Raw genomic sequence first — 213,807 nt, forward strand, 5'->3', positions numbered from 1 at the left:
GGAGGGAGGGAGGCTGGAGAGGAGCGCGCAGGGGGAGGCGCGGGAGCGGGGAGCGGGGACGGCGCGCAGCGCGAGCGGCGGGCGGGCGGGCGACCGGCGGCTCTCGCGCTCCCGCTCCGGCTCTCACCCGCACACACCGGGACACACAAGCGCACACCACACACACACCCACGCCCGCTGGCCCAGGCGGCCCCGGCGCGGGGCACCGAGGCGGGGATCCGGCGGGCAGAACGCGCCCCGCGCCCGAGCCCGCGCCCACCTCGGCGCCTTTGCGCTCCGCAGCGGCGCGCCTCGCCCCGCGCCCCCGCCAGTCCTGCCGGAAGATGGTCAACGACCGGTGGAAGACCATGGGCGGCGCTTCCCAACTTGAGGACCGGCCGCGTGACAAGCCGCAGGTACGCGCGGGCCCGGGGCGTGGGGACACGCGGCGCGCGCGGTTGGCAAGGCGGTGGCCGCTCCGGCCTGTGGGGTGGGCGCCCAGCGTGGGGCTGGAGTTTGGGGCGCACTCCCGCAAGGCTCGGGAAGCCCGGGGCAGAGCCGGCGCCCTCCTATCCTCCTCCCCCAGAGGAGGCTTCAACTTGGGGTTCGGGGTGCGGAGGGGGCGGCACCCCTGCAGGAGCCGCGCGCTTGGCGGGCCGGACCCCCCTGCGCCTCCACCAGACTCCCGGTGCACGCGTGTGCAGAGGGAGTAGGGGACCTGTAGTTCCCAGTGTGACCAGCCCTTTAGTTCGCCGTGTGATCACACAAACCCTCTCGCCGAGTCTCTGTTTACTTACGGCGACAATGGGCATCTTCACCACTTACTAAGTGTCCACCCTGGGCACCACCTTGTGCCAGGCACGGTACCCTGAGCTTCAGGAGCAGGACACGAACCCTTGGATCTCCTCTGAATCCTCACGCTTTAGCCAACGCCCCCCACCTACAGCAGAGGATCAACACATATTTGCCACATGTGGGCACGCTGGGTATTGGGAGTGTCCGGCTTTAAGAGGAGGAGAGCGAGGCTCAGGGGGGGTTGCTTCTGCGGACGCCACGCAGCTCTACTGGGATTTGAACCTGGGTCCGTGGGCTCCAGGTCTGTTCACCCCGCGCTTCCTGCTGCCTCTTCCAGTGCAGGGGAGGGAGGCAGGCTTGGGGGGTGCCCACAGCTGTGCCCCAGAAGGGGGGTGAGGGCAGAGCTCCAGGGCTGGCCAGAGAGGGGGCTGGAGACCGGACGCTGAGTGGAGGGGCAGCCCTGGGGCTGCCCCAGGCCTGGCTGCCAAGGGACTGGAGCAGGCAGGCGAGATGAGCAGGCTGAGGAGAAGAACTAATGGGGCTGCCCGTTTTAAATTTCAGATTTCTCCCAGACAGATGTCATTGGGGAAGGAACAGTTCTGTTTGCAGCGGCAGGAGGGGGGCGGCAGGGGCGGGCCTTGGCGGCCCCTCACTCTCAGGAGCTGCAGCCGGCTCATTCTGTCTGGAGTGACGCTGCTGTGGTGTGGGGGCCCAGCCCTCTATAGTTTGCAGAGCTCTTTCCCAATCACCTGCACAACCTCGCTTCCCGCAGCAGCCTGGGAGCTAGGCACGGATGCACATTCCCACGGCACATGCGGATAGTGGCTCAGAGAGGTCGAGGCATGTGCCCAAGTAACACAGCATGTTAGCAGGAGAGCAAGGATTCGAAGCCAGGTCTGACCCCAAGCCTCTCCCAATGCCTCCTGGTCTCTGTTCCTCGTTAAGTCAGGTCCACGCCCAAGCCGTCCCCAGATAAAAAGTCCTTGCTTGCTGAGATCTGAACTTCTCTCCTTGATCAAGAGCAGTCTTACCTCCTAGACTTGTCGTTCAAGGCCATCCCCAGCCTGGCCCATTCTCCCTTCCCATTAGCCCCCTTACTGGCATTGACTGCTTGTCATTTGTCAACCCCCCAGTCCCACACCAGGCTGCCCATTTCTAAGCCTTTGCTGTCGAATCTTGTTGGCTCCAACAAGCTACCCAATACACACACACACACACACACACACACACACACACCCCTTCACTTGGGGAAACCCTACATAGACTTCAAAACCTACTCAAAAACCACCTCCTCCAGGAAGCCTTCCCTGATGCCCAATGGCTATGCCTCAAAGTCCCAGCAGCATTTAGCCTGTGCTGCTCAGCCACCTTTATTCTCATTGCCTTGTCCCAGCCCCGAGTCCTGCCTCCACCAGGAGCTCCCTGAGGACACACGTTCCTCTGGGTCCCCATCCCAGAATCTCCCCCTGGGTCCAGGCTCTCTGCCTTTCCATGCAACTCAGGTTGGGAGCTGAGGGATGCTTGCTGAAATGAACTGCATGAAGCGGGGCCAGGAAGAGTGTGGGAGAGGAGCCAGCAGGTGCTGCTGGGTCTCAACGGTAGGTGGCTTCTGGGGGATCTGTTTGCAATACGGCTTCAGGGCCTCTGGGGCCGGGCCCAGCCTCCCTCTGCTGCTCCCTCGGGACACGTATTCCAGCTGCCACCAGGCCAGAGCCCAGCTGTCTGCCCCTTGGCATTGGATGCAGCTGAGGGCTTGTGGCCCTGGGGCCTGGGCCAATATCGAACACCCTCTCCCGTCCCCTCTCCTTTGGTGACCCAACATGTAGACAGGCTGTCCTCTGTGCCAGCTCCAGGCTTGTCTGGAGCTTCAGATGAGAGCTGAGGCCCTTCCTGCGGCCACAGTGCTGGCCCTGGTTCCCTCCGGGCCTGTCCCCTGGGGCCTGGCCTTCTCTCCCTCCTGCCTCTAGTTCTTCTCGGCCATTGACGTGCTGTGTGACTCTGGGTAAGTTACTCCCCCTCTCTGGGTCTGAGCTTTACCATCTGCAAAATGGGAACAGCGATCCCGGCTTCCTCCTCACTTCCCATGGGCTGTTATGAGGGGCAAAGGAGACCCTGGTGTGTTTTGCAAACTGTAAAGCCCTGTGCACCTGTGAGAAGGGTGGTTCTCAAAGCAGCCTGTCCCCTTTCACAGGCTGTCAGTGTCCTGATCTCCCCTCTGCCCACCAGGGAAAGTGATCTGACCGCCCAGCTCCTGTCAGGAGGGCGTGGCCGAGGTTCTTGAACAGGGCACTTCCTCCAGGAGCATAGATGCCAGGGCCACACTCCGAGCACCAGCTGGGCTCCTCTCTACACCTCTCGTTTCTTAGTCACAGCCACCCTAGGAGGTTGGCAGCACAGACGATCAACCCATTTGACGGATGAGGAAACTGAGGCTCAAGAGAGCTGGAGCCGGGTCCTCCCGGACAGCAGATGAGACCGGTGGGAAGATGAAGGGCAGAGAGCCTGGCCGTCTCTTCGTTCAGCCTGCTCAGCGCATGATGTAATTCCCAAGGCGAGAGCCCCAGCGTCCAGGCTGCGTGGCTTCCGGTCACCCCCACCCGCCGCTGCCGATGAAGGGCCTGCGTCCAGTGTTGCTGTTTCTGGGGACCGCCTCGGGCCGCTTCTGTTCCGGGCCTGTCCGGCCGCAGCTCCTCATTTGCTGGGTGACCTTGGACAGGTGGCCGACTTCGTTAGAGCGTCCTTCTCCCCATGTGAACGAAGGGGCTCTCACCCCCTTGGGGCGGGAGATGACGGGGATGCTTGCCAGGTTCGGAGTTGCTCAGATGAAAGGGTCTAGAAATAGACATGCTTCTTCCAGTCCTGGAGCGTGGGGCAGGAAGTCACCCTGTAACCGGCTCCTCCTAGGGTGGGGTGGGGGCTCGTTTCTGAGCAGTCCCCAAGTCAGGCCACCTGCAGGGAGGCCGACCTCTGACCTCTGCCAGGCAACATCTCTTGATACTTTCGAAACTTCTAAAAACATGCCAGAAAGAAAGAAAATCTCGTTGGGAAGTTCTTCCTGATGTTTAAACTAAACCTTGCTGCATTTAATTCACTCCGTGACTATTTATAATAAATAAGTCCCTACCTCAGCTAGGGGGTACAGCCGTGAACTCGGCTGTACTGGGCTTAGAATCTGGGGGGGACAGACTCACCCGTCAGGTGTTCTTACAAACCATGGTGGGCGCTGTAAAGAAAAGGACGCCTCTCTCCTTGTTCCTGGGGTTTGGGTTGAGGTCACTGTCAGGCGTGGTTGGGAGAGGAGGGGGGTGAAGTAGGGGAGAAGGGGCTCGCGAGGCTATGAGTCCAGGGCTCCTTCCTTCTGTCATTCCCTGCCCCTCCTCTGGGCCGGCCCTGCCCCCCGGAGCTCCCCACCCACCCCAGGGGTGCGGCTGTGGTGGGGAGGCGGGGCCGGGCGTGCAGAGCTGGGCAGCATTTGCCAAGTCTGCCCTCAGAGGAGACCTGGGTGTGTGGGGGGAGTGAAAGGAGCAGACGGGCGGAGAGAACAGGGCCGGTGGGGGTGGGCAGGAGCCCGTGGGTGCCCCGGGCCGAGGGGACGAGCGGGACCTGCTCCTGACACCGTGGTGGTTCTGGAGGGGTCCTGGCCTGCTTTGCTCTCAGGAGGGGTCCTCCGCTGCTGTGTGGAGAGGGGGTTGGCGGGGCTGGGAGGTGGCAGGGAGGCCATGGGGACATGGTCACAATGATTTAGAGGCAGATGATTTCGAGGCTTGGACCAGAGCAGAGCTGGGGACCTGGGGACAGAGGGGACCGGGGGATTAGAGGAGGCGGCGTGGTAGGGCCCGGTGACTGGCTGGGCGTCGGGGGTGAGGGAGGGGGCCCCAGGGAGGTGCTCAGCTTTCGAGGGGGCAGCCGGTGGGGTTGATGCCACCTGCATGGGAATCTCAGGAGGGCTCAGGTTTGGGGTGGAGAGAGCCTGGTTTGGGGGTCACTGGGCTGGAGGCTGGGGTGGGCCAGCCGGGAGGCCAGGAGCTGTGTGTGTGGTGGGAGGGTGGGCAAGACCCTCACAGGGAACATCTGGAGACCCTCCCGCCCCTGAAATGGACCCAGAGCCGGTGCCCCTGGGGAGTGACTGAGCTCAGGGAGCTTGGAGCCTCTGGGGGGTGGACTCGGCAGCTCCCAGGCCCTGTCTCTTTGTCCCCTGGAACGCCTCCAGCGAGTCCTCCCGGGACCTGCCCAGCGGCCTGAGGCTTCAGACGCCCCTCCGTGTGGGTTGCACTTAGGAGGCCCCAGCAGGACAGGGGCTCTTCCTCAGGGCTCATAGGACAAGCCAGCAGCCTTAGGGACTTCCTAAGTCTTTGGGACCCCAGAATTTCAGGGCTCCCAAAGCAGAACAACCAGCCTCTCACCTAGGGGTCCCTCGGACCCGCCCCGTGCCAGGGCCAGGGACTCAGAGTTCAGCCCAGGTCAGGAGCCCTTTGTCCAGCGGTGGAGCAGATGTAGGCTACTGGGGAGAGGTGAAGAGGCTCCCCCAGCGGCTCTGGGCTGGGGCAGGGTCTGGGCTGCCCACCCTCCCCATGATCCCATAAGCCCACCTGCAGCTCTGTGCCTGAAAGCCCCCTGCCGGGCCCCAGAGCACATACCACCCACCCTTGGTTTTCCCAACCCAAAGCCCTATGATGTATTTCCATCATGATGAGTAGCCATCCTGCCTTTGGCTGGGGTGTTCCTAGGAGATGGGGGGCTTGGAGCAGCCTGCACCTGGATCTAACCTTGCCTGACCTCCCCCTGGAGGGAGACTTTCTTGTTCCTCCTTTGGTAGGAGGAGTATGGTCTCCCACCAGCGACTCCCGCCCCCAGCTCCCTTAGAAAATGAGGAAGAAGAGCAGGTGCGGGCTGGCAGGACTGCCTGGCAGAGCACCACACCCGCGAGTCCCTTCCTCCGTGTCCCTTTCCTCCACCAGACCCCATGGCCGCCTCTGGAGGGACTCAGAGGAGGCGGCTGGGACAGAGGTCACCCCTCAGTTGAGGCAGCTCTGGGGCTTCCTGCCCTCTGCCTCCCTTGGCGCATGTCTGTCTTGTCCTCCCCTTGGCCGGGGCTTCCTGAGCAGCCACCGCCCCGGGCTGGCACTGGGGTCACGCAGGGGACAAAGCCACCTCCCTCCAGCTGGGAGTTCACCCGGGTGGTTAGTGGCAGCAGTGGGCCTTGAACCTGGGGCTCCTGGCTCCTCTCACACCCTCTGCCTGGGCCACCTTCTGTCTCCTGCCCCTTGCCCCTGGGAGGCGGGGCCCTGGGAGCATCCGTGCGCCACCCCGGAGCCCGGGGTGCGCACCCCGCGCTGTCACAGTCAAGGCTGATGAATAAGCTCCAGCCCGGGGCGTGCTCGCTCGGGTTGCTCGCGCCCAGAGCCCCCCTTATTATCTCGGGCAGATTTCTTTGCGAGGCACGTAAACGACAGCCTATAAAGAGAGCAGTGCTTCACGTTTAAGGTGCTCTCCAAAGACTAATTCTCCTCTGCGGAGCGGCCTGTTTCATCTCCAAGCTCCAGGTCCCCCTGCCCTCGGGGGACCCCCTGCAGCCTCCTCCAGCCCCTCCCCCCTCTGCACCCTCTGCCTGCCCTCCAGGGACTGGGGGTTTCGGTAGAAGCGGGTGCTCAAGAGGGCCAGGGTCCCAGGGACGTGGGGGGACGGGGCTGGCCACTCTGCCTCGCCAGCTGGGGGACCTTAATGCTCCTCAGTCGGAGGACGTGGCTCGGAGCTGCTCGGGGCAAGGTGTCTCGTGGTGATTCCGGGAGGGGCCTGGCGGGGCCTCACTTGCTGACACAGCTTTGTGTCTCAAGCCCCGGTCACACTTCAGGCAAAGGAAGGAACACGGTGGGCTCTCTCAGCCGGCAGCTGTGGTGTAGACGGTGTGAGTCCAGAGTCACCCGGCCCCGGGTGCGAATGCTGGCGCTTCCCTTGCCCCTCGTGTGACCGGGGCGGGGTCTGCCGCCCTGGAGCTTCAGTTTTCCCATCTGCACGCGAATCCCGCCACAGCAGGGGTTCCCTGGAGGTCTCAGGGGTGGGAATGCAGTAGTGCTCAAGGAGTGGCGGGGATAATGGGGGCCCGTCTGTCTGGAGGCTGCTGAGCTGCAGGTGCCTGGGGAGTTGGGGTGGCCTGGAGGTGGCCTTCATTCCGTGTCAGGCCGTCAGAGGTGGGCGCAGGGTCAGAGGCGGCCCTGCCTCGGGGTCCAGGGCTCAGCGTGGAGGTCGTGAGCCTCTGCCCAGGGCCTCCACCTGCCGCGCCAGCATTTCACGGAGAGCTGACCTGGCCGGTCTGCTCTTCCTTCCCTCCGCCCGACTGCCGGCCGCCCTGTGCCGCGCGGCGAGCAGGTCCCTGTCCTTGGGGCGCTCGTGGTCCAAGGCGAGTTTCCGGGTCCTGGGATTCGCCGGCCCCTGAATCTCAGCTTCCCTGTCTCCACAGCTTTCCTCAGATTCCCAAAGGGATCCGTGCCCCAGAAGAGGGTAGAGTCACAGTCCAGGGCACGTGAGCTCCCTCAGGGCAGGGCGGGGAGACCACCTGCCACTGCCTCCTCAGGGACAGGCCTGGAGCCTGGCTCGTGGGGACACCCATGAATGTCGACTGGACGTGTGAATGAGTGAATGAACGAAGTCAGAGGGGATGACTGTCTGTCTTGCTAAGTGTTACCATAGGGGGAGCAAGGGCTGTGGGAGCACGGAGGAGGAGCCCCTCTCAAACTGGGAGGAGGGCTGAGGACACAGTCCAGGAGGGCTTCCTGGAAGAGGTCACGTCTAGCTGAGCCCTGAAGGAAGAGAGTGAGTTAGGCTGTTGGAAGAGGAGCAGGGAAGCGGATGCCTCAGGCGGAGGGAGCAGCCTGTGCAGAGCTGACGGAGGGGAGCTAAGGGTTCAGGTCCGGCTGGAGCAAACCATCTAGGAGTGTGGAGCCCGGGTGGAGGTGCGCCCCTGGGGCCTGGGCAGGTGCGGAGAGAGGAGGGGTGGAGCGGAGAGAGGAGGGGTGGAGCGCTGAGTCCCGGGGCCTCCGTCACTGCAGGGGCAGGCTAAGGACTTCTCGCCCTCATCTCGCCAGCAACACAGACCCCCTCCTTGGGGGTCTGCGTGTCCACCCGCACTTCACCCCTGACCCCATCCTCCTCTGGTGCCAAGTAGGAGATCCAGGAGTTCCGTGTAGAATTTGAGTTTATGGAAGAGAAGCCTTGGCTTCTACTGTATTCTCCCCTGGTTAGACCAGTGATGTAAGAGGCATCGCTATTTTATTATCACCAGGAAAGCAAGCAAGCTGTTGATTACAATCGTAAGAAGCCCTCCAACGTCGGAGATGTTAAACTGTGAAGAGAAGGTGCCTCGTAGCATCAACGACACAGAAATAACACTTTGGGTGGACAATAAAAAACCAAACCCGTCCAGATGCTCTGTGCACATTGATCATGAGATAATAAAAGCCACTAATATTTATTGCACAAGCACAGTGCGCCAGGCGCGGCTCCAAGGGCTTTAATATACTAACTCATTTGAAGACGCATCTTGAGTTCAGACAGTTGGAAATGTGGGAAAGTTCAGTCCTAGAAAGTGCCTGGCCCTGGGAGGAGGCAGCAGGCTCGGGGGCTAGTCAGCTCTGCTTCTAATCTGCTGTGTGACTATGGGCAAGGCCCTCGCCCTCTCTGGGCCTCAGTCTCCCCATGTGTCCGATGCTCCATGACTGCTCTGCAAGCTCCCTTTGGGCTGTGACTGGATCCAGTGAGTCTGGATTTGCTCCAATGTCTCGGTGCCTCCTTTAATTTACAAGCTGCCCTTGGGTTCCAGCTTCCTTTGTGTGGCCCCACTGGGGCCCAGAACCCAGTGTTTACTTCGCCGGCCGCCTCCGTTCACTGAGCACGTCCCTCTGCACAGCCACCCTGTCGCCACAGCCCTCGCTAGTGGTACTCAGCGAGGCTGTTTGGCGTTTATCCTGGGGAAGCTGGGGGTCTGCTCTGTGGGGCGGGAGGGGAAGGGGAGGAAGGAGAGAGGAGAGGGGGAGAGGAGGTGCTCGGGCTTTGGGACTCGGGATGTGGGTGCTCCGGGTGGAAAGGGACCTTCCGCGACGGGCGCCCACTACCCCAGGCACTCGTTCCACTGTGACAGCCCGACGATTTTTAGCATCGTTACTGACCCTCTTCCAGCTCTGTCTTCCTGGGTCTGCACGACAGGCACCCACGTGTGGGCGGTGGGTGTCATTACTGCTGCCACTTACAGGTGAGGACACGGAGGCTCAGAGAGGTGGAAATGGCAGCGTGGGGACCTGAGCCCAGCCCGTCTGGCTGCAGTGGGAGACTTCACCTCCGGCCCTTGCCAGCCCCGGGAGGGCTCCCTGGGGGGAGATGTGGCTGCCCCGGGCAGGCCCTGTGGGGCAGGGCAGGGCCAGCAAGAGGGAAGGTGTCTCTCTCTCCATTGATCTCCAGTCTCTCTGCCTCAGTTTCTCTTTTCATCCTCTCCATCTCTGTCTCCCTGCATCTCTCATTCTCTCGCTCTTGCTGCATCCTTGGGTGTCTCTGGGACCCTGTCTCTCATCTCTGTCCCTCTGTATGACCTCACCTCGTCCCCAAGAAGATGGTCCCATGAGCCTTGTCCAGGCCTCACACAGGCCAGAGACCCCATCCTGGGGCTGCCTGGGCCCTCCTCGCTGGGCAGGGCTGGAGGCCCAGGTCTGCCCCTGATGTCGCCCTTTCTCTCTCTTGTCCGTCCGTCTGTCCGTCTGTCCGTGTGCCCGGGGCTGGCCCGCAGCGGCCGAGCTGCAGCTACGTGCTGTGCACGGTGCTGCTCGCCCTGGCGGTGCTGCTGGCCGCGGCCGTCACCGGCGCCGTGCTCTTCCTGAACTACGCGCCCGCGCCGGGCACTGCGCCCCCGCCCGTCGTCAGCACCGGCCCGGCCGGGGCCAACAGCGCCCTGGTCACCGTGGAGAGGGCCGACAGCTCGCGCCTCAGCATCCTCATCGACCCGCGCTGCCCTGACCTCGCCGACGGCTTCGCCCGCCTGGAGGGCGCCCAGGCCTCCGTGCTGCAGGCACTGACCAAGCAGCAGGCCAGGCCGCGGCTGGCGGGCCACCAGGAGCAGGAGCTGCTGGACACCCTGGCTGACCAGCTGCCGCGGCTGCTGGCCCAGGCCTCGGAGCTGCAGACGGAGTGCGTGGGGCTGCGGAAGGGGCACGGCACGCTGGGCCAGGGGCTCAGCGCCCTGCAGAGCGAGCAGGGCCGCCTCATCCAGGTAAGGGGCAGGGTCTGCGCCTCCGGGTCTCAGCGGGGGGCCTGTGCTGGGTGCCTGATGTCCACGGCCTCACTTGATCCCCAAGTGCCCCGGGACCAGGGCCGGCTGCTATTCCCATGCACAGACCAGCAAACGAGGCTCAGAGAGGAGAGTCTGTCATCCCAGGCCACACAGCTAGTGGTGCCAGGATTCTGTGCGCCGTCCTGGTGACCCTGGGTATTTGCATGGCGCCCTGTGGCATCCACCAGGCAGGTCAGATCCAGGGCTCGAGGGGCTTCCCAGGCGCTCCAGTGCAGGTGGGATGCCGGCGAGGCAGGACACGGCCTCCGTCAGCCGCGAATCGAGGATCAAGGGCACAGGGCTGGTCAGTGGGAAGCCCTCTCCCGGCTGTGCCACACGGCCAGAGAGAGCCGCACCCCTCTCCACACACCCCCACAGCTCTCCAGGGCAGGAGGCACAGTGAGGGAGCCCAACCAGACCCTCAGCCTGTCCCCACTGCCGCTGCCTCACCCCTGAGCCAAGCCAGGTCGCAGCAGAGACCGGGTAGATCTGAGTGAAGAGTTTCCAGGGTTGACCACGCCTGGAGCACCAGCGAGAACTGCCTCCCATAGGACCAGGGATTTAGGATCATCTCATTGGTCTTCTGCCATTTTCCAGAAGAGAAAATTGAGGCCCAGAAAGGGGTGGGGATTTGTCCAGGGGGTGGCCAGGGCGGGCCTGGCATCTGACCTCCTGGTGCAGGGCCAGCCTCCAGCCCTGCACCCTGTCACCCTGTGACTCAGGTCCTCAGGGACCAGGAGGCGAGCCCCGCCCCCACCATCCGTCCCAGCCCTTTCCGGACACCCTGATGACCAGGCGTTCGGTCACCTAACAGCTCATGGGCAACGGGCCTTTTCCCTCGCTCTGGAGGCTGCAGCTGGAGAGATTGCAGTGCTCATCATTGCTGTCTGGGTGACTGATGGGAAGGCGGCCTCCCCCTCCCGGGGGGGGCATGTTCTGCCGCCTTCCTGCTACCCGCTCCATCTGCAGCGCCCCCACCCCTCATCAGCAGGCTCAGGGAGACCGCCAGACTTTCCGGGTGAGCTGGGCCCCCACCTCACTCTCCACATGGCTCAGGCCCTAGTAAGCAGGCCCGGCCCACAGACGCTCACCCTTAGGGCAGGGTGGAGGACTGGCGGGAGGGACCTGGGGGTCTCCCACCCACCCACCTTCGCAGAGGCCTGGAGCTGTTCCTGCAAGACTAATCGCTTTTCTGGGCCCAGTAGGGCCTTGGCTCACTTGATATATTTAATTCTTGAGAGAATGTTTAATTTCCCACAGACTCGGGGTGATTTCAGAGACCATGTGTCTTGGGGAGCACGTCACTGTGGCTCCTAGCTCCTCTTCTCCAAGCTTCCCAGACTCTCAGCTAATCAGCCCAGACCTGGGTTTCTCAAAGCAGTACCCATGGGCACCCCATGTCAGAATTGCCAGAGCTGCTTGTTAAAAGGCACGTCCCTGGACCTTATCCCACCACCCCCATCCCACAGTTCAGCAAGCCCCAGGGGGCCTCGTGTACACAGACGCCTGAGCCCCCTGGCCCAGGAGCGGCAGACCCAAGTGGTTCTGCCCTCAGGATTCGAGTTGGCAGAGCTGGGATCCCATCCAGGCTCCACCCAGGACCAGCTGAGGGACCTTGGGCATGTCAGGTGCCCCCCCTGGGGTGGGTCTCCTCACCTGTGGAATGGAGACAACACGGTCCACCCCCAGCAGGATGCTGGAGCTCCTGACTGCACAAGGCTCTGCCGGAGTCTGGCACTTGAGAGATGCCGTCTGCACATCAGCATCTCTGTTACCATCATGGTGGAAACTGTGGGTAAACTGAAGTTCCAGCCCACAGGGAGCCACCACTGAAAACCCTGTTCACAGTAGTAATGATGGGAGTCCCCCATGCGGGGCCCATGCCATATGTTAACAAGCACTTTGCAGCATGGTCGCCCCGGGAGGTGGGGGTCGTCACCCCATTCTGTGGAGGGGCAGACTGAGGCTCAGAGTGGTGGAGTGCCTTGTTTCAGCTCGGTCACACAGCTACCAAGTGCTGGAAGCAGCGCCTCTGATGTCACTGCCTCTAAAAGCTGCCGGCTCCTCATGAATGCATCTGTGCAGCTCAGCGAGCAGGGACTGATTCTCCCCATTAATTCGGGGCATGTTTATATGTACATTTTCAACTTTAATCATTTGCTGTTTAAACGGAGGTCTTCCTTGCCCGTTAGCAAGAGCGGGCCGTGCCTGATGCCTGAATTGTTCGAGTGTGTCGGCTTCGTCACAGAAGGATGGGCAGTCCCCTAGAGACTTAACCAATGAGCCCAGTGATCTTTGCCGCCACACCCTGCAGGGTGGCTCCCGCCCCCTACCCCCGGGGGCTGCCTGCATCCGGCTGGGGGGCTCCCCTGACAGGGCCTGTGTACAGGACACTGCAGTGAAGCCCAGGGAGAAATCGGCGGCTTTGCCGAAAGGCCCCCGCCAGGTCCCCACGCCCTTCTCCCCAAGGCGCAGCCTCACTGAATCACCTGCTCAGCCGAGGACAAACTGACAAGGAAACTAAGAGCTTTGCAGGGCCCCTGCTTCCAGACGAGCCTCGAATATACTTTGTAAACTGCCGGCATTGTATATTTTTATTTTCCTTCCTCGAACGAGCCCTTATCTGGCAGGTGACAGGTTCTGTGTGTAAAGACCCAGCAGGCTCCACGCTGGCTGGCTGTGGTCTGCTGCCGCTCCCGTGGTCCTGCAGCCTCCTGGAGCCCGGGGTGGGGAGGCTGCAGACCCCAGACTCTTCAGGCAGCGGGCAGAGCCGAGAGGTCCCCAGAGACAGTGCTGGACTTGCTGAGCTGCAGACCTCTGGCCCGCGATCGCGGGAAGGGTGGCCGTCGGCTCAGCGGTGGGAGTGATACACACAGAGGACACCCGCGGAGCCTCAGGCCCAGACCACGGGCTGTCACGAATCTCCCATCCCCGGGCCCCCCGAAGAACAGCTCCCATTCCTTGGGTTCACGGGGGAGGAAGCTGAGGTGTGGAGAGGTTCAGGGACTTCTCCAGGGTCATGCGGCTGCTGAGTGGAGGAGGGGCCGAGTCAAACCCCACAATCCACACAAGAGTCTGGGTCTGAGCCACCGTCCCTATTCCACCCCTGCCTGGGCTCCCTGCACAGTGACACAGTCCCGGGCTCCTTTCCTGCCCATCAGCCCCCGGGAAGTGGCCTGAGGACGTTCTCCATCAGGGACTTCTCCTTCGGGCCTCAGTTTCCCCATTTGTAACAGGGAGATGACAACTCAAGTCCGCCCTCCTGGCAATGCTGCGGGGTGAGGTGAGGCGGTGGACATCAGAGCGCCAGGGAACGCATGGGGGTGGGTGGGGTGGGCGGGGTAACCCAGGGTCCCCACCTGTGGAGTGCAGGGCCATCCCCTTGCTTTCGCACCTTGCTGGGGAATCAGAAGACACATTGGGTGAGGGGGTTTTGTCACCTGGAAGGTGCTGTACAGATTTGCATAATGAGGCGAGTACTGAGTGCCCTGCTGTGGGCCCCACACTGTGCTGGGTACTTCCCATGCGTTGTCACCAGTCCCCACAGTAATTGGGCCCGAGAGGCTGTGTGAGCCCCGTTTTGGGGCTTGGCTGAGTCACCCCGCAGGGGTATTAGTGGTAGATGGGTAGTTGAGTTTGAACCCAGCTCTGCCTGGTGCCAGGTGCTCTCTTCAGCGCACAGGAGGGCCTCCTGCAGTCACCTCCCCTGTGAAGGCACAGGAATGGATGAACAAGGCCTGGGGGCAGCAGGGGCACAGGGGTCTGCTGGAGCCACTCTGTCCCCTCCTACCTGAGCCCCTGTCCGCTGAATACTCAGACCGCCTCGGATTGGGGCTAGGGCAGGGCGGGGGCTGCCGTTGCACCAGGAGCCCACCTTCACCGGGGGGGTGGCCCGTGCTGGTGCCCACGGAGCCCCTGCCCCTCCACCCATCCCCCTGCTCCACAGCTTCTCTCCGAGAGCCAGGGCCACATGGCTCACCTGGTGAACTCCGTCAGCGACATCCTGGACGCCCTGCAGAGGGACCGGGGGCTGGGCCGGCCCCGCATCAAGGCTGACCTGCAGAGGGCCCCTGCCAGGGGATCGCGGCCCCGGGGCTGTGCCAACGGTGAGTGGGGTGGGGGGCTGCCTTCCTCGGGTGACCCGGGGAGCAGGGAAAGCAGAGGGAGGGTTACCCTACAACAGGATGCCGGAGCCCAACCCTAGTTCCACAGCGGCCCACGCTTCATGCCCCAGCACCATCCCCCCAGCCCTGATAAGGAACCTGCTGTTTCCGAGGACTTCCTGCCGCCAGGCAGCGCTAGGCGCCCTTCGTGCACCCTCCTGTTGAGCCCTCTCCCAGCCCACGAGGCCGGGCTCACTGTGCCCATTTTCCAGATGAGGAAAGCGAGGCTCAGAGAGGGTGCTCACTCACCCAGACTCACCCAGGGAGTGGCAGAGCCAATGTCTGACCCCAAGGCCAGTGCTCTGCAGCCCACATGGCATTGCCAGGTGGACAGACAAGTCAGAGAGACCCAGGAACGGGGGGTGGGGTGGGGACACAGCCTCCCTGACGGCCTGCCCTGTCTCAGGCTCTCGGCCGCGAGACTGTCTGGACGTCCTCTTGAGCGGACAGCAGGAGGATGGCATTTACTCGGTCTTCCCCACACACTACCCGGCTGGCTTCCAGGTCTACTGCGACATGCGCACAGACGGCGGCGGCTGGACGGTGAGTCTCCTGGGTTGTGTGCTGGCGTGGCCAGGCCCCGCTTCCTCTCGACCCCCTAGACGTTCAGGGCAGGCCCCAGGGTGACCCAGAGGCTGTGCACGTGAACCCGGGGTGCTGTGAATGGCCTCATCCAGCCTTACACCCTTGGCCCGGCCCTGCCTGGTGCCCTCTGGCCCCACAAACCTGCCCATAATCTCACCAAAGAAGTGCACACCCACAGAAACCTGCACAGGGCAGGTGGGCGTCGTGAGCTGACCCTTGGGGGGGCCACTCGGAGGTAGATGTCAGACCCGTCACCTGGGGTCACCTGCTGCTCCCTGAGCCTCGAGCTCTCCCAGAGCAGTGGTCCGGGGGTGTTGGGCAGGTTGGGGTTGGGTCCTGGGATGGAACACGCCACCAGGAATGCGTCACTAACGTGAGACCCAGGGTGGACGCGCGTGGATGCTGACTCAGTTATCCAGGGGATGGCGCGTGTGTGGGGGATGAAGGGGGAGCCAGCTCTGGGAGCAGAGACCCTGATGGCTTCCTGGCGAGGAGCTGTTGTGACTGCCGTGTGGTTCCTGCCTGGGTGGGAGTTGGGAGCAATGAAATGTTCGGACTGCCCGCGGAAGGCAGGGGTGGGACAGCGTGGGTGGCCCTGGAACCTCCCGGATCTGGGAGACGGGGGTGGTGTGGTGGGCAGGGCCCTGGCTCGAAGACCCCAAGGAGTCTCCAGATCTGGGAAGCCCCTTCTAGAGCAGGGTGGGCACACTTGTCTCCCGTGGTCTCTGTCCCAACGACTCGACTCTGCCTTTGAGGGGGAACGTGATTGTGTCCCAATAACACTTGATTTGTGGACACTGACATTGGAATTTCATAAAATTCTCGTGTATTCTTCCTCAAATATTATTCAGACTATTTAAACATATTCTTCTTTTGATTTTTTGTAACCATCTAAAAATGTCCCAACCATTCTTGGCTCACGTGCTGTATAAAAACGGGCAGCAGGCGGGGGCTGTCCTGTGGGCCGTGGCGTGCTGACCCCATTCTAGAGCCGGGATTACCGACGGTGGGAAGTGACCTTGCTGCCCTGCCCCCTCCACACTGGCGGACTTCCAGCCCTCTCCTGAGGCTCAAGCCTGGGGCTGGGCTTCAGCAGGGCCGCCACTGGCCATTAGGTGACTTGGTGCAAATTTAAAAAGTGCATGTCCTTTCCTTTGGGGACACTGGGGTGCTGGGCTTGGCAAAGAGAACAGATGTGAGCCTTGGCCAGGTGCCCTTGAGCAGTGAACAACCTACACCACTGTCCCTGGATGTCTGTGTGCCACTCTGAAAGCTACTCAGCTTCCCTGAGTTGGCTGTGGTTGGGACAGCCAGGGACAATGGAAAGCAGGACCCTAAAACTGACTCTTGAAGGATTTTTGGCTTCACATTTCATTTCAAATGGGCAGACGATTTTGAGCACCTGCTGTGTACCAGGTACTGGGGAAGTACAGAGATGGGGAAGCCCCTATCCTCCCAAGGAACTCGGAGTCTGCAGGGATTTGGGGTGGAAGAGGTCATGGTGAGCAGAGCTGGAGGAGGCTCTGTACAAGCTTCCTGGAGAAGGGGGCATTTCTGATGAGCCTTAAAGAGTAGGTGGGATTTTTGAGTACGCAGGAAGGAGAAGGTATTCTGGGAAGAGGGAACAACCTAACAAGGGTCTGGGAGTCAGGAAACACACAGCATATTCTGGAAACAGTAGCTAGGGGATGGCGCATGAAGAGGTGAGGCTAAGGGTTGTTATATCCCGGGCTGTGGGGTTTGGGGCAAGCACTGGGGAGCTACTGAGGGTGCTGGAGAGAGGAAAGATAGGATAAGAACTGTGCTTCAGGAGCCACAAGCTGACTGTGCGTGTCCTTGGGCAGAGCAGGGAGAGAGGAGGGGAGGAGGCACTGTCCGCTGCTCACTCAGTGGACAGGCCTGTAACTGAGCCCCCGTGCCAGGGAGGTGGAGAGCATGGTGGTTACACGCTTGGGCTCCGGCATCCACAGACAGACCTGGGCGTGGCTCTCAGTCCTGCTGTGTGATCTCGGGCAAGTTGCTTCAGTTCTCTGAGCCTCAGTTTCCTCAGCCGTGGAATGAGGGCCCACCTGCCTCACTTAGAGGTCTTAACCGCAGGCAACAGCAAGTGGCTGATTTAAGCAGAAAAGGAATGTACTGGAGGGAGGCTATGAGACCGGAGAAACCAGCTCAGGGCCACACAGCCAGGAACAGAGCCCCCAGACCCGGCCAGGGGTTGCCTGGTGAGAACCCCACTGCCCCAGGGCTGCTGCTCCTGAGCGCGGGACTCAGCTACACCAGGGGACGGCACGGACCCCCCACCAAGATCTCGCTGTTCCTCTGAGAGAGGGTCCTTCTGTGCCCGCTTCTTCGCTTTCCCGGCTAGTGGGTCAGCGTCAGTGGGGGCTTCTGATGGTGGGGCCTGGGCCACACGCCTGCAGCCCTCCTCACCAGGGAAGGCTCGCAGCTGGAGTCACTAGCCGTGAGGGTGGGCGTCGTCCCTGCCTCCCACCAAACCTCAGGAGATGGGAAGGACAGCCACCAAGACACGTCCACTGTGGTTCTTGTGGGCTGACCCAGGCTTCCACTGCCAGATGCTCGTGGAGCTCTTAGCACAGGTCCGGCTGCTGTGCCGTAACTACCTATGACAATGAGCCGCGCCCCACGCAAGGCGCTGGCGACCCAACAATGGCCAAGGTGTGTGTGACCCTGCCCCTCACCGAGCTCCCCGCCAGCATGGCATCCACGGCGGTCCAGGGGACAGCGGTGAGGACCTGAAGCAGGGGTGGGGGTCAGCAGTTTCCAGCGGTGCCCACATAGGCAGGCAGGGTGCCTCCATTTCTCACCAAGGAGCGTGGAGTTGACTATTTGGGGTGAATTGATGCCCAAGCAGAGGGGAGAGGGAAGCTTCTCGAGGGGGATGTAGGGTGAAGAGCCCTGGTCAGTTTTGAAAGGGGTCAGCTGTCCCGAGCAGGGGGGGAGGCGGGGAGGCCCAAGTGAGGCGGGTGGGCAGGGGGCCAAGACGAGCACCGTCTGGAGGGCAGAGCCGGCATGAGAGCAGCTGGACCCCCGAGAGACGCGGAGACAGACGCACGGCTGAACTTCTCTGCAGGCTCCAGAGGAGAGCTTTCCAATGTGCTGATCTGCGTCCGGGTCTAAAAGCTCTTTTGTTTTCCTAACTCACAACATCTGAGTTATGGGATTTGCCTCTGGGAACCCCTCAGCAGGCAGAACAGCGCCAGAGCCTCAGCCAGAGCCCAGAAATCAGAGTTAAGGGTTAGGACAGCCTTAATGAAAGACCGAGACGCCGGCCTGGGCCATGCATCTTCCACTCGGTGGACTTGGGGCCAATCTTCCGGGAAGTTAATCAGGATTTGGGTCTACAGGCGGGTGATTCCCAGGCCCGGGCTGAGGGGTGATTAGAGAGGAGTCGAGGAGGAATGCCGGCTGCTCGGCCCTCCTGCGCAGACACCTGGATCAGGGGCTCTGGAAGACAGGCTGTTCTCGCTGAGAAGTGCTTGCGTGGCCGACAAATGTTAATATCCATTTGGGCTTCCATCAAAAGCAATCTTTTTCCAGATACCTCTGGGCGTCCGTCAGGCTTACCTCCCTGCCACATGGAATCGCTCAGAAACTCAATTGTTGTTTGGGAGGGAGCCGGCCGCTGCCTCTCTGCACCCCGATACCATCCATCCTCATTAGGCTCCACGTCCAAACTGCTGAGCCTCGAGTGCCGACACTGGATGCCCCTCCCTGGTGGACAGGGTGCCTGGGGCTGGACACTCCAGCCAGAGCCTGCTTCCCAGAGAGGCTGGACTGGGCGAGGATGGGGCTCGGCAGCCCTGCCTGCCCGGGGACCCCTTACAGTTTATATAACCACTGCTCTCCCAGGCAGGGCAGCCTCAGAGAGGGCAGAGATTTGTCCAGGGCCACCCAGCAAATGAGCAGCCCGCCTGGGGCAGCACCCAGGCCTCCCGAGGCCCAGCCTTGTGCACGTCTGTGGAACTGTCACACAGTGGCACTCACTTATCCACGCGTTCAACCACTGAGCACAGGCCAGAGGATTCGGCAGCAAGCTCCCAGCCTGGTGGGGAGCTGGACGAGTCAGCTGACTTGTGCGAGGGCTGCAGGCTGGGGGTCATGGGGAGCCCAGAGGAGAGCCCTCCGCCCAGCCTGGGGCAGCCAGGAGAAGTCCAAGTGCTGGGGGATGAAGCGGAGGCAGGCGGGGAACAGGGTTCCAGGCAAAGGGAACACACGTGCAAGGTCCACAGGGAGACGGCAGGGCTTGTTCTGGAAACGTGGTGGCTCCCTTCTGCTGGCGGATGGAGCTCGAGGGGCCAGGGACGGGGTGGTGGAGGCGGGCAGGGCTGGCTCGTGTGAGGTGGTGCCGGCGCATTAGGAGTCGGGCTTTCTCCTGAGGGAGAGTGGGCTCCTGCTGCCCCCAGGATTTCCCCAGGGTGGGAGTGACCCAGGATGTGGGGCCAAGGCGCTCGGGGACTGTGGGGGGGCAGTTCGGGGAGTGTGGATTCCACAGGCCCTGAATCCTTGCTGCAGAGTAGCACCCCATCCCTGCCCTAGAAAAGGAGGGGCCACCCCTGCTGACCTGTGACCCTGGGCAAGGGGCCTTCCTTCCTGGGCCCAGCTAGGTCACCGTGTCCCTTGGGAGGCCTCCCTGACCGCCAGATCCACCCTCAGGCTCCTTCTGTGCACCTGTCACAGGTGCGGCTTAGCGATCACTTGTCCATGTGCTGCCCGTCTGTGTCCCGGCCAGGCGAGCTCCACGGGGCAGCGACTCGCCATCTCGTGGACACCGTAGCTCAGGGCTCCGCATGTTTGCACGTCATGGGCGCTGCCTAAATACCTGCCGAATGAGTGAGTGCTGGCGTCTTTTGGCGCGGTCACCTCACCTCTCTGAGGCTCACTTTTTCTGTCTGATAAATGGGGTGATACAGTGCTGCTCATGCGGGACAGGGTCAGAATCCTCTGCAGGCTGCTCACCTGTGAGGGAGGGGAGGGAGGGACAAGGGAGAGCAGGGGGCCACGCCGAGCCTCGGGGATTCCCTGTGACCAGAGGAACCTGGCTCCGCCCTGTGGGATCTCGTAGTCAAGAGGTGTTTTTACAGAGCAGGAAGATTTGCAAAAATAGAGGCCAAATTTCCTCATTTGGAAGGTGACGCGTGGGATGAAGCTGGCATTTCCAGTTCACCTCCCCGCTGTGTGAGACTGGAAAGGTCACCTCCCCTCTTGGGGGGACCCTTCCTCATCCAGCCAGCAGGGGAGCCCTCATGTCTTGCTTGGCCTCCTTGCAGGGCCTGGGGAACGGGGTGGCCATGCCCAGGGCCCCGGGTGGGTTTTGGGCAATCAGAAGGAGGGTCCAGCTCGGCATCAGCAGACTGGGTCCCCCTGCCACCCTGCCTCTCTGCCCCAAGTCACAGCCTTTCTCCCACCCAGCTCTGCCCATAACAGCACCGTCAACTTGGCCTAATGGCCAAACCCCCATCTTTCATGATCACCAGCCGGGGTCACAGTTTGGGTCCAGTTCAGCATCTCCTAACCGCAGGGACCTGCAACAGAATCGATTCTGTTCCGAGCCCTCACTCAGATCCACAGCACAGCCAGCCGCCCCCAAGGCCACGAGCCGAGTGGCCCAAACCCTGGTTCTGCAGGGTGACCACGCTCTGCCAGGCATTTTACTGTCTCGTGGGGTCACCTGGCTCCGATATGCCTCTAATTGGCTCCGCTGTGGGAGAAACCACCCCTCCCACCATGCCCCGTTCCCTCCCCACCTGAGCTCCCAGCCACGGAGGAAAATCCTTTCCTCACTTGGAAAACATCAAAGGAGCCGCCACCAAGCGTAGCGCAGCCTGCAGTGGGATCAGGCTCAGAAGAGATGAAAAGCTCCCAGGCCGCCCCAGCCGGGATGCGGGATGCACGCTGGGGAGGCCGGGCAGCAGGCCTGCACACTCCGCTGGGTGTGTTCACCTCCCTGCGTGGGCTGAGGCCGTGGCCAGTCCCCCTTGTCCCAGAGGCTCTGATGTCAGGGGCATCTGCTGTGACGTCAGTGGGCCACGCTGCTACCTGCTCGGCACCGGCTCCCCACTGCTCCAGGGAGCCTCGGAGCCCACACGTGCTTATAATGACCAGTGACGACACCCCCTCGTTGCCTGCCCTGTCTGCATGGAGAGAGCCTGCCTCCATCCAGAGCCGTTTGGATTCTTCAGACTTCTACCGTGGACGGGGAGGCACATGGAGGCTCAGCATTTGATAAATGGCAGCTCTGAGCGTGTTTGCCAGGAGCGGGCAGGCACCGACTGCCAAGCCTGGAAGCGTGGCAGAGCGCCAGGCCCGGGGGTACCATTTTCAGTCACAAACAAGGAGTGGGCCCACTTCCTTCTGGGCGTGGCAGCTGGTTCCGAAGGGAGGGAGGTGACGGTGGTTAGACTTCCTGTGTGCCACCTGGTGTATGCTTTTGCATCTTTGCCACCATTCTGCAGGGTGACAAAGGGGCTGATGGTGGTGCCTTTTTATAGGAAGGAAACTGAGGCTCGGAAAGGGTCCGTGACTTGTCTGAGGGCACATGGCCTGGGAGAGGCAGAGCCAGGATTTGAACTCAGCTCAGCCTTATTGCAGAACCTGGGCTCTTGCCAGTAAGCCTCGGCTCCCTGGGGCCACTGCCCAGAGAAGTCCAGCAAGGATGTAAGGAGCGACTGACCGTCTCCCGGGAGAGCGAGCAGAGCCTCCCCAGGGCCGCCTTTGAGCGGCTGCATTTGCTCGCATGTCCAAGTTTTCTTTCTTTTAATGCAGAATCCGCCTCAGCCATAGCTGTCCACGCCTCCTCTCAGAATCGACTGCTCAGGAGGCCTGGGAGGCTGGTGGACACCACAGCTGCATAACCAACACGATCCTGCCTGTGGCTGGTTTCTGCAGCAGCTTCATCAGAGTCTAGGAAGAATCCCAGATGCTGCCTCCTGGGGACCCTCCTAAGGTGGCAGAGATACCCCCTCCCCAGCTCACAGGGTTTGGGCCCACTCAGCCCCCATCCCTCGGGCCTCAGCTCCACTGACTGCCTGCCAAGACCTTGCTCAATCTGCAGTTCAGCTGAGCATCTCCTCCAGGAAGCCCTCCTGGACCACCCTCCCAACCGCCCCAGCAGATGGTTCATCCTCCTCTGAGCTCCCAGCACACATAACAACAATTGTTACCATTATGCAATGCTGTGTATCAACCAGCACATTTAACCGTCACCGCATCCTTGTGGGTAGGGGCTGTTATCACCCCCCTTTCTCAGATGAGAAAACTGAGTCACGAGGATCTAAGAAACATGCCAGGTTGGGAGCTGCTCTGCCCTGAGACCGCTGGCTTGTGTGTCCATCTCTCCTGGGACTGGGAGCTTGCTGAGGGCCAGAGTCCCCCCTTTGGGCCCAAGCACACCACACAGGGCCTGGGGCAGCAATCCTTTTCATTCTGCAGAAGAGAGAAGCCAAGACTCAGATGGTCACACGGCCTGTTGGCTGGAGGATAGAACGTGGGTCTCCTGGGTGCCAGCCCAGGGCACTCCCTGGGGCTGGCCCGGCTCAGCTATGACGAGGGCCAAGTGGACTCACGAGTGTGGGGGAGCAATGTCCACACCCCAGCCGTGGGGCACCCCTCAGCCACCCTCTGTATTGGTGCACCCTCAGGCCCCCTCTTCTGGCCTCAATGGGCCCCAGCACCCCAGACTTGAGGCTCCCCTCTCTGCAGAGGTCGCCCCACCTCTCCAAACCTTAGTCTTCTCATCTCCCGGGCTGTGGTGGGGAGGGCCGAGGCTGTCCTGGAAGGCACTGGCCAGTGCTGGGGTGACCAGGGAGCCGGGCTCCGGCGCTCAGCATGACGACTCCATGCTCTCGGCACCGTGGCAGACAAGGACAGGTCAGACAGGCCCCGTCAGAGGAAGGGGGACCAGACCTGCGGAGCGCGAGACGGACCCCCGGAGCCCGTCTGACAAACACGGGACAGCCAGCCCCGCTGCTGCTCTCTCCCGCCGCCCCAAGCGCGGTCGCTCCTTCCTTTGAAACCACCAGCACCATCTGCAGGACCATGTGGGCCCGGCGCTCCGTTGGCAGAGCCCCTGTGCGGCACTTGGAAGACGCGCCGGGCGGCAGGCGGCTGGCTCCTGAGAAGCCGCGTCGAGAAAACACGCTCTGTCTGTCTGCCCACTCGTGGCGCCTGCCCAGGAGGCTGCGCTGGCGGCAGGCGTTTCTCCATCAATCAACTTGCAGCCGGAACCCAAGGGCGATGCCCCAGGAGCTGGACCGATGAATATTTTAGCCTCAAAATTAATAAACAGTTATTTTGTGTCCCTACTTTTTTTCCCCAAGCCAGGATTCGTGTTCTGTGGGTGGGACAGAGGAGGGGGAAGTGGAGATATGGATCCTTGACTCGCTTCCCTCTTCGCATCTTCCTGTCTGGCTGATCCTTGCTGTGTAATTGAAGGCCTCTGCTTGGTGACATCCGGCCATCCAGCGTCCCTGAAGTCTAGCTGGTTTCCAGAAATCTGAAGCCACAGCTGCAGTTCACCCTGGCGTGCAGATCACATACTCCTGAGCACCTGGGAGAACCGGCAGACAATCTGTGGCCTCGCGCACCTGGAACTTGCTGGTCATGCGCTGTAATCGGCGCGAGAGTGAGGCCAAGGTTCCGTGTCTGAGATCCTAGCTGGTGCCCGGCACGCTCGGTCACTCAGCGTTTGAGCCAAGGAATAAGGACAGCCCGTGGCGAAGGCCGGCAACGTCCGGGGCAACGTTTCTCAAACTGCAGGTCGTGTTCTGTTGACAGGTGGAGAAATCAATTTAATGGGTTGTGATCAGCATCATTTTTTAAGTCAAATAGAATGCAATAGAATGGAACAGGATAGAAAATGTCAGAGCCCATCCGTCTTGACGAGGGCAAGTGTCATTCCAGGGAGCTTTTGCTTCAGACACGAACACCCGGAGTGTGTGTGTCACCATGTAAACTGCATTTCCCTGGGTCATGGTCGAAAAGTCTAAAAGCCACTTCTGCAAAGCTGGCAACATTTGCTGTCGCTTCGAAGCTGGTGTGGATTCAAACCACCTCGTCAGGAACATCGGCCACACTCTGGACTGTAGAGAACTTTCCTGGGGGAGGAGAAAGGCAGGGAGGCCCAGGTGGCCCCTGAACATGCGCTCACCCCTGCTGACCATGCCCCCAGCCCAAGCCCCAGCAGGGGTCATGCCTGTGCCGGCACTCAGCCCCGGAGGGCAGTGGGAAAGACGGGCGGAGGACGGCGGGCTTAGAGGTTGGCTCTTGGCATGAGAGGCTTGTACATGGAGACAAGGCGTGCCCCAGGTTTGGGACGCCCTTGTCAGTGCAAATGAGAGTGTGGATGTGAGTGGTGAGACACCGGCCTGGCCTTAGGCTGAGGGCCTGAGGTGTGGGTCAGACGGCCCACTCCACTGCTCGAGGCCGCCTGACTTTGGCCAGCGTCAGGGCTTCTGTCTACTGGAACGAGGAGGGGGGCTGGGGGACACCCAACCCAGGCTCCGGGGTTGGGGTAAGCATTTGGTGAATACTGCGTGCACTCGGCGGGGAGCCATCAACCCCGAGCATCCGCTGTGGTTGGCTCTCAACACCAGTTGGTCTCGGCCACTCTGCCTGTCTGTGCAATGTTCAGGGTTCATGCCCTACCCGTGCCCGGAATCCTGGAACCCCCACCTTCTACTTCCTAATAGTAGTAACAGGAAAAACAATAATGATGGCAATAATAATACCAGCCACTGTGCCACTGACGCCTCGCTGAGGTCCTGGCAGGTGGGGTTTGTCAGTGGGTGAGGAAACTGTGACCCAGAGGGAAGGAAGGACTTATCTAGGCCATACAGCAGGTGAACGCGGGGCCCAGGACCCTCCCTTCCTCCAGGGCCACCCTGGAATCCCTCCCAGAAGCCAGCCCTGCCAGGCATGGCCACTCTGGCGGGCCCCTGGGGCGGCTCAGGGAGTGGGTGTGCAGGGCTGGTCTGGAAGGAGGAGCAGTGTGGACGGGCAGAGGCTGGGGGAGCGGGGAGGGGAGGAGACCCAGGGCCGGGCCTGCCTCTTGATGCTGCGTTCTCCTCCTCCTCGCATTACTGAGTGCCACCTGTGTGCCAGGCCCTGGGCTTATTTTCAGGATCACCACAGCCTGTGGGGGAGATGCTACTATGGTCCTCATTTTACAGATGAGGAAACCAAGACTCAGAGAGGCTGGTTAACCCGCCAGGGCTCTACAGCCCCAGTCTGTAACCACTACCCCCACCCCTCACTGCCTCTCCCCAGGCCCTCCAGGTACACCCCTCCAGCAGAAACAGGCCCCCAGCTGCCCCCTGGCTTCTCGGTGGAGCCTCTGAGCTTCTGCCAGGATTAGGTTTTTCAAAGGGCGCGTGCTCAGGGTTCCAATCCGCAGCCATCAATACCGCCCTCCACTGCCTCTCAGATCTCCAGAGCCTGATCAAATTTTCTCCCGTGCAGCCCTCTTCTGAGGACTTGCACATTGCAGGGCCAGCCAGGTTCGGGGTAGCAGAGCAAGAAAAGAGAGATGTCATCTCCCTCCCACCCCCTGACGTCAGAGCTGCCCAGATGCTGTGACTGACAGGTCCCTGCGGACGACGCGGAGCATGCGGCCAGCGCTGGCCCAGCGGCCCCGCGGGCAGATGCCGCACCGGGCAGTTCCGGGCGGCTGAAATCAGGCTGCTTAGTAATGAAACTGGCAGCTCGCTGGCACCGCAGCCGCAGCTCGGCACCCCAGACGCGGGCACAGACGAGGCGGTCAGGGTGGGGTGCTGCCTCTGCAAATGAGCAGAAACGGCTTGTTGAACAGAAAGAGCTGGGGGTGGGGGGCGGGGGGCGGGGGGCTTGGAACAGGATTGTCAGCAGATCTTGTCAATACTCGAGGCAGCTCTGGCCTGGACCAGCGTGGTGCTTATTTCAAAGCAATTTAACCGCTGGGATTCCCGGCTCCCAAATCAAGAATGTTATTAAAATGAAGAACGGGGCTGCCCGGCTGCTCCTCGGCACCTGGGTCACAGGCCAGCCGGCTGTGGCCTCCTCATGGTCCCCTGAGAAGCGGCTGGGGCTCCAGTCTCCCAAGCCCCCACTGGTCCCTTGCCCGGGCTTTTTTGTGGGGGGCAGTTGTGTGTGATTCTGGTGGAGGCATTTTCAGAGATGGAGCTCCGAACGCCAAGCCTGGGGGTGGGGGGTGTGTGTGTGTGTCTGCGTGTCTACGTGTGTGTGTGTTTTCTCGGTTTTTAAAAACTCGAGAATGGATTTTTGTTCGGTTTTGTTTTGACCTGGGAAAAGATACCAGGGCCCTTGCCCTCCACCCTCATTATTTAACCAGTGGGGAAACTGAGGCCCAAGCAGGCCCAGTCTAGGGTCTCACAGTGAGGCCGCAGAGGTGGGCCTGGAAGCCACTCCACCCCGGTCTACTGTGATTCCTTCCTGAGGGGACGTGTCAGGGGCCTGTGGGCATTCGGTCAGTCCTGCCTCGGGCCACCACGAGGCTCCTGAGCCCTGCTCTGCTCCAGGCCTGGTGCCAGGAGCTTTTGAGGGAATGGGGGGGCCTGGGGTGGTGGTGCCAGCACCCCACCCTCCTCCTCCCTTTGCAGGTGTTCCAGCGCCGGGAGGACGGCTCAGTGAACTTCTTCCGAGGCTGGGAGGCGTACCGGGACGGCTTCGGCAAGCTCACGGGGGAGCACTGGCTAGGTGAGAGCCACTGACGCCTGCCCGAGGTGGGCCCCCTGTGCGTCCCAGGCTGAGGGGGCGGCCCTCCCGATGGATGGCCGGCTGGGTCACCCTGGCCGCGGCACGCATGAGTCAGCTCACAGGTGCTGCGTGGAGGTGATCAGTGCTTTCAGTGTGAACAAGGTCAGCGAGCAGGAAGCCAGAGGAAGTGGGTCCTGTGGAGACGTGTGCTCTTCCTGTGGGGACGCCCTGGGACCTGGTCGCTGTCTGGGGTCCCACAAGCTGTGGGCAGCTGCAGGGCTCAGTTCCCAGGAGACCCCCAACACTGCCTGACCCTCGGGGGTCAGCAATGCCCCATGGCTGTGCTCGGGACACCAAGGGCGTACCTCCCAGAAGAGCAGCAGGTCGGTGCTCCCGGGCACAGTTCCCGGCACTCCCATGGCACACCCACGTCTCCCACAGCTGGCACGGATCCTTGCCTGGCACAAAGTTAGGGCAAAAAGCTTATGTCAATGTTATTGTTATTACTATTATTTACTTACTATTTATCTTTAAATTCACTCAGTATTTTAAAATTTGAATATCTTGCATAATTTTATTCTAAAGGATAACATCCACAAAAATCACAGGTCTGAGGTCCTGTATATATTTGGGAGAGAGTTGTGGCTTGAGGTGAGGTTTTGGTTTGTGTGTGTATGTGATATATATAATTCACCATTTTAAAGTGCACAATTCAGTGGTTTTTAGTATATTCACAGAGTTGTGCAACCGTCACCACTATCTAATTCCAGAACATTTTTTCCAGTCCAAAGAGAAACCCTGTGGCCCCATTAGCAGTCACCCCCATTTATATTTTTAACATATATTAAAATAAGCACATGGCACAGGGATGACGTGTCCCCTGAGTATCCTTTGAACGACCTGGCCCACTCCTCGGTACACCCGTCCCACTTTAGAGTCCCCGGGCACAGGTATCTGGCACGTTCCCCGGCCAGGCATGGGGCAGAGGAGGTCAGAGTGAAGGTGTGAGGCGTGTGGCTGGCGGGGAGCACCAACCGGAGGGCTGAGCGCCAAGATCTGGGCTCTGGGTGCGGTCAGGAGGGTCCCAGGTCTGCAAGGATTTTCAGCGGAACCCCTTGGGGCAAGGGGAGGTCGGCCCCAGGGGTGGGGTCCAGGTGCGCGCCACTCCCCTGCGTGCGCAGAGGCACCTGGGTGGAGATTTGCACTGTCCTTTGCTCCATGTCAGTCTCCCCCCACCGACCTGGGGTCCACAAGCGCAGGACCCTGTCTGCCCTGACCTCCGCTGTGTCCCCGGTCCCCAGGAAGGTCCTGAGGCCAGACACCCCAGTGTGGACTTCATGACCACAGTCCCATGTACCACACACCTCCTGTGTGCCCAGCCTGTGGGGAGCGTTTTACGTCCATCGCCCGACACCTCCCACCCAGCCTAGGACAGTGGCCTGCTGTCCTTCTCTTTTATGGATGAGGAAACTGAGGCTCAGCAAGGAAGGGCACTTGGCACAAGTGACACGAGTCACAAGCTGGCGTGCGTGTGTGTGTGTGTGTTGAGGGGGGGAAGCCCAGCCAAGCTTTGACCCATCCCCGGAACTGAATGGCAGCAGAGGCATGATGGGGGTCAGGAGAGAGAAGTTTCTTAGGAGGGAGACCCTTCTCCCAGCCTCCCCCCAGGGTGGGTGTGTAAAGACAGGGAGAAGGCAGCCAGGTGGGGGCCCTGTTCCCGCATCACTGCCCACCCCACTGGAGCAGCCTTGGTGCCTCTGCCACGCGGCAGCATCTTAATTGAAATCTATCAGCAGCTGCCGAGGGCGCGGAGGAAGCATTTAAGCGGGGCCTTGATTAGCTCCTGGCAGACGGGGAGCCTGACGAGAATGTCAACTCGGGCCCAGCCCTCCGCTCCCCTCGCTGCCCTCCCTCCGCTTCTCCACCCTGCTGTCCCCTTCTCATCGAGTCTTGTGTCTTTTCCTGTTGAGTTATGGGAGCTCTTTATATATTAAGGTATTGATCCTTTGTCAGATGCACATGATGCATGTTCGCTCCCAGTCATTTCTCTTTTGCCTTTTTTTTTTGGTACCATTATTGCTTATTTCTTAGAAGTTTTAAATTTTTATGTAGTCAATTATTGCCCATCTTTTCCTTCATATCTTCTGGATTTTAGGCCCTGCTTTCCCCTCCCAGTTTTATTAAAAATGTCTCCTGTATTTTTTCCTAATGCTTTTTTAGTGTTTTATGTTAGCCTCAGATCTTGAATCCTTCTGGGAGTTCACTGGGGTGATGATTTTTCCTCCCTGTTGTCATCTGTCAGCTGCTTCTTCCTTTCGCCCTGTGATTTGAACTCTGATGGATGATGGGGTCAGATCTCAGCTCACTGTCCAGGGGCCCAAGGGAGCGGGGGCTGCTCGTATCCTGGCAGATCAACAAGGCTGGAGAAACGCACAGGGCAAAGATGGGGGTGGGGGCACTGGCATTCGAGGGAAGACAGTGGAGATGAGGGTGAACTGAATCCGAGAGGGAGCCCAGAGGCCCCAGTATCTGCGCCTCCCTCTGGGCTCCCTGCCCAGGGGCCCCTCGTGGGCACTGGGATGGGCATCAGGCATGGGGCGCTGTGCAGCCCAAAGGAGTGGTGCGATAATGTGGGCACCAGCGACCATTCAGTGACAGGAAAGGAATCTTCCAGCATCCCCACTGGGCTGGTTTTCCTCTTGCCCTATTCCTGATTCAGATTATTCATCTTGAGCGAGAACTGAATAAGAGCAAGGAGGCTGGGCAAACTGCCTGGGTTCAAATCCCAGCTCTGCCACTTACCAGCTGTGTGACCTGGGCCAGTTACCCACCTCCCTGTGCCTCACTCTCCTCACCTATAAACTAGGGACAATAATAGCACCTGCCTCACTGGATCATGACAGCAGCAGCAAACACCCGGATAAGGTGTGCAGTGGGCCAGGCGCTGTTCTGAGAGCTGAACAGGGATTCCGTAATTAAATTGGACTCATTCGAACCCCACTGGATTCGTTAACCCACAGGAAGCACTGAGAACGGTGCCTGGCATTTGTAAGTGCTGTCCAGGTGGTGGCAGCTGTCATTGGGGGCTACTGTCTGCCCTTTACAGTTTGTGACGCCCTGCTAGCCCCTCACATCCGCCCTGTGAGGCCCACCCCACAGGTGTGCGAGCCGGGGCCCAGAGAGGGCGAGCAGCGGGCCGGGAGCCTCCAGCCCAGGGAGGGGCGGAGGGAGGGGAGACGGGGGCCTCGGGCGGGCGGGCCCGCCGCCGTCCTGCCGTCACTCCTCTCACGGCTCCTTCTCCCTGCCCTGGACCTGGACGACCGGACCAGAGCTTCCCTCCGGGCTGGACGGGGAAGGGTCGGCACAGCCCTCACGCTCCGTTCGCACGCACACGCTGACCTCGAGGGGGGTCTTGGGGCTCCAGAAAGGAAGGCGGGAGGGAGAGGCTGAGAAATGTCACTGGATGCTGATAACTTGTGTAAGGCGTTTCATTAAATGCCCTCTTAATCAAGAGGCAATCAAAGCGGCAGGGAAGCACCTTGAGTGAGAGTGAGTGAGTGTGTGTGTGTGTGTGAGAGAGAGGGACGGAGAGGAAGAGGCGGGGGAGGCCTGGGGTAAGACCCCAGGATGGGCACCGGAGAGCTGAGGAGGGGAGGACAGAGGGAGGGAGGAAGTGGGACGGGGTGGGGGGCTACAGAGCCAGGCCCTGCAGACAGCAGGAGACACGGGCACCGTCTTCTGCCTCTCTCCCACTGAGCCAGCATTTACTGAGCACCTGTTGTGTGCTGGGCCCGCCCTCACATGCTGGGATTCAGCAGTGAACAGGGCAGTCATGTCGCTCTCACGGAGCTTCCACACTGGGGGAAGGCCGACGAGGAAATAGGCAGCTGAATGATACACAGCGGTGGGGGGAGCACCTGGGTTGGCAGAGGTCCTCAACCCTGACAGGAAGTCAGGCAGCCTTCCTGAGGAGGTGAGACCTGGAAATGAGCAGAAGGCAACCAGGTGAGGAGGAGTGGGGAAAAGTCTCCTGGGCAGAGGGAACAGTATGTGCAAAGGCTCAGAGGCCAGGTTCAGAGAAATGTGGGTGAGTACCAGAGCCGGTCTGGCTGGAGCCCAGAGTGTGAAAGAGGATAAGGGTGCCATCACCCCCAGCCCAAATTTTCCAGATTCCTGCTGACTCTTGCAGTCTTTCTACAGCCTTCAGCTCACATTGGAAAGCACAGCGAACAGAGAAAAGCTGAAACATGGAATACTGGCCATCCTTAGCTTCCTGCACACAGGCCCCCAGGAAGAAGGAAGCATCCCGGGGCCGACAGTATTCACTTGGTGGTGGTTGTCCCTTTCTGTCACCAACCTCATGAGCTTGGCTCTTGCTTCTTGGTCCTCTCTGAGAGGTCACCCCCTAAGCCCCCCGTTCTCTCCCGACTCCAGGGCTCAAGAGGATCCACGCCCTGACCACGCAGGCTTCCTATGAGCTCCACGTGGACCTGGAGGACTTCGACAACGGCACGGCCTACGCCCGCTACGGGAGCTTCGGCGTGGGCTTGTTCTCCGTGGACCCCGAGGAGGACGGGTACCCGCTCACCGTGGCCGACTACTCGGGCACCGCAGGTAGGGCTCCGGGCCGCAGCAGGCGGTGGGGAGGAGGGGCAGGCAGAGGAGGTCCTGCCTGCTGGGTCCAGTGCTTCCGCCCTCTGGGGTCCGGATCAGGGCTTCTCACCTCCCCCTGCAAGTCCCCCGGTCCTCACCCCAGCCACGAGAGGCCGGCAGGGCCTGGACGGTTCACCCATTGTGCAGATGAGCAAAAAAAAAAAAAAAAAATCGGGACGCCTGGGGTTTGGGCTCTGCTGGGCGTCTCAGGTGTGGTGGCTGAACCCTCTGGGCTGGGCTTCTCCTCTCAGGCCCAGGCAAGAAAGCAAGGAAGGGGAGTGTGTGAAGAAGCTGGGAGGAGGGGTGGAGACTGTCCCACGGACAGCCACGGGGACCCAGGGTGGCACCGTGAGTGCATGTGAGCCGCATGGACACCGTAGGGCCGGGGGCAGATGTGTGCGCGCGTGTGCGCCAGTGTATGCAGGGACACGTGCATACGTATGCACACTTAAGTCCAGGGGAGTGCACTGCGCACACGTGAGCACACACCCGCGTGCGCGCCTGCGCAGGCGACTCCCTCCTGAAGCACAGCGGCATGAAGTTCACCACCAAGGACCGCGACAGCGACCACTCGGAGAACAACTGCGCCGCCTTCTACCGCGGCGCCTGGTGGTACCGCAACTGCCACACGTCCAACCTCAACGGCCAGTACCTGCGCGGCGCACACGCGTCCTACGCCGACGGCGTCGAGTGGTCCTCCTGGACCGGCTGGCAGTACTCGCTCAAGTTCTCCGAGATGAAGATCCGGCCGGTCCGTGAGGACCGCTAGACGGGCGCCCGGCCGGCCCCGCCCCCGCCCCCCATCCCCAGGCTCCACCGCCCCCCATCCCCAGACGCCACCGCACCTGCCCCTGAGCCAACGTTCCGCCCACCCGCGCATGGCTGACCCGCTCTTGGGCTGGAGTGGGCCAGGCTAACCCCGACACTGAGGCCCCCTGGGCGGGGAGGCCACGCGTTGCCTCCACGCTGTCCCCACCCCCCAATTTGCCTCTGCTGGTGGGGGCCGGGGCAGACTTGAGGACCCAAAATTCTACCTGCCACGCGCCCCCGGCAGCCCCTCCACTTTGCCGGTCCAAACCCCCCGCGTTATGGGGACGCAGAGGAGGAGCAGACGGCACCCCTGGGGCCCTTTCAGCCGATCAGGGGCAACGTTAGGATCCTTCTGAGTCAGATCTGAGGCCAGCCTCCTCTGCCCCTCCTGGTCCCTTCCCTCGCATCCATGGTGGCTGGGGATCCCACCTGTCGCCCAAGAACCGGGGACCTGGTGTGTGTGTGTGTGTGTCTGGTGCTGGGGGCTGCCTGTGGCTGTGAGCTGGGCTGGGGGCAGATGCCTGCGGGGTCTCGTGCCCCAAGGTGACCGAGGCTGGGTCCCTGGAGCCCCCCACCCATCCATCCCCGTGTTCCCACAGGCCTAGGAGGTCTCCAGTCCCCTTGGCTGCTGTCCCCAGCCTCCTGCCTTCCCGGGGCAGCCCAGCCCGCCCCACCCCTGTTCTCCTGCTGGTGGGAGGCAGAGGCAGGTCCTGCACCACTGGGCCAGCCAATGAGAACCTCTTGATTTTCTGGCTTCGCCACCCCCACCGCTAATTTCCAGGGACTCCAGGATTCTAGGCCTCCTGGGAGCAGGCCTGGAGGGTGGAGGCTGGACCTGAGGGGTTTGGTGGCTGTCACCCCATCAGCCCAGAGACTGCTATCTCAGTGGGGAGGTGGCCCCCTGCTGCCACCTGAGGTCAGGGGGAAGGGACCTCCCTGGGCAAATGGGGAGACTGAGGCACCGGCCAGGCACTTAGAGACATTTTCTCATTGAATCCGCCCAATGTACTGTTATTGCCCCACCACCCCCCCAACACCGTCCCCTGCCAGCAAGAACCACGGTGCCCAAGGTCAGCGGCCACGAAGGGCGGGGCTGGGACGCCCGCCCTTAAGACTCTGCTCAACAGCCTTTGAACCTTGATGCCTCTGTGGTCAGAACCAAGCACAGGGCTGTTTTTCCAAGTTCCCACCCACGAGGACCTGATGGGGGGCCTTTGAGAGGGCCGGGGAGCTGCCCCGCCGGTGGGCAGCCCTGGTGACTCCTCGTCAGGCAGGATGGAGGTGTGTTTCCTTCACAGGACACCTGAAGGTGGGTGAAGGCAGGCAACTGGGGGTGTGTGGTTCAGCTCGCCCTCCCCCCCCCCCCAGCAAAGTTTGCGTTTCACTAACAGTAAGTCAGAGTTGGCCAGGGGCAGCAGGAAAGGTCCAGAGTGCCGCTGACCGGCCATGCGACCTGGCCAGTCCCCTCTAGCTCCACCTGGTCGTCAGCATTCAGCAAAGGTTTGGTGGACACCCACTGTGGGCCAAGGCCTGCTGTGGGGGCCGGACAGGACCGAGTCCCTGCCCTCTTGGCACTCTGCTGGAAGCAGAGACGGCCCAGCAACGGGACTACAGCCCAGTGGGGCGGGGGCGGTGTGGAGGGAGACACGCGTAGGACCACAACACCCGCCCTCTGCCAGCCCCCTTTCCCATTCTCTAGAAACCAAGACAGCCAGCGCCCCGGGCCACCGGGACCACCAGCCAGGGAGCAGAGGCTGGGTGGGACCCTGAGTCCTCATCCCAGGGAGCCCCCTCTCCCCTACCAGCCCCAGGCTGGGGCCGGCTTCTGCTGCCAGCCTTGCAGAGCCAGCCGCTGTTTAGAAAGTGCCGAGCGCTTTCTGATCTGTCATCAAACAAACTCCTGGTGAGTGTGATGTTAACAGACTCACACATGTGTGCATCAGGAGGCTCAGGGCACTCGTGCCAGGGCTTGGCCACAGAACAGACATGCCGCAGCTCCAGCCTGGCAGGTGGGTGAGGGTGGCCCTCAGGAGCCTGTGGTCTGCGTCCTCAGCATCCCGCTGACCAGGAGAGACTCACTCCTTCCCAGACGGGAGCACCGGCCCCACCCGGGGACATGGCCTGACCAAACACTGGCTGAGTGGGCACAAAGCCCGTCATGGAGGGGACAGCTGAGGCCTGCGCACTTCCCTCCCTAAAGGGCACCCCTTCAAAGGCTGGTGCTGGGCACAAACAGCCCTGCACACCCGCTCTGGGCCAGGAGGCTGTAGTGAGCAAGGGAGGCCTGGGCCCTGGTCTCAGGGAGCCCATGGTGTGACGTCAGTGTGAGTGGCCATCACATGAGGTGGAGTGACCACAGGAAGAAGGGGATGGTGGGAGAGCCAGGGGGAGGGGAGCTCTGCCGAGACCTGAGGGGTGAGAGATGTGTGTAAAGGGTCACCCGGGACCCATGGTCGCTGCACTTGAACCCTGACCCACAGGGTCCAAGTTGATGGGTTGATGGTGGGGTGCCTGTGGCCCCCCATTCCATGTCACCTGCCCAACCCCCCTACACTGGGGGTCTTGAGGTGTTGCACGTATCGTCCCACAAGCTTCTGGAAGTTCCTTTCCACAAGCACAGGTAGGGTCTGTGGAGTCAGCCGTGGACTCATTCCTTGTCCCCAAACTGGATACATCTCTGAGAGTTACACCAGAGGCCACTCAGCTGGCCACCTGAGCTCCCCGAGTGCAGAGGGTGGACGGACCCTGAGTTTCCACCCTGACGGCCTCAGCACGGTCAGCCAGGAGACAAGGGCAGAGCTGCGAGTGCTTCTCAGATTGCGTTTCCCCTGCAGCCGCATGTAAATAGGTTTGATAATGTTTGTCTTGGGGCAGAAGTGATGGTGGCAGAGCCCGCCTCTTCCTGGTCACCCGCACCCCACCCGCATCCACGAAGGCCTCTGGCTGGCCTGGCTGCAGCCGGAGTGCGGAAGCAGGGAGCCCTGTCACCCAGGAGTCACGGGCTTAGCGAAGCACATCGACAGGAACTGCCAGCTGCGTCTGCTACAGCGGGAGGGGAGGGGGACATGGGGGACATCAGCAAGGCCCACAGTCCTGTGGAGTCTGAGGAACAGCGTGCTGGTAGGAGGACACGTTAGGGCATGTGCTGAGCCTAGAACACAGGACACAAGGCCTTGGTCCAAGTGGCCGGGGCCTCCCCAGGGCCTCGGCTTCTTCACGTGCTTGCAGGGAGAGGGCTGTCCCCAAACCCGGAGGGGGCCAAGGAGCTGGCAGGACTCAGCAAACCCGGAGGGCTGAGGTTCGACTCCGGTGGGACTGGGGGCACGACAGGGAGTGGAGGACGGGGCCCTGACCTGAGGCTGGCCACTTTAGCCTCCTGCTGTGTCCACACAAGGCTGGCCGGGTGTGTGGCGGGCACTGGGGCTGGAGAGGGAACTCCAGGGCCAGCACAGCATGGAGGGACAGAGCATGGCGTGGGACAGTGCTGGTCTGGGCCGTGTGCACTTGGTGTCGTGTGTGTTCCCATCTCCAATAAAGTCTCATGGTGACCTGGCTCGCCCTCCACTTCTAACCCTGTGCAGGGCCCCACATCAGAGCACGGGGTGGGGCAGAGCATGGGGTGAGGCACCCCAGCTCCCAGGAGTGCCTCCTACGTGGTGTGCCCAGTCCTCTACCACTTTTATTTCTGTCTAGGAATTGGGGTTTCCCAGATAGCTTGTACCCCGGCAGCAGAGCCAGCTCCACACCTGGCAGCAGCCCCAGGCCACCGGGGCCCGTGGAAGCAAGGCCTGCCTCCCTCGTGAGCTGCACCCAGTGGGGTGAATCTTCCTGGGGGCCGGGCTTCAGGGTATGAACCTGGCCACTCTCTCTCTCTGCATCCCGCCTGGGTCCCCAGAGTGACAGACTGTCCCTGTGGGCCTCTCCCGGGCTGGATGGAGTTGACACTCTGTATTAAGAACAACAGTCCCTAATGGCTATTTATTCATAAAACCAATCTGGAGCTTAAGGACAAAACAATCCCCTGAGTTTATTTAATGAAATCCAATGTTTATCGCGTGCCTGCTGCAGAGGCCCTGTGCAGGGCAGTGGCAAGTGGATGTACTGAGCACCCAGGCCTTGGCTGACCTGCCAGCGGAGAGGCAGCTGGAGGGCCGCCTAGCAGGCAGCAGAGGCCTCTGTCTGGGTGGCGGACACGCTAGTCCCCTCCACAAAGTGTTCTCAGCCAGCAGGCCTGCAGCCCTGCCTGCCTGGACAGCTCCGTATCATCAGGCCCACAGGGACGCTGGGGAGGGGACCCCTGAGCCAGGTCACGGGAATGACTGAGGTGCTGATGGCCACCTGCCTCCCCACGGGCCACACCGGCCCTAAGTGGGACATTGCCCGACTCGGCCCCTCTCCTGCGGCTGCCACACCTTCCCCATGGGGGTTCCTCGGCAGGAAGCCAATCGGAAAGATTAAGTGAGCTCAGTCACACAGAGGTTCCTAGAGCTGATGAGGGGTGCCTGCGCTTTACCTACGAACAGTGCATAAGACAGCTCGGGGGAGACTCCCCACGGCAGGGGGCCCCGCCAGCACCACGGGGAGCTCTGAGAGGGGCCGGCAGACCCTGGGAGGCCCGTGCTCGCAGAGAGGGCACTGTCAGGCCACAGTGGGTGCCGCACTGGCTCCACCCTGCCTTCTCCAGTAGCTCACAACTCCCATGTTGGGGGCTCTGCCATTGTCTCCAGTCAGGAGGAGAAATGGAAGCTCAGAAGTGACGTGACTGGCCCAAGGCCACAGCTGGTGTGTGGCTGAGCGGGCGTGGAACCCAGTTCTAGGGGCTCATGTGTGTGGCTGTAGGGTGGTGGGAGGGGGCCCGAGAGCTGAGTCAGGGTCCCAGGCTTAGCACAGCCAGGCTGTGTCACCCCATCAGGTCCCACCCTCACCAAGTCTCAGCCCCACACTTAGAGGAGCAAGTGCAGGAGTGTCTCCAGGAGCCCAGGCTGCTGGTCAGCTTGGACACTCGGCCATGTGGCCCGGACCCTCCTCCAGGATGGCTTCCCAGGGGCCCTCACTCCGAGTATAAGAAAGCAGGCCCCCTGAATCCCCCCCAAAGCTGCAGCCTTCCCCCCGCATCTACCCTGACGCCATGAAAAGACTTTGTGGCCAGAAGCTGACCCTGAGTGGATCCTGCCGCCCCAGACCCTCCCGCAGCCCAGACCCCGCCCATCGGCGGCTGCTGGAGGCCCCGAGTCTTGGCGGTGGCAGAAACAGTGTCACGGTTGTCACCTCCCTGACTGCTCAAGAGTGGGGGCTTGCTCCCTGGAGGAACACCAGAGGCTTCAAGGAGCCCAGAAAGTGCACATGAAAACAATCTTTGGGGCCAGGAGTTCTGGGGGGCACCTGGCAAGCCCCCAGAGTTGGGAAGTTTGGCCCTAAATCTGATGCTGGCCCCTCAGAGGCAGTCTTGGCCTCAGTGCCAGAAGCCGGCTCTGCACCTGCCCCGGTCGGCACATGGGCGCACCCTCTGCCGGCACCTGCCCAGGAAGCCCTCGCCCTCACCAAGAGGCCAGAGTCACCCCTTGGAGGGGCCCAAAGGCCACCCACAGCCGTCTGCCTTTTGACCCCATTCTCTTCAGCCAAGGCCGAGGGTACCCAATGCTCCCCGCTGCAGACAGGGCTGGAGAGCAGGACGTGGGTGGGGCCTGCTCCTGCACCACCAGGCACCCTCACCCCAAGTCTCGGTCCCCCCACTCCACCCTGAGCAGGGCAAAGATTCCAGCCCCTTCCTCAGGTTGCTGGGGGCAGGGAAGTGTCCACCAGGCCGTCTATTCCCGCGTGGGTGGTGGCCCCACGGGGTGGTTTGCCACCCCCGAGTGCCCCACAGGCAAAGGTGGGCGAGGGCCCTAGGGACAGGGGGAAATCCTCTGTGCTCAGGCCCCAGACAACTGCAGGGCAGCCGCAGCCTCGCCAAGCACCTGCTCGCCCCCCTGCCCCGCTCGCTCTCAGTGGAGGGCAAATCTAGGGCAGGCCAGAAGCAGAGGCTGGGGGCTCGGCTGGGCCATCTCGGCACACCTGCTGGTCTCCCATAGGCGCTCCTCAGACAGTGCGGAGTCACCAGGCGTAGCAGCAGGACAGGAGGACAGGAGGGGAGCTCCTGGCGCTGCAGGCTGCCTGCAGGAAAATGCTCCCTCCTGTGCTGGGCACGCGCCTTCCCCCTTGGCCTGTGCCTGGAGAACACTCTGCAGAGCACTCTGTCTAACTGGGAACCGCATCCTGGCTTAGCCTGCAGATCCCCGCACCTGGAGCAGAGCCCAGGAGCGCGCTGCGATCACACACAGGGCAGGCAGGGGGACGCGTCCGACTCGGCAGTGAAGAGTCACGGGGTGAGCGCCCTGAGATGTGAAGAAGACGCCCGGCCAGTGGCCACACCCGGACCAGGGTGGATCTCGCAGGAACGTGTGGGCCCACAACACAGCCCCTCTGACCCCATACTCCACTGTAGGGATGCAGTGCAGGTGACAAAACGTGATGTGCTCCCTCCTGGCCTGTGAGCTCACCTGGGGAGAAGCTCCCTGGGAGCGAGTGGCCAGGGAGTGACGAGCGTGGCGTCCTCCACCGTGGGCGCCATGGGAAGAGCTGGAGGACGACCATGACAACCTTCCCCCAGCCCTCGCCAAGTCCCACACTGGGCTAAGAGCTCACCTCCATGACCTGTCACCGCGGCCAGCTGAGATTTGAAAACGTTCGCTCGTCTGTCCGTCCCTTCCCAGACGGACGTCAGGCATGGCGCCAGGCGCGGGGCTGTGGAGGCAGGAAAGACTGAGCTTCCCTTTTGAGGAACAAACCTAACGGTGCTTCGGGCGCTGCAGGCTGGAGAGGGGCGTGCCCAGGTGGGGGCTCCATGCCCCTTCCGCGCCCTCTCGCGGGAAGCAGGCGTCCCCTGTGCGGCTCAGCCTCTCGGGGCCGGGGGCCCCTCGTCAGGCTCCGGGGCAGGTGAGCTCTGGCACCTGACACAACCTCTCCCCCAACCAGAGTGGGAGGCACCGCTGGCTTCACAGGCGTCTGACTTCCTGAGCCCACGGGAGCAGTCGTGCTGGCCCACCCACCCCACGGCCTCTCTGGAGAGCGAGGCCGACCCGAAAAGGCAGGACCATGAGGATTCTCAAGGGTGGGCATTGACGCCTCCTCCAAGGGACTCCAGGGTCCGTGCCTGCGATTCATAGGTAATGATGCTGCCCGCTCTCCTCCGAATGAGGCGGGCCTCTGGGCAAAGGGCACGGTCTGCCCCTCATCAGACCACATCCTGTTTGTGTCGGGTCTTTCATCGATACATCTGCACTGCCCCCTCCTTCACCACCCGCGTCCCCAGTGGAATCCCAGGGTCAGGAATGCGCAGCAATCAAGCCACACGGCGGCGAGTCCTCCCAAGGGGCCTATATAAAGCAGGGAGAAGCCGGGAGCCACAGCTCCTGGACAAGAACCCAGGGAGCTCTGCCCAGCCGCCCGGGGTCCAGCAGCCCTCCTGGGGAGCAGGCCTGCAGCACGGTGAGTACAGCCGCTCCACCCCAGCAGGAAGCCTGCTCAGGTCAGGAGCCGGGCAGGGGCAGCAGGAACCACGGGGAGCCAGGGCGCTGGGAAGGTCCGGAGAAATGGAGACTGGCACTCATCCTGCAGCCCAGAGGCTGGCCGCAGCTGCCCTCCAGAGCTCGGCCTCTGGTCTCGGTGCTGGGCTTTTCCCGCCATGTCCTGGATCTTGGGGCCTGAAGCTCTGACTTGCCCTGGTGTCCAATTTTTGGTTGCAAGTGTCCCAAGTTTTCCACCAAGTTCTTGAAGTGGTCCATGACCCCCCAAAGGGGAGAAGGGCCACTTCCTTCTGTGCATCAAGATGCCCCCTTCCTGGAGACCCAGAGGCCATCCCCAGGTGGATTCATCCACCAGGTTGGAACCCTCCCCAGTGCAGACAGCTGTGGGCAGTGCTTTCCATGGGGGGAAACGCCCCGCTCCGCCCAGGGCCTAAAGGAGGGGCTTCCCCCAAGCAGGCGAGTGGTCGTTCCAGTCCCGGGGGGGATGAGGGAAGCTTAGGAGGGCTAGATTTGGGTAGAGAGGAGGGCTGCTTCTATGATTATTTTAAAGCTTTCTGGCTGAGTTCACTTTGAAACGTCTTCAAGGGAGCCATTTCTGGAAAGAGCTCTGGGGAGTCCTGTGCTCTCTTCCCAGAACCAGCTCTCTTTAGTCCAGCCTCGGTTCTACACCTCGGAGGACAAGCCAGCTCCAGCTCACCATGGTCACCACCAAAAAGGCTTCCTTTGCGAGGGAAGGAGCAATTACTGCTGAGAAGGGGCATTTCGGGAAGCTCTCTATTTCAACCCCCTCGTGGACCACCATCCGTGGGGCAGAGAAGTGGTTCTGGAGTCAGGCCCAATTAGACCTGGGCCTGCAGCCCAGCTCTGTCGCTTATACAGCCGTGAGAGCTTGGGCAAGTCACCTGTGTGAGCCTGCCGCCTCCTCTGTAAAGGGGATAAGACAGTACGCTCCTGCAGGAGGGTCGTAAGGATGCTATCAGGTAGGGACGGAAAGCAGTGCCTACAGGCTTGGCGGCCAAGAAGCCGTCTGGCCACTGAATCATGAATCCCTGGGCCTCTGCTTTCTAGCTGTGTGGCCTGGGCACCATCTCTTAGCCTTTCTGACAGTTTTCTTGCCTGAAAAAATGGGAGTAACAGTGCCTAAAAATTAGGTTTCTTGTGAGATGAAGTGCAGTTGTGCACACAGACGGTGCTCAATAGGGACGAGTGACACCCCGGCCACGCTCACATGCTCCTCTCCAGGTGGGGGTCTGAGTTAGGCCAGGAACGTCAAATCCTGGCCTAACTCAGACCGTCAAAACGTCAAAACGTTACTTGGTTTCAGGAGCAACTTGTTTCCACGTTAGAGAGACATTAGCAGAGTGTCCCAGCTAAACGGCTTAGCTAGACCCATTTATTATCTAGTTGAAAACTAAAAGAGATTGATGCTATTCACTTTCTACCCCACGGCTCTGAGACGATATGGCTCAGGAGTCAATAACTATAATAAAAGAAGAATGAGCCCCAATTTGCTCTGCTCTCCTGGGGCTGCCTGTGCACCTCTGTAAGCCATCCCAGCAGCGATGGTATTAGAGTGTTAAGCTGCCAAGGCCGTCAAATCCAGGGGATTGCAGGAGAGGGAGAAGCAGCCTAATTGGTGCAATAAGCTCAGAAAACAAAGGCCTGGTCCCACCACATAGTGACACTTCCTCGCTCTGCTCGCAAGCTGGGCTCAGCTGAGCCACCAGCTTCAACCTTTGAAGGCCACCCAGGCCCTGGGACGTGCTGCTGACAAGCGTTGTGCATGGCCCACGTGTCAGCCTGTAACTTCTCCCTCTCTTTCCCGGACCAGATGATAAGCCCTTACTCTCTGTCCTACCTCCTCCTCCTGCCGCTGGGCACCTGCTTTCCTCGACTGGACAGGGAAGAGCCCGTGGACACCATGGATGGAATCGGAGGCAAAATGAGCTGGGCTGACCTGGCCAGGGGACACCGAGTCCACTCCCGGTGGGGCTCCTCCCCGTGGCCGAGAGCTCCACACTCGCCCGCCCTGCTCGTCACGGCCGAGGAGCTGCAGACCTCGGGCAGCCAGCGTGCCGGCTTCAGCTTCCGGTTTGGGAGGCAGGACGCCGGCAGCGAGGCCACTGGCTTTCTCCTGGCTGATGGCGAGAAGGCGAGTAGCCCGTTGGGGACCCTGGCTGAGGAGCTCAACGGCTACAGCAGGAAGAAAGGCGGGTTCAGCTTCCGCTTCGGCCGGCGGTGAGGGGCCAGGGCGTCCTGGAAAGAAAGGGCTTCTCTGCGGACCCTCCCGTTTCCACTCCGCCTCCTCCTCAAGCCTCCAAGACCAGGTCCCTGAGAAGACGCTTGTACAGTCGAGCTCAATAACCCTGAAAATCAGAACAAACTGCTGGGTTCTGGGATAACGAACTATAGCAGTAGGATTGGTTAGGTGGGTGGGTGCTGACTTTTGATTTCCAACTTTGCTGAAGCAAACCTGGATAGTGCCCAAGAGTAAGTGATGAAAACAAGCCCTATCTCGGTGAAGTAGAAAGTGGCCGTTGCTGCTGCTCAGCGACAGATCGTCTGCTCCAGCCCCTCCCCTGGTGGGCTGGTTCAGAGCATTCCCCTGGCCCCAGTGGCATGGAGCCCCAGGACGCTGTTGGGCCATGAATATGAATAGGCAGCCGGCTGCCAGGTGAAGGTAGGTAGACTGAGTGATTACAGTGGGGTAATCAAGGTCGTGACAGTCTCCATAGGGATGTCTGCAGCTGACACCCAGAGTGCAGCTGTGAGTACACTCCACTGGGTACAGAGTACAGTTCTGAAAGTTAAAAATGAATAAAAGTCTTGTTCTCCATCCTATTAACACAAGATCCCTCTGGCAAGAAAACCCTGCTGTGGTGTTGAGACGCCATTCGGAACTGGCTGCCCATTCCTTTCTGTTAACTGTCTTTCTCGATGGTAAGGGTTTGCCAAGCCAGGAGTCTCATGGGAGATGAACAGGAAGGAATACTTTTTGCTATAGCAAGGTTGCATTTCAGATGTTCAGAATGTGAATGTGTTGTGTGTATCTTTTGAAATAAAAGTTGTAACCACTGCAAAACCGTAATGGAAAGCTTGCCTGACTCTTGCCTGTAGCTCCTCTGTGCCTTGGGAACTCAGTTTGCTAAGCGGCAAGTGCCTTAACTTTGGGGAGATGGAAATCGTGTTGCGTGGACCCACACACTCCCCCAGCATCCCCTTAATTGGCAGTTGGTAAAATACACATGGTCAAAGGTATAGGGAAACACAGGGTGTGGTTTCCTCCTGCACTTGACTGCTCCTTCTCTGGTTTTCTCAAAGCAAGGAGCATTCTGAAAACTTCTCTGCCCTGGGGGAAGCCAGCACTCAGCCTGGCATGGCTGCAGGCCTGGAGGGAGGCAGAGCATCTCTTTCAAACGCGGCTTTGGCGTGTCCTGCATCCCGTCCTGTGTCAGATCTGGCAGTCTGATGCTGCTGGCTCCCGAGCTGGCCTGACTGCTGAGATGAGAACCTGTATTGATGTTACTATGGCAACATCTCCCCTCCTCCTTTCGAGCTGCTGCTTGCCCCTGTTCACAATTGAATAATTTTCCATTGAGCTGTCACAATTAATTGGTAGATTTTTATTAGCCTTCTAGAACCACACTGGGCCGCGCCCAGCTTGGCATCTGAGCATTTCATAGTGTTTTCCATTCTATTAGTGACTTATATTCCCCAGTAGCAGCTCTCAATCCTCAGCAGCCAGAAAGCTACTTCATTAAGGGGTGACAGATCTGAGACACAAAAGATGGAGCTGACTGGGGAGCAGGAATGGGGTGGTAAGACGGGACAGAAACACGGGAGTTGGAACGTCACCTCGAGTTAGAGCGAGCTGCCTCCTCCTGGAGCCCCTGACTGCTTCCCCCCAGGCCTTGGTTCATGTGCCCTGGGGCTTGGGGCTGTGACAGAGACCAGAGAGTAACACCAGTCTGGGAGGCACATCACACGCTCTTTGGCCTCCAGCACTGTCCGAGGAAGGGATGATCCAGGATGCCTCCTGCTAACGTGATGGTCTGATCCCTGGGTCTTGGTCTGTTGGTAAAGAGGCCAACACTCGGCCCTCAGGCCACAGACAGCAAACCTCACGAAAACGAGCCCCAGTGCGTCCACACAGGAGAGCCCTGCCCGGTGCTGACAGCACAGGTCACAGGGTGGCCGGGTGCAGGAAGTAGGCTCCCAGCCCAGGCTCTCACCCCAGTGTGCTCACTTCCACTTTGTTACGGGGGCAGCACCTGGGTCACCGCTCTCTTAGTTCATTCACACATGCAAAGAAGCCCAAGGATGTGCTCATGCAAGACCAGGTGAACAGGACAGACCACAGGCCAAGGGCAGAGGGCCACCCTGCGGCAAGGGTCCCTGGCCGACCCTCCCCTGCCAGTTTCTACTCTTAGAGTAAAAGGAGCCGCCCCGCGGTCACTAACTGCGAGAACTTGGAGGTCACCGAGGCCGAGACACCCCTGCGTGTGATTATACACACTTCGGGGATACACTGGCTGGTTTTTAATTTAGTAGGATTAGATTAACCTTGATGGAGAAATCGGAGATAAAGGGGGAGGGGGAGGGCCTTCAAAGCAGTGGACAACCTGTCATTAGGCTTTCACCATTACACAAAAATCAACAACAAAGCTATGCTTTCCATTGCTTGTACATTTGAGCTCAATAACCCTGAAAATCAGAACAATCAAACTGCTGAGGGCATTGATCTGCTAAATCCCTCCCACTGTATTTGGCTAAATCTCTTTAACCCCCGCCCCTCTCTCGACCCCACCAGCTCTGTCAAGGTCTGGGGCCTCTCACGCCACCCCCGCTCTCTCCTTGGTGGGGAAGGTTACGCCCCAGATAAGTGAAAGTGAAGTCTTCGGAAAACATTTATTTTGGAAGCAGAGGGACGAAGCTCCCCTGAGCAGTCCAGGCTCGCTACACATGGTGGGCAGCGCGCTCTCCTCTGGCCTAGGCACCTGAGGGCTGTTTGCATCCATCCATTGTATTTACTCAAGACACAACGGCTTCATGTTGCTTTGTATGTCTAAAGGTATTTGGCTATTAAAATGGATAGGGAATATTTTCCTGTATGTTTGAAATATTAATAAAAACGTTTAAGAAAAAAAGAGGCTCGTGGGGGCAGCAAGATATCAGGCTGCTGCTGCGGTAAATGAGCCACCTCATCCTAATTCTGTGCCTGTGTCACAGACACTGCATGACAGACTCCACTGAGGACCCCAACCCAGACAAGCAGGGAGCAGGGAGCTGGGGCCCTGCCCAAGACGTTGGGTGACCACCAGGGATGAGGGCAGGCAGTGACAGGGACACTGCGGCTGATCAGTCTTGTCCCACCTCATGTCTTCTGTGCCAAGACAACATTTAGAAATTGATTCCCCAAAGTACTCAAGTTGGGAACGTCCTTTATAAAACATCGCCTACCCCCGAGAAGCGGGGCTAGCTCTATTCTCGACTTCTCTCCCACAACATGCGGGGAGCCTGGCCCTGGAGCACTGATCTCTGCTGGTCATGCTGTGGCTGTCAACACTGTCAACAAAGTAGCCTGGCATGGCAGAGATAAGCCGGCACGGTGACCTCGGGCGAGCTGCTTCCCATCTCTGAGCCTCAGCTTCCTCACCCATTAAACGAGGACAGTGCCAGAACCTCCCGCATAAAACGAGGTGTGAGGGTTTCATGTGGTAACGCAGTGCATCTGCAGAGTAGCTGACAGTGCTCACGTGAGCTGTAATTCTAAGAAAACTTTCATTGAGATATAACACACACCCAGAATGTGCCACAATTCTAAGTATGATGAATTTTCACCAAGTGACACACCCATTAGCCAGCACCACCCAGACTAAGAAATAGAGCAATATCCGCCTCTCAGAGCTTCCTTGGGCCCCAACCAGGCCTCAACCTCCATCCTGACGTCTAACACCGCACCACAGACTAGCTGTGTCCGCTTAAATAAATGGAAGCTTCCGGCATCACTACTGTCTGGCTGTGTCTGCTCAACACTACATTTGTGAGATTCACTTGTATCGTGGTGTGGCAAGTCTGTCCACTCTCACTGCTCTGTAATATCCCACTACACGATCACGCACAACCTACCGATCCTTTCTTCTGCTGATGACATCTGGACTGTTTTCAGTTTGGGGATTTAAGTGCTTGCTTTTTACCATTTTGACATCTTAGGCTGTGTCTTGTGATGACAACATCAACAGCAGCTGCTGGCCCTTCTGGTGGGCCCAGCCCGTGGGGACTCCTTGGTTCTGGACCTCAGGGGCAGGACTCAAAACCATCTGTCACATGTGCACACACCCACCTTTTTCTGGGGCTAGCTCCAGTGTGCATTGAGTTCTCAAGGGGTTCTATGACCTAAGAAAGGTTAAGGGCCATTCTCCTAGAATGGCTAGACCCAAGGAAGTTTCTTAAGCTCGCTGACATACATGGAAGATTCTTACTTGGGAGAAGGCTCACATGAGACCCTATTTCACACGGGTATGGCTGCTAAGGTGACTGGTGCATGCCACCGTGTGTGAGTGATGACGGGAGAAGTGACCTCACTGCTGAGCGTCGGGAAAATGGACATGGGATAACACACCCCGTCCGAGAGGCTGCCGCAAGGGTTCTATGACCGGTCCGTGTCCGACACAGAGGAAGCAGCCACCAGTCGTGGCTGTCACTATCATCATCCTGCGTCTTCTTTCAGACTTGAGAGTTGTCACTCAAGGGGAGACCCTTCTACCCGTGGAAAAGCCCCGGACTCGGGAGATCTGCTGTCCACTTAGGGTTCAAGCACTAGCAGACTGTGGCCCAGGTCTCGGTTGTTGCCTCCGAGTCGAGAAGGAAGAGATCTGGTCTCTGGTGCTGCTTGCAGCTACCCAATGTGAGCACGCTCCAGCGGACTCTACCAGCCCTCACCCCACGCGGGTGTTTCCACCTCCATCTCCTGACGGGCAGCACATCTTGCTGCTGAGGTCTCCGGTAAGGAGGTTTCACTGAACCGTGCTCTTCAAAATGCTTTGGTGAGCAGCATCCGTATCCTCTGACAAGTCGGCTGGCTTAATAAGTATCATTATCAGAGGGCACTACCTACTTTCCCGACTTCCACTTTCCAAGCTGTCAGCTGGCGTTAGATGGAGACCACGACGCGGAAACGGCAGTACACCCCCCATACACAGTCCCCTCGGCGGGGGGCTGGGAGAGGCCACGGCACACAGAGAAAGATACTCGGGCCAAGTAAGGGAGGGGCGTGGGGGGCTGAAGGCAGTGGCAGAAAGTGAGTTCAAAGGCAAAGAGAGGAAAAGTGCACCTGTGCAGGGATTAGCTCTTTCAAGCCAGCGAGGAACCCAGGACATTACCGCCTCCCCCCATTTCAACGATGCTGTGATGCCCTGAAGGTTGGCACAGCCCTTGGGCTGGTCCTCCTTTCCCCTGCCAGTGGCCCATACAGTGGTGTGGCCCACCCTCCGTGCCGCTGACAAGAGCTGGGCTGCTGACAAATATGTCAAGGGAGCAGGGAGGGCCCGAGAGGGCGCGGGGAGACTGCTTGAGAGTGGCTGATGATGACAGAGGACGCAGGAGCCCGCCGCAATCCTGCCATTGTTCTGCTCTGTCAAATCAACACGGAGCCTCTAGCCCCTTCAGGGAAACAAGTACTCCCCCCGACACGTGTGGCTCCAACATGGAAGAATTACAGACCAAAGCAATCTGCCCAAGTTCTAATGTTGTAAACATTTATTTAAAAAATACTATGGAGGAGACATGTGGATTCAAAAAACACAAAGTCATATACAGAAACAAAATGTACTGGACCAAAAAAAAAAAAAAGACACTATAGGCATTTGAGAAGGGAGGATAGTGGAAAACTATTTACAGGTCATTTATAAAAGAGTGTATACCAACGGATAAATGCAAACTATAGTGGCACATCACGTGAACAAAAGGAAGAGACCAGTACCTCATAGAAACAGGCAGTCAAGGACCTGGGTGGGGTCTGTTTTGTCTAAAAGGCCGCTGGCGGTGTTCTAGCACCTCCCTCAGTCTGTCACACAGCAGTCTGGGGGGGCAAAGAGGTGATGTGCTGTGAGAACAGCATAAAACGATCCAGAGGAAACCATCTCTACCAGAGAAATAAAATGCAAGTTTAGGTGATCGGCGTACAAATAGGGCCTGCGTGAGGTCACAGCGTGGGAAGCAGAAGGTGGTTTTCTCCTGGTTTCTCCAAGGGCTGCTCCTGGGCTGGGCGTGGGGCCCAGGCAGGCGGCTGCCCGCTCTTCAGTAGCTGCTCTAGGTCACGGGCAGGGAGACCTGGGCCCTGTCCTGGGAAAGCTTGGGGGAGATTACACAGGCTTGCTCTCTGAGACACTTCCTGGGGTTTCATTTGTCTGTGGTCTTCTTCATCCCTGATGACCCCAACAGAAAAACATGAGGCTAAGTGTTGCTCGTGGTCATTAAATAAGACATCTGCCCGTGAGGGTGCAGCTGACACTGGCTGGAGCTCTGGCGCCCCAGTCTTTTTCCTCCTGTTGTGTGCCGGCCCCCAACAGCAGCTCCTGCTGCAGTGGAGGCAGCTGTGCTGCGGGCAGAGCTTTGAAATGCTTCAAGAACTCCAGAAAACTGAACACTGGCTGGTCACAAAGGAAAGAGCCCTGCAAGATCTACTTTGTCTTAAAGGACAAGGAAGGGGAAGGAGATGAGTCAGAAATCAGACTGGGTGCCTTTTCAGGGCCCCTGGAAATTCAAAAGGAAGGTAACCCTGGGCCTCCCCACAGACCTGCCTAGGCCCAGCCCCGGGCCATCTTGGCACCAGCTGTTCACCCAACTAACCTGCCCTCCCGCCTCCCCCACCCCACAGACAGCGACCCTGCTGCCCTTAAGACTCAAGCTTCCTGTCCAGGATTAGCAGTGCATGTCACAGGAGAGCAAGGAACTGGGCTCTAAGGACACAGAGGGAACAGATGACAAGGACGCTCCCCCTCACCATGGGCCTCTTCAGCTTCCCCGCCCATCCCAGGACCCAAAGGCTGGTTGGTTTTCGCACCCTGTCTTATCCTCCAAATCAAGAGCTGTCCTTCACACGAGGAAACCGTGAGGGCAGCAGCCCCTGGCAGCAGTGGAGGGCAGAGTGACCAGCTGGCAGCACTTTCCAGGATGTATGTAGTTCTGGAAACGTGTCTTCGGCGTAGGACACACAAGGAAGATGACTGCACAGGCTCCCTTCTCAGGGCGAGCAGAGGTGACAGTTCCCAAGGCCTTGGTGACACGGCTGCATGAAAGGCACTCGTTCTTGGGGGAAACAGAGGTGAAGGAATAGCCAGAGGAGGTCCTCCTGAAAGAAATATGAAAAGGAAACACTCACCCGCCTTCCCACCTGGCCGGAAGCTCAGTTCTGGAGCACTACGTGGGGAAGAGGCCGGTGTGCTGACTGCAGTTCACAGAGTGGGCATCCACAGACAGCACTCAGGACAGAGATGGCTCAGGGAGCCCAGGCTGAGGGGCGGAAAGTGTAGGAGGACAGTTGGTGCACAACATAGGTAGTTGGGCTGTACTCCACGGCAGCCCTCAGCTCCGCCCAGTGCAGAGCTCCTGGGCCAAGGTCTCAGCTCCTGGTCCTGGGTCAGCCACTGTTGAGAGCATGGGGGAAGGTGGCTTTGGCTGGCCTGACGCCTGGCTTCTGCTACCTCTGTACGATGTCACTGATCTCTTTCACGGAGCTGAGGAGTTTACTGAAGTCCTGAGTGGCCGCCGGGCCACTCCCCGCTGTCGCCGGGCAGATCTGAAGCTCCCGGAGATTATTCTCCAGTTTGTTGATGGCCTCGCGGAAGGCGAATTTGTTCCTCATTTGCTGGATGGAATCCACGTAGTTCACGCAGAACGTATAGAGGTTTTTGCCGGCTTCCAGCACAGCGCTATGGCTGGCCATCTGCTCGGAGTTCTTGGAGATGGCAAGGCACAAGGCCTCGGTGCCGTCCAGGACCACGCCCTTGGTGATGGCGCCACTGGCAATCCGCTCTGGAGGCTGGCGGGTTTTCCGAAGAGACACACGGGTAGATATGAGAGGGATGAAGGCAGTGGAGGACGGCTGGTCTCCAGCCAGGGTGGAGGACGCTGATGGCAACATGGAGGGCGCGGGCACTGGGCTGGTCGGGGTCCCCACCTGCTTGGTGGACGACTGTGACTTTGGCAGGGCTGGGAGCACAGGCTTTTTGACGCCCTCTCCCAGCTGGCTGGGTTTGGCAGTGTCGCTGTTCACAGCGTCCACAAGGAGAGCCGTGGACTTCACCTTCCCGCTGGCGCCTGCCTCCCCGGCCGCTTCCTGGCTTGGGCTCTGAGAGGGCTTCCCAGCTTTCCCAACCGAGGCTGGTGGTGGGGGTGGCGGGGCAGGTTTGAGCTTGGACAATTTCCCCTTGTCTCTCCCTGGGGACTCGGAGGAGGGCTTGTGCCTCCTCACTCTGGACTCCTCAGCGGGGGCCTTGCTGGCCCCTCCAGATGTGCCTGGCCCCGCTCTGCTGGTGGGGGGCACCAGCTCAGCTGCAGCAGGTGTCCCCAAGGCACTGGACTTCCCGGCCTCTTCCTTGTGGGGAAGGCCCGAGGAAGGAGCCACCACGACCTGCCTACGGAGGAGTTTTGGAGTCAGATTGGGAGGGCTGGAGCCTGGGCTGGACTCCGCCGCGTCTTTGAAGACCTCATCTGCTGCTTCCTCGGTCTTTTTCACCAGCCTGGGCGGGGGAGTCACTGTGCCTCTGGTCACCTGGTCAGACCTATTCTCACTTGCCCGCTTCCGAGGCAGAGCTGGCTTTTCGCTTTTGTGCCCTCCAAACGTGGACGAGTCAAACTGTCTTCCTGTGGACTGCAGATCCCGAGGCAGCGTGACCGACCTCCACTCTGTGTCCTTGGCCCCGTGGGGCACGCAAGAGGCAGAGCAGGATCTCAGGAAGCGCTTGCTGGAGCTGCCGCCATTCTCCTCTTCGCTGGCTGCTAATCGGCTACTGGTCAGCGTGCTTGACTTTTTCCACAGGTGGGGAGACCGGAAGCCTGCACCCCCTGACTCCCGGAAGGCTCCATTAGGGACACTAGCCCCGCTGCTGGGCTTTGGGGACTTGGCTGACTCGGCTGTATCCAAGGGTGTGAGAGCTAGTGCCCCGTTGCTAATCTCCCGGCCCTCTTCCTCACCGGCTCCCTTGCGCTCTGGCTGGCCATCCATCTCCCGGAAGGAGCTGCTGCGTTTGGGAGGGGTTGGGGCCGTTTTCTTCTTCTTCTTGATCAAGGCACTGAACAAGTTGGTCTTTTTGTCTTTGGGGAGAAGGCGCTCATCTTCATTTAAGCCGCCATCCTGGGGACCTCGCTCTTTTCGAGGGAGCAATGGAGACACGGCAGGCTCGTGGTCCAGAGCATCTGAAACACATTGGAAATAGATTAACAACTCCAGACCAAAGCTCTTGAGTGAGTGGGGACCCTTGGGCTGGCCACCCGTTCTCCACAGAGGGGCAGCCACGGCTCTGGGCTCTGGACTCTGATGGGCCTGCGTGTGATTACCAGCTCCGCCCCTCACCAGCCGTGAGGCCTGGGCAAGTCACCTCTCTTCGCTCATCCTCAGCTTTCTCCTCCATAGAACAGAGAACAAGAAAACCTATCTACAGTGTTGTTGTGAGAGCGTACTGCGATAATGAACGTGGAGCATTTATCACAGCTCTGGGCATTTCTCAGTAACTGCTACCACCGTTGTTAGTATTATTATTAGGAGAAGCTGAGGTCTCTCTCCTTGAAAACAGCAGAATAAAAGGAAGGGATGCCCCCGGCCCCCTCATCCTTGCACTGGTTTCCTTTACAACAGTAAAGGCCCCCAGTACCACTATCTGGTGAGTCAAAATGACGACAAGCCCAAGCAAGGGGTCAGAACCCATGCCTCTCAGACCAGCCAGCCGGGCGAGGCTCCTATGAGGTGTGATCTGGAGGGAAGGGGCCGCACACCACAGGCCACAGTGACCATGGGCTCTTGTGCTTGGGAAACAAGCAGGGTGACCTTTTAGATTTTTTAAATGGGCATTCTTTAAATATGAATAACAGCTCCTAAGAAATCTTTCTGGTGTTGCCAAGCTCCCTGCTAGCAGATGACAGAACTCTCCCTCAGAGGGCAGCTGCAAGGAGAGTGGTCTCCTGTCAGCACCTGTGACTCAGAGCAGAGGCACAAGGGGGCGTTACCAGAACACCAGGCCCACGCAGGACATCTGACTCAGAGAAACCGAGGACCTCCCCAAAACTTTAATCGAGTGGAAGAAGGCGAAGAAAGTGAACTTCTAATGAATGATGCACAGCTCTATTTCAGTGCTGAACAGCTAGCTGACACTCTCAGCTCACCATGAGATTACATATCAAAATACCCCTCAGATGAATACTGACGGGCATAAATGAACATGATTGCCTATCACTGGGCTTTTAATAAGCTTGAAGTTTCCATAGTGGCCTCTCCTCCTCGCCACTGCTCAACTACCTGAAATCATGACAACTAACAGGACCAAAGGGCCCAGGATTCTGGATAGTCTACATGCCATGGCCTCCAAAGTAGGGTGAGCAAGATGATCCAGGGGACTGTGAAAAGAAAGCGTTATAACTTGGATTTATTTCTTATGTAAACCTTTTAAGTGTATATTTTTGGTATGTTTTATAATACACATAATATATTCGTGCAGTAGAACACGTATATACTTTATATACACATATATATGTGTATGTATGTGTAGATATATATAGGCTGCACATTTGACTTTTTTAAATTAATATGGGTACACGAAAAAAATTTGGGAATCATGGGTCTATAGATTCTGCTGTGGCTAAACATCCTATAATTCTGGCTCTGTCCTGTCCCTTCCCACTTAGTCTGTGGTCCATCAGAGCATCTCCTAGGAGCCTCTACAAACCCAGATGCCTGGCCTACCAAAGACTTTCGTTCAGTTGGTCTGTAGTAGAGCCCAGACTTCTGGGGTTTTCTAGGGGGAGGGGGTGACTGCTACGTCAGAGCAGCCTAATTCAGAACACAGGCTGGCACACAGGAAGCAGGAGATCAGTCTTTGCTAACACTATTCCTGATAACATCTTGAGAGCCCGCCTGGACCACCCCTACCTCCCTGGCTCAGAGGCCACGAGAGGACACTGGCCCTGTGCCACAGGTGTCCTGGTTCCATCAGTTTCAGTGAGCTTTTCGTATCAGTGCTTTCCCAACAAGCTGCTCTTCGTTTGGGTCAATATTTATTACCGCTGCATCTGCCCTGCAGGAGCAACCACAAGTGCAGTGAATAAGACACGAAAAGTTGGGCGCGTCCTCCGGAGGTTTCACAAGCACCTCTGCCTATCTGACCGAACTAACTGCTGAAGCCCATGGCTCCTAATGATTCCCAGCGGGAGGGGTGGGGTGCTACGGGAGAGGAGAACCTTCCTCTTTTCAAAGCTGGACCACTAACGTGGAATCTACCTGTCCTTCTGTGCAGGTACCACTCACTGCTTCCCATTTGCCTACACTGGCCCTGAGGGTGTCGACTCCTCTGGGCCTCTGGTGAGGGTAGGGGTGGGGACATACCAGCCTCGCCCGGGGCCTTGGAGTGGGGTGTCTCAGGCACGTCGGTGGAGTCTTTGTGTTCCGCAGCTCTCCTGGAGGTTCTTGTCTTGGTGGGCAGCTCTGGCGCCTGCAGTAAAGTACTTGCAGCCCCTCGCATTCCTTTCTTTCCCAGTTCCTTTTCCACTTCTGTGTACCACCAACAAAACAAAAAGAAAACACGAGCAGCCATCAGCAACTATGTCATTTTGGTATGCTGGTTTTCTTTTTAAGATAACAGTGGTCATCTCTACACAGTTACAGAAAAGAGATACAGATGCTGAATAAATGGTATTTAGCAGTTTTCAGAATTCTGGACAGCTGCAAAGGCAGAGCTCTACAATCGACACCTCTGCCCGGTTTACTGGGCTCACATAGCTTGGCCTGTTCACTCCTACCAGGAAGTGAACTCAAGGACAGGGCTGGAGTGACACAGGGCTGTCCCTCCTATCCCAACCTTTCACCCCCCTGGAGGCACCCCAAGGATGGGCACTTTACCATCTGATATGCTGGACTCCTGGAACATTGTTTCAAAGGCTTGGTGGATTTCAGCAAAGGAGGGCCGGTCAGAGGGATTCCACTGCCAACCTGGACAGATGAGACCCAAGTCAGACCACCCACGATGCCTTGCTAACAAGTGTGGGGCTAGCAATTCTCAAGGAAAGTCTAGAAATGAAGGAAGCATTTCAATCCTGCTAACCATCTTTTGCTGTGACAAGTGAAAGTGATGAATGCCACTGTGTCCTATTACAGACATTAAGAATTTGAAAAGACTTTAAATATTGGCAGGAATATGGATTGTAAACCCCAGAGAGACATGACAGCAAGAACTGCATTTACAAATATATTCTTCCCAGCCCCACTTGAGCAAGTGCAGAGAATTACTATGCCAAATAGCTTGCCTTGTATTTTATTCTTCCTTCATGGTTACCGAGTCCAAAATCCTCACCAGTAAACAAAAGCTAATTAAAACAAGAATAAAATGAGGATTAAGGACTGATAAAACCCTGTGTTGGTGAGGATGCAGGGAGTCACCCTGATACACTTCTGATACACTTCTGGTGGGAGTATAAATTAACACAATCTTTTTTGGAGAACACTTTGGGAAAACCAAAATTTAAAATGCACGTAACCCTTTGAACCAACAGTTCAACTTTTGGAAATAGCAGTGTAACGCGCATAGGTATAGGTATGAGCGTGTTCGTTCCTGCCTTGTTTAGGATGGTGAAAACCAAACAAATGTGTAAAACAACCAAATGTTCATCAGAAGAGGACTGGATGAACACATCATTTAATGGGATGCTAAACAGCTATAAAAAATAAGGGAGGGGAGGGTGAGGGGGAGAGAGAGAGATATCTCTGAATTATGGACATGGAAAGATATGCCTGTTATTCTGCTAAGTGCAAAAAAAGTTGAGGGAATGATTTTATATATAAATATGTATATATAATAAAACCAAATAGATAAATGTCACCTGGAGTCTTTACCCACTAAACAGCATGTTTGGAGGTAGGGCCCAGGAATTTGTATTTCGACATTCAAGTTTGATATCCATCAATCCCATTTTTGCATTAAAAACAAACAAACAAACAAAATCCCTCATACATAAATACTGTGTATAAATAAAGGTATAGGGCCAGCCCCGTGGCTTAGTGGTTAAGTGCGTGCGCTCCGCCACTGGCAGCCCGGGTTCGGACCCCGGGCGCGCACCGACGCACCGCTTATCCGGCCATGCTGAGGCCACGTCCCACATACAGCAACTAGAAGGATGTGCAGCTATGACATACAACTATCTACTGGGGCTTTGGGGAAAAAATAAATAAATAAAATTATAAAGGTATAGAGAAACAGTGAAAAAATATGTACCAAACTGTTACATTAGTTGCTTCTAAAGGATGGGAATGAAGAAAGGAAACGGAATACTTTAATTTTTTACTTTATGTATACACTCCTGAATGGAATCTCACAGTGCCCACATATGAATTTTAGAACTGGCTGGGGAAGGCTCACATGCTCGCATGAGTTCGTAGACCTTCTCTGGGCAGCCTTCCGGGCGCTCCATGCGATAGTCTTTCTCTAGCAGCTCATACACCTGGGACAGGTCAATTCCTGGGTAAGGTGACATGCCATAGGTAGCAATTTCCCAAAGCAATACTCCAAATGCTAAAAGAGAAAGAAAGAGAAAGGTTGTTCAAGATGTGTAAGATTTAAGTATGCTGCATTTAAAATCGGTTACCTGTGTAGTAGAATCAGAAGTCACACCCTCAGAAGCAGGCCAGGCAATGACCTTTTACCAGGCTCTTAATTACCAATGGCCCAGGACAGAATGAGACTTGCATTTTACCTACTCCCACAGATTAAAACACGCTGAAGGAGAGAAGAGGACTAGGCTGATCAGCCTCTCTGGGGTCTTTTAGGTAATCTGACCATCTTGCTGGGATATGTGGTGGAGGGAACGAACCTAGGGCTGGAAGTTAGGAGGCCATTTCTACTCCAAGCTCTGTGATCAACTAGCTGTGGGCCTAAGACAGGCCACCTCTCCTTTCTGGGTGTATGAGATTATTGCCAAGGCCAACTCCAAAAATTTCATAAAAATCTTATGAAATTTTTCAAAGTTTTGAAAGCCCAGACTATAGCCTTGAAACTCCAGTTCCCATTAAAGGAACGAGGACTCTTTGAAGAAGTGGATAATTCAGGCCTGGGGCAGAGAATGAACCCGGAATATCTTATCATTCTGGACAGCACAGACACTATCAAAGACTACAAGTGTCTTGTCAAAAGGACCAGGAGCAATTTGATGTTCCCATTGGCCAAAGACGACACAATCTGAACATCAATAAGAAAAATAACCACAGTGGATTAAAACATATCAAATATATTTAAATCTGAGAATTGATAATAATATCACAAAAGAAGAAAAACAAAAATCTAATTGGTCACCATTGGAGGGTATTAAACGAACTCATTATTGTGAAAACTGGTAAATAATGACAAGGAAGCAAACATTTATCCTGCCTTTCCTCTATGAACTGTACCTCTGAGTAACCAAACAGTAGATGAGGGGAAGTTTCTTCTTATAGAAGTATTGAGCTACTAAATGAATAAGGAATGACAGAATTAGAGAATTATCATTTGGCAACCCCTAATAAATTAGTGGATCTAGGCATTGGGTATCAACAACTGCTAAAATCACCAAAAACAGAAAATCAAGAATTATGTACCTATTGATGAAAAAGCACACCACTTTCTAAGAAGTACTCTTACTAAAAGAAAAGAAATCTGAATGGGATCATGCTGTAGACCCAGCTACCCACTTACTAGGAATAGTGAAGGCAGAGGAACAGATTTAATCACACCACGGGCACACAATGAGCAAAATCCACAATACGGGGAACTTTAAGGGATAAATGACAGGATTTCTTCAACAAATAAGTGGCAAGAGAAATAAAGAGATGAAGGAGGAACTTACAGATCAGAGGAGACTTAAGGGACACACCAACTCATTGCGTGTGGCAAGTGTATTTGGATCTCAATTCAAACACATGGTAAAAAAAGTATAACTTTTATGATTCAATAGGAAATTTGAACACTGACTGGATATCTGATAATATTCAGAAATTACTGTCAATTTTGAGAGGAGGGGCAATGTTCTTATGTGAATAAAAAAGTAGAAATTCATACTGAAATATTCATGGACAAAACAATAGGATGTCCGGGATTTGCTTCAAAATAACAGGGTCAAGGGAGTGGGGCAGGGCACAGAAGCAGCACCCTGAGGTGACGATTCGTAAACCTGGGTGATGGCTATATGGGGGCTCATTACACAACTTTGTCTTCCTCAGTACATGCTTACAATTTGCCATAATAAAATGTTCTTTAAGAAAAGCAAAAATAAAATACTGTCCCATGAGTCTTCAGAGGGCAGTATCCTATTTAAGGCCCAAACCAAACTACACAGCACCCCCTACACAGAGGAAGACTCTGGGTGCCTGCGGGGTCCACTAGCTGTTCCCTCAAACCCATGCAGCAAACTTAGGAGGAGGACAGAAAGACAGTAAGTAAAAAAAAAAGTTGATCTGAATTATTTTGGTAGGAAAAGCTCACCTTCACTTCATTTTGGAGAGAAAACAGGGGAGAAAATATTTTAAAGTGAGAGAGAAAGAAAAAAAATAAGAAACAGAATTAAGTAATGAAGAAAAAGAAATGAAAAAGCAAGGAGAGAGAGAAACAGGGAAGAGGGAGCCCCACCCCGGGTGGGTGAGGACAGCCCGGAGCGGCAACCCTTACCCCAGACGTCGGACTTGATGGAGAACTTGTTGTAGGCCAGGCTCTCAGGCGCGGTCCATTTGATGGGGAACTTGGCCCCGGCGTGGGCTGTGTAGGTATCCCCTGTCATTAACCTGCTCAGGCCGAAATCAGCCACCTTCACCAAGTGGTTTTCCCCTACCAGGCAGTTTCGGGCAGCAAGATCTCTGGGAAAGGAAGAAGTTCACCCGTGAGAGTTCCTGGCTAGCTTTCCATAAAAGCTGAGTAAAGGTGCAATACCAACCATGGGAAAATTGAGTCCAGTCCCCTGAAAACTTGTACTAACTTCCCCCCCGGGGGGAGGGGGGGGCACATCCCTCAGCACCCACCTGAGCTCCCACCATGGTGAGAGGCAGCAGAGGGTGGCGCAGGGAGTGGGCTCCCCAGCCCTGTGACCTGGAGCAAGTTAATTACCCTGCAACTCAGTTACCTGAGTGGTAAAATGAAGATGATGCTCACAGCGCCTACTTCCTAGGGTTGTTGTGAGTGGTCATGAATTAACATGTAAAGTGCTTCAACTGATACCTCTAGAAGTGTCATCTAAGTGTTCGCTCAGTGTGACTGCTCTACGCCAGGCACAGTGAACAAACGCACAGGCCAGTACTCGATCTTGAGAAACTTACATCAGAGTGAGTCTCCGCTTGTCCCGTCCAGACTTGACAGGACATAATAAAATAAAGTCCAGACCAGTCTATACCCAAATCGTGTTCTTGCTTTCCTCTTTCTTCCTGATGCTTATCCTAATGGATCCTCGAAATTCTCTCCTGTCTAATCAGCTTGCTCTGGCCTCCTGATTCTCCCAGGGAGGCAGGAGTCTGATCTGTGGTTCATGGACGTTAACCATGAAATCACAAGGCAAACTGGAATGAAGGAATAAGAAGAGGTGGCAGCTTAAGGTGATGGCTGGATGAGATAGCTTGATCATCAGCAGTCAGAGAGAAATTAAATACAGAAGAGTTGTGCCTAATAAGGTTTTGGTAAAGCATTTAAGTTTACCTGAATGAAGTGGGAACAGACCTAGCTGTGCAATGCAAACCAAGAAGAAATCTCAATTTGCAGCCTCAGAGGGTTCACTTTCTTGAGTGACAGGAGCATCTGAATCAGGCTCTCACAGAGCACAGAAAATCTGCCTTACAAGGAACCGCCAGCCTTTCACACATGCTACTCTTATTCCTCACTATGAAATCTTATGTTCAGGTTTCATACTTGAGTTAATTGGGTAGGAAAGGTCACCACGGTGGCATGGAGAACATCTTGTATCACCAACTCTGGCACAGCCAGTCAGGCTCTGTCCTGCATAGGCCGTCACTTTGCTAGGAAGCCATTTCCACCAGCAAAGAATGCGAAGACCAAGATAATTGTGGCACACTTGAAGGTCAAAACACTCCAGGCTTTAAAACAGCAAGGACGCTTAATTTAGAACTACATACACACAATTCTGACAATCGTGGAAACATCCCTGAACCAGATGATAGCAAGTTAAGTGGAGAATGAAATGATAATAAAGGGAAGGGAGGGAAGAAACAGGCAACACAAAACCAAAATCCGTGCACTGGCTGGTAGGGCGTTTGTGTAGAAAGCAATGCCAGCTGCTCCGGGGTAGAGGTCATCACTGATGAGCGCTGGCCTCCCCTTTGGAGGGACAATGAGCACTCTGCTTCACAGGGAGCTGTGGTCACTAGGAAGGATGCCTTTTATGGACTTCATTCTCACCCCGGGGATTAACTGCCCCGTCGGTCCAGGGTCTAGGCCCGGCTGAATTCAGTCTGGATGCACGCCCGAGGCCGGCTACGTTAGGATCCCAGCGTTTGCCTGCGTTCCAAGGTCCAATGTGTTGCCAGCACTAAAGTTAGAGGCTGAGCCATAAGACCCCGTAGGCTGGGGCTTTTTGTGAAAGGAAGCCCCGGCCCCACGCTCGCTCCAAGGCTCTGTGGGGAGGGCTGCTTCGGCAGCTCCTACCTGTGGATGAAGTTCTTCTTCTCCAGGTACTCCATGGCGGACGAGATCTGAGTGGCCATGTACAGCAGCACCACAGCATTCACCTCCTGCCGGTTACACTCCCTCAGGTAATCCAGCAGGTTCCCATAGGTCATGAACTCAGTGATTATGTAGAACGGGGGCTCCCGGGTGCAGACCCCTGCCAACAAGACATCGAGGGCTTCAGCCTGCTGTTCTAGTCCTGACTGAACAAAAGTCAGACAGGACAGGCACGAAAGCAAACGGCTTCTGAGGTGGACTCTGACTCTGCCCCGAAGTCCTGGGCCAACTTCTAATGTGGTTCCAAGCATTATGGCTTGAGTTTGTGTTCCTGGGGGAGGGACATGGCCACGCTCTTTTCCTCCTCTCAAGCCAATGAACTGAAACAGGAAGAGGCTGCCACTGAGTTCAGGAGCCAAGGTCGGGCCCATACCAAACGACCTCCATCACTGTTAGCTTCCCCCACATGGTCACGTCTACTTACAGCATCACTTCAGTGAAGAAACTTCAAAGCTCTTAAGTCTCAGAAGGTAATTTGAGATTTGCATTTGACTGCTTTTAGGTATCAGTTTAAAGTAATAACATATTCTCTCCCTTGTGCACACACGTGCACACACACACACACACACACACACACACTGTCCCACACAGGCTTCCTTTTACCAAGGGCTGAACGTTGGTCGAGAACAGATACCCAAATCAGAAATGCTAATGTAGCAAGCCACTCATCTCTCCTTTAACAGCACCTGCATCAGCCGGGGAGTTCAGTTAGAAGGCCTCTCTCCAGAGCTCTGCACACTCACCGAGTAACTGCACTAGGTTAGGGTGTTTGATCTCTTTCATTACTGCAGCTTCTTTCAAGAACTCTTCTACCTCCATGGTGTCCTCCTGCAGAAGAAAAAGCGGTGAAATTATCTCAGCAAGGAAAGCGTGTAAGTGGGAAAGCACAACTCGAATGGTTAATACAAACTGGAGCTCCGACAAACTATCGCCCTGGTCCACCAGCTCTGACCACGACATTGCTCTGGGCAGGCTCCACGGCAGCCGGTCACCGCCCCAACGGCACAGGAATTGCCCCTTTGGTGCTGCACTTTTGAATTCTCACCCAGGGCAACGAATCAAGCTGGCTTGTTCATGCTGGCGACTTGCTTCTGGTGGCTGCCATGCAGACTATATTTGTTTCCATCACCCTGTGGAGTTAGTGGGGGTGAGGGAGATGTGTACAGGCAAACACCACAAACACACTACTTCTTCCCTAAGGAACAGCTGCTTTCCAAGGTGTCCTAAAATGCTTCGCATAAAAAAATTACTTCAAGAATCTGAAACGTAACCCAATTTAAGGGAAGAGACTCTGATGACCCAAAAAGATATTGTTACTAGATTACCTAAGAAGAATGATGCCTCAAAATATGGCAGAAACAGAGGATGTGGAATTACTTGAGAATGTGCTGTCACGGGGCTCTTAAAGAAGCACTCACCATTATCTGCCAGGTCAATCCCTCTAACTCTAAAGCAATCCTCCCTGCCAGCTCCCCTAACAATGGATTCACAAGTGCCATAGTACACGCCACATTCTAGCAAGTTGACAGTATCTAAATACCAAAGGGAGACAAAGATACTAGCAACTGCCCGGAGCAAATGTGAAAATATTTCTGCATTTCCTCACATATTCTCAGCCGAGGCTCGAGTCTGGAGTGCTGTGGCGCCCGGCCCTGTGGCAGGCCCTCTCACACGCGAGCCTTGCTGCGGCTTACATCGGTCAGCCTCTATTTACCCACTGTGCTCTGAACTGGCCGTGAAGACAAGCAGGTGGGTGGTAAGCGACAGGGCCCATGCCGCTCTGAGAACCTGGCCATAAAGGCCACTGAGGGAAGCATCTAAGACACCATCCTCCAAGTTTCAACATGGAGTTTGAGTTTGTCTGAAGAGACAGATTGCACGGTAGATGGGGAGTGCACTTCTTGAAAACTAGATTCCCCCAAGAGGAAAGCTTTTCAACTTTATTTTAAATGTGGAACCTTATACATGGTAGCCACCCCTTTGGGAGACAAAGAGCTGAAGTATCCTCACTGTGGTCCTCACCATGGCTGCCCCATTCCTACCCCCTGCACGTGGGGAAGACTTCCAGAGGACGGGTCAGCCTTTACTTAGTGCTTCCGTGCTTTGGTCAATCATGTCTACAAGCGAAGCATGACTAATGAGGTTATGTGTCAGCCCATTATCACTTAGCTTAGGGCTTTGTGAGACCGAAACACAGAAACAATTTATTGCTCCTTAAAAATGGCGAGCTGCTCTTAATGTCAATTAAAGATCGCAGGCAGTCTCTGTGTCAAGCTGTAGGGGCAAGAGAGCCCATCCCTGCCGCCACCCCATTGGCTGTTGGATTCTTCTGAGTCCTCTCTGCTCCTTAACGTGCTCAGCAGACCATGCCGCTTTTTGGCGCAGAGCGCTCTGATTTACCAGGGTGACACGTTAATGTCAAAGGCTGGAGAGCGAACGCCTGCTGGAATTGGGGGACTCAATGCTGCTCACGTAGGGACCAGGGGCTTGAAGAATCTTGCTTGGCCAACAGCATGTTCAAAAGTAGCTCTCTAATGAAGCTTTCTAGACAAGTGGAGTTCTTTTAAAGCACCACATAATAAACCACCCACAGTGAAATCACTTCAGAAATATCATTTGCTCTTATAGCTACTGACTCTTTTCTAAAACAACCATGTTCTAGATCTTGAGAGCATGGACATGCAAAAGGAACAATATGGCTTTCAAAGGCATCCCTCTTTTTATCTGTCTTTCTCCACACACACACACACACACGTGTGGACAGTATAAATAATTCCTTGTTTTTGTGGGCCGGCCCCGTGGCTTAGCGGTTAAGTGCGCGCCCTCCACTGCTGGCGGCCCGGGTTCGGATCCCGGGCGTGCACCGATGCACCACTTCTCCGGCCATGCTGAGGCCGCGCCCCACATACAGCAACTAGAAGGATGTGCAACTATGACATACAACTATCTACTAGGGCTTTGGGGGAAAAATAAATAAATAAAATTATTAAAAAATAATAATAATAATAATAATTCCTTGTTTTTGTTCTGAAAGAACAATCAGTGTGAACTTGTCTCCCCCTGCTGGAATCAGACCTGGTTCAATTTATAATTTAAACTATTAACAGCATCCTACATTTGTAGTTGTATTAAACTGGAAATATCCCTGATGATCTCCTGTTATATTCCTTCACTTTTACTTAAAACTTTCCATATCTTTTTGAAGAGAATTCTTCCATTTGCATAGCAAAATAAAATTAACTCAGATTAACTAGAGTGAAGGCAACATTTTGGGTAAAAGCTGTGAATTTCAGCCTTGTCTGTTAGGGAGGGAGATGGGTCAACCGGCCTCTCTTCACAAGGACGGCCTGGCCTGGCCCACATGCAGATGAATGCTTGGGCTGGTATAGCGAGTGGTTAAGAGGATGGCTTGTGAGGTATACCGACTGAGCTCTGCTGCTAGGTAACCATGGCACATCACTTACATGATAGATAACAGAGGTCACCTCTGAACTTGTTTTCTCTTCTGAAAAATGGAGAGAACAGCAGTATCTACCTCATGCACAAAGAGTGCCAAGCGCAGTTCCCAGAACGTGGTCAGCAGTCAATCAGTGGTACTCTCTTTAATATTATTAAGACAGTTGACCTCTATTCTGGAGAAGTAGACTAAACATACTGCTGGTATGAAAGACAGGCTGGTTCTTTAATTAACACTGGTTTCTTTTTTGTCTTTCTCACAGATTCATTCTCCTAGACTCAATATCTCACAGGCATTTTCTAACCAGCTTCACTCTCTTTGCTCATTGGCCTCATCCCCAAGAACGGGTATCCCACAGCATAAAAAAGAACAATGTCCATGTGTACCCAGACTAGGGAAACTAAAGAAAAAATAAACAAGTGGGACTTTATCAGATTAAAGAGCTTCTACAAGACAAATGAAACCAGAATCAAGATGAACAAACAACCCACCAGCTGGGAGAGAATATTTGCAAAACATATACCTGACAAGGGGTTGACCTCCATAATATATAAAGAACTCACACAACTGAACAACAAAACAACCCGATCAAAAAATGGGCAGAGGAAATGAACAGACACTTCTCCAAAGAAGATATACAGATGGCCAATAGGCACATGAAAAGATGCTCAACATCACTAATCATCAGGGAAATGCAAATCAAAACAACACTAAGATATCACCTCACGCCTGTTAGAATGGCTATAATCACCAAGACAAAAAACAACAAATGTTGGAGAGGATGTGGAGAAACAGGAACCCTCATACACAGCTGGTGGGAATGCAAACTGGTGCAGCCTCTATGGAAAACGGTACGGAGATTCCTCAAAGAGTTAAAACTAGAGAGGCCCTATGACCCAGCCATCCCACTACTGGGAATCTATCCAACGAACCTGAAATCAACAATCCAAAGAGGCTTATGCACCCCTATGCTCATTGCAGCATTATTCACTGTAGCCAAGAAGTGGAAGCAACCTAAGTGTCCCTTGACTGACGACTGGATCAAGAAGATGTGGTATATATATACAATGGAATACTACTCAGCCATAAAAAATGACAAAATCGTCCCATTTGCAACAACATGGATGGGCCTGGAGGGTATTATGTTAAGTGAAGTAAGCCAGAAAGAGAAAGACAAACACTGTATGATCTCACTCATATGTGGAATATAAACCAACACACGGACAGAGAAAACTGTATTGTGGTTACCAGGGGCAATGGGGGTGGGGGGTGGGCACAAGGGGTGAAGGGAGACATATATATGGTGATGGACAAACAAAAATGTACAACCCAAAATTTCACAATGTTATAAACTATTAAAACATCAATTAAAAAAAGAAAAGAAAAGAAAAAAAAAGAACAATGTCTTTAAAAATGGCTCAGCATCCTGCTGTTGCTGCACAGCCTTCAGTGCTCTCGATGCCTCCCTCTCAGCAGGAATCCCCAGCCCTGGAGTAGGGCTCTTGTCTGAGACAGGTCAGTATCCACAGGTGTGGCTCTTACCCAAATGTCAGGAGAGCAAAGTCACCACTATCCTTCACCTATCAATCAGGTGGACCAGTATCAACACATTTAAAACACACTGGAGAGGTGGGGCAGAGTTTCTGGAGTAGACTGAAGAAGGGGGTTCACAAATCAGATGGGGGACTTAAAGCTCAAGCGAAAAGTCCACAAGAAACAACCTCACGAGAGGAACTCCAAGAACTCTGGTCCCCAAATCCTGCAGCTCTATCCAGCTCCACAGCCAGAAGAGAAGCCACTGCAAGAGCAGGTACAACATGGTACCAGCAGGCTCTGAGCTGGGGGCCTCTCTCCCTAATGCACAGCATACTGCCTGTGACTGTCCAGTGTTAATGCTGTCATGTGGCCTCTCCTTCCCCGTTCGTTTCTGGAGCTCTCCAATAAAACCAATTTCCTCGGGGAAAAAAACAACAAAAGTCAAACCCAAACCAAAACACAGTGTTGGTGAGGGAGGGTAAACAGGCACTTCCTCAACACTGCTGGTACAGTGCAAACTGGTACAAGCTCCTCCGAAGGCATTCTGGCAATATGACCAAACCATAAATGCCTGTGGTCCTTGATGCGGTAGTTCTACTCTGAGGAGCTGACCCCCCGGGATACTCTCCCACACGTGCAAACAGGGAGAATCCTTGCGGCACTGTTCATATAACAAAGCACTGAAAAGAACACCAGTGCCCGCTGAGGGCTGGTACATACAAAATATACTCGTGCAAACTAAGACAACCTTACGTGTACTTAACAAGGAACAACTGCCGAGATACGTTAAGTGGACAAGAGAAGGAAAAGAGCAGTGTCCAGAGCATGCTGTCATATGATTAAAAAAAATACACACATAGGGACTATTGCTGGAGAGACAAAAAAATCAAGGGTGGAGGATACTACATGCATATATTCGAAAAATAGGTAAAGAATTGAGTACAATTTTAAGTCTTAAAATTTTTCAACATTACGTTATTTTCCACTATTTTAATGGTTAATCTGTCAGTTAGCTTATGCTGCCATCTTAATGCCACAACCAGATCAATAGTAGGCTTTTCTACTTATGGAACTGTTTCAGAGAAAAAACCTGACTTGCAAACAAACTTTTGGAATACAGCTCATTTGAAACCTGGGGCTGCTTGTACTTGACAGTTGGTTCTCTTGGGCACGTCCTGCCTTTAACGCAGATAGCACATGGGTAAAGTTAAGCCTACAACCTGCTGAATGTTGTCAAAACTCAAACTAGCAGCTCCCCATCAATGGGCCTCAGCTGTAATTCCAGTTTCCTGCCCATAGGGGTCAGCCTAGTGCTCTCTTTTTCTCTTCTGGTCTTCCTTAGGCCCTGAAGGTGTATGACCCAAGGCTGCGGAGAGGTTCAATATGGAGGAAGCGGGCGTTACAAGTAGGGCCTGCTCCCCCTGCTGGTTACAGAGGATCTGGCTCTACCCTTTGAGGGCCCAGCAATACAAAACAGGCAGCACAGGGAGGCTGGAGAACACGGAGACTCAGTGCCCAGTGTGGTCCAGCACAGAGGGGTGCTCGGCGAGAACCGCTGAACCAATGGAAGCTTGGCCTAGAGCCGCACGGGTTTCCCAAGGGGTCTTGAAGAGAGAGGTGGACCACAGCTACAGCCTGGGAGGGAGGGAAGTGAACGGCGTGGGGGGGGGGGGGCAAAGGTGATCTTTTAAGATGCGTAACTGGTTTATGTATTATGTATTTGCGTAACTGGTGTTTTCCACGGTGTTATGAGGAATAAGAACCTGAGTTACAGCTTAAAAAAGGAAGAAGAGGAGAATGAGCTGGGCCCTGGAGCAGGATGCCTGGGTGGGAATCCTGGCTCTGCGCTCCCAGCTGTGTAACAGCAGGCCAGTTACCTAACCTCCCTCTGCTTCAGCTTTCTCAACCCCGAAGCAGTGGCTATGTTAGGGCCCTCCTCTTCAGGTTGTTGAAGGATTAAATGAGACGCTATATGTATAGCATTCAGAACTCTGCCAGGCACGCAGTAAGAGCTCAGGAAATGTTGGCCATTACTGTCATTTAGAACCCACTCCAAGTCCTCAACTTCTATAGTGGAGGTAAATGCCCCAAATACTGATATTAATCTTATTTGACAAGCGGGAAACACATTGCAGAGATTTCTTTTGTGCAGGGTGAGGCAGAAAGAGGGATAATATAGTTGCTTAATACTGTATTTTGGGTTAAAATACCTTTAGAAAATGACCCATTCCCTTTTCCCGAATTAGCTACCACTTGTGATAACTATCACAGAAATCCACGCAACTAGATTCTGTAATCTTCTACCAACTGTGGGACCATAAGTCACTTACAAGTATAAGAGGGGCTGGCCCAGTGGCACAGCAGTTAAGTGTGTGCATTCTGCTTCGGTGGCCCAGTGTTTGCAGGTTCGGGCACCCACTGACGCACTGTTTGTCAAGCCATGCTGTGGCGGCGTCCCATATAAAGTAGAGGAAGATGGGTATGGATGTTAGCCCAGGGCCAATCTTCCTCAGCAAAAAGAGGAGGATGGCAGATGTTAGCTCAGGGCTGATCTTCCTCACTACCAAAAAAAAAAAACAAGTATAAGAGTTTAATAATATATCATTAGAGAAGTATATTCTAAAAAGCACCCACTTCCAGATAATCCTGATTCATTGGTATAAGAAAACCACCCCATCCCGCCACCCGCGAGCTCCAGGAGGTTCCTCCTCTGGAATCCTCTTCGTCAGTTGTTTAGGAAACAATGCCACAGCATCAGCTACTGGACTGGGTTCCCCCCACATTTCAAGTTGTGCAAACTCTCTCTCCTTTTGAAGTTTTCAAAGAAGCCCTTCCTGGACTGAAATCTAGTGTATTTTGTGCTTTTACTCTTCCTTGTTTCGTTTTTGCAAATCCTGGCAAATGCCTGGGCGTTAAACAGTTTCCCAAGCTGATCAAGGCCTGGTTTCTCTGGGGCTGGCCATCAGTCATGTGCCCCAGAGAAGGGGGGAGACGCCTCCCTGCTCTCACCTGGTCTGTGGGAGGCGGGGCAACGGCTGTTTGGTTCTTTCCAGGGCTCGCCAATGTAGCCATCTTCGTGAAACGCAAATCCAATCACCTTATTCCTGTGCATCAAACCCTTTGATGAGTCCCACTGCCTCCAGAATGACACCCCAGCTCCTTTGCCAGGTTCAAGCGTTCTTTGACCCCCACCTCTCTCTCCCTCAGCCAACTCCTACTCCTCCACTACGGCCCTGCTCACAATTCCTTTCATGCTTTCTCCCTGCCAAGCAGAGCTCACCAGTCCCTCCTCTCGTTCCCATGTGGTGCCACAGCTCCAAACTCGTGCCTCTAATGCGGCCCTTATCACACTGCACTGCAATTACTGTTATACTTGTCTATTTCTCCTACTACCTAGACTTCTCCTACTAACTAGACTATTCTAATTACCTAGACTAGCCTGAGGTGAAGAACTCACATTCATTTTCACAATCCCAACGTTTTTGCCCATGGTCTGGCAAATAGAAGTGAGGAATTCGAAAAATGTTTATTAAATTTTAAAATAGTCCTATCACGAGCTGGCCTGGTGGCACAGTGGTGAAGTTCACGCCCTCTGCTTTGGCAGCCGGGGCTTTGCAGGTTCGGATCCCAGGCGTGGACCTACGCACCACTTATCAAGCCATGCTGTGGCAGGCGTCCCACATATAAAGTAGAGGAAGATGGACATGGATGTTAGCTCAGGGCCAATCTTCCTCAGCAAAAAGAGGAGGATTGGAAACAGATGTTAGCTCAGGGCTGATCTTCCTCACCAAAGAAAAATAAATAAATAAATAAATAATAAAAAATCCTATCTGGAAAATATCCAAGAGTCCTCAAGGTGACCCCAAACCATGGCACCCCCTTTCCCATCCCCAAGTGTCAGTCCTGCCCCAAGGACTGACCTAAGGGCACACATTCGATATGAGTGCCAGGAAGCCATCTTTGGTTTCTAGGACTAAAGAACGTGATTTTTCTCCACAGTGTCACTTTACATCAGCCAGAAATCTTAATTTCCATTTTACTGTGCCTTTGAGTGAACGCGTCAGGGAAGTAATAGAGTCCCTAAAAGGCAAGCGTTTGGCTGCACCAGTCTCAACTGTGCACCGAACTGACTTTTGGGAAAAGTGCACACACTTGGGTCCATTTTTCCCAGCGGTGGGTGTTTCAGTTCTTTTTCTTTTCTAATAGCTACTACAAAGGGCTCCCTCTCTCAACTTCTGCACACAGGTCAATGTAATTGGAGTTCACTTAAGTGAAAATAATGCACGTCAACACTAGGGGACACTCTTGCCATAGTTGTGAAAGCACGGATCACATTTTGGAGAAGGCAGAGGGCTGCAAGTTAAAACTTTCTTCCCTCGGCATCCTAACAATTTTAAAGAACTCCAAAAAAACCCCAAACCGCCTGGAAACTCCAAACACCACGCATTAGTGAGAGGGTGAAAGTCACAGTTCACAAGAAGGAAAGGACGGAATCTGAGTTAGGAAGAAGCCTTTGTGTTTCCTTAATGCCTTTCTAATGGAGGCAGTTCCACACTGCTATGTCCAGAAGTCTAGACACACGATACAGAGAATTGGAATCTGCTGGAACACCCAATGCACTTGCCTTTCAAATGCGCCAACGAAAATCCACAGAAGAGTCAAGCACATTTTGGTTAAATCTCCTTCTCTCAAAACTCAGAGAGTTTTTTTCTTCCTCCTTCTCTTAACTCTCAATAGGAAGTAATCCAAAGGCCGCACGAAGAGAATGGAAACCCACGGCTTTAAAAGAATCTTGCCATAGAATGAGAAAGCTTCTCCAAATGACTAATCTTTTTACACCAAAAAACTGCAGCCCTTCTCAGCTCTCACCATACGTGGAAGCACACTGAGATTATGAGAATGATTCAACCACACACAGAACACAGACGACATGAGACTGAAGAGTCAACTCCTCGGCACCGATCTCCCCCCGACCCGAGTGCAGGAGGTGGGCTCCCTGGAAAGGAGCATCACTGCACACCACCAACCATGCTTGACTGAGGTGCCGAGAGCAGCAGTGGTTCCAACTGGCCACTCGGCCAGGCGGTCCTGGGCCTACCTTCAAGGTCTTCACGGCCACCGTCAGGCTGTACTTCTTCCACACGCCTTCGTACACCTCCCCGTACTGGCCTCCCCCCAGCTTGTGCTTCATGGTGATGTCCGTGCGCTCCATCTCCCACTTGTCGTAGTTGGGGGACACGCCGTAGACGGTGGGCTTGTTGCGCTTGGGGGCTGGATAATGCAGAGTGGTAATGAGCCCGTCCGCCACAGTTGAGTGATGATGAACCAACTCGGCCAAAGTGTTGAAGCGGCTCTCTGAGGAGACGTAGAGCTGAGGAAACAGGGACAACTTCAGCCCACAGAGCAGACACAAACTCACACAGCTCTGATAATCCAGCTTTGCTGAGCCTTAATTTAATGCACAGCAAAACCTCAGACAAACGACTCTCCACACAGGACCGAGTGTTTAGAAAATCACTTACATTGCATTTCTCTAAACGTGCTATAATTTACTTGCTAAAGCAGAAAGATACAATAAAATGCCCCAGGGCCTTTGCGTCTGCTGCTCCCTCTGCCTGAAATCCTTTACCGGGGTCTCTCTTACCTTTCCGAGCCCAGTGCAAACATCCACGAAGTGTTCCCTGACCACCCCATCTAAAGTCGTCACCCAGCACTGTCATCACAGCCCGTCTTACTTCTTTGCATTGTACTCACCACTAACTGCTGACAATTCCCTGTTTATTTGCTTGATTATTATCTTTCTCCACCTACTAGAACATCGGCTTCACGAGAACAGAGCCCTAAGCTCTCTGTTTTTATTCTGTATCCCCAACGCTGAGAACAAGAAATGAGCATATAATACGTACTCAATAAATAGTTGTTGATTAAATTAATGAAGAGTAGAACTTAATGGGTATTTGCTGATTGGAAAAGAAGATAATTTTTTATAATTATGCTTATTGCCTAATACCTATAATTATATAATTATCTAGAACTAAACAGCGATCAGAGATAAAAGTCACTAAACAAAACATAAATCTCCTTCTCATTCCTACTCTCTCGATTTCCATGAGTAAGAAAGAAGCATCAGAGGCCAAGATGTGCAAATCACAGCAGTGTGCCCATGAGGGACGCGCCCGTCACCCGTCAGCACTCTCCAGGAACAGAGCGGGGCTGGGAAGGCTGCACCAGGCCACAGAGCCTTTCCCACCCCAGGGAAAGGAGAGGGGATTTCAGACCCAAGTGCACGCGAGTCTCTCTCTGAGATCCACAGTGGTGAGAACCTGTGCAGGAAACCCCTCCACGAGGAGTTCTTGTCTGGACACAACGGGGAGGGGGAGGAAGGGAAAGGAGCAGGCTGACAGAAAGCAACAATGTGGCGGGTGACAGCTGTCTTTTTTCTTCTCTCTTTTTTGTTTGCTTCAGTGATGTGGTGAGGGAATGCTTCCTTTGCAAAAATAATTCCACATTAAAATCCACATAGTACATCTGGGCTCCAGGCATGTGACTGAATCTACTGGCTCACGAAGGGCAGCCAACGATCACTGAAGGTGGAAAGGATACTTAAAATCACGACTAGGTGTTCATAAAACTTGCCCAAACTGCAAAGATGTGGGAAGAAGGAATACAGATGGACAGCGGAGATGCCTGGGGCAGGAGGGAGAAAAAGGAACAGGATCAGTCAGCTGTAGCTGTAATATCTTATTATTTAAAAAAAGAAAAGGGAAGAAAAAGCCTGAAGCACACATGGCAGGGCCAAGACCTTGGCTGTTGGTTATGGTAGGCTCTATTACTTCCTATGTGTTTGTAACATTAGATAATCAAAATATTTTTTTTAAATAATTTTATTTATTTATTTATTTTTCCCCCAAAGCCCCAGTCGATGGTTGTATGTCATAGCTGCACCTCCTTCCAGTTGCTGTACTTGGGACACGGCCTCAGCATGGTCGGAGAAGCAGCATGTCGGTGCGCGCCTGGGATCTGAAGCCGGGCCGCCAGCAGCAGAGCGTGCGCACTTAACCGCTAAGCCACAGGGCCGGCCCGATAATCAAAATATTTTAAAGGAAGGAAATAGTAACAAATACACAATTGATCCTATCTACAACCCTTAAGAGGGTAAACAGGATTCGTTAACAAGGAGATTTTCTTTCTTTTTTTGTTGTTTAGGGGGATGATATAAATGAATTTTTAAAACTCAGGCAAGCCAGTGGCAAACTTTGGCTTAGAGGTTTATAATTTACAATCTGTTGGTAGCAATCCTACTAAAATAAAATTCTCAGCAACTCAAGAATTGTCCAGAAAGACTCCACAGCTCTGGGGAACTTATCCCTCTGCAAGATAGTGCCTCTGAATGGCAGGCCCTTTCAGGGTGACGAGGCCGCCCACCGGGAGGCCCCACTTGTACACTTCAGGGCACTGAGGAGAAACCTCTAGGTGAGCCGCTCTAGGGATATGCTCTGAGTCACGCTCAGGCCCCTGAATGTGTGCACACGAGTGCTGCAGGGGTAAGGGGCGGAAGTCGGCACTGCTGAGCCTGCCCTCAGCTTCATGCCCACACTGACGTACACAGTACCCTGATCAGCGTTAGTCACCGATACAAGTGCAGTTCATAAGGAATGCCGAGTGGGACGTGAGGACAGCTCCTAATCCCCACCTTCCTCTCTGGACAAGTCTGTCAGTTGTCCAATTACTTCACTGCAGGTTGCAAATGCTCTAAGCCTTCTTCTCTTGTGTTAGCGCAGCTGATGGTGTTTTCCCAACCAAGGAGTGCAGAGAAGAGAGAAAAGCCATTCTAAGAAGGCCCCCCTGGAATCAGAGCACCCCTCCCACCGTGGAAATCACTGGCATAGTGCAGGGCAAAAGAGCCCGTCTCACTCGCTGGGCTCCTGTGGCAGGTCTCCTGGGAGCAAGGCTCGTTACCTACTTCTCCCTGTCAGCTTGAAAGGAGTGCTCCCCAGCCTGCAGATCCAGTTCCTTCAACCAACACACCATTCCTGCAATCCAACACACTGCTAATGGCTCCCCTAAGCCCCAGTTTATGCAGAATTTGTTCTTGGTCTCATCTGATTCCCTCACAAGCTCCTTTGTTAGAGATTTCAGAGCTATGGGAGGTTACACTGAATGGAAAAACTTTATCCTTTTCAATAATTAAATTTACAGACTCTGTGACTTAACTAATCTTTCAACATAAAATTTACATACCGACACATTAAATATTAAAACTATTCTCCCTTAAATGCACTGCACAGCCATCTTCTAACAGTCAAGTCTGGTGGCTTCCTTCTGATTAGTTCTAGTTTTTGAGCCGCATTTTGTTAGCGAACTGGGTAATCTTCATCAGGAATTCGTGGCATGTTCAGAGAAGAAAGTGAAATCAGCATTATGAATGGCATGTCATTCTGCTATGTACGTGGTTACATAAACACTCTGGGTGCTGAGCCAAGGCCAGGCCTCTTCCTAATCATGCAGGAGCCTGAAAGATAGGACTTGTCGGAGAAACTCACCAGAAACCGCTATCCTCCTGACAGCCAGACTCACGGGCTTATCCGAGCTGAAGACCTGGGCACGCTTTGGCTGCCTCAGACCCTGGAGTCCCATCTTGGACGTACCATCTACAGGCTGCTCTGCCAGGAAGCGCTGTTCCCCTGAGAGCTTCTCACATACCAATACAAAGGTGGTCCTTAATAACTAACAGTACTTAATAATGCTCCCAGTCTTCTCAACAGGGAAGGTCAGCCACGTGTTAGCAGGCTTTTCACGGGGATGCCTGCACCTGCTGAGCCACTGTCAGGGTGGGTAAATCTCAAAAATTCAAGAGGTTATATATAGTTGGCCCATCTTGCCACTTCTGCTAAAGCTTTAAGCCCAAATTCCATTCCTGTCAACCTGAAACTGTCACTTCAGCAGACCATGAAAATAAATGTCAACTGGGCACCTCTTTGAAGAAAAGGAAAGACTCTATCAAGGGCTACGAGGATTGTGGAACTTGACAGTGGCATCCCATGAAAGTAAACAGGGTACAGACACAAATAATCAGAACAACTAAGAATGACTGAGGCTGCGGGTGGTGGAGGAAAATCAGTCTTTAATTTCTCTGTGTTGGCAGCGGATTACAAACTTTGAGAAAGCATGGAAGAATGACAATCAAATCCTAGGGTACTTGAAGATTTTTTTTTTTCTGGTGAGGAAGATTGGCCCTAAGCTAACATCTGTTGCCAGTCCTCCTCTATTTTGTATGTAGGTCGCTGCCACAGCAAGGCTTGATGAGTGGTGTGTAGGTCTGTTCCCGGGATCTGAACCCGCAAACCCTGGGCTGCGGAAGCAGAGCATGTGAACTTAACCACTATGCCACCGGGCTGGCCCCTTGAAGATTTTTAAGACTGTCAAGACTCTTTGGAAACAGCAATGGCTCAGTTTGGTATGGCCCTTTCAAGAGTCCAGCTCGACACTCCCAGAGTCCTGGGCTCTGGGCCCTGAGCGGGTGGCCCTGGGCTAACTGACCAGCCGCAACTGCTGCTGAAAGTTCACGAAAATGAAGAGAGAAGTAAACCAGAGCCAAGAGGGTGGAGGCAGAAAGAAATCCTTTGGGCCTTAGAGAAGAATCTTCTAAATTCAGTTGTTTTCTAAGGATTAGCTAATTTGAAAATAAGAATTAAACTTACTCAACCTCAGCCTATCCCTCGTACCAACCTTAAATTTTCCCCTTAGAAATCCAAAAAGGATTGCATCTAGGCTCTGCTACGTGAGCAGCTTGTTCAATGCCGAGCCACGCTGTCTCATGCGTCACTGTACTATCTCCCCATTCTGACGTTGTTCCACTCAATACAGGATTATGATCCCACCCAACACAGTCCCCTCAAGCGTGGCCCCCAGAGGAGCCTCTGCAGATGGTCGGCCTGATGAGCCCATGAGCCAAGGCCTCCAGGTGTTTGGACAGCTGAAGGGAGAGTCTTTGGCAGGGAGAGGGAAGAGGGCCAGAGGCCTAGGACTCTTTGATGAGTCCCCCAGTGGTGGATACTGCCTGGTCCAATGGGTTCCCTGTGCCCCACCCGGAATGACAGGAACCCCTGGCACACACAGCTTTTAGACAGAGGCCTGACTTCCTAGTCGGATGACTCTCAAATTCTGCAAATCACGTATCCCATGTGTAGGCCTTTCTCTCTCCCCTTGAGGAGCATTTCAGACCAACCCCCAGCTAATGAGCTGTCAAACTAGATCATGGCTGCCTGCATCTCTTCCAAGGATGCTGATTAAACAACTCCAGGGAAAAGAAACCATTATCCTGTTCAGTACAAATCTCAACTGATTCCCGTGGTGCTGCATGGCTTGCCCTGGATAACCAGCACAGATGAGAAGCAAGCTGTCAGCTCCAGGACAGCACGTCCCTCCTGGGCGGTGTACTGCACTGTTCTCATTCACTAAAACGGCACCCTCGTGGTCTGAAGGCAAGGCTTCAAAGGGCCACCACTCTGGAACACATCCTGCAGAATGGAAGGACCTAGCTCCACATCTGGGATGAGAACAATGACCCGAAAAGCAAGCTGATAATGCTGATCTCTACTCACACATCAACAACAGACCATGCGGTCTGTCACACAAACTACAGTGCTGGTATCAAGACATCTGCAATGAGGGAAAGCATCAGATTTTGGCGATGGGGATTTTAGCCAGAAGACTTTGAGACGTGAAAAACACAACAGATAAGAACATTAAAAAAGAAATATATGTGCATTCATATGGTACAAATGAATGTGTGAGGATGGCCATAAAGATATTAAAAAGATTAAGAGGAGGGGACTAGCCCTACCAGATATTGAAACATATTATAAAGCTATAACAATTAAAAGTCTGGTATTGGCACATGAACAGACCGACCAATGGAAGGGAACAGAGAGTAGATCAACAGACCTAAATACATATGCAAATTTGATATATTTCAAATATGTAGGAAAAGATGGATTTAGTAAATGGTATCGGGATCACTCAAAACATGACACATGCAAATTAGACATAACGAGATACCATCTTTACCAATCAGCGAGAGAGATGTTTCTACAAGTCCGATAATACACTGTTGATGAGGGTGAAGGGACATGTGCACCCTCATACACTGCTGGTAAGAAAATACATTTGTACAATTTCTACAGAAGGTAATGTGGCACTATCTACACAGATTTTAAATGCACATAACCTTCAATCAGTTCTAGCAACTTATCTTGCATACACTTGTACACAAAGAAATACGTGCAGTCTATTTTCAGACTGCAGGTCATGACCCACTAGTGGGTCTGTGAAATAAATTTAGTGGATTAGGACCAGAATTTATAAAAAATGAAACAGAAAGGAATATAAAGTATCAGAGGGCATTACATATAATTAGGGTAAGCAGGGTTTCATGAATCTTTTGTTACCAATGTGAGTACTGGGTGGTGATGTAAATGTTTTTTTTTACAGTGGGCCCAGATCTTTTTTAAAAGGTTTGAAAGCCACCTCATAACAGCATTATTTATAATGGCAAAAGACTGGAAACAATCTAAAAGTCGACCAGCAGGAAACTGCTTAAATAAATGATGGTCCATCCACACTATGCAGTCATTCACAAGAATGAGGCAGCTCTAAACACGCTGCTGTAAAACAATCTCCAAAATATACTACTAGGTGGGAAAAGGAAGATGCAGAGCAGTGTGAGGTATGCATCATTTGTGTTTCTTTAAAAATATTAACATATGTACACCGAGTTAACTCTGGAAGAAACTGGTTGCAGTGGTTGCCTCTGGGCAGGGGAACTGAATTAGGAGACAGAATTACTCTTCACTGTAATTCATTTTTTTCTTTTTTTAAACCATGTGCATGCATTACATACTATTACAACAAAATACATATGCCATCTGTACCCACCCCAACAATCCACCTACCTACACCCTCAATGACAGCATGGTGCAGTAGAGCGGACAGTGGGATTCAAGCCTAGTTGCATCAATTACTCACTATCTGATCTTAGGCAAGAAATTTCATCCTGCTAAGCCTCCACTTCCTGAATGTAAAAATGCAGATTATAGCAATATCTGTCCTGAGGACCAAGGTAAGGTTTAAATGAGATGAAGATTGGAAAATGCCCCAGCAAACAGTCGGAATTCCATAAAGGTTAATTCCTTGCTTTCATTTATGGACTCTTAAGGACCATTTATATGAAGCTCACAAAACCATATATATCAGCTCCTTTACAAAACTACAATTTGGGTCTGGGAATCTATGGGTATATGGGAACCGTGATTCCATTTTTGTTTAAAAACTGTGTTATACACACACACAAATATGATTTTATCCATAAGAAGAAGGTCATGTACCAGACTTATTTTGAGAAGGTGCTATTAAGGTGGTCTTTCACTTTGAATTTTTCTCATTGAGGATGAATTACTATCACAGTAAGAAATTTTTTAAAGGGAAGAGTCTTTAATGTAAGAAGTATGTCCAAAATCCAACAGATATTCCACTTATCTTAAGAAACTGCTAACAGCAAAACCCCAGCAAGACAATTAGAGAACCACACCAGCCTGCGGATTTGTTATATCACACGATCGGTCCTCAACAGGTCTTTCATAAGGCTAACGGAAAGATGCCTGCTGTTTACTTGAATGCTTCTTCAAACATCTTGGTTGAGCTTTGTTGCAACAACTTATCAACCCAGCCCCCTGGCCCACCAGCCTCCCTGACTGGGTTCCCTTCTCTGGGGTCCCGTACCTTGCCATCAGAAGCAGTGTTGATCCTGTAGTGGTACACCCTCCCTTCATATCTCAGCGAGATGGACCTCTGGCCAGGACTGCTCTCGCTCTCCCGCACCAAGAAGCTGCCGTTGATTCCGCTGCTCAGCAGGTACTCGGCGGCATTGCGGGACACAGGCCCATGGTACCAGGAATGTTTCTCCAGACTGTTGACTGGTGTGATGTAGTTGCTTGGGACCCACCCTTGGCCATTTTTGGTTTGGGCTTCACACCATTCCCCATTGTGATTGTAGCCTAAGACCCGGAGCTTTTCACCTTAGAAGAAAAGAATCAAATCAGCCATATCAGCTTTAAAGGCTAGCTTCATTCATTCTCCTTTATTCTTGTATTATTACTAAAAATCTCCAAATTCCTAAATACCTACCTTCATTTCAACAAGTCCACATAAATATATGCATTTATAAGTATATGAGTACATGTTTATATATAAAGCTTCCTGTTCATGTTGAATATACAGATAAACATATAGCCTGTTTTTATAAATCTATTATGTTCACTCAAGTGCTCTGATGCTAATATAAGGAAGCTTTTTAGGGAAAAAACTGCCTTTTCTTAAAAAAAAAAAAAGTGTTTTCAGAGTTTGGTCCAGGTGTCTTTCAGTACGAAATAGGGACTGTTTTTGCTAAGGACTACTGTACAGGAACTCTTCTCCGTAAGGAAAAGTGACTCTCCTGTAAAGATGATATTATTTTTTTGGATGTCTCTACATTCCAAACTTTAAAGCAGCTCTTTCAATCAGCAAAGGGGAGGCCAATGAGGCCAGTTTCCCCTGATTTCTGTCTCTTGCAACCACCAGCAGCTGCCCACAGCCCTTTTACCTTTAGTTATGCTTAGAGTGTTGTCCCCACTGGCCACAAAATCATACAGTGCAACAAAGAGGTTGGGGTCATTCTCACTGGGACCAGCGAGGAGGTTTTCCTTGGAGTTCCAACGAGCTGCTTCACTGAGACCCTGGGGCTCGAAGTCAGATGCTACTGGCCTCTGCAGTGCTTCTGGAAGAGAAAAAGGGAAACAGAAGAAACAAACAGGAGGAAGAATTGGGAAAAAATTAGTTTTATTCTCAGGAGCAAAAAAAAGTCTGTGTTCTCAACATTGTACATTCCTCATCCCTAATTTATTTCAATTCTTAACATCTGTACACACTATGTATTAGTAAGAAAGGTGGTAAAAAAAATGGACTCTTCCTTTCCCAAATCTTGTGAAAAACACTAAGTATTTTCGTTCCAAGGTGGTAACAACTATTCTCAAATAGTTTAAGCTTTTTAAATTCATTAATTCAAAATGAATTCAGTTAGAGACGGAAAGAATCCATCCTCGTGTCTTTGCCATTGCTTACGTTATAATATGGAGCGAAAGTTTCTCGCTTTAAAACATTGTTAAGGGCCGGCCCCGTGGCTTGGCGGTTGAGTGCGCGCGCTCCGCTGCTGGCTGCCCGGGTTCGGATCCCGGGTGCGCACCGACGCACCGCTTCTCTGGCCATGCTGGGGCCGTGTCCCACATGCAGCAACTAGAAGGATGTGCAGCTATGACATACAACTATCTACTGGGGCTTTGGGGGAAAAAATAAATAAATAAAATTTAAAAAAAAAAACATTGTTAAATGTATCAAAGTTAATACATGCACATAATTTAAAAACCAAATAGGACAGAAGGGCTCATAACGAAAGACAGATATTTTCTATCCCACTCTTCCTACACCCAGAGGCGATTGCTGTTTTTTGGTGATCACCTCCATCTCCCTAAATAGAAGCGATCTCACAATAACTCCTGCTCCCCCGCCCCATCTCTCCTGTGCCGTCCTCTACGGTGCCCTTTGTATTTTCAGGAACAGACTTACACCTTTATTTCTTGTTCTCCCACCTAGAGGCAGTATCTCTCAACCATTTACTTCACAAGCTGAGGATATGAATGTCCTACCCTTCCTTCCAGCTTTCCTCCCTTTACCAATCAACACCAATCAACACCTCTTATATTAGGAATGTGCAACTAGTATTCACTGCAGGGTCAAACAGTTCATTACTTTTTCCTAAAGTTTCTTGTCTTTCTTTTTTCTTGCACTTTGCTCAAACTCTCTAGAATTTCTCTGTGAAAATGACAATATGCACAAGGGTTCTTTCAAACCAGCAAATCTACTCCAAGTAGATCTTAACAGTTGTAGGATATTATGGAGTGAAATTCAAATACTCATTTAAGGAAACTACAATAAGAAATCAAACTTAGAAAAAGGAGGGGGCATTCTAATTTGAAAAGAATGGAAGGATCTACCATATGCTTAAGCCAAACACAAATGGTAACAAAACAATGCTGTTTTAATTTTCCCTCTTCTTGGATTTAGTGGACCCTCAAATATCTTCTCTTGGGCAATAACACCCATCTCAGGAACAGGCCTGGTTCTGCAGTATTCGCTTCAAAAAAAAAACAACACTGGTGGCACCTAAGACACCTGAGGGACCAGGCTGAACTTCCAGAAACACGACTCGAGAACTTTCAGAGACAGACATTCTTTAAAATATCTCTCTGGAATAAACCAATAGAACAAAAATAATGAAGGTTCTAGCTTTTGTACAACTGACTGAAATAAACCTTCAACAATTGTTTTTCTAAAAGAGTAAATCCCAAATTACATCATTACTATGCTTGGTAATTTCATCTTATGAATCATTAGGGCAAAGATAATTTCAAAGACAAGGGTCTTGTAACACTACCATTTCCTAGAATGTGGAAAAGGCTTAGTGATGAGTTAGGCCCCATTCTCTGAGTATTTACCTTGGCTCTAAAAGTACATTTAGCACCATCGTGATCAGGAATTGATCAGTTAACCCCAAAAAAGCGAGTTAAAGCGGGGAATTTTTTTTCATTAAAATATGTGATCCCCTACCCGAATGTACGCTGGTTTGCTAGCCTTGACCACAGGGCCAAGGACTGTCCTTTAGAGTGTGGGCATGCGACTGGAGTTGGATGTTGTCTTCTTCCGTAAGTCCTATCTATAATGCATCATCTCACCTCCAGCTCCAATTTCCTGCAGGTGAAGGGAGAACTTGCTATGCAATCCCAGTACAATCCTTTCCCACTGGTTATAGCTGTCTCACTCACACTAGTCCAGTAGCAATTTTTAAAAAGTTACCTGCTTTTACTGAGTCTGTCTAAAGCAGTTATCTTAATTTTCATAGAAACAATTATCTTTTCACACTTGGTTAATATGAAATCAGTGAAATCCAAGTAATTAAAACAACAAGTATATCTGAAATAAAGAGATGTGGAAAGAAACAAAACTGACTCTTGGTGTGGCCATGACTCAGGTGCCAGGAGCAGTGTGCGGCAACGACAGAGGACTAGGGGCTGCCCTATCCTGTGTGCTGTGGGCACTGGGGAGGCATGTTTTATGAAGGAAGTGGAGCATGCTGGTCAATTTAGCAAGTCAGTTAAGCGGAAGCAAGTCAAAAGAGCTTCAACCGTCATTATATTAAGTAAAACTATTAGGCAAAGGATTCTTTAAAGATTCTTAAGGAAAAGAATTCTTGCGTATCAAAAGAAAAAGATAAATCCTCCACTATGGAAAAATGGACCAAAACCATGAATAAGCAATTCACAGAAAATTTAAATTACCACTAAATGTGGAAAGCATGTTAATCCTCTCTAGTAATCAAAGAAATACAAATTCTTCATCAAATCGGCAGATACATTTTCTTGAGGCGAACAGTCAACGTGAGTAAGACTTCAATGAAATGGGCACTATGATACAATGCTAATAGTCAGTGTAGAAATTGCTGTAACATTTTAGGAGGGCAACTGGAAATATGAACCAAGCCTTTTAAAAATTCCATATCCTTCAATCTACCTCTAGGACTTATCCTAAGAGATCCACACAATGATTTGTATATACTGACTTGTAAATAACTGCACAGAAAAGGAAAAGTACAAGATATTTATCAACATAAGTTAGTTTGTGGTCCATCCATAAAATAGAATATATTCATAAAGCCATGCAAAATATTTTTGTAGCGGCCAGGCCAGTGGCGTAGTGGTTAAGTTTGTGTGCTCTGCTTTGGTGGCCTGGGGTTTGCAGGTTCTGATCCTGGGCGTGGACCTACACACTGCTTATCAAGCCATGCTGCAGCGGCGTCCCACATACAAAATAGAGCAAGACTGGCACAGATGCCAGCTCAGCGACAATCTTCCTCAAGCAAAAAGAGGAAGATTGACAACAGATGTTAGCTTGGGGCCAATCTTCCTCACCAAAAAAAACAAAAACAAAAAAAATATTTTTGTAAAAATATCTAATGGCTTGGGAACATACTCATAACAATTCCCAATTTTATACAAATTGAAAAAAGTCCAGAAGGAACTACACCAAAGTGTGAATAGTAGTTAACTCAGGGTGCTGTGTTAACAGTACCACTAACAGTAGTTAACTCAAGGTGGTCGGATTACAAACATTTTAAATTTTCTTTATTCTTTTCTATATTTTGGCATATTTCTCACAATGAATGTGGATTTTTTTCTAATCAGAAGACAATTACAAAAATAGAAAAACTGTTACAAATAGAAGTCAGCTGATACTTATATAATTGATAATCTAACATGAAAAAGTACAGTGGGGGAGGACGGAATCTCCTCAAGTTGTCCTGAAAAAGTATTTGTGCGTTTCCCTCTAGTGTCCCAACCTCATGGCCACGAGCATACAACTTTGGCAGACCAGGCCCACACAGGAAATTAAACCAAAGTCATGAATACAGAAACGCTTTTCTTCTCAAATGCCATTTGACCTCTTCTATCAAACATTCTGCAGCATCTGGATTTGATCAAAGTTACATAATCAGGGGAAGTGGCCTGGAAAACACCTGGAATGGGCAGAAGGCAGATACTTGCCCGGGATGACTATCGATGTAAAGCATGGGTTAAAGAGGGACTGTCCCTAACATGGAGGCAGATGCTGGGAATTTCATATGAGGGGATGAGGCCTCTGTCAGGAAGGAAAGGGCCTCCCACTACTTTTTGATTCAACAGGACGTCAGGAAATCCAAGGCAGTCTCTCAATTTTCCTCTCCAGTTCTTGCTCCATTCCACACATTAATGGCCAAAGCCCAAAGGGAAGTATTGCTCATGCATGCCTCTGGATCGAGACACTCGAGTGTAGCCACAGGCCAACACCAAAACCTCCCAGTCAATTCCCAGTCCAGGCTGATGTCAAAATTGACTCACAACGTATAAATGCCAAGTTCCTCGCTTCATTTCATAGTGTACTACGCTCGTCAACCTTAAAAATGATCACAGCTTACAAGGCCAAAGTTGCAGAAAGTTGTCCTTAAATCTTCCTTGCTTAATACATGAACTTTCTGTCAGTCCCACCATCAGGAAGTCAGACCCCTAAAGAAGCCCAAAAGCTTCATTCAAAAAACATGCCCAAAAGAGCTCCCTTCTCTGTTCTTCCAATGGCCCTTGGGCTATTGTTAAGTCTTAGGAAAGAAATTTTAGCATCTGCTATTATTCTTACATTTTTTTTTAGCGAGCATTTTCTGCAGCATCCTTTCTGAGTCCTATTTTAAATATATTTAAGATCTGTACCTTCAAAAGTGCCTCTCATTCCATTTAAAACCTTTTGTTTCTTCACCCTACTGTTAATGAAAAGGTTCCCACTCACCAACAAAACTGAGGAAAAGTCATTAATTAGCCAACTGGGCACCAAAAATGGTGATATCTAAAAAAATGCCTCCAAACCTCCAAAAAGTTATGGCTCCAACTATGAGAATATCAAACTGTTGCAAAACTCAGTAAGAACAATGCCACAAAATTCACTGGATCTCTGCATGATTGACTTGTTTGGACAGTCTTCTAGGAAAATAGCTTGGGTCTTTAAAGTACAGTTTAAAGATCGTTTTATACAAAAATAATCCTGTCTTACAGTTTCGAGTCACTGATCAAAAATGTTTACAGAAGATTCTCCGATATGGCATATCTGGTCTAGACTCCCAGGGGCTGCCGCTGCCAACCCGCCACCGGCAAGCAGGAAGAGGGAAAGCGCTCGTGAACTCCAGCAGCCAGCTACTCCACAGTCCTGAGGGGAGGGGCGCCTTCACCTCCAGGAAAAACATCCCTGGGAAGCTTCCCACATTCCTGTTGGTGCTCGTGCCCGGGGTCACGGTTCCCTCCGGAGTGCAGAGCGCCAGCTCCGCAGCACAGAGACAGCGCAGTGCGGGGGAGGGGCGCGAGGGCAGGGCGAGTCAGATGCAAGAAGCGTTCCCTTTACTTCTGCTCACATTCAATTATTTAAACCTTTGTTGCTTTATTCTTATTTCCTTTGTGGGCCCTTCACTATTATCCTCTAGTTCAAGGAATTTCTGTAATTTAAAAATCTATAAAACAGATCCTTCAGAAAAGAGGGAAGGCTTCGTGTTTTATTTCATACTCTGTTCCAACTGATGAGATCATGCTCAGACTATTCTCAAGTCAGTTTATAAGAGTCTCAAACAACTTTTTATAATATGAGCTTAGAGGAAAAGTATTATTTCCCACAATATGAACTTGATGAAAGTCATTTTATCTATATTCTACACGGTCCTTTATTTTGTAATTTACACCCTCACCTGGAGCAGTTAAAATTATTTTAAAAACAAGTTTAGCTAAATACAGCCTTGGCATTAACTTTACACTCTGAACAACATTTTCCCAACACCCCAAAACACTGCATCAGCTGGTGGGTAACGCTGCAAGGAGTCATCACACGGCCTCTGTTCCTCGTGGGAGAAACACAGTGAATGAAAATTCACACGGCCTCAAAGCACAAGTCTACGAGAAGACAAGTGCTGTCCTGCAGACTGATTTATAAGGACACAGACACTGAGGGCCAGGGGCTGTGAGGGGGTGAGCTCACTGGGGTTAGGAAGGAAGTGGACCCTGAACAAGACCATGCCAGCAAGGGAAGCAGCACTAACACAGGGATCCAAGGCTAGCCTGACACACCAAGGCCGCTACTGAGGGGTCTTCCTCTGTGCTGTGCTTCAGACCCTCTGGTGGAGCCTAGGGATTCCTTCTCAGAATAAAGTCTGAGATACATAAAATAAGTATGGAGAACTGCAAAGGAAAACAACCGTATTGAAATAGTCCTCAAAATCTTTTTAAAAATTAACTTGTGGGGCCGACCCAGTGGCACAGTGGTTAAGTTCAGCGTGTTCCGCTTCGGTGGCCCTGGGTTTGTGGGTTCAGATCCTGGGCACAGACCTACACCACTCGTCAGCCATGCTGTAGCGGCAACCCACATATAAAGTACAGGAAGACTGGCACAGATGTTAGCTCAGGGCTAATCTTCCTCAGCAAAAATAAATAATAATAATAAAAAAAATTAATTTGTGATACAGAGCTTCTTTATTAATACATTAAATAACAAGATACAGCGGTAACTACTGTCATTTCAAAGCAGTGATAGGTAATAATCACACTGTTATATGATATGAAAATATCTGCTTTCTACTGGTGACAGTCACAAGTACTGCTAATATTACTGTGATTTGTTACCTACATCCTTAAAAAAATGACATACTAACTTTCCATCAGAGTAGTGAAATAAAGTTTTAATATCTTCCCATCCAAGGATGTGGAGCCCTGAATTCTATCCCACACCCCAAAGGCCTTCCAGGTCAACAACTCCTGCACTATGGATTAGGGTTAGAAGCACCCCAGTAATCCGGCAGGGAGAGAGGCCTAGAAAGGAAGCTGCTATAAATTAGTGAGAAATCCAAATTATGAGATTTTCTTATTGAATAAATGAATAAAAGTTTTATTACTTCCCACTTATGAGCATTATAGGCAATAAATTAAACAGGTTTCTAGAGAAACCTCCTTTAAAAAACAAAAGGTTAAAAAATAAAGTTATTTAAATTAGCCCAAGGTTTAAATATTTCCCTGGGAATCTTTTTACATTAAAATGTTTCTAGCCAGTCAGTTTTTGACAACAGAATTCTCCATCCTAACCCCTGTTCCTATCAGCGGTCCAAATATAACCTTTCTGAAGATACACAGTCCCTGTCCCCCTCCCTCCACCAAAAAGCAAAAAAAGAAAAGGAATTTTGTATCACCTTCTAAGAATCTACTGCCAAAGATATCTACAATAACTGGTAACAGAGTACAAAGACCCACATAAAATGGGACCCTACCACTTTGGAACCACTCTGACCACCTGTCATTCATACCCCCTCTCCCTCTCACCCCAGTAAGTTCAAACCCACATTCTGGCCACTTTTCCTCTTCCACCCCTCTGGTCAGTCCTGTCCTTTCCACGACCTACCAGACCCTTGACTGGTTTCCCTCTTTGACCCTACCCCCTTCGTTCCACCTCCACACTGCCACCAAAGGGGTCTTTCTGAAACGCAAATCTGACCAAGTCACTCTCCCGTTAAAACCCCATGCAGATGGCTGCTGGTGGAGAGGCAGAAGAGAACGCTGGGGAGGCAGCCCTGCCAGTCAATGGTCAGTCACCATTTACCAGCAAGTGTCATCTGTGGCAATATAAGGAACAGAGTTACCACGCGCCTTGCAGAGTAGTTGGCAGTTCGAATGGAAGACACTGCTCTTAGCATGTAACAGGCCCTCAAAAACTGGTTGGGTTGTTATTACTACTACCACTATAGGAGAATTCTGGGCTCCTGAAGAGGGCACATGAGGAGGCCCCTCAGTCTGGTCTGGGACCATCTTCTCCCAGGACCCCTGCTTTTCATTCCAGACTCCCCAAATTCCTTGCAGTTTCCCCCAGACAAAACCCTACTGCTGCCTCACCTGTGTGCACTTGACAAGTGCCATATGCTCTCCCTGGAGTGCCCTCCCAGCCTACTCCTCATCCTCCTGACTCCACTACTATAGTAAACCTCGGGCTGGTCCTTCCTCCTCCCTACCGCCTCAACCCCAACTGGCTACTTCCCCTTCACCCCATCTGGGTGCTTGGAGTCTGTTTCCACAGCCACCCTGTGACACACGGGAAGGAATCTGTTCTCACGTCCCTTGCAGTACAATAAGCTTGGGCTCTGGTGTGGACAAGTCTGTTCAAATCTCAGCCTGCCACATCTTGAAGACACTAATTTCCGAGCCTCAGTTTCTCAAGTGCACAACAGAGCAACAATGGTAACGACCTAGGCGGGCTGCCAGGCAGGCTCAACGCACACTAATTTCTGAGCCTCAGTTTCTCAAGTGCACAACAGAGCAACAATGGTAATGACCTAGGCGGGCTGCCAGGCGGGCTCAACGCACACTAATTTCTGAGCCTCAGTTTCTCAAGTGCACAACAGAGCAACAATGGTAATGACCTAGGCGGGCTGCCAGGCGGGCTCAACGCACACTGCATGCAGAGAATTTTTGCAGGAATGCCAGGTGTGGGACCTGGCACCAGGGCACTGCACTACAGGGCAATTACTCCTTTTACTGTCATCACCACAATAACGTCAACTCCTTTGGGGCAGAGACCAAGAGTTCTTATCGCAGAAGCCTCAGCAATGCCGACTCCTGTGTAGTGCAGTGCAGGACACACAGCACTGCTCCGTGTTTACCAAAACGAACTCGTATGTAGGACACCCTGCACTTGTTGGTCTTGAGCAACACAGTAAAATATTAAGTCACAACTGAAGCCTGCACCCTAATTATCTGTTAACCTGCAATAAGAATAGCAGAAATGACAGAGTAAAGACGAAAAGCAAATGTAACTTGACCGGGAAAACTTTTTAAAGATCTAGGAAATGCAATAATTTTTTTAATGGAATGTAAACCATGGCCAAGATCCTAAAACAAGGTGTAACATAAAAGTACACTTCTCTGTGCTTTCAAAAGAAACAGGATTTGTTACAGTTTCCTAACAGGCAGACAGCCCGGTGAGAGCCCCCAGGGCCTCCACACACATTTTGTCTGTTCCACGAATCCCTGCACTGGCTCTGATTCTCTGTCCACAGTGCGCCTGCTAACCATAAAGCCACCTGTATCCTGTCATGGGCCAGCTGCAGCAGGCTGAAAGCCTCCCCCCTGCCGGCCAGGTCTGGGATGGTTTGAGAGCACTCATTTCACATTTCCTGTTCTCCTTTACAGCATCATCAAGACTCCTGGGTCAGTTTAGACATGAGCCACTGAGGTAAAGGGGCTACCCAATGGCAGGCAATTTCGCCAGAACGTCTCGTTAGCCATTATTATCTCTATTGCTAAGCTGAGTAATTGAATGTGACCAAAAAAAAGGTATTTTGGCTCCAAAAAGCAGTGGCTAATTCTATTCATGGCCCGCCTTTAAATTCAATTTTAATATATTCAATGTACAATGCCTTTAGCAAAATTTGAGGACTGGTAAGACTGATAAGGATTAGGTTTCTAAAGAGAATTTAAGAGTAACGAGGTTAAAGTTTATGCAACTGAATGTGAGAGAATAATAGCTAACACTTACAGAGCCCTTCTGAGTGCCAGCACCGTGCAAAGCACTTTACCTGCACTAAACCTCCACAACCCTGTCAGGTGGACTCTGTTATTACTGCATTCAAGAGGGGAGGAAACGGAAGCAGAGGGAGGTGCCTCATCTGCCTCTCGGCCAGTCCTCCATCCACCTGTCAGTCAGTCTCTGGCCTTTCTCTCTCACTATCTTGCTCCCTTTCTTTCTCCCCCACCCCTCCCACCATCCTCCTCTGCCCCTGCCCCTCCTCTGTCTTCCTTCCCTCTCTTCTTTGTTTTCCCTTGCCTGTCTCAATCAGTCTTGGTCTTTGTCTCCCAGGCTCTGTGTGTATCTCCCCCTTATGTCTCTGTCTCCCATTCCTCTTTCTTCCTCTCTAATTCCCACCTGTGTCTTTGTCTCCCTCACCTGTCTGTCTGTCTTCCTTATCACCACCAACCAACACAGACAGTATAATAAAGTATCTACGGTGTGGGTTAAGAAAGAAAGAAGGATTTGAAAACCAACTTCAGAGAATAACAACTCTTATTATCTGAGGACAAAGTTAGACTCTCAAAAGTCAGTAACTAGCAAGCTATTCTTCCAAATGGCTTTGGAACTAGAACTTCACTAGGCAAGAAAACCTTGAAGACCTATCAACTGGACTATAAGCTGATAATTGTTAAAGCTGGTGATGAGTACAAGAAAAAAAAAGTAAAAAAAAAAAACCCCATAAAACATTAACCTAGGAATTTATTTTATAAATCATTTTTCTTTGTGTTTAATTATTATTATGATCGACCATTAGAAAGGAAAAGTTAAATTCTTCCAATGTCCCATTTGATCTTTAGTTCTTTTATATATTTATTTTTTCCAGTTTTATTGAGATATAATTGACATATAACATCGTGTAAGTTTAAGGTACACAACATAATGATTTGATATAGGTACATATTGAGAAATGATCACCACAATTAGTTTAGTTAACATCTATCACCACACGCAGTTAAATTTCTTTTCCTTGTGATAAGAACTTTTAAGATTTACTCTCTTAGCAACTGTTACATATACAATACAGTATTAACTATAGTCATCATGTTGTACAATGTTGTTATATATTTTAAAAACCTATCCATTGATAATTTTTCCTGTTATTTCAGATCAGTGATTACACTGGCAAAATGCAACTCGATTTTACAACAAGGTAATAAGGAGTATGAGATTTTCAGTTTTCACATGTTTGGAGCTCTTGAAATACTGTCTCTAGAGAGAAGAAACAAGATGCCAACCATGGACCAATGGGATTTTTTCTTCCACATTTAAAATATTCACCATGGGAATAAGAGAGGGTCAGAGAAAGGGAAGATACTTTTACTTAAAACCAATGACAGGAAGTATAACTATATGCATCAAAGCAAACTTGGAAACAAATTATTTTGTTAACAACAAGAAAAACCATTGGGTGGGTTCAGCTCAATTCTATCATCACTTCAGCCATTAGAGAAAGCAGCAACGCCATTTCAGACAGCTAAATATTTGTTTAAAATAACAACAGCTAACATATGCTAACATCTTGCTCTGTGCCAGGCTCTGTGCTAAACAACTTAAATGCAATCTCTCATGTGACTCTCCCAACTCATGAGGTAGGGACTACTATGAGCCTTATTATAGAAATGGGAACACCAAGGCTCAGAGAGCAACATACCCAAGATCACTGGGGAGCATGCCTGGCATCCGTGTCCAGACTGGCTGGCTCTGGAGCTGCGTGCCTCACGTGAGAATGGGAACTTAGCAATACCCTAGCCAGAAAACCGTCTGGACTTAAGGACATCTCAAAGGAACCTCATGTCAGTATAAATACATATATTTAGCACTTCGTTGGTTTCAAAACTTTCACTTGAATCATCTCTTAGATCCTCAAAATGATCCTCTAAGGTGGGCTGAACAGAGGATGTTTGTTCTCTCTGTCTCAGAGGTAAGGAAACAGAAAAGCTGAGAGAGGTCAGACAAAAGCTAGGATCTCCTGACTCAAAATTCGAAAGTATTTCCAACCAAAGTGAACTGAGGTCTTTCTACCTCCTCTTCTCCAGAAACCTCACAGCATTGGAATGAGAATTAAGCGAGGATGTCTATGAAGTGCTTAGTGCCAAGGCCTGTCACATCATAAATGCTCAACATTTTAACGTAACCTCAAATGAAGAGGACTGACTGGCTTTCTATTAGGTTACAGAAAGAGCCTCAAATTTTCTTTGTTACTAAACAAGGGAAGTATTTGATGACCTCAGGAGGGAGTATTTAGAATGACAGCATAAGCTTCTCTGAAGCAGAAGTTCTAAAAGTGTATCTGTGTGGCTGGCACCACATAAAGCATCTGCCAGAAACTTAACTGCTGGAAAGAAGCGTTTAAAAGCAGGCCCTTAAAATAAATTTTGAAAGTTCAAGAAGAGTTCACTTCACAGATCTTAGTTTTTGATTCCAAAGTACAGAACATGTCCACAGACAATATTCATGTACAATGTATGCAAATATAAACATAGGGACAAACAAAAGTAAACTGGGAAAAAATGAATTCAAATGGCTAATGTTCACGTTTGCTTTCTCATCTCTACGGGGAAAAAATAAATCAGAAAATTCAGTGTTTGAAGTAGACTGAAGATTGTAAAGCTCAATGTGGCCATGGTGAATAGATACTGCTATAAACATACATTTTCACAAAGTTGGAGCACAAAATTCAAATGCAATAAATGCTTATATATGCATAAAATACTTCTAGAAGCACACACAAGAAGCTTCTGAGTGATTACTTTCAGGGTAGGGAACCTGGATAAGAGACAGAATTACTTTTCACTAAATACTCTTTTAGAATTTTTTTTACCATGTACAGCTATTTTAATATATACTTACAAATTTTTAATTCTACTGTTAAAGGTCATCATTTTTATGAGTATTAGGTTTCTAGAAGAGACAGAAAGAATATCCTTATTTCAGGCATTAGGGTTTTTCCGAAGATACCATTTTAACATCCACAGCGAGTTCCAAAGGAGATCACCAGTCACGGGCAGTAAAGCACAGAGGGGCTAAAACTGGGCTCTCTGGAGCCAGACAGCACAGATTCCAAGGCCAGCACCACCACTTGCTAGCCCTGTGACCTTAGACAAGTTTTCCAACCTTCTGGTGCCTCACTTTCCTCATCTATAAAATGGAAATAACCACAGGGCCATCATGAGAAATAAGCAAATTAAATCATATAGAATGCTGACAGTGCCTGGCACACAGTAAGCATTTAATGATTGTTGCTTTGACAGCTAGGCCCACGTAGCAAGTAGATGCACGATCAAGTGGCATTTATGGCTGAACCTTCTTTGATAGAATGGAAAACTTGACCATATTCTCCTCTTCCTGGGATACCAGGGCTCCGAGTGGGTGTCAATAAACACTGACTGATTGATTTAGGAGGTCAGTAACAACGGAAAGGCTGGATTACCTATCCAGATGTTGGCAACTGTGTTTCCCAAGAGACTAACAGCATGTCCAGTCTTTAAGAAACGATCACTGAAGTGTGTTAAATTCTCTCAACTACAAAACAATAATTCCATTTACTTTCTCCAATTAAAAAAACAATGAAATAAGGAAAACTCAGTAACAAGAAAGAAATCCTAGAGTGATACCTTCCTAGATGAAGTCTTAACCCAAAGCAGTCTCATGTACTGGAATAAGACACTTGAGATTTTTTTCTCAAAAAACAATAATTAAAGCAGCCAGGTACACACTAAATCTCTCATTTATCCCCCAGGAAAACAAAACAATGTCATAGCCTCACTGTGACCTAAACTTTCCTCTAGCTCTGCAGTTACAAAAAGTCCATTCATCCACTCTGCCTCAGGCATCCATCTGCGAAATGGAGATGATAATGCCTAACACTAACTCGTTACAGATGTAAATGAGAATGTTTTCGGAATTTTGAGCAACTTGGAAAATAAGCGACATACTAACTGAAGATTTTGGCTGCTCAGATGCCAACTTGTAGAGACAAAAAAAGCATCTCCTCCCCACAAATGCTAGATTTTGTGAGCCACTCCATCTGGATGAGCCTCCTCCAAGGCCCGAAATCCCAGAGAGGGAAGGGGACCGATGGGCACACCTTGTGGCAAGAAGGACAAAGAGGTTTCACCTATACCACTCACTGGTCTTTATGGTGTGGGCTGCACATGTGACTCCAGGCAGGCCTTCAAGTCAAAAAGTTGGAAAGAAAAGAAAAACAGGTTAGACAATTAATGAGAGGCATCTGTTTCCTTCTCCTTCACTTTAAAAACACTACAACTTGGGGCCAGCCCGGTGGCATAGTGGTTAGGTTCGCCCACTCTGTTTCGGGGGCCCAGGGTTGGCGAGCCGGATTCCAGGGTGGACCTCCCCACGGCTCATCAAGCCACGCTGTGGCGGCATCCCACATACAAAGTAGAGCAGGACTGGCACAGATGTTAGCTCAGGGCCAATCTTCCTCACCAAAAAACAAATAAACAAACAAAAAAACCACTACAACTTCATGGCACTACAGCAGAAATCCTACTAGTTCTAAAATGAGTTTTACGTTTCTATTCCTATTTCAAGTCTTAAATGTAAATGACAGAGAAATGCAAGCAGGATCACATCTCTGAAGTACAATTAGCCTTTCTGCTGAAAGCAATAGTCTGGGATGACTAGTCCCCAAATCAGATCAATTTCAGATCCATCTTGAAGCTACAAAATGACAACCACTCATCATCCTCAATTCGCTTTTTTCAGCTGTTACCTTACTAGAACAGAAAATGAAAGACAAATAACAGGAGAGGAAAAATAAATAAACAAATGGGATTAGAGAAGAAAAGGAAGGTAGAATGGAAAGAAGGCAAAGTGAAATGCTGCTGGCTCTGAGACTTTATGGAAGGAACCTAACACGAGGGCCCCCCTCCCCAAGGACTCTGGAGTCATTCAAAATGACTTCTTAAAATCGGGTGTAATTTCTCTTTTCTCCGCCCCAAAGAAAGAGAATTCCTAAAACCTCTTCGTGGTCTGTAGATAAGACTGGGTTGGGGGGGGTTGGGGAAGTAGAAAGATCACTTGAAATTCTGTATCCATAAATGGTAGAGCTGTGTTCCCTTTGTACACGATACTTAATGAAAATCATATGTTTCACAAAAACACGGGTCGACCTTTTTGACACATAATCCCCAATTAACGGTGGAAATGCCACGATGTGGGCTCCCAAGGCCATTCAGGCCTGTAGAGTTCGCTTTCTCAGACTTGCTCGGGTAGAGCCCCGCAGCTGGGGCCCCGCGACAGCGCCATCCCGACGTGGGCTCTCCCGGGGTTAGTGCGCAGGGGCCGCAGCCCGCACCCTCCCCGCTCTGGGCAGCGCCCCGGGGCGGTCGAGAGAAAAAGAAAGGAGAGAAAGAGAAAGAGGGAGAGAGAGCGAGCGAGAGGGAGAGAGAGGGAGAGGGAGAGGGAGAGAAAGGGAGAGGGAGGGAGAGGAGGGCGCCCGCGCGCGGGCAAGGCCTAGGAAGGCCCGGCCGGTGACCTGCGGCCACCTCGAGCCCCTCGGGCGCCGGCCCGGCGCTTACCTTCCAGGTAACAGCTGGAGGACGAAGAGAGCCCCTTTTTGGATTTGCAGCCCACCAACTTCAAGCAGATCTCCAACATCTTGGCGTGCCGGCGCGTGGGGGCCGGCGCCCCCCGGCTCGCTCCGCGGCCCGGCTCAGGCCCGGCTCGGCCCGCTGGCCCCGCGCGCCCCCCCGGGCCCCCGCGGCCCCGCCATGCCGCCTCACCGCCGCCCCGCGCGCCCGCCCATCGCCGCGGCCGCGTCTCGGTCCCGCTCCGGACGCGCCTGTTAACAAAGGGCCGGAGCCCGGCCCGCGAGGCCCGCCCCCGCCGCCTCAGCCGCCTTAACCCCCTCGGCGCCGCGCCGGGACGCAGAGGATCCCGGCGATCGCAAGGCCCAGCCCGGCCCTAGACCATTACCGCGGTCCAGAACCAATCCGGGGCCAATTTCTAGATCAACAGGGGGATTAATTTTAAGCGCGGTATTTAGCGCTTCCAGAATTGGGAAGTGGGTCCTAACACGCCAAGAAAGTCACCGGCTACTCCGGATGTCGCAGGGCGCAGGCCTGCTCAGCACCACTTGAGAAACCTGTGCATCTCGGCGGCATGAGATGCCCCCAGCCTGCACCGCTCAAGGCCGAGTTCCGCTGCGCGCGGTGCCCTAGCAAACCCCACGTCCCGAGAGTGCTGGTGAAAGATGCAGATTCCTCTGGAATTACCAACACTGATCTCATCTACATTCAGTGAGTTGACTGTGATTAAGGCTAACTCAACGGTCGTCTAAGCAATGAATAATCAGAGAGCCGAACCCACACGACAACTACACAAGTATGCAACACATCTGTCAAATCATACATCCAGACTAGGAGACAGCTGGAAACAAGGGATGTGCAAGTTCAAACTCAAACATAATTTCTGATTCTGTGTAAAGGGAATTCAGTCTCCACGATGAGAACACATTAGAGGCAGGGCCTGCATCCCTCCTTTGCCTCATTTTCTTCAACAGAGAACTTTATTCCTTGTTTGCTGAGTGCCATGGGGTACCATTATTTAAAATCCATTTCATTGCTGTGCTGGGCTGAAATCTTCCTACAACTCTGGTTAGGCCTGATAACAGACAATATCATAATGTATTATAAAATAACAATAATCACTATAATGTGTTTCTTGGCACGAAACCAGAAATCTAATCAGTGGGAAACAATAGGGAACCCAATCCTACCAAGTAATTTAATAAAAATCAGATAAATTTCAATAACAATAGGAAAAGGAATGTATTTAATAAATAACGTCAGATAACAACTGCAACAGGGAGAAAAATGGTTAGTCCATGTCTTAGAGCACACAAGTAATAAGAGCTAACATGCACTGAGATCTCACTGTGTGCCAGACTCTTTTGAGAAGCATGGCCTGTCCATTACTCCACTGCATTTGCACAACGATTCTGTGACGAAAATAGAATTATTATCCCCGATTCTTCAGGTAAAAACCTTAAGCTCAGAGAAGTCAAGCACCTTGCCAAAGGTCCTACAGCTGCAAACAGGCAGAGCTGGACTCAGCCCAAGTACACCTGGATCCAAGGATCAGGCTCCTGACCAATGGATTACCAAGAATAAATTCCAAGTAGATGAAAGCTTTGGATATCCATATCTTTGGTTAAAGAACTAAGGTTGTCATATGTTTCCGAGGAAGCCTTGGTTAAGAGAACCTGCCTACTGTGATCAGCCCCAGAAGCAAAGCTGGACTGACTCATCTGTTATACTTTCCAGCCCATCCTGTAACGACAAAAACCTGGGTATCTTCAGTACACCAGGAATGGCTAAGTAACAAGATTTCATTTAGGTCTGCCAAAAATAGCACATAAAAATTCAAAATTGGACTGGATGCAACTAGTGTGTATCACAGAGGTTCTCAGCCAGGGCGCCATTAACTTTTCAGAAGTGTCTTGCCAAATTCTAATCAATGTACAAGATGTGTTTCAACTGCAACTGAGCAGACCTGCGGTCAGTGCTGCAGCATCAGGCCAGGCCGCACGAGCACCTAAGAAGGCACTGTCAGGGAAGGACGGAGTTCCCATCACCTGGAGACAGAGCTACAGGGCCACCAGGTGACAACTGCAGCGACTGTGGATGCCATCTAGATTCCAGGAGACACTGTCAAGTCAGTCTAGAGAGCCTGCAGGTAATGATTGCTGACTTGTTTAGTGTTATCTTGAACCCTTCAACTTCCAAGTGTAAAGCCAAAATTAAAATTCAAAAGGGTTCCACCAGTAGTACAAACAAGCTGAAAAATACACTATTTTGGTGCCATTTTGGAAAGTTCAAGGGCTTTGGACTAGACTACAAGAAAGTGTGTCATTATACAGAATTTGAGATTTAAAGGGCTATATTCAAACTGGCAGCTTAATGCCAAGAATTACACATTAATAGGCATTTTTGCAATTCTAACCATATCCCTCTATGGTTAGATAGATATGGATACTATCAGTTAATACAGACCCAGACACTTGTTTTGCATGTGAAGTACTTTATATGGGAACATAAATTTATTTTAAAAAGCTAATGACTATTACTAATATTCTCCTCTTGGGTCTAAAATGACCTTATCCTCTTAAAATGAGTAATGCTTATAACTGTGTCCCAATCTTTTAAATTGTGGTTATAAAACCATGCATCAACAGGTCTGGCAAAATACTGTGAATTAGCAGCAATGAATATTGAAAACATCGTCAAATTGTACACGACCATATCAAACCTGGACTATTCTTTCCAGATTCAGCTTTTGATGCTTTTGAAACTCACTTGCAAGATACAAAAAGTATTCTATTACGAGCAAATAAAGCCTCAATCTTCTTACTAGAATGAAAGGCCCATGAAGGATTCCCTCTAAGCAACTTTAAACCTCAAAGGCATTAAGTTTAAAAAAAAAAAAGAAAGAAAGAAAGAAAGAAAAAAAAAGACAAAAGAATGAAAAAGACTGTGAACGAATTTGTTATGCTGCATTCAGTTTGGAAAAGGAATAGACTTTTGTGTGTGTGTGTGTGTGTGTGTGTGTGTGTGAGGAAGATCAGCCCTGAGCTAACATCCATGCCAATCCTCCTCTTTTTGCTGAGGAAGACTGGCCCTGAGCTAACATCCGTGCCCATCTTCCTCCACTTTACGTGGGACGCCGCCACAGCATGGCCTGACAAGCGGTGCGTCGGTGCACGCCCCGGATCCGAACCCGGGACGCTAGCGTGACCCGGGACGCTAGCAGCAGAGCACGCACACTTAACCGCTACGCCACGGGGCCGGCCCCAAGAATAGACTTTTAATGTGAGCCTAAGATGTGCCCAGCACGAGCCTCAAAACAATCCTATGAATTTTGTGAAGTTTAATTCCATTTTACAGGTAAGGAAACTGAGGAGGAGGAGGGGAAGCGGAAGGGGGAGAGTAAGTATTCTGTCCAAGTTCACACAGCTAGGAAGCAGTAAGGTCCCAAGTCCCTGAACTTTCCAAAATGGCACATAATTTGCAATGTAAGTGAAAGGTAGATAATATGAGCAAAGCCAGAGGATGAAACAAAAATCATTAACTGTTGGAAAAATATGTCTTAAAAGAAAATCATTCAGGGAATTAGAATTATTTAAGAATATTTTTCAATATGTTAAGAATATTAAGAAAGAAGAAAGGTCCTTAATTAGATTAAAGGTGAGTTTCTAAAAGTATGGTCCATGGACAACCTATTTTGAATTGCCCACAGTGCTTGCTTAAAATGCAGACCCTTGGTCTCCATTCTAGACCTTCAGAATCAGAATATGTGGAATGGGCTGTATCTTAACAAGTTCCCCAGATGGTCTGTGTGCGTACTTAAGTTTGAAACCCACCATTTTGGAAGAGGGAAGAGTTACTTCTTATTTTCACTGGGAATAGGACAAACAGGAATGGATATTTCTAAAATTTATTCATTTGCAAGCAATTTTTTAATTTAAGAAATGTATAACCCTAGAACAAGTTACCACAAGAGGACTCTTCTCTAAAGATTTTAGTATAAAGGCTGAATTTTTGTAAAGTCTAGAGTTCAATCCTGTTCAAAAAGTGAGAGGAGGCAGGGGCCCACCACAGAAGTGGGTCAAGGGAAGGAGGCAGGACAAAGGATGCAGGATGCAGGATGCAGGATGTGGAAGCTCCACCTGGCAGCAGCATGATGGAGGTGGGGGTGGAGGGGAGACAGATAAATCTGACATGGGGCCTGGTTTGGGACCCCCTGGACCAGATGATCCCAGAACTGAGAGACCTCTTCACTGCTTCCAGCCCAGCCAATAACTTTAGGTGGGGAAGAGCAAAGATCTTGAGGTATGTGCATGCTACTTCATATGCACAAGCTAACAAAGCCCACTTCCTCTGATTCTGCAAACACTGTCCAGTGAGAGACTGCCAGATTCTCTAGCTCTGTGGGTCCAGTGTGTGTCCAACTGAAGAAGAATGCAACTTAGAGTATCACATCAATCATACTCCTTTTTGCCACTGTGTAAGGACACATATGCATCTCTTTAAGTCTCTTAAGTTTTCAGTGAGAGAGCCCTACTCATTGGTCAAGCGTCACAAAGGCCTGGTGACCCTGCACTGGGCAAACCAGGTTAGAGGGGGAGGCAATACAGCGGAAGCTGAATGAGCTATGACCTCACACAGCCTACTTCTGAATCTCAGATCTGCCATTCACTGGGGCGGCTTGGGCAAGTGACTTCACCTTTGAGAGACTCAATTTTCTCATGAGAAGCTATCTCACAGGGTTATGAAGATTAGAAATAATGTATGGAAGGTGCTCAATAAACAGTAACTATTGTTGTTTCCAAAAGAGGACTGTTACTATAGCAGGTGATGGTTTGTGTTCCTGCCTAAGTCTTACTGGAACTAAGTCAAGAGCTAAAATTAACAAATGTGATATATGAAAATGATTCCAGAAAGCACAGTCTGAGGGAGTGAAAGCAGTCTGGAGGTTTTCCAAGGGACAAGGAAATCAATTTATTTTATTAAGGGAAAGAAACACTAGCTAGGGGTCGGAGTAGCAACTAAGATCAAAATGTCACAGAGAGTCCTACCTTTCATCTGAAAGCCAAGGTTTTGCAACCACAGCCTTGTGGTAAAACACAAACTCCACATCCCACGTCTTTAACGGGGGCCTATTTCAGGCGGGGACTTGACGTGCAGGTGCACATACAACTGTTCTTCTGATAATGCTGACGGTTGTGTTAATCCCCTTGGTGTTTCCAGGGCTACAGCTCTTACCTGGGGGCCAAATCTGAATTGCCTTAGACTAAATCCACTTTCTAGAAAATCTCATCATAGTAAGACTCTACTATATTTTTATAATTAATAAGTCAATTATAACTATTAAACAATAATTTTTCTCCAGGAGGAAACTAATACTATCGGTATGCCCATTTTATTTTTTATTAAAGTAATATACACATATGGTTAAAAATCAAATAGTACTAAGTCTTATAATAAAAACAGCCAGGTGGAGTCCCCTGAATCCATCCCCCAGTCTGCTTCCCCAGAGGCAGCCTGCTTCAGATTATCCCCATATTGTTGTTTCTGGATTCCTCAGCTTTCCACGTTATATATTAACTTACTATAGTAGTATTATGTACTGTCACCATCCCCAATCTCTCAAAACAGTAAAATCACAATTTTTGGTTAAATCAGTAGTCAGTGTTTATATTACGATGATGATGTAAATATTATTCACTGCTCTGCCAATAATACACTATGAATGTTTCCTTTATTACATAACTTTATCCTGAAGATATTGCCTTTATTTTTTTCATTTGATTTATCTTTATATACTTATTACTATTTTTCCCCCAAATATTTCAAAGATCTGTCAAATACCTAGTAGCATTTTTTCCAAGTTCTAAGACACTTAAAATATTCTCAATTCTATTTATTGACTTACATCTTCATTTTGCTGGAATCTGTTCCAGTAGCTTCCTGGGAAAAAAAGGTGCACATCTAAAAAATGCCTTTCTTCTACTCTACTCTGACAGTTTGGCTGGGTAAAGAATTCTAGATCGAAAATAACGTTCCCCACTTAATTCTCAAGGCATTTCTCTCCACTATCTTCTAGTTTCCAGTACTGTTGTTTAGCAATGCAATTCCACTCTGATTCCTGATCTTTTATATATGACCTGCTTTTCTCTTCTTGGTGTTCTGAAATTTCACAACGATATGGCTTGGAGGGAGTCTTTTTTCATATATTATGCTGGGCACTTGGGGAGCCAATCCAATTCAAAGATTTAAGTCATTTAGCTCTGGAAAATACTCACTCACTTCACTAAGCTCTGAAATTTTTCCTGATACTTACTGTCTCCTAAATTTGCCTCCATTTTCTGTCAGTTCTCTCTTTCTGGAATTCCTACCAAATAGATACTGAAGCCCTGGGACTGAGCTTCTAATTTTCTTATCTGTTCTTATTGTCCATGTCTTTGTCCTTATGTTCTGCTTTCTGAGACAGACTATTTTCCAAGTCTTCTGTTGAATTTTAAATTTTGGCTATAATATTTTCAATATTAAAAAGCTCATTCTTATTCTGATTGTTATTGTTTTTAATAACACTGTTGTTAGATGTCTGCAATATCTCTCTGAAGATAGCAAAGAATAGTTCTCCTGAACTCTTCTTCTGTTTCCTGCCTTGTCTTTATTTCCACCAAGTTCCTTTTTTCTGGGAATTTGTTTTACCTTTTATCTATCATAGTAGACGCTTTTCTCTAACGTTAGAGAGATCTGGCTGTTCACTCATTATATATGAATGAGGAACTAAAAAGTATGCATGGAAGGGGCTTGACCACTGGTGGACTTCAATGAAGGGAGGTGGTGGGCTCGCTTTTCCATCAAGAGAATCCCCAAATGGGCTTTTCTCTAGGGCCACTCCTTTCCTCAGAAAGGAGTCTTTCCCTCTCCTTTCTGTTAGGGCCCTGACTAGCAGGTATTGGTAGAGGGCTGAGAATCTCACTATTCAGTATGCAGACTTAAAAAAAAATCTGCCCTTGCCCACTCCACTGTTTTCAGCCCAATGGCTTACCTGGACCCCTGCTGGGGGTCATGTCCCTGAGTCCAGAGCCTTTATAGGGAAGTTTCTTAATATTATACCTCTAGTCTCACGTAGGTGGGAAGGAGAGGTGGTCATCTGGCTATACAGGGTTGGGGAGGGGTATGAAGAATTTATACACTCCTTTCACAGACTTTCAATGGATCCCCTTGATTTCTTACAGGCCTCACCACCCCCCGCTTTCTGTGGTACTATTGCCTCTACTACTGATTATTTCCCTGAGGTCCTTACAAGCAAACTTCTTTTTTTTTTTTTTTTTTAAATGTTGTTTTGTTTTTGTCTCTTCTTTAAAGATTTTATTTATTCATTTTTTTTCCCCCCAAAGCCGCAGTAGATAGTTGTATGTCATAGGTTCACATCCTTCTAGTTGCTGTACGTGGGACTCGGCCTCGCGCTGGACGGAGAAGTGGTGCCTCGGGGCACGCCCGGGATCCGAACCCGGGCCGCCAGCATCAGAGCGCGCGCACTTAACCGCTAAGCCACAGAGCCGGCCCTTACAAGCAAACTTCTAATCAATGTCTCTCTCAGAAGAGGTTAGGCCTCAGCTTCCTCAATTCTGCTAAGTCTATTACCACACTTTTGATTGCCTTCCATTTCCCTAAAATATGTTTACCTTTCTTATCCACTTATCCCTTTGGGTTCTTTTTGTCCTTATGCATCTTCACTTTTTAAAAAATCTTTTTACTGTCATTTCAGTGAGCAGGGGAATGGAGGTAAAAACAAGTCTGCAATCCTTAACCATTTTTAAGCAGAATCTATTTTGCCCATTTTACAGATGAGACATCTGAGGCACAGAGAGGTTTAAGAACTTGCACAAGGTCGCAAGTTAGTGGCAGAGCCAGATCGCCAAACTCTCTTGTTAGATTTTTTTCCATTATATGACACCCAATACGTACCCATAATTAAGAGCTGACAGACCAGTTTTAAGACACCAGGCTGAAAAAACATTTAAAATTGTTGCAAACTAAAGGTCTCAAATCTTAATATTGCTGGTGGCGAAGAAACAACCAAATTCTGAATGCTTAAATCCAGTCATATAACTTAAAGTTAAGTTATAAACAGATATATTATTAAACAAAAACAGTTTGAGATATTCTTATTAAACTCTAAGTCTTTGAATTCAACTTAAGAGAGGTTTTGCATGTTTTCATGAATTGTCTTTGTCCCTTTACTTTGGTTAACCTTTGAAATAAATGCCAAAGAATTTTATTTTAAATCACTAAAAAGTCTTGTTTGTTTTCAATCTGAATATTGAATAAAGATTAAGTTATCTATAAAACAAACAAATCAAAATAGCAATGTTGCAAAAATCTAAAGGCTTCAAACTATTATCTTTAGAATAAGGTAAACTTAAGCACACTCAGTAGAACCGACTGATCAGAGGAAAGTCCAAGCACTGGTTATTTACAGGCAACCCTCTTATTTTCAAACAGTGGCACTGCTTCTGGCTTTTATAGTTTTGTTAACTTTGAACTGGGAAACCAATGGTTAATTTCTTCCTCTCTTTCTCTAAGACTAAAAGAATCTGTGAAAGCAGCAGACCAGGCCTAGGAGATCACGTTACTCTGGGGGTGGGAGAAGGAGGCAGCTGGAGGGGAGTGTGGAGAGAAGGGTAGAGGGAAGGAAAACAAGTTGCTGAACCTCCCCCAGTGTGAGACCCAGCAGGGACCAGGAGGTTCGTGGAGGAGCCCATGTTTATCCATGTTATCTTGGGGCAGCTGACACGGGCTGTGAAAGCATGGGCTCCCTCGGTATGCAGATCCTCTTGGCAGCCCAGAGCTGCACCCGTGAAAGCAAATTTCTTGGTAATTGTTACCAAGGCCTAGAAACTTAGAAATGAAACACTAAAGGAGTGTTAACATTTGTTTCTTCAAAACACTCAGTACCAATCTGTTTTGTTGTCAAGGTTTTAAAACACACACAAAGAACAAATGGATCCAGAAGATTTCTTCCTGACACTTGTTAGAAATTACTGTTGTCCTGAGAGAAGCAACGGCATCTCTAAATGAAACGGTACTGCTCTTCTTCTTCCTCAAGCGACAGATCTGGCATATTAATCCAAAACTACATATTAACTGGAGAAAAAGGGCTCAGTTAACACTGGGGAAACTGCTCTTTAAGTGGCACTGTGGTGGTGTCAGCAGGAAAGCGCCACTTGACGAGAAAACTACAGAACAGAGAGTCCTGCGCTCCAAGTGCACCTGGCAGAAGCTGCCTGTTTGCCCCCATTCCTTCCAGCTGTAAGATCTACACTCAGCACAGCAACTCCCAAACTGGATTTAATCACTAAGTTATCTGCACATTCCCTAAGCAATAATTCATATTTATAGCTACTTCACCATGAAGAAGATTCTGGTGCAACTGTAAAACAATGGTAAAATTAATTCCTCAATAAGGTTTAGGCCAATGACTGCATATCAACTAGACATTCTTCGATGAAAAATGAATGGGCATCCCACACAGACTAGTTGTAGGAACCCCCAAGCCCAACATGGCCCCAACATCTGTTCTCCTCTCTAGCCCTCAACCCTCAAGTTCTAGGTGGACACATCACCCCAGAATAAGGACTACATTTCCTAGTGTCTCTTGTACCTAGGCATTACCACGTGACTAAGTTTTAAGCAATGGTATGTGAGCAGAAAGGATACATGCAACTTCTGGGCCAGGTTCTTAAAAGGAATGGGCATGCTCCCCAACTCCTTTTTTCTACTTCCCACTGCCTGCAAGGGGACAGGATAGCTGGAATGGCCATTTGGATCCTGAAGTAGAATCCACATCTTAAAGAGTACCAAGATAGAAGGAGTCTGACCCTGTGGGGTCCCCATACACATCCAGGACCACTAATGTCAGTCTGTTATAGAAGAGAGAAATAACCATCTAGCTTGTGTAAATCACTGGTATTCTGCATCTGTTATAACAACCATTTAGTCTTTATGGTAATAATATTAAAAGACCAGTTCTAACTCACATAAATCTAAGAATTTCCAAATCAACTGTTTCTTTTCTTTATTAAAAACTGTTAATTGGAGAGCAAGCATTTGAAACACAATTCCTTTAGAAATGAGAATTACCTTTAGAAAATGAGAAAGTCCCTTATAATCTCTGTGAAGCATGTAGCCCAGTGTCCAGCTTATAACAAACACTCAAATATTACATTATTATTACTTATAAGTTAATTATTATTACTATTAACTATCCCTTCCCCTTTCCACAGTCTCTGGTACTGGTGTGAGGAAGATAAAAAGTCCAGATGTTCTATCATATATCTGATAAAGAACTTGTATCCAGACAGAGAACTCTTACCACTCAATAACAAGACAGTAGACAAACCATTTAAAAAATGGGTAAAAGATCTGACTTGACATGTCACCAAAGAAGAAATATGAATGGCTAATAAGCACATGAAAAGATGCTCAGCATCATCAGTCATTCAAGAAATGGAAACTAAAACCACAATGAGATATTAGTTCACACACATTCAAACGGCTATAATCAAAGTCAGACAAAACCAAGTGTTGGTGAGGATGTGGAGAAACTGGAATACTCATACAGTGCTGGTGGGAATGTGAAATGGTATGGCCACTTTAGAAAACAGTTTGGCAGTTTCTTAAAAAGTTAAACATAAACTGACTATAAGACCAGCAATTCTACTCCTAGGAATCTACCCTAGAGAAATGAAAACATATATCCACACAAAGACTTGTACGTGAAGGTTTATAGCAGCATTATTCATAACAGCCAACAACTGGAAACAATCCAAATGTCATCAGTTGGTAAATGGAGAAACAAAGTGTATCTCCAAAGAATGGAGTAATATTCAACAATAAAAAGAAATGAAGTACTGATATGTGCTACATATAGATAAACCTCCAGAACATGCTGTGAAGTGAAAGAAGCCAGCCACAGAAGACCACATGTTGCATGATTCCATTTATATGACACCTGCATAAAGGTAAATCTATAGAGACAGGAAGCAGATTAGTGGGTGCCTGGGAATAGAGGCAAGATTGACTGCAAAGGGGTACAAGGGATCTTTTTGGGATGATGGAAATGTTCTAAAACTGGATTGCGGTGATGGTCGCACACTCTATAAATTTACTAGAAATCACTGAATTGTACACTAAAATGGTAAATTTTATGGCATGTAAATTATACCTCAAAAAAACCTGTCAATAAAAAAGGGAGAAAAGAGAAAGCAATGGGTTCTATGATTTTGAAACTTTTTCCTAATTGGATGACATACAAAAGGTGAGACAAAGGATGAGAAATCTAACCAGTCTGGCTGCTCAGTTCCATGCTGTGAACCTAAAAAGACCATGCTCTGTGTGTTGCTGGTACGAGGCATCTTATACAGAGATGCTTCTAATGAGAGCCACATTCCCGGAGAGTAAACATGAAATCATTCCACCCAGCTCTGGCACCTCTCCTGACTCCCAGCATAATTCCCGCCTAAGGAGTACGTGTGAGGGGGAGGATTGCACATCCACAACTAGGACGATCAAGACCTAGGTGGGAGTGAGGAAATTTAGCTCAAGTTGATTAAAATAGAGACACCTGAGAAAGCAGCCATCTGACACAGCGAAGACTGAAACGCACAGAAACGCATCTCCCATTCACAGGGAGCACTTGGTTACTTGCACAAGCAACTACAGCTCTCCAGCCTGCAGCCTTCACCGAGGCCTGCAGGGCTGTGACTTTGAGAGGTCCCAAATACACGCCTCGGCCCCCCTCCCCCACCGTGTCTTCTGGAAAATACAGCCCCAACTGTTAAACCTTTCATAGAAACCGAGTGTCATGGTACATTAGTTGAAATCAAAATGTTAAGGAACGGTATTTAGGATCTACTGTAGGAAAATTTCTAGGTAGTAAAATTTCTAGGTGGTAAATACTGTTTCCAAAGTGATGAGAGAAGGAGAAGCAACTAATTAAATATTGGAATTAATTAACATAAATATTTCATGAGTCTTCAGCTTCTGATAAACAAAGGAACTGCAAAAGTTAGTCAATAATTCTCCAGACCTTTTCTCATCTGATCTCCAAAACAACCCATAAGAAGTAGTGAGGAACCTCTTGTATCCCCAGTGAAGCTGCAGTGACCGAAGCCCAGCAAGAAGGAATCCCACAAGAAGAGGGACTCAAGAAGCCGGGCACCCTCTGAAGCTGCGATCCCACCAATGACTCAAATGTGCCTGGTATAACAGGCCTACCCTACACGTGCCTGGCAAAACAGAGGTCAAACCAAAGCAGAATGAGACACAGTTCCTGCTTTAAAGAGAACTGGGTCTTTTTCTTCACTTCATGGTCTCATCTGACTGGTATAGCTCTCAAAAACTCTTGACTTGTCAATCAAAGATTTGACTTGTCAACAGAGTTTTGAGAGTGGTCCATTCATTCAACAAACAGAGAGCCAGCTGTGATGAAGATGATCAAAAGGAAGAAGACACACTTCTGGGTCTCCAAGGATGCACAGTCTTGAGAGAGAGGGTGGTGAAGGAGGGAGGAGCAGACACTGAAACAATGAATTACAAGAGTGAGAAAAATTCAATACTAAGTGTATGCACGATAGCTATAGGAGCCCAGAAGTGGCTGCAGATATCAGGAAAGGCTTCCCAGCGGAGAACCAGCAGTGCGGAAGTAATGGAAGATTGTTCTTTTTTACCATTTTCCTTTCAGAGCTTAGAAATTAATTAAAAGCATACAAGTGGCTCACACATATGTGCTGATTTGAGTCTCCACAAAGGTGCAAAGGCAATTCAATGGAGAAAGGATAGTTTTTTGAACAAATGGCACTGGAACACTGGGCATCCATATGCAAAATGATGATTCTTGATCAATACTTTGCACCACATACAAAATTTAATGTAAAATGAATTATAAGCCTAAATGTTAAATAAAAACTTATAAAACTTCTAGAAGAAAACAGAGAAGAAAATCTTTGTGACCTGGGGTTAGGCAAAGGTTTCTTAGGTTTCTTACCAAAAGCACAAACCTTAAGAGAAATAACTGATAATAAATTCGACTTCATCAAAATTAAAAATTTCTGCTTTTCTACAGACACTGTTAAGAGAAAGACAAGTGCAAGACTGGGAGAAGATACCAAGGGCTGGCAAGAGTGTGGAGCAACTAGTGTGAACGTGAACTGGTATGAACTGCTGGTGGGAATCAGAAATAATACACTCTCTTTGTAAAAGAGTTTGGCAGTTTCTCGTAACTTAGGCGTACACTTAGCATATGACCTAACAATTCCATTCCTAATTATTTACCCAAGAGAAATGAAAACTTATGTCCACACAAAGCCTGTATGTGAATGTTTACGGTGGCTTTACTCACAATCAACAAAAACTGGAAACGACTCAAATGTCCTTCAAGAGCTGAATGTATAAATACACTGTGGTACCTTCATACGATGGAACACTACTCAGCAATAAAAAGGAATGAACCATGTTGATTACATGCAACAACATGGATGAATTTTAAATGCATCACTTTATAATTCTATTTATGATATTCTGCAACAGGCAAAATTCTAAGGACAGAAATTGACAAGAGGTTGCTGAGGTTGGGAGGATGGGTTGATAACCAAAGGAAGGAGGGAATTGTGGGGGCAATGGAACCGTTGTGCATCTCAAGTGTGGTGGTTGTTACATGAAATATGCATTGTCAAAACTCATTAAAATGATAATAAGTTTTACCGTATGTAAATCATACCTTAATAAAAACACTATTTTCCTTCTTCAAGGCCCCATTCCTCTGAGGAATCCACTGCTAGGGCCCAGGCTCAGTGCTTCCTCGGGACTGTGAGAGGGAACTCCATCACTGGACGTTACTGATTTGGCCGGTGGGAATTATATTAATGGTCCTAAAGCAGTGCACACAGTCCCTGCCATTTGGTATCTTTCCCTCTGTTCCTTCTGCCCTACAAGACCCAAAGTGGGATACAGATCAGAAGTACAAACAGCACTAATAAGGAGTTTTATCCACTGTCATCCCAGGTGGTAGAAATCCATGCTAAATGGTTGTCTTTCCCTAATATGAACCTCCCTGCACCTGGAAGGGAGAGCGCTGGTGGCCATGGAGGCGAGACAGCTGTGGGGGAGAGAGAGAAGCCCTGCAGAAGACCAGGGCCCTGGGTTCCAGTGGGTTCAGTGAGGCTAGGGGAGGCATTTCCCCCGCTCTGAGCCTCACTCTCCTGCAAAATGGAGGCTGTTATGATGTGTCCAGGCTCTCAGTCTGTGACCTGGTTCAAGGTCTAAGGTAAAGTTTTCCCAGTTTTTCCTTGTCAAGGCCTTTTTAAAAATGACCACTGATATTTTCTTGACTAGAAAGAGTACATTTGCGGGGGCTGGCCCGGTGGCGCAAGCGGTTAAGTGCGCGCGCTCTGCTGCGGCGGCCGGGGTTTCGCTGGTTTGGATCCCGGGCGCGCCCCGACGCACCGCTTGTCAAGCCATGCTGTGGCGGCGTCCCATATACAGTGGAGGAAGATGGGCATGGATGTTAGCCCAGGGCCAGTCTTCCTCAGCAAAAAAGGAGGAGGATTGGCAGATGTTAGCAAAGGATGATCTTCCTCACACACACACACAAAAAGAGTACGTTTGCTAACTTACAAATGCCAGCACTGTACTCAAAGACTGGCTTCCCCTTATCAAGTCTGTGTCTACAACCAACCAATCTTCACAAATGGATTTAGGAGCCTTTGGGCCGCAAGAGGACAAGGGGCAGGTCTTTGGCAAACCACATCAAGAACATGGACAGTCAGCCCTGGCTGGCTGCAATCGATTCCTATCTCAGCACTTCCAGAGCAAGCGAGCCAGAAAGCCTTATGAACACCAGTGTCCAGAGCCCTGGGTGTTCAACTTTCTGCCAGTGAGCTGTACAAAGATGAGGGGGGTGGGGGCTTCTCAGGCTTGTACACAGTCTCCTAAGGACTGAAAGCACCGACTAATTAGCTCCTCAGCTTGCCACTGTTTAAGGTGACAAAACTGTCTTTAACTTTGTCCTATAGTTGCACATCATGAAGGTAATGCTAACTGCCTTGGGTTTGCATATCTGATTCCTGGTTCTCAAAAAGCCCGTAAGGGGAATCTGGCAATATTCAATATCAAAATTGCAAATTTATTTACCCTTGGGTTCAGCAATTCTATTTTGGGAGATTTACTCTACAGTAATTACCTACACATACACACAAATGTGTAAATAGCAAAAGTGTCTGTCACTAAGTTAAATAAACTCTGGTCTTAGCTTTCAAAAATGGGGTAAATTTGTGCCTAGATGCGGGTACATGAAGCTTTCCAAGAAGTATGCAACTGTTTTTTTTTTTTCTTCCCTGTGATGAGAACCCTTGGATTGACTCTCTTAATAACTTTCTTTTTTTTTTTTTTCTTTTTTGTGAGGAAGATCAGCCCTGAGCTAACATCCGTGCTAATCCTCCTCTTTTTGCTGAGGAAGACCGGCTCTGAGCTAACACCTATTGCCAATCCTCCTCCTTTTTTTCTTCCTCAAAGCCCCAGTAGATAGTTGTGTGTCATAGTTGCACATCCTTCTAGCTGCTGTATGCGGGACGCGGCCTCAGCATGGCCAGAGAAGCGGTGCGTTGGTGCGCACCCGGGATCGGAACCCGAGCCGCCAGGAGCAGAGCGCGAGCACTTAACCGCTCAGCCACGGGGCCGGCCCGAGGTATGCAAGTATTTATTTAAAAAAGAATCAGCTTTCAGATCCTCAATTTCATACATAATCTCCTCTAAAACGGAGCTGCCTGAGAACGCCCTGCCAGTTTCCTCTTCTCATGCTGCCTTCACAGTCACCTTCTCCTTCCTCACCAAGGAGAAGGACACCTGTCACAAAGCCCCGTGGGTTTAAAAATCCCTGGTTACAAACCTATGGGACAGTCTGAGAATACAACGCTTCAGTGGGGAAGTTTTCTTTGAGAGCAAAGGAAAGGGAGCATCATTAAGAGATAAATATTAAATATTCTGCGAATGTTTGAGTACCTACTGAGAGCTAGGTACTGTCCTAGGCTCTAGGGTTACAACAGGTGGAATATAGGGAAAAAAAATTCCTGCCCTCCAACAGTTCACATTCTAGATGGGGGAAACAGACAACAAAATCAACTCACAAATTACGGAATATATATGAAGGTAAAAACTGCTAGGGCGAAAAAGCAGATAAGAGGGATGGGGATGCTGAGGTTAGGGAGTGGGGACTGGGATTGTAATTTTAAGTAAAGTGATCAGAAAAACCATCACTGAAGATGACAACTGAGCAAAGACCCAAAGGAAGTAAAGAGTGAACTATGTGGGTAGCCCTTTCCTAGCATAGGGAACAGCAAGTTCAAAGGCACGGGGGCAGGTAGGATGGCTGGGGAAGGTTCAAAGAAGAGCAAAGAGGAACAGTTAGCAACAGGGAGAGTAAAAGAGATGAGTCGGAGGTTGCAGGGGTTGGGGGGAGATCTTGTCTGCCTAAGGTGATTGTCAAGGCTTTGGCTTTTACTCTGAAGGAGATGGGAAGGCACTGGAGCTTTGGGGCAGAGGAGAGAGAAGAATCTCATTACATTTAAAAGGATTACTCTGGTTGCATAGTGAGAAGAGACTAGGAGGGAAATCAGCAGAGCAATGCTGACCTCCCTTCTCTTCTATTTTCTGGAAAGGCTGGTAGAATTCCTATCATTTCCTCCTTAAGCATTGGTTGAACTCACCAGTGAAGCTATCCAGGCCTGGAGCTGTCTTTGTTGAAAGATGCTTAACTACAATCTCAATTTCTTGAATCGACTGGCAGCTATTCAGGTTGTCTGTCTTCTTGCATGAGCTTTGACAGTTTGTGTCTTTCAAGGAATGTGTCTATTTTTTCTAGGTTGTTGATTAATTCACTTACCATACTTTTAATACCTGTAGAATCTGTGTAATTTACCTCTTTCATTCCTGATATTATACTTTCTGTCTTTTCTTTTTTTCCTGATCACTCGGGCTAAAGGTTTATCAATTTTATTTTTCTTCGCGAAGAACTGGCTTTTGATTTCACAGATGTCTTTGTGGTTTTTCTGTTTTCTATTTCATTGATTTCCACATGGGTTTTTGTTTTTGTTTTTTTTATCCTACTTAATTTGGGTTTCACTAGCCTTCATTCTTCTAATTTCTTAAGGTGGTAACCTAAGATCATTTATTCGAGACCTTTTTTCTTTTCTAATATAGGGATTTAGTGTTATATAAATTTCCCTTTAGCTCCATCCCACAAATTTTATGCTGCATTTTCACCTTTGTTCAGTTCCAAATACTTACTTAATTTCACTTTTGATTTTTTTTTCTTTGACTCATGGTTTATTTAAAAGTGTGTTATTTAGTTTCCAAACAGTTGAAAGACCTTCCAGGTGTCTTTCTGTTACTGAGTCCTCATTTAATTCCACTGCAGTCAGAGATCATACTTTCTATGAATTGAATCAGCTTACATTTACTGAGACTTTTTTAATGGCCCGGAAAATGGTTTATCTTGGTAACAGTTCCATGTGCACTTGAAAAGAATGTGTACTCAACTGTTTGGGGTAGAGTGTTCTATAACCATCAGTTGTCAAGTTGGTTGATAACATTGTTCAAATCTCCTATATTCTTATTGATTTTCTATCTACTTGTTCTATCAATTATTGAGTGAGAGGTGTTAAAATCTCCAACTATAACTGTGGATGTCTCCTTGCAGTTCTATCAGTTTTTCATTCATGTATATTGAATCTCTGTTAATACTTACATAAACATTTAGGATTATATCATCTTAATGAATTGACCCCTTTATCATTATGAAATGACTCTATCCTCGGCAATATGTTTTGTTTTAAAATCTACTTTGTCGGAGACAGCCACTTAGGTTTTTTTTGTGTGTGTGTGTGTGAGGAGTATTAGCCCTGAGCTAACATCTGTCGCCAATCCTCCTCTTTTTGCTGAGGAAGACTGGCCTGGGCTAACATCTGTGCCCATCTTCCTCCACTTTATATGGGACGCTGCCACAGCATGGCTTGACAAGCGGTGCATCGGTGCGCGCCCGGGATCCAAACCTGGGCTGCCGCAGCAGAACGCGCGCACTTAACCACTACGCCACGGGGCTGGCCCCGGGTTTTCTTTCGATTAAGGTTGACATGGTTCATCTTTTCCCACCTTTTTCCTTCTAACCTATTTATATCTTTATATTAAAAGTGGGTTCATTGTAAGCACACAAATGGGTCTTACTTTTTATCCAATCTGACAATCCCTATTTTTTTATCATTTTTTAATTGATGTCTTAATAATTTATAACATTGTGAAATTTTGGTTACATATTATTGTTTGTCAGTCACCACATAAATGTCTCCCTTCACCCCTTGTACCCACCCCCTTGCCCCTGGTAACCACCATACAGTTCTCTCTGTCCCTGTGCTGGTTTATCTTCCACATACGAGTGAAATCATGCAGTGTTTTTCTCTTTCTGGCTTATTTCACTTAACATAATACCCTCAAGGTCCACCCATGTTGTTGCAAAAGGGATGATTTTGTCTTTTTTTATGGCTGAGTAGTATTCCATTGTATATATATACCACATCTTCTTGATCCAATCATCTGTGATGGACGCTTGGGTTGCTTCCACATCTTGGCTATAGTGAATAATGCTGCAATGAACACAGGGGTGCATAAGCCTCTTTGGATTGTTGATTTCAGGTTTGTTGGATAGATTCCCAGTAGTGGGATAGCTGGCTCATAGGTTATTTCTATTTTTAATTTTTTGAGGAATCTCCATACTGTTTTCTATAGAGCCTGCACCAGTTTGCATTCCCACCAGCAGTGAATGAGGGTTCCCGTTTATCCACATCCTCTCCAACATTTTTTTTGTGTGTGAGGAAGATCAGCCCTGAGCTAACATCCATGCTAATCCTCCTCTTTTTGCTGAGGAACACCGGCTCTGAGCTAACATCTATTGCCAATCCTTCTCCTTTTTTTCCCCAAAGCCCCAGTAGATAGTTGTATGTCATAGTTGCACATCCTGCTAGTTGCTGTATGTGGGACGCGGCCTCAGCATGGCCAGAGAAGCAGTGCGTCGGTGCACGCCCGGGATCCGAACCCAGGCTGCCAGTAGCGGAGCACGCACACTTAACTGCTAAGCCACGGGGCCGGCCCAACATTTGTTGTTTTTTGTCTTGGTGACTATAGCCATTCTGACAGGTGTAAGGTGATATCTTAGTGTAGTTTTGATTTGCATTTCCCTGATGATTAGTGATGTTGAACATCTTTTCATATGCCTATTGGCCATCTGTATATCTTCTCTGGAGAAATGTTTGTTCATACCCTCTGCCCATTTTTTGATTGGGTGGTTCGTTTTTTCTTGCTCAGTTATGTGAGTTCTTTATATATTATGGAAATTAACCCCTTGTCAGATATATGTTTTGCAAATATTTTCTCCCAGCTGGTGTGTTGTCTATTCATTTTGATCCTGGTTTCATTTGCCTTGTAGAAGCTCTTTAGTCTGATGAAGTCCCATTTGTTTATTTTTTTCTTTAGTTTCCCTTGTCCGAGTAGACATGGTATCCGAAAAGATTCCTTTATGACCAATGTCAAATAGCGTATTGCCTATATTTTCTTCTAGGAGTTTTATAGTTTAAGGTCTCACCTTCAAATCTTTGATCCATTTTGAGTTAATTTTTGTGAATGGCGAAAGCAGATGGTCTACTTTCATTTTTTTGCATGTGACTGTCCAGTTTTCCCAGCACCATTTGTTGAAGAGACTTTCCTTTCTCCATTGTATGTTCTTAGCTCCTTTGTCGAAGATTAGCTGTCCGTATATGTGTGGTTTTATTTCTGGGCTTTCAGTTCTGTTTCATTGATCTGTGTGTCTGTTTTTGTACCAGTAACATGCCATCTTGATTACTATAGTTTTGTAGTATGTTTTGAAGTCAGGGATTGTGATGCCTCCACCTTTGTTCTTTTTTCTCAGGATTGCTTTAGCTAATTGGGGTCTTTTGTTGCCCCATATGAATTTTAGTATTCTTTGTTCTATTTCGTGAAGAATGTCACTGGGATTCTGATTGGGATTGCGTTGAATCTGTAGATTGCTTTAGGTAATATAGACATTTTAACTATGTTTATTCTTCCAATCCATGTGTGTGGAATATCTTTCCATTTCTTTATGTCATCATTGGTTTATTTCAATAATGTCCTATAGTTTTCATTGTATAGGTCTTTCACCTTTTTTAGATTTATTCCTAGATATTTTATTCTTTTTGTTGCGATTGTAAATGGAATTATCTTTTTGAATTCTCTTTCTGTTAGTTCCTTATTTGTATACAGAAATGCAACTGATTTTTTTAAGTTGATTTTGTACCCTGCAACTTTGCTGTAGTTGTTGATTACTTCTAATAGTTTTCCAATGGATTCTTTAGGGTTTTCCATATATAAAATCATGTCATCTGCAAACAGTGAGAGTTTCACTTCTTTGTTGACTATTTCTGACAATCCCTATTTTTGACTGAGACATTTAGGCTTTTATATTTAATATAGTATCAATACAGAATTTAATCTACCATCTCATTATTTGTTTTATATTTATCCAATCTGTTCTTTGTTCGCTTTTCCAAGTTCTTCTGCCTTCTTTCGGATTAATTAAATATTTCTATGATTACATTTTTATCTTTGTTGGCTTATTAGCTATAACTCTGTTACTTTAGAGTTTCTCATGTACATCTAAAACTTATCACAATCCACCATCAAATGATATGTTACTCCACATATAGCATAAGACTCTCACAATAGCATATTTCCAGACACTTCCATGTGTGCTACTGCTGTCCTAAACTTTACTTCTACATAAGCTATAAATGCCACAATGTGTCATGACTGTTTTTGTCTAAAAGACATATCTTTTAAAGAGAGATTTAAATAGAAAGAGAAAATCTTAGGTGATGATGGCACAGTTACCCTTTTCCAGTGCACTCATTTCTTTTCGTAGCTCCAGTCTTCCCCCAGATATTGTTTCTCTTCTGCTTCACGGACATTAATTTTTTTTCGCAATGTAGGTCTGCTGGTAATGAATTCTTTCAGTTTTTGTACATCTGAGAAAGACTTTATATTGCCTTTGTTGTTGTTGTTGTTTGTGAGGAAGATCAGCCCTGAGCTAACATTCATGCTAATCCTCCTCTTTTTTTTTGCTGAGGAAGACCGGCTCTGAGCTAACATCTATTGCCAATCCTCCTCCTTTCCCCCCCCCCCCAAAGCCCTAGTAGATAGTTGTACATCATAGTTGCACATCCTTCTAGTTGCTGTATGTGGGACGCGGCCTTAGCATGGCCGGAGAAGAGGTGCATCGGTGCACGCCCGGGATCTGAACCCGGGCCGCCAGTAGCGGAGCGTGCACACTTAACCGCTAAGCCACGGGGCCGGCCCTTGCCTTTGTTTTTGAAAGATATTTTCATTGAGAAAAGAATTCTAGGTTGACAATTTTTTTCTTTGGTTCCTTTAAAAATGTTGCTTCACTGCTACCTGGCTTACGTTGTTTCCAATAAGAAATCTGCTGTCATCCTCATCTTCATTCTAATATACACAATGTGTCTTTTTCTCTGGCTGCTTTTAACATTTTTCTCTATTGCTAGTTTTAAGCAATTTGAGTATGACGTGCCTTGATACTATTTTTCTTCAAGCTTCCTGTGCTTGGAATTCCTTGACATTCCTGGATCTGTGGGTTTATTGCTTTCATTACATTTGGAGATTTTTCAGCCATTTTTTTCTTCTGTTATTTCTTCTGTCCTTTGCACTCCCCCTAACTTCAGGCACTCCAATCATGCATACACTTGGCCGCTTATGTTGCCCCACACTTCACTGATGCTCTGTTCATTTATTTTTTTTGTCAAACTACCTTTTCATATAGTAATTTTTAAACTAGTGAATGCATTATTTTATTTAAAAAAAATCATCACAGAAAATTGAGCTGTCCTGCCTTACTAACATAAGAATGGGAATCCTAATATTCTGCAGAATGCTAGAATCCAATATGGCATTCTCTGACATTCAAATATTGTTGCTGTAACTATTTTATAGTAATTAAGTCACCTTGCATTGATTATAAGGCAGATTTATCCTACCATGAAGGCAACGACTTAAGCAATATTTTGCTTGAAAGAAGAGCTAGACTGTGAGCTCCTCAGGGGCTGAAACTAGGTCTTATGTCTGATCCCTCTTTGTACACCTGGACCAAGTCCTGTATACAGCTACCCATTATTGGTTGGTTGGGTGGGCTGAACTAATGACCTAATTCCACTGTTAAGCAAATAGTGTGAGAGTGAAGTTCCATAAGCCCTGCTTTCTAAGGGCAGTGATAGACATCTTTGGTTGAGGGGTTCGTTCAGACTCCCTTGGTGATGCCTAATCTTTGACCAGATTCTGGAGATACGAGGTTTGCATAAGCACTATTCTTACCGACCCCATACTTGTGGGGTCTTCTTAGTCTGGTCCTCTGGACCAAACACCTGCTCTCTTCATATTTTACCTTGTGTGCATCTCTCTAACTGGTATAATTCCACCAATCTGAAAATGCAGTTGCCACTTTGCAAATTTTGTTGTGAACAAGATTGTTCATTTAAGAGACACATTAAATTAAAAACAAAAAGGGAAGAAACCTCATGAGGAGATTCTCTGTCTTGCCTGTCTAAAAGATCACTTTGTTTAACTGGGAAATCTCCCTCTTTTTCCCTAAGTGCCAGCTTTTTAAGAACATGGCTTACTTAATAGGATTGTCAAGGACCTGAAATACTCTTTAAACCAGCTGTATTGACTTTAGCTCTTGTGGGTTTGAGTAGGCACGTCAAAATGGGTTTTCCTGCATCTGAGTCTCCTCCTTACAGAGAGAAGATGATCAGCCATTTGTATTTGTTTGAAGCCTACTTCCTCTCACTTCTTCCTTCCTTCCTTTCCCATTTTGTTCTCTTTTCTTAGGAAACTTGGGAGATTAATGAACCATAAATAATTGTTCTGTCATTATGTGCATACTCAATAAATATCTCGTACAAATAAACAGTCCAGAATTTCCATGAGAAAGAAAAAAAAACCTATCTGTGCTTCTGCTTTGTCCTTTCTGCAACTGTGACTCCAAAGAAAAACTTTAAACGTGGGTTTGGGTAACGGTCACTCCTATGCTTAGAGCTTAGTATTCCAAGAGTCTTAAAAATCTTTTTGGATATATGACCACAGTAGGTTTATTTATATTAAAATGTTCATGTAACATTCCTGATAATTAGATGATGCTTTGGACTATAAGAGTGAGTTAAAATTAGCTTAAAAACAACTCTATGCTTCTTCCTGATTTTATTATGATGTAAAAATAATGTTAGCTCAATAATTAAATCAATGCAAGAACTTGAGTTTAATTTCTCATGATTCCAACCTTCTAAATTAACTATATTAGTTCTATGGGTCCAGTAAGATCTCATCGTTTCCACAAATTGTTTAAAATTAAAAAAATATTAAACTGTATTTAATTTAAAAAACTTAAGGGCCAGCCTGGTGGCACAAGCAGTTAAGTGTGAGCGCTCGACTGCGGCAGCCCAGGGTCCGCTGGTTTGGATCCCGGTCGTGCACTGATGCACTGCTTGTCGGGCCATGCTGTGGCAGCATTCCATATAAAGTAGAGGAAGATGGGCATGGATGTTAGCCCAGGGCCAATCTTCCTCAGCAAAAAGAGGAGAATTGGCAGATGTTAGCTCAGGGCCGATCTTCCTCACCCAAAAAAAACACAAAAAAAACTTAAAATATCTTTTTAAAGTGATTTAATCTCATAAATACTTATAATGCTTCAAATCAGAAAGATTTGATGTGTTGGCCTAAATTTTAACTTCCAGATGCTCAGTCAACTTAAAAAAGAGCTCTTAAACTAATAATAATACATTCAGTTAATAATCTTTGGATATATGAACAATTTCTAATTAAAGGAAAGTATCCAAACATTGGGTACCACATATAGTTTTAAACTACCCTTCTTCCTTATTTTTATATGTAAAATACTATAGATTACCTGGATATGTAAATTCCTCTAAATGATGTTATATCCATGCTTATTTTGCCACCTTAAAATCTGATAAAGTGATATAAAATGTGTGCTCACGGAAAAAATTTGCTGGATAGTTCTCCGTTTCCTGTCTTCTAGTTTTCTCTTGTGTCTAGAAATTTTAAAGTTGGTGACTAATATAAACGGTTACAGAGAACAGGATTATGCATATAAAATAATAAATGTGCTTTGTCTGATTTTTTTCATTAAGGAGACTGTTAGTTTATTAAGATGGTAAATCAACACAATCTGTATATTGTTCTACTTACTGTGCTGATATAATTAATTATATTTTACAACTAGCTAAAAGCTTTAATCTTATCATCTATTCACAGAATTATCTATTTCTATATACCTAAACACATCCCTAAGAAAGTATATTGATTAATTCAAAGGTTTATAAATGATAAGAGATAACAAAAGACAAACTTGAGGGTAAACTATTAATGGTAAATGCAAAGGGTCTGAGGAAAATAAACTCTGTTTGTCTGAATTTACAATACCTATAGATGGTGAATTTGAAGAAAATAATGAATTGTTTTAAAAAATTCTGGCAATGTTGGCTCAATGTTAATAAATTTATTCATTAAGAAAAGGACTTATAAATCTTTTATTGCAAATTGTTAAATGGATTTTAGACGAAAAGAAAAATTAGAATTTGGGTTTTCTTTCTGTAAAGTGATCAAGTTATTCCATTGCCAGATAACAGATTCCTTTCCTTTTTATCATCAAAATATTATGTTAACTGTCTGAATTTTCTGGCATACTCAGGAATCATTTTGAAAGAATGTTCCTTTTTTTTAAGTTAAGTTCCTATAACCATTTTGTTTATTGTTGTGTGTTTCCAAATTATTGCCTTTAACAATTTCCTGTCTTTGGATACTATGACTTATGTCATAAACAGAGCGGGAAGGAACATGCATAGAAAAATTCATAGTATTTCTGACTTGGTGAATCAGAAAAGTGAAGCCAGGAAACTATGATTGCCAAGGAGAGTGGGGTAATCCTAGAAGGGAGATGGGGGCCATCTCCTAGCTGTCTGCATTCTCATCCCTGACTGACCCTTGAGCTACTCGTACTCATGCCTGGGACAGACTCACAGCAGCTCGGCTAAAGAGAAAAGATCTAAGAGACTGGAGCTGCCCCCAAGAAACAAGTGTGTAATTCAAACCCAGCCAAGAAGTTACCTGATGAAAGAAAGAAAACAATCATGGAAGAAAAATAACAAATCTAGAATTTCTGTTATTTTGACATTCATAATGTCCCAGACACAATTAAAAATTACTCAGCACGCGAAGAATTAAGAAAATGGAACACATTTTAGTTCAACCCCAAGTCTAACCTGTTGATGAACCAATATGTTGGAATAAACAAAGATTTTAAAACAGCTATTATAACTATTTCAATGAAGTCCAACAAAACATGTTTTCAATGAATGAAAATCTCAGCAAGGAAATAGGAAATCTCAATATAGAAACAAAAAAGAATCAAATGAAAATTCTAGAACTGAAAAAATACAATTTTTTGAAATAAAAAAATTACTGGATGACTTAATAGCTGAATGGAAAAAGAAGAGGAAAGTATATGTGAATTTTAAGAAAGATGAATAGAAATTATCCAAGGTGGGAGCTGGCCCAGTGGTGTAGTGGTTAAGTTCACACATTCCACTTCAATGGCCTGGGGTTCATAGGTTCGGATCCTGGGTGCAGACCTACACACCGCTCATCAAGCTGTGCTGTCACAGCATCCCACATACAAAATAGAGGAAGACTGGCACAGATGTTAGCTCAGGGACAATCTTCCTCAAGCAAAAAAGAAGACTAGCAACAAGATGTTACCTCAGGGCCAATCTTCCTCACCAAAAAAAAAAAAAAAAAGAAGAAGAAGAAAGAAAGAAAGAAAGAAAAGAAATTATCCAAGGTGAAGAACAGAGAGAAAAGATTGGGGGAAAAAAAAAGAACAGAGACTTGGAGATTTGTTAGATGATACTGAATGGTCCAACATGTGAAAGTGGAATTCCAAAAGGGAAGAGAGAACAAGGTAGGAAAAAAACTTTGAAGAAGTAAGGACACAAAAATTGCCCAAACTTGATGAAATACAGAAATTTGAAGATGCAAGATGCTCAATAAACACCAAGGGGAAACAAAGTAGCCAGTACATCATAGTCAAACACTTGAAACCAAAGATAAAGAGCAAATCTCGAAAACGGCAAGAGAGAAAGGACATGTTAAATGGGGGGGGAACAGGATCTAATTAATGGCTGACTTCTCATCAGCAAACATGAAGGCCAAAAGAGAGCAGAACAACATCTTTAAAGGGTCAAAAGAAAAAAAGAAAAACCTGTCAACTCAGAATTTATATCCAGAGAAAATACTCTCCAAGAATGAAGGCAAAGGAAAGACATTTTTAGATAAAAGAAAACAAAGAAAATCCATCGCCAGCAGACCTGTGCTAGAAGACATATTAAAGGAAGTTCTTCAGGCTGAAGGGAAATTGTATCACAGGGAAATTCAGAAACTAAGAAAAGAATGGTAAACTTCAGAAATGGTAAATATCTAAGTAAATGTGAGAGACTCTTTCTTTTTCTTTTTTCTTTTTTCCTCCTAATTTATTTAAAACTACATAACTTTTTTAAAGCAAAACTTATAACATTTGTCTTGTGGTATTTATAATGCATGTAGATGAAATACACGTAATAACTATATAACTTAAAGGACAAGAGGGATGTGAACATATAAATTGTAGTATTTCTATACTTAACAATACTAATTATAGGTGGACTGTGGATAGTTAAGGATGCATATTGTAATCCATAAGGCAATCACTAACTAAGATAATGCAAAGAAGCAAACGTTAAAAAACCAACAGGAAAATTTAAATGGAAGTCTAAAAATCATCCAAATATTACAAATAAGGATAGAAACGGAAGACCAGAAAAACAAATTAAGCAGAGAAAACAAGTAACAAGAAATCAAAACGAGGTAGATCCAAATCCAATTATATCAGTAATTACATTAAACAGTAATAGGTTAACCATTACAATTAAAAAGCAAAGACTGTCAGAATGGATTAAAAAATAAGACCTAATCTTATGCTGTTTGTAGGAGATGAACTTTAAAAAGCAAAGGCAAAGATATGTTGAAAGAAAATGAATAGAAAAAGATATAACATGGAAGCAAAAGCAAAAAAGACTGGAGTAGTTATATTAATATCAAGTAAAATAGACTTGAAAACAAAATGTATTAGCAGAAGTAAAATGATAAAAGGATAAATTCATCAAGAAGACACAACTATCATAAATACGTATGTGCCTAATAACAGATTCAAAACACACGAAGCAAAACTGACTCAATTAAAGGGAGGAAGACAATTCCACAAAAGCAGCTGGCGATTTTAACACCATCAACTGTTAACTAGACAAAAAAAAAAATCAGCAAACGTAGAAAATATGAACCACCTTGACTTAATATTTATAAAACTCGATACCCAAGAACAAAAGAATGCACATTCTTTTCAAGGATATTTACATGGCATGTGTACTAAGACAGATCACATCCTGAGAAATAAAACAAGATTAATACATTTAAAAAGATTAAAATTATATAGGGTATGATCTTTGACTACAATGGAATCAAACCAGAAATCAATACCAATAAGATAACCAAAAAAACTCCTAGTATTTGGAAATTAAACAACATACTTCTAAATAATCTTGGCTCAAAGAAGGAATCACAAGAGAAATTAGAAAATATTTTGAACTGAATAATAATGAAAATATAACAGCAAAATTTGTGAGATACAGAAAAAGTAGTGTCTAGAAGGAAATTTACAGCTTTAAATATCTATATAAATTTGACAATCTATATGAAATGAACAAATCCCTTGAAAGATGTAAAGTATCTAAACTATCCAAGAAGATACAGAAAACTTAAACAGTTATCTATTAAAGAAAGAGAATGCATAACTAAAAACCTTCCCACAAAGAAATCACCAGGCCCAGGTGGTTTTACTGGTGATTCAAACATTTAAGAAAGAAATAATATCAATCTTACACAAACTCTTTCAGAAAACTGAGGAGGAAACACTTCAAAACTCATTTTATGAAGCCAGAGTTACTCTGATGCCTAAACCAGACAAACATATCACAAGAAAAAAGAATTACAGACCAACATCCCTCATAAATATAGGTATGAAAATTCTTAAATGTTATCATATATCAGATCCAACAATACATTATAATATAACATATCAAGACCACGTGGAGCTTATCCTGAGAATGCAAGGTTGGTTTAACACACGAAAAACAACTAATGTAGTTCAGCATACTAAAAGAATAAGGGGAAAAAGCATATGATCACTTAAATAGATGCGAAAAAAGCATCTGACCAAATGTGATACCACTTTCACAACAAAAACTCTCAGTGAACTAGGAAGAGAAGAGAACGTCTTCATCCTTATTAAGGGCATATACGAAAACCCTACCATTAACACCATAGTTAACAGTGAAAGGTTCAATGCTTTCTAGCCAAAATCAGGACTATGGCAGGGATGTCTACTCTCATGACTTCTATTTAACACTGTTCTGCAGCAGTCCTAGGTAGTGCAATAAAGTAAGAAAAAGAAACAAAAGGCATGACTGTCCTTATTTGTAGATGCCATGATCATTTAGCCAAGAGCAGAAAAATGCATATCCTCTTCAAGGGCACATGGTATATTTACTTAGATGGATATATCCTGAGAAATAAAACAAGATTAATACATTTAAAAAGACTAAAATAATACAGGGTGTGTTCTTTAACTAAAATGGAATCAAACTGGAACCCAATAACAATAAGATAGCAACAACAATGAAAAACTCCCAGTATTTGGAAAAAACTCTAAGCAACCCACAAAAAAAGCTACTAGAAAACTAATAAGTGAATTTAGCAAATTGCAGGATACAAGTTCAGTATATAAAAGTCATTAGAAAGATAAATTAAAAAACAATTCTAATTACAATATCATTAAAAATACTTAGTTATATATTTAATAAAAGACGTATAAGACCTACACTCTGAAAATTATAAGACATTGCAAAGGGAAATTATAAAAGAAATAAATACATGGAGAAACATACTACATTCATGGATTGTAGAATACTGATTCCCCATGAAGCCAATATTAAGATGGCAATCCCCCCAAATTGATAATAGACTTAATGCAAACTCAATCAAAATCTTAACAGGGTTTTTTGAAGAACCTGACAAGCTAATTTTAAAATTTATATGGACAGGCAAAGACCTAGAATAGCCAAACAATTTTGAAAAAGAATAACAAAATTGGAAGACTTGCCTGAATTCAAGATATATTATCAAGCTACAGGAATCAAGACAGTATGACACTGGTAGAAGAATAGACATATATCAATGGAACAGAAGAGAGTCCATATGTAGGTCCATATTTACATGAGCAAAACCCAAACAGGATAAACCCAAAGAAATCCATACCAACACATATGCTGGTCAAACTTCTAAAAACTAAAGACAAAAAAAAAAAAAAATCTTGAAAGCAGAGAGCGAGATATCTCACCTATGGGGGAAAAACAATTTGAATAACAGTAAATTTCTCACCAGAAACTACAGAGGCCAGAAGGAAGTGGAACAACTTTTTCAAGTGCTGAAAGAAAATAACAGTCAACCTAGAATCCTATATCCACCAAAAGTATCCTTCAGGAAAGAGGAAACCAAGACATTCTCAGATGAAGGAAACTATGAGAATCTGTTGAAAGCAGATCTACACTAAAAGAACAGCTAAAGGAAGTTCTCTAAACATAAAGGAAAGAAAAAAAGAAGAGATTTTGGAATATCAGGAAGGAAAAAACACAATAAGTAAAAATATGGTTAAATACAATAGACTTTCCTTTTCTTCTTGAGTTTTTAAAATTGCACATGACAGATGCAGCAAAAGTTATAACACTGTCTGATGTGGTTCTAAATGCAGAAGAAATATTTAATACAATTACCAAAGGGGGACAGGAAAGAGGTACAAAGGGATGTAATGTTTCTGCACTTCACTCAAACTGGCAACATGATGACACCAGTACACTGTGATAAGTTATGTATACATAATGTAATAGCTAGAGCAACTACTAAAAAAGCTATACAAAGAGATATAGTCAAAAACACTATAGATAAATAAAAAATGGTATTCTAAAAAATGTTCAAGTAACTTGAAAGAAGCCAGGAAAAAGAAAACAGAAAAATGTAAAAGAGAGAGAAAGAGGGAACAAACAGAACCAAAAATTAAATGGCAGACTCAAGCCCTAACATATAATTACATTAGCTGTGAATGGTTTAAACATGCCAATTAAAAGACAAAAAACCGACAGAGTGGATTAAAATAAGACGCTGCCTTTATATAAGAAACTCATTTCAAATATAATGATATATGTAGGTTGAAAAATAAAAGGATGGAAAAAGATATATCATGTAAACTTCAATTAAAAGAAAGCAGGAGTTACTACGTTAATATAAGACTTCAGAGCAAACAAAATTACCAGAGACAGAGAGGGACATTATATATGATATAAGGTCAATCCATCAAGAATGCATAGTAATCCTAAATATGTAAGCACCAAACAACAGAGCTCCAAAATACGTGAAGCAAAATGTGAAGCAAAAACTGATAGGACTGGGCCAGCCCCGTGGCTTAGCAGTTAAGTGTGCGTGCTCCACTGTTGGCGGCCCAGGTTCGGATTCCGGGCGCGTACCAACGCACCGCTTCTCCGGCCATGCTGAGGCCACATCCCACATACAGCAACTAGAAGGATGTGCAGCTATGACATACAACTATCTACTGGGGCTTTGGGGGGAAAAAATAAATAAATAAAATTATTAAAAAAAAAAAACTGATAGGACTGCAAGGAGAAATAGACAATCCACAATTATACTTGGAGATTTCAACACTCCTCTCTCAACAATTGCTAGAACAATTATCAATTGTTAGAATTCAACAAGACCATCAACCAACAGTTTCTACTGACATTTACACAACAGTCCACTCAACAACAGAATACACATCCTTTCCAAGTGCTCACCAAACATATATCAAGATAGATCATATCCTGGGCCAGAAAAGAAACCTCAAATTTTTTAAATAACTGAAATCAGAGTATGTTCTTTGGCCACAATGGACTCAAACTAAAAATCAATAACAGAAAGGTAGCAAAAGAATCTCCAAATACTTGGGATCTAAACAGTGTACTTCTAAATAATTCATGGGTCAAGAAGAAGTCTCAAGGAAAGAAACAAAGACAAAAACAAAAACACTGAACTGAATAAAAGCAAAAATACAACATATCAAAATCCAGCCACTTTAGGAAACAATATGTCATATATCTTACAAACATATACTTGTCCTATGACCCAGAAATTCCAACAGAATATAAAAAGGCCAGTGTCCACACAATGATCAGCACACAAAATGTTCATAGCAGCAGTATTCATAATAGCCCCCAAACTGGAAGCAATTCACATGTTATCCACTGGTAAATGGATAAACAAATTGTGGTATTTCCATATAATGGAACACTACTTCACAAAGAAAAGAAAGGAAATATTAGTACACATGACAACATGAATGAATCTCAAAAAAATCATGCTAAGTGGAAGAAGTCAAACACAAAAGTCTATGAGTTTTGTATGATTCCACTTACATGAAAAGGCAAAACTACAGAGACAGAAAGCAGATGGGTGGTTGCCTGGGCCAGTGGTTGGAGAAGGGAATCAACTGGAAAGGGGCACAGGAAAACTTTTAATGGTGAGGAAACTGTTTTATAATTTTGATTGTGATGACTATACATCAAAATTCATTGAAAAGTACACTTAAAAATGGGTGGATTTTATTATATGTATATATAACCTTAATTTTTAAAAAATTACTTTAAAAAAAATCACCCAACTCAGGCCCTAATATTTTATTAAAAATATATAAATATTTTATATTCATATTTATAAATTATTTTATAAAATAAAAAATATTTTATATTTCCCCTAAGACTCTGTCAAGGTTGTGTTCTCCATTACTACACTAAGCTTTCCTTTCTTGACAGGTTTTGCTGAAGGTCTTTGAGGAGTTGACTGTTAAACTGTATTTCACTCATAAAAACCATTAAGTTACACACTTTATCATCATGATTTCAATAATGGTGGATACTTACTGTGTACTTACTATGTATCAAGCACTGTATATGCAATAGCTCATTAAAATCCCATCAAACCTGTTAGGGAGGTTCCATTAACATCCACTTTTTTACTGAGGCCATAAAAGTTATTTGTTCAGAGTCACAGCTAGTATGTGATAGAATCTAGATTAGAAGCTAGCCTGGGGTATGTGTACCCCTTGGAAGTATATGAAGACTTTCCATGGGTTATTGGACATGCACCACTTTGAGGGAATAAATTCCCAAACCCCAACCGCCCTGTGTACACTTTCCTACAGCCAATCAGCCTGAGACAATGCACCTGCAGCCCTCCCAGTAAGTCTCTCCCATGGCCCTTTCACTGTCACCCCTCATGCACTTTACTAAAGCAAAGCTTAGTACACTCACTTAGTACACTCACTTACCCTACACCTCACCATGGAGCCTTGCTTACAGGTGTGAACACTTCTGGGAGGACAAACACAGCTCCAAATACTGGCGTCAGTGAAGCCTCCTTTCCTCACGGCACCTTAAACACACAGTTTTATGACTCTCCCAGCTTTATCCATATTTCTATTAAGGGTGAAGCATGGCGCCAAACGAGGGGCCCTTGGGGTTGCTCTGAATTCATGTACATCACAGGGTGGGGTGGTAAGCGCAAAGACAATTTTTGTTTAACCACCTTCCTTCTTCCACACCCCCCTCCTATTCTTAAAGAACTCATTGTTCCTGTGGGAAGAGGCCTGGAGAACAAAGTTAAGAAAGGGTTGGCAGGAAATACTGAAGGCACAGGTGCCTTATTTCATCCAGATACCAAACCATGGCAAAGTGCTGTAGAATTTTCAAGAAACAGAAAAAGCACGCTGGGAAACACTGATCCATCTCACAGCATGCCTCTGCGGTATTTTCACTCTTCTCGGTAGTGAGAAAGAGCTTGGTGATCACTCTCGATTTGCCAAAAGATTCTTAAGATATGTAAACCCACATTTATTTTTTATTAGGCACAAGTTTCCTGCCCCTTGTCACTTATCGACCTTTTCTGATTGTTCTAATTATATATTAGCAACTTTAGATTAACTTAATGGGAATATGTTACAGATTCCAGTGCAAGCAATAACTTAGAAACAATATACTTTTTGTAAGTCCCATACTTAATACTGGGTCCAATGTCTTCTCAGTCTTTTATTAATAATGTCTACAAAGCAAATTAAATTGTACTCTGAGAAGCAGAACATCCATTTTTATACACAGATGTCAGATCAAATGTTTTCAAAATGCAACCTAGAAAGAAATTCTTTAAACATTCAAGAAGCCAGGAGAAAAATGTCTGGTGAATATTCAACAAACAACAGTGGTTACTCATGACGGGGAGATCAAGAGAAAGAGACGTTTACTTATTTTAAAATAATGAGCAAATACTACCTTTGTAATAAAAACAATAAAAAAAGTATTCATCAGAATAAGAATTAAAAGCTAATCATTTGTTTACTGGAAGCTTCTAGAAGCTGTATCAATCCTGACCTCCTGAAGAAATGAAAATCAAAGAGGGGAAAAAAGGAGAGAAAAAGAGAGGGAAAAGGAAAAGGCATCTGGTCTGATCTCTTGATGCTGTATTTGAGCTTGAGAACAGGTCCATGGTTCCTGGCAACAGAGATTTGCACCTGGAATCACAAACACACTAGTCCTGGGAGCGGAAGAATATCCTGTGCTCTTTTATTTGCCAAAATATTCCTATATGGAAAATGCCTGGAGTTACTGTCAAACACAAACAATAAAGGTCTTGACAACAAAGATTTAAATGTCAACCAGCAAGCTGATGGATGTTTTGTACGCAGTCACCACCCGATGCTTAATAAATACGGAGTTAATGCATGTAAAGCACTCAGAACAGTTCCTGACATAGTTTAGACTAAGGTAAGTGCTGGCCATTATTATCATTACACTGCACTGTAGGTGAAAGGCGCCTCAATGATTCATTCATTCATTCAATGAGTTCCTACTAAACATCTACTATGTGCCAGGTAACATGATGTGTGTGGAGATTTGATAGAGCACAAGATGGGTTTGGTCACTGTGCCAACGGAGCTTACAGTCCAGGAGGCAAGAGGCATTGAACAAAGTATCACATTAATTAATGTATAACTGTAAACTAAGATAAGTTCTCCAAAGACAAGAATAAATCCTGTAAGAGAATATAACAAAATGAAAATTTATATAAAAAAGTTCTTCATGAGTTGCATATGTTTTACAAATTCCTATTTTTAAAAGGTTCTCTCATTTAAAAATTCTTAATAAAGTAACATAAATTTGTTTTAGAAAAGTCAGAGTATAAACTACTAATATCTTTCATATTTCTATCCAGTCTTTTTTTTAAATTTAATTTTAATACTGTGGTTTTATACCTAAAATAGAAATCTATATCCCACTTCAAAATATACTGATTACTTAATTAGCCCAGCCTTGGCTTTTCTGTTATGAATTTTTCATGTTTACAAAGTGAAAAATACTCATTCTCTAATTTATCTGTTTTGTCAGTTGAGATTTACAGACATCAGAGTCCCTTCAAGGCGGATACACCTAAACATCAAAGGAATTTGGTTAGTTTTGCAAAATAAAGGTACCAAATTAAATCTTAAAGCTACGGAATATGATAATCAATATATTATATCTGGACACAACTCTACTCAGAAGAGCAATAACTTTAAGTGGAATTTCCAATCTGTCATGCTCATGCACTTACAATATCGTTAGGGAAACATTTTTAAAAATAAGAGCAAAGGAACAGCTACAAGGAACAGACTATTCTGAAACCATTTCCAGGAACAGGGTTTGTTTAAACAAAACGTATTAAGTGAAACCAGCTGCATTAAGGGTCGATGCCATCTGAAGTGGAATTCTAAAACCACCCACTGCATAATACCAGGGTAATTATTCCTTCCTGTTGCTATAAATGAAATACTCAATGGCCAACTAGCTACAGGACAGCGTGGCAAGGAGCAGTTCACCAAAGAACAAAAGGCCCAACTGTAGTGCAAGTGGATGCTCACAAGAAACCCTTGGGTCTCACTTGCTTGTCCAACTAGCTTTATGCTTGCATACCACTCATCAATCGAAGTGCTGAAGAAATGTGAAGGGAGTCGCTCTTCTGAGGGTACCAAGAGGGAGGAGTCTGCAGTCAGGAATAGCAGCATATCCTGCCAGAGGGTCAACTGATGATGTTTTCACACAAACTGATGGTAAAAAAACTCCACTAACTAAAGATATGCTCTAGGGAACTCTAAAATGCACACTTTTTTTCCTATCTGAAAACTAAAACAGATCTCAAGAAAAATGGAGCCTGAATCATAACTAAGGTTCCACTATTTAAAATCATTTCCCTTAACTTGTAACAAAAGCACAAGCAAGAGCTTGCTCCTTTGAAGACTTCCTAGTGGCAACATATCTGGGGAACCCTTTGTGAAGCCATGTGACCATCAGCAACGATCACCCATTTTGAAAGTGTTTCCCAATGCATCACCAGTACTGCCAGTAGGACTGTAATCAAAACAATGCAGTTGAGAAATGCAGCTATTAATCACTTTATTTTGGAAACCAATTAGGGGATGATGAAGGAAGAAAAAACAGTGATTCATTTGTTTTGATGAAATCTGGCCTTCAGAAGATAGAACAGGCCAGGAAATACACATATTTTTATGTCCTAAGGTATCTTGGCCTTTAAAAAAAAATTCTTCCTAAGCTCACTAAATGAACAACATAAATAAGCTAGTTTATGAACCTGACTATGATATATTCTCCTAACTTTATGAATGTAAGCTTGCAGGCAAAAAAAATATGACCTAAGGGGAGTCACAAACTTTGCTGTGTGAGGCACCTAAAGCAACAAGACAGCAACGTACCGCGACCCAGTGTCTGCAGGTAACAGGGGCTCAGGTGTGAAACTGCGCTCGTTAGCGGCTCACCTGCCTCTCAACAAGCAGCCAAAGCTCTGTGCTAAATCCCAAGTCAAGATGTGCAATTCACAGTACCGCGCACGGACTCGAGATGTTTCTCAGAAGAAAGAGTCTGAGACTTCTCACATGAGTGGAAAGGGTAACATCGACAAGGTCCTTACAGGTACAAACAACATTCCAATTACAGGAAATCACAATTAGTATGGATACCACCAGTCAAAATTTCATGATAATTTGGGCCCAGGTTAGACTTCACAACGTTTATGAAGAAGAAAAGGGGTAAACGCTGAGTAACTGGAGGAGCTGGGGAAATGTGGAGGAAAATAAATCTGTGGAAAAAATTTTTGAAGAAATTCAATACTGACAGGAATACTAAAAATAAACAAATTCCACATGATTCTTTTTTTTTTTATTTATTTTTCCCCCCCAAAGCCCCAGTAGATAGTTGTATGTCATAGTTGCACATCCTTCTAGTTGCTGTATGTGGGACGCGGCCTCAGCATGGCCGGAGAAGCAGTGCGTCGGTGCGCGCCCGGGATCCGAACCCGGGCCGCCAGCATCAGAGCGCATGCACTTAACCGCTAAGCCACGGGGCCGGCCCCTCCACATGATTCTTGAAGGCTGATTAAAAAGCGTTGTTCCTCAGGAACATTTGTAAGCCTTTAGTATGTAGAGGCAAGATATTAGCAGAGAGCATTTGATTAGAAACCAGAGAGAAGCCATACTAAGGTCTAGTCCTGGGACTCTGCCACTTTCTAACTTGATGACCACAGGCAAGCCACTTAACCACTCTAAACCCTACAGACTTTATCCATGTAGTCGGGATACTATCTGCCATCTCACGTGATACCAAATGAAATGATGTCATATGACCAACGTTGTCAAGTATAACTACGTAAACAGAAGGCACAGTATTATTTGAACTATCTCTTAAAATATCCTACTCAACATTTTCACACATCTTAAACCCTCTTATACCCTCCCCCAATTCAGTACTTCCACTCCTGTGCCATCCAGGGCCCCCACGTCAGAAATCGTATTTGACGTGGCTACTGGTTTATGATAAAGAAGGGTACAGCTGGAGGACTGGGACGACGAAAAAACTCTTGGAGGACCAACAGGGGCAGGAAGTAGCTGATGGAAACTAGAAGGGAAAAGAAGAGAATCAAGATGACAAGCAGTGAAATGAAGCTGTCATGTCCCTGGTAACACCAGAGAGGCTTTCAGTTACTTGTGGCCTTAGGCTACCACGTGGCCTCTTGAAGGGCAGAAAGTAAAGTTCTCAGTTTGAGCAACCAACCTAGTGTCAGGAGAGAGGAAAGATGACACATCGGGAAGCTTAAAGCAAACTCCCAGAGGTTGTCAGACTCAGCTTAAGCGATGGTGTGTCCTGGCAAAAACGTAGGGCTTCAAAATCAGTAGAAGAAGGGAAATAATAAAAATCAGAGCAGAAATAAATGAAATAGAGACCAAAAAAACAATAGAAAAAATTAATAAAACCAAGAGCTGGTTCTTTGAAAAGATCAACAAAATAGACAAACCTTTAGCTAGACTCACCAAGAAAAAAAGAGAGAAGGCACAAATAAGTAAAATCAGAAATGAAAGAGGAGAGGTTACAACAGACACCTCAGAAATACAAAAGATTATAAGAGAATACTATGAAAAACTATATGCCAACCAATTCGACAATCTGGAAGAAATGGATAAATTCTTAGAATCATACAACCTTCCAAAACTGGATCAAGAAGAAGTAGAGAATTTGAATAGACCAATCACCAGTAAGGAGATCGAAACAGTAATCACAAACCTCCCCAAAAATAAAAGTCCAGGACCAGACGGCTTCCCTGGTGAATTCTACCAAACATTCAAAGAAGACTTAATACCTATCCTTCTCAAACTCTTCCAAAAATTGAGGAGGGGAAGCTCCTAACTCATTCTACTGAAGCTGACATTACCCTGATACCAAAACCAGACAAGGACAACACAAAAAGAAAATTACAGGCCAATATCACTGATGAACATCGATGAAAATCCTCAACAAAATACTAGCAAATCGCATACAACAATACGTTAAAAAGATTATACACCATGATCAAGTGGGATTTATTCCAGGTATGCAGGGATGGTTTAACATTCGCAAATCAATCAACGTGATACACCACATTAATAAAATGAAGAACAAAAATCACATGATCATCTCAATAGACGCAGAGAAAGCATTTGACAAGATCCAGCATCCATTTATGATAAAAACTCTGAATAAAATGGGTATAGAAGGAAAGTACCTCAACATAATAAAGACCATATATGAGAAACCCACAGCTAATATCATCCTCAATGGTGAAAAACTGAAACCTATCCCTCTAAGAACAGGAACCAGACAAGGATGCCCACTGTCACCACTCCTATTTAACATAGTACTGGAAGTCCTAGCCAGAGCAATCAGGCAAGAGAAAGAAATAAAAGGGATCCAAATTGGAAAGGAAGAAGTGAAACTGTCACTATTTGCAGATGACATGATTTTATATATAGAAAACCCTAAAGAATCCACCAGAAAACTTTTAGAAGTAATAAACAAATATGGTAAAGTTGCAGGATACAAAATCAACATACAAAAATCAGTTGCATTTCTGTACACTAACAACGAAGTAGCAGAAAGAGAAATTAAGAATACCATCCCATTTACAATTGCAACAAAAAGAATAAAATACCTAGGAATAAACTTAACCAAAGAGGTAAAAGATCTGTACACGAAAACTATAAAACATTTCTGAAAGAAATTGAAGAAGACACAAAGAAATGGAAAGATATTCCGTGCTCTTGGATTGGAAGAATTAACATAGTTAAGATGTCCATACTTCCTAAAGCCATCTATAGATTCAATGCAATCCCTATCAAAGTTCCAACAACATTTTTCACAGAAATAGAACAAAGAATCCTAAAATTTATATGGAACAGCAGAAGACCCCGAATAGCTAAAGGAATCCTGAGAAAAAAGAACAAAGTTGGAGGTATCACACTCCCTGATTTCAAAATATACTACAAAGCTATAGTAACCAAAACAGCATGGTACTGGCACAAAAACAGACACACAGATCAATGGAATAGAATCGAAAGCCCAGAAATAAACCCACACATCTATGGACAGCTAATCTTTGACAAAGGAGCCAAGAACATAGATTGGGGAAAAGAAAGTCTCTTCAACAAATGGTGTTGGGAAAACTGGATAGCCATATGCAAAAAAATGAAAGTAGACCCTTACCTTACACCATACACAAAAATTAACTCCAAATGGATTAAAGACTTGAATGTAAGACCTGAAACTGTGAAAGTTCTAAAAGAAAACATAGGCAGTACGCTCTTTGACATCGGTCTTAGCAACATCTTTTCAAACACCACATCTGACCGGGCAAGAGAAACAATAGAAAAAATAAACAAATGGGACTACATCAAACTAAAAAGCTTCTGCACAGCAAAGGAAACCATCAACAAAACGAAAAGACAACCTAACAATTGGGAGAAGATATTTGCAAACCATACATCTGCTAAGGGCTTAATCTCCAAAATATATAAAGAACTCATGCATCTCAACAACAAAAAAACTACCAACCCAATTAAAAAATGGGCAAAAGACCTGAACAGACATTTCTCCAAAGAAGATATACAGATGGCCAACAGACACATGAAAAGATGTTCAAAATCACTAACTATCAGGGAAATGCAAATCAAAACTACAATGAGATATCACCTCACGCCCGTCAGAATGGCTATAATTAACAAGACAGGAAACAACATGTGTTGGAGAGGATGTGGAGAGAAGGGAACTCTCATACACTGCTGGTGGGAGTGCAAACTGGTGCAGCCACTATGGAAAACAGTATGGAGATTCCTCAAAAAATCAACGATAGAACTACCATATGATCCAGCTATTCCACTGTTGGGTATTTATCCAAAGAACTTGAAAACACCAATTTGTAAAGGTACATGCACCCCTGTGTTCATTGCAGCCTTATTCACGATAGCCAAGACTTGGAAGCAACCTAAGTGCCCATCAAGGGACGAATGGATAAAGAAGCTGTGGTATATATACACAATGGAATACTACTCAGCCATAAGAAACGATGAAATCCAGCCATTTGTGACAACATGGATGGACATTGAGGGTATAATGCAAAGTGAAATAAGTCAGAGGGAGAAGGTCAAATACCGTATGATTTCCTTCATTAAGTAGTAGATAATAATAACAATAAACAAACACATAGGGACAGAGATTGGATTGGTGGTTACCAGAGGGGGAGGAGGGAAGGAGGAGGGTGAAAGGGATAATTCGGTACATGTGTGTGGTGATGGGTTGTAATTAGTATTTTGGTGGTGAACATGATGTAGTCCATGCAGAAATAGAAGTACAATGATGTACACCTGAAATTTTTACAATGTTATAAACCAACGTTACCGCAATAAACAAAAAATTAAAAAAAAAAAAAGAAGTAAAAAAAAAAAAAACGTAGGGCTTACCTCAGAAGTGAACTCCAAGGCACCCTATGTCCACCTCCTGGAAGGAAATACTATTCTGCTTGCAACTTTATTTCCTACTCCCATTCAGTCTGGCTGGAAGAAAGATGATTTGGGTTTAAGTCCAGGCTCCGTTCTAAACCAACTGGGATCTTTAGACAAGTTAATCCACCTCTCTGGGTCTACTTAATGTCTTCTTAAATTTTAAACCTTCTTTCTTGGGGTCATATCCCTTCTTCTTGAAATACATCCTTGAGAACGTCCTTCAGTGATGAGTTTTCAGTGGTAAATTCCTTTTGCTTTTATTATCTGAGAATGTCTCTATTTCATTCTCATTCTTGAACAACAGCTTCATACACAGTTCTAGTTTAACAGTTATTTTCTCTGCCCACTCTGAAAATATTATTCTACTATTTCAGGGCTTCTATGCCACGCTGTAGAAAACCCAGTTGTCACTCTAATTGTTGTTCCTTTGTAGGTAATCTGTCATTGCTCTCTAGCTATTTTAAGAATCTTTTCTGTCTCTGATGTTCTATAGGTTCACTCTATATTTAGACAGATTTCTTTTCTTTCCTTTCCTTTTCTTTTTGACTGCTTTGGAATTTGATGGGCTTCCTGAATCTGAGAATTTTTGTGTCTCTACCACCCTTAGAACCTAGGTCAAGAGAGGCCCCTGTCCCAGATTCAACAATTTAAAAGACTCCAGCTCTCCCCATAGGGCAAGGGGTCTGAAGGGTCAGGGGATGTGCCCACCCAGAGCCTGACTACCATACTCTAGTATCCAGGACCCTGGAATTCCCTACCAAATCAGCTTCAAGCCTACATTCCAGGCTTGCATGGATCTCTCCCCCAGGTCTACTCTGAAAGTGGAATGCGCCAGCAGCATGGGCACAGGCCACAGGTGTCCTCTAGAGGCATGTGTGTGAGGAATGTGAACAGAGATTAGACATGCAGGCCAAAATGTCTATACATGTGTGTATGAGGCGCCTCACACCACAAAATAACGCTGGGAGAAGAAAGAGAAGGAGGTCGGGCCACAGGCCAGGGTCTTCAGTCTGTGCTGCTACGTGCCAGTGCAAAACTCTGTGGAGTTCAAGAACTCCAAATTTAAACCTGGCCTTCTAGGTTATTATAAAGGTAAAAGTATAGAACATATTTTATTTAACAGTCTGCTACATTTGTAACTTTTAAATATTTAGACATATGGTTTGTGGGTCTCCATTTATACTGCTGCAGTGGCCTCCACAAATGACAGGGGAAGGCCTGATGTTTACTGATTACAAAATTCTCACCCATTAGTTCTTTCAATATTGCCTCTTTGCATTCCCTGTAATATCTTCTTCTGGAACTCCAATTAAACATAAGTTGGACCTTCTTACTATATACTCTGCCTCTTAACCTCCCATATTTTCCATCTCTGTCTCTCTAAGCTGCAGCCTGTGTTACTTCTTCAGATTTATCTTTCAGTTCACTAATTCTCTCTTTGGCTATATCTATTCTAATAGTCAACCTCTCTTTGAATTTTTTACTTCAATTATTATGCTTTTCACTTCTGGACATTATATTTGTTTCTTGTTTGTTTTTGCTGAGGAAGATTCACCCTGAGCTAACATCTGTTGCCAATCTTCCTCTATTTTATATGTGGGTCGCCACCGCAGCATGGCCAACAAGTGGTGTAGGTCTGCGCCAGGGAACTGAACCTGGGCTGCCAAAGTGGAGCACACCAAACTTAACCACTGGGCCACACGGCTGGCTCCTATATTTGGTTTTTTAAATAAGTTTTCCGGGTTATTTTTGATGGTATCTTTTTTCTTTACTCATATTTTCAATTCCTTCTTTTGTTTCCTCAAAAGTACTAAATGAACTTATTTTATATTCTCTATCCAACATTTCCAACATCTGAAATCTTTAGAAGTCAGGGTCTACTATTATTTCTACTTACTCTTACTCATGATATCTAGTTTCTGTGTGTGTCTGCCTCCTTTTCTGGTGTGTTCATATTGGTTGGAATGATCTATGGGAACTCTCTGAGTCCAGAGAGGACTTCAATTTGCTTCTGTCAAGTACCCAGGGAAACTAAAAACCTAGGTCCACTTTAAATCAAGATTTCCAACTTGCAATTATTGGGGGTCACAAAAACAGTCTAAAATCAGTTTCCAAACTCATGTGGGAGCTGGTCAACAGCCAGAAGTTCTCATGTGACTTTTTTTTTCTTTGCCCTCCACCCAAAGCCAAAGGTGAAACAGTCAGTCTTCCTTGCTGCTTGATAATGTGTAAGGTATTTCTCCCCAGTCCACCTCTTCTCTGAGACTAGCCTCTCTGAAGTCTTGGCTTTACAAGAAATGGTCGTGGATCACTGACCCCTTTCTCTGCCCCAAAAGAACCCCAGACTTGTCACAGGTACACTATTCCCCTCCCTTGCCCCCACCAAAGTTCTAGGTCACTAGGATCTATATACCCAGGGTATCATCAATGGATGCTTAATCTTGGGGTAAAGTTTTATGGGGAGTGGATTGTTTACATGGTCAGAGAATGTCTTCCCCATAGATTGCTTTTTAGTTGCAAGAGGAAAACTAGTGACTATCCAATGGAGGAACCAGACCACACCTTAACTACATAATCAAAATTAATATCACTAACGTCAGGCAAAAGGACATTGTGTGCACCCAGATGTGATACCATGAGAAAGACACATTACTTCAGTAGTATTCTAACCAGGAATGTGTAACTTGAATCTAATAATAACAAAACATCAAATAAACCAAAATTGAAAAACATTCTATAAAATAACTGGCCTATATTCTTTGAAAATATCAACGTGGGGGCTGGCCTGGTGAAGTAGTGGTTAAGTTCGCGTGCTCCACTTCGGCAGGCTAGGGTTAGTGGGTTTGGATCCCAGGCGAGGACCTATGCACCACTAATCAAGCCATGTGGTGGCAGGCGTCCCACTATAAAGTAGAGGAAGATGGGCATGGATGTTAGCCCAGGGCCAATCTTCCTCAGCTAAAAGGGGAGTATTGGCAATGGATGTTAGCTCAGAGCTAATCTTCCTCACCAAAAAAAAAAAAAAAAAGATCAATGTTATGCAAGATGAAATACTGAGAAAGTGTTCCAGATTACAGTAGATTAAAGAACATGACAAATTAATGCAATTCATGATCCTGGACTGAATCCTACACTTGGGGGCTGGAGAGGAGAAGGGATGCTATAAAGGGCATTACTGGGACAAATGAGAAAACGAAAATATGGACTTTAGATTAAACAAAAATATTGTTATCAAAGTTAAATTTCCTAAAATTGATAATCATACTGTAGTTAAATAAGAGAATATCCTTTCTCTAAGGAAATACACTTGAAGCATTAATGGATAAAAAACCAAAATGTTACAACCTAATCTCATCTGACTGAGAAAAATGAATTTTACATCCATACACACACATACAGAGAGAGAGGGAGAATGATAAAGCAAATGTAATGTGGCAATTCTCTATACTATTCTTGTAAATTTTCTGTAAGTTTTGAAATTATTTCAAAATACAAAGTAAAAAAAAAAGGGGTGGTCAAACTTGGGCCAATGGCAGCCATGGAAAACAGAATAAATGTACAGATAGTGTTTGCATCAGCAAACTGTACTGATCTGTGAGGAAACTAAAACTCTATTTTACCTACACAATTCTGCTGAGGGACAGGTGAAGAAATAATATAGAGTTGTACTCCTGCTTAAGATAGAGAAAACCATAAGAGAACATCACTCCCATCCTAATAAGAAAGAGCTAGATAATCTATAAAATCATAACTTTTCTTGAGCTAATCAGAGAGCTGAGGTCACAAGGTAACCAAGTGAATTAAATTCTAAAGAGTAACAAGTCCCTCCAAGAAGACACAAGACATGCCAGCTGTGTGACCTTTCACGGAGTACAGCAAGGACAAGTGGCTGCTATAAAATTAGGTAAGAGGAGGCCCGGTGGCGTAGCGGTTAGGTTTGCGTGCTCCGCTTTCGCGCCCCAGGGTTCAAGGGTTCAGATACCAGGCACAGACCTACCTACAGCTCATCAAGCCACGCTGTGGAGGCATCTCATATACAAAATAGAGGAAGACTGGCCACAGATGTTAGCTCAAGGCCAATCTTCCTCACCAAGAAATAAATAAAAAAATAAAAACTTCCATTTAAAAAAATAAATATATAAATAAATAAATAAATAAAATAAAATTAGGTGGGAGGAAAACAGCTTACATTTTAATGAATTCTTATAAAGCCAAGTATGGCCTAGTACAACATATCGAATCCCCAGGAGTTCCAGACACAAGGGCTGTCTGAACTCACGTGCAAGCTCTTTTCCATGCGGCCTCCACCAGGTGCTCATGAAAAAGACTGGGAGCAGAACAGGAGATTGGAGAGAGCCCCCCTCAATACTGGACTGGGATAAAATCTTGCCCACTTCCTGGACCCTCCTCTCATCCAATGTAAAAGCCTTAACCCACTGGGGAATAGGGCAGAAACCCTCCCTGCCCCCGGGATCCAGGCAAAGATCTACTGCTCCTGGAGGTGGGGGAGAAGCAAAGTCATTGTCACCTGGATCCTGCATTGACACAAAGCAGAAGTCTGCTACCACTGGGGAGGGGGGGGCACAAGGGAAATTCTATCCCACCGAAGATTCACCCCCCAAACACATACAGATATGCACACAGAAGGTGGAGTTTGGGTGCCACAGAGGGTGGAGGTGCCAGAATGCTAAGAAAGCCCACCACTGAAGTCCAGGCACACAGGACATGCCTAAGACTAAGGACTAAGAGAACCAAGAAACTCCCTGCCCCCTACCATGAGCCTGGCTCCAACTGAAAAGCAACAGCAATTTACCACTAGCGTAATAATTTAGGCAGGATAAAAGTAAAAGGATGGAAAAAGATATACTATGTAAGCATTATCAAAAGCAAGCCGAAGTGGCTATCAGACAAAGCTGACTTCAGAACAAGGAATATTACTAAGAATAAGGAGGGACGTTACATAATGATAAAGGGGTCCATTCAACAAAAAGGTATAGCAATCCTAAATGTGTATGTACCTAATAACAGAACTCCAAAATACAAAAAGAAATAATATAAATAAAAGTAGTAATTTAGTCTTTCCTTTAATTCTGACTAGTCATTTCTTTGCTTTTCTTCCATCATTTTTGGTCCAAATTAACTTTCTAAAATTACTATATGATAACCAGCTTTTAAAGCTATGACTAATTTCAAAATATGCCATATTTTCATTGCAGCACTGTTTGTGCTGGCAAAACAACTTAAATGCCCTTCTATGACAAGTGGGCAGAGATGTTTACTGCACTAGGGAGGAGGGAGGAAATGATGTAAGAGGAGCTCCAGCCCGACAGAAAGAGTAGAATGTCCAGCCCTTCTATCATAGAGCGTGAAGAGAAGAAGAGAGGAAGAAGCAAACAGTCAAACAAGTGTGTCATTACCTCCCCTCCCTGCACAATTCTGAGGGAAGAGATGACCTATCAGTCAGGGTCCAGTCAAGACACAGAAACCATACCAATAATTTGAATAGGAAAAATTTAACATAAAGAGTTAACTAACAAAAGTTGTTAACTGCTAAGAGGGTTTTCTAACTGTGTGTTCTTAGATTGTATATTTGTTTATTTGACATCCATTAATTACAGGGCCAAACTAAATGGTAAAGTTGTTTATGTCTCCCCTGTGATCCAGAGCCCATACTCTGAACCACCTCCTTATCCAACTTGCACACACCAAGCCGATATTTCCCCTGCCCTAAATCACCCAGGGCCACGCACCAGACAACTAGGGCTGAGGGAGAACAAACAAGGAAGAAAGTGAGAACTCGGAAGAGCTCTACCCTACCCAAAGAGCTCCCCTCTACCCAAAGACGAAATTCGGACCTCTGCAGAGAGGGCACAGCTCCAAAGGAACACAGCCTGGAGTGGCAAAGACACTTGCCAGAGGGAGTAACCCAGAGATGGTCTATGGAAGCAGCCCGCCATGTGGTGGAGAAACTTGTTGGAGGGTGTGAATGGGTTGTAGCTGGTCCACAGTACAGACTACTGGGTGGTCTGTGAGGGCCACCGAGTGTTACTGGGCATCCTGCACACCAGTCCACTGAAAATCAGCACACCAGAAATAGGAAAAGAAGCCCCTCCTTGTGCTATGGCCTTGCAGTGTTCCTTCAGCATCCTCTAGACAAAGCCTAACATTAAGCCAGCTGGCAAAGGAGAAATGTTTACAGAGTCCAGATCCCATGTCACAAAGCAGGGCAAAGAAGAACAGATTTGGAGATGAGAGGCAATACACTGGTACCTGGCACAGACAGTGAGGGGAAGTGAGGGCAGATGGTAGTTAGATTGAGGGGGAAATAATAGGCTTTTGCCCTACTTCCTAATTGAAACTCTGCGAGAAGATCATCTTGCAGGATGCGACACAGATGGCCACAGAATAAAAATGGCGGCGTAGCACGGCAGGATAAGACAGAGAGAGAATCTGAATTGTGGCACTCTGCAACTCCCTTAGTTCCTATACGGTAAGAAAGGAACTCTGAAGTTCTTTTCTGTCCCACGGAAAGAAACGAAGTTGAGAGCCATGACATCTGCCACAGGGTAAATGTACTGAGGAGCACACAAGGACAGTCCCCGGACCTGGTGGAGACAAAAGAATAAGACGCAAAGTCACTGACGACATCTCAGGGGTTGTCTGCACAAAGGGCACAGGGACCAGACCAGACTAGATTAGCAAAGGGAAACAAGAATGGGGGCCCTCCCTCATCACCACAAGATCCCATCATCCCCCAACACACCCGGATGTCATTTTTTAAGGGGGAAGAGCAGAGGGAGGGTAGGAAATGTTAAAGACCCAGAATTTACCCAAAAGATAATGTTTAAACTGAGAAAGTATGAGACTTTGTTAATTGCCTAATTGAAACACCTCCCTTTACTTCTCCCCACTACAAAATGGCAACTTATGAGGAAGACAGATTGGTGATCTTTTTTTAAAAAAAGGCTATATCTCTGCACAGCTGGGTAGTAGTATATAAATCTACCACCCTGCTACATTACCATATGTCTTCAAAAGGGGAAAAACCAAAACAAACACACAAACTTGTATATGCACAGAATATTACACTTTATCAAATCTAAGATGCCATTGTAAGATACACCTTTACTTTATGTACCATTAAACCATGGCATTCCACTGAGTATAAGATCCATCCTGATTTTAGAGATGTTTTAAAATGTGAAATAATGTACATTTTAGCATTAAAGTAGTTCTGAAAAAACACAGAAGAAACTAGCAAAGTAGGACCTATTTTTTACTGAATTCTTTCTTTTGTTGCTTTAATTTTCTTACTGTGTATATGTGTACTTAAAAAACACACCTGTACAAACTTCCATTCTGTTCATCTTAAATTCTCTCCTTAAAAGACATCCTTGTCATTCTCAGTTTAAGGGAAGAACTTAAATTCCTACCTGGACACATTCTAATACCAATAAATATTTCCAATTCACAGCCAGTTAAATTCAAAGGTAACCTACTGCTCTAGCACTTTGCATTTTGGGATCTATCTTTTTGGTCCCTCCTGTTTTAGTAACAGAACACATCTGTATGAACTGGCAGAGGATGCAATCTCTAAAGTGGGTGTGACGAGACTGCCAAGCTAACAGTCCCACACAGGGCAGACCACCACAACCTCCATCTCACATCAGCTCTCAGAGTTCACATAAGGGAGGCCAAAAAGATACAGCATGATTTAATATTCCACATACAAGTCACACTTCGGGTGATTATTTTCAACTTCACAGCAGTCTTCAGCTCCATGAGGAACTTCGGAGACCATCTAGTTCATCCTAAATCCTTTGAATGTTCAAGTTTAAAATGTTACTGAGACTTGGGGAATTCTGAATATGGACTACATGTTGATAATGTTATTGGATCTGTGCTGATTTTCTTATGTGTGCTAATGGTGCTATGGTGGTATAAGAGAATGTCCTTGTTCTTGGCTATCATACGTCTACAGCCAATTTCCAGGTGCTCTGGTAAAAGGGAAGTGTTTATATGTAAAGAGAGATATGGAGAGGCAGTAGCAAGTGTTAAGAGTTGATGAGGCGGTTCATCATATCCCCGATGTGAGGGATATATTGGTGGTTCTTTGTACTGTTCTTTCAACTTGTTATAGGTTTGAAAATTTTCATAATAAAAAAATTAAGGAAATAAAATAATAAATGCTCTTGACAAGTACAATCTATCCTGCCAAACATCCTCAGGGAAGGAAATCCCATGACCTCCCGCGAAGCCAGTACAGCTGTAGCATCTTAGTGAGGACAGTCGCAACCACCACTGCAGCAGCCACCAGTACTGAGGCCGCTGTGCAGGCACCGCGCTGAGAGCTTTTGTGCATTATCTCCTCACACCCTCTCAACAACTCTATGAGGTGCGTGTGTATTACTGCATTTGTATCTCACACGAGTCAGAGCCAAAGCTTCAGAGGGTAACCCAGGAACTGTGATCCCACTCGAGCTGTGGGTAGGCAAACTCTGGAGCACACACTCTACACTACCAACCTCTTCAAACTTGGATCGGGACTCTTTCCTGGGCACGAAATCCACCAGCAAGTCACAGCCAGCATTCTTCAAAAATGAAATAAAATAGAAAATATCACTATGCTCCATAATAAGGGTATGTATTAATTCACAGACTTAATTTTTTTTTTTTGTGAGGAAGATCAGCCCTGAGCCAACATCTGATGCCAATCTTTCTCTTTTTTCTGAGGAAGACTGGCCCTGGGCTAACATCCGTGCCCGTCTTCCTCTACTTTATATGGGACACCGCCACAGCACGGCTTGACAAGCAGTGCGTCAGTGCGTGCCCAGGATCCGAACCGGCGAACCCTAGGCCGCCGCAGCAGAGGGCGCGTACCTAACTGCTTGCGCCACCGGGCCGGCCCCAAGTTCACAGACTTTCCTCAGACACACGCACACTCTGAGTCATAGTAGAGTGCGTACTCCTCATGCAGGTCACAGCATTTGAAAGCCACTGCATTATTCTCTATTGCCTCCTCCTCTTTCATTTCCTGCTCAGCAGCCTCAGTGTTTAGTAGGAGACTAGAGGAAAAAAAGCAATACAGATTTAAATGGTTCAGGAAAAAATTCCATTGGGAATTCTCTAATCTCAAACTAAGCCAAAATAATATACTTTTAGTACACACTAATAGATAATAATGCAGCTGGCAAATCTGCTAATACAAAAGACATTTTCAACTAGGAATTTGAACAATCCCCTTGACGTTTGTTACAGTAAGACGTTATCTACAATTCTATTAAAAGATATCAATTTAAAATTTAGGCTGAAATAGTATATATAAATATGGTCAATGGTTAAAATTAAGTGAAAAGGTTCTTCTCTGGTGACTCTTCTCCACTGAAAATCCCAACGCATGTCAACATGACCAGGGAAAACTGTACTGACATTCCCCCAGGAGTCCACAAGCAGCCGAGAAGCGTGTGTTGGGGGAGGAGGTGTGGATAGCAAATGAGTGGTGGAGAATTGTTTCAATAAAGTCCCCCCAAACCAAGCATCTAACTATGTCCCAGTTTAAAAGGTTAAATGGGAAAAGTGGAGGGAAAAAATCATTCCACGTGTGTTTAAGGTCCACCATTAAACAAGGGTTTTCTGTGAATTAATCTTACCATTACCAAATGAAGTCATAGGAAGAAAGTACTATGTCTTTAAATCTACAGCTATTTTTCATTCCAAGTTTCTGTTTGAGGCCATTACAGCTCCCTTGGGACTGCGTTGACTCACTGCATCTTCAGAATGACGCAAGTGAGCCTCTCTGCACAACTTCAAAACAGACTGTGAATATATCCAGGCAAAGGCTGCCTTCGGAGCCAACGGATCAATCAGGCACCCGTTCGCAGAATCGCTGGACCAGGCAGGTGATGAGAATGTTCTTCTCCTCATCTTCATTTCATCATGGTCTGATTACTTTCTTCAACTGCTAAAATAGCTTGACCGTTTTTCCTAAATCTTTTCTTAACTTGCCCATCCTCTTTGGAACCTCATATCCACCTTCACGGCGCACTCAGAGTTTAATCTACTTTCTTGGACTTACTTGGTCGTGTGGTAAGAAAAGAATGGAAACAAGAAATTTAGTTCAAATTTCTCCAGTGCTGGGTATCCTACACATCTGGAGTTCCTACCTCTAACCTTTTTATCTAAAAAAAAAAAAGAAAACTCCTCATGGGGAGTGGGAGAGCAACTTAATTAGCCATGCTCTCCTACTCCATTTTTAGAAATAACTGAGAGCTGGCTATAATTCAATATTTCTTCCAGTCCTGATAGAAATGACACTGAATGGTTCACCCTCCTAAATTAGCCCCCATCTGCACCCACCAAAGATGGGGAGCATAAGTGGATAACTGACAGGACTGGCAAAAGCGGACCACCCACCCAGCCATTCAAAATGAAGAGTATCAGCCCACGGCATGTGCCAGGCTCGAAAGGCACTGGAGACAGAGCAGACTGACCAAGACAGTCACAGCCCTTCCCTGCATGGAGCTTACCACCTAGTGAAGGAGGGAGGCTTTAAATATTTGCCACACTAACAGGGTTCATTGTAAGTGTGGAAAGCCAGCCCTGGTGGTCTAGTGGTTAAGACCCGTGCTCTCACCGCCGTGGTCCAGGTTCGTTTCCTGGTCAGGGAACCAGACCCCCTGTCTGTTGTCATACTGTGGTGGCTGTGTGTTAGTGTGATGCTGAAAGCTATGCCACCAGTATTTCAAATACTAGCAGGGTTACCCATGGTGGACAGGTTTCAGCAGAGCTTCCAGACTAAGACAGACTAGGAAGAAGGACCTGGTCATCCACTTCTGAAAAAATTGGCCATGTAAACCCTATAAATAGCAGTGGACCATTGTCTGATGTAGTGCCAGATGGTGAGAGGATGGTGCAAAAAGACCTGGCAGGGTTCCGCTCTGCTGTCCACAGGGTCACTAGGAGTCAGAACTGACTTGATGGTGCTAACAAAAAATAAGTATGGAAAGTGCCAACAAGGACCAATACAGGTGCCAGAGAATCTGACTGAGCCTGGAAAGGTCTCTGGGAAAATGATATGTAAGATGAGACCTGGAGGATGAGGCAGTGTTAACCAGGGAGAGCGGAGTGTGAGACTTGGGAAGTTGGGGCAACAATTCACTTAGAAACAGTAGGTGGAAAGACCTGAGGCAAGGAAGGACCTGGTACAGGCATCGATGTGCAGTGAGCAGAATCCAAAAACTGAAGCTGCAAGAGGTTTCATTTGGGGACTGGTCAGATACAGACAGAGCCAAGACCACCACCAATATGACGAGGACAAACAAGGCTACATCCACATGGCCTGTAACCAGATAACTTCAGTGTTACCTGGTTCACTGCATTTCAAAAAGGCCCTACAGCTTCCTTCCTAAAATGGACAACCAAAAATCAGAGGATGAGCCAACACAAAATGTGTTTGCTTTTTTTAAAAGTAGTTTACATTTGGGGCTGATCATTTTCACACAGTGTTCTTTTTGAGAACACTCAAATTATAAAAGGCATCCGTGGTGCCAGAAAACAGAGTGGGCTCTAGTAATACAATAGCCAAGCAGCTGTAAATAATAAAATCTCTAGTAATCAAGCTAAATGTCAGGCTTTGCCAGTAGTATCTCGCAAGATCAAATGCAACTTCACACTATTTTTATTTTATCCTTAACAAGACATTAGCCACCTGAAAGCATCTAGAGTATGACAGCGTTTTAAACCCAAAGTAACTCCCCACATAACAGATTACTCATATGGTATATTTATTGTTGTTTTTCTTAGAGTGGCCATGTCTGCTTAGTCGAGGCATTTCACTACCAAATGCACCACTTCAAACCCATTTCTCTATACAAATTTAAGCTCCCCGTCCGCAAGCATAAAGGGCTAAACAGTATAAGGTCCTTTCATGACGTACTGTTGGGGACTAAAGTCTTTAATGTATCTTGAAACTTTACAGACTTCATTTCAGAGGTAAAATTGTACTGCATTATGCTGTAAATCAGAAACTCTAACATAAAGTAAAAAATGGCGGAGGGCAGCAAAGAGGCCAAGGAGGATGGAATTTTTATAGTAAACAACTTTGCCATTGTGAATAATGACTGTTACTAAAATGTGCTGCTGCTTTTCCAGTATCTCTCTCTTTCTCCCTCTGTTGATCTTCGTTGCCATAACTACCATTTGAATCATCTTAACAAACTGCATACACATCTCCGGTGCTGTTACTGCCACTCTGTCACTCCAGATTGGCTTTCATTCACCTGGCAGCTGTTTAGGCCAAAGGCTGTTATTACGTCACACAGGGGGACTGTTTTGTGAACAAGTAAATAGAAATCAATTCTTAAATTTTTTTTAAATGTCATAGTTCTCATCAATATATGATAATATTTAAATTTTGCTTAATCATAATTCTCAGTTAACTAGAAAGTTTTTCCTTCCTTATTTACCACAAACATTTTTTTTCCCCCCCCAAGCCCCAGTAGATAGTTGTATGTCATAGCTGCACATCCTTGTAGTTGCTGTATGTGGGACGTGGCCTCAGCATGGCCGGAGAAGTGGTGCATCGGTGTGCGCCCGGGATCCGAACCCGGGCCGCCAGCAGCGGAGCGCGTGCACTTAACTGCTAAGCCACGGGGCCGGCCCAACACAAACATTTTTTTAATTTTCAAGGAGAAAATGACAGATTTTCAAAATACAAGGAACTTTAAAAAAATTCTAAAGAAGCTCTAGATAATCCCCCAGAGGTTAACATATATTTGGCTTAGGGGCCTATGTTTTCTCTATCTGCAGTAATTCATAATCATCAAAGGTATTAAAACAATGACTCTGGGTTTCAGGAGCTTATTCCCTCTCCTGCTTGTGACTCCTTTAAATTGCAATAAAGAAATTTTAAAAAGTCTAAACCCACAACAATGAAGAGAACAGAAAGGGAGGTGTCATTATACAAGAAGTTTCAACAAATTTTGATCTGAAAGTGGATGGGCCTGTATTGCCTGGCGAAGCAGAGCAGAGGAAATCACAGCTGAGGAGAGTCTTGAAAGAGCAGAGTGATGGAGGGAGCCCATCTGCCAGGAAGAACCCCAAATGTGAAGACGGCAAGTAGGATGGAGTGGTGGGAGTGAGACATGCGGGTGAAAACCGAGGATTACAAGTCTGAATATGAAACAGTAGACAGCCAAAACACACACCTGACCCACCTCTCCACACCCAGACCTTTATCCCCAGTAAGGAGGGATCTTCTCTAAAGAAATTAAAGGAAAACCTGGAAAGCACTCATGCAGTGTGTTGGTGCCCCAATGTAATGTAAACCCTCCAAGATGGATTCTTTTTTGTGTGTGTGAGGAAGACCAGCCCTGAGCTAACATCTATTGCCAATCCTCCTCCTTTTTTTCCCGTTTCTCCCCAAAGCCCCAGTAGATAGTTGTATGTCATAGCTGCACATCCTTCTAGTTGCTGTACGTGGGACGCGGCCTCAGCATGGCCAGAGAAGCGGTGCGTCAGTGCGCGCCTGGGATCCGAACCTGGGCCGCTAGTAGCGGAGCTCGCGCACTTAACCGCTAAGCCACGGGGCCGGCCCCCAAGATGGATTCTTGATTCCCCTACTCATTAATCCAGAAATGTAACCAGCCAATCTACAATCCCACCCACATACACAGAACTCCCAATCAACCTTCCTATTCCCGCTTTTTTAAATATGAATGGACAATCGGGATCACTAGACTTTTGAGGAAAGCCTAGAGCATCACAGAAAAAGACCAAGACAAACAGATTAACTCTGAAGGAAATAGATAATTCAGGAAACTGGAGAAAATCTAAAAAAAAAAACACCAACAAAACCCAAAAAGCCACAACTCTTCTCTAGTTCATATCCTCAGAAAGACTCATAATATGCTCAAGAATCAAGAATGCGATGCTATGAAAAAGATTTTAAAAATAAGGAAGAGCATTGGTAGTTAAAAATATGACTGCCAAAATAAAAAATGAATGAAAAATAGTCAAGGAAATCTCCCAAAACCTAGAAAAAAGACAAAGATCCAGGAGGGCAGGTATTAAATTAATATGAACAAAGAGCCCCTTGTAAGGAACGTGACCCTGTTTCACTGCTTCTGTAGCTGTCTGCACTAACCCTGCAACTCTGCCCAGAGCTGTCTCTTATATACCAGCCTGGCCACCAATGTGCAGCCCCCAAAGACCTCAACAAATCAGTTATCAAACTTCTTAACTTAGGTTAACCTAAAGCTGACTTAATTCCACTTTCACAGAAGCCACCTGGATCAGGTTGACAGAGAGATAACAGGGCTCTGAGTTTTAACTCCTTTGTCTCAGAGCAGCTTTCTCACTCCTGTAAATCGCACAGACATTCCCTCTTGCATTACAGAGATCCTACCTTTTGGAGTCATTTTCCCTTTTTTTAAAGTATAAAAGTTCCTCTGTGAGAGTCTGTTGGATGTAAACTCAGTTTTTGTTTATCTGAAAATGTCATCATCATTCCCTCATTACTAAATTATATTTTAGCTGAGTTTAAAATTCTAGGTTGACAATCATTTTCTCTCGGCACTTTTAAGATACAATTCCGCTGTCTCTGGTTTCCACTGTTGCTGTTGGGAAGTCTCCCTTCAGTCTAACACAGTTCTTTGGAAGGTACTTAGTTTCTCTCTGACTGCTTTTAAGAACTTTTTGTCTTTGGTGTTCTATTACACTCCAATTTGTCTGGATAAGGCTTTTTTTTTTTTTTTTCAAATTCTACTTGGGATTTGCTCTGATTCCTAACTCTAAAGATTCAGGTTTTTCAATATTTTTGGAAATTTTTAGCATTATTTCCTCAAATACTGCCTTTCCCCTGTCATCTCTATTATCTTCTTCTGCCTCTCCATGTAGACCTATATATATTTTAGATCTCATTATGTTCTCTATTTCTTTAGATTTAATTTTCATATTTTTTACCTTCATCTTTCCATGCTGCATTCTGTGCAATTTCTTCAGCTTTATCCCCCATTTACTAAATCTCTCTTCAGTTATTTCTAACTTATTGTTTAACTCATCCATTGAGGTTTTAATTTCACTGATTACACATTTCAGTTTCTTTTTAAATTATTCTTGATTCTTTCTTCAAGGATTTTAGTCTTTGTTTTCTATTTCACATTTTACTTCTTTAAAGGTTTTTTAACCATTATTTTACATTGTGAATCTGATAATTCCAATTCTAAAGCTCTATTCTAGTTCTACTACTCTTTTTTCCTGCTCTCTTATTCACAGCTGTTTGTTTCCTCATGCTTTTAAGTTCTGGATTCTCAGCTCATGTTTGGAGAGGCTTTATCTGTGGGAATCCTGGGCTAGGGCTGGGATAAAGGAATATTCAAAGAGGATATGTACTGACTTCTGCCAGGTATCTGGGAACTCTACCAACCTAGGATCTATTTAAGATGATTTCTCTTCTTGGAATTTCCCAGACCACATAGGTCAAGCAAATTCAAACAAAGTTCAGGAGAAGGCAGGCCTACAGCAAAAATTATCCAAGGAGATTTTTTCTGTTCCCACTCAAAGTACGAACCAAATCAGACAAGTTTCTTTTTAATACTCTGCCTCTGGGCTTACAAGTTCATTCTACTGTTTTGCTAGAGATATAGTCCTTCAGTGATCACAGCTTCATGTGGTGGTTTTGGTTCCACCTCCCTGTTTACCATGGGCCCAAGACTTTGTCTCCTGTGTACCAAACAGCCTTTAAAACCCAAGTCTCACAGACAACCACCATATGGCCCAGCCATTCCACTCGTAGCTATACACCCAGGAGAAATGAAAGCATATGTCCACACAAAGACTTGTTCACAAATGTTCTAGCAGCTTTTTTTGTAATAGCCCCAAAATGGAAACAATCCAATGCCCATCAACAGGTGAACAGATAAATTATAGTATATCCAGACAATGGAATAGTACTTAGCAATAAGAAGGAATAAAAAAATATTGATACACACAACAACATGGATGAATCTCAATTATGTCAGGCAAATAAGAGTATACGATATACGACTGTATTTTCTAGAATTTTATATAAATGAAAACTGTTTATGCTGACAGAAAATAAGTAAATGGTTGACTGGAAATGGAGCAGGGTGGACCAGGAAAGGACTGCAAAGGGTCATAAGGAGACTTCTGAGGATGACTGATATTTTCTGACCTCAATTGTGGTGATGATTTCATGGGTGTATACATATGTCATATTTATCAAATTGCATACTTTAAATATGCGCTGTTTATTGTCTGTCAATTATACCTCAATAAAACAGTCTGGGCGGGGAAGCCTCTTGGTTGCTGAAATCAGCAAATGACTCCCAGAGAGCTTGCCCCTCTTATTTTCTGCTCGTCCTTTACTTTTCAGGCCCTGAAGATCTCCCTCCTTTCTTGCAAGTTCAGCTATTCATCAATAAGATATTTGTTAGGCATCATGTTCAAGTGTTCTTATCAAGCTAATCTGTCATAACACCAAACTCCCTCATGTCTGTGTCTGAAGGCAATACTAAACTTCCCTAAAGTTCTATCATGACCCCATCCCACCCCGAATCCTTCAACAACGGACCCCTTAAGCGAGCCTGCAGAGTTGGACCATAATCTAATCCCTATGGACCTCGTATTTTCCTTTTCTCAGGCTGTTGCTCAGGACATTCCCTCTGCCCAGAATCTGTGTCTCCCTCCTATATCCTTTACTCCTTTCAATAGTCCTATTTGGGGTGGGGGGAAATCCTACCTCATACTCCAGGCCTCTTCATATGCCCAAATACTCTCTCTCCTCATCGTCCCCCACCAAATACCACTCTCGCATTTCTCCCTGACCAGTCACCCTAGTAAGGAGCAGCCTCTCTTCCCTCTTAACCACTGTAATTCTTCTTACCTATATTATTAATGTGATACATAACGCCTAGCATTTGAGTTAAATGTTTGAGTGTTTCACTTGGGGTGATTCTGAACATCAGGACCATTTCTGAATCTCCCACAGCTCTAGCACAACACCTTGTCCTTGTGTGAATGAACAATAAATACCTGGCAAGTGAATCAATGAACATGAGCAGGAGTGAAATTCTTAAGGGAAATTAGTATCATGGGAGATATCTCCTCTCCCTCCCAAATATGCCAATCAGCCTGGCATTCTGATATAAATAACCTAAATCCAGCCAGTTTCATCAACAACTGCTTATAAGTATCCATTTCAAATCTATAAGGCAGGTACAGTTTGCTTCAAGAGAATCACAATTAAAACATTAAAATTGTACTCTCTACAGTAATTACAAGGCCTTTTCTTTCTTTCTTTCTTTCTTTCTTTTTTGGTGAGGAAGATTGGCCCTGAGCTAACAGCCGTGCCCATCTTCCTCTATTTTGTATGTGGACACTGCCACAGCATGGCTTGAAGAGCAGTGCGTAGGTCCGCACCTGGGATCTGAACCTGCAAACCCCGGGCCACCTAAATGGAGCACATGAACTTAACTACTACACCACCGGGCCAGCCCCAGGCAATATTTTTTTTTAAACGCCAATTTTTGAAGGAGAAATATCTATGATGTTTTCATTACAGACGTATTTTTTTCCTGTTAGGGACACTAGCTTCTGAGTGAAGATATCTGAAACATTTTTAAAGTAAAGCATTGGTTAATGTACAATGAATGTCACAGTGCTTAAGAACAAATGTTCCTATATTCTGACATCTGCATAACTTATTGAGCCAATAAAATGACAGGACTCTATTTCCCTACTTGTCCCCCAAAACTCAAAGCACAAACGTATAGAACATAAATTAGTGCTCCAGCTGCCTCTACTCATTTCCATGCCTAAAACTCAATGCTGACCTGTAATTTTTTGTTTCGTTTTTCAAGGGAGTGCCACCATGTGGTGAATGTTTTTAGTACACTTTTAACATAGATACCAATAGAATATGTTATATGAAGAGAGGGGAAGAAACAAATTATCTAGGCCCAACACGATACAAAATAGGTAGAGCCACATTTTACAGGATACTTTATAACAGATTACTTTTGTAATGAGCAAACTTTAGAGTTAAGATATACTCTGTTCCCTTCAGGAGGATTCAGATTATGATCCTCATTTCATATGTTAGTGAGACCCAGAAAGAGTCAATTAATTGCCCAAGGTGACAAAGCCTGTAATTGGGGGCAGGGGAGAGATGGGGAAGTGATATTATTAGGGCCTACAACCCTGGTCTCCTGCCTCTCTGTACTGTCCCACAGCCCCTCTCTTCTATATGAAATCCAAATTATTTGGCAATTTTTAAATTTTTATTTATTTAACAAACACGTACACAGGACTTATTATGCGCCCGCAACTGTTCTAAGCACTTTATATTTGCAAAGCAATATTTAGAACAGCGCCAGGCACACAGTAAGCACTATATGTGTCAAATAAATAAAAGTTTAAAACCTCCAAATAATCTGTATTCAATACAGCTCTTCTCAAATGAGGATTTTGAAATAACAGCCTATATTATAAATCTCAATAATCTTCTAGGGTAAAATAAAAAAGGAGGCAAAATTGGTAGAAATAAAGATAACAGCAAAAGCCAGAAGTCTGTTTGTGCTCTAAAAGCCTGGAGCTCTGTCCTTCAGCTGGCGAACGGATAAACAAAGTATGGTATATCCATACAAGGGAACACTACTGAGAGATATAAAGGGAGGAACACTGATAACATGCAGCTACAACACGGATGACTCTGGCATTACGCTAAGAGAAAGAAGCCAGACTCAAAAGACCATATACTATATGATTCCATTTATGACATTCTGGAAAAGGCAAAACTGTAAGGACAGAAAACAGATCAGTGGCTGCCAGGAGCAGGGGTTAGGGGAAGGGATGACCACAAAGGGGCAGTACAGGGGAATTTTGGGGGTGATAGCACCATTCTCTATCTTGAATGTGGTGGTCACTTCACGAATGTATGCATTTGTCTAAGTTCACAGAACTACATACGGAAGTGAGTTTTATACTATACAGAAATTATACCTCAATAAACTTGACTTAAAAAAATATATATATAATATAATAAAAGACCAGGGCCTCTGCTTAGCTTTGCAAATTAAAGATTGGTTACGTTTTCAGAAACTAAAGAAGCTGCATTCTATACAAGTTAAAAACTGATTAGACTTTTTCTCTATAACGGACCTAATCCAGTTAGACCTCTGGCCTTTATTAACTTTATAACCACCCTTGATAATAGTTAACAATTTATTTAGAGTGCTAACTATGTAACAAGCACCATTCTGTTTCTTTAGGTTTACTGCTGAATTTTCTATGTCAATTACAGATGTAAGTAAAATAAAGAATGAACAACGCCCCCTCACCTCTCCACACCATACTCCCCATCCACTCCCAGGGAGAACCACTATCAACAGACCTTTTTCTACACATTTACAGACCCACAGTTTTCTCTGTAGTATGAATGCGATTGTATTACACTTGCTTTTCTATTGAATGCTTTGAACATCTCTCCATGTCAATCCACATAAAGCTACCTCAATCTCTTTAACAGCTGCAGAGTGTTGCATAAAATGACGGCCACAATTTATTTTACCATTCCCTATCAATGAATATGTAAGTTATTTCCAATTGTTCTAAGTTAGGTCCCTCACAGAGGTTCTAGTTTTATTCTCCCAACAACCCTACAGAGTAGACCTGTTATAGATAAGTCCCCCAAGGCTTGGAAAGATGCACTAATTCATTCCTTCAACAAATACTACTCTGTGCCAGGAACACAACACACACAAGGTCAGAAAGTCTTGGTCATCATATAACTCACTACCTTTCTTCTTTGCTGAATGTAACAAGCAACAATCCCCTTGACCAGTGCAAGTTGGGGTTGAGGTGAGGAGGGCTCTGGGGGGCTGCAGAGGGGCTCTCAGCCCAGATTGGGGCAGGGTGATCACTGGGTGAAAGCTTCCTGCTTCTGCTACTTGGTGCTGCCCCTCCTCCATTCCCATCAGATTAAGGAGATGCAGCGAGAGTCATCACTGGCTCTACCCTTGGGAGGCTTTGCTCTCGCCAGTGAAAGTCTTCCATAAGCTCCACACTGCTGCTAACTGCCAGTTCACACCAAACCTCCCATGAAGTTGTATACTTAGCAGAGCACGAATTATTTTACATGGTCACAAATGTGCAACCAAGTAAATCCTGCCACCAATCTTTCCATCAAGATGGAAACAGAAAAACAGGAGGTCGCAAGCTCTAACGCTTACGGGGTCTGGTGGTTGTACACATGAATGATGTGCACAGGAAGGGCTCTCCCATTTTAAGAGATGCTGCTTAAGAGAGCAGCAGCCACTCAGCTCCAGCAGACAGCTGCCATGTGAAAATGCAGGGTTTTGAGGAGTAAAATCTCCTAGTTAAAAAAATTATTATGGAAATTTAAAAATACATCTCTAAGTAGAGAGAACAGTTTAAGAAGCCCCATATACCCACGTACCACCCCACCTGGCTTCATCAAGTATCAACCCACAGCTGATCGGCTTTCATCTATATCCCCACACACTCCCGCTGCCCAGGTTATTTTGAAGCAAACATTTGATATTACGTCATTTCACTCATAAATATTTTAATATGTCTCTAAAACATAAAGATTTTTTAAACATAACGGTTCTTTTGGTTATCACACCTAAAAAATCAACAGTAAATCTTTAATATCATCCAATATTCAGAGTTCAAATTTCCCCAATCAGCTCATAAGTGGATTTCCCCCCAATTTCTATAGTTTGTTTGAATTCAGATCTTAATAAGCTCCATATATCGCAATTACGTCTCCTTTACTCCAGATTCCACTTAATTTCTTTTCCTTCCAATTTACCTATTAATTAAAACAAGACATTTGTCCTATAGAGTTCTTCTCAGTCTAAATTTTTACGACTGAGTTTAATATTTTAGGATATGTATTTTAATGTTTCTTTCCGTGTGAAAATTTTCTTTGCTCAAGTGCACATGACTATTTCTGCTTAAAAGATGTGCCCTACTTCTGTGTGTGTTTGTGTGTGCGCACACATGCACTTTATTTTGGAGGGCTGTGCTGTGGTCAGTTTGAGGAATCAAATGTGTTTCTTTCTCATATAACCTGCAGCTCTTCCAGAACTAAAACTTGGTATTTCGATATGAGGCCAGGCTCTCCAGGGCATTCTGAGGCCAGGTGGGACCACTAAGGGACCTTTGGCATTCTAGTAGGAGAGCAAAAAACTGTTTCAATAAATAAGCGAGGTGATTTCAGATGGTCTGGGCTGCAAAGAAATTGAAAGGGGAAGGAGAGCTGGTACTGTGTGGGCACTCTGTCAGCACGCATACTCTGGACTGGGTCACCAGGGAAGGTCTTTCCTAAAAAGTGCCACGTGAGCTGGGGCCTGCATGATCTGAAGGAGGGAAGGTCAGGGAGCATTAACAGTGAAGAGTACCCCAGTAAACAAAGGGAGTGATGGAAGGTGAAGTCCAAAAGGGAAATCAGGCTCGGATGATGCGGGCCCACAGGCTGTGGAGAGAAGTTGGGAATTCTATTCTAATTGAGACGGGTACCCTCTGGACGATAGAAAACTGGGCAATGAAAAGATCTGATGTAAATGTATGAAGAAAGGTCTCTGATGGCAGAAGGACAGCAGATACAGATGGGAACAAGACCAGGTTAGGAGGCTGGAAAATCTTTCAGGACAGAGATGGCAGTGGTGTACGGCCAGGGCAGTATTTATTTATTCCGGGATTTATTCTGGAACGTTTGCTGCTGCATGAGATGTGGGGAGTGAGGGTAAGGCAGGAGTCAAGGATGGCACCTGGGGGGTGGCAGGGTACCTGAGGGGATGATGCTGTGGCATCATCACAGGACCCTTTCCCTAGGTCCTAAGCCATCAAAAAAAGCACAGGCCTGGACTGTGAAGACCAGGTTTGGTGAGAACCCACTAACTCGAAAGAAAAAGCCCCTGAAAACACCTGCACTTCTTCATCTTCAAAATCACAGGGCACATTCTCATCCAGACCCTGATGAGCCACATCCAACACAGCCACCAGGGTTGTCCACCCATGCGGCTCTCCAGTGTCCTGTCAGAAGCCACCCTTGGCCGGGGCCGCCGTTTGCTGTAGGTTTCCCATTCTTTTCTCAGGGTCTACTCAGAAGTTCATCTACAATCATCGTTTCTCTCCCTGAGCCAACAGGAAGGCATCTCTCCTGCCTAGCCAGACCCACTTTCCCTGCTGTGGTCACGTGGGTTGCTCTGGTTATTCAGCATGACTGTGAGCAAGCTGGCGGGGGGCGCTGGGGGAGGCCAAGTGTGCTTGGTATGTGTCTGTGGAATGCCACGGGCCACATTCTTCAGAGCGCACCAACGCACACCACGGCCCGGGGCCCTCACAGTCAGAAGCTCCTGGGCAGCCGTTTCTCCAGGACCCTGGGAAACTTGTCGTGGGCGATAACCTGCACCCACTTGGTCTCCATTCTGCCAGATACAATCTGATGAATTCACCCAGTGCTTTGCTTTATCTTTTCTCTCCTCAGAGAAGCACTCAAAAGGAGACCAACACCCAGTCCTTGTGACAGTTTCCTTACCCAATTCTGCTGACGAACGCTTTTTCCACCAAGCTGACACATACAATTGATTCGTTTGGTCAGTGCCAGGACTAGGGATACCTGCCAGGCTATCATGCCCCATTAGATTTACGTAACTTTCAAAAACTTCAACATTTGTTAAAGCATTAAAACTGTGGCATAAAGAAGAAAGCTCTTGGGGGGGGGCTAAGACTAGGAGGATAGGGACTGTGGGGTTGAATTACGGCTCTACGACCCCAGAGGACCTGTATCTCCTCCCTATAGAGAGAAATAAATATTGATCAGTTACTGTCAGTGCACAGGTAAGCTGATCTGCCCATACACCTTCCAGAGGAGCAGTTTGCAACATGCAACAAATGCCTTTACCAGTATCTATTCTTTTGATGCAGAAATCCCACTTCTAGAAATTTATCCTAAGGAAATAATAAGAATGTATAAAAATGGATCATGAAGAAGATTCTGGGGAGAAAAACTGCCAACAACTTCAGTGCTCATCAATAGAGGATCAGGAGAATAAATCATGACACATCCCCATCTACCATATATGTTTGATTTCCATCCTGCTACATTTTTATGTAGCCCTCCCTCCTCCTGCAGGAACTCTGCAGAGAAGGGGGTGAGCAGCACCAGGAGTCTCCAGGGTGCTGGCAGCAGCACCATCATCACTGCACCAAAGCCTCGCCTTGCACCTCTAACAACCCCCTTGAGAAGCTGATAAAGGCTACGGACCTCCTCGACAAAATCCCCAAAACACAAAACACATGAGAACACATAAGTGTTTGCGTATACTTTCAGGAAGGCCTACAAAGTCTAGAAAGAAGCCTATCATTCCCACTTAACAGTAAACAATCACCTTGGCAAGGTAACAAATTCTGAATATGGGCAATTCTGGCCAAAAAGAAAAGGGGTGAAGGAAACGAGTCTTTAGAGCATCTGGTTAATCAGGCAGACGGGCACTGAGCACACTACTAACTCTGCTTGTACCCTCTGAAATGACCAAATCAGTCCAAACCCAAGGTGAGGAACACAAAACACAGTATACTTGACCTCACTATAACAAGCACAGGGAAACAATGTGCCACGAAGAATGGGCAATCTGTAGATTTCCAAGGTTTTTGGATACGTTCATTAGAACGAGAATCTGATCCTGCTAAATAAACTAAATACACTGTTGAAACAGAAAAGCACAGTTCCCCTAATGGCAGAGGGAAACTATAACATGCACAAAGGTCAGCAGCACAGTTTGGTCTGAACCAGAAGACCCACACGTCTCCCCCCAGGGGAATGAAACAAAACAACTTGAGGAGCTCTGGAGAGATGTGTGGTACACAAAAACCAGCTCACAGGATAAACACACTCCAGAAAGCCTGGCTCTTATTTTCTCCACTGGCTTCTGGGTAAGTGCAGCTATATCCCTAGAGAAGAACATCTCCCTAACGGCACGGTGATGACTGCATCCTGGCCTCTGTAGCTGGGCGGGACCTGGCCTCTGCCCCCCTTGCCACCACTCCCCACTCTCCACTCAGTGCCTGCTCACTCAGGACCTTTGCACGTGCTGCCCCTTTGCCTGGAATGTTCCTACCTCTCCAAAGCCTGCTCATCAGTCCAGTCTTGGTTTAAATGTCTCCTCCTCAGGGAAATCTTTCCTGTCCTCTCCCTATGCTCATTATCTGAGGTTCGTTTTCCCCTTGTGCTGGCAGAAGAGGTAGCAGTGATGGTGATGACAACACACAATCGCAACTGAGACTCTTGAGTGCTTACTATGTACCAGGACTTTTCCTCATTCACTCTACACGTATTATCTCATTTAATCCTCATTATAAAAACCAAGGATGGGGGCACTACTACGATGCTCATTTTACAGCCAGTGGAGCAGCCAGCCTCCAAAATTGTCCCCAGTGATTCCCATCTCACTTGTCTAGGCCCCTCCCTCACTGAACAGGGCTGACCTGTACAAGCAATAGGATACTGCAGAAACGACGGTGTGACTTCTGTGGCTCGGGCATAAAAGACACTGCGGCTTCCGCCTTGTGGTCTCTTGGACTGCCTGCTCTGGGACACTCAAGCAGCCTGTGCAGAGGTCCCTGTGTCCCCTCCCACCAAACGTCAGCACCACCTGGCCAGCACTGTGAGTGAGCCGCCCTGGAAGTGGATCCTCCAGCCCCAGTCCAGCCGTCAGATGACTGCACCCCAGCTGACATCCAGACTGCAGTCTCAGTGGAGACCACAAGCCAGAGCCATGCAGCCCACGACACTGTGAGGCAACACATATTTCTTGCTTTAGCCACCACATTTTGAGGTGATTTGTCATGCAGAAACAGATAACTAACACTGATGGGAAAACTGAGACAGAACAGAACTAGCTCAGTTACACAACTTTTAAGTGGTAGAACCAAAATGTCTGAATCCCACTAGTCTGACTCCAGAGCCTAGTCCTTAACCACTACACCAAGTAGCCTCGTCCATATAAGGATTAATGCCCCAACACATCTCACAAAGGCAAGAATCAGAACCGTTGTTTTTAATGCTGTAATCTCACCAAACACCAGCACAGTACACCTGGCATATCGCAGATATTTTGTGAAAAGAATGAATAAATGGAGTGAATGAAATGAAAAGAATCCCAAAAATGTTAAGAGTGGAAGGTGGGACTATAGGTGACATGTTATATTCTATACTTTCCCAAATTTTAAAAATTTTCCACAATGTACAAATATTATAGGGTTCACTTCACTTGAATTCAATTTGAACTGGAACCTGAAAGAAAAAAAAGCCAATCACCCAAATGTCTCAGGGCAGAGGAACTAGAAAGTAGTGCAAAGGCCCTGCGGTTGAAACAGATTTGTCACATATAAGGAAGAGACGGGCCAGCATGGCTGTGAGGGGATGCCGGGACACAGGCCAGATTTCAGTTAGGCATCCGGCTTTTAGTTGAAGTGGAATGAGAAGCTACTAGAGGGTTTGAAGCAGAGGAGCAATATGATATCATTTGCATTCCTGAAAGATTATTCAGGTTTCTGTATGAAAAATAAATTGTAAAGCAGGGAGACTGCAAGCAAGAGTATCAGTAATGAGGTTATTGCCCAAGTCCAGAGGAAGTGATGGGTCTGATGAGACAATTCCTGTAAAGTGCTTATGTAGCACAACGCCTGGCACACAGTATGCACCTGACAACTGTGATATTTTTCTTTGTAAACGCTTGGTTTGAAAATCACTATAATTGGGCCGGCCCCGTGGCTTAGCGGTTAAGTGCGTGCGCTCCGCTGCTGGCGGCCCCGGGTTCGGATCCCGGGCGCGCACCGACGCACCGCTTCTCTGGCCATGCTGAGGCTGCGTCCCACATACAGCAACTAGAAGGATGTGCAACTATGACGTAAAACTATCTACTGGGGCTTTGCGGGAAAAAAATAAATAAAATTTAAAAAAAAAAGAAAATCACTATAAACATATACAATCACTATAAACAAGTGCATACACAAGCACACAACACAAAATAAAAAATTACAATGTTCTATATTCAGTGGCATGGAAAAATGCTTACAATATATTGTTAAGGTTTTTTTTAAAGCAAATGAACAAAAACAGCACATCTAATATGGCCCCTTCTGTGTAAGAGGGGTGTGGCTATAAGCAGAGAAATAAATCTGAAAGGTTTCCACAAAATAAACAGTGGTTACCTCGAAGTAGTGGGATTATGGGTGATTTTTACTTTCTTCATTATCCCTTTCTATACTTCTGAATTTTCTTTTTTTTAAATGAGCATTTATTTCTTTTATAGAGATAAATATAAAACCTTTTTAATTTGTGGAAAAAAACTTAACTTTTACATACACTAAAAAAAAAGAAATTTGAAGAAACAACTGGATAGTCCACTAAATGAAGATTTAAATTATGTCACAGGAGAAATAATGTTAACTGGGCAAGTCTTCTGATCATATTGTAGCAGTGAAATGGCAACATTTGGGAGGTACATAAAAGAAATGATGCTCTCAATGCTTGGTAATGGTGAATGGCTTCATATCCATTCTTGTCTAACAATGACTTAGAAAAATAATAAAAGGGGGAGTTGATTAAAACAGGATATTTCAGTATTTCTTGATTTTGTTCTCCTCGTCCTAATAATGCTTCAGAACAAAGACCTTTCATTCACAAAGAAAAGAGAAAAGGCTGTGAGAGTCTTCAGGGGAGGGAAGGACTGACAGGTTGGAGAAAAGATAGATGCCACTTTCCCATCCAGAAGTCAGCCATCAGATTTTAATGATATGCCAAAGACTGTGAATGGTCACAAAAAGGGGAAAAATAAATCTAGCCACCAAAAAATTTATAAGAGAAATTTTCTTCCTTAAAAAGTAGAGAAGCAGTATAAGAAAGATTTATTATCCTAATGCTTAAGCAGAAAAGTTATCTCCTAATATTTTCAGATCTTTTTACAAGGATCAGTTATGCAGCCACTTGGAAAAAATCAGAATATTTCCTGCTTTCAAGAACCCCTGACATTTGTGAGAGGGTCGATGTTAAGAAAACAGAAATCTAGGAACAAGAGATCTCTTGTTACCGGATGGTAGCCTCGATTACAAACCTAAGAGGAGCAGGAATCCTAACTAATAACAATGTTCCAGTTCTTAATAGTGTTAAGACCCCACAGCACAGTACTGACTTCAAGGAGTGGGTAAGAGACCCAACACAGCTACCGTTTATGCTTGGTACAGCCAAACGACATCCCAACAACACCGGGATCTGCGGGCAAGGCAATGCAGAACCAACCCCAATCGGTCGCGCTCCAAGCACAAGGTGACTGTTTCAACCAGGTTAAATGGATAAAACTAAACAAGTGCAGCGCGGCCTGGGGGTGAGCCCCCCAACAGGATCCTGGGCTTCCATCCTGGCTCCGCCACGGAGGCAGACTCTGGAAGTCAGTTTCAGCACATGAGAAGTGTGGCTAGTAACGCTGGCCCTGTGCGGCTGTTGGGAGGATTAAGCAAGAGACTGTAAGTACGCAAACCCCTAGGAAAATCCAGACACACAATATGCCCAACAATTATTACAGTAAACGGCTGGTATCCAGGAAACACTGCCCCCTTGCTCCCCAGCCCTGGAGGACCTCTGGCAGGCATCTTACCAGGCCTCCCTCCACACTGATGAAGAGATAATGCCCTCTCTTAGTCAACCTCCCAAACCCAATGAAATAGGTATGATTTGGGCTAAAATAACTAGCTAGATCTGACAGCTAGTGAAGACAGAGTCAGAACTCCATCCCAGGTCTGTCTGACTCCTGGGCCCAAACTTTTAGCCACTCTGTCAATCAAGCTGGAGATAATATATCAAGCACCCAGCACAGCGCCCGGCTCAGAGTAAGCACTCAATATAAGTCAGCAAATCATCTAAGAAATACTAACAACATCCCTTCAAGAAGGAAGGAATCATTAGTCCCACCTTACAGCTAAGGGACTTGAGGTAAAACTCCTGGGGGAGCAGAGACAGTGCTTGGGGGGGTGCCTAGAGAAGCCATAGCTTCTTAGGTTTCTCAGAATCTTCATCAAACTCCTCCAGTTTTTTACACAAAAGTTAGCTTCTCAACAGGAAAGTGGGGCCTGTACGCAGCTCACCATCTGCTGTTCTCCAGGAGTCAATGAGCCCTTTCCAAGTGGGCTGATCTCAGAGCCTGTCTTAGAACAACTCGTTCTCACTGAGTTCTGAGAATATAAACTCAGGCTGGCCTCAGTTTCTTCATTTATAAAGCATGCTTCTAAAAGGGCCCCAACTGCCTTCTCACAGGGTCAGAAGAGAGTTCTGCAGAATAAAAAGGCCTGAGTCTCCCCTTCCATCCAGCGTTCAGCAGCCCTGCTTCCCCAGGGCACAACCGTGTCGTGAGGACAGCAGGCAGCACCAAGGGGAGCCCAGCTCTGCCCAGGCGGAGGGCCTGGAGGATTTCAAACGCCCAAATTCCACAACCATGAGGGCAAGGCAAGAAGGAGCTCTGTTTTCATTTCCTTTTAAAACACCCCAGACACACACACCTCAAAACCTTCTTACCGTCAAGTCAAAGCAGACACAGATCAGTTATCACGTATCAGAACACAGCCAGCCAGTGCTGACGCTGCAAAGCCCAGCAGCAGGCGGGCACCGCGTGCACAGAGGCTTCTTTTAGACATCCGAAGATAATTCAGAAGTAGCGACAACAGAGACAGCCTCTTCCCCTCAACTCCCACAAGCCCTAATTTCTTTTCTTTTTTGGCAAAACACTATCGGGTTGCCTTAGACACTGTCAAGATAATCCCAAAGGTGAAGAGAAAATGTTAGAGTAAAATGTATTTCAATGGCTTGGAACAGAAAAACTTCCATTTATAGCAATGCTGAAAAATAGCTGAAAAAGGCACCAACCTTGTTGTGTTCAAAGATGTAAAACGTTTTAAAAGTTGTGAAAAATTAAGTGACCCACAGAATTAGCTAATTCAGAAATCTAAAGATTGCTGCAGTGGGCCGGCCGGTTAAGTGCGTGTGCTCCGCTGCGGCGGCCCAGGGTTCTCCGGTTCGGATCCCGGGCGCGCACTGACGCACCGCTTGGCAAGCCATGTTGTGGCGGTGTCCCATATAAAGTGGAGGAAGATGGGCACAGATGTTAGCCCAGGGCCAGTCTTCCTCAGCAAAAAAAGAGGAGGATTGGCAGATGTTAGCTCAGGGCCGATCTCCACACCAAAAAAAAAAAATTGCCACAACAGTGTGGGAGAAATCTGAGGTAAATGTCTATCATTTGACCAAATAATTAATTAAACTATCATACCCATCCAAACACAGAAAGCCCGAGAAGCAGCTTTCTCCAGGAGAATGGAATGAGAAAGCCTCAGTGCTAACTCGGTTTGTCAAAAGTCAAGAAGAAAGGGAAGTGAGAAAACACAAAATCTCCCCAATTCAGCTGCTTTTCTAAATCAGGATAAATTTGGAAGCAGGCTGCAGCAGGGAACCAACTTCACTTGTTGATCTTCACACTGATAAAGCCCGTTCTTCTTTATCAGAAAGTGGTTGTCCCTTTTCCCACAGAGAGGAGCTTCCTTTGAGATACTAAATGGCTTACATAATGGGACAACTACAATTCTTATTTTTTTTTGTGAGGAAGATCAGCCCTGAGCTAACATTCGCCAATCCTCCTCTTTGCTGAGGAAGACTGACCCGGGGCTAACATACGTGCCCATCTTCCTCTACTTTATATGGGACGCCGCCACAGCATGGCCTGACAAGCGGTGTGTGGGTGCACGCCCAGGATCCGAACTGGCGAACCCTGGGCCGCCACAGCGGAGCGTGCGCACTTAACAGCTTGCGCCACCAGGCCGGCCCCGACAACTACAATTCTTATAAGTCACTTTTTAATAAATGAGAAGTGTAATCAACTTTTCTCTGTGTTTTGACAAAAACTTACTCGTGATACTAAAGAGCATTCTTTCTGCACGATGGAGCTCCTGAAAGCACAGGTCCTGGAGAGTGCCCCTGTCCTCCCCAGTCACCACCCCCAGAGGCAGCAGACAGCTATGGATGGCAGGTCACGGCCCACATCTCTGGAGACCAGGGAGAGCAGGCTTCAAGCAGGGGCTCCTCCCACTGGTGTTTGCTGGTGTTTGCACAGACTGCCATTATTCCACAACCCCTACAACCCAGGAAAAGGAGCTTTAGGGCTGGAGGCAACATCTCAAGAAAACAGAGCTTTGGTTTTTCCAAGATGGAGAAAGGAGGAGAATTGGTCAAAAGGGTCTCCTAATTTAAGTGCTATTATAGCTAATGAGTGAACAGGAAAACCACATGAAGGGGTGTGTCTTACTGAACCCACAGGAGATAAGTCCTACCAGGCAGTTATTCTGATCATTACAGTTGATTCTCTCCAGAGACCTAGACTTCCAAGACATGGTGACAACCATGAATAACACGTGAATAAATCACGAGTGAGTGACACACATACACAAACCATTGGGGCTAAGAGCGGATGGAGACTGTTAACCCAATCCCATTACTGAAGCATGTCCAGAAGCAAAAGCCTCACCTTCTTCTTCTTACGTAAGAACTAGAAGGAACTGCTCTATTTCTGTGAATGTCACTCCCATTTCTGGTCACCAGACTAAAGTTCATAGAATCGTCTTTACCTCTTCCTCCTCTCAGCCCCCTTGACCAGTCCAGTCAATCCTACATCCACGATGGCTCTTGGCGTCATCTCCCTCTCTTCAGGCTCTCCTTACCTCCAACCTAAACTCAGTTTACAGATTAATTTTGCTAAATCATAGCTCTGATCTTTTAACCAATTCCTTCAACAAATCTTTACTGAACATCTACTATGTGCCAAGCACTATTCTAAGTACTGGGGATACTTTGATGGCACTAACATCCTCCTGGGAACTGTCTATAACTCCCACTGCCCATCAAATATCTCGAAAATCTTTGGCTTGGCACTCAAGGTCATCCCTGAAGTAGTCCTAACATGCCTTTCCGCCTTACTCCACACACTCCCCTAAATATCCCTGCCAAACTATTCCTAATAGACTTTGCCCTTTCCCATCTAAAGATACCGTCTCTCTCTGACTAGATGATAATCCCTCTGAGAGTATTCCCTAGTGCATTCAATAAAGGCACTCAGAGAAGGAAGAGCCCTGAGAGTGTTCCAAGAGTCCCACAGTGTTCCAATCCCACCTTTATCTTCATATATTGCCTCCTCTTGAATATCCCCAGTGACAGATTAATCACTGCCTTCCAAGGCACCCATCCTATTGCCCGACAGCTCTCAGTGCCTGAAGGCTCTTTTCACAGTGAGCCCAAATGCCTTATTTCGTGACTTCTATCTACTACTCCTAATTCTGCCTTCCAAAGCAGTGCAGAGTGAGACCAACTCCCTTTTACATGTTAGTCCTTTAAATATTTTCAGACAGCTAACACATCTTCCCTTAATCTCCTCTTCTCCAAGCTAAAAACATCACCCAGTTTCTTTAACCGTTCATTATATATTCATTCATTTAATAAATATTTACTGACCATCTACTATGTGATAGGCACTACAACACAATCTCTGCTCTAAAGACATTTAAGAGGGAGAGACAGAGGCAATTATCAAACAGTGTGATAAATATGACAGTGGTAAGCACAGGATGCGTGGGAGCAGAGGAAATGATATCTAAGTTTAATCAGATATCACACATAGGAGTTACCAGGTGGTGCTCTTAACAGAGGCAGCAGTACACCATAATTTTCACGTTGGCCACCTTCTTCTGAATGAATGAATAAATAAATGCAACTACTAGTTACTGGTTGTTTATTCTGGGCTAGGCAATATACTAGGCATTAACTTCACACACATTCTACACTTCACCCGCATAACAACCCCAGGAGACAGGTACGAATATCCCCATTTTAAAGATGAGAAAACTAAGGCTTAGAGAAGTGAAATAACACGTCCAAGGCCTCGTACCAAGTAAGTAGCAGAGAAAGGAGTCAAACTTGGGTCTGCCTGACTTCAGAACCTGGGGGCTTCATCACTGAACCGTCTAGTCAGTGGTGCTTCCCCTTTGTCCGGTCATCATCCCCTTTGAGAATCTAATGAAAGCACAGCCTCCTTTCCAAGAAAAATATTCTTACGCACATTCATGAAAGTGTGCATAAAATTCCAGGGGTCAAAGACTCCCTAAATTCTATGCATACATCTTACTATCAGGGTAAGAACTTGGGGTGAATGTGATGGCCTGATGCTCAGTATCCACTCCACTCTCCTTCCAGTGTCCCGGATTATACTGCAGAGACTGGAGAGCTAAAACCACACGTCACCAACTTCCTCGCAGCTAGGGTTTGACTGTGATTTAGGTTTCAGCAATTGGATACAACCACATGAGATCTGGAAAGCAGATGCGAGGCAGAGCACACTTCTGCTGCTTCTGCTACTGCTGGGGGCAAGCCTAGCTGTGGAAGCATCTGGTTTTCTGGGGCAGAATTACGGGTCCCATGTCCAGGCATTAGCTTCCTGAGTGTCAAGTGGCAGTGTGGAAGACATCTATTTTTCTCTGAGGCCAGGAGCATAATGTTCTTGATTATGGCAGTGGTTCTAGAGCCAGCAACTTCCCAACGACTGAACAGGCTGCAGCTTCCCAGGCGGCCCAGGTCTGGGGAACGGCTGTGGGAATCATTTGTGAAGCTCAACCTTGAACCTGCTTTTTCAGCCCTCCCCAAAATTCTGTTAGCTATCATATAATACTCTGTAATAAATCCCTTCCTATGAAAATTAACTATAGTGGGTTCTTTCCTCAGTAACTGAATTCAGACGAGCAGAAAATCTCTGTTCTACAGTTTTAAAAATAAGTAGTTGTACTGAATTACGAATCCCAAGACGTAAGGTTCTGGTGTCCATTTTCTGCTTTACTAATGTTTAAAAAGAAAAAAAGTTCATGATCCACAATCAAGCTGTAATTTAAGACTAAAGGGCTCCCAAACTCAAAATTAACTAATTTGGTTGCCCCTCTGTTTGGGGGCTTGAAGAACAGTTGCATGTTATGTGTTATACGCACGGTATTAAATAGTATAGAGCTACCCTTCCAGGCATCTATCTTTGGTAGACATTACTAGTGCTCACAAACAACTGGTAACACACAGAAGACAACGTTTCCTAGGCCTCTTGCAGGGAGGTGAGACCTTGTCCCTAGTTCTGGACGTGGGATGGAACCGGAAGTGACAGTGTGTCCCTTCCTGGCTGGAGAACTTAAGGGCCAGTGGGTTCACAACTCTCCCTGCTCACCTGCCCCACCTTGAGATCAGGGAGGCTACACGTTCCAGTCGTGCAGACACAAGATGCTGGGGCCCCCGTCAGCCTGGTCCCTGAGAAACCATGTGGGACAGAGCACCCCACAACCACACCCACAAGAGATAAGCTTCCTGGCTAAGTGACCGGGATTTGAGGGTTGTTTATTACCATAGCAAAGCCCAGCCTCCCCGGCCTCATCTAGCACCCTGGAGAAACTCGCACACATGTGCACAAGGAGATGTGTGGAGGGACACTCACTGCAGCACTGCGTGTCACCATGGGAAAGTGGACACAACCCTGTTGGCCATAAATGGGAGAAGAGATAAACTACAGTTTAATTATATTACAGAAAACTACACAACAACTAAAATGAGGACCTAGAGCTACACGCATCAACACAAATAAATCTTAACTACAATGCTGAATAAAAAAGAAAGTTTCAAAAGGACGAGCACAAGATGATACCATTTATGTCTTAAACGTTATATGACTGTGTTTCACATGTCTCTAAACATGTTTCAACAGAGGATAAAACCTCTGCCCTATTCTTTCAGTACCCCCCAATCACCCCAGTACCACCAAAAGAGTAGCACAGTAGAAAAAGGAACACGCTCGAGATAGGATTTTTCCCCTCTTTAATTTAGCCCTACTATTCAATTGTCAAAACTTTGAAGAAATAAGCTGAAAAGTCAGTAATGAAAAAGCCTTTACCAGCCAACCTCTAAGTATCTAATTTTACTTGGCAATATTTTTTAAGTAAGTGAGAAGATCCTCCACAAGCATTAGCATTAGAACACAGATCCTGTATCTCAAATTATGACGACAAATTAACAATTTCATGAAATAATAATCCTGTACATTCATAAAGATTCTACGGTTTCCAAAGCTCTTTCACGGTGTCAGTTCATCTCAGTCTCCCACCACCCTAGGAGGGAGCAAAGAAAGAGTGTATCATCAGCCCCATTTGACAGATGGGGAAACCGGGGCTCAGTTCTATCCTATCAGCTAAGTGCCTTCTCCAAGACCACATGGCTTTAAGTATCAGGACCAGAGATAGAAGCAAATATTTATAAACAGTAAATGCTGGATCAAGTCCACGTACTCTAAAGCCCGTTATGCCAACAGCAACTTCGCAGAGCAGAAACGTGAAGCCCTATAACCTTCAGAGCGGGGGACTCTGGTAGGTTAGCAAGGAAACGCCACGTAATCCCGTTTTCTGAGCCACGACCATTTTAAATAAAGGGCTCTTCAATTTCCAGAGATTGAAACTTGGTACTATTTATTTATATTAAACCCCAAATGTCATATTAAAAGGAGCACAATTAGAATAACATAATACTATAACGATATGTCATTTATTGTACATCAGTTCATTTATTCTATTCTGCCATGCCTTTCTGAATGGAATTTTTTAATTCTCAGGTAACAGTCACCAGCATTCACCTAATTCCCCCTTATAACTCTATCAGAACTCAAGCAACAGAAGCTACTGTGTTGGACTTAATCAAGAGCCAAAAAAAGAACTTAGTACAATTCATTACTATATACCACGGCTTCAAGAGAAAACAGTTAGTGCTTAAAATCTAATCTAAAAGATGATTAAATGTCCCTAAAAGTGATCTACAGCAACACTAAACCAGTGTGAACTGCAGCTTGACAGCAGCAAACAGGTATCATGCTTGGGGTCATGGTGGCAGGGCTGGGGGGCTTGTTAAAGATTTTTCATTTTAAAAAGATAATTTCATAGAGAATCAGCATGATTTAGATGTTTTTATTATTCATTTTAAAGCCATGTAACAGTCACTTCTTAAATTGGAACCAAGCATATCATCCACTCAGACAAAACTTTATAAATAAATTTTACAGACAAGATAAAATGGAATAAAAGATAAAATGGAATAAAAGAGATTGGTAATGTGCTATTATTGTACTATTCTGTAGAACAATGCTGTTAGGCAAGATTCTGCTGTAAGACACTAATGTTCTTTCCTTCACCTATTATTTAGTTCACTCTCTTCTTCCTCATACTTACAAAGGCAATAAAAAAGGAAATTAAATGGTATGAAGTTTTCACATGAAAAGATGCTCAACATCATTAGCCATCAGGGAAAAGCAAATTAAAACCATAATGAAGGGTCGGCCCTGTGGCTTAGCGGTTAAGCGTGTGTGCTCCGCTGCTGGCGGCCCAGGTTCGGATCCCGGGTGCGCACCGACGCACCGCTTCTCCGGCCATGCTGAGGCCGTGTTCCACGTACAGCAACTAGAAGGATGTGCAGCTATGACACACAACTACCCACTGGGGCTTTGGGGGGGGAAATAAATAAATAAATAAAATCTTTAAAAAAAAAAAAACACCATAATGAGATACCCACTAGAACAGTTAAAATAAAAAATACTGATAATACCAAGTTCTGGCAAGGATGGCAAAAATTCTGGCATGTGAGGGTGCTGATAGGGATATAAAATGACAGCCACTCTACAAAACTATCTGGTGGTTTCTTATAAAATTAAACATACACTGGGGCCAGCCTGGTGGCATAGTGGTTAAGTTTGCGCTTTCTGCTTTGGTGGCCTGGGGTTCGCGGGTTCAGATCCTGGGTGCAGACCTACACACCACTCATTGAGCCATGCTGTGGTGGTGTCCCGCATACAAAGTAGAGTAAGACTGGCACAGACGTTAGCTCAGGGCCAATCTTCCTCAAGCAAAAAAAAGAAGATTGGCAATAGATGTTAGCTCAGGGCCAATCTTCCTCACACACACAAAAAATTAAACATACACTTATCACATGACCCAGTAATACCCATGCCCAGGTCATTACCCAAGTGGGTAGGCTGAAAAAGGCCCTCCAAAAGATATATACAACCTATTCTCTGGAACCTGTAATTATTACCTTATACGGCAAAAAAAGCTCTTCGCAGATATGACTAAGTTAAGGATCCTGAGACAGGGAGATTAACCTGGATTATCCTGGTGGGCCCTAAATGTAATCACAAGTGTCCTTATAAGAGGGAGGCTGAGGGAGATTTAACTACCGTCATGCGTGGCTTAATGACGGGGATACATTCTGAGAAATGCCATCGTTAGGTGATTTCGTCATTGTGTGAACATCACAGAGTGTACTTACACAAACTAGATGGTACAGCCTACTACAAACCTAGGCCTATGGTACAAATCTTACGGGACCACTGTCGTATATGCAGTCCATCGTTGACCAAAATGTCATTATGCAGCACATGATGTATAAAAGAGGAAAAAGAGAGTAACAATGGAAGCGAGAAGCTGGAGGGACTCAAGGAAGGGGTCACAAGCCAAGGAATGCCGGTGGCCTCCAGAAGCTTGAAAAGCCAAGGAAGAGGTTCTTCCCCAGAGCCTCTGGAGGGAGTGAGGCCCTGCTGACACCATGACTTCGGCCCAGTGATACTAATACCAGATTGCTGGCTTCCAGAACAGTAGAAAAATAAATTTCTGTTGTTTTAGGCCACCCAGTTTGTGATAATTTGTTACAACAGCCATAGGAAACTAATATGCTAAGTGAACTGAAAATTTATGTTCCCACAAAAACTATACATAAAGGTTTATAACAAATCTATTCATAATCATCAATAACTGGAAACAACCTAAATGTCCTTCAACAGATGAATGAATAAACAAACTGTGGTATATCCGTACAATGGAATATAGTCAGCAACGAAAAGGAGCAAACTATTGTCACATGCAACACTTGGCTGGATCTCAAAGGCGTTATGCCTAGTGAAAGAAGCTGGTCTTAAAAGGTTATATATGGGATTGTTCCATTTATATGACATTCTCAAAAAGACAACATACAGTAACAAGAACAGATCAGTGGTTGCCAGGGGTAGGGGTTGGGAGGGTGTGACTGCAAAGGTATAGCATGAAGAAGGTTATTGGGGACCTATTTTGTGTCCTGTTGTGGTTGGTGGTGGTTATACAAACCTTTAAGTTTTATTTATAGTTTATTCTGTATCTTTTCTTACTAAATCAGCACTAGCACAATAACAGAAGAGAATGAAATAACTTTTGAGTCAGAAGAATTCTCCAAAGACTTTTGGGAAAGCCCACCTTCATTTCATAATTAAATACAAACTTAAGAACCGTGGAATCAAAAAATGCTCCTATATGGAAAGAGCCTCAAAGAAATTCGTGTATTCTCTTCATCCTGGGGTTACTGAAGATGCTGGTGAAAAATAACATGGCTAAATGACACAAGGAGGAGGAGACTAAAAGCAAGGGGCTGGAAAACCAATCTCCAAATAACCAGTAAAGAGCATAAGATTTACTTTAAATTCCTTTAAATTTCTTTAAATTGACAGATTCCCAGGAAGTCATGAGGAGAATTATCCATCATAAAAACATAAAGAAAAAATGCAAATACTCTGGTAGACCAGTAAATTTCTTAGGCTTCTGTCCATACAATAAATCCTTCTGACCAGGGAAAATTAAAAGTTGGTTTTTGGGCCGGCCCCATGGCTTAGCGGTTAAGTGCGCACGCTCCGCTGCTGGCAGCCCGGGTTCGGATCCTGGTGTGCACTGGCGCACTGCTTCTCCAGCCATGCTGAGGCCGCGTCCCATATGCAGCAACTAGAAGGATGTGCAGCTATGACATACAACTATCTACTGGGGCTTCGGGGGAAAAATAAATAAATAAAAATTAAAAAATAAATAAATAAATAAAAGTTGGTTTTACTGTGTAATTCTAGGCTGGGGTGACGGCTACACACAATTAAAAACCTCAGGACTTACCTCTCGCAGACCAACCACAACGCATTACAGACCAAACTATGCTTCACGAATCCGTCTTCCGTCCAGGTTCATAAATAAAACCTATGTCGACTCTGAGAAAAGAGCTGAAAAAATGAAGCGTGCTACACAAGAAGCAGTAGATTTAAAGATGAGATAACTTTCTCCTGAAGAAATACTAAATTACACGAGGGAAAGCAGAGTAGCCGTCTGCTCAGAGGATGCTGTCTCTCACGGCAACAATAGCCCGCAGGCCCGGACAACGAGGAAATCCTCAGGGAACATCATCACAAGTGCTGATTCCATGTGGACAGGTTTTATAGATAATCCTTAATTACCAACATTGTACAACCTAGTTGCAGGCAAACTGCTCATCAGAACGTTATAGCTACTAGAGTTTACTTCCTAATCTTCCTCTGGTTTAGTCCTTTTCGGCCTGCTCCTTATTACTGACAGATATATTAGTCTAGAATTATAAACAATAATTGCAGCAATAATTACTATTTGTTAGGGGCTAACCAAGTGCCAGGTTCTCTCATCAACAGTACAATCAAGGTAAGTACTATGATTCCCATTTTGCAAATCAGGAACCAGAAAGCGACTCAGAGCTAGGTTAAAAAGACTTGCTGGACTCCCAGGAACCAGCAAAGCACGCAGCACAGAGGACATGTCAACTCACATCCTCTAAGACAACGCTGGTGTCTGTGGTCACACTGCTAGCAAGTGGTAAGCTGGGATTTGAATTCAGATAAAACCATGATCTCAATGTCACCCCTGTCTCCCTGCTTAACTAGGAGATAGACACAGAAGCAGGAAATTGTCATGGACAACAGAACTCCTATTCATTCTACAGTCTGTACTTTCGTTTCTGGGAAGGTTTGGTTTAACGCACACTGTGACACCGTCAAGCCTTACTTTTCCAGGTCCACTTTATTTATTTATTCAATCTTCAACTTGCTGGGAGTGCACTCTACTCTTTAAAAATAGAATTTTAGCCACGATCAAACAAGCAAGAATTTAATAATCTGACAATTCTGGAGTTTCATGAGATCAAAAATGCCAAATTTCAACACTGATAAACATTTTTCCACATGCATTTCAAAGAACAAGAGCTGAGGTCTGTTATCAAGAGAATTCAGGCTGAAATCTGGGAGAAAGAACTTTAGAATGAGAAACCTAAATGTGAAAGTCATTTTCCCCTCACTCTGGGAGCTTCTATTTCCTATTAGAAGCCAGAATATGTAGGCAGAAGGGAGGAAGGAAGAAACACGGAGATATCAAGAGCTTTGCTATTGTTTACAAGTATTATTTTTTTCCTTCTACAGAAAACTGCAAATCAAAACAGCAGGGTGCTCTACTAGGCAGGCCAGCATAAAATCACACCCACACTAGGCGATCAAAAGGTCCCAAAGGAGGGACAGCACCCTTCTCACCTCCCTGCCCACTCGGTCTCCATAAAAGCAAACGGGAAACACATTCAATGACAAAACTTCAAACACGACTTTAGCAATTACATATACATATATGATTTTCTTGCTCAAAAACTTTTTAGGGATAAGAGTACACGAGTTTTTACAAAAATAGAGACTGCTGCTGTATACAATGGGAACCTCCAGAGGGTTTGAAGCTACAGAACCTGAAACTTAGATTGCACTTTAGAATAAGAGCTCTGGTGTTATTTGGTAACTTTTAAAAATAATATGTCTGGGGGCCGGCCCTGTGGCTTAGCGGTTAAGTGCACGTGCTCCTCTGCTGGCGGCCCGGGTTCGGATCCTGGGCGCGCACCGACGCACCGCTTCTCCGGCCATGCTGAGGCCGCGTCCCACATACAGCAACTAGAAGGATGTGCAGCTATGACATACAACTATCTACTGGGGCTTTGGGGGAAAAATAAATAAATAAAATTATAAAAAAAAAAAATATGTCTGGGGCTATGCACAGAGAAAGCACTCAAACAGCAGCTATAACAGGTAAGGAATATATGATAATACCTAGCGTCTGTCTAAGATGTTTATTTACACACGACCCATCATCAGTGAACTGAGTAACGGCCTCCAGTTTTCCTAATGCACTTCAGAAGAGATGAAAGCGCTTTTGCTGAAATGGGCCTCAACTTCCAGCCAGCCAGAAAAAGTTTTCAATACTTTCATCAGGACTTCTCAGAGCATGTCAGGAGAGCGCATCGTATGGGGTTAATAACTGAAAAGCCATGCGTGCATCCCATCTGACTCACTGCTGAGCATACACCGTCAAAATGACATCCACCGAAGCTGGAGCACCTAATTCAAGAGGTAAAAAGTCCCAATGCTCTTCACAAACAGCCATCCTTTGAGCTCGCCCAAACCTGGGACAACCAGAGAACACACATGACACTGGAACCTTGGTGGGCCTAGGTGAGCCTCACATCACCAGAAAGGACTAGGACGATGGGGCAAATGGCCAGGTTCCTCCCTCTGGACAAGCGGTCTGTAAAGGGCACAGAGTCCCCTGCCAGAGAAGATCTGGGCCAGACGTACCACAGCCCGCCCCAGTACTGGTGCTACGCAGTGGCAAGTGGCTGTGGCATCACCAATCCTAAGCAACCCACTCTATCCCTTTTCCTAGGCCCTCATCCAATTTCCTTTTCACAACATTTTTCTTACCTTGCTCCTGCTTTTCTCTGTACTGGACTAAATGCCTGAGGACAGGCGTGGCCTTGCCCTCTTCTGTATAACCCACAGGTCTTGGCCAAAACATGTAGTCCCGTGGGGTAACTGGAATTCCTGCTCTCGCCCCTGCACCATGGGTCTGCAGTGGCTTCTATGGGTGCCCAGCAGCCCTGCAACTTGCATTCACACATAACAGAGCAGCAAACCACTAGCTTAGGAACTTTGTACCTGAGCACAGAGAAGTGGCCAACCTCCAGCTCTTTCCAGCCCTGGGATTAAAGGACATCCTGGTGCAAGGACATGGCCCTTTGGACTGTGGATTTGTGGCCATTCATTAGGCAATTCATTATGAATTTACTGATAACTCCTCCACCAGCCAATTGACACAAAAACCCACTTCAATTAAAGGATAAGTCACCAACTCTTCTGACTCACCACCAACATCCTGATTACACCTTCTTACAAAGCAATGATGCAGACTTAGACAGAAAGTCATACTAGGGGCTGATCAACTTACAAAACCCATCCAATAACTATGACTTCATAATTTGGAAGCCCTGTAACTCAAATGTACTCTGAAAACTGCTCTTAGGACACCTACATTTCCCTTACTTTGATTATTATTACTTTGACTAGGAGAGGATTAATTTTCATTTGAACAGGAATTAAAGTAGCACTGATCATGCTGATTGAACTTCAAATTACTTTCTGAATCAAATCTTCCTTGATAAATAATTTACAAAAATGTATGTTGTTTTTATTTTAAAAAAAGTAGCTGTTTTTTTGTTTTTTTGGGGTTTTTTTTGCTGAGGAAGATTTGCCTTGAGCTAACATCCGTTGCCAATGTCCCCCTTTTTTTCTTTTTTATGTGAGCCGCTGCCACAGCATGGCCACTAACAGATGAGTGGTATAGGTCCGCGCCCGGGAACCGAACCCGGGCCACCGAAGCAGAACACACTGAACTTAACCACTAGGCCACTGGGGCTGGCCCATAGCTATTTTTAAAATAATAAATATATCTTATATTTCCTGAAGGCTTTTCTCCTTTATACTCATATCTTAATTAAACATCCAAAAAAAAAACCAACCATCAGGAAACACTATGCATTTAGTCTGACAATGGCACAATCGTGAATTAGATAACACCAAGGAGGATGCTACCAATTAAATGTCACATGTTCTGGCCCAGCCAAAGTAACAGAGAGCTACACAGTCAGCTTAATGCTAACAAATAACATAAGCCATATATTTTTCTGTATTTAAAGAGTTCTATTTTCACTGCTGGACTGAAAAGTCTCACATATCACCAAAAAAGGACACATTTCTCCAGAATGGACACTGTTCGGAGGTCAAAGCTATTTTAACACTTAGGCAAACAGTGGTCAGAAGCAAGCTTCAAGAAGACACCGGAACTGAGCTGAGTTTTTCAGTCTTTGCTCCTCAGGCCCAAGAACCAGCACCGGCACTCAGCAGGCTTCGCCACTTTGCCCGTGGCTTCCTTGCAACTCAGTCTGGAACGAACATCAAAGCTCCTTAAACCAGAGGTCCTGTTCTTTAAACTCAGCCTGGCGCTTAGCACATTAGCTTGAGGTGCCAAGTGCAGGAACAAGCTGAGTCGTCAGAGCTGCAGGAGGGCTGGCACTGGCTAATCCAGTCAGCCACCGAGAAGAGGCAGCGCCAGGCCGCACCACCAGCCCAGGACTGGGCTGTAAGGCAGCATAAATAATGTATTATCTCTAACAAAGTGATGTTATCACAAGGCAGTGCCAACAGTATACCTTGGGGATATAATTAGTACCCTGTGGTAGGCAGAGGTAAGGGTATATCTTCAGAAGACAGGATTTTGCCAACTTTACAAAACAGAAACAAGTGTGAAAGTGGTATATAAACTAAAGAGCCAAACAAATATAAGGAATTGTAATATCATTTGTCAATGGAATCTGCCATTTTTCTTTCAAAAACAGAAAGCAGAAAACACCGATCAGGTTAAAATTTATTACTTTTTCAGTGAGAACACTGGTGACGCAAGTAATGGGGACCCCAACTCAAAATGGCTTAAACGACAAGGAAATGAATTATGTCACCTAAGTTGAAGTCCAGAGGGAAGGTGGATGCAGCAGTCTCACACTGTCCCCACTCTCCCGCCCGGCCCCTCCCCAGGGTTTCAGCTCCAGCCTGAGGCTGGCTGCCCTCAGGGTTTACACGGCTTATGCCTGGCTACCAGAAGCAAAGACCCAGTCCCAACACCAGGGAAGAAAAGGGCTTGCTTCCCCTCAGACGGGGTCAGTTTAGGATGCCTATGATTGGCTTAGACCACTGATGCTCAATCCCGGCTGCCCATGAGAGTCACTCGGAGAGTTAAAAACAGAAACAAGGAGACACTTGCAGACCTCGTGGTCAGAGCACTCTCTCTCAATTGCAACAGTCCCTCTCCTGCCTTGAAATCATCCTTCTGAATGAAGTCTCTCCTTACTAAACAAGAGAACAAAAAAATGATACTCAGGCATCTCCCCAGACCAATTAAATCAACCCCTGGGGGTAGGACCTGGACACAGTCTTTTTATGCTCCTGAGGAAATTCTAATGTAGAGACAAGGCTGAAAATTGCCTACTCAGGAGCCTGGGATGGAGCCATCCCTTGTGAGATACACGGGGGTGAAGGGCCAGAGGGCAGCAGATGCTACGTGGGCAACCAACCCAGCCCTGCACAGTTCCCTATCTAGGTATCTGACACACAAAGAACCTGAGGAGATGGTTCACAGAAAGATAAATACGTTTGTCCCTTAAACACATTAAAAATGCTCAACCTTACTCATAAGAGAGCTACTAATTAAAACCATACTAAGATACTATTTCTTATCAGATTGGTAAAAGTCCCAAAGGTTGACAACACACTCTCTTGGCTCGGCTCTGGGGATACAGCCACTCTCGTGCATTATTCGTGACGGGGGTGTAAACTAGTACAACCCTCATGGGAGGGAATTGGGCAGTAACATCTACCAATGTAGTATCTATATCACCACCTATCTATCTACTACTATTAATCTACTAAGTAACAACCATCTACTAATAAAAGTTGCAAATGCATTAACTATTTAGCCCAGCACGCCCCCTTTTAGGAATCTCTCCCACAGCTACACTTGCACGAGTATGAAATGACAGATATAAGGTTATTCTTGCAGCACTGTTTGTCATAGCTAAAGACTGGAAACAACTAAGATGTCCAGAAACAGGGGACTAGTTGAAAAACCAGTGATACTTCCAAGATAGTGAGATACAACACAGCCGTAAGAAAAAGGAAGCTATCTATATGCCACTATGGAGAGATCCTGAGGATATCAAGTGAAAAACAAAGTAAAGTAAAGCACAGAACAGTAAATGTATGCTATCTTTTGTATAATAAGTACATATTTGTTTGTATTTGCAAAAAGAAACACTGGAAGGATAAAAAAGAAACTAATAAAACTGATTGCCCAGAGGGAGCAGTGGAATGAAAAGGATAGAGGGGCTGGGGCAGAAGCAAGCTCCTTGGAATATACACTTGTAATATAGTCTCGTAGCTTAAATCAGAAAATGTATTATCTACTCAAAATTATTAAATTTAATTTAAAAATTAATTTTAAAACAGCCACAAACCTTGTAGAAAAATTTACAGGTTTTCAAAATTATGAATTGTAAAATTAAATTCATTAAAACATAAAATTAGAAATCATAAAAGCATAGGGCCGGCCCCGTGGCTTAGCGGTTAAGTGCGCGCGCTCCACTACTAGCAGCCTGAGTTCGGATCCCGGGCGCTCACTGACGCACCGCTTCTCCAGCCATGCTGAGGCCACGTCCCACATACAGCAACTAGAAGGATGTGCAACTATGACATACAACTATCTACTGGGGCTTTGGGGATAAAGAAAGAGGGAGGAGGACTGGCAATAGACGTTAGCTCAGAGCCGGTCTTCCTCAGCAAAAAAAGGAGGATTAGCACAGATGTTAGCTCAGGGCTGATCTTCCTCACAAAAAAATTAAAAAAAAAAGAAATTATAAAAGCATAAATAAAGTATGTTTGTTACACACTACCATCCCCAAACACCTAACTATCAAACGGTAAGCATATTCAATAGAGTATTAAAAACATACTCCACAAAATGGTGAAAAAATAAAAATTTTGATTAAATGAATTATAAATCCAAACCCCATCACAAGATTTTCAAAAGGCATTAATCCATCTTCAAAAAGCAATGTTTTTGATAGAAAAAATACTCAAGCTATCAAGAAACACTTGATTTCAACCCCTGCTCTATAACGAATCAGCAATGTAATCCTAAAAACACCACTTTACCACCCTGAACTGCAGCTTTCTCTACTGAAAAACAGGAATAATGTCTCTCCTACCTATATCATAGATTCAAAAAAAAAAAGTATATGAAAGTACTTTAAAAATTCTTAAATCTTTACACATCCACAAGAGACACTCTTTGCAATTTAGGATGCTACAGAAGGACCAAACTATGAATTACTATATGATACTGCAGAAGTAGAAAGTACAGAAGTTTATACTGAATCTATTCAATACCAGGGCAAATCCTGGAATTGTTTGTTTTGACTAAATTCTTGATACTGGATTGGCTGCCTTTCTTTCTATCTCATAAAAGTGCAAGTGCCAAAAATAAAAGCTATTTGAGTGAAGGTTCCAATTAGCTTAGGTATTACCATAAATTCAGCCCTACACTCCTATACTGTACTTCTGGATTCAGTTAGTGGTCACAAGCAGCCCTTGGCATAGAAAAGATAAGAAGTGAGATGAAACGTACTGCTGGCTCCAACAGGGGTCTCCCCACTGCTCAACAACCATGATTAAACTGAACAAGTGCCCCCTGCCTCAGCCCATTTGCTGGACCTACCCCACACTGTTGATTCAAAGGCGATAACCATTGTCCCAAGCAGATGGCCAATGGTGGTCCTCAGGACTGTAAACTGGACACAAAGAGCCTTTTGTTGGCTAGCTATCTTGTCCCCTTGTCCTGGGGTGATCGGCGGTACTACCCCAGACTGACACAGGACATGATACAGAGTAGACACTGGAGATAATCACTTCATTAGATTCAATGCCATACTTACTGAGCATCTAATCTATAAAAAATATAGTGCTTGACCCATGAAGATGTACAAACCTCATCTCCACCATCAAGGAACCAAGTACTGAGTGTCAAAGAAAAATAGAACAACAACAAAAAAATCACAGAAGGGTGAATCTGGAAAAAGAAGCAGATATTTTGAAAATTGCAACAATTTATAGGAATCATTTAGCCTTTATCATTAACAGGAAAAAAATGTCTCCTGAAACAGCTTGCTTTGACCAATAAGAATTCTTTATATTCCAATATTTATTCCTCGGATGAAAGCAATCTATAGATTCAGTGCAATCCTAGTAGAAAATCCTGACGGGTGTTTTGGTTTGGGTATGGAAATTGATTAAACCGATTCTAAAATGTATTTTGAAATACAAAGGAGCAAGAATAGCCAAGACAACCTTGAAGATTTTGGAGGTCCAGTTTTGGAGGTCTTACTCTACTAGACATTAAGACTTATTTTAAAGCTACAGTATTTAAGACAGTATGACACTGGTGCAAAGACAGACAAACAGAACAAATGAGCAGAGTATGGAGTTCCCAAACAGACCCACACATACATAGAGACCTGACATGCAGTAGTGGATATTCTTTTCAATTAAAGAACTAGGTGAATTGGAAAAAATAAAAATGAACCATCATCCCTACATAGAAAAATCAATTCCAAGTGAACTGTGGATCTAAATATGAAAGATAATAGAATAAAACTTCTTCATGACCTTGGAGTAGATAAAGATTTCTTATATAGGACATAAAAAAGCACTAACCATAAAGAAAAAGATTATTAAATTGAACAACACTATAATTAAGAACTTTGTTTCATCAAAGACACCATTAAAAGAATAAAAAGGCAAGCCACAAAGTGTGAGAAGATATTTACAATAAATACATTCAACAAAGGACCTGTATTGAGAATATATAAATAACTCCTACAAATCAATAAGAAATACACATATGTGTATATATGTATAATATCCAAATGGCCAATAAACATATGAAAAAGTGCTTAACTATATGAGTTGTCAAAGAAATTTAGAATTAAAACTACAATAAGATACCACTGTACAACCACCTGAAAAGCTAACATTTAAAACACTGACAAATAAGTCAGAGGGAGAAGGTCAAATACCGTATGATTTCCTTCATTAAGTAGTAGATAATAACAACAATAAACAAACACATAGGGACAGAGATTGGATTGGTGGTTACCAGAGGGGAAGGGGGGAGGGAGGAGGGTGAAAGGGATAATTGGGTACATGTGTGTGGTGATGGGTTGTAATTAGTATTTTGGTGGTGAACATGATGTAATCTATGCAGAAATAGAAGTACAATGATGTACACCTGAAAAAAAAAAAAAAAAAGAAAGTGGAGGAATGAGTGAACAAGTAATATATACCGTAATATACTATAATTGCAAGGAAAACCCAGGATTCACTTAAGGTGTGTGGACTTGAATTTAATGTGACATCAGTTAGCACATTCTCCAAAGTCTAGTGAGGCACCTAGCACACAGGAAGTCAACATTAAAGATCTGATGAACAAAAAAAATAAATAAAAAAAAAAAAAATAAAAAAAAAAAATAAAACACTGACAATATCAAGGTTTGGCAAGAATGTAAAGAAACTGGAACTCGTCTATACTGCAGATGGGAGCTAAATTGATACACTGACTTTGGAAAGCTCTTTGGCAGTTCCTAATAAAGTTGTACATGAGATCCCTGTACCCTGAGATCCAGCAATTCCATTTCTAGATATATAGACATACACAAGAATGTTCACAGAAGCATTATTCGTAAGAAGCCAAACTGAAAATAACCTGAATATCCATCAATAATAGCATGGGTAAATAAATTCTTGAATATTTATACAACGGAATACTAAATAACAACGAAAATGAACAAATTACTGATACCTGCAGCAACATGCATGAACCTTACAAAAATAATGTTGATTGAGAGAAGCCACCAAACCACAAAAAAATATATATTGCTTGGCTCAAAAATGCAGAACTGAACTTCTGCTTCTGGCCATAATGCAGTAAGCAGTATGAGACACCCTTTTGCCCTAAGCAAAAGTAAAACTGAACAAAATATATGACACAACTGTTTTCAGGCATAAGCCCAACAGGCAAGGCAGGACTGTGACCCTCGAGAGAAGAGAAAAATACAGGTGAGCTGCATGTCACCTCCAACTTCCTACCTGGGGCACTTTCCCAACCACGGGGGAGGGAGATAGTACCTACACGGAGAAGAGCAGTCTCCTTGAACTGAGGAAGCCAAGATTGGAATTCAAGGCTGCTGAGGCACCTAGAATTCGTAGGGCAGGACACCTGAGAGGAGCAGGTTTCGGGTGGTGGGGAGCAGAAGATTAAGGGAAGTGCACTGTGGGTCCATGGCTGAGGGCTGGGCAGCACATGTGCAAGGTGAGATTCTGTAAGGCTTAACAGACAGCAGTGTCTGCGAGGGTGAGAAGTGGACAGAGATACAAAGATTTCACAGTGCCTGGAGACACTCGAGCGTCAGCCAAGCCAGAGTAGAGAGACTTTGCTGAGCACCTCTTTCACTTAGCTGAGATCCCAGAAACACCAAGCATTAAGTCTAAAGAACAACTTCTAGAGTAAGGGCCATGCCTCTGGACTAAGGATGAATCCAAAACGGACTCACTCCAACAAAGCATAAACCCAAAAGAATATGCCAGTAACTTAACTGCCTGTCAGAACAAAATGAAACCCTCTCTAAAGTAAAACAAGATCCAGAATCCCTACAGTGTAACATCCACATATCTGATCTATAAGCAAAAAATTTTAAACATGCAAAGAAGCAGGAAAATGTGACTCACAATGCAGAGAAAAAGCAATCAATAAAAACAGACCCCAAGATGACCCAGATATTTAAAATAGCAGACAAGGTCTTCATTATAAATACCTTCTAGGATTTGGAGGGAAAGATGGACCTAATGAGTGAAAAGACAATGAACCTCAATAAAAAAAGGTAAAGTATAAAAAAGAACCAGATAGAAATTTTAGAATACCTGAAATGACAATTTTAAGGAAACTGAAGATTGGAAACTGCAGAAGAGTTAGTGAACTTGAAGACAGATCAACAGGAAGTATCCAAATTGAAAAATGAAAAGAAAAAACATTAAGTGTCAGTGACTTAGAGCTTCAAACTACATGAAACAAAAACTGACAGAATATTTGCAGTTATATTTTCACTCTAAATAGTACTCATGGGCCAGCCCCGTGGCTTAGCGGTTAAGTGCACACGCTCTGCTGCTGGCAGCCCGGGTTCGGATCCTGGGTGTGCACCGATGCACTGCTTCTCCAGCCATGCTGAGACCGTGTCCCACACACAGCAACTAGAAGGATGTGCAGCTATGACATACAACTATCTACTGGGGCTTTGGGGGAAAAAAATAAATAAATAAAATTAAAAAAATAATAATAATAAATAAATATTACTCATTTGTGCCTTTTCTTTTTCTTCACCAATCTGCTAGAAGTTTGCCTATTGTACACTTTTTTTTCAAAGTCAGCTTTTGGTTTTGCTGATCATTTCCATTTTTTTTTTTTTTTTTTTTTTTTTTTTTTTTTTTTTAAAGATTTTATTTATTCATTTTTTCCCCCCCAAAGCCCCAGCAGATAGTTGTATGTCATAGGTTCACATCCTTCTAGTTGCTGTACGTGGGACTCGGCCTCGCGCTGGACGGAGAAGTGGTGCTTTGGGGCGCGCCCGGGATCCGAACCCAGGCCGCCAGCATCAGAGCGCGCGCACTTAACCGCTAAGCCACAGAGCCGGCCCTCATTTCCATTTCTTAACATCTGTTCTTATTTTTAGTACTACTCTCTTCCTTCTGTGTACTGCGGGATTTCTCCGTTTTTTCAGCTTCTTGAGTTAAATGCTTAGTTCCCCCCCTTCTTGTTTTCTAACAAATGCTTTAAAAGCTAAAACAAACCGCATAGAATTAAAGAAAAAAAAAGAAATCTAACATCATAGCTGTTGATTTTTAACATCCCTCTCTCAGTAAAAAAAGGGACCAAAAAAAAAAAAAAAAAAACCTTGGCAAAAGTATAGATTAAAAAAGTAGACAAAAAGTAAGGATGCAGAAGATTTTTCTTTTTCGTGAGGGAGGTTAGCCCTAAGCTAACATCTATTGCCAATCCTCCTCTTTTTGCTGAGGCAGATTAGCCCTGAGCTAACATCCATGCCCATCTTCCTCAACATCCATGCCCATCATCTTCCTCTACTTTATATGGGGGGCCGCCACAGCATGGCTTGACAAGCGGTGCATCAGCGCATGCCCAGGATCCGAACCTGCGAACCCTGGGCCGCCGCAGTGGAGTGCACGCTCTTAACCGCTACGCCACCTGGCCAGCCCCAGCATGCAGAAGATTTTAAACACTATCAACCAACTTGATCTAATTCATATTTATAGAAAATTACAACTGACAAGTGCAAAACACATATTCTTTTCAAGTATAAATGGAACATTCAGCAAAATAGGTCATAGGCTGGGCCATGAAATTAGTCTCAGTAAATGTCAAAAGACTAAAATCTTACAAAGGATGTTCTCTGACCATAGTGGAATTAAGTTAGAAATCAATAAGATTATCTAGACCCCCCAAATATTTGGGAATTAAATACATTGAAAACAACACATCAAAATTTGTGTTCAAGAAGGAGGTGGGACCCGAGCAGAGATCTGAAAGGCAGGTAGGTTTTGAACACACGGAAGAGTGATATCAGAGGCACAACCACTCTAAAGACAAGGAGTCAGGGAACTGCAGAAACCAGCAAGGAAGGCCTTAACGGAGTGCTTCCTTTGACTGAGGCTCATCTTCTAAGGAGCAATTTTAATCTTTTTATTCCCTGGACCCAGATAATATGCCTGACATCCTCCTATGGGTGTAATCCTTAGTTCAGTCATGTTAACTCATCCCTTTTCCTCCCACTCAAAAAATGCATCTATTTGCAACACCTTCACCACACACCAGTGGTTATCACCTGGAGATCTGAAGCACAAGCGAAGTCCTAACCAATACAAAATGACGTCATGTTTTCTCCTATTTCTACTATTTTCTTTGACAGGATGCTTCATTTAAATAAGGTAAAAACTCTTCTTGTTAAATCATCTTCGATCACTCTCCTTTACTTATCCCACAACTGAAATTTCTATTTTCTTCTATATTATAAGCATAGTTCTTTAAATGGGCAATAAGGTTTCATGAAATATAAGGTGGCCATAAAAAATGTATCAGACTATGAGAAATAACAGGGTGCCTTTAAAAATGTACATACACATAATTTTGCATTTTCACAGTTCATGTATCACAACCCAATCCTTAACATAAGTACATGGATAGAATCCTTCCATGCAACTTCTTGTTAAGAATCTGACTGATTTAACTTTAATACCTATAAGACACAATAGCTGCACTTTCTCCCACCTCATACTGTGTACGGATGTTTAGTATATAGTCATGTGTCCCTTAATGACAGGGATACATTCTGAGAAATGCACTGTGAGGCGATTTCGTCATTGTGCAAACATCACAGAGCGTACTTACACAAAGACAGTACCGACTACTACACACCCAGGCTCTCCGGTACTAATCTCATATGGGACCACCATCCTATATGCCGTCTATCCTTGACCAAAACGTCGTTATGCTGCACACGACTGTAAGTTAACAATGATGGGAACTACAGTGTTGATCTATCAACTTCCTATTCTATTACCCTGAATAAAGTTTTATTCGAGAACTATAGTTTTAAACTGAGAGTAAACAATTTCTTAAAATCACTTTTCAGTTAAGCTCATAAGAAAACATCTGATATAAACAAATTAAATAAGTAATACCCTGAAGGATACAGATGTACTAACTTAAAGTTAGAGAACCAGAAATAAATTGTATTATGCTAGATCACTGGTTTATCATAAAAGGATATAACTCAGGAACAGCAGATGGAAGAGACAGGCAGGACAAGGCACAGGGGAAGGGCGTGCGGCTTCCACGCCCTCTCTTTGAGAGCGCCGCTCTCCCCAAGTCCCCACGTGTTCACCAACCCGGAAGCTCCCAATTTTTCAAAGCATTAACTAGAAAAGCACTACAAAACTTTAAAAATTGAAGTGATTTTATATTAAAAACATTCACTACTAAGAAAAATAGGAAAATCTGTGTGCAAATTTTTAAAAAATCTGCAACTTTTTGATTTAGGGAAAATCCACAGAGAAACAGGATTTAAAACTTAAAGACGAGGGCCGGCCCTGTGGCTTAGCGGTTAAGTGCGTGCGCTCCGATGCAGGCGGCCCGGGTTCGGATCCCGGGCGTGCACCGATGCACCACTTCTCCGGCCATGCTGAGGCCGCGCCCCACATACAGCAACTAGAAGGCTGTGCAACTATGACACACAACTATCGCCTGGGGCTTTAGGGGAAAAATAAATAAATAAAAAGTTTAAAAAAAAAAACAAAAACTTAAAGATGAGTTAAAATCATTCCCATACAAAATTTGAATGTCACTCCCCCCCAGTAAAAAGACTGAAAGTAATCCTATATAAGAATGTAAAGCCTTAATTTCATAAACTATTGAACATCATCTTACATATATGAAAGACGCATACAGGGAGATTCCTCCCTTGGGGAGGTCATCCGTCCTCACAGCTTTAAATACCATCTATAACCTGATGACTCCCAGGTTCTCTCCAGCCTCGACTGCTTCCCTGAATTCACGTTTGTAGACTCAACTGCATATATAACATCTCCAGCTGGATGCCTAATAGGCATCTCAAATGCAGCATGTCCAGAAAGAAGCGCCTGATCTTCATCCTCTCCAACCCACCTCCCAAATCCCTGCTCCTCTAGTCTACATTTCCGTAAAAGGCAACTCCATTTTTCCAGTTATTCAGTCCAAAAACCTTGGAGTCACCCTCGACTTCTCTCACATCTCACATCTCCCACCTAATCCAAGAGCAAACCCAGTCAGCTGTGCCTTCAGATAGTCACAGCACCTGACCCCTTCACTGCTGCCACCACCCTGGTGCAAGCCATCATCACTCTTGTCTAGATTAGTGCAATCAGCTCCTAAGAGGAATCCTGCTTCCTCCTTTGCTCTCCTTCAGAACACAGCAGCCACACAGACTTTATTAAAGCAGAAGTCAGGTCTTGTTACTCCTCTCTCAAAATCCTCCAAAGGCTTCCCAAATCACATGAGGAAAAGTCAAAATCCTTGAAACGGCCAACAAGGCCACATTCTCTCCAGCCGCTGTCCCACCACCCCCATTTTATCTCCTACAACTCTCCTTCTGCTCTCTCTGTTCTAGCTACTCTGGGCTTTTCCTTGAATGTGCTAAGCAAGCTCTGCCCTGGGATCTTTGCACCCCAATTCCCTCTGCCTGAAATGCTATTACCCCATTATTTCCATAGCTTGTCCCCTCACCTCCCTCCTTCAGGTCTTTATTCAAACGCCACCTTCTCAGTGGGGCCTCTCCGGCCACGCTAACTAAAACCATCCTCCCCCAACATTTCCTATCCCCTCTTCTGTTATTTTTCTCCTCAGCACCTACCACCGTCTAACATACTCTATATCTCACTTCCTTAGCTTATTTACGGTCTGTCTCCTCCCACTAGAATGTAAGTTTCAGGAAGGCAGGGATAGGTTTTTGCTCACTAATGTATCACCAATGACTGAAACACGACCTGGTACATAGTGTGTGCTCACCAAATGTTTGTTGAAGAAGGAAGCAAACACTAAGGAAAAGAGGTTTACTAGTGAATGCTTTCAATCCTGTTTTACCAACTCTTCCAAAAGCAAATTTTCTTGGTCAAGCCACTGAAATTGAGAAGTAACATATGGTACATGAAATAACATCATGGTTTCCTCCTCCCCTCCCCTACCCTCCTGGGACATATGACTAGCCCTTTTGACCTCAAAAAGTTGCCATCTGCCCGCTCCATTAAGATTCACCACCACCACCACCACCACAGAACATTATTCTTGGCTTTCAGATTCACGTCTGGTCCAACACTGTTATGTTACGACTGCAAGTTTTTAAATCCAACCCATATGGATATTAACCAACTCTAGAAAGATCAGCCTATGACAGATCAAGAACAATTTATAACACAAAGTAAGACCGTGTTCCCCTAGAAAAAGAATACCCAAAGTCTAAAAAGATTGAGTTGTCTTCATTAAAATATGACTTAGGCAAATTCTTTCATAAAAGGGTGCCGAAAAGAAGTGACTATTTAATTGGGCTGCCATCAATTCGGTTTTTAAATCCTCACACTTTTTATATTACAAAATAACACAAAATTGTCGTAAAAAGAAATCTGGAACATCACAAATGCAAAGTAAAAAGTGAAAGTTTTCTCCTATTCCACCTAAATCCCAATTTCCTAGGGATAACGACTATTTTAGTCTAAATCCTTCTACACTTTTTTCTGTGCGTGGACAAATAGATAGATAATTTTTGTTTTACAAAAATGGGGCTCTACCATGCAGACTGATCTCCAAATTGCTTTTCTCCACTTACCACTACATGGCCGTCTCTCGGTGTTAGTACTTGATAGTATGCCGGCAATCAACATCCTCCTGTGCCTTCTTCGTCGACTTTCTACAGCAGCAGTTCTCAAATTTTATCTCAGGACCTCTTTTACGCTCTTGCAAATTACTGAGGACCCCAAAGGGCTTTTGTTTATATAGGTTATCTCATCAATATTTGCAATATAGAAATTTAAACTGAAAATTTTAAATTATTTATTCATTTAAAAATAAACATTTTATTATTACTGGAAAATAACTTCTCCCCTGTTTTTAGATAATTGTAACTATTCTTCTTTGAAGCTACACCAAAACTTGGTAGTTTCTTAAAGGTTAGTTGTGATGTACAATCTAAAACCGTATCAATGAACGTTTGCATTGCCACATTAAAATCCACTGTCCACCTTGCACCTTGAACGGATCTTTTACCTGTGTGTGATTTTACAACTTCATGTGTTGATCATTTAGAAAATATTGGTTCACTGAATTATGTAGATCTTCCAAATGATACATTTCATTATATCAAAATATCACATTTGCAAATATTACCACCAATCTCTCCAACACAGCAGCAAACACAAGTTTTCCAAAATCCTAATTTTCCCTGGAAACCTAAAATTTTATCATTGACAACAGATAATACCATTGTTGTCCATGAAAGACTCCTTTATACATTTTTTAGTCTGAATAACCATCGTTCGTCGGCTGTAGTTTGCAGTGAAAATGGCAGTCCATGAAAAGTGGCTAGTTCAGCTTACATCTCCAACAACCGCCCCAGCACCCTTCCTAGAAATAACCCTTATACCTCAGCACGCAGCAGAAACGCTGTGTGCATACTTCCCATTTCATCCCACAGGACAGTCAAAAGACATATACACAAGGGTCAAGAGTTAATAAAATTAATAATTTTTGCTGCCACCAAGGACATTCTTAAGTAAAAATCGATTTTCTTTCTTTCTTTTTTTTTTTTTTTTGTGAGGAAGGTCAGCCCTGAGCTAACATCCATGCCAATCCTCCTCTTTTTGCTGAGGAAGACCGGCCCTGAGCTAACATCTATTGCCAATCCTCCTCCTTTTTTTTCCCCCAAAGCCCCAGTAGATAGTTGTATGTCATAGTTGCACATCCTTCTAGTTGCTGTGTGTGGGACGCGGCCTCAGCATGGCCGGAGAAGCGGTGCGTCGGTGCGCGCCCGGGATCCGAACCCGGGCCGCCAGTACCAGAGCGCGCACTTAACCGCTAAGCCACGGAACCGGCCCCGATTTTTTTTCTTTACTATGAGCGCATGGCATGAAGAATACAACGGCCACTAGCGTAGTAGATGTCACAGCCTTGATTCATGCTAAGGAGTCTGCATTACTTTTGCACCATTAGTGCAAAGAGTGCAAATAACATCTTAGTATTGTATTAATATGAAAACAGTTTTAACCCCTGGACCCCCTGAAGGGGTACTAGGACATCAAGGGGACTACACTCTTCCATACTAGGATAGTTTCCTAGAAGTAAGATTACTGGGTCATGGGTACGTACATTTTAAATTCTGATAGATACGACCAAAGCTCTCCAAAAAGTTGGTACCAATTTTCACTATCTAAGGCTGCATGAGCATCACTAGTTAAAAATGGTAATTTACTTTATAAATCCAGAATTGGGGAAGCATCATAACATATTACCACATTTGCCTGTCCAAAACCAATGCTAAAATATAACTAATGTTTCAAGGCAAAGTAAAATCCAAGAACCCAGACTATTTAGATGAGGGGAATATTTTTCTGTAAGAAGGTCAAACCTCAACTATGAAACACCAGTTCACTGAACAGAGACCTTTGTTTATTGTTGTCACCCATTGTTAAGAGGTACTCGTGAGCGAGTTTCGAAGTACAGTATACGCCACTTACACACACCTTACATTTGCTGATAGGGCGCGTGGGCTCAATCGATATTTTCATACAAAGTACACAGGCTGAAAAACGTCAGGCTGCAACAGCACAAACAGGACCCTGATTAACTGGTTCAGGGCGGGCCCCTGTTACAGACCTCAGCCTAAGCTGACCCTTAGTTTTAAAACTTCACACAGAATTACTGGAAGTGAACAGTATCACATGTACTGCCAGCACTCAAATGCCAAATATATTCACAAAAATGTCAAAGACAACCTTTCTTGCCCCAGATGTCATCTGAAACAGGAAAGAAGAGGAGGAAAGCTCCATACGTGGGGAAAGGATTACTCTTTGTGTAAGGTAAAATATTTAAAAGTTGGGTATCCTCAATGCACGAGGAATGCTGCTTCCCCACCTGATTTTTCCCACAAACCTCCAAAGTGAGTATTTTCAAGTCCTACTTACGATGGAAAAGGTCAAGGATATTAGTGTCAACTAGGATCTGTGGTTCTTAACCTTTTGGGAAGCACACACCACTTTGAGTATACAATAAAAGCTCTCTGTAGATAAAGTAGTAAAGCATCTATGCATCTCGAGGGAAGAGCCCAGGCCTTAGGTTAGACCAGAGCCATGGACTATGGATCCTGAGAAACCACTTAAGCCCAACCTCCTCAGGAAACCAGAATAGTAAAATGGCTTGTCCATGGTCAACAGTGAGTTAGAAGGGGAATCTGGCGAGAAATAAGCAACTCTAACAGATTTTGAAGAAAGCCATACAGTGTCACCAAGTAACTTCTTGTTAAAGAAAGTTCCACCAAAAACTAAGAGAGAACTATAGTTAACAGAAGTTTTAAGTAGAAATGCAAGGAACTGACACAAGTGCTCTTGTTCAAAAGTTCCATACGCGTTCCTAAGCTGAATACAAAGGGAAAAACACGACCAGAAAGCTTGCAAAGCACTCACCATGTTCCACAAAAACATTGCAGTGTGCACCCCCATGCCTCGATGATTCCTTCTTCCCTGCTCCTTTGATAAAGTGCAGGGCAGGCAAACTTGGCCTTCTTTGGTCCCCAAGAACTTTTCCAGGCTGCTGCCCCATAAAGTAACGATAGACACCCCTTTCCAGAAGAGGGCTCAAGATCGTTCAGAACAGTCAGTGAGCTTAGAAGGAAAACGGTGTATACGTCGGATTGCACATTCACCGCATCTCCACAAGTCAGTAACTGAGGTCAATCACAAAAGACATCTTCCATAACAAAAGGAAGCAGTTTTTAGGTTGACACATGTAAACAGGAGTTCCGATTATTTTCGCAGTTTATCAATTTGAAGTAATGTAATTGCAATGCTACCCAAAAGTTTCTGGATTTTAAGTGTCTTTTACTGGCTGAATAACAGCTTTTTTCTTTTCAAGGAGAAAAACCTAAACGGAAACCTTCACAGAGGATGCTGTAAAATGGTCAGTAATACTCAAGTCACTTCGATTCCCACACGTAAAGGAAATGTCGATCGTCTTGGGGTGCTCCTCCAGAACTCTTCCTGTGGAAGTCACCCACCCCTATCTTAGTTTCTTCATCTTCCGTCAAATTTCCTGCCGAACTAGCTGCCGCTCCCGCTTCTCTACCCTGCTCTCCGGAAAGGGACACGGGTCACCCAGACTTCAGCCAGAGCTGGCCCTAGGCTCGGACGAGAAGGAATGCATGGCCAGCAACTTTTAAGTCCGCTTTTTAAAAGGCCTGTGAAACCAGTCCAAGCTTTTCGTTTGCATTAAAGTTTTTGGCTGAGCTGGGACTAGGGGGGCCGTAGGTGACATTGGAAGAAGTCAGGGCATTAGAGGCTCGCGGGAGCAACCTGGGGGGAAGGCGAGGCCCCTTGACAGCAGGGAGGGGATATGAATGGGGGGCTCCGAGGCCACACTTGGGGCCAGGAGTCGGAGCGAGGGGCGGCTCGGGGGGAAGAGGGAGGCTGCCGGGGCGGGGCACGGGCGGCTTACTCGGGGGCGACGCTCCTCCACGCCTCAGGAAACGGGGTGTCCCGGGTCTGGGGGAAACAGAGACCACCCCAGTGTCCCAGAGCCGGGGCAGGGCTGTAAGGGACGAAGGACTCTCGCGGCCCGGAGGGCGGGAGGCGGACGGAGGGGGGAGGAGGCCCGGCCGCCTCAGCTGCCCCGAGCCCGGGGGTCTCTGCCCGAGACACCCCCTCCCCCGGCCCCGCACGTTGCCACGGCCGCCGCCGCCAGGCAGTCACATCGCCCGAGCTCCGCCGCGGGGTCCAGCCTCCTCCCGCAGGTAGGGGCCGTGGACAACCGAGGGGCTCCTCAGCCGCAGGACCCGGGAACCGGCTCCGGCTCCAGCGCTGCTCAGGCACGGACACCGACCCCCGCGGCCGCCATGATGGATTACGAGCCGCTCCACAACGAGGCCAGGCCCCGCCCCCGGCCCCGCCCCCGGCGACGTCTGGAGCGTGCCTCTCGGGCACCAGGGCCCTCCCGGCGCCGCTGTCGGGCACGCCGCCGCGCCTTCCGGCTCTGGTCTCCCCACCCGCCAGAGCCCGGCCCGGCACGACCTTTTATATGCGGTTTTTCCGAGCGCAAGGTGAGTGGTAAGGAAGCACCCGCCTCCCCTGTACTGCCACTGGTCCTCGAGAATCCGGGTGTGATGTCTCTCCTGCGTCCCATTGGCCGGCGAGGGCAGTGGGGCTAGGGCTCCCAGCCAACCGCTTTCGGCGCACCCCGCGGGGTGTGCCGGGAGTTGTAGTCCCGCGGCGCCCACCTCTATCCGCGCGCACCCGAGACTTCTTGCCCCTTGCTCCCTGCTCCCGAGCTTCGGTCCCGCCCTCCTCGGAGCCGGTGGACTTTCGGCGGTCTCGCGTAGGGCTGGCAAATGTCTCCCCAGCGCTAGTAAGACCGGCGAGGAGCCAAAGCAAGGGGAAAACTGCGGATTGGATTTTCCCAGAACCGGAGTTGGATTACTTCCTTAAACCTATGTAGGGGAGAAAATTTGGCTCGCTCCTGGAAACCAAGGTATTTGGTGCTTTCATGTCCCTCGCCTCCCCAATTTCCACCTTTTTACCAAGAAGCATTAATATTAGAACTAGCGAAAAATAAACGACTGGAAAGCATCCGACATATTGCTAACGAATTCATTGTTTCTTTGGGATAACGGGAGGCTCACTCATTAAAGCAACAGCTTTTGTTAAGCACCTCTCGGAGGGTAAGCCAGGCGCAATCAGATATTTGAGCTAGAATGAATCTTTACAATGTAACGACCTCATTTCACAGGTGAACACGTATTCACATAAAAACATCCTCTATGTTAGCCAAGACAATGTCCAGATTACTGGGTTTAGCAGGCCTACAGAGCTAGCCAATGACCCACGCACACCAAACCCACACCTGTCATAACCCATCTTCTACAACTAAAAGGCACCCCGGTCTCCCATTCTTCACTCTCCATGTCTCCGCAGAGCGATGCCCCTCACCCGGATATACCCATTTCTAAGAGAATCCACTTACGACAGCGCCTACTCTGTGCCACGCACTTTTACACATTTCATAAACTTTATCTCATTTAATCTTCACTCTAAACCATGGGGCATGTAATATTATTCCCCATTACAAAGATGGGCAAACAGATTTAGGGACTAGACTTACTCAAGGTCACTTGCCTAGTATGTGATAAAGCTACACAGTTGGGAGTCCGGGTTGATCTTGCTCCAAAGTCCAGTTTTCCACTGTACCATTCTGTATCAAATAACTGTTGACCTAACATTAGACATTGATTTTTTAGAAGTTGCTACTGATAGGGAGAAAACCAGAGCCACATTCTAGGTGTCTTAGGTTCAGTTATTGTCTTGAGTTATATATCTTAGAAATATTTCTGCTGGATTGGGGATGGTGCTGATTTTATATAGACATTGGCTTCAAGAAGAAATAGTCACTTGGAGGTACTGAATGTGAAGCATATGAAAATGCGTGCCCAAATTTAAAACTGGAATTTATATTCAGATGTTAATTAGTTTAGCTTTGCTCTCTCACACAATAATCTGGCTGACAAACCTGGTCCTGACTTGGAGATCACTCTACAAACTTCAATGCCCCTGTTCCCTTTATTTACCCATTATCTTATCCTGATTACCACCCCAATTTTTCTCTTTGAAGATTTTGCTTTCTTTTCATTCCTATTCATGCTTTAATCATTTCCTACACATCGTTCTTCACTCTCTAGTTTAGCTTAAAATTGGGCAATCGAGTCAGAACTCTCTAATAACATTTCTTGAGCTAACAGTTCATTCAGCAAGCATTAATGAGCCCGTGTGCCAAGCGTTGTTCTAGGTGCTGGGATACAATGGGGCGGAGGGGCTCATCCTTGTCCTGGAGCATACATAGTGGGAGGGACAGGCAATAAGCAAAATGACTAACAGTCCAAAGTATCAGACTCAATGCTGGAAATAAAATTTCTGGACCCATGTCCTTTCACAATCAGTCCAACACATTCTCTGAAGGGTTGCTTTAAGATACTTCTTTTCCTGATTCAGTTGCTAATGAGCTTCATCAAGTCACTTTAACTCTCTGAATCACTTTCTTCACTTGTAAGTGGGAGTCATATCTGCTAACTTTACAAGGTTATCATGAGGATCAAATGAGATCTTGTTTCCTTTTCCACAAAGACTGAGACTGTGCTTCATGCAAGTCAGTGTGGAAGCCAACCGTGCTTGATCTGAGGCTTACCCCGAGTCTCCATTTTCCACTGCCACCATTTTCTGGTTGTAGGTGAACCCCCAGCCCACACTGTAATATTTTCTTCTAGAGATGCACTATACTTTTTCACAGTTATACTTTAACACTGTAGAGTGATACTTTTGAGGACTTAAAAAACTATAATCCAGAGCCCAGCAAACGCCTAACAGAAGTAAATAAATGTTGCCAAATGCTGAATAAATCCCTTTAAGTTTAATATATTCTTTTCATTAAAAGTGATTAAGTTCACTCTAATTTTGTCTTCCCTTCTATAAAGCAAAGCAACCCACAAGTTGCTGCAGGGATTCAGTACCAATGTAAAAATTGCAGCTTTATTCCTTCTTTTTTTTTTTTAACGCCAACTGGAATTAAACTCAACAAGGGTGCCCTCTAGTGGGCCACAGAAAGTAGACAATCAGCAAAGGTGCTGTCAGACCTTTATACATTTCCACTTGCAAGGGTACGCAGAATAACAGCACAGGCTGGCAGCCTGGGAGACCAGGAGAGAAGGACAAAATTTCAACGAACCTATGCACGGCCCTGGTTGAGACCAAACCAAACCAGGGACTCAGGCTCCCTCCCTCTCCCATTCCCTTCTCTCAAGAGGCATACAGCCTGAAATGGGGCCTCCAAAATACAAGTGAGCAAACCTAAAGCTGCAACATAGCCTAGAGAATAATCAGTTGTCTGCAAACTCCTCAAAACGAGTGATACACTTGGGAGAGAAAAAACAGAAAAAGTTGTCTACTGAGTAATGTTATAAAGCAAAAAACCATTTAATGAAAAAGAGCCAAGCTGTTACTTCAAAACTACCAAATGCAGTGTTCAATGTTACTACTACTGAAACTGTCCTAGGTTTAAATTTTACTAGGTGACCCAAGCAGAGTAGTTAGGGCCTCTGTCAAAAGAATTTCTATCTGCTAAGCCCTCCTTCAACTGTACCGAGCTCCCAAGTAGTACACAGAACACAAGAACAGAATGCTAATGCCACAGTTATAAAAAAAAATAGTTCACCACATGTGAAATAAAAGAGCACTTTCATATAGTGACTTTAAAAGAATGTTTCTCAAAACCTAACTCAGGGCACCATTTTAGTCAGCAGAAAAACCATGCCTAGGAATTCTAGCCTTCCTCAGTGAGAACTTCACCATCTTGTTTTTGTCTTTTAACTCTGAATTAGCCAAAAGTTAATGCATTAGTATTTCAATTAGAGGAGGAAAACAGCTTTTCTTTTCCCATCTCCATTTTTCTTACTTTGTTTTCATGTTTATCAGAGCACTCAAAACATTCATTCCTTCTCTTATCGATAATTCAGCTTCTTACAAATCACCCTCCAAGGCAGGACAGACTAAGGCAGCCTGGGTGGACATAGCCGCAGCTATAACTAGAAGGACATGAGTGGGCAATAAGATTCCAACCAAGCAAAAGGCTCTTGGTTCCTTTATTCCTCCATTTGACCGCTGGGTGGACTTGACAACTAAATGCTTCAGTGTTGCACTTGCGCTGTGGAGGAGGTGGGAATGGAGGCCAAAACAGTCTGGGGGTCAGGGAGGGCATGCGTTTTATAGGGGCGATTTCATGGGGCATTGTGCCTTGTGAACTGATGGTGAGGAGAAGACAAAAGATTCTCCGTAGGATTCCAGGATGGGAGTCCAATCAGCTGGAACACTGCGTGCTTTTAATGACCCAAAACTACCCCTCGTGCCAGGACTCTGCAGGCAACCCCACGAGCCTGGCCCTGTCACCTGCCCCAGACTTTGCCGTAGAACAGAGGAAAGCAGGTGTGGGGGCTGGAGGCAGCCTGACGAAGGTCAAGTGATGAGTCTCCCAGTCCCAGTTCTTTGCCGAGCCCACATGTGGACCACAGATCAGATTCTTCACTTTCAAGAACTGCTCCAGTCAGGTACACACGGTCCTGTCCTTCAGACGCTTCTCTTATCCCTCCTGTTCTAAAAGTCTCTGGCGTGTTTCCATCACAATTTCCTCCATGATTTCTGGCTTTAAGATGTCTTTGATCTGAAAAAGAAAGGAAAAAGGTATTTGTTCAGAAAAGAAACCAACCGTAAGCAGACCATCAAGCCAAGTCAAACGTAGAAACCAAGCATGGTTAACAGAAACCTATATTCTTCTCATTTATCCAAGGCTAAGTATTACAAGTTATGATCTGCTAGAACCAGCTTAATAAACCAGCAAGATTCTCTGGGATATATCTGACAAGAACAGAGTTGTTATTCTGGCATTCACTAAAAAGACAGCTGAGATTGGAATGGGCAAGGTGAAGTCCAGAGGGCTGCTGTCAGAAACGAGTCCCACTCGGCATCCCCATCTCCCCAATTCCCTACCCTGACACTAGATACTGAGAATATTACAATATCTTGGGGAAAGATCCACCAGGCACTCATTAAGGCTTTCTACCAGATCAGTTCCTACCGATGGACATGGTAAAGGTATCTGGAAGGTGTGCCTGCTGTTACTGGGAAAAAAACTGGAGCAAACTGATAAATATGTAATGCCTGCTCCCGGATACATGAGGAAGAGAGAAGCTGGGCGGAGTACCTGATGTGGAAGGGACGCCTCATAGCAATACAGGATACTGGTGTCATACAGCATCATCCTCTGAGTTACCAAGGAGACGATGCAGTTCCGAAGCCGGGAGATCACCTCTCGATCAGCAAGGGAGACAGGCTACCAGGGGGTGCAAAGGGAGAGGGGAGGAACATATAAACAGGACCAAATAAACGAATGGTCACAGCAAATCACAAAAACCATGTATAACTTAGACAGTATCACTCTGGGACTCCAAAACAATCAAACAGCTAACTCCAAGGGAGATTAAAAGGATGGTTTCTTCAGTGGCTCTTCAGCTGTTACCCTGTAACTTTGCCATCAGGTGCTGATTTCACCTCTTCAGGCAATACAACGTTCATGAACACATTTCAGTGGAAATGCAAACTTAACTCAGACTACAGCAATAATATAGCTAAAAAACAGCCAGCTCCACACGCCACAGAAGCACGCAGTCTCTGCTCCCTCCCAACAGCAGCAGTGGTGTTCACTCACCTCCAGGTTTGCAGTGAAGCCCCCTGCATCCTCTTCTTTGTGCTCGGGTGTAGGGTAGATCCAGATAAAACCGTTGTTACCCAGAATCACTGAGGCACCACACGGCAAGTCATGGAAGTGAGTCTTCTGCCGTTTCACCAGGGAGGGAGAAACCTGGACCAAAACACCCTGACCTAGCTAAAGAAACACATCACAGATTAAGTCACTGTAGGATTGTCAACGAGGTGAACGACAAGTAGATTACAGAATACATGTCCTAGTTATATTGGAATCAGGGTCCTTCCTGTTAATTGCTGTCATCTATTTGCACATACATAGTAATTATTCACAGAGAACACTTCTGGATGCAGAGGTCATTGATATATCCCAACAGAAGGTGACTTTCAATACCCTCCTCTACCATTTTCCTTTGCAGTCATCATCATCATCACATTCTAATCCAGGGCTGGCGCGCTGGCGGCTAGAGAAGCGGGAGCCAATGAGGATGTAAGCTCGGGCTTCCTGTGGGCCAAGGAGCACTGTTCTGTTCCACCCTGACCCCAACCACCTATCCTGCCCAGGAGATGTGTGCCACTGGGCAAGGGGATTGGCCAAGGGCTGGGTGCAAAGCCATCCCTGGTCCTGGCAGGACAGCTCAAAGGCCACGTCTGGCTGAGGGAGGGTCTGCAGTATGCAAGCCCATGAAGGTCGTCAGCACACGTGGCGCAGCTGTTTCATCTCCTACTTCAAAGACATGAATATGCTTGGCTGTAGCCACTCCACTGAGGGAAGAGGTTTTTTGTTCCACTCAGAAAATGAAAGTGTTCACCCAGATAAAGCCAAGAGACTAATAAATCATAATTTGTCTTGGGAAGTATGCTCTCATTAAAAAAATAAATAGCCTCAATAATGTCACCTCATACAAGAAAAGCAGTAAAATTTCATTTAGAGGCTCAAGTGACAAACCAATCTTTCCTAACAATACCCATTTTATTGACTGGACATTTGTCTAAGGGCTGAGATGGTCCTGTTTCATCAGTCCATGACCTCTCCTTGTTCCAGGGACTGCCTCTCAGCCCTGGCCCCACTGCAAAGCTACAGTGTCCCCTGGCCTCAGGGCCCAGTCACAGGGGCTCTTCTGCCAGAACAAGCTCCTCAGTAGAAAAAGGATACAAGCTGTCATCCTCTACAATGCTACTGACCCATGACCGTGTGAATCAATCAGTTTGTGGGATGCTGGCCTGTTAACGCTTCACTTCTGGGGTTCTTTAGAATTCCAACAAGTGCTGGGGATTCAGAAATGGATTTGAAGTCTTGGTTGGCAAACGAGAACAGCAAGAGCCCAACTTACTTTTCCGTATTTGAGACTCCTCGTGTGCAGAGAGACAGCTCCGTCAGAGAACACTGCCTGGACCTCAGCCTGGCCAGGGTGATGAAGGAACAAATACTCTCATGTCACCTGCTTTCCCTGCGTCCCTGGCCCTACCTCTCTATCCTTTCCTCCCATCTCCAACAGTCCTGCTCAGCGGTCTTAGACAGACCCGGAGGACATCACTGTGACCTAACCTCTCCCCCTTGGTTAGGGATATCTTGATATGAACAACCCCTTTTCTACTCCCTGGGATAAAAGTTAACATCGTTGAGAAAATCTGAGTCTAGCTTAAAGCACGGGCCACCATAAGTTACAAGACACAAAGAAATGACTTAGCAGCGGCAGACATGAACAAGAGCTGGAGAGTCAGTCTGGGTAAAGGGGATGGAGAAAGACTGCAGCAGGGCCCTTGACACCTGATCTAGGACTCAGCTCCCTGCAATGATTACATTTCTCCTGCTGGAGACATACAATTTAAGCCCCATTTCCCAGCTCCATATAAAGCATAAAGATGCGGGAATGTAAGGTGCAGGATACACTGATAAGGTCTCCTTCCTGCAAGAAACCTCTCATTGCCAGCTCATCTTCTGCAGATCTTCTCCTCTGAAATACACAAAGAGATGATGACGTTACGTAAGTCAGATCCTACAGCAAGATCTCCCTCCATCTCCTCTCTCTCTCTCTCTCACTTCCTCTTGAGATTCCTGAGGCCAGCCACAACGCTCAAACACGAGAGTAAGTAACCCGTGCCACTCAAGGGCAAAAAGAGCCATAACCACTACTTTCCATATTACAGACCTCCCCACAGCTCCTCTTCTCCTTCCTCTCCCTCCCTCTTCTGAATAATATTCAAACTCCTTACGTGATATTCAAAACCCTCTCAACTTCCATGTGAGCCCTCCAAGCTCCAGCGCGACCAGACTACCTCCGGCTTGGCTGTATCTTTGCTCACACATTTCCCTTTATCTCAGATTCCCTGAATTCATCGTTGAAGTTCTATCTATCCTTCAAGGGTCAACTCCAATGCCCATCTTTCCTATGGCTTCTCTCACTGAAATTAATCATTCCTTTTGTACAACCGCACATTTGTTTATTCTTCGACTGCCAGGTATTTGGATCAGTTATCTCATATCCTCTGCTGGTCTGTAAGCTTTCAGAAACTCAGTCAGGCCTCCTTTATCTTATCCTCCACAGAACCTAGCACAGTGAGCCTCTCTCTAAACATACGCAGGACAGAAGATAAAGGTCAACCTCGGCATTCTACAAAAGGCGGCAGCTTGGGTGCTGCAGCTGCCTGGAACAACCAGATGCCATTCAATTCATTAAAACTAGTCTAGCTTTTCAGGGAACACCTTCACTGTGCAAAGCTGATACACCCAGAAAAGGAAAATAATTAGCACCAAGCGTCTGGGAGCTTCTGACACCAACTCTCTTTTGGGATTCCTTCCCATGGACATTCCAGATCTTACCATACACCAATTGCTGCCTCTGTTGGGAGGCCTGGGCCAAGTGAAAAGCCTACATGTACGTCCAGGAAACTTCACAGCAGACAAATAGGAGTCAATGGGGCAACCTCAGTGTAAAGCAAAGTTCTCTGGTGGAGCAAAGGACCCCAGAGCTCTCACCAGCAAACCACAAATACCCTTACCAGCTCTCCTCCGGGAAGGTTCATGGATGAGAGAAGCAAGACTGAATCCAGCCTAGAGTTAGTCTCCACCTTCCACCTCTTCTGCTGAACCTACAAACAGAAATTCCACACCTGGATACATGCTCCAGGGGCAAGAGCAAGAGTCATATGTGACCAAAATCCCAAATATAACAAGCCAACTGTTCATGTCAAAGCTTAGATAAGAGCCAAATACAATGAATGCTTCATTCACATAACTCCATATAGAAAGACTATCCCATTCATTAAATCACCAGCCTGCCTTTACTTTGTAAATACCAATCTGATATCAGCTTTACCTCTGTGATTCTCCCCACTACAATGTCTCCTACTTCACCATTATATCTGAAAGATAAAACAAAATGTCATCCATCAGTGAAAAGACTTTATTACAAAACCAAGTACCATTTGAGATTTCACCATTTAGTAAATTCACATAACTATGCTGTTTGGACTTATTTTCAGGAACTGGCAACTTCAAACATTCCTACATGTATAAAGTCTCCATTAACTTTTTTTTTTTTTTTGGCTGAGGAAGATTTGCCCTGAGCTAACACCTGTTGCCAATCTTCCTCTATTTTGTATGTGAGCCACCACCACAGCATGGCCACTGACAAGTAATGTAGGACTGCAGCTGGGAACTGAACCCGGGCCGCCAAAGTGGAGCACACCAAACTTCACCACCAGGCCACAGGAGCTGGCCCTCCATGAACTATTTTTAAACAAACCATAGATTGCAAGTGATTCATTAAGCCTGAAACCCCTATTTTGTTGATTACATGACAGTGAAAAGCATGGAATATTTTCTGGTGGGCTCTGGAACACAGGTGGGTTCTGCTCAGCCAAAGGAGGAGAAAGGAGACTGAGACAGGACATGACCCAAACCAGTCTACTCACTGTCCCCAACACACTGGTTGCTGTCTCAGGCCCCTCTGCTAGTTCCTCACTCCAGGGCTAATGATGAAGTGGTCCACAGTGAAGGCTCAGTCCTTGGCACTCTTCTCTTTTTGTCCCACACTCACCTCTTGGTGAGCTCATCCAACCTAATGGCTTTAAATACCACTCATGACTGTACAGTTCTCCTGAATTCCAGACGGTAGTGAACCACTGGCTACCCAACATCTCCATTTATGTGACTAAGACGCATTTTCAAATGAAATAAACCTAAAAGAAAGCTTTCCAGCAGCTCCCCGCCCTCCTCCACTGCAAACTGATCCTCTCCCAGTCATCACCATCTCAGTGAACGGCAACTCCATCCCTCCAGCTGCTCAAGCCAAAAACCTTGGAGTTCTTGGAGGAACCCTTGATTTCTCTTTCTCTCTCATGCTCCAGGACAAGTCCAGCAGCAGATCCTAGTGGCTCTACTTTCACCAGAAAATAAAAGGCATCCAAATCGGAAAGGAAGAAGTACAACTCTTTCTACTCATACACATGGTCCTATATATAGAAAATCCCAAAGAATACAAAATCAAACACCTTTTTATAATAAAAACTCAGAACACAAAAGATATGCAGAATTAATCGCTATTCCCCACTTCTACTGCTACCACCTTAGTCCAAGCCACCATCACTTCAGATGATGAAAACAGTCCCCTAATCTGTCTCCCTGAGCCTGCGCCTGTCCCTCTTCAATCCCCCCACAGCAGCCAGAGTGATTTTATTAAAACAGAAGTCAGATCATGCCCCTCTTCTGCTCCAGCCCCTCCGGTGGCTTCCCAGATTATACAAAGTGGATGTCAAAATGCTTATCATGGCTACAAGGCAGGCCGACTGCCCACCTCAGCTCTCTGCCTGCATCTGCTCCTACTCTCCCCCTCACTCACTCTGTTCTGACACCACTGGCTTCCTTTCTCGGGCTAACCTTTATTGAGTCCTTTTAGGTAGGAGGCCCAGTGCTAAGTACTTTACATGCACCTTTCCAATGAATTCTAATGAAAATCCTACAAGGTAGGTCGTGATATTATCCTCATTTCGCAGAGGAGGGAACAAAGGGTTGGGGAGGTCACATAAGGTGGGGAAACCTTTGAAGCCTGCACTTCCTACAGTCACCTATACATGTTCCAAATCGCAGACCTACAGAATGAGAAGGCAGACGGGGGTGGGGGTGGGAGGTGTGGTGTGGCAGAAAAAACCTGGTTGTGCGATATGGATGCCACAAGACAGAGAATACACACCTTTTGTTCTCACCTGGTTTTCAAAGCTTTCACACAGATCAACTTGTTCACTCTCTCCACAGATCCAGCCACAGACGCAATGAGCTTCTCTTCCCCCATGTAAGTCCCATGGCCGCTGTTGCAAGAGGAAGATACAAAGGATATCAGGGTAACACTTGAGATGACTTCTCCCGTCAAGAACAATGTATTCCTCAAACCTAACAGGCTCCTCCTGCCTTAAAGCCTAACTTTTGTGCTGGTTGCTCCCTCTGCCTACAACACTCCTTCTCTAGAGAGCTACAGGGACATCTCCCTCATCTTACTCAAGTCTACTCACATGTCACTTTCGCCATTAGGCCTTCCTCGACTACTCCATTTAAAATAGTCACCCACCCTGCTGCCACCACCCCCATCACATTCCCAACCACATTCCACTTACCCTGCTCGACTTTTAATTTTTTCCACTGCATTTAGCACCAAACATTCTGAATAATTCATTTGTTTGTGCTTATTGTTTATCATCTGTCTCTCCCTGTTAAACTCCACCAGGACAGAGACTCCCACTTTGTTCACTGTTGCACCCTAACCACACACAACATAAATATATGTTGAATGCATGAATGAAGGACTGAATCTTAGGATTTCCTAGGATCCGGGGGCCAGCCCGGTGGCGCAAGCGGTTAAGTGCGTGCACTCCGCTGTGGCGGCCCAGGGTTTGCAGGTTCGGATCCTGGGCGCGCACCAACGCACCACTTGGCAAGCCATGCTGTGGTGGCGTCCCATATAAAGTGGAGGAAGATGGACATGGATGTTAGCCCACGCCAGTCTTCCTCAGCAAAAAGAGGAGGATTGGCAGATGTTAGCTCAGGGCTGATCTTCCTCAAAAAAAAAAAAGATTTCCTAGGATCTAGTAACCTCAAACCAAAAGGTTAAAGGGCAATGCTGTAAATGCAGTACCCCTCCTACATGTACATGTGTACCCCCCACAAAAAAGGCTGAAATACCACTTGTGTTTATCTACGATGGTGATATGATGGTGAGTTTTGCTTCTTTTCTTAATTATTACCTCATTTAATCCTCATGACCCTATCAAATAGTTACTGTTCTTATCATTATTTTCCAGACAAGGAAACTGACCTGGGAGAGGTAATACAGCTAATAACAGGTGACAGCAGGTCTGGAACCCCAACTGTCCGACTGCAGAGCTGCCCTCTTAACTACAACATATTGTACTGCTTTCAGATTTAAAGTTGTCTGTTTGGGTGCATGGAGCACAATATATTTTTGTCCTAAACCCAAACAATTACTGATTCCAAAACCGAGCACCCGGCTAGGAGATGACGCCGAGAGAACAGAAGGTCGAGTCAGGAAAGCCCACCGTCCCCTAAGATAGCTGAAAACTATTAAGAGGCCCTGCCCCTAACCCTCCGCGGTTTCCAGGTCTCCAACGAGGAAGGCTCAGAGAAATGGACCTCAGGCAGAGGACCCAGGAGTCACGGCCACCAGAGGTCAGGAGAGGACGGTTTCAGGAGGCCGATGGGGATACACAAGATGCAGGGACTAGAAGCCCGACACCCGGAAACGAGGCGACTGGGATGCTCAGATGTGCCCTGGGTCCCGCAGGGCCTTAGACGCCAGGGGACAGCGGCCCGGGTTTCGGCCAGCAGGCCACGTGCAGAGAGCCCTGCAGCCGCCCCTTGTGGCCCCGCGTCCCCAAGTTCCCACGTACCGCATGAAGCCCGTGTCCGTGGTGATCGTGTCCCCCGGCACCACCAGGTGTTTCTTACTCTCGCGGCCCAGGCGCTCGCTAAGAGGCTTGCGAGCCACAGGCAGCCTCATCTCCATCGCCATCTTGGCGCCAAAGACTCGCGCAAGCGCAGCCAGGCCGCAGCCGCGAGATCCGGCCCCGCAATTCCCGGCCGTCTCAGGGAGGGGCGCGCAGGGCGGGGCCTCAGAGCAGCCGCCAATGGGAACTCACGGTCTGGCGGCCATGCTGACTATTGTCAACCATTAGGTTAACATGAAGGGAAGAAGGGAGTCGAGTTGCCATTTTTACTATTGGCAAGGCTGCACGTGTGGAATAAAATCTCGGGTTGTATACCGTTTGACTTTTTACCAAAACTCTCTGGTACTCATCATTCCATTTATTGCTTACCAGGGTTAGAGATAATTGAGAAATGGACCTCTGAGTTTCCTTCCAACTCTAAGCTGCTAAAATCTGATGTTTTTGTATGAGAGAGCTCAGGACGATCAGGAGGTGGGATCTACAGAAAACGCTATTTGGACAGAAAGAAGAGGCCTTTTTCTTGCTGTTCCTAGTAGCCCCAGTATACTACGTAACAGCCGCCCCGTGGGTGCTGGTTCCTTCTTTCATAATGACTTCTTTGGAGTGAGGTGATTTACCCTAACATTTCTTTTGAAAAAATAAGAAACCTTTAAAGGTTACAAGGCAGGTATATTTGGTAGGGAAGACAAGTGCACAGATAGTACAAAGATCCTGGCTAATATTTCCTTCACTTATATATTACTTACATACTGGGGATTCAGCGCTTGCTGTGTGCCAGGCTCGGTTTTGAGGATACAGCGTGGACAGAGAGATGTATATGTGGTTTTTTTTCTCGGTGTCCTGTTTAACATAGGAGCATTTCTTTTTTTTTTTTTTAAAGATTTTATTTATTTTATTTTTCCCCCCAAAGCCCCAGTGGATAGTTGTATGTCGTAGCTGCACATCCTTCTAGTTGCTGTATGCGGGACTCGGCCTCAGGATGAACGGAGAAGTGGTGCCTCGATGCGCACCCGGGATCCGAACCCGGGCCACCAGCATCGCAGCGCGCGCACTTAACCACCAAGCCACAGGGCCGGCCCGATAGGAGCATTTCTGTCGTCTCCTCTCCCCGCCTCCCACTAACCTCTCCCTCACCCTTGTCCTGCATGGTTTGTAGCATTCACAACAAACTGAGTTTCAACCTCAGGGAATTGGAAATGATAATTCTTTATGCACGAGGACCCTAAAGAGGATTAAATGAAATAAGATGCATCAGCCCCACACGCTGTGTTCAGTAAATCAGGCCTGCTGCCTCCATCAGACCAATCGTTTGATAAATCTCCAAATTGAGTGAATTTCTTTCACCTAAGCAAGGCTTACTACTACGCTTGTCAAGAAATCCAACCCGTGCGGCAGTCGATGATATAAATTCTAGAGCTCCATAGGTCATCCTGTCAGTGGGCAGACCAAACACTTGCCCTCTTCCCTGCCTGCAGCAAGATCCTAGAGCCAAGAAAGTGTGAGAAGGGTCCCTCTGTTGAGTCCGGCCTCAGCCATAAGAGGGCAGTGGTGTCCTTTGAGCCAGGATAGCCCAGTCAGCTAGGGAGCTGGGCCTGGGAGTGCTCCTAGACGGAGTGGGGTGTAGTCTTGACATCATCCAGTTTCATCCCAAGAGGGATGGACATAACCTTAGCCTCTCCCATTCTCACAGCACTCACGCTTACCAGCCTGTCACAACGTTGAGATTACGGATGCTCTCTTAGTGTGGTAGCAGATTCAGTGTCTGGCCAGAGCTCATTCCCTGGTTCACAGACCACTGTCTTCTCACTGGGTCCTCACATGGTGGGAGGAGTGAGGGAGCTCTCTGGGGTCTCTTTTATAAGGGCACTAATCCCATTCATGAAGGCTCCCTTTCATGACCTAATCACCTCCCAAAGGCCCCACCTCCTAATACCATCACCTTAGGGGTTAGGATTTCAACATATGAATTTGGGGGGACATAAACATTCAGTCCATTGCAGATATCTTTTTATAGAGGAGGAAATCGAGGCCCTCAAGGACTGGAATTCACGCAGCACTTGGTGGCAGGGCCAGTGTTCCTTCCGACTGCACCTGCTGTACCCCAGACCCTGCACCCTTGCCTACACGCTTCCGGGGGGCCTGGTACTTTGCTGAGTGCTTTACAAACATTGTTGTAGTTATCCCTCACACTCGGCCCATCTTGGAGGTAGGCATTGGTATTCCTGAAAATCATTTGGGGCCACCGAGTCCCAACAACAGACCTGCAGCTGGGACTAGAACCCAAGACTGCAGACCCCTGTCTGGGTGCAGAACCCAGACTCTGGTGCTCCTGTCTCTGCATCGCACTTGCCTCTTCACACCCCGGAGACAAGCAGCCACCCGAAAACAGAGTGCACATCCCAGAGGGGCTTGTTAGAAACATAGATTCCTGAGCCCAGACTTAGGCGTTGAGGTTCTACAAAGGTGGGGTCCCAGAAGTCTCTGAGTGTGTGTTTTAACTCCGTGAGTGATTTTAATGGCCAGTCGGGTCTCACCTTCACGGATTCCCCCACATCCATCTACCTCCCCATCGGTGCATCTCCAGGGCCACACCCCAAGCCGATCAATGTCATCCCTTACCTGGGTATCACCTCGTAGCTCGTCTCCCTAATTCTGCATTTGCCTCCTACCATCCAATCTCCATATAGCAGCCAGAGGGAGCTTTAAAAAACAGATCAGATTAAACCATTTCCTTGCTTAGAACATTCTGGCAGCTTCCCTTTACACTAAGAATAAAATCCAAACTCATCATTGTGGCCCTGTCCATCTCTGACCTCACTTGCCTCCTAACCACTCCCTTACTCACTACGCTGCAGCCAGATGCGCTGGTCTCTTCTGAGTTCCGCATGCAAAGCCTGTCACCACCCCCAGGATCACTGCGCTTTTGGCGAGCTCTGCATGGAATTCTCTTCCCCCAGGTCTTTGTGTGGCTGGCTGCTTCTCCTCACTCAGATCTCAGCTCAGATATCACCTCCTCAGAGAAGCCTTCCCTGACCACCTGATCTGGAATAACTCTCAGTCCCTTTTTTATCACTTGATCCTGTTTTACTTCTTGTCACTGAATTTTCTTGTTTGCTCGTTTTTCGCAGTCTTTCTCCACGAGAACGTGAGTGCTCTCAGAACAGGGACTTTATCTGTTTTGTTCAGTGTGCATCAGTGCTGAGAACTGAGTCTGGCATATAGAGGGCAGCCATACAGTATTTGTTGAAAAGATAAGATAGATTTACAAAATATGTATTTGCTTGTTTGTTTGCTCCATCTGTCTCCCCCGAGGGATATGAACCCCGCAAATGCCCAGACCTTGTCTGTTTTGTTCACAGCCCAGTCCTAGGACTGTCTGGATACATAGCAGGCCCTTGTCTTAACCACGTCCTCTATTTTCTGTGATCTGATGCTTGGACATCTTAGACTTTGCTGATCCTGAAAGGACTGCTCCTCCCAGGGTTAGCCAGTTCCTAGATAGTCAACAACTGGCCCAGGAGTGTGCTTTTCATGTGCAAACTACCCAGCCCAGAGCACACACTCCCAACCACCTCCTTTATGGGGCTCTCACACCCCGGGCCACTATCCACCTGCCCTCATCACCCTAGGGCCAGGTACCAGACAACTAGGGACAGCCTCTATGCCTCAGAGCTCATTGAAATTATTCAAATTAGCCAATCCTAAGCCTGCTCACCCTGCCTCACCCATTCCTTCCTGTGGAAACCACAATAAAGGCTTCTTCCCACATTCTCTCCTTGCTCGCTCTGCCTCCTGATCAAGCCCAGTGCTTCCCCATGTGTCCCTGCAGGGTGTGCTGTGCGTCCTGTTTCTAGCGAATCGTGACCGTAACAAACTTCTCCTTTTGTAGCAGTCATTTCCAGGTTTGCATGTCTTAGCATCCCTGATGAAAACAAATCCCAGGTACCCTTGGAACAGCACCCAATAAATATTTGTTGAATGAATGAATGAACTTATTCAGGGCCGGCCCTGTGGCTTGGTGGTTAAGTGCGCGCGCTGCGATGCTGGTGGCCCGGGTTCGGATCCCGGGTGCGCATCGAGGCACCACTTCTCCGTTCATCCTGAGGCCGAGTCCCACATACAGCAACTAGAAGGATGTGCAGCTACGACATACAACTACCCACTGGGGCTTTGGGGGGAAAAAATAAAATAAATAAAATCTTTAAAAAAAAAAAAAAAAAAAGAATGAATGAACTTATTCAATAAGCGTCTGCAGTTGAACAACAGCACCACTGTGTGCTGTGGGGGCCACAGAGCTGCATCACTGGCTGCCCAGCCATCAAGGGGCTCAGTCAGGAGCTCAGGGATGGGGCGTGGGGGAGGACAGAAAAGCTCCCCGGACAGAAGTGGTATCTGAGTGAGCCTTGAGGTGAAGGACATGTCCACACTGGGCAGTTGGACGGAGGGAGACAGAGGAACTCCAAGTCAAGGTGACTGTCAACTTATGCTACATCTTTTTTTTTTTTTTGAGAGGAAGATCAGCCCTGAGCTAACATCCGTGCTAATCCTCCTCTTTTTGCTGAGGAAGACCGGCTCTGAGCTAACATCTATTGCCAATCCTCCTCCTTTTTTCCCCAAAGCCCCAGTAGATAGTTGTATGTCATAGTTGCACATCTTTCTATTTGCTGTATGTGGGACGCGGCCTCAGCATGGCCGGAGAAGCGGTGCGTCGGTGTGTGCCCAGGATCCGAACCCGGGCTGCCAGTAGCGGAACGCGTGCACTTAACCGCTAAGCCATGGGGCCGGCCCAAAGTATCAACTTAAAAAGCCAATTCGCCTGTTATTTTATTCTCAAAACAAGTTTATTCGGGAATAGCCAAAAGAACTGCAATTCGGGATGTGCATGCTACAGGGAACCACAGGCAAATCCAGAGAACAAAGGAGGGGAGCTGCTTTTATAGAGAAATAGGGGAAGTCAGGAGGGGCTGTTCTAAAGGAAAGTCTATTGGGGGAAAGTAACAGTTCCAGGCAGCAACGGCTTCTCATTGGCTGAGCTGTGGTGCTTCTCATTGGCTGGGCTGTTGCCAGGTGGGGAGAGAAATCTTCCTTCAGTAGTAAAGTAGTTGTACTTCCTGTGGGAGATGAGAGCCTCCATCTCTTCCTGTTGGGGTGTAATTGACATGTATGATAGGGCGTGAGAGTGTCTCCTACAGGCCTTCCCGACTCCAATTTAGTTAAGATTTCTTTTCTTTTCTTTTTTGTGAGGAAGATCAGCCCTGAGCTAACATCCATACAAATCCTCCTCTTTTTTTGCTGAGGAAGACCGGCCCTGAGCTAACATCTATTGCCAATCCTCCTCCTTTTTTTCCCCTTTTTCTCCCCAAAGCCCCAGTAGATAGTTGTACATCGTAGTTGCACATCCTTCTAGTTGCTGTATGTGGGATGCTGCCTCAGCATGGCGGGACAAGCAGTGCGTCGGTGCGGGCCCGGGATCCAAACCCGGACTGCCAGTAGCGGAGTGCACACACTTAACTGCTAAGCCACGGGGCTGGCCCCAAGGTTTCTTTTCTTAATTTCCATATAACCAGCAAGGAAATCTTGAAAAATGTGAAAATAGAGGCAGCAGGGACTCTCTGGCCAGGAGCTCTGGCCCAATTGTGATCTGCCCGCTGGCTTCACCTTGTGTTCCATTAAAATGGTAAAAGTAACTGCAGAAAATTTCTAATTAGAGATGTGCACAGAGATTTCTGCACGAGGACGCTCATCAAAGTACCTCTCCTAAAAACATCAGAAATAGCCTTAATGTGTACGGGAGTTTTTAAGCATGTCCTTGAATTTTTTGATACCTCTTCCATGGAGAAGTGGGGTCTGTGCTTCCTCCCGTTGCATCTGGGTGGGCTCATGGCTGCTTCGATAGAGAGCGTAAGTCAGAAGTGCCTCTAGGTGACTCCAAGGCTGGGTCAGAACAGACCGTCAGCTCCACCTGGTTCTTTTGGAGCACTTGCCTTCGGAGCCCTGAGCCAGCACATAAGAAGCCTGACTTCCCCAAGGTGGTCATGTTGTGAGGAAGCAGTCAGCATGAGTACTAACCAGCCACCATCCGTCACTTTCCCCACCACCCACAGACACACGTCCCAGCAGGCCAGCTCCAAGGCAGGAAGGAAGCTGAAAGCTTAGGATATCTGTTCCTCCATTTCAAGAGATTCAAGGATAATGGATACAAGAAAGGGTAGGAGAGGGGGTGTGGAGGGGTGGACAGCCCTCTCAGATGCCCTCGGGAGATGCGCAGTGGAGTAGGTGGCAAGAGCAGCTACAACCCTCTCACCCGCCAAAGGCATTCTTGTATTACCCACAGCTCTCGTTTATTGAGCACTCACTGTGCCAGGCATCAAGCCACGCACTTTATTCATTTATATACATTACCCCACCTAATCCTCACAACATCCTTAGGAGCGAATATCACCCCATTTTCCATTTGAGGAACCTGAGGCACGGAGATATTAACTGACTCACCCAAGGTCACACAGTTAGTGAATGGCAGAGCAGAGTTTCAAACCCCAGACCAGGTGGCCTCTATCTAGAATCTTCTACTCCTGGAGGTCCTGAACCATGCAATAAGGCAAGGAATAAAAGGCATCTCTGTCTTTATTCCCAGATAACATGATCATGTACATAGAAAGTTCTAAGGAATCTACAAAAAGGCTACTAGAATGTATAAGCAAGTTTTGCAAGGTTGAAAGATACAAGGTCAATATACAGTGCTGGGCTGCACTGCATCCTGTGAAATATGCAGAAAGCCCTTCAGACCGAATATGCAGGCTGACTGGGAGATGGTGTGGCCTACTGGTCAAGGGCATGGCTTCTAGGGTCAGACGCCACTGTGAAACCCTGCTCTGCCACTCACTGGCTGAGTGACATGGGCAAATAACTCTCTCTCTGCTTCAGTTTTCTTATACTTCAAATGGATATTAAAGGAGCATGGGACAAAAAGAGCATCAGCTTCCTGGGTTTGTGGGGAGGATTCCCAGAATGCATGCATTTAAATCCTTAAGCCCAGAAATTGCTGTGGCTGTGTTCTCACACCTTTGTGGGAAGGTGGGGGCGTGCACTCTAGGGATAGGGGCCTGAGGCCTCTTCTGGAAAAGCAAGCAAGGTGAGAGGTTAGGCTTTCAGGATCAGGCCTCCCACCAGTGTGCAAATTCTTCAGGACCACAATTCCTGTCTGCTCATCCTTGTACCCAGGGCCAGCACACTTCTGCAGGAGCAGGTCAGCCGCAGGCATAGGAGATGCACTGTACTCTGCAGTTACCGCCTGCTGCCACCAGGTGGGTTCCGGAGCCTGGGTTGTGGCCCTTGTGATCTGCGGCTGGGACCTCACAGAACAGAGTCACCTATGGAGACCCATTTATATTTTTGATCAAGGGCCCCTCTGACTTCTCTGCAGGCCCTTCTTCAGGAAGCCAGCATTACTCTCTAGAAGGCACGGCATGTGGGCGAGTTTAATTCTACTTTACCCATCAATATCTGGAGGGATGGGGATTCAGGACAGATAGCTTTGGTCATGGGAACCAGAGGCCTGGGTGGGGGCTGCAGTGAGAGGAGGGTAAGGCAGGGGCCACCAGAGGCATCAGAAGCCTAGTGGTGAGGTATCAAAGGAGAAGCAGGGTTTGTGACCAGAGGAGGAGGAGGACCAAGGGTGACTTCCCAACTCCAGATGGGATCTATAAGTAAACATGCTAAGTATACGTCTCTGCCTGTGCCCCCTCTGCCAGGGTGCAAGACCAGTTCCCCAGAGTATGGGAATCTTTGGGAATACACACCTGAAGCTCCAAATGGGGATGGCATGTGTGTACAAGTGTGAATTCCAGTGTCTGCAGGTGTGTGTGTGTGCACAGCTAGATAAGGATGCATAGAGAGGTGTGCCTGAGGGTGCCAGCGGGTTGGAAGGGTGACACCCTCATGGCTGGCATGAGCTGGAACACAGGTGTGAACTCACACTCCCTAGCATGCACACCTCCTTCCGGCCAGGAGAGGCTGGGCCTTTTTGGACTCTGAAGCACTTGGCATTGCAATGATGGCCTCCCTGTTCCTGTTCTTCCTCCAGGAGGATCTGGAAATGGAGACCCAGAGCATTTGGAAATTCTAGGCATTGGGAAGGCACTTGGTGGCCATCTTGGCCCGCCCCCACTGGCTGCTTCAATTTCTTCAAGCTGTCCACAAAAAAAAGTAAGTAAAGATTTAGGGGAAGTAACAAAGTGGAACACTGATATTTGAGAGTCCACTGGAAACCAGGAGGAAAGTGGCCCAGCCCCTTCCGAGATACCCGGTTGCTTTGCACAGTGGCCATCTCTTTGGGACTGTGACACCCCAGTTGTGACAGACAGAACTCTCCTTACTGACCACACAATGGTGATTTTCAAAACCAGTAAGTGGAACAATCCTTCCCGCCCCCTCTCCGGCTTCTAGGCACTTTCCATATTTCCTTTTCATGCAGACAAAAGTGTCGACCCATTCATATGCTAAGTGATAAATGTTCCAAGTAATTTTTATTTTAGAATACAAGAGAGGTACAAATGTATTTACAGTTGTACATATACAATCAAATAATATATATCGCAGTTTTGTAAATATCATTTTAGATAAATATTTACAAAGTTAAAGTGACC

At 46.9% G+C, this 213,807-nt stretch overlaps 5 protein-coding genes across 6 annotated transcripts; 2 read left to right on the plus strand and 3 right to left on the minus strand.

Annotated features, from left to right (window-relative positions):
- The first annotated feature begins 246 nt into the window (after positions 1 to 246).
- FIBCD1 (fibrinogen C domain containing 1) lies at positions 247 to 35,555 on the plus strand. The gene is made up of 7 exons (XM_004423587.3): positions 247 to 395; positions 9,548 to 10,027; positions 14,034 to 14,193; positions 14,657 to 14,793; positions 26,448 to 26,544; positions 30,979 to 31,158; positions 31,707 to 35,555. The coding sequence occupies exons 1-7, from the start codon at positions 324 to 326 to the stop codon at positions 31,964 to 31,966; spliced, it is 1,386 nt and encodes a 461-aa protein (XP_004423644.2). The 5' UTR covers positions 247 to 323; the 3' UTR covers positions 31,967 to 35,555.
- Positions 35,556 to 41,402: 5,847 nt separating this feature from the next.
- On the plus strand, positions 41,403 to 41,943 carry QRFP (pyroglutamylated RFamide peptide). The gene has a single exon (XM_004423586.2). The coding sequence runs from the start codon at positions 41,404 to 41,406 to the stop codon at positions 41,812 to 41,814; it is 411 nt and encodes a 136-aa protein (XP_004423643.2). The 5' UTR covers position 41,403; the 3' UTR covers positions 41,815 to 41,943.
- A 5,364-nt stretch (positions 41,944 to 47,307) lies between these two features.
- ABL1 (ABL proto-oncogene 1, non-receptor tyrosine kinase) lies at positions 47,308 to 191,512 on the minus strand. 2 transcript variants are annotated; one of them, XM_004423583.3, is made up of 11 exons: positions 191,375 to 191,512; positions 78,160 to 78,333; positions 77,301 to 77,596; positions 69,619 to 69,891; positions 60,271 to 60,355; positions 59,450 to 59,627; positions 57,473 to 57,657; positions 55,196 to 55,348; positions 53,683 to 53,772; positions 53,170 to 53,334; positions 47,308 to 50,990 (listed from the first exon to the last, which is right to left on the minus strand). In XM_004423583.3, the coding sequence occupies exons 1-11, from the start codon at positions 191,508 to 191,510 to the stop codon at positions 49,273 to 49,275; spliced, it is 3,453 nt and encodes a 1,150-aa protein (XP_004423640.1). In that variant the 5' UTR covers positions 191,511 to 191,512; the 3' UTR covers positions 47,308 to 49,272. The 2 variants fall into 2 exon arrangements, with proteins under 2 accessions (XP_004423640.1, XP_004423641.1); XM_004423584.3 differs by lacking the exon at positions 191,375 to 191,512 and adding an exon at positions 93,326 to 93,485.
- A 610-nt stretch (positions 191,513 to 192,122) lies between these two features.
- LOC147913181 (uncharacterized) lies at positions 192,123 to 192,221 on the minus strand. The gene has a single exon (XM_087418914.1). The coding sequence runs from the start codon at positions 192,219 to 192,221 to the stop codon at positions 192,123 to 192,125; it is 99 nt and encodes a 32-aa protein (XP_087275040.1).
- Positions 192,222 to 195,898: 3,677 nt separating this feature from the next.
- EXOSC2 (exosome component 2) lies at positions 195,899 to 205,268 on the minus strand. The gene is made up of 9 exons (XM_004423585.3): positions 205,106 to 205,268; positions 203,411 to 203,512; positions 201,523 to 201,568; positions 201,206 to 201,295; positions 200,095 to 200,160; positions 199,537 to 199,605; positions 198,207 to 198,383; positions 197,703 to 197,831; positions 195,899 to 197,162 (listed from the first exon to the last, which is right to left on the minus strand). Exons 1-9 carry the CDS (start codon positions 205,225 to 205,227, stop codon positions 197,082 to 197,084), a joined length of 882 nt encoding a protein of 293 aa, XP_004423642.1. The 5' UTR covers positions 205,228 to 205,268; the 3' UTR covers positions 195,899 to 197,081.
- Positions 205,269 to 213,807: the final 8,539 nt, after the last annotated feature.

Source organism: Ceratotherium simum, chromosome 29 (assembly GCF_057802395.1).
Source record: "Ceratotherium simum simum isolate JZ-2026a chromosome 29, ASM5780239v1, whole genome shotgun sequence".
Classification (NCBI taxonomy): domain Eukaryota; kingdom Metazoa; phylum Chordata; class Mammalia; order Perissodactyla; family Rhinocerotidae; genus Ceratotherium; species Ceratotherium simum.

What these genes read in the sequence shown, in the direction of transcription:
- FIBCD1 (XM_004423587.3), top strand. Translation starts at nt 324, where the DNA reads ATGGTCAACGACCGGTGGAAGACCATGGGCGGCGCTTCCCAACTTGAG. An exon ending in GCCCCGGGGCTGTGCCAACG is followed by an intron (nt 14,194 to 14,656) that starts GTGAGTGGGGTG and finishes GCCCTGTCTCAG; the next exon opens with GCTCTCGGCCGCGAGACTGT. An exon ending in CACGGGGGAGCACTGGCTAG is followed by an intron (nt 26,545 to 30,978) that starts GTGAGAGCCACT and finishes TCCCGACTCCAG; the next exon opens with GGCTCAAGAGGATCCACGCC.
- QRFP (XM_004423586.2), top strand. Translation starts at nt 41,404, where the DNA reads ATGATAAGCCCTTACTCTCTGTCCTACCTCCTCCTCCTGCCGCTGGGC.
- ABL1 (XM_004423583.3), bottom strand. Translation starts at nt 191,510, where the DNA reads ATGGGGCAGCAGCCTGGAAAAGTTCTTGGGGACCAAAGAAGGCCAAGT. An exon ending in CAATGTTTTTGTGGAACATG is followed by an intron (nt 78,334 to 191,374) that starts GTGAGTGCTTTG and finishes TTTCTCTTCCAG; the next exon opens with AAGCACTGCAGAGGCCAGTA. An exon ending in TGGCCGTGAAGACCTTGAAG is followed by an intron (nt 60,356 to 69,618) that starts GTAGGCCCAGGA and finishes TTTCTTCTGCAG; the next exon opens with GAGGACACCATGGAGGTAGA.
- LOC147913181 (XM_087418914.1), bottom strand. Translation starts at nt 192,221, where the DNA reads ATGTCACCTACGGCCCCCCTAGTCCCAGCTCAGCCAAAAACTTTAATG.
- EXOSC2 (XM_004423585.3), bottom strand. Translation starts at nt 205,227, where the DNA reads ATGGCGATGGAGATGAGGCTGCCTGTGGCTCGCAAGCCTCTTAGCGAG. An exon ending in GTGAAAGCTTTGAAAACCAG is followed by an intron (nt 201,569 to 203,410) that starts GTGAGAACAAAA and finishes TTTATCTTTCAG; the next exon opens with ATATAATGGTGAAGTAGGAG. An exon ending in ACCTTCCCGGAGGAGAGCTG is followed by an intron (nt 200,161 to 201,205) that starts GTAAGGGTATTT and finishes TGTGTATTTCAG; the next exon opens with AGGAGAAGATCTGCAGAAGA.